The sequence below is a fragment of the Falco punctatus genome (genome assembly GCF_963210335.1).
Source record: "Falco punctatus genome assembly, chromosome: 15".
In the NCBI taxonomy this organism is placed as follows: Eukaryota; Metazoa; Chordata; class Aves; order Falconiformes; family Falconidae; genus Falco; species Falco punctatus.
This window is the reverse complement of record NC_137595.1, coordinates 23625471-23908245: the sequence shown is the minus strand read 5'-3', so window position 1 is coordinate 23908245 and position 282775 is coordinate 23625471. Positions and strand designations below refer to the sequence as shown.

The following is a 282775-nucleotide window of genomic DNA, read 5'->3' as shown; positions in this document are numbered from 1 at the left end:
CAGCTGTGACATTTGCTTTGTTCCTGCCAGAGCTTTTCCTCTGCAGTGGAGACCCATATTGAAGGTATTTTCCAACCCTCCCTTACATTTTCAGTTGAACATCTTGCAGAAGAGGAAGAATTTCACCATGAAGCTTCATCCATCCATAAAAATGGCCCCAAGTTTAACCTCTTCTCATCACCTATTATATCCAGAAAGATCATTGCGCTCTCCCCAGCTGTGTGATACTTTCTGGTCCTGCACTTGTGTGCCAAGACAGAGGGCAGGCACACTGAGAAGGACTGGCACTGAAGTATACAACCTCCTGGGAAGTGTGCATCCTGCTCTCAGCTTCCTGCAAGAAAGGGCTGCAGGAAAAATGAAAGCCACCAATACGCCCAAAGAGTTGGCCCTTCCCAGTATCACTGTCTTGAACCGTCTCTGCAGCAGGAGCAGTTTTTGTACTTTTGCACTTGCACGTGTCCTCCCTTTCACACACACCAGGACTGGCAGCTTCCTGTCCTCGATAGAAGGGATTGGAGCAGGGTGCAGGACTGTTCCCAGGTAGGATGATGACTTGTTTATTGCATATAAATAATTTCTGTCCAGCTCATCATTTAAACCTGGGACTTTTCCAGCAAAGGCTCCAGGTTATTTTGCCACAGTCCAGCAAAAGAAAGTGTGAGACTGAGGCAGAAGAGCAGCAGCAGAATGACTACCTGCTCTTGTGCAAAGCAGGAGGCAAGCTTAGCCCCGACGGTGCTTTGTGCCACAGGGGAGGAAGGGAGGGAGGTCCTGCAGAGACAGGGATAGCCCTGGGAAGATGCCAGAACTGCTTCCATGGAGACATACTGAGAAGATGCAGACTGTTTTCAGCATGGAGAGGACAGAGAGATGGGGAGGTAACAGTGATAAAAGAGTTTCTAGGAAGGGAGAGCCAAAGGCCTGGGCTGTGAAGAGGGAAATGGGAAGTTAGGAAAAGAAAAGCCAAGGAATATGCTGGGGAGAGGGCATGTTCTTCTGGATGGGGCTGTGTGGCAGAAGGGGGCCAGCACATGGGGGGCCGTGAGGCTCTGGACGACTGCAGACAGTGGTGCCTGGCAGCCCTTCCCTGCCTGTACCTGCCAGGAGGTGGAAGCCCAGAGTCAGTGGTTTTACTTCCTTCTTCTCCCTTTGCTGCCTGTGCTGTGACTGCTGTGGTCCCTACCGCAGCCGTGCAATGTTTTATTGAGGCCTCGTTGCAGAGCTGGGCTGATGGAGCAAACCTTCCAGCCTGCTGTTCCCTGGCAGTCGTGGGCACGCCAGGCTGGAGCTGCTGCTGTTAAAAGATGCAAGCTCTGGAGCAAAGCGCGGCAGAAAGGCAAGCAGGTGTGATGCAATTACTGCTGACAGCTCTTTCAAGCAAGACCATGAGAGAGTTGACAAAGGCTTTGAAGTCCTGGACGATTTGCGATGGAAAAATCCCAGTCTCTAAAGCTTCCAGGTATGTTTAGCTTTAGGTATTATAGTTATGAGCTTACGGGCTCAGAAATTCATGTCCACTCTGAACTGCCAGTCCAAAGGTCTCGTTTCTCCAAAGTGAAGGAAGAGTTACCTCCCATTAATCTATCCAGACCTAGTCCAACCTGCTCTGGCAGGGCTTAAGGCAGAGAGCTGCTCTCTCGCTCCTCCCTGAAAGTGCTCCAGAGAAACAGTATTTAATAACCACCGAGGATTAAAGTACCTTTAGGGGAACAGCCTGATCATAAGTTAAAAGCAGCTGATTAAGGCTGGGCAAAACTCAGTTTTTCCTCCTGCTGGTGATGCCTGGGCAAGGCAAGCACTGAGGGTGGTGGTTGCAGTATGAGCAATGTCTGCATTGACTGGATGGCTGCATCTCAGCGAGCCAAAGGGGCCAGTTAGGGGGCAGCTGGGGACGTGGCAGCTGATGCCTGGTTCCTGGCCCCATCCTCTGCCCAAAACTGGTCCATACCTCCAAGCCATGAGCCCAGCTAGTAACCCCAGGTCTCTACAGGAGCCATCTCTGGCCTTTCAGTTTCCGTCTCCATGGCTTTGTCCTTGTTATTTCTCATCCAGCCAAAGTCTGGAAATCTTGTGGAAGAGTCCTGGTTTTTGTGAAATTTCCGATTTAAAGGGACTCACATAGATTCTTCCCTTTTGTTGGGCATTGGAGAGACTAAGTCTGGGCAGTGGGTCCAGTCTGGGGCTCCTCAGTCCTACAAAGCCTAGTTACTCTCCCCAGTCCTTGCCCATGCGGGAAGGTCGCTCTGCCTTATAGATGCAGCACAGTGTGCCCACAGCTGGTGAACCCCCAGCAACTCTCTGGAAAGGGCACAGCCCTGGTTCCCTCTGGTATTTGCTCTCTGCAAAGCTCAGTCTCAGGAGCACCATCAAGAACTATAGAATTAACCCAGCTGTCATATATTTTAAAGTTAGGAGCGGACAGCCAGCTGTTCCTGGAGAAATGGGCAGCCTCCTGCAGTGAGGGACATCCTTGACCATCACCTAATCCCCCCTTGGGCAGGGATTTGTCATCCACAAGCACCAAGCAGGTCTCTGCCTGGTGTTGGAGCCCTCATGAAGAGCAGAGAGGAGCACACTGGGAAGTGGGAGCAAATAACTCAGAGGTATTACTGAGCTGGTGTGTTTGTGCTTGCAGTCAGCCTTGGGTGTGCTGCTGGCTGGCATGGGCAGCTGCAGCCTCCCTGTCCCAGCCCCATGCTAGCTTTTTACTCCTGTTTACATCTTGTGGTCAAGCAACCAGTGAGGACATGGAGAGCAGATGTGCTGATGTGTTCCCAGGATTGAAGGAAATCTTCTGTATCTTGGTGCGAGTCTGAGTTTCACATCCATTGCTGCAGTTAAGGGACAGAGATGCTAACAGCTGGTGTTTTTGCCCTAGCACTTTCCAGAGCAAACCTCTCCTGGGAGCTCAGAGCCAGAGCATGGCCTGTTTCATGCATGGGGTTTAAAAGCCTCAAAGCAGATGTGTGGCACAGCCCTGCCCCAATGTGCACTCACCAAAATAACCCATTCCCTGACAGCGACTTACCCCCATCCAGGTAGTCTCTGCCTCCTGACCATGCTTGGACTCACAAAATATTGCCATCATCTCTGGAGGAATTGCAGGCTGCATCTCTGATATCTCGTAACAGACTGGTGTTAGCATCCCCAATAACACGTGCTGCCAGAGCACCTCGTTGGAGTAATGGGACAGGGCAAAGCAAAATTGGAAGAAAAAGTTACATACACACAAGCCCTTCCCCTCTTACAAGCCATGTGTCCATGGGTGGCACACATCACCAGTGACATGGATGTGCTCAAAATGCAGGGCTCCCACATGCACAGGTATCTGCACATCTGGCCCCCACAGCTCCCCAGCAGCAAAGGCCACACACGTATGTGTGAGCATTTGATTAGAAGTTCCTCCTGTATTTGCGTATCAAGACCTACCCACAGTCCTGTGAGATTATATATAGCAATATGCAGACCAGGAAAACACTATGGGATCTCTGAGGGCCAAAAAGGTGAAAACCTAGTTTGCCCTGCCTCTTGCTCTGCTGTGAGTGCAGTTGCAGCAGTGCACTGCAGTGGAGGCTGAACGAGCGAGTGTCCCTCAGGGCACAAGACCAAGCCCCTCAGTCATTGTTAGCTGATTGCACAAGAAGAGCCACAGCGTGGCTCACGTTTATAAATCTGTAGAGCACCAATTATATACTACAGCTGAGCTCCAAGAAATGACCTTGTCAATATACGGTCGAAATGGACGAAAACTATCAGCAAGATCTGAACAGCATTAATAAGGACAGGCCCTTTTGCAGGGAGTGGACAGTCTGAATTATTAATTTCAAGCCTGTCCTACTTTCATTGTGTGAGATAGGGAGATTTGCCCAGCCAGTGGGCAGTCCCTCCTGCCTGGCTCTGCACTGACCATACAGGGATCCCAAAGACTAAGCTTCACCTTGGATGCTTGTTAGATCAGCTCTACTTGGTGGGATCTGAAGGCACGTGGCAGGGATCCCTGTCCTTGTGCAGCCCAGCGTGCCCAAGGAGGACAGTGAGTGATGGGAAGCGGCCCGGGACATGAGCCTGAGAAGCTGCTGTGGGGAGCGAATGCCTCTTGAGGTCCAGCAGCATTACAGGAGGACAGCACAAGGAAGGCTGCCTCATGCATTTATTTATAAGCCGCCAGTTATGTTACTTGGCCTCTTGAATATGTTTATCACATTTGAAGTCATTCTCGGGGGGGTGAGGGTGGGGGGTGGGAGGAGGCTTGTCTGCAGGCACTCCAATGACTGTGTTGCTTTTCCCTCTCCAGTCCCTGTTTGAAAGGGATTAGTTTAAAACATCAAAAGCACTTGCTTTAAGTTAGCGTTTGATGTTCCCTCAGGCTAGCTTTATTCAAGCTTACAAAGGAGGAAACATGAGTATAGCATTAGCCCATCGCAGTCTGCACCCTCCTGCCTTGCAGTCCCGCTGGACAGCATGTTCACTTAACGGGATCAGTTTCAGCTACATCTATTCCAGGATCAACAGAGCCATGCAATGGCTGCAGCGAATCTCACAGATCCTTGGCAGTCTGCTAGCCTGCTGTGGCAAAGCCCATGGGTCTGGCATGCTTGCAGCTTCTGTGGGTTTTCTGCAGACCCCACTGTGGTCGTTCATGCTGACCCTCAACCCCTATCCCCTGCTCAGTGCCTCTGGTGGAGGTTTCTAATGGATTGTTGTCAAAGGGACTTTTGGATTAGGTTTCCATTTCTCTGTTGCTTTTGCCAATATGCAGTAAGTAGTGCCAGTGTGAATGCATTTCTTGGATTCTTTTTTTATTTTTTGTTCCCCTGCACTAGGCAGATCTTACAGTAATCCTCCTTTCTGAAAAATGCATTTAATATTTCTGAACCTGCCATTCCCTGTGGAGTGGCTGGAAGAAAATGGGCACATTATGAGCAATCCAGACCGAATAACTTTATTCTAATAACAGGCCGCGGCTGTAACAAGCTGCAGCTGTTGTGAAGGACATGTGCAAGGCCAAGGGAGACAAAGAAACTGTGTACTCGTAGAGAGATAACAGAGTTGGACTGAAGGATGAGAAAACCCAGGATGCCTGCACAAGGGGGGAGCCGCGTGTGGGCACCACACCAGGACCAATCCTAGGGGAGGTGGGAGCGTGTGAACAAGTAGTTTTAGCCTATCACCTTTTGCATAACAAAGCCTGCACAGCGTGTGTATCTTTTGCTGAGAGTATAAATTGCTGTAAGTCTTTTAATAAAGTGGTGCTAACTTGATCACATTGGTTGTATAAGTTGTGCTCAAACCTTCTGCGCCAACAAGTGGTGCCCGAACAGGGACCCTCTCGTCGATGCTTCCAGGAGTGAAGAGATGGCTCAGAGGGGGTGGAAGAAGCCAGCCATAGCAGGCACTGCCCCGGTGCCTGGAAGACACATGTACACAACCGTCGGAATTTTGCCCTGATCAGGTGAGCGTCCAGGGAGGAGATGGGGTCCACGCTAAGCAAAGAAGAAGCGGCAGTGGTTAAGCTCCTCCAACATATCCTTTCTAAGAGAGAGTTATCTTATGATGAGGGAAGCCTGAAGAGGTTGCTGTCATGGGCTCGGCAGCGTGGATTAATCCCCTCAGTGAGTGCAGCCTTTGAATAGACACTTGGGAAAAGACTGGCGCAGCACTGTGGGAGGACATTAGTTCAGGCTCTAAAGACAGTGGGAAATTCTCCACAATGTGGAGAGTGATCCTAGAGACTCTGAAAGAGATGAAAGCAGAACGACAGACTACCGCATCTGCTTTCGCTGCCTTGTAGGCAGAAGCTGAAGGCGCTAGTGCAAAAGACTCTGCTACTGCTATGACATTCTTGGGATCCTTGTTCCCAAAAAACAAAAGAAGGGACAGGGATACATCACGTGGAACAGTAGTGAGGCTAAAGGGCCAAGAGCCAAAGGAGATGAATCCGCCACCGCTTGAATCTCCCGGTCCAAGTTCGAGATAACAGTCCCTAGAACGCATGCACAACATCTGACAGAAGATGGCTTCTATCCACCTCTGCCTCCATCCACGCCTCCGTCACCCAGATCGGCATCTGCAGAATGTCGCTGTGGTTTGGAGAATGTACAGTTGCAAGATCTCATGAAAAAATTGGAGCAACTTGAGGTGCAGGTGCACGAATCAGCTCAGCCTGTTCCTACAGCACCGCCACTATCTCCCTTCTCTACTAATCCTTTTTTACAGGGTGGAGCGGGGGTGGGCGGTTCTGGGAAGACATTAGCAGCGGGACCGCTACCACTGCCGGTTCCAATGGGAGGCGTGGGGGGTAATAGTAATCCAGCACGTCGATGGCGGGCAGTTATTCAGGATGCAATTATAGAGGGACAATTTGGACAGCTTGGGCCAATGGCATTTCCTGTGATAGTAACGCCATAGGGTAACGAGTGGGAACCCTTAGATTGGTAGGTAATTAAGAAAGCGAAATTAGCAGTAACACAATATGGGTTGAAATCTCCATATACTAACTCAATGATTCAGCATATTTTTACGACAAATTTATTAACTCCGTATGATGTGCGTATGATTGCACAAACTTTGTTAACAGCTTCTCAACAGATAGTTTTTTCAACTCTGGCAGGCAGCGAGTGACGCTGCCGCGGCCACGCCTCGTCAGCAAGGGGATCCGCTGTTTGGGGTGACTGCCCAAATGCTGACAGGCGCTGGCCCCTTTGCTAACCCTCAGTGGCAAGTGGTATTCCGACCCGAGGTGTTAGGATTAACGCAGGAACTGGCTCTGAAAATTATTTTTGCCCTCCATGATGACAAAATAGGGCCAGCATTTATGGGGATAAAACAGGGACCTGCAGAATATTATCCAAAATTTATAGACAGATTGCATGCTGCTGTCATGAGTAACCGTGATTTGAATGAGGATATGAAAACAAAATTTCTTGATATACTTGCTTATGATAATGCTAATGAAAAAACTAAGAAAGCTTTAAGCCTCCTACCCGTGCGGGTCGTTGGCTACTCAGCTGTTGGAAGCAGCTGAAAGAATGATTGATCAAGAAAAAGCTGCCTTTACAGCTGCTACAGTAGGAGCTGCAGTGAAACCAATTGTACAGGGAAAGAATAATAATGGAAAGCAAGATATGAAATGTTTTAATTGTAGGAAGTCGGGACATTTCAAACCGCAATGTCACATTACTCCAGGTGGAGGAATGGTAAACCTGCCACGAAAAAAGAAACGGTGTGTACAGTGTCAGAAAGATAACCATTACAGTAGCAATTGTCGGAAACAGGGAAACGGGATGTGGAGTGTGCCTTGCCCTCGTGCTACGACATAAGTCCAGGGTGCTTGGACCACTGCTCCGCCGCCACCTCTGGAAGTGCTGGAGTGGACCTGGCAACAGCAGTAGCTATTACTCTTACCGATACCACAGTTCAACTAGTTGATTCAAATCTTGTGGGACCTTTGTGACATGGTTTAAGTGCCTTATTAATCAGGCATTCTTCAGTATCTAGGAAAGGTATTTTTGTGGTCCCAGGGCTTGCTGATGCTGATTTTGAGGAACAGATTAAAATAATGGTTTACACACTAACTCCCCCTATAACTGTTCAGGAGGGATTAAAAATTGCTCAATTGATTCATTTTGATGCCTAACGCAGAACAAAAGAAAAGGGGGATAGAAGGTTTTGAGTCTACCAGTCAACCCGATGTTTTGTTAGCCATGGACATCAGTCGGGGAAAGCCAGAGGAACAAATGGAAATGAGGCATACTAATGGACAAGTGTGTAAATTGCAAATGATTATAGATACTGGAGCTGATGTGATGATTGTACCCTTTTTTAAGTGGCCTAGGCAGTGGCCTTTAATGCCAGCGGGTGCCAGCATTGTGGGGGTTGGTGGGACTCAAGCTACCTTTATCAGTAGAGATGTAATTGCATCTATGTTCTCTGATGGTAAGGTGGTAACTACACGTCCCTATGTAATGCGCTTACCTGTGGCGCTAGTAGGAAGAGATCTGCTCAGTCAGGTGGGAGCCCAACTCATTACTTTGCCTTTTTAGGAGCAGCCACTGTTGAGCAGCCAATCCTAAAAATAAGCTGGAAAACTGATGATCCAGTCTGGATTGACCAGTGGCCGCTAAAACAAGACTGGTTGCAGTTTGTTAATAATTTGGTGCAGGAACAATTAGGTGCTGGACACATCATGCCTTCAACTAGTCCATGGAACACCCCAACTTTTACAATCCCAAAGAAATCTGGGAAATAACAACTGTTACATGACTTATAAACAATCAGTGCTGTTATGTGTGATATGGATGCCTTACAACCCGGGTTGCCCTCCCCAGTTATGTTAACAGTGAGTTGGGATTTGGTGATTATCGATTTGAAAGACTGTTTCTTTACAATTCCTTTACATCCAGAGGACGCTGAAAGGTTTGCTTTTACAGTGCCATTGACAAATAAAGTGGAGCCAGCAAAAAGATATCACTGGGTGGTGTTACCACAGGGAATGAAAGACTCACCTATGATGTGTCAATTGTTTGTTGCATGGGCTTTAGAACCCATTTGTAAGCAGTATCCTCATTTACTTATTTATCATTGTATGGGTGATATTTTGGTAGCAGGAAAACAGCTGGATTCTGAGATGATTTTATGTCAGCTCACACATAGTCTTGGAAAAAGGGGGTGAAGATAACACCAGAGAAAATTCAAAAAAAAAAGGGCCATGGTTGTACCTGGGCTGGATCGTTACAAATGGAATGATTCGACCCCAGAAAGTGAAAATTAACACAACAATAGAAACATTGTCTGATGTGCAAAAACTAATGGGAGATATCCAGTGGGTTCTTAATATCTATGGAATTACAAATGATGATCTGAAACCATTGATGCTGCTCCTGGGAACATCTCTGCAGGCTCAGGAGCTCCGTCAATTGAATGAGGATCAGCAACAGGTGTTGCAAGTGATCACTAATAAGATAATGACAACTTATGCTCACAGGTGATTAGACGACCAAACTCTTTCTTTTGTAATAGTTAATTCAAGAGGTGAGCAAGAACACCCATTAGGGCTTATTATCGAGCTGGGAGAAGGGAGACCGTGTTTACAAATTTTGGAATGGATTGTTCTCCCCTTCCAGCCCAGAAAAACAGTTGTGACGCGCCCTGAATTGTTTTCACAGCTTATTATTAAAAACAAGCAGCAAATTGTAGATATCTCAGGCCTTGAACTGACAGTCATATATGTACCTGTGTCTCAACTATTTTTGGACTGGTTGTTGTCTGCTTCAACAGAATTTCAAATAGCAGTTGCTGATTTTTTGGGAACTCTCATTAACAGTTACTCTTTGGACGAACTCTTGCCATTTTTATCTCAGCAGTGAATTGAACATTTGCCTTTGTGATCAGAGGTGCCTGTAAAAGGGATAACTGTTTTTACTGATGCTGGACAAAAATCTCAGAGAGCTGCAGTCACTTGGAAGGTAGGAGAAACTTGGGAACATAAACTACTCCCTGGAGTGACTGGAGACTCTTTACAGACTTTAAAACTCCGAGCTGTTATTGGGAGTTTCAACACTGTTCTCAAGAACCTGTCAATGTGGTATCAGATTCATTATATGTTGTGGGTACGGTACAGTGTTTAGAAAATAATATGGTGAAACCTGTGTGAAATTCTGTATTGTATACTCTATTACAGTTGCTAATGCTTTTGAACCAACGTTGGGATGAATATTTTATTTTGCATATTCACAGTCATCAGCAATGTGGAGGTCTCGTGTTAGGTAACGCTCGGGTCGATCAGCTTGTCGCTTCAGCCTGGACAGGTCCTGTTGTTAAAACCTTTGAACAAGCCAGGTTATCACATGAGTTTTTTCACCAGTCGGCAAAAGTGTTGGCCAGGCAATTTCACATTCCTGTGGCTGATGCTAAAGAAATTGTACAATCCTGTCCTGATTGCCAAAAGGCAGGAGTTGGCCTTGATTTGGGGGTGAACCCTCGAGGACTCTGACCCCTACAACATTGGCAGATGGATGTAACTCATATCCCAGAATCTGACAGGCTTAAATATGGGCATGTCTCAATTGATACCTTTTCCCTAGCACTCTGGGCAACAGCGCAAGCTGGTGAAACAGCACGGCATGTATATTAAACATATGCATGCTGCCATTATGGCACTTGGAGTGCCTGCACAAATCAAAACTGACAATGGCCCAGCCTACATTTCTCAGAACTTTACTCATTTTTGTCAACTTTGGGTTATACGTCATACCACAGACATACCGCACTCCCCCATGGGACAGGCCATTGTGGAAAGAGCGCACCAAACACTGAAGGCGCTTTTGCAAAAACAAAAAGGGGGAGAGGTATTTGGCCCAGCAGAGCGTCTTGCAAAAGCGGTATATGTAATAAATTATTTACAGTTTACAGGTGATAGAGATGAACCGCCAGTAATAATACATAGTTTGTGTTTGAGATCTGGGGTAAACCAGTGTGGGAATAATGTTTTTGTTCAATACAGACATGTCGCTACAGGAGAATGGAAAGGACCTGTGGAACTAAAAATGGCTGGGCGAGGATATGCTCGTGTTGTTACAGACACCAGCATTAGATGTATTCCAAGTCCCTGGGTGCGGCCCTGGAAAGGAGATCTTAAGAATAATAAAATAGAGAATTAGGTTTAATTTTTTATGTTTTACAGGACATGGGTCAATATCGACGGTAGCCTTATGTCCTGAGGCGCTTCAACGACACCAACATCGACTGAACTTGGTCTTGATCCCAGGCGAGCGCAGCTGCTCGGCACAGAACAGATCAAGGAACACAACACAGCTTGTAGAGAGCATGGTCTGAACTGTCAACCTTGCGTTTTAGTACATTGTGCATGGTGTGACAAGAAGACTTGGAGAGTCACATGTGCATGTGATCGGCATAGTGTGCTTAAATGTCACTTATGTAGTGAGCCGGTTGGTTGTCTGACTTGGTAAGTGTGTCAGCATATCGGCAATCTGCTATTAATATAGAAAGGCAAGCACAGATACTTGGAGAACAACAGCAGGTTTGGTTTTTTGTTTTTGGTTGTGGTTTTTTTTGAGGCTTTAAGCTTAATTGAGGACCTTGGGTAAAGGGGGTTAGCAGAAAATAGTTTTAGGCTTTTAAAATGTTTAGCTTTGCAGTGTATTAATCAGAATAATAAAATAGTTGATAGGATTTTTGGACTCAGAATAAACATTCCTCGAAGCTGGCAGGTGCATCAGAGCAATTGGAAAAAGGAGGTAAAATGATGGCAACACCTCAAACGTGGATCATAGTTATGTTAATTTGTTTTATACGAAGTAGTGAGGGGATTTTTGAACATTTTACCCAGAACAAATATTTTGGTAAGATGGGCAAACACAACTGGAGTAACAGATTTTTGTCTGAGCTTGCAACAAGCAGATAACCCTTTTTGAACCTGTTTGATTGATATTCCATTGCAGGAGAATGAAACTGACTTTGATGAGTATTGGAATCCACGGAGCGTAAACGTGACTAGCAGAGAAAGCGGTTCTTGTTTAAGTCCGAACAGCAGATATGTTTGGCCCTCTGTGCATGGCACAGCTTGGCAGAAAATGGTTGTTGAGAGTTTAAGTCAATCACATCATTTACCTTTACAGGAGTTAGACTTATTGGCTAGCATTGTACCTGTCAAATATGTTAATGTTGCTGCAACCGCAATACGAGGCTGTAAAAGCATGTCATCACAGCTCCAACTGGATGGATGTGAATGGTACAGGAGCGATCTGATTTGGTGAACCGTCGCATAGTTGGCTTACATGGGAAGGGGAACAAGGCTGGTATATAGGTTATCAAAATGTCACAGGGCATTCTCTTTGGAATACCTTGAGAACAGGAGGGTTACATGTAAGCACCACAGGGGGTTTTAAACTTCCACCAGGAGTGTTTCTGATTTGCGGAGACAGAGCATGGCCCGGTGTTCCCATGCAACCTGTTGGGCCTTGTTACCTTGGACAGCTAACATTGTATGCTCCTCATGTGAGAGATTTACTAAATGTCCCTAGGAATCATGAGAGATCGTGCAATTCTATTCGAACCTTTGATGATAGATGTAATGATGATGTACAGCTGCCATTGTTAGCCACTGTTATAGCCACATCCTTTTTCCTTCTGGGAGGAATGTCAGCCATAAATGCAAAAAATATACGTAGATTAGCATGTTGGGGCCAGAAACAATTTAATTTGACTTCACGAATGATAAGTGAGCTACTTACTGATGTAGATAGTGTTAGACATGCTACTTTGCAGAATCGAGCTGCCATAGATTTTTTATTGTTAGCACACGGACATGGCTGTGAAGGCTTTGAAGGGATGTGTTGTTTCAATTTGTCTGATCACTCAGGAAGCATAGCTCAACAATTAGCAACACTGCCTGAGAATATGAAGCATGTTACTGAAGGACATGATCCTTTTTCTGACTGGCCTAATGGTCTTGGGCTAGCGGGATGGCTGCAGACTGTAGTTAAAGGAACATTGGTAGTGTTGATAGTGGTTTTGATTTTGGTACTGTCTCTTCCCTGTTTGTTTCAATGTTTACAATGCATGATGAATGGGTTAATTAAACGGATGTTGAGAATGGGGTCTGGATTGCTCAAAAAAGAAAAGGGGGATTTGTGGAGTGGCTGGAAGAAAATGGGCATATTATGAGCAATCCAGACCAAGTAACTTTGTTGTAATAACAGGCCGCGGCTGTAACAAGCTGCAGCTGTTGTGAAGGACATGTGCAAGGCCAAGGGAGACAAAGAAACTGTGTACTCGCAGAGAGATAACAGGGTTGGACTGAAAGATGAGAAAACCCAGGATGCCTGCACAAGGGGGGAGCCACGTGTGGGCACCACACCAGGACCAATCCTAGGGGAGGTGGGAGCGTGTGAACAAGTAGTTTTAGCCTATCACCTTTTGCATAACAAAGCCTGCACAGCGTGTGTATCTTTTGCTGAGAGTATAAATTGCTGTAAGTCTTTTAATAAAGTGGCGCTAACTTGATCACATTGGTCGTGTAAGTTGTGTCCGAGCCTTCCATGTCAACAACTCCCTGAGTATTTGGCCTCTGGGATCCCTTTTCCTCCTGATGCCATGTCACGCACATAATTTCTAGAGAACAACAGGCTTTGAGAAGGAAATAAATTACATCCTTACAGTTCCTCAAACAACAGGAGTTGCTCCATGAATGATGGGGTTATATCTACTCCTTCAACATTTAAAACCAAACTCAAAATGCTATCACTGAGGGACATGTGTAAAGGGGTAAAGACATTTACCCATAGAGCAAATGCCCAGCTTTGGTTTTGAAATAACAGTTCACAGGGTGGTTGGGGTTGGATGGGACCTCAGGAGGTCACCTCATCCAGCCTCCTGCCCAAGCAGGGTTACCCCTGGCTGCCCAGGACCGTGTCTGGGTGGTTTCTTTGCATTTCTTGTCAAACTGGGTAGTTTACCTTAGAGACAGCTCACCTCTTTCCATATAGCCGCTTTCTGAGAGGATTTAATTTCCAGGATCTGGATCTTGCTACCCCTGTAACTCCCAGCCAGCCCCCACTGCCCCAGTCCTGCCGCCTCAACCCAGCTACAACCCTCCATCAGACCTGTGTGGGCATCCCTGTGTGCTAACCTGCCAGCATGGCAGCCACTTCGCTTTGCTGAGCTGTGCTTTTGGCAGGATTTCTGTGCTGAAAGGGCTCAGGCAAGCCCAGGGACAAGGCAAGGGCAGGGGCAGAGCTGCAGGCAGCTCCATCCCCTCAGCCTTGTGCAGCTATACGAGCTCTGAGCCTTGTAAAGCCCTGAGTGCTGCAAAGCTCCACTGCTAAAAGATGTAGTGCTGCCTTCTCCCTAATCTCACAGAAGTGCTTGTGTCCCTTGTAAGGAACCAGTGCCAGGAGATACTGGCATTAATCTTGCCTTTCCACTTTGCCTGGGTAGATATAACCCAAGTCCTCCCCAAGCCTGCTTTGTGACACAGCCACACATCCATTTTACAAGGCGGGGGGACTGGGGGACGGGGGACGGGACGGGACAGGGGGAGCTGGGGAAGGACAAGGCAGGACATAATTTTTGCATCAGTGATGATGCCTTGAAAGGAAGCCTCTGGACCAAACTGAGTTCTTGAAGTTTGCTCCCATATCTGAACTTCACCACAGGAAGGCTAGGGAGAAAGGCAGGCTTTTACAGCTTCTCCACTTCTGTAGGATCTGGGTTAATAAATAAATCAGCTTAGATTTCTTTCTAGCCCAGATCCCTTCTGCACTCTGGTTTGCTGCATGTTTGCATCACTGTGAGGCAGGAGGCAAACAGCATTGCACCCATGGGTGACCAGATCTCCTGGGTGCATAGGGCAGAGAGCACTTGGGCCAGCGCAGTGACCAGAGGATGTGCTGGAGATGGTGTGACATTGATTAATGGCATGGTGGTGCTGGGGCATGAGTTATGGCATTGTCACTGAAATCTTGGAATAAAGAACTTATCGGCACCAATGTGATGTAGGTAAGCAGACACTTCTTTATTAACGTCCGGGTGTGTGAGTGAGTGAGTCCTCTCACGATCAACACACACCAAGTTTCAAAATCATATACCTTATATAGAACTCGTTCATACATATTCATTAAATATTCATGCATAAACATAGTATTTCCCAAAAATCATTAACATACTCTCCTCCCATATCCGATTCTGCGTAGTAAAGGTTAGAAAGGTCTGGAAATGGGTCTGGGATATTATTCGGGTAGGTGGTACATGAGTTGGTGGTCACGATCTCCCCCTGCCGGAATTACCTTTCACTTAAGGTAACTGTTTCTTGGCAGGTAACTACGAGTTGCTTCACTCGACTCTCCCCAGTTCCCATTAATTCTACATTTTGACATTTTAGTACATTCTCCTAGGTTACATATAAACAATCATCTCGAATCTTAAGTCTGTTATCTAAGTTCTAAACATTCCTACTAGGTGATTCTGACCAATCCCTTTGGCCTTGGTATGGGGTTATACAGAGGATTTCATAGCAGCTGTTGCTGTACAAATACAAGTTTCATTAAAATATTTCTTATAACTCTATATTCCTATTAAAATAACTCTATAAAATCAAATGTGTTTCTATAAAATCAAATGTGGTTAATTAATTCTAACTAATAACAAATCTGTAACAGCATGGCTGGGGCAATTTCTGTTGCTGAAATACAGTGAGAAGACAAGCACAGGTTCTTCAGCCTCTGGAAACCCGGAGAGGAGGGAAGCTGGTGCTCCCCACCAAGCCCCTCAGAGGCAGTTGGTGCAAGACCAGCCAGCACTGGTGTGGCAAAGAGCCAGCCTGCAACACAGGTAGCTGCAGCTGCCTGTCCTAAGGCACCCAGTTTGCTCACTGCAGGGACTTCTTCAGGCAGGGATGCAGAAGAAAGAGGCTTCCACCAAAGCCAGCAGCTCCCTTTCACGTGCCCAGAGCTGTGCTTGCAGCCCAGTGCGACCAGCACGCCAGCAGCCTTGGCAGGCTGTGCTTCCCAGCTCTGCTCCCATGGAGCTGGAGACCTGAAGGCTTGTTTGCCACGGCAAACATAAATCTAATTTAAATGTAAAGTTACCTATACCACAGCTCTGTGACACAGAGATCATTTGCAATGGGGTGACAAGCTGGGTTAGCAAATGTCTTTGTGCTCACTTCACCTCTTGCCATGGTTTGACTTTGTGTTCACAGCTGATTCAAAAGTTACTGCCCTGTAAAATCATAGACCGAACAAGTTAGATCTTTCTTGCCTGATAGAGTTTGCCTGTGAATTGGAGATCATTGCACCATGGGGATATCGCAAGGGGATGCTGCAGGTCTCCTTGGCTCGGTGCTAACCAAATGCTCCATCAGTGAGCTGGAGGAGAAAAAGAGGTATTTTCTGGGATGGTTGCAGACTTTTAAATATTTCAGGAGTTCAGAGTTTTAAATATTGATAGAAACGAATCAGGTTTACAGCATGGTTGAGAGCCGGAGGTGAGCTGGGCTTGCTGGGTGCTGTGGCTGCAGGATTTGCTCTCTGCAAGGGGCTCCCCACTGCTCCTGCCTTCACTTGGGGGCAGGTACGTGCGTGTCTGTGCGTGGGCAGGAGGCTGAGGTGTTGGAAGAGGCTTAAAAGTTGGTCACGGGGGGGGGGGGGTGAGCCTTGTCAGAAGGACTCACTTCAGTCTGCAAAAGCACAGAAGCACACAGAAGATTAATGTGACAGGGCATGGCTGCAGCTTGCCACTGAGCTGGCTGGCTGCATCATTACTTCCATTCCGCATCCATCGGCATTTTTGCCATCGCTCATACCCACGCTATCAGACTCACCTCCCTAATTACCTTTCTTCACCGAAACATGGTGCTCAGAGGCCCCAGGGGGGTCATCTCGGTTGGAGGAGATTATACCCATGCTCAACGACTGCAGGACTCCCTAGAAACCCATCCTCTGAAACACAAGAGCTGCACATGGGGTGAAACTACTCCCTGCTCCAAGAAATCATGCCCAGGAGGAAGGAGCAAACAGCCCACGCAACCTTAACACAGGCAGAAAGGTCCTGCCATGTCTGTGAAGGGGCTGACATGTAAAAAGAGCACTTCTAGCCACCAGGAATGCCACATTCTCCCACAAAGGTCTTTAAGACCTTTTATTTAGAGATGCAGAGCTGGGCAGCTCACTGTGCTGTCCAGGGAGGTCGCTTGGGTTGTCCTTGGCAGGGCTGAGTGTCACTGATGCCAGGGCCTTTGAGCTGCTCTGGGAAAAGACAGCTGCCTGATGGAGCAGGTAGGAGGACATTCTGCAGCACGACAGCTGCGGATGTGGGGATCCAGCTGTGTTCCTGGGTGCAGGCAGCAGTGAGAGTGCTGGCAGCACAAATGGCCTCACTCTCCTGCTGCTGTTTCAAAGAAAGTCCCTATCATCAGAGCCATGGGCACTGAGAAAATGGGAAGGTTTGGGCAAACTGCTGGGGTGGGAAGGGTGGGGATGCTATGCTACACAGCCTGTGCTGCTGGCCGGACTCCGCTGTCTGCACGCCTCTGGCATCGTCTGTCCAGCTTCAGTGAGCAATGAGCAACCTCAGCGGCCAGGTGAAGGCAGGAGCAGAGGGGACAGAAGGAAAGGGAAGCCTCACATTGGCCTCTTGCTGGTTAAATCATGCCAAAGTCTTCAGCAAACCTCTGCCTCTGCTAAGCATGACAGCTGTGAACCTTGGCAGATAAAGTGTTGCCCTAGCACCCTGCACATCCCATCGTCTTTGTCAGGGACAGAGGAGCAGGCTGTTGTGACTTGTGAGGAGCCGTTAAGTATCTGTCAACACCAAAATTGTCTCTCCCTGGAGAAGTACATGAGCACAATTGTTTGCAGCTCACACACCAAAACGACTGAATGCCTGGATGACAAGGAGATGGGATGGAAAGAGGGTTACAAACCCCAAGACAAAGGCAGCCATGAACTGCCCAGATAATTGAGCGTCTTCATGGCTGCCTCTTCCTAAGGACAGCGGCAGAGGCAGCCCTCTGCTCAGGACCTGTGCTTGTGGCTGACCCTGGCTTGGCTGCAACCCTCAGGCAGCTCCAGACTCTTGGAGCTGGGGACTGCAGATGGTCCAGGGCAGGGCAGAGGCTGGGGTCAGCCCAGCAGCAGGTCCTGGTCACAGTCCCCACCTCCTTCTCCGTCTTAGCTCTCCTCTGCCCTTGCACTGAGCCAGCACTGGATGAACCAGGCTGAAGAAATGATACAACTGAAAAATAATCCCTCTTTCTGGTTTTGGATTTTTTTTTGTTTGCTTTTTTCAGAGCGTGGGTTTATTTCTCAGTTGGATTTATTCCCCGCTCTGGTTCACAATGCTTGCCGCTGCAGCAGGGGACAAATGATTGAGGACAGAAGAATTAACTCCTCAAACTGTCCCTGAGGCTACAGGAGGTCTGTGCCACACCACGCCAGGAGGGTGGGGGCACTGACTGGTGGCCAGCGTCGTCCTTCCCCAGTCAGACAGCGTGGGAGCTCAGCAGAGAGGCCGGGAAGGGATGGGAGTGCTCTGGACGGCAGCAAAGCCCGCGCTGTGCCCCTGGCCCACAGGCACAGCCCAGCCAGCACTGGGATCCCAGGGTGTTGCTGTCTGGTTTGTTTAACAGCCAGCCTGGAAACAGGGAGAAATTCCAGTGTATGGGATTTGTTAATGACAGCATCTTTCCTCTGATTGCCCTTGGCTTGTGCCAGCCACCAGTCACCTGCTCGCCATCTGGGAATGACTCTGAGAGTGTATTCTGTTTGTTTAAATTCTGTTACATTTTATGGGCTGAAATAACCCATGTGAGGTTTAATTTTCCATCAGCTTTTGCAGCTCCAAAGGCTCAGTCAAAGCTGGTGAAGGTTCAGGGGAGAGCAGCCAGCGTTATCCCTTCCCTCCTAGAACCAGCTTTGCCCAAAACCTGTCCAGGGGGTTGAGCCCAGGGCTGCACAACTATTGACCTCAAAAAGTCAAATGACAAAAAGTCATGTTGTTAGCTGAATAAAGTGTTCTGTTCTACTGGCTATAAAGTGTCTGGGTTTGTTACCTGGACACGGGGCTGTCTCCACCCAAAGAGGTTTCCAGCCGTTGGAGGGACAGAACTGGGCTGCCTTGACCTATGCTGCCGACAGTCTGGCTCTAAGAGTGGTCACACTGGGGACCCTAGAAACCCCCTTCCCGCCTGTGAAGCTGTGGGATTTCTGACATGTTTCCAATGTTATTTTTTTTTAGAGAATTCAAGGAAGGGGTTAGGTGTGAAAAATGGGTCTGACTTGGAAAAGGGAAGCGTTACAAGAATGGTGATTTAAAAGGAATCAGCAGAAATGTAATCATAAACAAGACACTAGAATTAAACCCAAATCTTTCTTTTTTTTAACCCCGAGGACTGGCACTATGTTGCAAAGCAGCTACTGTGCCCATGGGGAACAAGGAGTCTGCTTTCCCGTATGAATGGGGAGGAAGCCCTGCCAAGGAAACAGCAACACCAGTGAAGAAGAAATTCAGTTTTTAGACTCTCCTCCCACTTCATTGATATCAAGGGTTCCTGCTAAATCAGGGACATGCAAAGAAATACAATTTTGAGATCAGGGCAGCACTCCCAGCGGGCTCTCTGTGTTTGGGAGAACCATTCCCTGAGGTTCTGCTCCCAGCGAGGGGCTGCTCCAGCTCTGGCTGAGTTGCTGGGTGCTTTCACAGTGGAGAGGTGCATGGGGTTTTCAGTCTGATACAGTGGCTTTGTATCTGATGGCTGCTCTGCATCTCGCCAGCTTGGTATGCCAGGTGCCAGTTTACAGTGAAACAAAGACAGCATGGGTAAACAGCATGAGAGACGAAACCAGGATTCCTGATTTTAAGCTTTGATGTGTGTTTATTTCTAAAGAATCTGGATTTAAACACAAAAAATGGGCAAAAAAGAAAATCTTTCTGATTGCAGTGGGTCTGCTCTTTTCTGGTGTTGCTGGCACTAGGAGAGATTTTATCTTTTCATGTGGGCTGCCTTTCAGATTCATAAATCTTTGCACTTCTTAAGTCCAGTAAATTTGCAGGCTTTGGGACAGTGTCATTGGAGGTGGGGTGGAAGCACAGCCCACAAAACACCCCTCAGCCACCCTGTGCTCCACGTGCTTCTGCAGAGAACGCAGCACCATTATTTTTTGTCTTTTCAAATGAACTCTGTGAGCCAGACAGGTGCTTTCCATTGCGAATTGGGCAAAATTGGTCCATTTTGACAAACTTTACTGACTTCAGCAGACAGGTACCTTCAGATAAGAAATGCTTTTCAGTGGTGTGTTCCTGCCCATCCCTCCCCACTGCCTGTTAGAGCCACGAGGGTCAGGCCTCTGTCTCTTTTTGCTTATCCCTTCCACTGCTTTTCACCATCATGGCATAAGGCTGTTGGCTGCAACTGCATCACCCCCCCCACCCCCCCACCCCTGCTGGGCAATGCCCACCCACCACCGCTGACCTGGCACTGTTCCACATTGGTTCTCCAAACTTCCTATGGCAGAAGCTGAGCCTGTGTGGAGTGCCTGAGCTCTTCGTTCAGAAGTGAGCTGGGAATACACTGGTGTGCCAGCCATGGGGACATTGTCCTCACTGAAGTGCTCCACAGCTGTTCTGTGAAGGTCACCGCAGCACAATGGGTGGCTTTGCATGGGGACCCATGCCAGCTGTCCCGGCTTTGCTGCTAACAGGACCACGATTTCCTCTACCTCCCTCTGCTGCCTTGTTTCCCTGTATCTCACGAATCCTTGCCAGGTTCGGGATGTCTGTCAGCTTCCAGGGATAATGACCTGGTTGTTGCTTTCTGCATTTTTCCATGGGACCACATGTGTTTGGTCAAGTGCTGTGTATTCAGTGCTGCACAGCGGCTCTGCCTTAGCGACCAGCTCCTCCCACCTTGCGGATCACATCCATACCTGGGTGCTGTGTTTGCAGCAGCCTGTCCTCAGGGACTGCAGAAGCTGTGAGCTATGGAACATGCAATCCAGGGCATTAGACCTCCTTTCTGTTCAGAACACGTCTGCCTCCAACAAACCAGAAGCTATTTTTGCTTTCAGTAGCTGTCGGAAGACACTGCTGAGAGAGCTGCCACTCTTGCGTGTGCCATCTGGAGCATGTGACACCACTGCCCATAGCAGACAAGAGTGTTTTCTTCTTTCTTCTCCTCTTCGCTTTTTCCTTTCATCTAGGCTGTTGCAATTCTGCTGTTTGCCTGCTGTGATCAAAGGCAGCCCAGGTGGTGAGCACATCTGCCTCCAGCTCCTCCACATGGGAACAGGCTTGGCAAAGCTGCCACGGACCAGGTTTTCGTACTGCTTCAGCCCGGACACAACCATAATCTCCTCTCCTCGTTTCCTGCAGTCTGCTGACCTTCTCCTTCAAATAAAGGCTGAACGATCCCAAATCCCAGCTGTTGTCAGACAGCACCCCGTCTTGCAAGCTGAGAGGTGCAGGACCAAGCACATCACCAGCTGAACTCCTCACAGGTCCTCTGCGCTCTGCCAGCGCTGATCTGTCAGCTCCCTCCTTGGGCACCGTTTCACGTGCTACCACCAGGATAAGTGGTCGCACCAAACTCACATAAACCAACGGCACAGAGGGAAGTGAACCCAGGAGTTCTGTGCTGGGTGTGCTTTGAAACTGAGCTGCTGTCCCCGCCATACGCTGTGGCTCTGGTGAAAGGAGTGTGGTTCTCAGTGGGGACGCAGGCAGGGACCACCTCTTGCCTGGGACCAGGCAGTGCCTGGCCCTCCCCATTCTCATGGTTGGAAATGCAACTGCAGTGATCCCTGACCAGTTAGCCTCATTTAGTTTTGTGCCAACATTGCTTTTAAACAAATAACTGCTTTCTCCCACACCTCCTCCCCTGCTGTGTTTATGGACAGCAGCATCAGCAAGCTCCAGTTTGGTCCCACCTCATCCTGCAAGTCTGCTTAAAGACCTGCAACAAGCAGTTTCGTGTGCACCCGTTTCTGCCACACTGGCCCCCACGACCCTCCACTCTCCTCTTCATCTCCCCGACACTGACAGTGCTTCCAAGAAGTGGACCATCCTCTTTCTCATTAGCACACTGCTGCCTTCTGTGGAAGGGGTGGGAAGAGAAACACAAAATGAGATTTTCTCCACAATGGACTTGGTCCCAAGCCAGCCCTCTCCTATCCAGCCCAAGCCCTCCAGCCAGGTGCCCAGCGTCCTTGTCCTCAAGCAGGTCATTCCTTGAGTGGTGCCAGACCAGGTGCTGTACTGAGGTCTGCATGGATTCAACCTGCAATGTTTCCTGTTTACAGAATCAGCTTCTCTGTGGGGGCTTTGGCCTCCCCTGTAGAGACACAAAGCTTTTCACATTCAGGAACTTGGGCTAAAACCTTTTTCTCTGCCCAAACTGACACTCCTCTTCTGTTAACTCCTGTGGGGAGGTAGAAGTCTTCAGGGACCTGTTTGGATCAGACCATTTGGGTGGCCTTGGAATCCTCCCTAAACAAGCAGCTCAACACTTCCAGGACCATTGACAATCTCTGTGGTCTTGTGCCTCAGCCCAATGGTGAGGGTGGCTGGAGCAGGACCTCCTGCACAGACCCCCACCCCTTACACTTTGCCAGCCCCTGTAGGCAGACAACCCTGGAGCCCACTGTGCATCTCACTCTGCCGCACCTTGCTTGGGTATGCCATTTCTAGCAGGGGGGATTTTACGATTTTGTTACCTTCGTCCCAAAAGACCTCACTTTTTCCCAAGTGTTTTCAGCCCCTGGTAAAGAGCTTTGCAGTGTTCTTTTTCTAGATCAACATGCCACAAGCAGAGATCGCATCACTCCCCTCTGTTTCCCCATGGGATGACAGCAGAAAGCAAACCAAAGGGGAGTGGGAGGGAACCAAGCTCTCCCACGGGGTGTTGACTGTGCAGAGATGTGCCAGGAGCTGGTGCCAGGCTCCCTGGTGCCTCCTCTATGCAGAGAAACACCTCCCTGCACAGCCTCCCTCGTAGGCTGTGGGAAATGTTCCTCCTTCTCCCACATCCTTCCTCTGCAGCAAGCATCCCCGCTCGGCTGGATCCTGCTCTGGTTCCCAGAACAACGTGCCAGCCCAGCTCCATGTTTAGTCATGGCAGTGGGAGCTCTCTTCAGGCACACATGGCTGAGATCTTTCAGCTCTGGTCGGCATTACCTCCCCCTTCCTCCTCCTTGCAAACAGTCTTAGATTTTTTTCCCCTCCCCTGGGGCTGGTCCCCTGCCTTTCTGTGCTCTTAAAAGGGCTTCCAAGAGCTTAACACATTTGCAACCCACTAATGAGGGCTTTTCCCCCACTGCAGTTAAAAATCAGATCTTTTTCCAATTTGCAGCAGAGAAAGGCAATGCAGCCTTGAGCCTTCACCGAAGCTGAAGGTGAAGGCCTTAGCTGCTGCACCAAGAGAGCAGGGCAGTGGGGGGTGCTGGGGATCTGCCCCTTCTCTTCCTGCCACTGGCCTGAGCAGCCTCATCTCCATCCCGCTTCTGCGGGGAAAAGGGGGCCACATACCATCACGGGGGTGTGTTGTATTTCCACCTCCCAGCCACACTTGTTACAGTTCTCCTCCCCAGACTTACAAATCCAGTCCATTTAGCAATGGGTGTGAATTCCTACATTACACCAATTAAAGAGCCACTTAATTTTATTTTTTAGCTTGTAGAGAAAAAACAACAGCACCAGAAAGGTATTTAATTATACCTCATGATTGCAAATTTTATATCTCCAAATTGGAGGGTACTGTATTTAATTCAATTAGATATTGTAAAACTCCCATTATACCCTTCAGATATTAATAAACTCAAGAACTTATAACTCTGTTTGTAGCTCTTGCAACACCAAAGTGCTGCTATTTATATGTTTCTAAGCTGTTTCTAAGCATAACAGATTTTTATTACTTTCTGGCCATATGTCCAGAATGGGTAAAGTTTGGGGAAAAAAAGACCCCAAAAATGGGAACTTCTCTTTTTGTTTTTCTTTCCTCTGCCCTCTTCACTGAATGACTACATAAGCTGTGCGAAAAAAAAGAAGTGGGGGGTTAGTTGCTGAAGAGGTTGCATCAAATACCATCAGAGGCTCCTCTCAACTGTCAGAGTGCGGCGCGGCATGGACCTGCAGTGTCCTGCAGAAATTCTGTGTGAGATGCTCTCCCTGGCCCCCAGATCTCCTTGCATTGCTCTTGGTTTTGGAAGTGGTTTTGATTTTCTGAAAGCGTTTTTTTTCTCTGTCCCATTCGCAAGCTGCACTGTGGGGGAGGTGCCCAGGTGATGAGGGGAACAGTGCAAGTGATGCTCATGTGGGCTCGTGGGGTAGAGAGATGGGCAGAGGACACACTGAATTTGTTGGGGTGAGAGATAAGGGGCCAGAGGAGCCTTTTTACTCCTGGTGGTGGGTGGCAAATATGGGTGAAGACTGGACCGAAACTTCCATAAACTTGGTGTTTTTCCCACTGTTCTAAAAAAGAGGAGGTTTGGGGTGCAATGGTCATTAGGACCACGCATCTCTGCAGGCAGACAAGCCCAGGGTGGGTTTTTTTACAGCCGTGGCTGAGCATCACAGACCCAGCAGAGGCATGCAGCTCCACAGTGTGGGACCCTGGCATTGCTGCAATGTAGGAAAGGTTTTACCTAGCATAGGCTGATGCTGCCTGGGAAGCACACGTGGAACCAACCCCCTGAAACAGTTAACTGGTGAGGCTCTGTCCATCACGCAGAAGGTACAGCCTGAAGGTGCAGGCCTTTTCCTCCCTCAGTCTCCAGCTTCTTAGCCCTGATTCAGCATGCCACGCCAGGAGAGCTGGAAGGCAGCCCATTATCCGTTGGCCATTTAGCACTGATGCTGAGGTGAGTGTTGAAGGTGTCACTGCCTCCAGCACATGTCACAGGGATGTGGGGATGCCACCGAACAGCTGCCTACTGGAAACGACTCTTCTTGTTAGCAGCTCTGTGGTGGAGAGCCATGAGCATCGTCACCTGCAGCCCTGTGCACCAGCCCACCTCCACCACGTGTACCTCCTGCAGCGTCCCTTCTGCCCAGTGTCATGGTTTATCCCTCCTGCCCCACTGTCGTGGTTTAACTCCAGCTGACAACTAAGTACCATGCGGCTGCTTGTGTGCTGCCTCTGCTCCCCAGGCTGAGATGGTGAGGAGAATCGGAAAAAGGTAAAACCTGTGGATTGACATAAAAACAGTTTAATAGTTTAAATAAAGTAAAAATAATAATAATAACAACAACAATAATAATTTCAATGAAGAGGAGAGAGAGAGAGGGGAATGAAACCCACGGGGAAACCCCCAAGTGATGCCCAACACAGTTACTCACCCCCGCTGAGTGATGCCCAGCCCGTTCCCGAGCAGCGGTCGGTGGCTCCCGGGCAGCTCCCCCCAGTTCAGGTACCGAGCATGACGTTCTGTGGGATGGAATAGCCCTTCGGCCAGTTCAGGTCAGCTGCGCTGGCTGCGTCCTCCCCTTGTGGCCCTGCTCGCTGGCAGCACACGCGGCATCGGGAAGTCCTTGACTTGGGGTAAGCACTACTTAGCAACAACTAAAACATCACTGTGTGATCAACTTTATTCTCGTACTAAAGCCAAACCTCGGTATTGTACCAGTGACTAAGAAGAAAATTACCTCTATCCCAGCTGCAACCAGGACACCTGGGTTTCCCTCTGACAGAGGGCTGAAGGGGAAGATGCTCTTCATAGCTCTGCTCCCTGATCTGGACATAGATGAGTTGGGGTGGGGAGCGGGGAGGAGAATTCATGGCTCTAAAACCTGTTTCTGTGCAATTACTCTTGGACAAACATAAGAGCAGGTTAGAGCGTGTGCTGGGTGTCCCGGCTGCCTGCATTATGGGGAGCACTGAGATAGAGCACAGGCAGCTGGGACATCTAGCAGAGGCTCCAAGACCCTGTTCCAGGGGCCAGGTTCCCTCCTGGCGTAGCCTGGGGGACCAAGAGAGCCTTGAGACCATGAATACATCAGGGAGAGCAGTGCTGGTGGTGCGGGGAGAGCTGATTCCTGCTGAGGACCACTGGCGTGATGCGTAGCAACTTTGACGTGGTGTCCGTAAAGGCGTTTGATTGTTCTTAATCTCGGCTGTTTATCATTTATTAATGTGCATGTCTGAGCTGCAGAGGGGCTTGCGCTCGGCTCCCTTAAATAACAAGAGGGGAATTTTCTCAGCTAGTTAAATCCTGGCTGTAATGAGCAGCTTCATGCTGTTGTTAATGGTGTCTCGCTCACCCCGTGGAGTGATGACAGCTCCCTGGTGCATCCCAAAGATCCTACACGTTCCCCCCAGCTTTCCCAATGTTTTCCTCTCTCCTTCCCCACTGCCACAGTCCCGGGTCCCTCCTTGCCCTGGGGCTTTGAGTGCCATATGGGGCTTGTACATTGAGCAAAGGGCTGCCTGCACCAGGCATCCACTTCCCTGCCCTCCTTGGGGACTGCACACTGGGGAGAGGCAATGGGGCTGGGAGATAAGGCACAGGCAAAGTGGCGTGAACAGGGAACTCAGAGGCCCAGGGCTGAACTGAAAAATAGAAAGTAACTGGGCTGTCATGACTGAAATAAAAGTTTTCTCCATTAAAATCTCCATTCCAGCTCAACAATGGATATCATTTGTCACGGAGACTATTTCACCTTCAGGTTCATGAAGTCAAGGAGGCATGGGCTGTGCTCACAGTGGCCAGCCAGGACAGGGTTTCCTTGCAAACCACTTGGATGTCCCCACAGATTTTTGCTCCACTGTAAGCCTTACACATGACTACACAATGACCTGGGCCAGGCCACCCTCCCTCCGAGCCTTGTCCCCTCTTGACACAGCATCCTTCTTGTCCCCAGACAGCGCCCAAGCCCTGGGTGCATATTCCAATGTTCTCCACCAAGGTGGACACTCTCTCCTGGGGGGTACAGAGAGGAGCCTTGCAAACCCACCTCCAGTTCTTTGGGGCTCTCACAAGTACCTGGAAACAACATGTTTGGGAAGTGTCAAAACAAGCCATGTGCCAATTAAAAAGCTTTTGCTGCTGGGCTGAAGTGTTTTGTCAGCCTCATGCCAGCTGAGGCTACTCAGAAGCTTGGGCAGCTCATTACAGACCCTCCAAAACAGCAAATACAGGTGCCCCCCTGCTCTCCACACTGTGCCAAACAGTAGCACACTACCAGGAGACCCAGCTGATACCTGTAAATCATATTGAGCTGCTTGCTGACATGCCACTCTCTCTCAGCCCCAGGGGATGGGGGGTGACACTTGTGCTGGTTTCTGGGGAGCAGCGAGCATCTCCTGCGAGAGTCTGTTTGGGCAACAGGGCAACCAGTGCCTTGCAACATCTGGCAGCAGACCCAGGAAGAGGCAGGTGGATGTCCCTAAGCACATGGGGACTGTGGCAGGCAGGAGATCCACTCTGCAGGCAGGAAACAGGGCAGAGGAGTGTTTGTTGTACGTGTCTGGCAGGGGCTAGACCAAGTCCTGGGGGTGTGAGGCTGTGCGTGCAGACAGCCTCAGGGTGCTTGCTGTGTACCCCAATGCTCAGCGTGGCAACTGCAAGGAGGAACCGCTGTGTGCTCACCCCTGTGGGCAGGGTGGCAGGATGCCCCGTGTCCAGGCAGATGTGTACACGCTGGGGTCCAAAGCTGCGACAGAGCATGCGGGCAGGGATGCTGAATGCTGCAAGGGTTCAGTGAGGGATAGAGTGAAGATGGCACAAATCCTGTAATGAGTCTAGAGGTCTCCAAGACCTCAGAGGAGTCTCCTGGTCCTTCATGGGGAAGAACATGGTCCTTCACCTGGAGGAACAGAACATCATTTCCATGGCAGGGGCTGGCCCTAGTCCCCTTCGGTGGAGCACGACCTGGGGTTTGGCCAGGCATCGGTACCCACTGAGAAGAAAGGAGTGCCCCCACTACCCCACAGCCCTTCTGGCACAAACCTTAAATGCAAAGCAGATCATGAAGCCTTGAAAAAGGACCAAATCTTGTCTGTCTGACCCCAGCGCAGGGCCTGGAATCCTCTATGCTCTATTGCCTGGCTCAGCTCTGCAAAACCCCTGGCCAGACAAGTAACAAGGCAAGATGTCACCAGCATTCACACATGCTCACATTTGCAGCTCTTTTAATATTAGGCTTCCCATATGCGGCAATTTTTGCCTTCCCAGCAAAGTCTGTTGCACAGCTGGAGACGGTGAGGTAAGGAAGAGACACAGCATGTTGGGATGACATGCCCCTTGCCAGCATAGCACCCAGCCTGCTGCCAGCATATGTGACTCCATCACCAGAGCCCTCTCCCTCTGGAGGCAGCAGTTCAGGGACAATTCCTCCTCTAAATGTCATGGAGCCACAGCAAGAGCTCCCAGTGATGTGCCTCCCTCTAATTTTTCCCTTGAGTGACTCCAGGTTGGTGCAAAAGGAGTCAGTTGTGCCGCTTACTATCCCCAGTGCCCACTGCAGGTCCTTGCCACGTAGCCCCAGCTGACCATGCCTCCATGCTGGTTCTGCTCTGGCCTCACCTGCTCCAGCTCCCCAGGGCCTGTGGGGACACCAGGCAAGACCCGCCACCCTGAGTGCACCTTCAATGCTCCCATCATCCCAAAGAGGTTCCAATGCCACCAGCGTTGAGGCTGGCTGGCCTCTCCCCCTCTCCCCCTCTACTTACCCCTTTCATTGCCTGCACTGCAACAGGCTGATGGAGTCTGGGCATTGGCTGCAATTTATTCAGATCTGCTGCAGTTTTTGCCACATCTAATGTGCCTGCAGACATGCTTGATCTGACGGGGTTGGATCACAGAGAGGTGTGGTGAGCCCACAATTCAGCCATACTTTCTGTAGCCCAGGTTCAAGTGTGAGCTGACCTATTTGTCCCTCTCCCTGCTCAGAAATCCCAGGTGGGATTTTGCTCCTCTCAGCTACCTCAAGGGACAGGTGATGGCAGTCTGTACCACACACAGATGGTGCATTTCAATGCTTGAATGCTCCCAGCTCGGTCTGCATTGGCCAAAATCAATCTGCCCACCCTGGGGGTCCCGGTGCCAGGAGGTTACGAGGAGCCTCACATGAGTCAGTGCAGCCAGACAAAGCTGCAAGATTGACAGAGATGACCCAGTCCTACCAATGCATTAGCTGAAGCGTGATTGCAAAGTTTAGCGAACAAGATTGCCAAGGCCAACATTTTTGCTCATTCTGTCTGGAGACGTTGACTCAGTGGCCAGATCCCACAAGGATTTTTTTTCCCAGAGTTGGGATGAGATCCTGGATGACCTTAGGGTGATCTCTGAAGTGAGTCAGAGCAGGTTTGGTGAAGTCCAGACAACCATGCCCAGTTAGGCTGTTGCTTTCACTGTATACAGTCCCTGAGGTCTAGTCGGGCTTCTTATGAGAAATCAGGATAAGCATGGGAATCTAGGCTGGGAATGAACCAGTAAAGCCTTTGGAAAGCTCCCTGCCGCTTTCCCTGACTCATGACACCTAGCTCTGTCCAGTCCTCTGGTAAACACACAGAGGCAGAAACTCCAGGTGCGGGAGGGTGCCAGCAGACTTGCGTGGTCGGTTCCTTCTGCCACTCCCCAGGAATGGGGGAGTGCTTTGTCCCCTGGAAATAAGACAAGGACTTTTGGAGACCACCTGCCCAGCAGAGATTTTTGGTACCTGTTCTGCCTAGTCCCCAGACCCACGCCTGTCATGCATGATTAAGCAGCAGCACCTGGTTTGGTCGGTGGTTTATAGCTGAGTCAAACTGAGGCACACGTCCTGGGATTACCATGACTGTGAGCCGGTGTCAGGGCTGACGATGTGACGAGGATCTGCTGCGCCTGTGCCCCACAGGCAGAGACAGCCTGCAAAGTCCAGCTCCTTACATGCATGTCTTGGAGTTAGTGTCTGGCAGAGCCAGGCAGGATACTGAAACAGAAAGTGTTTTGTAACCAAATGACAGGGGAGATGATAAGCCGGACACACATTTGTATTTCAGGCACATTTTTGATGATGCTTTGACTCTAAAATGCTTCAGCTTTAGGATGAAAAATATCAAGCTATTAGTTTATAGAGCAGAACAGAGCTGCTTGGAGACTTTGGGGCTAGAGGGAGATGATGTGAAAGTTAGAGAATTCTTTTGTATGCATGGTTGGTTTTTTTTTTTTAAATATTTTCCCAATTCCCCTGTGGCTTTTCAACTTACAAATCTGTGCACTTGTGTGGCAGTTACATCGACCGGCTCTATCATGTCAATAATCCATGTCACACAGAGCTCATTGACTTTGGAGAACACAACAGCTCATCCCAGTCCCCAGCCTGCTTGGCATCCACTTTCGGGGATGTCTTCTAAATAAAAGCTGACTTGAGTACACAAGATGGGAGCAGCGGGGACTGCTGAAGTGTGGAAAGAAGGTTAATTGTCAGAGCAAGCTGAAGAACCAGGACAGGAATAGCAGCATTTGCTGTAGACTGAAATACTTTGTCAGAGCTCAGTGAGGAACACTGGGCAAATTAAGAAGTCAGCAAATGAGAAGCAAGAGGAACAACAGGGCTGATCTGGAGCCAGGACTTGGACAGCCACATCTGCTACTGGCTCAGGCTGACACAGGTAAAAATAGGACCATGGAAGTGATGGGCAGCATGTGGCAGAGAAAGCTCATCACAACTGCTGAAAAGCAGGAGTTGTTCTTCCCTTACCTGCTGGAACCCTGCCTGCATTTCAGCAGGTCTTGTCAGAAAGACAATCCAGGCAGCAATGCCCACCCGGGCTCTCCCAGGCTGCCAACAGGTTCCCTCAGCTGAAAGTGCTCATGGAGCCCAAATAATCCCAAAGTGAGCGATGAAAGAGCAGCTAAGCGCTGAACCAAAGGCTCCCCTTCCCGTTGCTACAGGGTTCAACGACTGGGAGGCCTCCACACGGCCATTGCTGAGCCTCTCAGCTGTGCCTACAGCAGAGCCCAATGTCCCAGCAGTGGGTGCAAACAGGCTGCTGGCCACACTGAGGCCAGGGTGGAAAAATGACACCTCCATCGCCTCTCTCACGTGCCCTTTCTCAGCACTGGGTGCAGCTGCTCTCCTGTATGAAGGTCCACGTCTGTGCACATGCACATCGCTGATCTGACCTGCTCCTGGGCATAGTGGGCTCTGCCTGGCCTGGGATGGACTATCCCAGGTGTACCACATGTGAAACAGAGCACATGGGCTGGCAGGGTCAGGGACTCACCCCTGCGCCCCCTTCCCCCCCCCCCCGCCCCCGGCAGGCAGCAAACCCCCATGCCCCAGAGCGAAGCGAAGCACACGGCTGTGGGTACCTGAGTGCGGCCCCTCCACCACCGCCATTAAGCAGGAGAGATTTCAAAGTGCTGCTCTGCTCTCCAAGGACCAAAGCACCTCCCTAATTGGTTGCACTCCCCCCAGAAATTAGCTGCTGAACCCACTAATGCTTTAACAAATTCTTCTCATGAAAGACTAGATGCCTCGGCGCTGGGGGCTAGCAGAGCAAAAAGGCAATTAGAGTAGCCCCAGCCCCTGCCCACCTGGCTGAGGACACAGCTTCTCAGGCTGCTCTTTGGAAGGGATTTGCCACTCGAGCTCTCTCCCTGCCTGACCTGCCATGGATTTGCCCCATGAATGTGGGCTGCAGACCCCCACCCAGAGACAGCTTTATGAGACTGGCTGTTTCCATTTGTCTGTCACGCTCTCAGCACACAAACAGCTCATGGATCTCCCCCTCACCCAAGCATATTCCCAGCTGAGACACTCCAGGGATCTTTCCTATTTGTGACACCTTCTGCTAGCAAACCAGTGATGTCAGCCACCAAAATCAATGTCACCTTGGAAATGCACAGCCTGAGTTCTCTTGCAGCTCCCCACCTGCCATCACCCATCCACACCAGAACAAGGTGTGACCGGTGAAGCACAGCTGCCTGCTTCTATCTGTTTCAGAGGAGGTTTAAATTGGATATTAAAAAACATTTCTTCACTGAAAAGGTTGTCAAGCTCAGAAACATGCTGCCCAGGGAAGTGGTGCAGTCACCAGCCCTGAAGGGATTTAAAAGATGTGTAGATGTGGCAATTAGGGACATGGTTTAGTGATGGGCTTGGCAGTGTTGGGTTAACGGTTGGACCTGATGATCTTAAGGGTCTTTTCCAACCCAAATGATTCTATGATTACCCTATGATCCGATCTCTCCTATGATATTTTCCTTTACCTGCCCCATCATTCTCCTGCATGTTTCAGTTCAGTTGGCCAAAGCACCATTTTGAGGGCTTATGCAACTCAGAAGCTGGAGAAATCCCAAGGATGTATTAGAATAGCCTGCCTGTCGTACCCTAACGAGACACGTGAGCCCTAAACTGTCTCCCCACACTGTAGTAGGTTTGCTCGTTGCATCACTGTTGTCACTTCAGCTGAGAAGTTCCTAGAGGGCAGAACAGGTCAGGCATTTAAGAGAAACACCAACACCCAAAGGGTGTGGAGGAGGGCTCCACGCGAGATCAAGCTGTATGGCAAAGCATTCGGTGTTTGTGAGAGCAAGCTGCAGAGGGCCAGGTATCAGTGGGAGTGGCAAGGATGCTTTCAGTCTTGGTAGGAATCAATGGCCGAGGCACACATACGAGCGTGCCGTGGAAAGCTAAACTCTTAAGCAGGAGGCATTGTAGCATCTTTGTGCTGGTGTTTGAAAGACGGAAGTTTCTCTAAATTGGTTTTGATTCTGGTTCAATAAGAGGATTAGAGCTGAGGAAGCTCATCTGGGCTGGCAATTCATTTGATGAGTTCAGGCAGCAATTCTGTTTGCAGATTATCAGGGAATAGGCTTTGATTTGGACAAATTTCTTCATTATTCTCAATTATTCAAAGAACATCTTGCTGCATCAGCACTTCTGCTGATGGGCAGTTTGCAAGTCGCGTGCTGTGATGGTGGCCTTTGTGCTATTGGCATTGTGGGGTCTCAGGTCACTCCATGGCATGGTCCCTGCACCACGATTTCTGCCTGAAACTTCAGCAGCAGCTAGAGGCAAATCAACAAGGTTTCATATTGGCTGCAGAGCTTTCCTTCAGGGTTTTCTCACACAGAGAAGGTGTGACCAGGTGGGCAACGTGTGACAAATGGCTGAGGAGCTGAGTGCCTGCAATTGCCTGAAATGACAAGCTACAATGGCTTTCTGAAGTGGGAATACCTGCTTTTACAAATATTTTCACACCTTGTGAAGGAGATTAGCTAGCAAGCTGGGAAAGCAGGGTAAGTCTACCTGGGAGGGATTTTTCCCCCCCAGCACCACTGGCTAGTCCAACAAAAGCTGCTAGCTACAGACTTAGCGTGCATGGATTAAAGGATTTTTAAGAAAACAGAAAATACGTGATGTGATTATTGCCATTCCCGAGCCACATTTCAGTAGTGTGACTCTGCATCACAACTGCCTCTGACATCTTCCGCTGCTACATGGACCCAAGGGCAGCCTTGGAGGCTGGCACCATAGCACACACCTCTGGCTCCCTCCTAGGCATCCATCTCCGCAGTGTACCAGGTCCCGGCATCATTTTCACTTTGCTTTGCAGAGATTTCACTAAGAAATACCCTGCAGCCAAGGGTCACTCACAGCGCCGGGGAGAGTGGCTCATGGGCACTAATTTTAACATGACCAGGTCAAGCTGCCTGCCCCGCGTGGGGCTCAGACCTGCCCCACTGGCCCCGCACACCTTTCCCGATGGTCAAAGCCTTCTTTTGAAGACCGTTATTTATAGTTTTTGACACAGACACAAGAACATTTGGAAATGCTTTTCAATGAAAGTAAACCCCAACATTTTCTTTTAATTTCTCTGTGCCAAATGAAAGCCAGCTCACTGCTCTATTTTTAGCTTCTCCATAACAAGCCGCATGAGCAGGCGAGAGGAACAGCATGTTGATGAGGGAGGTTATTGTACACTGAAGCTCCCATCATTCCTGCAAACAAGCCATGCTCGGAGAGATTTACCAGCAGCCCATGCCAGGGTCTCTCCACCTCTAGCAAAGGAGCAGTGTGATGCTCCAAACAGGCAGCAGTGAGCAGTGGGACTAAGAAAGCTGTTGGTTTCCTGATTGCTGTGAGCAAGAAGTTCAATTCTACCAAAGAGGCTGGGGCTGGACTGAGATCTGTTGGTTCCTCAGCATCATCATCATGTTGGGATGGAGTAGCCCAGCTGTGGCAGAGAGCCCACTGTACCAGGGGATTCATGGATGCATTTGGTCTCTCCACTGACTTGCTTTTGCCTTTGACTCCAGGTTTGAGCTTAGGTGTGCTGGGCAGAATTCCCATTATGAGAATGAAGAGGAGGCCCTGTTTGGGAAGCAAATGCTCCACAGACAGTTCTGGCCCAATGAATCATCCTTGAAGGAGATTATAAGACCTGAAACATGTCTAGGTGGCAAGGAAGGGCAGCCCTTCAAGCTCCCTGAAATATGCTACAAAAGAAGGAATAAGCTTGACCTAGATACATGAAATAACTTGGTCCCTGGGAAAGTACTGCAGCAAGAGTGAGAATTTCACATTCATTAAAAATACGACTCACTTGCTGTCCACAGATACAAACAGCCTGGAATTAGACATGCACAGGGATGAAACGGCATCAGCACAAGCTGAATCTCGATTATGAGGTGCCCTTAGTTGTGCACCGGGTCTGTAAGGCAGCCTCCAGGAACACTGCATGCTCCACCTGCCCTACTCCACGCCAGGGCACTCAGAGGTACCAAGAGCCGTCTGCCTTGACCCGTCCTCCAAGGTCTTTTCTCAGTGTAGTTGGGTCCATAGCTTGCTCTCCAATGGAGGCATTGCTTTCAGGAATTCCTCTTGTCCCCGACACGCACCAGCTCTAGCAGACTGTGGTGGTCAGATGGGATTGTGTCACACCAGCAGTCATGTCACAACACTGGCAAGGGTGTGTTAAATCTCACTGCCAGCCAGGAGCAATGGTAACGTGGGGAATCTCTTTTGGCAGTACCCGGTCACTGTGGCTGGTCTTGCCCTGCCTGCTGGGATGGATGCATCTGTGCCCTGCCACATGGGAGGGGGACACCTTACTCCGCTGTCAGTGGCTCACAGGGTGGTCTATGCTGTGTGGGAGGATGGAAGGCACTGGTGGTCGCTGCAGGACTCCTGGGGTTACCCGTTAGCATCCATCACCTACACACTGTTCCCAGCACAGGGTGAGGCTACGCCTGCTGCATTCACTGCTTTCGGGCCTGTCTTGTGTTTTCCCTTCAGTGTGTTGCAACAGTGTGTGCTGGAACAAGTCTGCTTGGGTATTTTCCTCGTGCCCTGGAGCAGGTAATGTGGACCAAGGAGCATGGAGGTCTCTGATCCTCATGCCGTGCACAGAACATGCCAGGACTGGCTGAGCCCACCTGGCAGGCGCTCGTTAGCACTGACAGTGCCTGCTTCCATACTCCAGGTTCTTATTAAAGCTTGGGCACTGCCTCACATCCCCACCCAGGAGTGTGGGAAATGTAATTGTTCTCCGGGCACTGAAGAGCAAGCACACCGGGCACTAAATGTGGGCAATCTGAGCCAGGGAAGGGGAGTGGGAACCCAGTCCAACATTCATTTGGGAAGTGCAAGGAATTTGTGAAAGTCTCCCCATCCCTACCCACAGCCCAAGGGCATGTTACAACAGTGCTGGCCCACGTTTCCTTCCACTGGCACAGTAGTCTGATACCAGCCACACAGGCTCATGGCTCATCTCATGGAAGCTCTGCTCTGAAGCAAGGCGGTCTGCAAAGCCTTCTCCCACAACACTCGTCCCCTCTGCCATCGCAAGATGCTCTGCAGGATGCTTCCTAACAGCTCTGCAGCCCAGCTTTCTAACATTGAGGTTTTCTGCCTGCTGTTCACCAGATGATCTCAAAGCCAGCGTGCACACTGCTGGCTCACCCAGCCATGGCTCTCTGGGGCTGCTTGTTCCCAGCCCTGCTTAGGAACCAGGAGGGAAGGTAACAGGACCTAGTCTGGCAGTCCGTGTCCTAGAGCCAGGATCAGGCAGAGGGGTAGTAAAAGCTTGTGAATATTTACAAGGAGGGAAAACTGCAGCCTGGGCTATCAGGGGCTGTTGCTCCAGGCCAGAGCTGGCTGAACCATATGGCCTGAACCCTTGCTGTCCCTGGGAACATCAGACACGGTCACTGCCATACTCCTGTTATTTCAGCTAGCAGCACAGGGAAGTGTGTCTGGCAGAGCTGTGCTGTGTCACAGGCAGCCTGGCCCCCATGGTCATCAGCATCTCCAGTAGTAACCTGGGTGACTCCCCAGCCAAAGGAGGACCTGCTGTCCGCCACCAGCCAGTGCATCCTAGGAAGGGGATCTGCTATCTGGGGGAGAGCAGGAGGCAGAGGCAGCAAGCAGCCCCACACTCACATGCCTCAGGAACCATCGCCCAGATGTCCCCTGAACTCTCTTCATCTCCATGAGGGGCTGGTCTTTGTCCTATTGCCAGAATGAGAGGGAAAGGGCTTGGGAAAGCAAGTTTTATTTGGGCTCAGTGCTCCTCAGTGCTGTGCACTGTTGGAAAGCGCTGGAGCATCGCAGGCGCAGGAAATCACCCCAGCCCGGTCCCTGCAGGATGGCTGAGGCGATGCCACTGCTGCAGCAGCGCTGTGTGCTGCCAGCAGCCTTGCTGAGCACTGCCGAACCTGCAGCCAGGGTACCCACAGCAGGGTGAGCTCAGGTGCCCACCCCTCAAGGGCACCATTACATTGATCTGATGTGAAAAGGTTGAGCATTCAGTGTGTTTGTTTTTTCCTGTTTGGCTTTGATGGCTCTGCTTTTCACCCTGTCCTCTCCTGGTCTTACGAGAACTTTATTAAGAACATACTTCTGGATGCTGGCTGTAGGTCACACTCGCACCACTGAGAGCAGAGAGCTAGCCCCGTGCATGCAATGTGAAGGACATCTCCAACCTGCATTGCAGTGCTGCTCAAGGGAAAAGCTTTGCTTGAGATATAAATGTTGTTTCCTCACTCGTGTAGAGGGGAGAAGCTCCTGAACCCTGTGCCTGGAAACTGTTTCCCAAAGGTGGCAGAGGAACCCAGTTTCCATTGTTCAGAGTGGGAATGTACCATCTCTTCCATGCTCCCTCTGCCCCTGCCCAGGTCATACAGCAACGGCTCAGCAATCTGTGGTCACCCTGAGCAGGATCAGGTCCCACGTACAGGTCCAATTCAGAGCCCACAAAAGGCAGTGAGAGTCTTCCCTCTGATGCCAAAGGGGCTTTAGCTCAGGGCTGTACCTGTCTGACTCTCCTCACCTGACTTCGTCCTGTCGCTGCCCTCCCTGTGCCCCTTCCCTCCAGCTAGCAGCCCCATGAGTTCCTGCACAACAAGGACACTGTTTAGTGACTTCAGTGACTTTGTGCACTGGGACCTCTCTCAAGCTCTTCCTCCTCTATCACATTTGTGACATGGCCTGTGGTCCCAGGCAGGGACCCTGCAGCTGCCAGATGCCTGCCTGCAACGTTAATCAGAGCAGGAATGGCAGGTGATCTGCAAGACAGACAAAGGGGTTTTATAGCCTGGTTAGCCAGTTTCAAGCAGAACTGTTGAAAGCCTTTTCTAAAGCTCAGCTTCCAACGATTATGATCTCCATATATTTAGATTTCCAGCACCTGGTGGATGAGGGAGCTGACAAGCTCTGTCTTGGATCCATCACTCATGTCATGCTAATGCTGTTCAGGATGGCAGCACTGCTCTCGGGGGGCTTTCTGCACTACCTGCCATGAGCAGAGCACAGTAGGGGAGCAGGGGCTCGCAGGGCTCCAGCCCAGGACACCAGAGCAGTGCTGAATGGGGATGGCTTTCCTCTGCAAGAACCTTCTGGGAAACATTTTTCTTTCCCAAAGCAGGGTGAAAAGTTTTGTAACCTCAGTATCACTGCCCAGGAAGAACTCAGCCTGGACAGCTTATCTATCTGACAAATTCCACATTGATTTGGAGCCATTTAAAACTTTGCATCAATTCCCCCCCTCCAAAATGAGTTGAAATCAAGTGTTTCCTGCAGAAGGGTTTGGTCTTTTTTCAAACTGGCACTTCTTCAGCAACAAGGAAAAGTGTTGAACCTCAGAGACCCAGGCCCACAGAGGCTGTGCAGGAAGACCGTAGGGGCTCATCTCGCAGGAGCTGTGCATACCTGGGTGATGGCAGGGAAGTGCTGGCAGGTGGAGGAGAATGGAGAAGGCTGGGTCCAGGGGAGCCAGCACAAGAGCAGGGAAGGGGCAGAGAAGAACATAGCCCCTTGCTTTCCAGGCCAGATGCTACGTGGGTAGCTCCTGTCCCAGGCTGTCTGCTTGTAGAGTGCAGGAAAATGATGGGGAACCCTAAGCAGAGGCAATAAAAGGGATGTAAAGTAAAACTAGTCAATGGTAAACACCCATCTGGTGGGGCAGGCTCACTGGTTTGTTGTACTTCTGTGTTCTCCAGCATGCTCAGCCTCCTCTGCCTCCCCTTCCCCACCCAGATGTCTCCCCCATCTCAGAGAGGATTTGCTCTGCAAGTCCTAGGTGAGCTGCTGTTTGAAGGGCTGGCACGAGATTGATAGAGGCTAGCTGGCTGCTTTGTACATCATCTGAATGAAGGAGACTCATTCTCAGGGGCTTCAATGTCCAGCACTGAAAAGAAGTGGTGAAGGGAGAGAGGAAATCCAGGTGTGCGTGGTGGAGGTGGTGGAACAGGGGCAAGCAGAGGGCTCTGCAGAAGCACCTCCCAGGCTCCAGCCAGCCCCTAAACAGAAGAAGGTCTGTCCTCTCCTGGGGAATCAGTTTGCAGGGAACAAAAAGAGCTGAAGGTCAAGGCTGGGGAACAGGTTGGGGCTGACAAACCTGGCAGAAGGCGATGCAGCCTGGTGCTGATAAGAGACCAGAGGATTTAGGTTTTCAGTCATCTCTCCAGGTTGCCACGTGGAGGCCAGCACCGGGGGAGGATGGTGGGAGCTGACCAACAGTGTTCACATCAGGAAGGGAGAGGTGAGCCCAGCTGCACACAGAGCATGTAGGAGAGCAATAAGTGGGGAGGCAGGGATTCAGGGTATGGTGCCCTGAAATGTAAGTGAATTTTGCAGAGCACTGGTTTCTGAGCATGGAAATGAGTGAGCAGCATCCCACACAGACACACGCCAGCCCTGTTCCTTGCTCAGGGCAGAGCCCACAGCTCTGCTGTGGGGTGAGGCCACCACCAAGCTTCTGCTTTTAGCACCAACTCCCCAAATAAGGAGCAGATGCTGGTGTCTCCCTTTCATTCTTGCCCAACTCTCTTCTTGAGAGCTCTGCTGCTGCTGGCTGAACTTGGTTCAGTGCAGCCTCTGGTCAGCTAGAGAGGCAAGCCCTGATCTTGGGTGGGGGTGTGTGTGTGATCCCTCAGGCATCAGCCTTGTGGTCCATTGGAGAGAGATGGGGCCAGGCTCCGAGTGTGTGGCAGCAGTGGGGACAGACCTCCCAGATGCCTCCCCCCCCCACTGCACACCTAAATAAGGCCTTTTCTGACAACAGCCCAACAAGGCAGAGCTGCTCCAAGACCCCAGCAAGGCTCCCTTTTCCAAAGCAAGGTCCCTCAGCAGCCCCAGATGAGGCAAGGTGATGAATCAGGTCCCAAGTCTACCTAAGAGCAGCAGGAGATGGAGCCAGATGCAGAGGTCAGGACACAGCTAACATGGGGTCCAAAGCCCATCCAGGAGGCAGGATGGAGACAAAGCTGTAGCCCACATCCAAGAGGCCCGTTCAGAAGGTAACATAGGTCCAAGGTCCACTTAGGAAACTGAGCCCCAGACAGACCTGACCACCGGTAAACCTACAGCAGCCAAGGACTGAATGCCCACAGGCAGAAGCTATCGCTGGTAGCTTCAGCCTGGCGTGGTGGCAGGCAGTAGTGCTCCACAGAGAGCAGCGACTGCCTCATCCACCTTGTATGGGCTGCTTCATTCAGCAGTCTGTGCTTCTTCTGTCCTGCACTGGACCACTGGAGAGGCTGCCCGCAGAGGGAAGTTGAGCTGGGACAAGAGGGACAATGACACCCGTCCTGCCTTGGGTACTGCCAGTGTGAGCCAGGCTCTGTCCTGACCAAAGCCACTGCAGGTCCTGGGGGACACTCCTGGGATACAAACCTAAGCAGTGTTGAGGGGAGGGGTGGGAAGAGGTCTTGCCTGTTGAAGAGACAATGATGTTCAAGGTACGGTTTTACTACCCAGGACAAGCTGAGGCTGCTGGCAAAGCTTCACCTTTGTTGCACAGTGTCAGGCTGGACCATGGCAAGCATAAACTCTGCGTGACCGCGCTGGAGCCATTTGCTTTGGGGTTTGATTCATGGCTGCTGGCTGCCGTGGCAAGTGGCTTAATGACATTCCTTCCAGGAGGCTCTCCATCCAGCCGACAGCAAATACTTCCCTGCATGAAGCGCGGCATGACAGCCACTCACTCTTTCCCTCCTGCCCTGGGAGGAAGAGTCCTGCGAACAGTGCAGATGGTTTGGTCCCAGGAACCCTCAACGGGATTTCCCCTGCTGAGAGGAGAAATGCTCAAAAAAAAAAAAAGCACCACGGTGCTCTGAGACTGTTGTTGGAATAGGACAAAGCTGCCTGAGGGCTGGGAGTGGGTCTGTGCTGGGCTGGTACCCCGTCTCTGCCAGGGTAGCACCAGAAGGCATGATGGCAGCTCAAGAGAAGTGGGAAAAGCCTCTTTAAGGCTCCCCGCGCCGCCCCGATTCCATGCTAGTCCTGTGGATGCAGCACATTTGAAGGCCTCCTGCCTTGCTAGCATGCTGCCTGGACTGCTCAGGACCCCTGGACACATCCTGCACAGACCAAGTGCCTGACTGTGCCACTGAGCTCAGCAGCCAACTCTAGACATCCAGGGGGTACCTGTCTCCATGTGCCCTTCACGGCTGTGGCAGCAGGGCCAGGGCTATGGGAGCATCACCTCCTTTTGCCTCTCACAGCAGGGCTTCATCCCACACTCGAAGCAGAGCATCCCAAGTAAGCACATATCCCTGAACTGAGTGCAGGGAGCAAACACATCACTGTCAAGTCACCAAATGAGAACTAACGAAAATTTATGTCTGATTCAGCTAATCCTAACACCAAGGGGCTTTTTGCAAATGGTGGTGCCAGTCGCTGCAAATCCCAAAAGCCCTGTTCACTCCCATACCTGGTATGATTCTAAGCATTAATAAATAGACTGTACAGTACAAAGAGCTCTGTGCAGAGCCTCCTGAAGGTGCATGTGAGCGTGCATGTGAGCAGCATGGTAGGCATACCTAGCAAACCTGCCAGGCAACATTGTGACAAATCATGGTTCCATTGAATGCTCAGCACCTCACCAGCGCTCTGTGTGTTTGCTTGCAGCAGACACTGCAAATTTCTTGCGAATTTTTGCAAGACCTGAGTTGGGAATGCAACAGCCCCATGTAACTGGGCTGCAGGTTGAGACAGCCTTGCCAGCGGTGCAGAGCACAAACCTTTCTTATCTAATGAAAAGGTATTTGGGGGAAAAAATTGTCCCCACGGGCAATATTCTGGGACCACATGTCTGAAAGAGAAGTAAACAAGGGCTGAAGTTAATGTGTGCAAGGTATCATTTGGGAATAAGAGCAAAAAGAGCACAAGCTAACACAAGTCGTGATGGAAAAATATCCCCAGCCATTAACAGGGGGCTGGAAAAATGCTGCTCCCTCACACTTTCATCCCCATGGATGAGGAGTTTTACAAGGTACATAAACATTATTATCATTGTTTTACAGCAGGGGAATTGAAGTTTTTGGCAGAGATATGATTTGCTAAAAATCACCAACTAGCACCCAAACCTCCTGCTGCCAGATAAACGAGTTGTCTGCGGTGTGTACCGTGTCCTGACCAGTCCCAGTGGCCTCAGTCTTGTTTGCTGGGGTGCCCCGTGCACCTTCGAGCTGGATCAGTATGTCCAGCTCCAACACGCTTTAGCCAGCGGCGAGGGCCAGCCTTGCAGCTGAGGCACATGTGTGGGGGATGTAGCATGCCTGAATCCTGGTCCCACTTCTGCTCCAGGCTCCCCATGCTCCCCTCTTCTTCTGTGACATACCAGACCAAGTCACTCTGCTCACTTTGCATAGGATTTTGCATATGATGAAAAATACAGGGAATACGTTCTGCTTTCCTGCACTTGCAGCCAGAGGGACTGAAACACTCAGGACACGAACCTCATGTGACAGTTTCTTCAGGCCCTCATCGACTCCAGAGCCCCTGTTGTCTGCTGTAATGTTGAAGGTAAAGAGACCCAGGGTTTGTCTGATGCCAGCTCACCTGTCTGCTCCAGGGACACAGTCTTCTCTGGGAAGGAAAGCCTGTATCTTTACATACATAGCCCGGCGTATGGTACTCACAACAGAGGGAGCTGGGGGAAAGCGGTGCAGTTATCCCCAATAACCCTCCAAGGGACCACTCTTACTTAAGAATAGACACATTATTTAAACCTTTTCTGCAGAGATAAATGTTAAGCAGAACAGGCCTTTCTTCAGCAGAAAAGTCACGGAGCAGGGGATATAACCGTAATAACACCTTCCATGTTGCTCTCCTTTTCCAAACTGTGAGTATTCAGAGTGCTGGAGGACCCTTCCTCCCTCCCTCCCTCCCTCCCTCCCCTCCCAGCATCGCACTGCTCACCCCAAACCTGCCCTCTGCAGCTGGCTGGTGTTGCAGCCACCTCCTGGCCTGCCCAGCAGCAACTCATCACAGTACCTGCCACCATGGGTGCTTCTCCTGAGACCACGTAGGCCTTCAGAAATAGGGCTCCAGCAGCACACTGGCATTTCTGAGAGCTTTAACTGAGCCCTGGGAGGGAGGGAAGATACAGCACAGCTTTACAATGTCATGCCCAGTGCCAAGAAAACCAAGAATTATGATTGTTTAATCTTTCCCATGCTGCAAACCTGAAAGAGTTTGAATGAGGGCAAGGAATAATAGTCATTTAATTACAGAAAGGCCAGTTAACCTGAGGCACATACACAGCATGAAGGAAAGGCAGTTTGTGAAGGAAAAGCATGGAGGCAGCAACTAAATTAGCAGGGGTCAAATCAGTTCCCAAGCTCCGGGGTTTTTTGCTGACTGGAGGTCAGGCAGCAATTTCTTCCAGAAAAAGGGAACTGGAAAGCAGTTGACAGTGGCAACTCTGTGTCCATCCCTTCATGGTCACCTAGGAGCCTACTGCCCACCGGCCTGGGACAACATGGCTGTGGGAGAATTCAATGGGAGTCGGGAGCCTCAGATTGTCTATTTTAGAAATCAAAATCAGTGTGGACAAAACCTGCTTGACCGGGCTTCTGGGGGGCTGTATCTCCCCCATCTTTCAGATCCACCAGGACAGCCAGTGCCTGTCCCATTGCTGCAGAGGCTCAGTCGCTCCTGCAGCCCGCGCGGCACTCCTGCCTGCGGTGCCCAGGCAAGGCTGTGATGTGTCCCTTCAGAGCCAGGGAACTGGGCTTTGCCCCACAGTTTCAAACTTCACAGTAGAAACAAAAACTTCCTGCCTTTGAGTTGCTGCTCCTCAGCTGATCCCAAGCCACGGACCACAAATCCCACAGACCCCAGACCCAAAAGTGGCCTGAGGCTGCTGGCCCAGGAGGATAACAGCATCCTGGATGTTTTTCCCACAGTTTGGTCAGCAGCTGCCTCATAGAGAAGAACTGGGTGTTCCCTGGAGAGATGAGGCCAAACGGACCCCACGGCCAGCTGGCCCTGGGGCCGGCACAGGGACAGATCTGTGGGGTTTGCAGGGAGGGTGGTGGTACACAGCCTTTGCACGCTCTCTTTCAAGCCTGGAGGAGCAGGGGTGGCTTTGAGGATTGTTAGCGGTCTGTGCATCACAGGGATTTAGCAAGGTTTTACTCCCAGTATTGCATCTCTTTTTTCTTAAAACCCAGTCTGGGCAGAAAGCATGAAAAGCACTTGGCATTTCTCTGCATGCACCTCATCTCCCAGGATTAGTGCTAGCTGGGCTGTTATGAGGACATGGACCGTGTGCCACAGCTGCAGACAAAAAGCTCCTCAAATTAACTTTTCAAACTGAAAATCCTGCAATGTGCAGAGCCAGAGCAGTGATGGTAATTTCTTTAAGGATGCGTACCGGGCTTGGATGGGGCAAACTCCCCTGAGTCCATGGTACAAAGGATTTCTGAGAGTGTTTCACTTCGGGCATTCCTCAGTAATGAATTCACCTGCCATGCACAGCCCCAGGACACCAACTTTCCCTGATCTGGATCTGTTTTTAATTAGTCTCTGCAATAACTCTTCTCCTAATTAGAAAACCATAAATATGATTCTAAAAAAAAAAAAAAAAAAAAAGGTTAGGCTCTATGTGTAATGCAGGGAGGAATTTGTACAGACAGATAAGCTTTAAAGCTGGGGAGTGAGAAGTGGTTCTGTGCAGGAATTTCGACCCAGGAAGGTTTCAGATCTTTCTAAAGGAGAAGAGAGGAAAATAGACAGGGAAAGAATAAATGACACGTGTCTTTTAAAGCCGCTAATGGAAGATTCCCCGAGGCGACCAATCAAGCTGGCAACCCTCCTGTTTCACTTCTTGACAGGTTCCTATCTGCGACTGAGTTGTCAGCCCAGACATCTCTGTGCTTGGGCACTGGAGGGCTGACAGACGGCGGCAGGAGGGGACAGCAGGACACAGCCAGGACTCCACCGAGACCCAGGCTCAGAGACCATGCATACCTCCTAGCCCTCCCACCCTCTCCTCTTCCCAGCTGTTTGCTGAGACTGGTAAATGTTTTCTTTTTTGAATGGCATTAACTCTAACTTACAAAATTGTTTGTGGTTACTGACGGATTCAGCCAGGCTGAGATTTGCTTACTACGTAAAGCAGCCAATGCAGGCCAAAGGCACCATGATCCTCTTTTCAGTGTGCAATGTTTAAGCTGGTGGGGTCTTTGCCATCCTGGCGTGCATGAATTAGCACGAAGGCATCAGCCACATCCCTGCTCCTGTCTTCCCCTTCCCGTGGCCTTTCAGGCACGACCAGCATGGCGGGTGCACGATGAGCACCAACAGCTCTCCGAATTGCGAGAGGGCTTATTTTACGTCCCTTTCATGTTCCTTTGGAGGACTGCATTGGCCTAAAAATGTGTTTTGGTCAAAAGGCAACTGAAAACCTTTCTGCAAGACTTGCAGAAAATCAGGCGAGAGCCTTTTGCATCTGGGGACGTTGGCGTGGGGACAGACCCACCGGTCTCACCGTGCATCCATGAGTCCCAGCAGAACAGCGTACGGCACGCTAAAAACAGGCGTGCAGGTCCGAAAGCACTCGCTGCGCACCTGAGAAAATTCATTAGCACTCGTGGGTTACTGCTTAATAGCCTGCATGATCGCATTGCCCTCTAGTGTCTGCTCCTACGGCAGGAGGTTGGCACGGCTTCCAGCGCTCTGCTCCGGGACCGTTTGTTTAGGCGCTGGAAGTAAGGAGCTAAAGCTTGTGATTGCTCATTTTGGGCACTGCTAACCGGGCCCAGGCAGCTGGGGAAGATGTGCATGCGTGTGGATGCTGTCGTCTGTGGCCTGTTGGTTCACATCTAAAACCAGAAGTCTGGTTGTTAAGCCGAAAGCAAAATGCCCCAGCCCTGGGAAACACGTCCAGAAGTGTTTCCCCCTCCAAGGCAGCACTCACTGGGAGATGGGGATGCTCAGTAAAGAATGGAAGATGCATCAAAAAACAAAAAAAACCCCACATGTGGTTGAAGTTTCTTTGCTGCACCAAGCCTGCCCTGTCCCCTTGTGACACCAGGCACCCCCACGCCGGCTGGCTGGTGGTCCTTCCCTGAGGAAAGGCGCAGACCCCCTTTGCCTCACTAGGCACAGAGGTGGCCCCCAGCTGGGAGCAGCCCCATGGCTGAGGCTCTCTTAAGGGAGAGGATCTCCCTGTGAGCCTTTCCGTGCTCTGCCACGGAGGAGCACCAGGGGATGCCCATGGCTGCAGGTAATGCTTCCAGCAGGCACCGGCACGCCAGGCTGCAAGCGCCCTGCTGCCCGTGGCTGCCGGAGAGGGAGATGCCTGCAGTCTGCCAGGAACCCAAGGGCTGCACATAATTGGCATGGAAAGAGCAGATGATTATTAATGACTGTGGCTCATATTTCACCCTAGAGGAGCCCAAAGCCTCTTATGGGTGGGGTGTTTAAGCGCCTTTGGTGTCGGTGTAGCTTTGCTCACTTTTAAGTTGGTAATAAAACTCCCACAGATGGTGCTGGGACAAGACCTGGGCCAGCTGCGCTGCTCTGGGCGTACAGGCTCCTCTTCCACTCAGGGAGATGCACAGGGCTTTTGTAGCTGTTGGGAGGCAGGAGGACCTGGCCTCCAGGCAGCATCCATGTCTCTCAGCAGAAGAGAGCCAAGATAAGTGTCTGGCTACCTGGTCAGGTGCTGTGGGGGAGGGATGCCACTTTCCATGCATTTCGGGGCACGAGTAATTACAATGAGCTCTTAGCATCAGTTCTTCTTCGTGTTTTTCAAAAGTCCCCAACAAAAGTATCCTGCGCAGAGTCAGTTCATTAGTGATAGATTCACAGGTACGATGTCATCGCAAGAGTGAGGAAGCAGTGGCAACGTTCCCAGTTATCCAGCAGGCAGAGGACCTGCCTTCAAGCACTTCATCCAGGAGCTATGGGAAGTGATCTCTTCTGGTCTGCGTTTTCGCGTGGCTAAGCTGATTGCTCTGAGCTGGTGAGCACACAGGTTCCTGTTGCCTGCAGCTGGTCTTGCAGCATCACTCCCAGTTCCTGCCTGTGCTGGGTCTCCTCGGGGGGTTTCATAGCTGCCCTCCAGGATTTCGAGACATTGAGGATTTTGGCCAAACGATTTTAACTGCTCAAGGCAAGCCATCCAAAATGGACCACAGCCCCTTGCTGGGCACCTACACGAGAGGAAACTGTGACACACCAGAGCAATTGATGTGGTGGTGCACGCTGCCTTCTGGAAAAGTGGCTATACAGCACCCTCTGCCTGGAGGGGAGAAGGAGGATACTGCTGTGGAGAGCAGGGTGATGAGCCCTGACAGAGACACAGACAGTGAAGTCAGCTCCTACATGGGACACATGGATCACTCTTAATTTCCTTGTATCATTTGCAGCAGTTAATGTACAGCTCAGTAGGCCACATCCAACATCCTGCTCAGCTGGAGGCAAAGCAGAACCACGGTTGTTTGTGGTGTGGGGCTGCTTGGGGGCTCTCTGAACCCCACATCTCCCCCTCACACAAGCAAAGCAGTGTTGAAAGGGGAGGTGATGCACAGGGCTCACCACCACGGGACCTGACTGTGCTGGGGATAAGAGGTGCCTGGGGTGGCTGTGGCCAGCCAGGAGGATGGTTTCCAGAGAGTGAAACTCCATGTGGGCTGCAGGTTGAGGCCAGTTTCTGGGTCTGGGATGTGCTGGAGCTCAGCCTAACTTGCCACAGACAGAACCAGACCAGCCACACAGCCCCCATCAGCTCTCCACTTCATCCACCTCAAACATCTCTTGATCTGGGATACGTGGGATGTCCAACTCCCCCACTGGGTGCAGAAACAAAAAGATAAAGCAGTACTTCAAAGCCAGCCTGCAATCCCCTTTGATTCTGCAGGTAGATGGTGTGACATAGACCCTCTTCTCTGGTGTGGCAAAGACCGGGCAGTGAAGCCCAGCTGGCACAGCCAAAGCCATGCAGACGGAATTCCAGGAAGCCATCAGCTTCCTCCCTGGCACGCAGAGCAGATGGCATTGCCCACCCCCACGATAAGGACAGGGGGTCCCCTATAGCTCTAACGTGCATTGTCCTGCCTAGGGCTGCCTGGGCTTTCTGCCTCCGTTGGAACCCTCAGCAGGCCATCAGCAAACCAATGCATGGGGTCAGGAAGCGGCAGCAAGGCTCCGGCTGCCAGCTGAGGCCAGGGAACAGGCAGGCTGAGGTTTAATTGCCATACGCATGTGATCTAAAAGCCCTGCTAGTTCTCAGGGCCTCGGTTTGCCCTGTCTGAGCAAGAGAGCCTGCTCCTGCTATGCCTTTGCTGCGTGGTGCCTCACTGCAGCCAAACATGCTCTTTCTGGCAATCATGGTGTCAAAACACAGCCATAAAGGCAACCATTCTTCTTGCAACTGTTGCCAAAAGGATCTGCTCCCTCTGTCCTGGACAGTACCAGCACCATGGCATCCTTATCCCCCTAAAGCCGAGAAGCATCGCCTGCATGCCCCGATGGCACAATCCCTGCCAGCATCTCCCCAGCCTCGGGGCCGGGAGCTCTCAGCCATAGGGCTGGTCTCAGAGACGGGAAACAGAAACACGGATGTTTTGCCACAGGGTCAGCTGTGACTTCACAGGAGAAAAGCTTTTGCTAAGTGCTTTTGCACTGCCACTTACATGCTGGATCTGGCCACTAAAAAGCAAAATGCCCTGGAAAAGACACCAGCTGGAGACAGGAGAATTGTCACATTGATGCACAGAGACTCCATCACATAGCACACCTGGAAAACACAGAACAAAGTCCTTGCACCTGCATTGCTATAGCTGGCACCGGGCACAACATGAGCACAATTATCTATAAAGGCTTATCCACATTTAAGCCCAAATTCATGTTGTCTGCCTCTGCTTTGCCGACAATACACTGTCAAGAACACAGCAGAGTTTAAGGATGCATTGCAGACTTTCACAGAAAAACACACTTTAAAATCCAAATTGTGAGCCTTGTATTCATCTGACCTACTCACCACCACATGATCCATGCAGTTAATCATCTGGATACTGAATAATTATAGCCTAGTGCTAATAAATAAGCAAAAAACTCATAATTATCTGCAGAAGTTATTTGATGAATGATTTTCAAAAACCCACCATGAATCTAGCTAAATTTGGAAGGACTCAAAGCTGTCCGCAGCCAGGGGAATGACTCAGTGGGAAAGACGAGCTCTGGCCCTTTCATGACTCCACAGCAGCATAGGGTTATTGCCTACTTCCACGCTGTGGATATTTTTTTTTTTTTGCACCCCATTAGGCCTCCATAAAGTTTCAGTTGCTGCTTGCTGCAGAGCAGTGCCCACCACTGCATCCTGGGTGAGAACACTGACAGCGGATCTGGGACATCCAGAGGAAACCTTGCTTTCTATTGTAGGGAGAGAAAAAAAGTTTTTAAAAAAATAGGTTCTGGGGTATGTTTCTGCTCCTTTTTAGATTCCCAGATTGACTGGGCATCGTTTAGGCTTTGGACAAGACAAGTCTTTGGGGCTGACTTGTCGAGGGTGAATTTGGGGCCCCAATTTAGACACCTGTGCAGCGATGTGCAGTGGTGCTGCTCGCTTAGGTGGTTGCCCAAGACCTGGAAACCCCAGTGCCAGCCCTTCTGGTGTGGCTGAGAGCGCTGTCTCCATGACTTTTACCTTTAATGTGTGCAAGAAAGAGAGCCTCTGCTCCAAACGCAGGGAAAGCAAGAGCCTGCGAAGATGAAGCCCATGGATGGGCTGGCCTTGGATGGTCTTGCATGCTGCCTGAATCACCCGCAGCGATGCAATCCAGTTGGAGCAGGCTCAGCGTGTGCAGCTGCCTAATTACGTGGTAAAGGGCTGGCACAGCACCGCGCCGCTGCACTGCACCTCTGCCCTCCAGCCAGGAGCAGCAAGGGCCCCAGCCGGTTCCCAGCCCCAGCTCCTGACACGGGGCAAGGCCAAGAAAGCTGCCTCTGCCCCAAGAAAGGGCTTGACATTGCCTGATCCCACCCCGAGGTAGCAGGAGCACAGGGCAGAAACCAAACAGGGGCTGGTGTCAGGGCAGGGAGTAGCCAGGGCTGTGTGTGCCCATGCACGTCCCTGCTGCAGCCCTGCTGCCGTACACCAGGGCGGCTGTGGTGCAAATCCCAGCAGCGACCTGGAGGGAGGTCATGGAAGGCAACTTCAGCCGGTCCTTCTCTGCTTCCTGCAACAGGTACACACCTTGCAAAAGCCCGTTGTGCAGGAAGGGGCTTGAGGGTTCCTCTACCCCATCCCTGGTGTCCTCAGCATGGGACTGGGGTCCCTGTTTGGACACGGCTCCTCCAGCACTGGCCCCTGTCCTTCGTCCCACCACAGTCCCACACGTGCCAGGGGATGAAAGCTGAGGATGAAGCACACATGCTCCTCAGCTCACCTCCGGCTCCTTTCATCTCAGTGCCACTCTGTCCACACTCCTAGCTGGTGGTCTGTGCTTAGGCTCAGCACATGCTTAATCCTTCAGGACCTCTCTGGATTGTGCTGCTGCTCCTAACAGGATGGGCAAGACTTGGGGGCATGTGGCAAAGTTCTGCAAAGGCTACACACAGCCCCAGAACTCCCCCGCCCACTGCAGCCCACCAGGCAGCACCCTGAGGACCCAGGCAGGTCCCAACCCCGTGCCTCCCTGCAAAATGCCCGGGGAAGATGCTGAGCTGTGGCCACTGCCTGGCTCACTGAGCACTGACTGCCTCCTGATAGCAAGGTCCTGCTGGAGGAAACAGCATCCCACAGTGTGAGCAAGCTCTCCCTTCCTCCTGAGGTAGTGGAAATATATTTTTTCAAGCCTGTAAACTTTTGTGGGTGGATATAAAGTTAAAAAAAAAAACACGCAAGCTACTGCATCATCTGCAAAGGCTACATCCAGGTACTTCTGTGGCAGCTGCCTGCTGCAGGAAGCTGTTATGCAGTGCAATTAGGGAGCATTCTTCCCAATAAGAAAATAAAGATATTTCCCCCCCCCCCCCCTCAATCTGTGCTCCCCAAATGGTAACTCTTGGCTGGCTGATAGGTGTTTAGAAGTGCTCTTTCATTGATGAAGTGAAAAAAATATCTGAACCAGAAGGGTTCTCTAAACGTCCTTGTAGGCTGTGATTTGTGATTGTTTATTCTCAGCAGCAAAGCAGAATCCATTAAAATGGATGTGCCTGTTCAGGAGTACATTTCCCTTCTCCCTGTGAGGTACAATTACAATAATAAGCTGCACGAGAGTGAGATCAACTTTTCAAACAGCAGGTCTTGTGAGCAGCCAAAGCACCTCCGCAAGGGCCGGGACAGGACCGGCACGAGATTACACTCATGGAAACACTCCTTCACCAAAGGGGCACCGCCAGCTTCCTTCCTCGAGCACCCTGCGGTCAGCAGGGCTCGCGTCCAGGCAGGCAGTATCACCGTGGTGCCCAGCTACCTCCCTGCCACGCACGCTCAGCAATGCCATGCCACACCATGCCTGGAAGAGTTAAAGGCTGCCAGTGCTCCCCTTGCTCCTCTGCCAGCGGTACTGTCTCTGCCTGCCAATACTTGGCTGCCTGAATTTTTGGGTCATTTTTCTCTTTAAAAACTTATATCTGCATTCTCTTTGCATTCATTTGTGAGCTGCTGGGAAGTCTAGAAACTTGCCTGACTTTGTAAGCAGAAGATGAGGTACAAAAATACTCCTACGGCTCCAGGAACTGGAGCTTTAAAAATAAATAAAAAAAAATGTACGTGAGACAGCCCCCTGCTCTGCAGGAATTTGGCACTGGCTGGAGACCGAGATCCTTGGATAGCTGCACACTGGTTTAGTCTAGCAGGAGCCTCTCAGGAAAACAAGAAGATAAACCACCTCAATAGCAATACTTCAGAGCTCTCTGGGGTAAAGTTTCTACCTTTTATCTCCGTCCAAGTTAAAAATATTTTTGTTTTGCTATGTCAGCTGAATGGACCATCAACTCTTCCCAGGGCCTGAGGGCAGCCAGGATGACCTGGGTGCTCCATTATGCAGACCAGCTCCAATTTGGGTCCCATTTAACTGGGAAAGGAGAGCTATCTGGCCAGCTTTCAGATCTCTGATGATGGAGATTCCACCACATCCCTCAGTAAATTGTTGGAATAGCTAATCACCCTCATAATGAGCTGTGTGCGTCGTATTTCTCATCTGAATTTCTGGGTGAAACTTCCAGCTCTGATCTCTTGTTAAACCTGTATTAGATGAAAGAATCTTTTCCCATCCAGTGTCAGCTCCCCACACAGGTTTTCAAGGGCTGGACTGAAATCACCCATAACCTTTGCTTCGGTGAGCAACTGAGATTTTGGAGTCTCATGACTGCTTTTAAGCCTCTCTGTGTAGTTTCAGCTCTTCTCTGGGGTGCTTCTTTACTTTCGTAGGTTCCCTTTGGGGGCCAGGCAGCAGCAGCAAGGTCCACCACCAGAACACCAGCACCAGAGCTGGTCTCAGCGCTGCCTCCCAATTCCTCTCGCCATGCCCTGCGTGGCAGTAGCCCCTTTGGCTTGGCATGATGCAAGGGCTCAGATTCAGCACGTCAATACCAAACTCAGCTGTGGTATTAAAGTGTCCTCTGAGGTTTCTGTAAAAGTGTGTGCAAAAGCATATTCCTAAAATTTCTGTGGAACGAGCATTTCTTACGGCATATGATCCAGAGGAGGGTGCAAACAGTCTTACAGTGTCATAACAACTCAGAAGGGATTTAATGAGCATAGGTGTCCTGCATGATCTCTGCTCCTCCTGGTATACTACTCCTCCTCCATAGCCCCCATGTCTGGTCCTGACAGCCCAGCTGCAAAAGTCAAGGGAGAAACTGCAAGTATGGGAGTTGCACAGAGACTGGCAGTTGGGTGAAAAGCCAAAACTCAGTAATAAAGTGTGAATTATAAAAGCTATCTAGCTACAAGATAAATGCTATGAGAACAGATATGGAACAAAGGCAAGGGAAGGGAAACAAGATCCATCTTCATCAAGAGGAGAGACTCTGACAGAGAGCCTCATGAGGTTTGCTGAGTGGGTCCCTCTCCATTCTGGCATCGAGCTGGGACATAAGGGGTTTCCTCATCACCAGACTGATGCCCAGCATTACTTGAGAAGATGCTTGTCCCTAGAAGACAGATGCCAAGGAACCTAGAAGGAAACTTGGACCTGGGCTGGCTTTAAACCACCTCTCAGCACTGTGCTGACTGTGCACCTCACCAGCCTTGAAGTAATGCTTAAAAAGAAAGGTGGGCAAAAACCATTTTATAAGCGCAGTGGTTGTCATTAATTATTTCACTTCTCCTTATCAGCTTACTCATTATCTTATATCACCTGATTTACCTTTAAAGATGACCCTTCTAGAGTGTCCTGGCAAAGCCTTGTCCCCATCATCTGAAAAGTCTCTGTTATTGTGAGAAGTCTGGAAAAGCAGCCACCAATTAGCTAAAACTTGCTATTTAGATATGAACTTCTGAAAAGACTCACTCCAGGCAGGGCAGAGCAGTGGATGGCTGCACACTGTCACACTGGCCTTGGTGCTTGCTACAGCATCCACTGAAGGAGAGGGACTAGATCAACTATGTATGTGCATACCTGTGCGTAGCTTTGTATCCCTCCTCCTCCTCCTCCAGACTTTAATATCCCATTAAGATTGAGCATTAATTTAAGAAGTCAGCATGTAGCTGCTCCATTCACTGAGAAGCAGGTAGTGCGAAGGGAGGAGCAGCAGGCAGTGCTCCCGGTTGGACCTGCTGGGTAAGGGTGCGTGCTAGACAGGGCATTCTTGTCCTAATGCCGGGGGGGAGTCACGCAGCTTGCTGGGCAGAGGGTCAGGAAGAGGCTGGAGCTTGGGAAGGCTTTGTCATACCTCAGATGAGGATGTGGAAGCTGACACCCTGTAATAAGGTGGAAGCAATAGGCACTGGGAGGGTCTCCCCCTTCCAGGCTCTGTCAACTCTGACCAGGTTCTCGCTTCCCCACCCATGACCTGGTTTGATGCATCCCCAAGTGCAAGGGGAGCACACAGAGAGTGGTACGGAGCAAGGGGCGAGGAGTTCGTTGCAGGATGGTTGCACTGCTGCGTCAGTACCACGTCGCTTTGGTACTGCAAGTGTTTGCAGACAAGTCCTCCAGCACCATTTAGTAAAGCTGCACATATTAACTCTCTGGTTAAAGCATTCCCTCTGGAGCAACACCCACATCTCCTGTGTTCTTGCTTTGCTCTTTCTTCACTCCTTCCCAGGCTCATTATCTTCCCTGTTACGGCTTTGTGCAGGCACAGTCACCCCACGGCCATCAGCAAAGGGACCATCACCTCCCCACACTCTCACCCACTGTTGGGTGAGCACAGCCACAGCTCCATCCATCATTTTCCTTGTCACCTTTTACTGCAGACTTCACTATTGTGCTTCTCTTCCTTTCAGCATCACTGCCTCTCCCATTTGCCTCTTGCTGAATAGCAGCATATCACATTATTTCCGAGATGAGCTTTTCTTGCTCTGATTTGCATTTTGTTATTTTCTGCCATGCATCTGCCCAAATCTCATCCGACTAGCTTACCACAGTGGGATCAGAGTACCACTTTTGCTCTGTCTGGGCTCTTGAAGAGTGGTTGGCTTGGCTCCCTTCTGCAGAAGGACCAGCCTCCCATTTCAAGTACGTGTCCAGCTTTCTTCCAGGTTTCAGCCACAGGAGACACACACCATGTCTTTTCCTAAGACCTGCTGCCTCCTGGGGAGGCCTGCCTTTTCACAGTACCTTCCCACTCCCCCAGATAGACATCTGAGTGTCACCCACCACAGACTCTGCTCATCCCCAGACAGGCACCTCAGCAGAGACTCTGCGTGCCTCCTACAACCTCAGCCCATGGTGGTCCCCCACAGCCACTTCTGAGTCCATGCTCCTTTCATAACAGCCTCTAATTTCACATCCTAGTTTAGTAAGTGACCTCAACATGCCTTTTGGCCCCTCCTCTATCTCATTAACAGCGATGGTGCTGTTTAGGGACACGGCTTGCTTTCTGCTGGTGGGCAGCAGGCTCAGGATGGCTGTGTGTGCCCCACACGCAGACACAGGCAGTTGCTCAGCTGAAACAGATTTTTCCCTGGCAGACCTCAGCCCCAGCCTTGTTTTCCTTTTGTACCTGCACCCGGGCTTGCATTGTGTCTGAGGGGGGCTTTCTCATATGCAGCTTTGGATGTCTGTCAGAGGGAAGAAAAACCTCAGTAAAAATCCTTGGGAATCTCAGAGCCCTGGAAAGCAGCTCCAACAATGTGAAACCAAGATCGTGGCGGGAAATGTTTTGATAGTGTGGACCTGCTCCTCATAGTACAGCCCTCCACCAAGCGTAGCATCATGTTCTGCAGTGTTTGACCTCAGGAGTAATTCTTATATTTTCTTCTTGCTTTATTTCCTACTGAATTCATTGAATCAATCGAATTGAATCAAAACAGTCTCCTTGGGTGCAAGGCTGGAAGGGCTGGGGCACCTGTCCTGTCTGGGTGGCTGGTATGGGTTCAGCTCAGGCTGCCAACACTGGCAGTGCATGTGGGCCAGATCAGCAAGGTTCAAAGCCGGTGGAAGACTCTCAGCCTCTTCGTGCACTGGAAGAGGTTTACTAAGGACTAGCGTGGAGGGTTAGTAACTTAAACCAGCTGTGGCTTGGGTGGCTTTAGCCCTGCCTCCAGCATGCTGGAGCACATCACCCAGGGCTGAGTGAGGAATCCGTCTGCTCGCTGGGCAGCTGCAGAGGGGCTCATGGTCTGAGATTGGCTCATCTGTTGCTAGCCCTTCACTGCCGCTGCGGTTGATAGTCACTGTTGTACCTTTTCGATGGCAAGCGCTTTAGGATGCTGGTGGACTGATTGAGCAACTTCTGTCTCCCTCACAGCTGGTTTGTATGACAGGAAAAGAGCTGTACTCACCCCAGTCCCCTCCTCTACCTGCTTCCTTGGTGCCAATGTTAGTCGGGATTGTTTTACCGCTGTCTTTAAAAGCATACTCTCAGGGCTGCAAGGATCAGCTTGTGCATACCAGGAAGTGAAGCTTTTCACCTCACATGAATTCCTCTCATGCATGTGTATGGTGAGGTACTCTTTAACTATGTGATTCTTGGCAGCTTTTTCCCTGGGACCCTGTACCCTTGGGTCAGGGCTTTCATGCAACAATTCTATGTTTGCCCTCTAAAATGAGGCTCTAGCCAGGTTTTTCTTGAGCTCTAGTGAAATGCTGTGCTGAATGTAGAATTGCAGATGTCTTCAGGTGTGCTCCCCCCGGAGCATATAACTTGTCCATGTGCTCTGCAAGCATATAAAATATTTTTCCAAAATAAATACTTGAAAGCTGGGACCCACAGCCCAAAGATGCTAGGGAAAAGCACAGGCAGCGTGTGATCCGTCTGCATACCTGACTGGAGGTACTCAGGGTGCTTTTTCTACCCCCAAAGTGCTTGTCAAAAAAAGGGCTCTACATGTATAGATCTGCTGATGGCCCTGGTCATGCTGTGCTCACCAGGCTCTGTACCGGCATGGGAACTCGGAGAATGAGCAGCACAGGAGTGGCCACTTCCAAGCAGGAGCTCTGCAGCAGTTAAACTCCTGGCTCTGCAGGCTGGCACTGAACTGTCCATACCCTAACACACTTTGTTCTCCACCTGCAGCCACCAAGCATTCTTCCGTTTCACCAAAAAGCAAGAGAGGTCCCTGCAGAGAGTGGTCCCGTTCTCTAAACCACCTAGCCCCAATCTCCCAGCAGCATCCATCCTCCGCAATGAGTGATGCAGGAGCCCTATGGAGTTAGAGAAGTACAGTGAAAGGTGGTTGTGATGTGCAGGCAGAAGGGGCTGAGCAGAGACTGCCCTTTCAGGTGCATAACTTCATAGGGTCAGGGCTCTCATGAGTTTTTCTTGTGCAGTTTTCTAGGCTTAAAAAGTAGCCTGAACAGGGACACTCAAATTGTCATGCAAAGCTGTTCTGTGTCCCGTGTGGATAATCAGTGCATTCATCTTGTGGATGCACAGCACTGATGCCTCTGGCTGTGGCAGCAGAGGCTCTTCGAGCCCTGGACATGGCTGGGGTGGCCGTTGCTCCCCATTTGCCTGCTGCCCACAGAGCTGGGGAGCTGCTGTGTTTGATGGTCAGGCTGGGAGCTCCTGGGCACTGGTCCATAAGCTGGAAGAGAAAGCAGAGGGCACTGGCGTTGCTTTCTCTGTTCCTCACCCCCCTGCAAACCTTGCTTTAGTGGGAAGCCTGTGAAGCTGGGTCTGTTTAGCTGGCTGGGGAGTGGTTTCACCTTGGAGTCACTGTGGGGGAAGCAGTTATTGTACAGTGGGACTCTTGGGTTTAGTGAAGGTTTGACGAAACAAGAAACACAGACCAGAGAACATGTGCTTTATTTCAGTGGTGAGGGTCCTGGCTGCTGGAGTGACTCACTGGGGATATGTGGGAGTCCACCCCTGTGCCTTTAAAACCCAGCCAAAGTCTTTTCCCCAGTTACGTGTTGCTTCGCATCCCTCTGCCAGTGCAGAGAAGGCAGCATTTTGGCTCACTGTTGTGACCCTGCCAAGGCAGGGGAGACCCAGCCGGGGTGTGTTGTGCAATGCCCCTGCCCAGCCCAGTCTGGGAACCAGGAGGACTGAGGCTTGTCTTGGCAAGGGGAGGGTTGGAGACACCCACCCGCCCCCTGGCCAGGAGCTTCAAAAACAAAGAGCAGCTCTTGCAGATGTTGTTGCAGGGAATTTCCTACTTTCTCTCCAGCTGCTGGTTTCGTGCCTCGGCGAAGCAAAATCAAGGGCTGCTCCTGCTCTCTTGCTGTGGGAATGGTCCAGGGTCTCTCCTGCAGTGCCTCACCTTCCTCCTGGAGGCCTCTTCTTCCTCAGGAGGAGAGAGAGGAGGGCTTTCCCTAGAAAAGGTTCCCCATCAGCTGGGGCTGGAATTGCTAACGCTTGTGTTCGTCTTGAGCAAAACCACTTTACCTGCAACTAGCTGGGATGGCTGAACTCTGGCATAAGGGGAACGCAAACAAGCACCTGAAATATGGAGATGCCAGGTTTCAGGCCATCTTTTGAACTAGACAGTCCTCATTTACCAAACCTGACTTCTTACCCAGGTGAAAATTTCCCTTCCGGGGGTCCCTGGGGAGGCAGAAGGGTGAGATTACTCACAAGCAAGATGCTGCAAAAAGGATCCTGTTGACTGACCCTCCTTAAAGACCCGGGCTGGATTGGGAAAGCATTCAGGACTGGTTTGTGTGCAGAGAAGAGATGCACCACGCACTTGAGAGAACAGTTTTTCTTTTTCGGAAATCAGCCCTGAAAGCCTGCACGGGTGGCTCCGTGCCGCTGGTGCGGGAGGAGGGAGGGTGTTGAACAACGAAGCCTTAACAAAGCGCATGACACTGCAACTGATTCTTTGCGAGACGAAGAGGCGTTTGGCAAGTGGATCCTAAGCCAGAAGAGCTTGTTTTGTGGCAGTTGAGGCCTCTGGTTTACTCATCATGGGAGAGAGATGGAGTTCGGATCAGGCTCTGAAATTCCAGGCCTCAACATGAGGTGGTGCAAAGCATCCACTTCCCATCCCTGAACTGGGAGCCGCTGCTCCCTGTGCAGCAGCAAGGAGGAAGAACTGAATGCCTTTGGGGAAGAACTGGAGATAAAGGAGGTGCTAATGAAAGCTAGAAGAATGAAGTCATCAAAATATAAAAAGAAAATGAGAAGAGATTCTTCTAGGGGAATTCGACCATCCCTGCTCATCTCTACAGCTGCCTGCCTGCTCTTCAGAAGGAGCAGGCAGAGGGATTCAGAAGTTAAAAGGATTTTGTTCCCCTCTGTGCTTTGCACTGTAGGAACAAATTTTTGAGGGGGAATCCTGCTTTATAACCTTGTGTTATTTATTCAATAGGCATCCCAGGCATGCAGTACAACTCGAGTGTCTCCATTCCCCATTTGTGAAATGCGGATGCTAACGCATACCAGCCTTGGGCAGGATAATCATGATTCCCTGAGTCCCAGCAACAGGCTCACAGCTGCATGTCACAAAACCTAAGACCATCCCTATTCAAAGTGCACAGGTCCTCCTGGAACGGCTTTCGAGCACTTGCTACTCCAAAGCAACTCAGTGAGCAGATGGAGACGATCTCCCCACCCCTAATGAAATGACTCACTCTGGGGCGGTTAGCACATTAGCATAAAGAGCTCTACCCTCCTGCTGCCCTTCTTGCTCAATTAAAGTGACATTTGAACCTGATCCTTTCTGTGTTTTGAACACATGCACAACACAGCTGTAATTGTAAATATTTGCCCAAGGTCACCTCTGACACCTCCGGCTTTTAATGCAGAGGCCCAACTAATCTCAGCACTCACCAAGCTGTGAGTGGGGCTGTCCTTTTCTGGTGATCTCTTAGGAAAACTGTTGGGGGGACTTAAAAAACCCGAAACAACAGCAACTAAACCAGCAACATTCCGCTGTCACTAAGCTGTGGTCTGGTGGGTCCCATCCCACTTAAGCCCCAGCTTTGGATCTGTTCTACAGATGGAGCCACAGCTGTGCACATCTGCGGTTTGTGAGTGTGAGTGCCAGCGGCAGCTGATTCCTGGAGGGCAGAGGAAGGTGCTGAGGCTGACCTCCGCTGTGTCACCCCAGCACCTACTCCAGCCCCCTGTGCTGCCCAGCTCTGCCAGCTTGCTCACCCTCTCCTGTGAGGCCGTTGCCAGAGCTGGCAGCTGGTGTGACACTGTGATGCTACGTAGCTGGCCATCATAGCATGATGCCTGCTGTCAGGGCTTTATTTCTCCCTGGTGTGCTGTGGGAGGAAGCCTGGCAGTCTGTGAGCTCGGGTCGGAGCCGAGCTGCCAGCCTCCAGCTCCCCAGCAGCCCCGGTCGCTGTGCAGAGCCCTGTACAGCCAGGCTGTTGCCCATGGAGTCCTTGGGAACGGTGCTTCACTGTGATCTCGAGCCATCTGCTTGTTGTTAGTGGCCTCATTTCTGCTGCAGCCCGATGTGCCTTGTCCAGGGGCTGCATGACTGCGCTGCTGCCCTCACCGCTTTGCCCCTGCCACCAGCACAGGGTGTGCCAAGCAGCCTAAATCTGGCCCTGGCTACCTGCTGTGGCCGGCTAGCAGCACCGAATTCGGAAAAGCAGCTTTAATTTCCTGCCTGTCCAACCGAAGGAGGATCAGGCTGTATCAGGCTCTGATCTGGCTGTTTGTTCTCTTCTCTCTCAGTCTGCACAGATGCAAACGACAAGGACCCGTCCCAGGACAGCTATGAATTATGTGACTTGGCTGCAGCTGTGCAGGCTGTGTTTTTGCTGCCAGAAAAGCAGAGATAGGATTTAATGCAGAATAAGAGGCGCATATTAACTATCCCGCTGTCAGATCCTCCTAGGGAAAAGGATTTGTAATTCCTCTGTGCGGTGGAGTAGGTGAGAACAAGGCTGGCTGTGGTTGCGGTGCTGACCTCCACCACTCAGTAGAGCACAGCTGTCTCCTTCCACAGGGAAGTCACAGTGGTGACGACGGCGTGGCAGCGCGGTGAGGGCAGGGGACACGCCTGCAGGTCCCCGCGCACCAAACCCAGCATCTGCGAACCCCTTCCCCGCCACGCCTTCAGCAGCGCCCCGAGCTGGGATGGATTTTTCCTCGTGTTGATTTTAACGAGGCGGCTCATTTAACACTCTGGGCAGTCCTCACGTATAAATAACCTGTGCAGCACGTACCCATGTTACTGAGGAGTAAATTACGTGGCTGGGTTCCCCCTCCCTCTCTTCCCTTTGATGTTACGCTGCGGGTACGTGTATGTGTGTGCATATGTGTGCTTTGCACGTAACCTGACCTCGCCCACAGCCCTCGGCTGTGCGGCAAGAGAGCTCTGCAGAAGGCGAGGGTAAGACCCCGAAGGCGAGACCCCCTCGCTCAGCCCACTCAGCCGTGCCTGCCCACGTTAAAGCAGCGGTGCGGGCCGCGCTGCGCCGCGGCGGGGACACAGCGGGAGGGGGGGCGTCCCTGCGCGGCGGGGCGACACGCCACGGGTGGGCGCGGGGGGGGGGGGGCGCCCGCCGGGCGGGGCCGGGCCCGGGCCCGGCCGTACCGCGCCGCTGCCGGCGGGACCCCGGTGCCGCTGCGGCCTCACCTGCGGCGGGGCGGGGGCGGGGCGGGGGGCGGGAGCGCGTGCGGCTCCGCCCCCGCCCCCCCCCCCCCCCCCCCGCGCCGCCGCCGCCGCCGCCGCCGTCTCCTCCGCGCCGCCGCCGCCGCCGCGCCTCCAAGATGCCCGGGCAGCGGCGGGGAGGCTGCTGCAGCCCGCCGGTAGGTAGCGGCCCCGGGGGGAGCGGGGCGGGCTCCGGCTGGCACACGGGCTCCGCGGGTACCGAGCCCGGTGGCGGGGCCCCGGCGCGGCCCTTCCCGGGCGTCCGGAGGGCTTGCGGCAAGTGGCGGCGGGGCGAGGAGGGCGGGAAGGCGGCGGGGCGGGGGTGGGCTTCCCGCACGTCCTGGGGCCGGTGTTCGGCATTGCTGCTCGGGTCTCCCGGCTGCGAAGCGCGTTTGCGAACCCGTCCCGGCACCTTCCGCCGCTCGACCGGGGGCCCGGGGGGGGCCGGCCCCTTGCCCGCGCCGGGGGCCGTACCGCGGGAAGCGCCCACTGCCGGGCCGGCGGCCCGAGTTGCCTGCCCGGGACCCCCCCGGCTTGCCCGGTGCGGCACGGCACGGCGCGCCCTTCCCGCCGCCAGGCCGGCGGCTGCGTTTCCCCCGTTTGTTTAAATCCCGGCATTTCCCCGTTCCAGGCTCCCGCTGCAGCGGGCAGGGGCTCGGCGTGTGGCCGCAGCCTTCCACCGGGTCCCGTTGCCCTCCCCGGCAGCGTGGCACGGCTTCAGCCGTGATAAAGTTTAGTTAAATGGAAGTTCAAAGGTAACGGGGTCCATCCCGGGGCCGGCGTCTTCAGGGGTCCCACAGGCCCCTGGCGGAGCGGGAGTGACGGGGCAGGCACGGGTGACCTCTCTGCTGGTGCAGACCCCGCCGCTGCGCCGAGATCCTGGGCAGCGCTTCTTGGGGTGCCACTGGTGCGCTATTGCTGGTGTTTTTAGAGCTGTTACCGCTGGTAGCGGCGTGGAGTGTGTTTTGCTTGTGCTGAGAAGCTGTTGAGCTGTTAGAAAATGCGCCTGGATGACGTGCGAGAGCTGAATTTCCTCATCCTCGCCCTTTATTTATGTGTCTTGCCTCCAAAAACATACCATCCGCATATTTTATTGCTCCAATGTGCACAGCTAGAGATGGTTGTAGTGTAGCTCAGGCGGTGAAGGGCTGTTCTGCTGAACCGGCTGTGGACTTTCTGAAAAGGGCAAATGGCTCTTGTTGTTCCATAATTTCCTCAAGTCTTGACATGCCAGGGTGTGAATGGCTCCGGCTCTGCCTGCCCTGCCTGGCTCTGGCCCAGGCCTCCTCGCGCTCTCGAGCGAGCCCTGGAACCTGGGCTGAACCTTTGTTGTTGGCAGGCAGCTTCAAGGAGACCGGTGCTGCATGAGGAAGCTGCAGCAGCCGGGGCCGACTGAAGTGCTGCGTGCCATGCTGGGCATCACTGGCTGGCATTGCCACAGCGGCCATGTCACCACCACCCACCCACGGCAGTGTCTGGCAAAGCTGGCGAGCGCTGGCAGCCCTCTGCCCTGTGTGCTTGTGGTCGAGCGGGGGCTTGAGCTGCTCCTTGACTCTTACAGTGAGATTGGGGTGGCCGCCCTTCCCTCTCTGCCCGCGCTCCGGTGGGGCACGGTGGTGCTTGGTGGTTGTGCTGGAGTGGGGTTGTGATGGAGCTGCTGGTGGTGGGCAGAGCCCTTGGGCTTCCACAGGTGCCGTGGTGGTCACTGCTGCCTTTTGTCTTCCAGGAGCACGCTCGAAACTCCTTGCTGGGCCCTTACCCCTAACCAGGGGGTAATAAAGCTAGTTGTTGAATGGGAGGCTGGTTGTAGTGGTCTCCCCCCCCCCCCCCGGGCAGCGGTGTGGGAATGCTCTCATGCCCAAGGGGGTGTTCCTTGAGGATGCCTCTGGGAAAAGGCGGTGAGTGGGAAAGAAATGCAAGGAGGAAGAACGTATGTCAGCGACAGCAGCGGTTGCATCGATTCAGGCAGGTGGTGTTATTGCTACAGAGCCCTGGGTGTGCCGGCTGCTTCACAGGCGATTAGAGACAGGTCTGTGCCCTGCGGAGCCTTTTGTGGCGTGGGGTGAAAGGTGTGTGTGTGTGTGTGTGTGTGTGTGTGTGTGTGTGCAGCCAGGGTCCTGAGAGCTGCACCGCCTGTTTTGTAAACCTGGCTTTTTCTAAAGAAATGAAGCTGCAGCGGGTCATAAATTCCCTTGCTTGAAGAGCGTGCTGGCAGGTGGGCTGCGCTCCATTGGCCTCGTTGGCACTGGCACAGCTTGGGGAGTGGGCTGGGTGATGTGCTAACAGTCTGTATGTCGTTGCATATATATATGTGTGTGTGTGTGTGTTTGTAAGCAGGGTAGGATCATCCTTGAGACCGTGTGAGATTGATAAATGACTTATTTTTAAGGTCAGGGTTGTCTTGTCCCTTGATCCTCTCCTCGAGGGGATTGGGAGGTGTGTTTCCAAACCTGTGCCTGGGGGTGTCACCCTGACCCCCCTGGGCTGTGGCTCTCGGTGGGTGGCTGTGCAGCCGGGGCTGGGATCTGGGCTACCGGGCTGTCTGAAGCAGAGGGGGGTGCGGGGATGTTGAGCCTGTTATCTCCGAGGTCGGCTCCTGACTTCTGGCAGTCATCATGTCTTGGAGGCTGGTCGCTGGAGAAACTGTCTCTTGGCCGTTCCATCAGAGATGCTGGAACCAGAACTTTCTCTGCAGGCTGTGCAGCCAGTTCTTTAAATGAAGCTAATAAGCAGTGTGATTATTTTGTACCTCTGGAGGGAGTTACTGCTTCCAATCATGTACCCACTTCTGCTCGCTTGAACTCTCTATTAGTCTGGTGCTCCCCTCTTTGGGGTGAGCTGGCAGTGTTCCAGGAGGGTCTGTGGCTGCGAATGATACTCCCCTGAGCATCCTCCTCAGGAGGGACAAAGAGCCTTGGGGAGGTTTGGGGTCAGGGTCTGATCACTTTGGCAGGGCTTGATTTGCTTGGTTTTAGTGTTCTTCCCCTGGAAAATATTGCAGCTTAATGAGTGCCTGGCTTTTGCTGTCATCTTTTGCAAATGAGCAACTCCGTCATCTTCTCTGATTAAAAAGAACAAGAGGACATGGCAGGAAAGCCGATGACTGGCCTCCCTCTGCTGTCTCTTCCAGCATGATCACTTGCTGGTGCGGAGCCTGGGGTCTCGAAAATGCCAGGGCGAGGGAGGTCACCAGCGGGGAGAATGGGGGATCTGTGCGCTGCTGAAAGCTGCCTTGTGCTGTGCGAGGGTGGCAGGGCCCTGGCAGCCCAAGCGGCGCTGAGGAGGGAGCATCTCGTCTTGCCCCTTGGCTTCTGTGCTGCCTTCCTGTTTCCGTATGCATGGCCGCTAGAAAACATCGCGTTAGCTCTTTTGACAGCAGCCCACGACTTGCCTTGCCTTGTGTCCACTGGGTGCAGGGGGGGCTGGTGCCAAGCCCTCAGCCTGCGGTTTGCCGCGTCCTCGGGGGTGATGCGGGGCAGAGCTGGGTGCTGTGGCCCTGGTGTTGCGGGGCACAGGCGGTGGAGCCCTGCCAGCAGCAGTGCGATGTGCAGCGTGTGTTGGCTTCAGCATCTGCCCTTCCTCCCTGTTCTTGGTCCCAGCCCCGAGCAGACTGGGGAGCATGGCCGGCAGCAGAATAGCCCCTTTTGTGCCTCTGGACCTGTTGGCCTTTCTCAGGAAGTAGCTTATTGTGTTTGCTGGCAACACCAGGCTCCATCATTGCCTCTGCACCGTCCCTGTGCATGGGCTGCCTTCAGCCCTGCTGGTGGTGGGGGCCGAGCGGGTCCTGTGCCCAGGAGGCAGGGGCCAGGACGGGACATCCTTGCCCTTGCTCAGCTGGGGCTCCCGGCTCGCAGCTAGGGGGCAGAGGGCAGCCCCCCCCGGCAATGCCCACCAGCACAGCAGGGAGAGGAGTGGGGTGCTGCCCCCCGGGACCACCCTGGTGTGGAGATGGAGCTTGGTGGCATACCCAGCTGCCCCTCACCCCCTTGGTTGCAGCTCCCTGCCCTGCACAGCCTGGCCATGCTGGCCCCACGCGGGGCACTCCTGGGGGGCTGGGGAGTGCCCCGTTGTGCTGCGGGGCCTCGGACTGGGGTCAGGCCAGCCTGCCTGCCAGTTCAGACCTCTTGTCTCCGTGCCCTCTCCCAGCTCCGTGGTGCCAGTCTGCCTTTGCTTGTTCCCACGTCACTGGCTGGGCTTGGCTTCCACCCCAAGCACGCAAACCTCTGGGTGCCGGCAGGGCAGAGGACATTGCTCTGCTCCCTGCCCCTGTTCCTCTTTTGGTGTTGGAGCTCTTCTTGCAGCCGGGCTTAGGCTGTTGTCCCCCTTTCCCTTTCCCATCCATGTCCCCCTTTCCCTCCCACCATGCTGTCCCCTTCTGGCCAGGGATGCTCACAGGGAATGCAGGCTGGTCCAAATGGCCCCCAGTACCACTCCAGTGGCTGCTGCGAGTGCCTGGGGCCAGGGAGGGGACACCGTGCCATTGCTCCCCCCAGCACACAGGAGCAGGGGAAAAGCCTAGCGTGTGCCGGGGCTGCCCAGGGACAGCCCGGGCATGTTTTGGGCTGTGGTGAACTAGGGGAGTCTTTTAAACTGAAGTGGAAATGGCTGTGGGGTTCGGGGGTGTCTCCCGGTGAAAGCGGCGTTTGTTGTTTCAGTTGGGCTGGCTGGGATGTGCCCAAGCAGAGGAGGTGCTGTGCTCAGTAGCCAGCTGCAAGCAACCTGGCCTGATCTGCGGATGCCTGCTCTTCCCTGGCAGGGTGTTCACAGCTGTTTTTTTTTCCTTTGGGGCATTTCCCGTGGGATTTCCTTGCTGTGAAAGGAAGAGGGTGTGGATGGGGTCTGGAAAGTGATGGTCAGGCAGAGTGCCCTGCGGGCAAATGAGGATGATCGCTCTCCTGCAGATTAAAAGTGATGCTGGATGTTTTGCTCTCAAAATTTAAGTAGAGAGACTAAGTAGAAGAGGTGGTAGTGTTGGAGGGGTTTTTTTTGTTTTTTTGGGGGGGTTATGTTGTAACAGATCTTGTGGAGTTGGTTGCTGCAAGCTCTCAGGTCTCAAAACTGCATATTTTATGTATCTCTGTCTGGCCTCTCTACTTGAGGGGGAAAAGGAAAACCTAGTAGCTTATGAAAAGCCAATGTGAGAAATAATAGGAATCCTGCTACGTCAGTGAGAAACTGAGGGCACTTCCAAGAGATCCTCTTTGCAGGCTGTGCAAGAAAGCGTTTAGCAGGTCTGCGTGCCAGCTCTGCACGAGTGACTTGGCACATGTCAGAGCTCCCAGGGCTTTGCCTGCTTTCTCTGACATGGCTTGGGATCCCAAAATGAAAGGGGCTCTGTGCTTCTGCAGAATATTATTACTGTTGTTTATAACTGGAATTCATGTCTAAGAGGAAATGAATTGCTAGGTCTGCTTGTTTATTCCTCAATTTGCAGACAGAGAAGCTAGACCACATTGGGGTAATGGCCTAGAAATTAAATTTCATTTTAATATGCAAACCCAATTTCAAGTTGATTGACTGAAGGGGGAAAAAATTAACTTCAGACAGCAGGCAGAGACCTTCCTGAAGTAGGATTCAAGCACAACGTAATAAATGTGAGCTGGCTGAAGGTCTGTATGGGAGTAAAGAGAAGATGTGTGCATGCACACCCTTCTGAAATGCAGCTGTGCAGCATCCTTCAGCAGTAAGTCAGATGACGTGGAATAAAACAGCTTTTTCCTTTTTTCAGAGAGGCGCAAAGCAAGTTAAATGTGTTTCATGGTCAAGTATCAGGAGGACCCTGCTACATCTGGTTGTGTAACTGGGCTGATTAAAATTATGCAGGCTAAGGCCATCTAATTATGCTCAAGTACCTGAAGCAGGGGGTGGGCTGGGGTGGCGGTGGAGCACAGGAGTGCAGCGCTGGCATTTGAGCAGGCTGGTGTGAGGCTGTGAGCAGCCACTCTGGTTCACTGCCCTGCTGAGTGTCCAGAGAGGGAGGAATTTAGAGGGGCTGCTTTGAGCTGCAGAGCAATTTGGTTTAATTCTTTGTTAAGGAGCAGGCTGGGCTTCTGGCCGGCTGCTCAGGCTGCCACCCGTGGTGCCCACCCTCAGGTGTTGATACTGAGCCCTGCCACGATGCTGCATGACAATGGCACTGGTGGCTGTTCTGCCTGTGTCCGTGCTGCCCGAGATGCTGTGTCTGTCTCCCTCCCCAGGGCTCCAGCGTGTGTGTGGGACCTGCTGCCCACCTGTCTTGCCCAGCAGCTTCTCTGTGGTGGTGGCTGTAAGCAGGTGCTTTGGGAGAGAGGGAGGGGGGCAAGTGAGGATGGCAGGGGTCTGCAGTCCCTGTGCAGGGGGCAAAGGACAGGCACAAAAGCTTTGCATCCCTCCTGTAAGTCCTCCAAAGCCTTGGAGCTGGACCTGCTGCCCATGTGAAGAAGCAGATGTGGATCCAGGCTTCAGAAGTCCTGCTTGAGGGGATTTATCCTGGTTGGACCTGTCCTTGAGCCAGTACGCACTATGTGATCACTGCCCTGGTATCCTGGCTTCAGGTGAGGTGTCTGCACCTATTACTTCTTCTACTTTTTGCATTCAGCTGAGAACTCATGCAAGAAAAATACCTTGTTTTTTTTTAAAAAAAAACCCAAACCTGTGAGATTGGTCAGATGCTGGCACAGGCTGCCCAGAGAGGCTGTGGAGCCTCCGTCCATGGAAATGTTCAAAACCCCGTGCGCCATGGTCATGGGCAGCCTGATCCAAGTGACTCTGTGTGAACAGGAGTTTGTCTCCATCCCCTGAGGTCCCTGTGGACCTCGGTGTTTTGTGACTTTTACCTGGTTTCTCACCTGAAGGTCTCTGGGAGCGTGGTGGGCCTGATGGGATGGCGCGGAGCCCTGTGGTCCTTGGGCAGGAGGGATGCAGTGGATTTGGTGCTCACCTTGCAGCTGGGAGAGCTGATGCCTACGCACTGTCATCTCACAGGTTTTGGTGGCAAGAGGCCTGCATCAGCCTGGTAGTCTGTGGGGTTGTTGCTGGTGGTGGTGTCTCTCTTCGGAGCGGTTTGCTTGGGCCAAGCGGAGCCCGGGCATGGAGGGAAGGGCCAGTTGCCAAACTGTTAAAAGGGAATTTAATATTGGGGATGTGCATCAAAGGGGGAGTGAGGTGTCAGCGGGCACGCTCCCAGCAAAGGAGGGATGGTCGATTACCCTCTGTTTTAGGGACATGTTTTCTGGGAGCCCCCTCCTCTGGGGTGAGGAAGAAGGGGACAAGCTGTTCCCGCGAGCCTGGTGTGTGCAGGTGGGGGGATGTTGGCCAGCAATGTGGCTGGGAGAACGATTATGGAAAAACAAAGAGGGAAGGCAAGATGATGCTCCAGGTTCAGAGATCATCCAAACTGTTGGGTTTATGGCTGGGGAGGGAAGAGATTGAAGGAAACAGTAAACCGCTTCAGGGCTGGGGTGTTGCTGAGAGAAGGGGCCCCCAGGGGTGTGGGTGGGCCTACGGGTGCTGGGTGGATGTTAGATGTTCCTGCTCTGCAGCCTGCTTCCTAGGCCAGAGGAGAGAAGAACTCTTCCACGCAGTTACAGGTGTGCTGAGCGAGGAAAGCATCCTGCATTTAGGAATAATTTTAATCTTTTAGCCCAGTGCCCATAAAGACTGTGGTGCTGTCTAAAGGAGTTGTTCTGCATGGTCAGTGTAGCTCTGCTGCCTGCTCAGCTCCTCCAGAGCAGCTGGGGAAATCAGACTAGAAGCAAGGCATGGATTTTCAGTGGTGTGCATGATGAATTGCTGGAAAAAGAGAAGTGGTGATGCTCCAGAAATGTGCTGTTGGGGTCCAGGGGCATCTGGGCAATGGGGGAAGTGCCAAGGCGAACCTGAGCTGGAGACAAAATGTGGCGGCTTCTGTTAGGTGTGTGATCAGCCCAGCACTGCTGCCTTGATGAGAGTTGCCTGTGGGTTATACCTGAAGTGGGGTGGAAGAGCTGTGCTGCCTTTTCCCAGCTCCTCCTGTCTGTTTTGCATGGTGGGATGCTCCAGGCACAGGGGTGGGATGCACCAGGTACAGAGGAAATCCAGGAACTCTGAACTGTTGCAGAAATATACTGGTTCAGGCCACATAATGACATTTTGCTTATCTTAAAGCATCCACTGTGTTCTTAAAGCTGGCACTTGGGAGCTGCCAGAGTCCCTCCTGGAGCAGGCTGCACACATGTTGGCTCCTGAACCCTCTCTGTAAACATGTCAGGCTCGTTTAGGCAGTGCCAAGGGCTTCTCTGTTGATCACTTTGCTTTGTTGCTCATATTGCCTTCTCATTGCTGCAAGCAGCTCCCCCAGTTCTGCACAGTTTGTACAGGGGTTGGAGCACAGAGCAAGGATCCCGGCTGACTCTGAAACTCTGCTTGCAAGATCCTGAGCTGCTGCAGAGTGCTGGAGAATCAGCCAAACTCAACTGCATTTCTTTAGCAAATTTGCCCTGATTTCTTCTGGCTTGCACTTCGCATCACAGTATGTTTGCAGCGTGCTGGGACCTGGCCTTGGCGCTCTGTGCTGATGCCTCTGTCTGCCTGCATTGCTTTTTTCCCCTCCCAGAAATGTGCTCTGATTTTTTTTTTTTTTGAAGTTTGGTTTTTGTTTTTGTTTTGTTTTTTTTTCTTGGAGGTTTTCCCTGGCTGCGGGTGGCTCCATCTCTCACACCATGGTGCTGGAAGCTTTTTTGTGCCTGTAGAAGAGAGGAATGGGCTGGCTTTGTCATGCAGGAAGGTGGTGGGTACCGAGCTGCATGACTTGGGGCCTTTCTGTGATGAGCAATCCAGGTCATAATAATCTCCTTGCTTGGTGTGTTCCTTCTCCATGGCTGGTGGGTGAGAGATGTCCTCTGGGATCTCCGCAGGTGCCACAACCATGCCTGAGGTCCTCCTGAGCCCCTGCTTTTCTGGGCTTTGCCTCTCAGGCTTGCTTTCCTCCTGGGAAATCTCCTGTTTCTTTATCAGTGAGGGCTGGCCTCTCCCAGGGACAGGCTCCTCTTCTTCATCCTGTCTGGGATTTTTCTTTTCAGCTCCTGAATGCAGACTTCACCGTTCCCTGGCTTCCCTGGTCTCCCTTGGAATTGTGGTCCTTCCCTCCGGTCCCTGAAGCATCTGCCCCACCACCCCAGTTCCAGACTGCCCCACCTGATCTCCCTGCCCTCCGCTGCTCTCCCTTTCTCCCTCCCTGGCACCTGTAGCTGCTGTGGATAAACGCTCTGCAGCTGTTTCATGGCTGGATCAGGAGGATTTCTCCCTCATGCCCTGCAGAGATGCTCTGTCCTGTTCATTGCTCACGGTACAGGTTTATTTCAGCTCTTCTTGTGTCTCTTCCCTACTCTGCTCCCCTTTCCCCACCATCATGTCCTTGCTCTCCCTTCTGCCTTTACAAGCCTGCTGCAGTTGCTCACCCTGTCACTGGTGGCTCCCAGGCTGGATTTCCCCATCCTTTCTTCTCCCAAGCCCCTGCTGCCCTCCCCACACAGAGTGCCTCCCGATTGCTCCTGCTGTGCCAGGGCTGCCCTGTGTGTGCTTCCCACTCTGCTGCTTCCCTCTGCAGCCTGGGCACGACTCCTGAGCTTTGCTCATCCTGCAGCGAGTGCCTGGGAGGCTGCACGCGTGGGCAGAGCTCGCCGGGCACTGGCTCTGCAGGGAGGCAGCAAGTCCCTGCATGTTCGCATAGGGAGCATGAAGTGCAAAGCTGGGGTGCCAAGCACTGCTGGTAAGGAGGAGGCTGCTAAATCTTATGTGCCCTTGCTAGCTTGCTCCTGGGCACTGATGCCCTCTGAACGAAGCGCAGGGACGCTATGGCTGCTGCTCTTGGTATCCCAGACTTTGGGCTGCCGGTCAGTGTATAGTGTGAAACTTAATTTCTGAGAAGAATATTGCACTGGCCTTTCGTTATGCTTTGAAAGGAGGGAGCTGGCTTCTGGTTGTCATCAAAAGATGCTTTTTTGGGTGCAGGCTGCTGTCACCTTCCCAGCCCTTGTCTCCATGTGTGACATGTCTGCATTTTTCTGGCATGAAATATTTCAGGCTTTTTTCATCCTTTTTATCTGATTCCTGAAGTCCTTTAGCAGTGCTTCATCTCATGAATAATCATCAAGCAGCATTATTGCCCTGTTTGTCATGAGGTTCTGCAGGGGTCAATAGTGGCAGTGTGACCTGCGTCACTGATTGAGATGGCCCCAGGGCTGGTGTCTCCTCAAAGCACAGGATGTGATGCCCTCTGCCATGCCAGGGCTGCCGTGGGAGAGGATCCAGCTCCCACACTGGCCCTGATGTCCTCGCTGCAGATGGGGATGACAGTGGGCAGGAGACAGGGCTCAGGTTCCTCCCCACTGCCTGAAAAGCTGCTCAGCCCTCCAGCCCTTGACTGAGAAAGACCATGGTCTGGGCGTGCCAGGTGGAATTGATTTTATGTATCTATGTATCTTTAAACAAATTTTTCTAAAAACTCTTTCACTCCTGCCAATCCTTTTCTTAAGCCTCTGGCCACTGGTGCAGTCCCTGTGTGACCTGCAAAGTGCTGTGCTCCCTTTAGCATCCTGGGGACTTGCATGCCTTTATTATTCCTCACCAGCCTTGAGCTTTGCCATCCGCCTGCGGAGATGCGGCAGGCTTCCCGCAGAGAATCAAGGCAGTTGGATGCTTTCGGAGGTGAAGGCACCTCTGCGTGTAAACCCCGACTCCAGCGAGCCTCTTGAAGTGTCTGTGATTATTACAAATGCAAAATACAGAGCATTTTCTTTTTCTTTCAGATCATTAAAAGAACGCTTCAGTGTTATATAGCAGGTATTGTCTGTGCTGTGCCTCTTGTCGCTAAAAGCCATCCTCTGCCTCCCTCCAGCAGCCTGCAGGCAGGGAGGGAGTGGGGATGGCAGGAGGAAATTACCTTTGTAGTTACCCGCTTCATCTCATGAATTGCATCTAAGGAGAGCTGAGAGGGGTGGCAGGGAGATCTGTTGCCCCTGCATGCCAGCAAAATTACCTCGGTTGCCCCTTGAAGCAGGGAGGAGGGCTCTGGGTGGTGCAGCATGGTGGAGCCATACTGGCTGGGGAGTGTGGGCTGCCGTGCCGTGGATTGGGGTGACGGAGGCAGACGGTGCGTTGTATCCTTCAGAGGATATGGTGGGATTGTGTAATTACTCAGTGTGCTCTGGGGTGCACCTGGTGCTTGACATCAGAGTGGTGGGTTCAAGGGTTGTGCCCTGGTCTTTTGCCACGATCTGATCTGTTAGATGACCTGGTGAGCTGCTTGTTTCTAACTCAGCTGCGTGCGCTCAGGACCTGCCTTGCTCACTTGGTGTTTAATCCCTGTCCTGGCACAAGCTGTGGGACATGGCAGGTAGTGTCCTGCAGCAGCGTAGCCTTACTGGTGTTCTGCTGATAGCCTGGCTTTGATCAGGAAACTCCTCCTTGAGCCCAGGGCTGCTCCTGGAGGATGTGGCATGTCTCATTGCTAGTGGAGCATTCTGTGATGCGCCACGCAAAGCGTGAGGAACCACCATTGTGGGTGTTTGGTGGTATCCAGAGCAGAGGGTGGGACGTGGGGGGCAGGTGGTGGCTCTGCCATACTGGTCCCCTGTGTGTGCTGGAGCCTTCTCACTCTCGCTGTAGAGCATGAGCTCCTTTGCATGGAGATGGTGCTTTGTAGCATGCTGCACTGATAAATGCCCAGGGTGTTCAGGGCAGCACCGGGGGGTTCACATGAGCAGCTGGAAGCACGTTGCTGCTGCTGGAGCTGGTGATGTGTGCCCGTGCACCCCTGTGTCCAGTAATACTAGGCCATCCCTGCTACCTGGGCTGGGTCTTGCCTGGATGCAGGGTGCAAATCTTTCCAAGCAGCGCTGTGGTGATAAAGCCCCGCTGAGTCGGGAGTTGCAGAAAGCAGAGCTTTGTGCTTGCAGGTGGGTGGGCAACACACAGTGGCAATGGCACCGACAAGCTGGAAACATCCAGCCGCTGCAAAGCCAGTGCTACTTGCTCTCCAGTGGTCGGTGGTTTGAGAGATGCAGGAGGTGCAAAGGTGCCAGCAGGTCTGTGCCACCACAGCAGGGTGTGTGTGGTGCCCGTGGCTGCGCCTCTGGTAGGGCAGGGGCCGGCTGCTGGGCTTCCAAAGTGCCTTACCATGAGGCCCGGGCCAAGGGCTCCCAGTGTGGCAGTGAAGAGGTGCAAATACAATTGGCAAAATGATCTCAGTGTTAGGTGAAATCCTGTGGGGGAAAGCTGAACCAGTTGAACTGGTGCTTTTTTTTTTTTTTTTTTTTTTTTTTTTTTTTTGATATGAAGGGTAAAAACCCTTATGTGCAAAAGTGATTGAGGGCTGGAGAGCCCTCTCCAAAGGGATGCTAATGGTTGTGAGTCACCTCGGAGCACCGGGAGCCTGTAGTCTTGAAAGGCTTCAAATGACCTATTTAACGCACTGGCAAAAGGTCCGGGGAGTGCTGAGGTCCGTCTGTCATTCTGCAGTGCTGGGAGGAGGACTGGGAAGTCTGGCTGGCGTACAGAGCACTCCCAAGGGGCCAGTGTAGGAGAACCGTTTAAAGAATTGCTGTGATCTGAAAACAAGCCTTGGTTTGTCCCTCTCTGAAATGAAGAGGTGGTGCCTGCAGCAGCAGCGGACCTCTGAAGTCCTCTGGTCGGGCTGTGGAGGGAGGAGTGGGGTCTGCACCCTCCCCACTGGAGCCCTGCAGCAGCATGGGAGCTCTTGGCTTGTGTCTGGTCTGGTAAGGCACCGATGGCTGTGCCGTGCTGGCGGTGAAGCGGGGCTGAGGCGTGGGTGCGAGCTCCGTCCCCAAGCCTTCTGCGCTGGGACCCTTGGCGTGTGGGTGCACACAGCACCCAATGTTAAGCCCGGGTGCTGCCCAGAGCTGCTGACGCTGGGAAAACCATGTCTCTGAGACACGTCCCTCATGTGCCAGCCGCCTTTTGCGCGGGGAAGTCTGAAATGGCAAAGTCCTGGGCTGATCCCTCGACTCTGGTGGCGTGTCTTCCCTCCTTTTAAATAGTTTGTGTCTTTTTAGCTGAGGTCTGTGGGCCAAGTTACGCTGGTCTGGGTGCCTCTTCCTGAATGTGGCTGGAGGTGGGGGGGAGGGTGTGAAAGTCAGAAATATCTGCTACCTGCATTGTTTCTGCATTGGAGATTAATGCTAATTATTCCCCCATTGTCTTCAGTTCCTGCAGGAAGCCTTGTTTATCTTACCCCCTTCACCAGGAATGCAAGTGAAGGAGCCTGTGCAGATATATTTAAACTTTCACAAAGCAGCACAATAGCCTTTGAATTTCCCGACTCCGTGGCATCTGTCCTCGGAAGCATGGCCGTTGAGTTTAGTGGTTTGGGGCTGTGGAGACTGGAGCGGGCACTGGGCTGGAGCAGCCTGGCGAGGCTCTGGGCTGGCTTGCGCAACTGCCGGCGAGCAGCGTGTAGGCTGGGATCTCTGCGGGGAGGATGGAATAGCCTTTTTCCTGCTGGCAGTGCTGAGCAACAAAATGGGACTGAAGCGACATCATCTGCAGCTTGCTTTTTCATGGGCTCGCGAGGCTGACGCAGCGCTGCGGCACACATACTTTTCGGAGTGCTGTCTGAGCTGCTGTCTGGAGACACACCATAGCCCTTAACAGGCTGAGATGTTGATGGAAACCTTGGTCCAGGTGGCAGCTCCTGGCCCTTCTGGAGCCATGCCTTACTTGCGTGGCCCCATTCCAGTTCCCTCCCTTTCCCTGTGGGGGGCTGCTGGTGCCCGGGAGTGTGGTGGTGGGATGCCAGACAGCGGGCTGGCACTCTCAGGCTCTGTGCCTTTGCTGGGATGGGGCTATACCATGCAGGAGGAACCCCGTCTTTGGTTGAGGATCTGTCTCCCAATAAATGTCCCTTCAGTAGCTGCCTCGATGTTTGCACGGCACAAGGGTCCCGGGATACCACCAATGGTGGGCCAGCTCCGTGTCGTGCCATGCTCGCACTGCAGCAGCAACAGTTCCTTCCCAGGCTTGGGTCTGTGCCTTCTCCTGGCTCTTTCTTGCAGTGGACTTTGCCGTGAGCCCAGCCTCGCCTTTGCTGTGGTCATTTGTCAGCACCTTCTTAAACCCAGCTCCCCTGTGGGCGAGCAGCACCGGTGTCCTGGGGTGGGACTTGGTGGCCTGGCTGGAAATGCTGGAGCAGGGCTAAACCCGGCGTGGCTGGCGGGGCACAGCCCCTGAAAGGTGCTTGCTCATTCCCCAGCACGGTGCCAGTGCTGCAAGTGCTGGAGGGGGCTGCTGCTTCTCCAGCCTCCGGAGAGACTGAGGGGTTCACCCTTGAAATGTGCATCTCCACGGCCGCCCTGCTGCTTCAGATCGGTGTGGGATTTAAGTGCAGCTGCCTGTGCTGCCTCACTTCTGGAATAGTGAAGGAGCTGAGCTTCTGCGGCTGGTGCAGGTAGAAAGCAGGGTGCTGGGTGGTGGTGTGGGGGGTCTGCTCGCTCTGTAGCTAATGGCTGTGGGCCCTGGCAGTGCCTGACATGAGATGTCGGTTGGGTCTTTGCCTGCAGCAGCTCTTTGCAGGACTGGATGCCTCTGTGTGGCATCCGTCTGGGGGCTAGAAGCCATGACGTGCTCTTGAGCCCAAAAGGTTATTACAAAGCCACCAGCTAATGCTGCACTGCATTGGCAGCCATGCCCTCCCCTTGTCCTTGCAGGACCAGGGGCCTCCAGCTGCTTGCAGGGATGTTGCTGGGCTGGAGCTGCATTGCAGACGGCAGCTGAGGAAGAGGGGAAGGACGCAGAGCTGCGGGGTGCACTTGGAGGATGGTTTGGATCAAAAAGCTGCTGCGATGTGTGGTCTGGCAGGAGCCAGCTGGGTGCAGGTCTTTTTTTTTTTTTTTTTTGAGGAGCTGCTGTTGCTGACACAAGTGACACTTGTTTCGCTCGCCCACCTTAGAGCAGCAGCTGGCTGTGCTGGGCACCAGAGGAGAAGCTGTTAGACCCGGGTGACAGGAGAGCAAGTTATCTGCAGGAGAGGTGAAGGAGGGGGAGGGAGGTGGCAAGATGAGCAGAGGAGAGGCTTGGCAGGTGGGGGAAGAAGGATTTGCAGGGGGATGTAAGGAAGGGCTGCTGGTGCCAGGGCCGCGGGAGTGATGGACGTGCCAGTCTGGTGGCATGCTAAGTCGCCAGCTGCTTTTCTCAATGACGGCTGGAAGTGGCTCGTTGCATCGGTGCCAGCCTTGGGAAGGTGGGGCTGCTCCCACCGCTGCCCTCGGAGCCATGCACCTGCAGATATCCCTGGCTCCGGCACAGTGGGCTGGGGCTGCCAGCATCGCCCCGGGCTGTGATGGTGGCTGCTGGCAGAGGGGCAGGGGCTGCCGGGCTTTGGCAGTGCCAGGCAGAGGCACGTGGCAGGGACAGATGGGCACGGCGCGTGGAGAGGTCTGCGATGGGCTGCTGCCTGCAGGAGGGTGAGCCTGGGTGATGCAGTCCCTGGTTTTACTGATTGCTGGAGTGCAGGGGGCCCTGGGGAGCTGTGGTGGTCAACAGGAATCAAAAGCAACTGTGCTGCGCTCCAGGGACCTGCCAAATGGGAGGGGAACGGAAAGATGCCTTGCACCTCTTTGCATCCTGTTGACCCCCGGGCCAGTGAAAGAGATAGCAGGGGAAGGTTACCACGCCGTGCCTGTGGGAATTGCCTCTCAAGGCTCTGGGAGGATGATGTACAACATTGCTGTGTGGGGTTTCTTTGAACTGCTTCAGCTGCTGAGAAATCTGTACAGTGGGATTTCCCGTGTGTATGGCTGCAAGAGCTGGTGAGCAAATTGCAGGAAATCTCTCCCTGATCTGCCTTGCATGTCATAAACTCCAAATATGAGATCCCTCGGGAGCCTTTGGTGGGCACATGCTATGCTGAGGTCCCATGGGAGCGCTTGGGGAGCTGTCACCTCGCTGAGCACATTGCCGAGCTGGGCACCGTTTGTAGGAAAGAGGTAAAATCCCTTCAACCAGGATGTAACTGGAGTGAAAACGAGGGGTTTTGTTTGGTGCCTGTCTGACATCTTGGAGGTAAATGAGGTCTTTCCCTAGTGGAGAGTGTGTGGGCTTTGGCCCGAGCATCCTTGCCCCATGCAGGTACCCCAAGACAAGCTCCCTGGAATTGCTTCTGCTCCCCTGTGAGCTCATCAAAATGTGAGTAGTGCTGGGCTCATGCCAAAGGCTTTGCCTCTATGGGTGAAGCATTCGGCTCCATCTGCAGAGGGCTGTCGTGGATGCTGCTGGGTTTGGGGTGCTTTCAAGGTCTCTGTGAAATATATATATATCTCCGATAAAGTGCCGTGAGGCAGCCACCTGATTCTGGTGAATGGGGAGCCTAGCTTGGTGATGGCTTGTATTCTTGTGCGGTCATAACTGACTTACCAATGCAATCTTTGTGCTTCATCCTACGCCGTAATCCTGTCGGGCTAGGACTAGACAAATACGATGTTAGCAGCTGATGGTTTCACATTGGGTTAAAAACCCCTCCTAATGTCACGAGCTCTCCCCACATTGTGCTTCCCAGCCCACGGGAGTGTGGCTCATCATTTCTGGGCGAATCAGAGGTGGCTGCAGGTGGGAAGGTTTCATGCCATCGCCAGAACAGATAGTGTAATCAGTTGATTTCTGCACAGCTGTAGTAGTATTATTAGCCATCTAAAACAATCGGGTCTGGCGCTGGCAGGAGGAGAAGGATGGCAGGGTGTGCTGGGCGTGGAAGGTGCTGAGCTGGGGCAGTGAATTTGGGGGAGCGTTGGGGAGAGCCTGCTGGGGTGAAGGCTGTTTTTGTACCTAGGAGCTGCAGGGATCCCTGGGGGCTGGTGGAGGCTGACAGTGCTGCTTGACTAATGGAGAGATGTTATCGGGGACAGAAGAGGGAGAAAAGCAGGGGTGGAAAACTGAAGCAGCTGGGAAGGGAGCAGCTCTCAGGGCAGCCCAGATGGGAGCGGTGGCCGGGGGCACGTGCTGGACCGGTGATGCCAACAGCAGGGCTGGAGCACCCTGGCTTGGGGCAGTGACTGCCTGTTGGTTACTAAGGCTTGTGCAGAGTTTACACATTGGGAATAATCCCCTTTTTAGGACGGTGGGGACCCCGACCAGCACTAGTGGTGTGAGCCCCTGCAAGGGGCATGGACTGGGTTGCCGGGAGCCCTTCCCAGCCCTGGGAGCTCCACTCTGTCACTGGAGCTCAGGGGAAAGAGGGTGTTGTGATGAAGCGAAACAGTTTCATCCCATCAGTCAAGACAATGTAGGCAGAGTTGAAGATGAAATTCCCCAGGGGAATAAGGTACTGTGCAAACGGAGAAATTAAAGAGCAACAAATCGCCAGCGTCCGGTGGGCGGCAGCCAGCTCTTCTGAAGGAATTTAACAATGAAGCAGCTGAACTGCCAGCGAAAAGTAATCTCTCATTAAAAGCAACTGCTGCATGGGAGCACAGCCTCTTTTGCTCCATCCTTAATTTAAAGAGGTACAAGAAGAACTGTGGGAATTACAGAGCAGCCAGCTTTATTTTAGCACCAAGCAAATTGGCTGAGAAAATAATTAAAGCTTATGTGGAAATGCCTGTGCTTCAGTGTGATAGATTAAGGACAACACCACATGGCTTTTATACAGGAAATCCAGTTTAATCGGGGGTTGGGTTTTTTTTTCTTCTTTTTTTAACATTGTGATAAGGTGATTGGGGAGAGTGGTTGGGAGGTGAATTATTTGGATTTCAGAAAGCCTCGGACAAATTTGTGCAGTTATTAAGGAAACTGTTGAGGCAGGACTTGTGGGGGGAAAAGCCAAATTCTGTTCAATTGTGCTTGGTTTTACTGGGAGGGAAGAGCAGGCGAAGGGGCAGGCACTGCAGCGGCCTGGCTGAAGGATGCTCTTCGCCATCTGGGGCTTTAAGCTTGAAATTTAGTGTTAAATATGCAGAGCAGCTCCACACGCACCAGCTTATCAAGGTTGCAAGTCAAGCACAGAAAAATTAGGTAACGCTAGGTCTAAATTGGCTGGATGAGCCTGATTGCCTTCTCTCTCTCTCTCTCTCCTATCTTCATTAGGTAGGAAGCTGGTGCTAATTACACAGTCGGGGGCTGTTTTTCCATTTCCCCCCCTAGGATCCCTCTTTCTCTTGGGATAGACCTGTGCCAAGGGCGAACTTAGGGCAGTTGATTGCGAAGGCTGATGTGGTGCTATCGGCAAGGTGGGGGAGTGGAGGGAGCACCCCCCTTAAAATTGGGAAGTGGGTCCCCATGCTGCAGGAAGGTCCTGCCTGGCCGGAGCGAGGAGCAACCTCTTGGGGGTTGGGATGTGGCTGCTGGAAGGGGTGTTTTATTTTTCCCTGAACAGGGATCCAATTTTGAGCTAATTTTCCCAAGGACAACAAAAAGCACCCAGACAACTGCTGCCCAGATTTTATATCCTGCTGTTGTGGAGCCAATTAAGGAAAGGGTTGCCTTTTTTTTTTTTTTAAATGTTTTTGTGTGTGGGTGGAGTAACATAGTTTTTTTTTAAGCCTCATTCTTGCACGTGGCTGAGCAGTTTGGGCTGAAGTTTTTCTGGGGGGTGGGGTGGAAGAAAAATAAAAAAGTGGTGGTGGTGGTGGGAATCACACTTGATGTGGAAAATACCACCCTGAGGAGTTGGCATTTGTCTGAGCAGGTTTCGAGAGCGGAGGTGGTTTGCAGTGTGGGGCTCTGCGGGGCTGGCAAAGCCCTGCCCTGTTCTGGTGCTGGGGGGAGACCGTGACAAACTTCAGGTGGACTTGGCAAACACTGGTGAAAGTGAGGGCTGGCCGAGATGAGGAAGGTGTGCTGGAGGGGAAAATGTGACCAGCCGGCGTATGCTGTTGGGTTTGAAATTCTCTGTAGCGGTTTAGGAAAAGTGGGTGCTGCTGTGGCCGGCTGGGCAGAGGCTGGTGCTTGCTAGGCACCAGGCACCTGTCACCACAAACAGTAGCAAAGCCAAATGCTGGATGGGACTGTTTTGGTTTTAGCCTGACGAACCATTCACAGTTGTACAGTAATTACATGCTGATGCCTGGAGAGCGCTGAGAATTGCATCCTAAATGAATCAAACCCGTAAGTCGTGGGGCTTGGGAAGTGCATCGGCACTCCCTGTGCCCTCTGTCTGGCTGTGGGCAGGGTGTCAGGGTCCACTCAGTGGACTTGTGATGGTTCGTTAACTATGATCTCAAAGCGCAAAAATCAAGGCAACCACGCCAAGGGGTTATGCTTCAATTAAACAGCACAATTTTATTGTTTGCCCATAAAGCGGCATGTGATAGGTAGAAAGACAGAAAGTGAATAAAAGGTAAAGTAAAAAGAAAAGGAAAGAGGTTTATAGCTAGCGCCACGGGTCCAAGGCGTCCATATGGTCCCGGGTCCAGGCAGCGTCCCGCCAGTCCTTCCGATCGTTGTGATCCTTGGTGGGGAAGCTCTCCAAAGTTCAGTTGCTAAGAAGGCATCTTTTTATGCCAAGCAACACACCTTGCTCCTCCTCTGGTCCACGGACTGCCGCCAGTCTCTGCCCTCTCGAGCCAGGTTATCTTGCCCCAGAGGAGGGCAGCTTCAGACCAGGAGGCGTGTTCTTGCATTGTTTTCTGGTTCGTTGTTATGACCACGGTTGTGATCCATCTTCTGGACAGCTGTTATGCGGCCTTATTCAATCCCAGGCCGCAGGGAGCGGCATAGTACTCCTCATACCGTGCAGTTCTCTTTCCCAGGGTCTTGGCGTCTTGGTGTCCATGCGGACCACGTTCCATCCCCAGGTCTCAGTTGGCAATGTTGAGACAATATTGTTCTCTTTAGACTGACTCTTACGCAGGGGTAGAAGGACCAGCTTCAAGAGGTAGCTGTGGCCAAGCCCAAGAAATTAAAAGAAATGGCAGCTGTTGCTTTTAAACACAGGTAAAATTTGTCATATTGATTTTTCCATGGCACAGGGCGTGCTTGGTGTGAATGTGTGTCCAGACTGGTGTGCCAGTACGCGTGCGTGCCTGGCAGAGCAGTGTCTGCTGATGATGTCAGACAGTTGCATTGACTGGGGGGGTTTATGCCAAGTGTTGCTTGGTTTGTCCCTATGGGAGGAAGAGGAGGCTGGGGGTGCAAGTGCTGTTCCCTGCTGCCTGGCCAGCACGGGGGCTGTGGGTGGCACCCAGCGGGCTCCCACTGCCCTGAGCGGCGGCTCTGGTGAGGATGCAGGGACCGCAGCCGTGCACATCTCTCCTGTGTTTGTCCTCTCTGTGGGTCGTTCTTCTTGCCCTGCCTGGCAGCCAGGAGGCAAAAGCGGGGAGGCATGGAGCAGCCTGTGGGGATGCGTGATGCCTGTGGGTCTGTGCACACCCCTGGCACGGGGAGGGTAGGTCACAGTGGTGTAGGTGGGTGCTTCACCCACGTCTCAGCCACTGTACTGGCTGGCAGACACCCACCTAAAGCTGTTTGTCATTGCTGTCGTGCTGAGTAAAGGCACGTCACAGGAAGGACGCTGCATGCCTCTGTGTGTTAGACAGTGGGAGAAATCCCACCCAGGCCTTTCCACGGAAAAAATGTTTTTCTGTTACTGCTTTGTTAGCTGCTGCTTGTAGTTGCTGCCTTGCCTAGGGGCCAGTGCGAGCGTGGCTGGCCGGCCCTTGGGCACAAGTGACGTGGGTCTGTTTGTAACCCATGTTAATAGTTTATAACACTTATATTTAGGGAGTTAATGATTCTAAACAAAGCTGATTTTAATCTAATCAGCTATTCCTCGTGCCACGTCAATCCTGGACATCAAAGCGAACATCAAAGCGAGAGGCATGAAAGGCTTCGAAGGCAGCACCAACTGCTTCGCCCAGGTGCATCTCTTGAGCGAGCTTCCTCATCCCTGCTTTTGCTCCAGCCTGGCTCTTGAGGCCCCCTTCTCAGTTATCGCAGATCTAAAGGATGTTGTCCCAGCAAGGAAAACAACATTAACGTAAGAACTGCCCTCAGGAACAAAACAAAAGGCTGTTTAAACTTTTTGCATCTTTTCTACTCTGACTGCAGCAAAGCTGGACACTTCAAAGGCGCTGGAGTGTGCAGCGCCTGCTCTGTGCGAGGCACTGGCAGTGAACATCTCTCGTGCTGCCCGGCAGGGGCTGTTGGGGAGCTTCTTGCACGAATCCTGATTTTTAAATTCTTTCCCTGATGCTGGTCTGACTCTGAAATGAATTATCTTCTTATCCTTTTCCTTTCTTTTCCTTTTTTTATTTATTTGTGTTTTGCTGGCTGGAGAGAATCTGTGCATGAGCTGGGGAGCTGCGGGGTGCTCTGCTCCCTGTGCCAGGGCTGTACGTGCAGCCAGGAGTGTCAGGCTCTTATGGCAAAGGCAGCTGCTCTACCTGGAGCATTGTAGCAAAGTAAGGGACCAGCCTTGACCCAAAGGCAGTTTGTAAGGTTTTAAAGTGTGAGTGCCCAAGAGGAAGTGCCGGGGAGCTGCCCGTAGCTGCAGTGATGGTGATGGGGGTGTTAGGGAAGTGCAAGGGGAGCCCCCTCGTCCTGCCAGCTTTGGAGCATGGTTGGGGAGCCCAGCAGCTCTGGCTTGCGGCAGGGGACGGCTGCCGCTGAGTGTGCGAGAGCTGCTGGGCAGGCGGCCAGGCACATTTCCTCCCCACCGCTTTCCCATGGTCAAGATGGGCTCCGAGGCTTCAGAAAAGCACCAGGAGCCACAGAGAGGAAGCTGCTGGGAGCCTTTGTGCTCCTCAGGTTTTTCGGGTGCAGCTGCTTTTCCGCTGTTTCTTTCTGGGGAAAAAAAATTAGTTAAAAAAATATATGTGTGCAAGGCTGCATTTGGGCAGGCCTTGATAAGGTTGCTGCAGCATCAATGTATCTAAACATCTAGTAGCTTAATTCTATGAGCATCTTGAGCAGGTGGTAGGGAAGAGCTCAGGATCTCCTCCAGGCACTTGCAAATCCTATTTTGGGCAATTGGGAAGCGGTGGTGTAATAGGCAGGGGCTGGTGCAGGCGGGTCCCAGCAGGGAGGGGATAATTGCCATTTGCAGGCGCTGGAAGTGGCTGTTGGCTGGGGTGGGCAGGCAGAGCCCCCAGCCATGGTTGGGGATGACTGCCAGCATCGCTTCTGGCAAGGGCTGAAGCTGCTTGGTGGGAAGAGGTAGATTGGAAGATACCTGCAAAAGGTGGGATCACTCCTGACCTAATGGTTCCTGGGCTGCAGGTGCTGGCTGGCCCCACTGCCACCTCCCCAGCCTGCCGAGGGGGCTTCCTGGGGCTTTCCGCTGCCCAGCTCTTGCTTCTGCTGTTTCATCCCATCCACGGTTAGATTACAGACCCTTTTGGCAGGGTTTTTCCTCTTCTACCTAAAGGGGAGCCCGTGTACCCTGCCAGGGTGTTTCTGGAGTGGGAACTGGGCTGGTCTGGGCACCCTGTTGCTTCTCATCAGGTTGGCTCCTGCAGCAGCGCTAAGGTGGGGGAGCAGCCCCTGGCAGGGACCCCTTGTCTGTGATCCCAGGGTGGGCATCACTTGCAGTCTGACTCACCGAGGGAGATCTGGAGGCACTGTGTGTGTGTGTGCACGTGCGTGCTGGGTGTCGGGCGTGATCTGGAGCATGGGCGAGCAAGGAGAGGCTGAATCCCATCTGGTGTCACTGCATGTCATCCAGCTGCCTCCCCTTGCTTTGGTGTGGCGTGGGGTAGGGCAGGTAGGGCTGCGGTATGGCAGGGAGAGGCTCCACTCCTGGGCTTCAGGGCATCTTTGGTGGGAGAAACCAGTGTGCAGGTGCAGAAAGGCCATGCTACCAGCCCAGCGAGTGGTGGGACAGGCAGTCATCCTCAAACAGGGCTCACTCATGGCTCATGATGCTCTTAATGGGATGTGCTGGAAGGGCATGGCCATGGGTGGAGGCTCTGCTACCCAGACCTTGACTTTGGGTGTTTGTTTGGTGTCTATAGGCAGCAGAGCAATGCTTGGCTCTCAAACCTGGCCCGTCGCCCATCACTCAAAGCCTTAACTCGTGGGTTTGTGGGAGTGGGATGCAATAATGCCCAGCGCAGTGCTGCTTGCGAGCAAACAAGATGAAGAACGCGCTGTGGGTTGACAAGGGATTGCTGGGCCTGCTGCTGAATTCGGGGTGCAGGAGTTGTCACCGATGATGGCTGCCGGTCTGTGGTGGGACAGAGGCAGTGACATGCAATCGGGATGAAACAGCCAAAGAAGCCGGGCAGGTGGATCTGGGGGATGACAGTGTGCTGTTTCCTGTGGGTGATGCCTCTTCCTGACTTTGATTTAATTAGAAAGCAAAGTCTCATTCCTGGTGAAGGCTGCTGGGATGCGGGCTGGAGAAAGGAATGCACTTTGGGCTTGGAAAAGAGGCGATTGCTTAGGGCTGGGCACCCTTGTTCTGGGATTGCCACCTGCTAGCCACCCAGCTTCGCCTCTTCCGCCTCCAGGGCACAAGCACCAAAGTTCCAAGCTGTTTTCCTTGTAGGCATCCCCCTTGCCAGAGGCCATCTTCTTGTGAATTTGGAAAGAAATGCCCAGCCTGCCCCTTCTGTGCTTCCTGGGCTGGGAACTGCTGCCGCCCAGCTTGTGCTGTCCGCTCCAGCGTGTGCCCCAGTGCCGAGCATCCCCTTGCGGGCTTGGCTCCAGCTGTGTGGCCGGACCCTGCCCTGCTGCCCCTTTGCAGGTAATGAAACACTCCCTCTTCCCGGCAGGAGATGTTCCCAGCCGGTGTCAAGCCCAAGCAGCAGCGTGCTGGTTTGGAGCAGAGCAGCCCCTAAGCGTTCCCCTCCGCCGGGTCCCCGCGGGGGAGCAGTGGGGCTGATCAATTGATGGCTTGTTGGCCTCTCAAGCAGATCAGAGCTGGAGGCAGCGGGGCTGCCGCAAAGCCCACCCCGTCCCCCTTCTTGATAATCAGCCCTCCTGCTAATTAGTGGTGAAGCTGGGGAGGGAAGCATGTGGTTTCTCTCCTTAGCACCTGCCAGGCTGCTGTTACTGTCCCCTCTTGTTCCGGAGACCTGCCAGAAGCTGGCGTGAGATCTGGAGGTGGGCTCGCAGCCTGTGCCCGTGGCGCGGTCGCTGGGTTTTGATGAAGACGGGGCTGCTGCCGCCCGCTCCTCCAGCACGGGGGAGAGGCAGCTCGGTGGCTGCGGGCTGCGTGGAGGGGACAGCGTTCGGGAGCGTGCTGTGGTGCTGGTGGAGGCAGGCCAGCCGCTCGCCGTGCAGCTTGGTGCTCTGAAAGTGGGAGCTTGGAAACACTGTGACAGCAGGTTCGGTCGCTTGCAGAGAGCCTGTTTCCATCATGCAGAAGAGGGGATCTAAAAATATGAGCTTGTTTGCCGCCAGCTGGAGTTGATCTGGGCATCCCTGTTGCTGCTGGAGTGCAGCGGAGGACAGCTGAACTGGGAGCCTGCAGACTGTAATTTTGCTGCTCTTCCTTCCCTGCCCCGCTCTCGAAAGGCAATGGCTGGGGGAAACACGGAGCAGGAGGACAGTACGTTGGAACTCCTGACCCACTTTGCTCAGAGTTTCCAGGACATGATTCGCCTTTTCCCTTCACCAAAAGGAGACGGGACTGTGTAGCTGCTAGGGGAGATACTTAGAGGTTTGTCTTTGCTGTGCAGCAGAGCCTTTATGTGTGGGAACCCAGCGTGGCCCTCTGCTCCAGTCTTGGGCAGCACTCACTAAAAGAAACACGAATCATGTGATTTCTCCTGGTTTTGTCTTCAGCCTCGCTGTGCAAGTCCTCTTCCCTGGCTGGGTTGGCAGGTGACCAGAGGAGCTTGCTGCTGCCCCTTCTCCCTTTCCCTCCAAACAGCTCTCCTGTTCCACAGCATCTCTGGGCACTGGTCCGAGCTGGTGGCTCTGGTCGCTGGGATGGGATGGTGAGAGGCTTCAGCCAAGCCAGGGTGCTTGCATGAGCCTGGCTGGGCTGTAGCAGCAGTGTTGGGGTGCAGAGTGCGTTGGGGGTGTTGCAGAGGTGATGTGTCTGACTCCCCCAGGCTCCTGTTTCTAGTGGAGAGGAGCTGTCCTGGAGAGCCACTGTCTCATGATGTCTCTCTGTTCTCCTTTCTCCCAGGTACCAGACCGCCTTCCCTGGTTTTTGATGCTGAATCAGGATCGTTTTAACTAAAGATGGAAACACTGGAGTCAGAATTGACCTGCCCAATCTGCCTGGAGTTATTCGAAGACCCTCTCTTGCTGCCCTGCGCCCACAGCCTCTGTTTCAGCTGCGCCCACCGCATCCTGGTGTCCAGCTGCTCCTCCAGTGAGTCCATCGAGCCTATCACCGCCTTCCAGTGCCCCACGTGCCGCTATGTCATCTCCCTCAACCACCGGGGCTTGGAGGGTCTCAAGAGGAATGTGACCCTGCAAAACATCATTGACCGCTTCCAGAAGGCATCCCTGAGCGGCCCCAACTCCCCCAGTGAGAGCCGCCGTGAGAGGACGTACCGCAACAGCCCTACCATGTCTGTGGCCGGCGAGAGGATCGCCTGCCAGTTCTGTGAGCAGGATCCCCCGCGGGATGCCGTGAAGACATGCATCACCTGCGAGGTGTCCTACTGTGACCGCTGCCTGCGGGCCACCCATCCCAACAAGAAGCCCTTCACCAGCCACCGTCTGGTGGAGCCTGTGCCTGATGCGCACTTCCGAGGACTCACATGTTTGGAGCATGAGAATGAGAAGGTGAACATGTACTGTGTTGCTGATGACCAGCTCATCTGTGCCTTATGTAAACTGGTGGGCCGCCACCGGGACCACCAAGTGGCATCCCTCAGCGATCGCTTTGAAAAGCTGAAGGTAAGCAGCCGTTGGCGGCCGCAGTGAGCCCATGGGCCAGGCTGTCTGTAGGGGCTCATGTTCGCCGAGGGATGGCTCTTGGAGCAGAAGCTGGTTCCAGGTGCCCCAGGTGGCACCCCTTATTTAAGCCAAACAGCTCCTGAAAGATACGTGGGCTGCAGGACGCAGCCTGTGGGCTCCTCCAGGGCCCTGGTCCCAGGAGGCTGGGCTGGGTCTTGCTTAAACAATTAGAGCAAAATCATTGCTAACTTATTTTTCTCTGGCTGACGTGTGTGCACCAAGCCCAGGGGTTGGACCTTCTCCCCACATGGCCGACAGCAGCACATCATCAGGCACCACGGTACCCTGGGGCTGTTGCCCCAGGAGTGTGGCTTTCCCCTGGGGTTTGTCCTATCCTTAGAGAACTGGAGTGGCAAAGAGTGGCCTGGGGGGACCTGCAGGCACAATTCCCCGATGCTGTTGTGCTCGGACTGTGTCTATTCAGCTCTTGGAGGATGAGAGCAGGATGGGTCGGACTGTGGGCATTTCCTTTTGGAAAGCTGCTCTGCAGCTTCCAGCCCGCAGGCTGCAGTGTGTGGGAACCCTCCTGCTTTCCATAAAACCTCCGCTGCAGGGTTCACCCATGCTGGAGGACCGCTGTGCCCTGAGAAGTGCTCGGGGGAGTGCTTTCATGTTCTCCTCAAGCCAGCATGCGCAAGGCTTTTCTGCTGTGAGAGAGGAGCGGGCCAGGCTCTGGGAAGTAATGGGATATGAGTGGGTTGGGAGCAGCCCTGCGGAGAGGGATTTGGAGATGCTGGTGGATGAAAAAAGGGACATGAGCCATCAACGTGCACTCACAGCCCAGAAAGTCAGCCGTGTCCCGGGTACATCACCAGCAGCATGGCCAGCAGGTCAAGGGAGGGGATTCTCCCTCTCTGCTCCGCTCTGGTGAGACCCCCGGGAGCACTGCACCCAGCTCTGGGGTCCCCAGCGCAAGGAGGACACGGACCTGTTGGAGCGGGGCCAGAGGCGGCCACAGAAATGGTCCGAGGGCTGGACCCCCCCTGCTAGGAGGAGAGGCTGAGAGATCTGGGGTTGCTCAGCCTGGAGAAGGCTCCACGGGGAGACCTTGCTGCGGCGTTTCAACACCTGAAGAAGGGCCGAGAGAGACTTTTTACCAGGCCTGTAGCGACAGGACAAGGGCGACAGTTTTGACCTGAAGGAGGGCAATTCAGCTTGGACATAGGGAAGAAACGTTTTTCGATGAGGGGGCTCAGGTTGCCCAGAGAAGCTGTGGATGCTCCATTCCTGGGACTGGTGAAGGCCAGGCTGGGGGGGGGGGGTTGGGCAACTTCATTCATCTAGTAAGAGTTGTCCCTGCCGGTGGCTGGAGGGTTGGACTAGATGGTCTTCAAAGGTCCTTCCCAACCCACACCCTTCTATGATGCTGCAAGGCAGTGATGGAGCTCCACTCTGCTTCCCGAGTGCCCCAAACTCCTCCTCTGTCCTTCGCCCTCCCATGGGATCATGGTGCTTTGGCTCTGTGCAGATCCCATCCCCGGAGGGGCTGGTCTGAGCAGCCCTCTGTGTCTCCCAGAGGCACCATGTCGAGGGAGGGTGCAGTCTTGTGGAGAAGGTGGCTGGAGGCTGCCCAGGATTTGGAGGCTTCTGAAGAACCCCACCATGGTCCAGTTGCCTGGGGTCTCCCTTCCACCTGCTTCTTGCTGAGACCAGTGTTGCCAGCAGCAGGGAGCATCTTCTCTACGACAGCCCATGTTCTCTGTCCTAATTTCCCCTGAGCTGAAGCTGCAGAAGCAGGCGATCATTCTCCAGCCCCCTTCACTTGGAGCACGTATTGATCTGAACTGAATTACTGCTCTGCTGCTCTTCAGGTAGGAAAGAGCAAACTTCCCAGGGATCCCTCTGGAGTGCTTTGAAGCTTAATTTTTATGCAGTGGCTGTGGTTGTACTGAGTATTATGTGAACCTGTACGGACGATATTTGACCTATATAAAGTTAGAGATCCCTCTCCCCTGTGCATTCTGTGTGAGTCTGCAAAACGCTTTTTAATTCCTTAATATTAAAAAAAAATATATATAGCTGGTCCCGTTAGAGGTTGCATTGGTGAGGCTGTAACTGTGGCAGCAGTCATATTCCTGTTATAAGTCTTCTCATGTGTGTTCAGCTGCTTCTTCCTTGGTCCTTCGTCCCTTCATGTTCTGGTCTTGTTCTGACCAAAAAATGCTTTTCTTGGCTGTTTGTCGTCTTAATGTTTTGAACAAAATCAATCCATCTGCTCTTGTGTTTAAGGGCAGAAGAAATACTTCTATCACTGTAGCAAAAATACAGAAGACTTTTTTTTAATGGGTAGACAGATTATTTTGTTTCCTCCTTTTTTTTTTTTTTTTTTTTTTTTTTTTTTTTTTTTTTTTTAAACCAACTGATGCCTGGAAAGAAACCTTTCTAGATGTCCAGTTTCCTGGGTGGGTTTCCTACCTGCCCTTCTCTAAAGTCTCCCAGACCTGGTGTGACATGCCCAGTGACATCTGCAGTAGCAGGAAGAACATAATTGTAGGTTGTCCTGTACTTTATTTCTGTCTCTCCCTGTGTTCCAGCCATGGGGTCTGTCTTTTGGTAGGTGCTGCCAAATAGCATCGGTGCCACTGCGTGCCTGTGAAGCGCCTGGGGTCCATGGTGGCTGATGTTTGCCTTCAGACCTTCATTTGCTTGTCTTGTCTTTGCATCACTCCTCACCTAAGCTTCCCCCAGTGTGCAGAGCAGTGCCAGCAGCCTGGTCCATAGTCCAGGACATTCTTTTTCCATGAGGAAATGTCTCAATTAGCAAATTGGAAACCTTAGAAAGAAATGACCATGTATGTTTGCACACAATAAAACCCAGGGATGGAAATTAAAACCTCTTAATATTATTTTCTCCCTAATCTGGCCCATGTCAGCCAGCCAGGCATATTCATCCGAAGACAAAAACCCTTGACAACCTAAATTGCTTCTTCAACCAGCCAAATTTTGCGGGTTGCCAGAACACTGGGTTTTTTTCTTTTCTTTTTTTTTTTTTTTTTTTTTTTCCTCCTTATAAACAACAGTCTTAAGTGATTTTGGAGGAGGAGGGAGGATCTCCTATGCTGGAAACATTCTCTCTGTTCTTTTCATCCTGCCCAGGTCCCCATTTGGCTGCAGGAGCCGCAGCTGAGTGGGGCAGCAGGGAGAGGGCGGCTGCGGGAGGTGTGCTTTCCTCCCAGGCACGACCGCTGCGTGGGGGCACCTTGGTCTGTAATCCTCGCCTCTGGCTGCACATCGGTTGGGCTTTTTTTGGATGGCTCTCTTCCTAATGCCCTACCTCTGGTGCAGCTATTGCATGGGATCGATGCCAAGTTTTACCAGCAGAGTCAATATTTTCATTAGTATTTTGTGTTGTTTTCCTCATATGGCCTCAGTCTATAGTTCTGACCGCGATGCATGCTCTGGCAATACTTGCAAGTATCTGAAATACTTGAAATCATTAAAAACATTCTGGGATGGGAGCACAGGTGGGATGCTGCCGCCCGGGAAGCTGCTGCCAGTGGGGCTGGCTGCTCCCCAGGGCAGCCGCCTCGCCCCCAGGTCTGCCCGAGGATCCCCTGTGCCCCATGGCAGGGCTCTACCTCATTCCTTTCTCTCTTTCAGTCATTAATCGGTGAGTTACGTTGCAGCCAGCCTGCTCTTAAAGATCTGTGGTACGCTTGGGCATTGAGCAGTGAGCAGTTGCTCTTAATCTCTGGCTTTGATCCCATAGCTAGAGCAAGCTGGAAACGCCTTTCAAGTTGGTTTTTTTTGATGGAAAATTGGGGTTTGAACTGAGTAACTTCATTTTGTCAAAAGGTCTGTGCTTTCTACAAAAATCTTTGGTGTTTTGGTTTTTTTTTTCTTTTGCCCCCTCTTTAGAAGAGCTGCATGCCTGAAAACCATACCGTTGTGTTTAAACCATAACCCATCCCCCGGCACTTGCCTTCCCCTCTGAGTTTGTTTCGAATCAGAAATCTCTAGTGTGCACCTGCAGCGTGACTTCCCCGTGGACGCTCTGCAGCAATCTGTCCATACCATATTATACACCCCAAGGTGTTTTAGGAAACATCCTTAATCCTTTTTAACACGTTATGGCTTTTTTGTGTGTGCATCTTCAACTCCACTTGTTTATATCATAAAGAAGCTGGAAAGGGCGAGCAGTTTTCCTGAACTGCAGTAAATCTGAGTCATGAACATTGCTGTGCCAAGGTCTTGGGTCTGGTCTGTGGCTGCTCACGTAATGCCCGTTAGTTTGGAATAAAGGAGTTCTTGCTCTGATACTGCTGCTCTTTGCCAGCACATAATTCTGCACCTAGTTCTTTGCAGCCCAGGAGCTGGTTCATCCATAGGGGCAGCCCTGTTTGCCATGCGCGTCACCTCGGACGTCGGCCGCTGCTGCCAGCTCAGTCAGCTGTTGGCAGAAATGATGCACACGCCAGGGATGCTGACAGTGTAGGATGAACCACAGTTATTTCCAACCCTGGCCATCCAATGTTGCTAGATTTTCTGTGGCAAAACCATCTACCTGTTCTTGAGATGATGGAAAGGGTTATCCCAGCTCCCTTCCCCTGTGCTGGGACTCACAGCTGGCCCTTGTTGTGAGATGGGAGCCTGGGTCTGGGAGCATCTGAATTTGAGAGGGGAACACGTGGGATGCCACACAGGATGGGGTGGAGGTTGAAGCGTTGGAGTCACCAGTGTGCTGTGGGAGCATGTCCAGCAGCTTTCCAAAGCTGGGATGCAGTGGTATTCTGCTTCCCCGGGAAGGCTCCATGCCCAGAGTTACCAGCTACAGAGACCGCAACAGAAGGGGAAAAATAGTCTTTCGTTTGTTTTAGAGTGGCTCTTTGTAATAGAGTGGCTCTTCTCCAGTGCTGCACTGAAGTGCTTGGAGGCCTGTGGCTGTGGGCGGTGAAATAGCAGTAGCATCCTGCCAGGCGGGTGGTGCAGGTGAGGACAGGCGAGTTGGTGATGCGGGAGGGACCTGGAGGGAGGGCAAGAGGCGTGATGCTTTCAAGGGGTTGGATTTCTGCCCATGTTTTCTGCTTGCTTTGAAGTTTCGGCGTTTGCTAGTAGCAACCTTTTTGAGTGGGTCCTGCCACAGTATGACCCGCGGTGCCGAGACCCGTGCTGAAATATTCATTTGTAATCCTGCACTGACAGACGCTGCTCAATCAGAAGTGATTGCCTTGTGCTGCTGCTTTTTGCTCATTTACAGCTGCAATGGGTAGAGAAAGAAATGCTCCTTCCCTTCTGCCTCACCGGGCAAGCTGGCATTCATGTGAACATTCGCCCTGGTAAGGGGGCTTGGGCATCTCTCTCTGCTTCAAGCTGGCCTGCCCAGCCAGAGCCTTGAGAGAGGGCATGTGCCAGGCTTTTCAGGCAGAGGCTGGGCACGCTGCTGGTCGAGGCTTTGTTTGGTGACATAATTCCATTGGCACAGAGCAAGGTGGCTCCAGGACCGTCTTGGCTTTGAGGCAGCACCCGTTCAGCTGGGAGAACCTGGTGGTGCCTTCAGAAAGCAGACCTAGGTTCGCGTTGCATATCTGAAGGCATCTTCCTATCTCTTGTCCTCTTGAAGCTCACCTTAAAGGTCACTGGCTGCCCAAAACTCCCCTAGCATGGGCTCCTGGGGTGCCACCTGTGTGTGTCTTGGTGTGTGCTTTGTCAGCCTTGGACTACTGCTCCTGCCAGGTTGCTCAGGCCTTTTCACGGTGGTGAAGCATCCTATGGACTGGGTTCGCTTGCTGGCAGCGTTGGCCTCTGCTTCCCCAACCCAGCGGGCAGCGTGGGCACTCCCGCTGCCTGAGCCTGGCTATGAGTAGTCAAAGTGCATCAGGATTTTGGTGTGTGTTTTCCATCTCTGTGTGTTCAGGAAGGATCAAGATGTTGAATGCAATCAGCAGCAGAGAAGTCTGTCAGCTCGGCTTGCTAGCTGAAAATCGACATTAAAAGATTAAATTAAAAATGTATGCAGATTAAGAGCAAAACTAATGGCTTGACCTAGATAAAGCAGGCGCCTAGGACAGCAGCGCGTTATCTGCCGAGTAAAATCTTGGACAATTATAAATTCAGATTGCTTGAAACTTGTAATTACAGTCCTCTGTGGAGCGCTGCCCTGCCCCGTGTCCTGCCTGCGCCAGCAGTGCTGCTGCTGTGCCAGGGCCGGGCAGGGGTTATGCTGCGCAGCGACTCCTGCAAGGGAGAGATTACAGCAAGAAAGGCTTTGACTGAAGAGCTCTGGCTGGCTCCTCCCGTCTGTGATTTGTGGTGGAAGGAGTTTTCAGAGGAAGGATTTTGCCTTAATTATTCGCTGCTGTCCTTCGCTTCTCCATCTGCTCTGTTCCCTTTGCAGGAACTGGCTAAGGGCTAGCTCAGAGGAGGCTTTTCCTTTGCTGTTGCTGAGTCGTCTCTAGATTGACAGGCTGGAAATATTAAAAAAAAAAAAAAAGGTGTTTTGTAACACTTCTGTATCTGCTCTTTGCTAAAGGAAGAGCAGTAAGGTGGAAGGCCCATCATCTGTTACGCTTCTGAGGGGTGCGCTGCCTCCAGCATGCTTATGTGAGTGGGGCTCCGGATTAAAAAAACCTAAAAATTCCCTGTGCTAGACAAATTGTGTGCAGAAAAGCTGATTGTTATTCAAACGCTCTTAAGCAAATGGTGGCATAGAAAAAAGGCAAAAAACCCTCACCTTCATGCTGCAATATAGAACTTCTTCACCTAGGGACTCGTGAACATGTTCTCACTTGCCCTGTGAATCACTGAGATTGCTGCTTAATTTATCATTTACTGTACTGCCATGGGGCTAAACTGAATTTTTCTATACATATGTATGTATATTTATATATATTTCCTCCATACAGAGAAGAGTTAGCTGAGAACAAAGGTTACAGTTGTGACTGCTGTAACTCCTACACAGAACACGAGGGGCTGTTAGCAAAAATACAGAAAGCTCTGGCTGTGCTGTAGCTGGCGGCTTCTTTACCCTTAGCCAGCAGCAGATACGCTTCTGCTGTGTCTCTTTGAGACCTGCCTAGAGAGGGAGATGCAAACCCAGCTGCGGCTTGCTCCAGCCCAGGTTTGCAGCAGTGGGAGCTGGAACCGCCCTGCTGCTTTGGGGACCCTGGCAGCGTGGCACTTGGTCACCGGCAATGCTGCAACCCCTGCCACACTGGCGGAGTGGGGCTGAGCCCCTCTTGGCCACAGCCCTGGCTTAGCCACGGTTCAAGCTCGCCTACGGTGGTTGCGGTGCTGGTGCAGGCAAGTCGATCCCTTGGGGCTGTGCTGGGGAGCCAGGTGCTGGCACCACAACCTGCCACAGCTTTGGGACCATGAGCTGGGGCTGCAGCTGCCCAGATCGTCAAGAGGCACCCTAGGGCAAGCAGAGCCCCTGCCTTCACCTGCCAACTGGCTCCTCAGCCTTACCTGCTGCTTCTTTTGCTTTCTGTGCACAATTCCAGGCATCTCTGCTCCCTAACAAGCTCCTGAGGCTTTTTAGCATTGGCTTCTTTCTCCTAAGGCAGGTAGTGTGTGGGGGGGAAGAAACACAGCGTGTTTTTATTGTTATCTTGGGCTGAATTTGTAATCTAGTGTCTGTTATAAGTGATCTCTCTGAGCAGGGGGGAGCTGTGGTCCAAAACATGGTCCCCAGCATAGGGTTATCGTCCCCGTCACTTTGCAGTGGCCCTCAAGTGACTTGCAAAGCAACAGTCATTTAACAGATGTTGAGCGCGGGCAAATGAGCATCTTGCCTCATCCCTGATGCAGGTGAAGGCCTTTGATCATCTGCCAGGCTCCCCTATCAAGTGACTGCCCTGGCCTCCATCTGGCAGTTCAGTGTGCCCTTTGGAAGCCGTGCAGCAGGAGACAGTTGCTGCTTAGGGCTTGGATGCCAAAATTGGAACCACTTGAGGACCCCTTTCATGGGAAATTGCAAAAGGTCCTAGGAGGTCTGTCACTTCTGCGTGAGCCAAGGGCTTCTGCAGCCATGCTCAGCCCTGTGGAGGGGATGGTCCCCAGGACCTGGCATGTTCTTCCCATGGAGGTGGAGGCTGCTGGGACACAGGGAAACTCCATGCACTGGAAGCTGTAGCGGTGAAAATAAGGCTGGCAATAAGTAAGGCTGAAAATACAGCTTGGAGCAGTGGCCCTGCTTTCATTTTTTTTGGTATGCCAGCAGGAAGCATCAGGGATGCAGGGTGGACTGCGTGTTGGTCTGTCTGCCTTGGAGCTGCTGCCCAGTGTCACAGGAGCCCTGAGAGGCCAGAGGAGGCTCGTGAGCATGTCTGGGGCTGGAGGCATCTTCCCGCAGCCTGGGCTGCCCTTGCTGCTTTGCTCAGGTTTCACTGAAAACAGTGGCATTGTGCGTTGGGGGAGCTGCTGTGGGTGTCGCGCCGGGGTGGCTGGCAGCATGGCACTGCTGCAGCGGAACGTTTGCCTGTGGAGCACGAGGCATACGGAAACACAGCATCTTCCTGGCTGCTCTGCCCTGCAGTAGGAGAGGGATCAAAACGTGGCTCGGTGTCTGATCAGCTCCCAGTTCACATTTTCCGTTGGCACGGTAGGGTGTAAGTGGTGGTAGCTGCTTAAATGCTGTTGGTTTGTAGGTCATGGGGACCAGCAGTCAGCTCTGTGTGCTTTTATTTTTTGTTTTGGTTTGGTTTTACCCAGAAATCTCCTGAGGACAGCTTTGATTTTTTTTATTATTATTATTAAAAAGAACTATTATGGGTCTTGAGATAGCAGACCTGAGAAGCTGCATTGGTTAGCTTAATCTCTCGCTTTTTCCACAACTGCATTCACATCTGAGATTATTTCAGTGTTACTATCTCAAGAGCAGCTTGAGCTGGAAAATGAAAGTGTGAAGCTGTGCAAAAATCACTTGGTGGTGCTTTGTTTGGGATGAGGCTAAAATCTCCAGCCTTCATGTCCTGTGAGATAGCAGGCTAGAACTGAAGTCTGTGGAAGAAGCAAGATGGGAAGCAGGTGAAGTTATTTTTAAATAACAGGTATCACCTTCTTTTATTAAAGTCCCCCCTGAAAAGTGCCTTAATTTCAGAAAGTGGCTGGTGGCCCATCTGTTCACCTGTTGCATCAGCCTCAAGGAGTAGGAAGTGATGAAAATGGTGGTTAAGGATATGAATAAGTTTCACCCTCGTTGGGCTTGATAAACAGAAATTCATTATTCTTATCAGCTGTGTGAACGTGGGGACAGTGGGGCATAGAAGCTGGGGATCATATGAAGCTGTGGGCGTGGGACACTGCTGGAGAGGATGTTTGTGGAGGCTGGTGGGCTTGGAGAACTGACTTGTTTTGGGAAGTCATTTGGGAAGAATGAGCGTGCTGTTGGCCTGCTGCCTGCTGCTGCTTAGTGCAGACCCCGTGGTTACGGGATGTGGCAGAAGGTGAGTGGCTGTGCCTGGGGCAGTAAGGTCAGAGGAGGAAGGAGAAGGCAGGTGTGGGGTGTCAGGGCATCAAGACAGCAGCTTCTTGCTTTGGGAAATGTCTCACTTAGGAATTTGCTGGCTTTTGGCGGGTGAGGTACTGCCAGGAGCGCCAGACAGTGTCTTCCATGTGCTGGCTTTCGGGATGGGTTTCAAAGGTTGTAGCTGACATGAATGCTGCATCTGCAATCTTGCAGCCAGCCTGCTGCAGCCTCCCAGCTTGAGGGCTCCTCCAGGCCTTTGGCATGGCAGCAACAGAGCATCGGATATGCTTTCAAAAGCACAAAGAGGAGGAATAAAAGTCCCTGAACCTTCCTGCCACCAATGTTGGTAACATGCTCATGATGAGCTCATGTGAGCCCTGTTTCTTTTCATGCCTAAGGATGAGGCTAGAGGATGCTCAGACCACGTTGTCACTTGCAGGGACACTGCTAGCATCTCCATGCTATCCCTTATATCCCTTATGAGTAGTATTTGCAACGGTAGTTTGCTTTTATTTTAATTAGCAGCAGTGATCAGACAAGGTTTTGAAAGTATCATCAGGCAATGCTGAGGGATGCTCAGCTAGTCTAGGGGCTGCTGTGCTTCTGGTGCTGCTTTTCCTGTTGGACAATGGCACGTGTTGTACCAGTGCAGTCTGCGCTTTCTTGCTGGGTACCCAGCTGAAGGATGCTCTTTGAAGATGTAAACTTCTTCTTCACTCTGTAAACAAACAGGGCTTGCAATGGGATGTTTCCACTCCAAGCTGCCCTGTGGTGCTTTCATCAGGGGGCTCACCGGCAACAAAAACGCATCCCGGTTTTTGATACTGAAGGGGGATGGGGAATTTCTTTAGCAGAAGTTGTTGCACGGGTAAATGAGAACTGAAAAATTTATGAGCATGTCAAATTGTACAAGTGTGGCAGCTCCAGATCGTTAGGTATTAAATTCTTCCTTAACTGTATACCTTATGATGATTGACTCTTGCATGGTGATTAGTTGGGTGGGAGTAATTCTTGTGGAGGTGCTGCTTGTACGTCCTGCCAGCACCAGGCAGGACATGGAGGGAGATGCAGGTGCTGGAGGTACCTAATTTCCTGCTCAAGAGGGCTGCGGAGGAGCTGGAGTGTGTTGCAAGGGAAGGGGCTTTCTCCCTGCAGCAAGAGCCTGGGCTTTATGGCCCTTTGTGAACATTTGCTTGCTCACATCCTACACCTTGGGGCTTGAAAACTGCCAAGAAGGTTCACGATGAGCAGAAAAAAGTCGCTGGTCCTTGCTTCCTTGGAGAGGGATCTGTTCCTGTGTGCCAGGAGGAGGGAGGCATGGAAAAGAGCAGCAGGATGCCAGGGAGCAGATGCCTGGAGCTGGCCTGTCTGCGCTGGAACCTCGTCGCTGCCTCTGACCCGGCTGCAGCTGCCTTCCCGAGACCGTTGGCTGTGCTGGTGCCTTGATCATCTGGATGACAGTCTGGCAACCTCAACCCAACACGGACTTTGGGAGGTGCTGTGCTTTGGCTGCGCCAACGTTGTGCTCCTAATGCACAACTCTGCCAGGCGGTGGTTGTTCTGGGCCTGAGAGACTATGTTCAAATGCTGCAAATAATGATGTCTTCAACATCTGCAGAGTCCAGCTGTGGCTTTTACTGGGCTCTTCAGCAGCTGGCGTGGTGTCTGTCAGACAAGCTTATGTGTGCGGTGACAGGTTTAGCAGTTGAGGTTTCGGTGCTGTTTCTGGAGAAGGGGAATGGTCTCTGACATCTAATACTTAATGCTGCTTTCCAGTATAAATGAATCTATGCCAGTCCTTGAGCCGTGGCCCCGTAGTCTTTTCAAGCCAACTTATGTTCCCATCAAACCTAATGTTTGTTCTAGTCATCCTTTGTCCTGTGATTTAACACATTCCCCGTCCCCCACCCCCAACAGACTTGTTAACAATACAGATACTTTTATGTTGTAGTTTTCTTTATAGCATCTCTCTGGGTGCCTCAAATCTGTGTTATCTTTTGCAGTTTCTAAATTCCCATTTATTCCTGATGCTTCTCTCCATGTTCTCTTGCTGTTGCTCTGCAATACAAACCCTTTCACGGAAAACTTACCCCCTTGCATGATTTCCTTCCCAGAACAGGTACTTTTGTTTCCTGAAACAACTGCTAGCCATTATCTTTTCAAGACTTCTGTTTTGTGATGTTTTTAAGGGTGCGAGCTGGACTTCTATTCTTTTAGTTCTGCATGAATAAGTTGTGGGTTTTTTTAAATAATAAAAAGAATTAGTGTAACTCCAGGTCCCGTGGAAAGTCTCCAGCGGTGGAGGATTCCCTGCATGGGAGGTGATGCTCCACTAGCTGGACAGTGTTACCTTGTGGCCTGTCACCTGGGGAGCTCTTTGTTGGGGTGCTGGGGTACATTTTCTGCTTCTTGCTTGCTCTCCTTGGGTTCCTGTGAGATGGCTTTTCTCCTTGCAGATCTGAACCTTGCCTGAGGGCAGGATACTATTTAAGACTGTCTATTCTCAGCTGTTCTGTAGTTCTCTAGCTTCCAGCAAGCTCGTGCTACCTGTGCCTTCCCCTGCCCACTTCTTTTTCTGAGCTTTTACTCTGAATTTTCCTCTTTGCTTTGTGGCTTTGGTAACGCAATCCCTTGGAGCCTTCACTTGGTATGTCCCGCAGTCTGTCGTGTTCCCGTGGCTTCTCCTGAGCTCTCGGCAGTGTTGCTGGCAGCCTCGTGCTCTGTGTCCCTGAGCCCTGCGCTGCTGGCTCCCCGGGGCTCCCCAGGTCCTTCCCTGCTGTGCCCCGGACCCCGCAGCTGCAGGTCCATCACGGGGGGCTGGGGATGGGTGAAGCTGTTCTTTTTGGACTTGTAGGTGCATTTCCCTTGTGACACTTGTATGCCGCAATGTTTTCTGAAGCATGTCCTCGTGTTTCTTCAGCAGGGTCTGGTTATCCGTGTTTCTTTTTCTTCCCCGAGCTGCAGGTTGTTGAGCACTTTCAGCACCTGCCTGGCCCTGTTCAGAAGTACCTTCCCTGGCAGGTGACCTGCTTGTGGGTGTGAGCTCCGGCCTCCCTCCGCCTGACATACGTTTCTGGAGAGCCCCTGGCTGCTGCCTTTGCCTTTCTCAGGACTTTTCCCCTCTTTCTGTGCCTGGCACAGTGTAGTGACTTCAGCCACGTGGGTGACAAAGCCCTGCCCGAAATCAGACCGCAGTGGGCAGACCTTGCTGGGAAGGGGAGAGGGGTCTCGGGCTGCTTGTGCTGGAAGTGTGGGTTGCTGCTGAGGGCCGCGGGCCGTGTCGCCCCTATGCCTGCTGTGCTCCCTGCCTGGCTCTGGCTGGCAGGGCTGCCGCTGAGAGGCCCCAGCAGTGCGCGTTCCTAGGGGTGCAGCGCCGGCCCTCTCCATCCCGCTGGCTACCTGGAACCCTCGGCTCACCGAAACAACCGGCAGTGTTGCCAAAAGATTAATATTCTTGCCCTGAGTAGCTGTTGTTTAATATTCAGGATATATTGCGTTATGGGCATAATGAATATTCAAGAGTGCAAATTAGCATAGCTCAGTTAGTTGTGCTCTGTGTGCAATCGGGAAGGCACTGGCTCTCGTTAGGCCTGTGCTCAGCTATTCGTGGTGCGTACTCTCACTTGGAAAATGTGTCCCAGCAACATTCAGTATCTTTAAGTAATTTGGAGAATCGGTTGTGTGCACTGGGGCGAGCATCATATGAATTTCTTAGCAGGCTTGAAGTCATGCTCTGAGATGCTGAATATTGCTATTATTATCACATTAGACCCTTAAATAGGCTTACAGGTGTTATTAAGTGATTTTACCATGACAGCTGACATGCTTTAAAAAACCTACTTTGAATATCCTATCAGTGTAGTTTGATGTGCCCTTGTATAGAAATTAATGTGCAATAGCAGTGCATCTGCTGATAAAAATCCTCCTGTATTGTGTGTGGAAACAGATCTCAGGACCTTGAGATGAGGGATGTGTGGGGTTACCTGCTTTGTTCTTCCAGCTGGCTGTGGGCTGGTTCCTGGAGTGTCCTGACTCCCACTTTGGGCTGCTTCTTCCCAGTATGCTGGTGCTGGGGTGATCGTCCCATTGCAGGAGGGTGCAGGCTCCCTGCTGCAGAGCCGAGCATGTCCCAAGCGGCTGGCAGGCTCCGACTTGTGGTGCTGTGACCATTTGCTTGACCTTAAAAATCCTTTCCAACCTAAACAGTTCTATGAAGGGCTGGTAGATCGGCCCACCTGGTTTTGATCTTTATCTATAAACAGGTATGTCTGTGATGAGGAAAGCAGAGGTGTGTCCCCAAAATCTCCTGAGCTGGCTTCCAGATGAACAAGTTCTTGCACCTCTCATTTTTTTCAGAGCTCCTGGCTGGGTGGTCCCTGGAAGGCCACATCTGTGGCAGCTCGAGAGCCCTGTCCTTGCAGGAGGTCGTGACCGTATGATGATATACGATGCACAATGTAAGCATACAGCTTTTATGCTACCGATATGTAGCATATAGCATCTGTGTCAGAAGGTGGAAGCACCGCCATGGGCCATGCGGCCAGGCTGGATGACAATGCTGGGCTAGCATGGAGAGTGAACTCTTGCTTACTAATTAAACTAATGAGGCAGTCAGTCCTCCTGACCTGCCTTTCTCTTGTGGTGGGGCTCTGGCTGTAGGCAGCAGGATTAGGACTGCCTTCAGACGCTTGAGGTGTCTGTGTGAGCCATGTTGACTTGAGCTGGGCAGCCGAATTGCCGGTGTTGGAGTATAGATCAATGTCCTTGTCTTTGCTGCTTGGAGCAAAAGGAGTCTTGGATGTGAAGAGCAGAGATGTTTCTGATCGCCTCTCTCTAAGGTGTGGATTAGGCATTTCTTCTGTGCCTGTCTGTTGCCTGCCTTTCATTCGGTTGGCTTGGGGGAATGTGTTTGTCTTTGATGGGAATCTGCCCAAAAAATGTTCTTGGGAGAGGGGTACCCAGCAGGGTCACTGGTGTGTGCTCTCCACAGCGCCGGGTGGTGGGTCACGGCCCCTGTTCCCCTGGCCTCGTGTGAGCAGCGCTTCGCTGAAGGTGCTCGAGAGCCTGGGTTCTGCACAGCTGAGGGCAGACGCGCTCCTGCATGCTGGCCAGGGAGCAGGCTGGGATGCTCCTAGTGTGAAATGTCTTTTCCACCTGTGAAAGCTATTGGATTAGTCAGCTGCATCCTGCTGTCTTCTCTGAGCGCGGTCCTTTTGGAGCCCCATCAGGCTGGGAGGAGGGAGCGGTGTGCAGAGTGGCTTTGGCAGGCTGTGCTCACTGGACGATGCTCCCAAGCCTCACCCGTGCTGCAGACTGAAAAGTGGCCGGCCTGGCTTCCTGCTCCTCCTCCATGTGCCAGCAGCCCTCTGTTCAGGGATGGAAAATGCATGGCCCAGAGGAAAGGAAAATGCGTGGCCCAGAGGAAATGCGCTTCGTCTGACGCAGCTTGTTTGCGCCCCTGGCCAGCTGGCCGAAGCAGAGGAGGGAGGTTTTGCAGCGTCCCCCGGCTGAGCATCTGGCACTACAGCTTTAAAGGCACATCTGGTTGCGAGGGGTTGGGATTTGGGCATTTTAGTTTTCCAAATCAGCACGATGTGCAGCTGGATCCTTGCAAGCCTGCTTGAACCCCTTTCCGCTGTTACGGGCATCTCTGATTTATGAGATAGGTTCAGAAAATGCTGTGCAAAAAGGCGTGTGTTGTGCAGGATGTGCCAAAGCTATAAATTGAGATTCCTTCCTTGTTTCTCTAAAGGGCTTTTGGGAACCAAACATCCAGCATCCAAGAGAAAACGTGCCTGGGTTGTCTTTCACCGTGTGCTGTTTGGCTTTATTTATTTTTATGATTATTGGAAAATAAAGATCACGAGGGGAAGGAGCCCAGTGGAAACACCCACTGCAGTTCCGTGTCCTGGCAATCATCTGATGTTTCTGGTGGAGTGATCCGTAAAAATCCAGTCTTTAATGTAAAACATAAAAAAAAAAAGGAAACAAAAAAAAAAGCGCCCCCTCTTTGGCCTCCCAGGGAAGGAATTATGTCCTGCCTAAAGCTCTCCCAGTGCTATGAAGAAGGAGATGTTTCTGAGGGCAGTGGTTCAAGGGTAATGGGGTCTGCAGCATGGCGCCTAACAAAACTGAAAGCTTTTTCTAAAGTGTATTCATAAAGGCATATCTCTTACCCTGAGTACTTCCATACTCCTTAAAGTGGTATTCTTCCTGGATAACTGGTGTGGGGGACCGTTTTTTATTAATGCTGGGTGGAGGTTTCTGAGTTTATTGGTGCAAACATTTAAAGCTGGGTATTCTCTGATGGTATCTGCAGGTGAACTGGGTGAGGGTCTCGGGGAAGCCAAAGGCCTGTAGCAGTGTCAGGGGAATGCTGTTTTATGAGACTAATCACTTAGGTTAAAGCCATGAGAACTGAAGTCTGAATTTCTTTTCAGCCACACCTTGCCTTTCTTATTGGAAAGTCCTAGCACCTGGATCCTCGGCAGGAAGCCAAGCAGGCTGCAAAACTGAAAGATGCTTAGAGATGGTGTCGTGGAGGAAGGAGCCTGAACCGAGGGGTGCCTGTTTTAGGATTGCTGTTTGCAATGTGAACACATTGATGTTGTCTCAGATGTGTGAGGCAAGGGCAAGAGCAGAAGGCTGTGCATCTGAGGGGCAGAGATGGGAGGTAGGAGATGTGTGATGGCTTTCATTGCCTTCCCCTCCCAGGTGCTCTCGGGCACTGGCCCAAACGCTGTGGTGGGTGTTATCCTCCAGAGGTAGGGCTGGTGAAGGAGATGCAGCTGTGGTTGCTGGTAATTGTTGGGCTGTGGGTTGAGACCTGCACCTGCTCTGTTTCTAGAGAAGTGATGGAGCTTTTCTGACTGCTTAAGTGCCACTGGCTTGGCTGCTAGAACTGCGTCATGGGTAGTGGCCTCTTCCTGTGCTTTGCTGATGCTGCTAGCACATCCGTCAGTGGGATCGAGACCTGCGTAGAAGTTGCAAGAAACTATATCTTCCCTGGGACCCCTGTGTCTGTCAGCTCTGGAGGCCACTAGATCATCCCAGCACCATCCATCCCTTTCCACAGGAAGTTCACAAGTCCCAGCTGAAGCTCCATCATGGAGGAAAAAAAGACCAGAAATGTCACTTGTCTGATGTGCCGAGCATATGAGTGGCGTGGCCAGAGGAGTTGCAAAGGGGCAGTGCTGGGTGTGCAGGCGTGTGTTGCTGCTGCCTGGGCGAGGGGGAACCTCTTCTGGCTGGTGCCTGCCTGTCTTGGCTGTTCACCTGAAAAACAGCGGTGCAAGAGGTATCAGCCAGAGCCATTCAAGCGGCTTAAACTGGTTCTCACAAAGCAGCGGCTGGCTCAGCTCTTTACTCTTGCTGCGCTTTGATCTGACAAGCATTCACTAAGAAAATTAACTGTAAGGTCTTTGCTTTTGTGAAGCCCAGGTGGTTTGGAGCACAAAGTGTAAGCTGTGAGTACCATCTCCCCCAGGTGTGCTGTGAGAAGGGGGGCTGTGCCTCCCGGCGTGGCTTCTCAGTGCTCAGCCTGGCTGCTTCTCATCCGGCACTTTGATTCCCTCCTTAGTGGGCAGAGCTGCTGCTGGGAGCGGTGGCGCGTGCTGGGGGTCCTGCCTGAGCAAGGACTGGGCTCCTGGAGGTGACCATCTTCTGGGACTGCAGCCTGGAGAGGTTCTGTACTCCCCTTGAAGCCTCCTGAAGCCTTTTAAGTTGGAGGAACAACTTAATCTTTGCCAAGATGGCTTAAATTAATGTCTTGATGTCACAGGCACAGGTGCTGTCCTAGTCCCTTGTCCCTGGCTGTGAGCCCACTCTCGTGCTGCATGGTCCTTCCCATACTAGCTGGATGGGCTGTCCTCTGCCAGCTGTCCTTTGGGCTGCAGTTGTTGTCCTGTCCCCCCCCAGCACTCGAACAGCTTGTAGACGTTCAGCCGCCTGCTCCTCGCTTGCCTCTGGCAAGTTCTTAATCACACTGCCTCAGTTTCCCATCTTTAAAACGGTGCTATGTGAGATTGGCATTTGAAAGACATGCGATGGCTGAGGGAAGCTCCTGCTAAAGGGCAACACCATCTTCTGAGCTCAGAGCTGAGCTGCTGAGGGGAAGAGCTATTGATTTTTCTTTACTTTGTTTTTGAATGGAGTTGTCAGTTTTCCACCTAAACGTTATGCGCCATTAATGATTTGCTGTCTCAGCTTTTGTTCCAAAGTCTTGCTGTTCACCTTTCTCGAGGTGAAGTGTGTAAGAGTTGGCACCCAGGAGGCACACTGGAGAGCAAGGTACTTTCCACCTCTCTGGGTCATTGGTTGTCAGCTCAAAAGGAAAGAGCAGTATTGTGCAGGAAGGCAAAGAGGGGCTTCGCTGGTTTACGTGGTGTTGGAGACCTTTGGGGCTGCTTTCTGTCTCGTTGTCGTTGGAGAGCACCAGCTGTGCTGGAGGTGCTCTGCATGCACAAGGCATGTGTATGGATGTGTCCCCACCCTCGGTGTGATGCTCCATCTGCTCTTCCTGGATTAAGAAAAGTTCAGTTAATTCATCATTCATTAAACGGAGGGAGAGCCTTGCCTGCTCCTTCTCTTGATGTATCTTCATGTCCCGTGTCTCAAGTCCCACCTATAAATCGAGGCTGACTCAGAGCTGTCCGCGAGCAGGGAGCGGGCAGCTTGGGTTGGGTGGGACGCAACCACACCTTGAGCGGTGCGGCCGGCCCTGGCCCCATCCCGGCAGCCTGCTGGGAGAGTCTGCTCTTCCCCCTTGGGCTGCTCCTACCAGCCCTTGGCATTGCTTCTGGAGAGCAAGCAGGGAGGAACGTGGGGAAGCCCAGCGCTTGCCTGGCAGGCGTTCAGAGCGGCTCTTTGGTCCTTCTGTGGATTTTTGTATGCACGAGGAAGCAATGACTTTGCCTCCAGTGATGCTCCTGCCGGGAGGAGGAGAGGGGAGTGCTGTGTCCCACCCTGCATGGGCGAGGAGGTTGCTGTCATAGGCTTGAGCTTTGCTTCTGCTGGGATTCACCCTCGTGCATGGCCGGGCTTTCCCCCAGCCATGTGTTCACGCTGTGGCATCCGTCTGCTGACAGCAGCCAAGAGGTCACACACAACGTCTGCTGTCCTCAGCCCCGCCTCTGCATTTGGAGGCTCTGGAAGCTGCGGGATGCGGGTGAGCCAGGAGGCACTGGGACTTGACCGCCTGGCCCGGGGCCATGGAGCCACACATCTGCCACCCCCGACCCAAGACCCAAAATGCCAGTGTCCGCTTGCAAGTCGAGGCTGGGCTCTGCCTGCTCCTGCTGCTGGAGCATGTGTTTATCTGCAGCAGCTGCTCCTGCACTGGCTTCACGCTGGTGTGACACTTGGCAAGTCGCCGCTTTGATGCAGTCCCAGTGACAAATTACTCCTTGGATGCTCGCAGGCTTCCCACACTATCTAAATGTCAGCTCTTTACAGTGCATCAGAAGCAAAGAAGATCCGCATCTGTTAAGATTATCTTTGCAATGACACTAGGTTTGAGGGGGTTGGTGCTATTCCTTCAGTGCTGGAACCCTGGCAGGGTGGTGGCTGTTCTGCTTTAACGTTACAAGAAGAAAGGGTGAATTTCAGGATTTCGGTAGCAGGGCCTGGCAACAGGTGCTGTGTGCAAGGCTGAAGGGACCGGGTGCACAGGAGTTTTCTCAAACCCAGCCCTGGGCACGAGCTGCACTGTGCTGCCTTGTTCGCCAAAGGGGTCAGACCTTTTCCCATAGGAAACATCCCTCTGGTCGGGGCATGCAGGTGGGTGTTGCTGGGGTCCCGTGTGGGAGCTGGGCTAATGCAAACAAGCGGCAGCTGCTTCATTGGTCTTCATTTCTTGTTTTGACTTTTTGAGACATCTCCTGTGCTGTGGCCAGAGGGTCTGTGCCCACAGGGGGAGCCCAGCCCAGCCCAGCCCCACGGGGCAGCTTTTCCCCACCGGCTCTGCTGGGCTGCGCTGGCTGTTCTGTGCGCCCTGCTTCCTCTTCTGCCACCTCATCGCCAGCTCTCTGAGCCCCAAGACCTGATTCAGCTGTAGCATAGCTGTTACCTCCTAGAAGAGAAATTATTTTCATGAGCTCCTTTGAGTGTTCTTCCCGATGAAATGTGAGGCAAATGCATCAAGATTTCCTTGCTGCTCACCTGTAGCACTGTCATTGCTCGTGCACTTGAAGGGAAGTAAATTGGAACCTTGATTTTTGCGTTGCTTCCAAGGTCAGCCAAGGTGCTGTCATCCTCAGCGGCAGGGATGGTGTGGTGCTTGGGTAGCACCTGTGCCTTTGGTTGCATCTTCCTGCAGCTGTGGGCTGGCACAGTGGTATTGCCTTCTTGCCATGTGCCCCGTGAGCTGGCACGGCAGGGATCGCTGCAGGCACTGGCCGGTTGCTGTCCCTGTGGTGCCACTTCAGCAGCAGCCAGGCAGGATGAGGTCTGTGTGATGTTGGAGTGATAGTGTCCCATTGATGCTCCCAGCCAGAAACTGTTGCCGGGGGTGTGCAGGGGTTGTATGGCCACTTGAAAAAAAAAAAAAATCATGTTAAAGTTTAGGATTGGGAGGAAGGTGAAGGGAAGGTGGCACAGCCCTGGGGCAGGTCCCCGGGGAGGCAGAGGGCACCATCCTCAGTAGGGACCCTCTTGTCCCTGTGCTGCTGCAGTGCCCCTGCGCTGGGAAGCCCATGCATCTGGCCAGGACAAGATTTGTTCAAACGCCTCCACACCCCCCCTTGGTTAAAAACCAGCCGTTCCGTTTAACCTAATGCTGCTTGATTCTTAAAGCTGTGATTTTTAATTTGGCAGTGTTGTCAGTCCCAGCAGGGAATGTGTTTGGGACCAGTTGGGAAACAGAGGGGAAAAAAATTACCAGAAGGTTTTTTCACTTCTTTGATCTACCTTTTTAATTTATTTATATTTTTTTAAGAGAAAGCGCAGCGAGAGAATGAGTAGTCTCTTGCAATCTGTTTGCTGCTCTCTGGGTATTAGAGGATGACACCAGCTGGGCTGGTTAAAAAAAAAAATCTTAGAATAATTGCAAACCCATATTACCAATTAAACACATCACTCGCTGAACTCTGGAGTTTAATCAGTTTTCCCCCTTTTTCTTTCTTTCTTTTTTTTTTTTTTTTTTTTTTTTTGTTTCTCTTTCATTTTGTTTCTGAATTCTGGTCTGAGGCTGTGCTAGCCGGGGGTTGTGCATCACACAGATGCTGAGTTATTTTACATTCCGTTCAGGCTTAATTAACGCAATACATAAGCAAGTTGGTGTTGCTGTGGCCGCAGGATTGTGCTGTAACAGGAGGGCCAAAAGGAAGGGAGGAGGCCAAAAACAGCAGATCAAACCCCCTGTTTGGGAGGTGGATGGGTGAGGCTCTAGACGCACTGGCCTCCTGGTTGCAGAGCTGGTGAGTGTCCTCCCCCAGCTCTGTGCCTGTTGTCCTTCGCCAGATGGAGGGAAACGATGTGCTCCTGAGCAGAGCGACGGGGCCAGGCTCTGCTGTGAGCGCCTCTGGGCTGCCCTGTGCTGAGGGGGTTTGCTGGATGCCTGCAGCTCCCGGGGCTGCAGACCCTCCCCACAGACACAAGCATCTCTGGTGATCCTTCAGCTGCAGCCAACCTCCCTTAAAATGTATCTGCCCTTGGGTGGCTTTTCCAGCACCTCTTTCGGAACCGCTGGGAAACCTCCCAGCGCTGAAGCCTTTACCCGGAGAACTGCAGAGATGGCGAATCCCTGTGAGCTGCACTGGGCCGTTACAGGGGTGCCCGCTGCCTCACAACCAGGACCAGGTGGCTATGAAGGGAGGATTACAACGCATGACAGCCCTGGTGATTTGGGGGCATGTGGCAGCACCTCTCCCCATGCCCGGAGAAGCAAAACCCTCCTTGCCCCGCTGACCTGCCATGCTGCAGTTCAACATATTTTTGGGGCCGCCACTTGCAAGGAGGGCAAAGGAGGGCTGGGAGCAGAAGGGTGCTGTGCTGGAGAGGAACCAGGCGAGCGTTTTGGGAGGCTGCAAGAGCTCGGCTTGGTGCAGGGCAGCTGCTGCCGTCCCTGGAGAACGTTGCAGGAGGGCGGGGGGGGGGGGGGATGAGCAGCCCTGTTATGCACTGAAGCCCAAGTGCGTTTCTGTGTGTGCATTGTGCATCCCATGCTCAAGCTCCTTGTCCTTTTCAGAGGGTGGCAGAAACGAAAGCGCAGAGCGTTTCTTTGCTTCTTTCAGTACTGAGCGCATGCTTTGCTCTCGTGTGGCTCCCAGGTGTGTCGGTGGGGGATGAGGCTCTCCCAGTCTCTCCTCCTTGTTCCTGGTGTGGGCTGGCTGCTCCTCGAGCTGCTGCCTGCCCTGTCCCAGATGTAAATGAAAGTCCACAGCACTGCTGTTGCGAGCCAGGCCACCACTGGAGAGAGCGTCTTTAGCAGCGTGGAGTGCTATGAGCGTGCCCCAGTGAAATCAGGGTGGCTTCAGAGTCCGTGTGAGGGAAGGGTGGGTGAAAGGGTACAGAAACGTGTCTGCGGGGTGGCTCTCGCTGCCGGCCAGCTTGCTGTTTGCGCTGCCTGGGAGGTGGCTTCAGGGTGGATTTTTGTTTGGGTTCTCGCCAGGCGCCTGGCTCTACCTCCTGGCCACCACAGCACGTGCCAGCGTGCCCCAGAGCCACGCCGGGTGTGCTGCTGGTTGAATCATATCCGAGAGCCAGGAGGGCACGTGCATGACGGGGCTGTTTTGGGCCCAGGCTCTCCCCCTGGGCTTACTTTGGACTTTGGAGGGGGGTAGCTATAAACAGAAGGTATCCCTTGGCAGATGGAAATAAAAATGGTTATTTCTGCTCATGGAGGTGCTGGACCAGCTCTGCCTTGGGCCATGACTTCTGGGGTGTTGGCCGGCTGGCGTTGGCATGAGGACACCGCTCTCTGATGGAGCATGAGGTGGACGGTGCCTTTGGGTCAAAACTCTGAGCACAGGGTTTCGATGTGCTGAATTTGTGCCGCTTGCTAAGAGGGGTTTCAGTTGAAGCACCTCTGTGCAGTCCAGGAGGGATTTGCTGGAGGACACACATGCTTCCCTGAAAGTCAGTGTGGGCCAGTCTTTCCCATGAGCCATGGAAATGTCCCATTTTGGCATGCTGAAGCCTGCCCACACTGCCTTCCTCTTATTTCCCTGCTGCTTTGCAGCCTCTGTTTCCATGTTTCATTCTTTGCTGCAGGGTTTGAATGAGTCTTGGAGCTTCTTCAATGTGCTGGTAATGGGCAGCCCCCAGTGAGGTATTCCACTCAAGCGCATCATTGAAATAAATAGTCTCATAAATTATCAATGGAACCAGCTTCCCTGCTCTAGCATCGCTTGGTGGTGCCCTGACAAAGGCAGCCAGGCGGTTTTAATACAGCGGCGTGGACAAAGCCCCTTTTATATGGGACCAGAGCCTTGGGAAAGGAAGGTGGAAAGCTGATGTGGGAACCACCCCCATTCCCACCCCTCTCCCCCCCCCCCCCCCCCCCCCCCCCCATCCCCTTTGGAAGAGGCTTGGCAGCAGGAGGGTAGGAGTGAGCTTTCTCCAGCCTCGCTTGACTCCAGCTTGGTTGGCCTGGGCCAGGCAGGTATTTTTCGCCTCTTTTGTCGATCAGAGCAGGAGGGTGCTCTGCTGCAGGGCTGCTGCACCACAGGGTGGCGGGGGCTTGGCCAGCCTGAGCAGCAGGACAGTGTGGGCTTTGCACGTGAGTATGCAGTTATTTGTTGAAACATAGCAAAGTATCCCAACCAAAGCAGTGCAGTTATGATCCAGGTCTAGAACCACCTGCTTTTTTCTTTTTTTTACTTTTTTCTTTTTTTTCTTCTGTTTTACCAATGGGCTTTGCTAAGAAGCTTTTGTTGGAGCATTATGTACTCTTGCTTGGAGGAGCTGAACATCTCTCTTGGCTGGAGGACACGTCCCATGGAGAGTTGCTGTTGGACGCACAACAGTTTCTGGACATTTATGAATGAATTGGTGTCCTTAGCCTGAGTTCGTTTGCGTTTGCAGTGGACCCTTTAAAAACAACCTAGAGGTCCATTCCCTATCAGAGTTTGCCTCGATAACAAGGTGATGGAGCATCTTCCCTTTGCATGTAATTAAGGGACGAAAGTGTTTGCAGGGAGCAGCAAGGATGGTGGGGACACAGGGTGCAGGCAGGGGAAGCGTTACGGCGTGGGGGCTGGCCAGGAAAGCTCTAATGGTTTTAGTTGCATATTGCCAAGGAGGAGAAGGGGAGATGTATGGGGCTATAGCTGTTTCTCTTCCCCCAGGGATACTGTGGCTCTTGGGCTTTGTTTCTTTTATACATAGAAAAGCCTGGCTGCTTCAGTGTCGAAGCGAGCAGATGAGATGTGCAGCTCGGCAGAGTGCGCAGGCATGGTTTGGCAGCGGGTCCGAGGTGGGATGACAGCTATAGCCTGAGCTTTCACTGCAGTGACAGACTGAGTTTTCCCTCCCCAGGGCAGGGAGCTTTCCTGTGGGATGTGAGGCTTGGACCTGTTTTGAGGCTTTACTTATTGATGTGCCAGAAACCTTTCCCTTATTTCCGTTCTGCTTGTGGCTGGAGAGGGGGCAGGCATGCGGGCAGTGTGCCACAGTGGGCCGTGACCCCTCGCAAAACAGCGTTTCTGTAACAGATGGGCCACGCATGATATTGGGAGGGAGTGGGATGTTATTCCTGGTGCAAAAGTTGTCTTTTTTTTTTTTTTTTTCTCTCCTCTAAAATGGGACGGGAGGGATGAACTGAAATCTTCTGAGGCCAGCCCGTGCCCATACAAATCTGTGGTGTGTGTGGGGTCCGCTTGTGCGCAGCCCGTCTCACTGAGCTCTGGCAAGGGACTTTGGCAGCATCCGCCGCTGCAAGCAATTCTTGCAGGGTCCCTGGGAGTTTCCTGGTGAAAAGTGAAGCAAAGAGAAATAAAAATTAGTTTGCACCAGGATCTGGGCATGATTGGTGCTTGAATCTGTTTGGGCTGTGCCAGAGCCTTGCAGGAATGTCCCCTGGGGTGGCTGGCTGCTCTCGGAGGGCGGTGTGAGGAAAACAGAAGCTGAAGCCAGGCACTGCCCCAACTTGCATGTGCTTCCATTAAATCCTTGTTATGCCAAAAAACCCACCCTGGAACCGGTGCAATTTTTTTTTATTTTTTTTTTTAGAACAGGATGATCTTTTAAAGTGTGATGCCTCTGTGCACAGCAAGGTAATGGAGCTGTGTGGAGAAGCCGGTGCTGGCTGTGCTGCTGGGGCCGCTCAGCGTGGTGCCGGAGCTGGAGGTTAACACGGCAGAGCTTGGGTGTGTGTTGGCTTCTGGCTGTATGGAGCTGGTGGGAAGCTCACTGCCGATGGGTGCCCCACACCCCGGGTATGGCTGGTGGCAGAGGAGGGGCGATGAGGAGGCAGGCAGCAGCTCCTGGGTGCCTGCAGGAGGGAAGAGCCAAACCCCTGATAAACCAAGAGGGAGAGCCCCACGGTTTCCCCATAGCCAGGCAGGTGGGTCACAGCAGCTTCCCTGGCAGGTCTTCCAGAATGCCCCATCCTGCTGGGAAGAGCTGCCCATGGCAACCGCGGGCACCAGCTCCCTGGCCATGGGGCTTGGCCAGGGCAGTGCCGTGCCCGCTGGCCGCGGGGCAGGAAGGCAGCTCGGCACAGCTCCTGCTCCGGGGAACTTGCCTGGCTGCAGCGTGGCTGAAGGGTGGTTCCTTCCGAGCATCGCTGTGGTAGCGGCACACCTGCTGCCGGGGTGGTGTGGGGGGCTCTTGGGTCTCAGGGCACTGGCACTGCTGCCGGTAGGTCTCATGGATTATTTCTGGGGTGGCGTGGCAATAGCAGACTGGTTTGCACGCTTCAGGATCTTCCCTAGGGATGGGTGTCTGGTGGGGGTCCTGCTGAGGGGGGCAGCCTCGGCTCTGAAGCCTCACTCTCTGCTGGGCTGGGGCACCGGGGTAGTGGGGAAAAGCAAGGAGAATAGAGAGTAATAACAGTGGCAGCTTTGGAAATTATTTAAATCTGAGTCGTGCCCAACCAGGGAGTTACCCACAGCTGGGCTTGCTTGAACCTTGGACAATTTTTCTTGGGTAACTGAAAAGATCCCTTACACCTATAATAACATCTGTTGGTGAGAGTTATTTAATGCTCAATATCTGGTTTTTAAACCGTTGTAAAACACTGCAGTCAGAAAATAGAAATAAAATGCTAATTGGGCTGGTTTCAAAGCCTGCGACAAGGCCTCTTACAGAAGATGTATGCTCCCAGACATGCTTGCCAACACATATATTAGCAGTGTCAGAGGGAACAAAAAGTTCCTGTTAGCAAAGATTAGCTTTTAAAAAAAGATGAGGGGACTGGTGGAAAAAAAAAAAAAAAAAAAAAAAAAAAACAAAACAAAACAAAAAAAAAAAAAAAAAAAAAAAAAAAACAAAGGAAAGAAAAAACTAGATGAAGGTTTTCTGAGTGACCCTCTTTGTGGACAGCTCTGCCAAGAAGATCAATGTGGTGGTTTTATTTTTGTGCCTTGACACTGCTAAATTTTGAAAGCGTCTCTTGACCTGTTGGTGACTGTGCAGGAAGGAAGCTGCTGGAGAGGGAAGGGGCTGGGGGAGCGGCGGGGGATGGGCAGCATCCTCTCCGTGCCAGCCTCCCTGCGCGCCAGCGCGGATCTGCTGCAGGAGACGGCTGGGTGCGGTGCGTGGGGATGTGCTTTAGTGGTGGACTCGGCAGTGCTGGGTTAGCGGTTGGAGTCAATGGTCTCAAAGGTCTTTTCCAACCTAAATGGTTCTGTGATTCTGTGTCACAGGTGCCTCGGCTGATGACAGACAAGCTCCTGCGCTCCTCTTGCCGAGGCAAAGTGTGCGGAGAGGGGAGGCTGCAGTTGCGCTGGTGGTGGGAACTCCCCTCACTCCTTCCGCGTGCAGAGGCCTCCCAAATCATTGCTCTGCTGCTGACCTTCCTCTGGGAGCTGCTGCAAAAGCTTTTGGGCTTGCCTGACCCCAGCCCCAGGCCCCCCGTGGTTTGAGAGCAAGCCTGAGAGCTGAGGAGCTGGGATGCTCTGCAGCAGCTCCCTGTACCCGTAACGCCTAACTGCTTCCCACCACAGCCTGGTCAAGCTCCAGCCTTCCCAGTCCCCAGTGGGACTGCAGCTGGGGCAAGTGGTATCGCAGTGCAAGGGCTTATCCCAGTCATCTGTGGGTTTTTGGAAAGCCCACCCTTGGGGAGGAGAGGGGACATAAGAGCCTCAGCCTTCATGTCAAATAAAGGACCACAGTGCTGGTTTGTGTATTATGCTGGGACTTTGGAGAGAAGCTCAAACAAAAGCTGACTCAAATGCACTCCAAAGGCTTGCAAGAAGAACTGAGGCACACAAAGCGTACCCACGAGGTATTTATTTTCTGAAACTCTTGGGATTTTCCAGCCCGTCTCATGACTCACTCGGGCACTGACTCACCAAGACCAAGCGCTTGGGCTTGGCAGCCTGTGACTTTCCGCTGCTGTCCTGGAGCTGCTAGGGCAGGGAACTGCTGGTGGGGATGCCACATGCCCCCCCCCCAAAAGCTTTTGTCTCACTGCCCCACCCAAGCAATGCTTGCTCCAGCTCCTGCTTGCTCTGGCTCGGGGCCGCAGCAGCTTCCTGCCCCCCTGCAGGCTCTTTGACTTTAGCTCTTGCCAGGCGAGAAGCTGGCTGCCCAAGGCTCAAAGCACTACTCGGTCCATGCTGGAAGACCTTGTGCATGGGGAGAGGGTTTGAGTGTGTGGGGAGGGGGTCAGGGTGGGCCCTGGGGCCCCTGCCTGTGATGCTTCGGGCTCCCCTGTACCCAGCCATGCCAGGGAGCAGATCTGTTTCCTTTCTGCCTCAAAGTATCTCTGAGAAATAACCAGCTTGACTTTGGGATTTAAGTTGCGAAGGGAAACCATAAGCTTTCTGACCCCGGCGTGGCAGGGCTGTTGACATGGGCAGCTGAGCTGCCTGCAAGGGGCCTTTGCTGTAATGCTCGCCCCAGCCTTTTGTGGCTGGCTCTTGGGTTTGTAAGGAAATGCTTTCCTACTGGCAGCTCTCTGTGGTGTGCTGGAGCTCTCACAAGGCCATTAAAAAAAAATTACTTTGGCAAGGTAAGCCTGGACTGAAGGGAGACCTTCAGGAAGAGGGCAGTGTGCCTATCTGGGAGACAAAGCAAGGCAGAGTTTGCAGCGAGGGGTAATGACGCTGCTGTATGAGGGATGTAGGGGAGAGGAGTAGCAGAGCTGTTGGCCCCCTTGTCTGGAGGCCTTTCCCACTGATTAAAATGTGCAGAGGCTGCTCCCTAGGGGGTCTTTCCCCCTGAGCTGGGCAGAGCCCCATCATTGGGAGAGCTGGAAGCTCAAAAGGATGGTGGGAGACTCTGGCAGCCTAGGTCTGCAGTACTCCCGGGCAGGACCTGTGGCTGGGCCATTGCCTTGGCACAAGGAACTGGAAGCAAGTCATAATGACCCCTTCTTTCTGCTTATGGGGGCCAGCTGGATGTCCCTTCCCAGCACGCTGCCCACCAATGCTGTGGGCGCTCCTGGTTCCCCATCGCTCACCAGCCCCCTGCTTGGAAGCGCCGGCTTTCCGCGAGGCTGCTGGTGGCTGCTGCCAGGCTGCTGGTAAACACCCGAATATAAACACAGCCGTGAGAGAAGTGCACGCTCTCCCTCCACCCGCTCTGTGCTTGCTGAGCTGTGGTTTGAATGCTGCCAAGTGCAGCTACGTGTCAGTTCAGCAGAACCAAAGGAAGGTGCTGTTGCTTGCTTTTCCCTTTGTATTAGTTTCCACCGAGGCCTGTTTTTCATTTAAATGATAGGAGCCAGCCCACATTGGAAAAACACTGCTCTTGAATCCATTGATGCAGGCAATAAAAATAGTACACTGTGGAGCTGCTGTGTCCTGCTGCACGAGCGTGATTTACTTCTTGTGCCCCCTGCAGCAGAGGAGCGTTGCAGCTGGCTCAGCAGCCGGGTGCTGCAGTGGTCACGACTGGGGGGAGAGGGTCCTGCCGCACCTTTGCTTGGGTCAGAAACCCTTGAGCAGGCTTCTGCTGCCTGCTGCCTGGAAGCTGGGTCCAAGCAGATTTGGGGTGTGAGCTGTCAAACAGCCTCAGGGCTCCCCGGGCACTGTGGGGGGACATAGTGCCTGAAAGGCTGCCGCGCGCTGCACTCAGCGGGGTTTGCAGCACAGAGCGGAGCAGGTCTGCAGCGACTGTCCGGGCTCAGCTGTGCTTTCTGGTGGGCACGTTGCCCATAGTGCCCAGAAACGAGGTTGCAAGGAGTTGCAAAACCAGGCTGCGACACCCAGACCAGCACAGTTGGGAATTATCTGGTAGGTGATGGAGGGGTCTCCCCCCTAAGCAGGATGTCTGCTGGATCACTGCTCTGCTCTCCACCTCTCTGGGTATTGATATTTTTTAAGTCTGCAGACACAGGAATCCTGGGGCTGTCAGAGAAGCTCCGCTTGCTTTTTAAATACACAGTTCTGCAACCTTTAAAGACTCAAGATGGGAAGCAGATAGGAGGAACGCTGGGTTTCTGTAAAACTTGTTGTGGAGGGGACACTCGGGGACACTCAGCTGATGGTTATCAAGTGTCTGGGCTGGTGGTAGGAATGAGGTGAGTATGGCAGGAGGGAGGCGAGTAAGGGAGTGATGCTTAATCCCATTTCTGTGCAGGGTGCTGCCCGTGGTGCAGCAGAGGCTGTGAAGGGCTGGTGCTGGCTTGGATGAAGCACAGTGGATGGCTTTGTGCAGGGCAATGAATGCTGCTGGCAGGTGTAAACTGCTTATTCTTCTAGAGCTGCCTCAGCCACACATGAAATTCAGCAGTTTTTTCCATTCTGAACTCGCCAGGATTGTGTGCTTCCTGAAGCCGGTGCTGCACATAGCAGCGAGATGCTTTCCATGGGGCTTTTATTATGCGGTTTAAGATCTATTTGATGCATTAATGTGCTGTGTCAGCCCAGCTGCAGGTCCAAGCCCAGGGATTCGGTTTGTGTTTATTCCGGATGCTCACCTGCCACTTGGTTAATACTTCTTTGTGCTGCACAGCCTCAGCAGCTTTATGTGAAGCCTCTGCATTGTAGCGCCGTGGCTCTGTACACCTGTACATCATACAGGAGGCATGTGCCTCCTGTACAAAGGCATTTGCCTTTTCAGCGTGCATCCAAGTCTGCGGTAGCATATGCTGCTGGGCAAATCACTAACGCAGCTTCTTTCTTTTATTCGATCGTGTTTTCAGTAACTTCACCAAATCACCACTCTTCAGGGTGAGATTTCCCAGCATAAAAGGCTGAAATTGAGTGTGAGCTCTTTGATTTGTGGGGTTGAAGTTTTGGAGTGAGGTGGGGTGGGTTTTTTTTTGGTTCTGTGTTTTTGCAAAATGATGTGGTTGTATCAGAGAACAGGGCTGGAAGAAGACAAGGATTATCACAGGCAGTTATGACTACAAGTAAAATAAATCCAGATGCCTCATCAGTAGACAAGCCCTCTGCTTTGCAAAGACCAGTTTCACGAGGTCCTGCATCTTGTGGGCCTTCTGCTGTTGTTCTGCTCCATTCCTGGGCTTTTGTGAGGTCTGAAGTGACATCTGCTTGGAGATCGCTGTGGTCCCAGCAGCCAAAATCCCCCCAGGCCCCTTTCTTTGGGCACTCTTCTCCCTGTGTCTGGTGGACAGGGAGGTGCCTGGTGCTGCGCAGGCAGTCTGTGCCCCAGTGTACTGGGCAACAAAGGCAGGGGTCTGCACCCTCCCATGCTGCCCCTGACTGTCCTGCCTTCTGCTTATGTGGAGCAGGGACAGGCAGGAGCTGAGCTGGAAAGGAAGAAAAGGGAGAGCTGAGGGTGGCTGGGGCAAGGGCAGTGGTGGCACTGGGATGGCAGAGCCTGGGCTGCTGGGTGTGAGAGATGAGGACACTGGGGCAGCTCGCCAAACATCCCTGGGGGAGGCACCGACACCTCGCAGCAGCTCGTCGCTTTGGTGTGTTTGGGTTTTCTCCAGAAGAACAGCTAACGCTGCCCTCCAGACTTCAACCTTGACTGGTTGCGTGGGTCCTTTGAGTTTTCTAGGGAAATAACTGAAATTTTCGGGCTTTTCCTCCTCGTGTGAAAGAGGAAAGAGAATTTTTCCCTTTTCCATTATTAGAAATGGACAGTTTTTTCTTGAGGTGGGAACAAGGACTGGCAGGAGCTTTACACTTCACTGGGTGAAGTTTTAGCCAAGTTAAAGCAGCTGAAACAGGTTTTGGCATGAGCAGTTACCCTACACTTGGCTTGAAGGCTCCAGTGGTCCCTCCCCTCCACGTTTTCCAGATGTTGTAACTTGCTGAAGAGTCTGTGTTTGGCTGGTTTTTGGCCCTTCTCCTTGAGGTGGCCTTCAGAGAGGCTGCTGGGCAGCATGGCTCAGGCTGGGGAGCTCCTGGGACCCTCAGCACTGCCTGGGCATGCCAGCTGGTGTTGGGGTCTGGCTTTTGGAGGGGTGACCGGGGCTCCGGGGGCTGGCTGAAGCAGGGCTGGGCACATGGTTGCTTTACCCAGACTGCCCAAACACGCTGTCTTCAGGCGCTTTGGGGCACCTGCCAGTGCTGTGTTGTGCCCCTGGCCCTTGAGCAGCAGGCAGTGCAGGCTGGGGAGGGCAGCTTGCAGCAGGCAGGGCTGTTTTCTCCAGGAAGGGAAACCTGTTCAGACGTTTTCTCTCGTGCCCGTTGCTGTAAGACATTGGAGCTTGTGTAATCCACTGGGCTGGTGCCTGAGATCTGCTGGATAAGCTAAAAAAAAAAAAAAAAAGGTGCTCCACGGCCCATGTTTGGCTGGGGTAGCTGAGGGAAGCATGCAGTAATGTGCGGGAGGGGGCTGCAGCCTCAGCCCCCCTGCGCCGGTGCGGGGCTCGACCCATCAGAGTCATCCCCGACAGTGTGCTGGCTGCGCCGCGGAGGTGCCTGGGCTTTGCTCTCCCCAGCTGTGCTGCTGGTGAACTTGCTCACCTGGGACTTGTGCAGCAGCCACAAGGCTGGCTGGTCTGGTGGGACTCATGGATGCAGAAGCTTTGTCAGCGCAGTGTCCGCTACACGTCTCTGGCAAAGTCTGCTGCAGCATCCCTCACGTTGATGGGGAAAAGAGGGTCCCCAAACAGCACTAAAGCTCTGGCCACAGAGGAACCCCCAAAAAGCACTGTCTGCACCATTGCTTAGTGGTGGTTTTGGTGGGTTTAGGCATTTTGTTGGCTTTGGCAGCAGCAGAGCAACAGTGAAGGAAAAAAGCAGGCAGAAGGAATGGGACACTAGTGCTTGCACAAGGAGTTAAGTCTTCTCCCAGCGTAACCCTGCTGAAGTCAGTGTGTTTACCCTGAGGCTGAGTTTGTACTGGTGTGCGTCTATCTCAACATCTCCAGCTCTGGGTTTAACAGTCTCACCGTGGCTTAACATAAGCAACAAATCAGCCAAAATAAGCCCCATCCTAGGCAGTTGGTTGGCGTGTTGTATCTGCTTCCAAGAGAAACCTGAGGGTTTGCATCCTTTTTCACACTTTGGCAGCACTCACCATGTGCCCTGCCAGCAAAAGCTTGGCTGGGCTGGCTGACCCATGGGCCTGGCTCCTGTCCCTGCAGCCAGGTGCTGGGGCAGGGGGTGCCAGCAGCATCCTCCAAGCTAGCACAGCTGAACAGCTCCTTCTCCCCGCGGCACGCGTGGAGCAAGACAGGGAGAAAACTCAGGGCAGGTTCTCCGTGAAATGGGGAATGGCTCGACTAAACATGGAGGTCTTGAATGTGCCCCTGGAGGCTTTCACGTGCTGGTACCAGAAAGGTGGAAAGGTTTATCCAGTGCAGGCAAGTCCTGCACAAAGCAGGGATTGGGGAGGAAGCTCTTTAGCCGGCAGCCTCCTTGGGCTTTACATGTGTGCCCCTTCTGCCCAACTCATCCTAGTTTTTCTGTCCAAATTTGTTCTTCTGCAAAGAGTGGCAAGGAGGAGAGACCTTACGCTGTAATGGTCGCCCTCCGGCCCATCCTTTGCTGGTGGCTGTGCTGCACTCCCTGCCAGCCCTTCCGCTTAACTAACGAAACAGCCTAACAGCACGAGGCAACTGCAGATGAAGTTAAGTCTCCCAATGGGCACGTTGTGCTTAATTGTTCCCATTTGTCACCGTCCTACCTTTGCACAGTGCTGGGATATGGGTTTCTAAATCAGCCTCGGGTTCTCTTTTTGCTCTGGTGGACAGGCACATAGCAAATGCTCTGATGCAAAAACATTTTCCTGCAGTGGCATGCAACGCCTTTCTTCATTTGTCTTCAGGCTCTTAGGAGGGAAAGTAGCTGGGTTCGTTTCCTTCAGACGAGCTGTTCGGTAAAGCGATGTAAATCTAAAGTGAACAAGACGGCAAGGGCTGCACAGGGACAGAGGCTTTAAGAACATCTCCGCCATCCTCTGGGTGTTCAAGCATGTCCTTGATTGGGGGAGACTGCACTGCCCAGTGCTGGCCTTGCCCTTCTGCCACCGTGTCCCACTCCGCACCCGCTCTCCATCAGAATGCGCCGGAGCGCAGGGCTGGGGCTGCACGGAGGCATGGCGGGATGGGACGGCTGCTCAGCCGGTGGCCTGTCCAGCAGCAGCCCCGGCTCCAGGGGGGACAGGCGTGTACCTGCCTTGCTCAGCAGGTGCCACCTCTGTGTTGTGCAGGGTTGGCAGCCACAGCCCCCTCCCTTGGCTGGGGGGTGCCCAGGGGAGCTGCTGCCATCTGGGCAGGAAGGAGCCTTGGCAAGGGGCAAGTCAAGCCCTTGGGAACGTTCTGCTGCTGCCTCTTACGGCCCCGGTGCCCGAGTGCTGACAAACAGTGGCAAGGTTTAGGGATGTCTTTCAAAGCCTGATACTGATGTTTAGTGACAATTAATCTTGCTATTTATATCAGTATAATTAGCTATGTTATTAATATTATCAAGGCGCCACAGTGCTAATTATATGTCTGCTTAACATGTGCTATCAGTGCTGTTTAAAATCCAATGTAATTCTGCTTGACATTATCCCTACCATTAGTGTTATTTGTTGTGTGCTGCGGAAGATAATTTGATGCTTCTAATTGCTGCGATACCCATTAGGCAAACTGTCCCCACTCAACCAAGCTTTTGAGAATGATGCCACCAAGTGGTGCAGCTTTCCTAGGGACATTTCCCTGTGCCATCTTCCCCATTTTGGGGATCCCCTGCCCGTCAGGCTCTCCCTTGGAAGGAAGGGAACCCTTGGAAAATCCTGCCACCAAAAATAAAGTAAGGAGATCTTTGCTCTGGGGTCTGTAGGAGCTCCTCTGGTCTTTTGTGTCCCCTTCTCCCCCTGCCAAGAGCTTGAGTATTTCAAATTGGCAGAGAAATACAGCTGAAATGTAGGAAACCTGACTTTAAGGAAACTTTTCCATCTTCTGTCCTACAGCACTGTCTACCAGCAGCACAGGGATTTTCTTTCTCTCCTGTCACGCAGCTGGCAGTTGCGTTTGATGGCCAGGCTGTATGAAGCAAAGACAATCCTCCCAACACCGGTTCTTTCCTTAGGGGCACTGGCAAGGCAGAGTGGGCACTGGGAAGCTGGTGAGGGTTCCCGCTTGCTCCCGTCATGCCTTCCATCAGAGGCGTTTGTCACCACCTGCCATTTTTAAAGATCCTCTCCCATTGCTAAAAATAGGGGTTTGCAACTCTAAATATGGAGAAAGGTGCCTATACATCTACTTTGGGACCAAAGTAATGGTCTAAATATGCGGGTAGGTTTCTAGCCTGTCCCTGCTGTGGCTTCTCTGGTGCTGATGTGCTGTGGGAGTGATGCCCAGCTGCAGTGGGCACAGATGCTTGAGGTCCCTGCAAGTGCTCGTTGCAAGACTCTGAACTTTCTAATCCTTTTCCTTGCCCTGTGCATGTCTCCTGTGGCTTTACCTCTTTGGAAGCTGCGTGCCAGGAGGGCTCCTGGGGAAACCCAGGGCTTTCTGTCCCCTGCAAGCAGACACCCTCATCTGGATCATGGGGACCCGAACGCCAGGTCCCACAAGCATCTCTGTCCAGCCCATCCATGCTGCCCACCCGTCTGACTCCCAGAGAAGGTTTTAAACTGGGATAAATCCTTCAATATAGGGGCAGGTATAGAGATGCATTTTTTCACACCTGCTGTTCATGCCTCGGCCTGCTCTCCTCCCTCATCTGCAAACTCCCCTTACTTCTGCTGCAGAGACAGGGGGAAGGAAAAAAAAAAGGCTGTTGAGTGTGCGCAAGAGTTGAAGCAGTGGGGAATTAAAAACCATCTGCTTGAGCGTTTGATCATCTTGTTTGATCCTCAGAGCTGGGAGCTGAGTTTTTTAGGGCACACTGAGAGAGGGAAGGCACCAAACAGTAGGCTCTGTATTTTGTTATCATTCATTTGCTGCCCTCTTGGTGGCACCTCTCTAGCAGGAGACCCTGAAAGAGGGAGCAGGCGTGAGGGTGAAAGGTTCTAAGAACAGGGGGCAGGAGCAGTTTGGGGCTGGAGGAGCAAATACTTAAACAGCACTGGGGATGTCTCTCCTGCCCTGTGCTGGGATGGGCTCTGACCTGTTGCGAGTGGGTGCCGGGAGGGTGGTCCCTTGGGCCAGTCATTCTGGTGCTTCTGACTGCTCAGCTTGGAGATGCTGAGCCCTGGTCATCATCGGTGGGATGTGCCCCAGGGGTGTGATGGGTGCTGCGGCCCCACAGCAGCTGTATGACAGCACTTCGCTCGCTACGGTGTCTGGGATGGGCTCTGCTGTGGGCAGAGGTTTTCGGGGAGCCGTTTTGGGTTAGATCCCCCTCTGCCTCCTGCCTGGAGGGAGCTGTGTGCGTGGCCTGGGGATTGAAGCTCTGAGCCTGCTGGGCTTTCCTCACTGCTCAGCCCCTCCCCACCACTGGGTTGGGGCTGGGGTGCGATGGGGGACCCCAACCAAGCCACCGGTGTTCCCTTTGGCCTGCCTGGCAGCAGGGGGCTGGGGCAGAGGAGGGTGGGCAGCACATGTGGTGCCAGGGCTGCCTCTGCTCTGTGGTCCTGTGAGAGAGTGACATCTGGGCGCTTCTCTGGGGTCTTCTTCCCCTAGTGCAGGCAGGGAGGTTTCCTTCCCGTTGGGTTTCTCTTTGAGCTCTTCCCCCCAGCATGAACCTGCCCTGTCCTTGGTCGTGGGCACCAAGTGCTAATGACCCTTCCCAGTGCTGTCCTCCTCCTAAGCCCTCATTGCCTGTCTCCAGCGTTCGCTCCCTTCGGGCACGGACCCACCTGGCGCTCGGTACAGCTCTGCCTGGGTCAGACCCTAGCTGCACTCGGCTCCTGGCCGGAGGAACTGGCAGAAATAAACCACAGGGAGAAGATTTGAGTGCCTGTGCTGTGGTGGGTAGAAGTGCCGTAGCAATGAAGACCATAAAAGCCACCAGTGCAAGGAGGATGAGAGACAAAGTAAGTGCACAAAGTAGGACTAACAGGCAGGCCAGGGTATGAGCTGCTTGCAGGTATAATTTATGTGTTTTATTAGCAATTAATATTTTAGATTAAAATCACATTCTGCAGTGTTTTGGCTTAGTAAAGCTAAACTCTGGGTCGTGGTCATAACACAAGTCAAGCTCCCCTTGAATTGATTTCTCCCCCGTCATTTGTCATCGACTTCTGATGCTGCATCTTTCTGATCTCTGCAGAATTCAATACATTTTCTGCAATAATTTGTGATGCAGGAGCTTTAGCTTCACTTTCAAGCTAATTTTGTATTTGTAATTCAAAACATATCTCCCCGGTGTTTCGGTGTGAATTCTACTTCTAATTCTTTTTATGCATTTCACATTCAGTTTTGGAGCAGCTGAATCTAAATATTGATATGCAGACCAGGCAGCGAGGAGAAGTGGGTATAACAGGTATCTTCCTTGCAATTTTTCATTACTTTTTGCTTGAATTTTGCTAATATGGTTTGGGAGGTGTGATAGAAATTGAATGAAGTAATTAGTGAATCTTTGATAACATGGTTATCTATCTGGGGAAAGTCACAAAGGGTCCTTTTTATTGTTGAATGGAAACCAGATGTTCCTTGCAAATGTATGAATCTTCCATGAATTTATCTCTAGCACTTTTCCTAAACTTTCTGGTGAGTGCTCGTTGAATTTCATCTCTTCATTTCTGCAACAGAAGCTTGATTGTGTTTTAAGTGCAAATACAAACTTGTGTGAATTGTGTGCCAAATTCCACATTTCTTTTTTGCAGTCTCAGATTGGGTGTTTAAGCTCTTCAGGTGATGTCATTAATTTGGAAAGGCTGTCAGACCTTTCGAAACTCAAGCCATGCATCGAGCCTTGTCTTGCAAATGGCCCGTGGGGTGATTTCTAGCTCCTTAGGATGCATCACACAGTCACTTCAGCTATCAGACTGTGTTTAAAATGCTGAAGAGAGCTGATAGAGTCCGCTGTGATTTCATATACTTACTTATTGCAACTTTTACTGAGGAAGGAATTGCAGGCACTGTGCTGTTTAATATTCAGTCATGAAAATGAAATAGGTATACTAATAATGCTTCTTCCCATATAACTGTATTCTCCAATTTTGAGAGAGTAAATGCAGGTGAGCTTTTGACTAATGAAGCTTTCTTGGTTGTGAATCACATTGAGAGTGTCAGAAGATGAGGCGTGAAGGGTGTCTTCAGTCAGAGCAGCTCAGGATATGACAGGCAAAGCATTTGACCCTTTTGGTAGAACCCAAACGGTTCATGGGCACTGAAACACCCCTGGGGGAGCTTCCAGCGAGAGGGCTGAGCCCAGGGCAGGACTGCAAGGGAGGGCAGAGGGAGGGTGGAAAACCTCATAGGAGTGAGTAGCCTGAGGGGTGGAGCTGGGTGTCCATCTGATCTGGAGCTTCAGTTCTCCAAGGGTTTTTAAAAGTTCTTTATTTCTCACAATACTGCTGCTCTAACAACCCATACCACTCCTTTCTTTTTTGGTTTGTTTGTTTGTCAAGGGCACATTTTTTTCCCCTGTTACTCATAATTCACATTAGGACTTCCTGCATCTTCTCCATTAAAACTTCCATGTCTTCCATGATGGTTGTGCCTTTCATGAAGGCTGTTTTCCATCTGCTCTGTTACAAATTTGGATGTTGTAGGAACAGGCTCCTGAGGGATGCTGAGCCCAGGCCTTTTGCATTGTCCTGCCCACACCTGCAGCCCACCCAAGCCATTGGGGTCCCACTTCACTGACAGCATTTGTGCTTTTGTAGACTTCCCACAGCTCCTCCTTAGATCTTCCCCACATGTTGTTCTTCCTCATAGTCAAAATTCATTTTAGTGATTTGTGTTCGAGGATATTTGTGGTCTGTATTTTTTTCCTTGGGGAACTTAAATGGCAAAAATATTTGTTGATGCTCTTAGTTAGTTTGTCCTCTAATTGTCCTTTAATAATTGATCCCAAACATTATCAGTGATGCTTAGTCTGCTGCTATTCTGATGCTCCCAAGGAGCCTCAGATCAGTATTTGTCAGGCTTTTTTTTTTCTGGAAATCTCACCTCTGCGTGATATTCTCACATACCCGTAGGAATATTCTTAAGGGCTTTTCATATCCATACCATTATCTGCAGCAAGAGTAGTTAACATAATTGCGCTACCTACCATTAGTGAGCCCATGAAGACTCATGTTTGCTGGAGTTGATCTCCACCCACCTTCCCCTTCCCCTTCCCCAGCAGCTTCTAAGGACAACTTTTATGTTGTTCTTTGTCTTTGTGCCATGTATTTAGATAAATCCTTCAAAGCATGCGTCTTCTATTCCACCAGTTGATTCTTCCATGAGGCTATACATATTTATGGGAAGGAGGCTGTGTTGTCTACCTTTTCTACTCTGAAAGGAGTTTTGTTCACTTTCGGCTTCAAAGCCAATGGTAATAGGGTACCGCTACCTGCCATCCTCCTGCTATTTCATGTCTGACAGTCCTTCCTCAGCTGTAAAACAGAGTGGCTTTGCAGGGTATATTTTGTCATGGTCTGATCTGTTGTTGAGCTGCATTGCTGTTAGCTTTGTCCTCCAGTTATTCCTTTGCCTTTCTGAATGGGGTCCTCCAGATGCTCAGCATGTTCTTCGTGTCTGAGGTTGTTAATCTGCTTTATAGGCTGTGATTTGTTGCAAGTCCTTTGAAGTCTCTGCCTTCCAAGGGTTGGTTGCGTGTAACTTCTGCCTAACCTTGATCCAAGTGTCAGGTGGGTTTCTGCCCCGTCCAGCTCGTGAGATGCTGCTGGTGTAGCTCTCTGGGCATGGGGCCATGGAAGCCTTCCACCTCACAAGGGTCTTGTGGACCCTTGGAGATCTGGCAGGCCCTGCAAAGCAGGATTTGTTCACCTCCAGTGTCTTTAAAGTGCTGAGTATCCCAAGAAGCAATCTGCACTGCTGCCAGCACACAAATGCTGCAGCCGTGTCTCTGGGAGGTGAAAGAAGCTTGTTCCCTTGCAGCCTCCAGAGAGCGATCAAGAAAAATCCTCAGGCTGTTGCTTTTCTGGTTAAATGAAGCTGGTTTTCTAGCAAGCTGTCAAATTTGTCATCTTATCACCTGCATGAGAGGGCAGGGAAGGGGACGGATGTTTGCTGGGGTGCCATGGCCACATGCTTCAGCGCCTGGAGGTCAGGGAGAGCGGGAATGGAGAAGGCACATAGTAAATCACTTGATTTTGAAGGTTCCCACCTTTTTGCTATAAAGCATTTTGCAGGGGTGTTTTCCTAATTGTGACTTGTTAAGGAGAAAAACTTTGAAATAATCTTCTGTTTTCCTAATTTTGAATCATTCTGAGTGGGTTTGTTCTTCCCAGGCTGGAATCTCGTGTGTGGATGTGCTTGCATCCAAGCCAGTCCATTGGATGTCCTGGCTCATCAGTGGAGAGATGTGCTTCTGAGACACTCCTTTTTGATGTCTCACATTGGGATATTGGTCTTCCGTTAATGATTTCTGCTTCCGACCATTACAGACTTGGGAAGCCCAAACACTTTGTTCAGCTGTAGAGTTTATGCTGTAACTGCCCAAGTCCAGTGAGTTTGTTCCCACCCTTCCCTCCTGTCAGAATGGGTCCAAATTGAAATAAAATTTCCATTTCAGTCTATGGAAAACATTTGGTTTGGCCAAAACCTTCTCCTACACCCTTGTCTCAAGCACATTGACCCAGTGCGCCATTGCAGGGAGAGCGTTCAGCATTGTTGCCTAGGCTGCTTGCGCTTTCTGCCACCGTGACATGAAAGGACAATAAACTCAGTGAGCCCCGATGAAAACAAAGAGCTGCAGGAAGCCTTAGAAACGTTTCAAAGTCCCCAGTGTTCATCCGGGTCTGATAACACCTCCCTGAGCTACAAACAGGCGCTTGGCTGGAGCTTGGGGTGCTTTTCTGAAGATACGTGCAGGGGTGAGGTGGCTGGTGGGAACCAGCACTGGGCAGCCACGCTGTGCCCTGGCAGCTGCTCTGGTGGGATGCTCAGGTCCGGGGTCACTTGTGCAGCATGGAGGAAGAAACCTTGAAAGGACCAAAGGCTGAAGATTTCAGGTTGAAGGAGCAGGTGGACAAACACAGTGTCTTCTTTCTTTTCTTGGCCTCTCTCCTCAATTTTCATGGTTTCCTAACTGTGGCAGAATGAAACAGAATAGTTATTAGTGGCTTATTTTTCTGACAGACAGGATTTCTCAGTGAAGCAGGGATGCAGGTGATGCTCAGTTCCCGTGGGGATGGCAGAGCTGCTTCCAGAGTTTCTCCCGAGATGAGCACTGGGGATTTCTGGGGCTGGTGTGGGTGGACCATGCCTGCGGAGGGGCTGCTGGGGCTGCTGCCAGTTCCAGCTCCTTTAGCACACCATAATCCATCCCTGTGCGTGGGCTCAGAGGTGGGGAGGATGGGGAGGTTGGTTCCCCAGCAGCCCTTCCACCCCTTGGGGTGCACAGCTGCTGGTGGTACCTGCAGCGGAGCATTGGAAAATGACCTCTCTAGACCTCCTGGTGCTGATTTGCCACAAACTAGGAATGACTTGCCATTCTGGAAATTCCAGGAAAATTCCTGGACAAAGGCATTGCTTGGAGCAGTGGAAATCTTTTCCTTCCGCTTTCTTTTTAAAGGAATAAATAAAAGCAGTGGAAGATACACAAATAAGCTCAGGACTCACTTTAGTTTGGGAATTTTTAGATCAAATGTAACAAAGTTAATAAGATGTCTGAAAATCACATTCTTTTAAGCTGAAAAGCACGCAGCCTGAACCGTGGAGTGAAGTCTTGGAGTATTTAAATAGGACAGCTCAAACAAGCAGATAGTGGTTAGATGGCTTCAGGAATAAAATCCGTCTTGTCACAGTTGGGATGAATTTAATAAAATATTTAAACAATTTTCAACACTGCTGCAACGACACAGAAAACTGTGATAATATCCAATAGTAGAAGAATTGCTTTGAAAAGATTAAAGGATGTAAGCACTGAAGGGCCTAAATAAGCCGTATGCATTTGTGCTGTGTTTTTGCAGAAGTGTTTGCTGAGGGAGCTCTGTAGTGCCTCGTTAGCTCCTTTTTGTGGCTGGATGATTTTAGGCTGGAAGGTGAGGGAAGCAACTGGCGCTGTGTCAAGGGATATGGTCCAGCCTTGAATGTGACCTGATCTCTGGGACCTTGCTGGGCACAGGGATGGAGCCCCTGGGGCTCCAGGCTCATCTCTGTGGTCAGGGTCAGCCCAAAAGTGGATCAGAGAGGCTTCTGTACGTGCTGGGACCAACCTGGCTGCACCAGAGCCAAGGTCTCCATGTTCCTCTGGCTGCACGGGTGGGTTTTTCATCCCACTCCGCATTAGCAGGATGCGGGGATGCTCCTGGGAGTGCACCCACGTACTGCTGTGCTGTGCTGGCAGTGTGGCTCTTCTGTGGGTGATGTGCATGGCAGGGTGGCTTGGTGTTGCTCCAGGCTTCGTGTACAGCCTGGTCCCCAGGTTTGTCTCTTTGCCACTCACTGACAAATCAAAGCTTTTTTGGCATCACCAGTAACTTGTTCTTCTGATTTCTTGATTTATTGGTAACTTGTTAATGTTTTGGAGCTCTGTCACATTGCTGAGTTGGAGTGGCCAGAAAGGAACCCCATCTTGGTGGAGGCCAGCCTTCCACCATGGCAGCATCCTGGCAGGACCATCCTGACATCCAGAGAAGCAAATGCTCCAGGGTGGCTCCACTGCCCTGTTCAGCTGTAAACCTCAGGCACAAGCCACTCCCGAGCATCACTTCTGGTGAGTGCAGGGGCAACTGAGTGACAGCACAGATGCAGTCAGCTGCCTTTGGGTGGATGAACGCCGCTGTGCATCCTCTGCCCATCTTACCGTCAAGCCAGCACGTCTCAGAGGGCTGACTGTGGAAGCAGGTTACTGTTAGCGTGTGCTTCTCAGGCTGTCTGATCTCCAGTACTGCCTGCAGTCTCCCTGGCTGGCAGGCGGCAGTTACCCCCGCCACCTCCTTGGCAACCAGTTAAGAGGGAGAGATACTGTGGTACTCCCGCATCGGTCAGGCAGCCCTGTGCTTCTGCGTGTGCCTTTTGGCACCTGGAGGATCTGGGGTATTGGATGTGAGCTGCCAGATGCCCCAGCCTCTCTGTAGCCTGGAAGTGGCTGTCATGTAAGATCTGTTGCAAGATGCCTCGGTCAGTGATGAAGGACACAGAAGAGCGACCACCCAAAAAGCTGCTGTGCTGTGCCCTGCACTGACTTGTCACTGGGGTGGAGGAGACTGGCCTCTGCTGGAAGTGTATTGGGTGGAAGTGTGAGAGCTGAGCTGTTATTTGGGCAGCTCCTGGTCTTCTCCTCCAGCTCCCAGGAGAAGGCACGCAGCCCAGGAGCTGCAGACTGCCCACAACGCTGGAGAGCGTGCTGTGCCTCGGCGGGCTGGCCCTCCGTGCACCGTGCTCGCGTGGACTTACTGCTAGAGCCCTTGCACCTCGTGGTGGCTTAGGGAGAAGGTTTGGTCACCCCGTAACAGGGAAGGGTGTCAGCTGGCTTGTTCTTGTCCTTTTCCTCATTTTACCCAGGAAAACAGGTCAATGTTTCTTGCCAGGGAACAGCTTGTTCCTTGGGAGATGTGTTTGTGTGGATGAGCTCCAGCAGCAAGAGGTTATCCATCACCAGCGAGCCATTCCTCTTCTCTCTGCGGTGAGGAGGAATACTCATGCCAAGAACTTGCAGGTGCAAGGGCTCTTACAGGATCTTTGCATTAAGGAATATTTTCAGAAGCAGAGCCTCTGTTTCTGTTACGTAGTGCAGGGAAAGAAAGAGCAAACAGGGGAAATGTGGAGTCCTAGAGGTGCACGCTAAGCAGCCAGACAGCAAAACTTGCCAAAATGATGGTTCAGACCGAGTCTGCAACTAATCAGCAGCTTTGGCAAAATGACAACATTAAACTATTTCATGTGATTCTTTCCCCCCCCTTGGAACTGTGTGGGATAGCTTTGATTTATAGGAGAATTAGTGCGCTCTCCCCACCCCGTTCCTCAGGTTGCCTTTCTGTAGGAGCAGAAACATTTTGTTGTGTTCTGGGGAAACGAGGCCAAAGAGCAGGTTTCTGGGAGGAGGTGAGCGTGACCCTGGGTTGCTGCCATTGACAGGCAGCAAGCTTTACCCATGGACATTTTCTTCCTCTCGTTTCTTTAGCTGAGAAACCAGATGTACCGTAAGAAGACAAAAAGCTCGGTGTGTGTATGTGTGTGTTGGTAGATGTTGAAATCGCCGCTGTAGTTGAAGATGTGCTTCGGTTGTTTTCCCGTGGTACGTGAGCGTGTGCCATGGGGATGCAGCAATGCTCAGGAGTGGTCCCAGACCTGGCAGCAGTAAAACCATGCAGAGACCTGGCCATTTGCCACATTTGGAGGGCTGAGAGGAGTGCATTGGGCTTCAGAAAGATGTGCCAGTGCAAGTACACATCTGGATGTTTGTGGGAGGTGCTGTCCTCCTTGGTAGGCAAGGACTGTCACTGGCAGAGGGCGGAGAGGGCCCTGACCTGCTGCACCCTGGGGGAAAGGTGCAGGAAATGCTTTGGAGCCTGCAAACCTTTGTAGCACAATATCCTGGGTCACGTCAGTGTTAAGGTCTCTTTTCCAGGAGCTTCCAGCCCCAAGAGCTGTGGAAGGTCGCAGCGATGCTGCCAATGGATGTGTCCGGGCTGTTGTGGGGAGATGGGTGGGGAGGGCATGCAGTGCGGGAGGGGCCACCTGGGGAAGGGAGAGAGGAGCAGGGGCCAGAGGAGGGAAACTGGCTCGTGTGTTTGCGTGCCTGTCCCCTGCCCCAGGCACGACTCCTTTACACCTCATTACAGTGTCTCCGGGGCAGGTCCCAAGGGGAGAACCCAGAGGCCAGGGTTGTGCTGGCTGTTACCCCACGCAGGGATCCGCAGCCCTGGGTTGCCTCACTGGCGTGGCAGACATGGGCGCTGCAGCCCTGCCAGGTTGGTATCACTCACCCAGGTTGCCAGGCTGCAGGGTTCGATTCAACAAAGGCAAGGGAAGCGCTCCTTCAGTTCATGGAAGGTGTTTCACCATGAGCAGGTGCCCCTTGGCAGCTCCAGCTGGCATCAGGGACAAGTGCTGGCTGTCCCTAGCATCCTCCCGAAAAGCCAAAGCCTTGCGCAGCACCGGCCCCACATCTGGCGTGGGCCCCTCTGTCATGCAGCGTGGCTTTGCCAGGAGGACAAGATGTGCTTGCAGAAGCGGGTGGTGGTACAAATCTTGGAAGAGGTGAGCAGCTTCGCAGGGCAGCGGCTGCGGGACATGGCTTTCCCTGCAAGGTGTAAAGCTATCATGGCACTGGAGCTGCTTCAGCAGCACTGACGAGCATCGTCATACAAAGCCGACAGTGATACCAACCTGGGTGAGTGAAAATATGACATGTCCTTTCATTTTAAGTGCCTCCTTGCTCCAGCCGTGCAGGATTTTCCAGCTGCCTCAGTGGTCATGAACCACATCCGTGTAAATCGAACAGGCTTGCTATAGCTCTCCTTGCGAGCAATGCCGGCGCAATTTCCCTCCTCCCTCTCCTCCTGCCAGAGTTCAGAGCCCATTTGAAGCTGCGGGAGGAGAGGAATTTCCTGAGGATGATAAACAAGCCATTCTCATTGCCATGTCTTTGCTGCTGCAGAGGAGGCTTACCCACTCCCCTACCTCGGAGCCCTGAACTGTGGTGTCGTTAGTGGCCATGGGCTAGTGACAGGGCAGCAGGAGCACCTGGGCAGAGCGTGGGGAGAAACGCTTGCTGCTCCTCCTGCTTTCCTCCAGTCCCTGCCTGGAGGAGCTTTGTCATTCGTCACCGGTATTTCTCCCATATCCTTCCTACGAGGGAGGGACAGCGTGGCTGACACATGCTGCTTTTTGGGTAAGTGCATCTGAGGCAGGAACCTCTTGCTCTGCTCAGCACCTCCCCTGGGCTGCAGACCCTTCCCACCCCTGCGGCCACTGGCATGAGGCTCGGGGCAGGTTGCAGGGGGCTGCAGGTCTCCGAATTGGCCAACCTTTTGACGTTGCTGCTCTTCAGCTCGGTCAGGCGTGTGACCACGTGCCTGCGTGCGTGTGCTGGGCAGGGAGCGCTTCCCTTCCTGCCGCTGGGGCGAGGGAATTTGGGCTCCAGTGAAGACTTTTACCTTGATGTGTAGCCAGGCCCTGGGGGAGCTGCTGAGAAAAGCACCTGCAGCACCGACGTCCAGAGCAGTAAAACCCACAACAATTACGTGAAGGGTAAAAAACACACCTTACTGTCTCCTTAGGTGATGGGTTTGGAGAAGCCTGGCTGCCTCCCCTTGGAGGAAATGCGTTTCTCATTTAGAGGGAGCCTGACAAGAGGACACCTGGCAGCCTTTCTTCGGGAAGCGAGGGCTTGCGATCGGGGCAGGAGCATCCTGGGGAGGGGGGTCCCTGCCAGCACAGGCTTCTGCCCCCACATGCCCCCGGCATGGCCTGGGCAGCACTGGCATGAGCTGGCGGAGGGTTGCCCCTTGGCTTGCAGGCTCCGACGGGCTGCGCTCAGCTCCCAGCTAACTGGGACGTCTCCTGTTTCAGAGGCATCAGGCCATTTGATCGCCCACTGGGCACTTTCTCCAGCCAGCATCTAGACGACTGTTCCCTGTCCCTCCTTCAGCCACAGGCTTGCACCCTCCGTGGTGAGAAGGTCTAGGTGTTACAAGCCAGTGGCCAAAGCTGCAGCGCTTGTCAGATACTGCTGAAATAAACCTGTATCACAATGGGTGACAGAGCTGCCTGCAGGAGCCGGGTGCTGCCTCCTCACCTGCCGTGCCGCTGGAGTCCGGCTGCGCTCGGCCGTGCCTGCGCAGGGGCTTCGGAAACCTGTCGGGGAAAGGAGTGAAGCCCAAACCCTCATGGCCTTGGGGGTCCATGTGGTGTTTTCTCATCCTCAGCAGCGATCAGGAGCCCCACGGATGCGCCAATGGAGGAAGCCATGCATGAGTGGCGGTGGGAAGGAGGAGTAAATAACGTGTTGCTGCTTTGGTGGTTGGGCAGATTTTTGCACAGGGTTGTCTGCTCTCGTTAGGCTGCTTTAGGAACGTGCGGTAATGAAACGCTAGAGCTGCTGGGAACCTGCTGTGCCTGTAATGGTGTCCCATGGGGGGGTGGGGGTCTGGCAAAGCCTAGCCAGCTTGGGGAGGTGTTGCATTACAGACCCAGCGTGCTTCGTTATCTCTTGTGGGGCAGGATGGAAGAGGAGTTTGCTCCCTGTAATCAGATGAGTGCCAGCAATGCTGGTCAGCTCAGTGCAAAAGAAGATGCTCAAAAAGGGCCAGTAAAATGCAAATCCAGTATGTGCTCATTAGGCGGTGGCCCAACAAACAGCTGAGAATTTTACATTCAGTTAGCCCTGTTTACTTGGGGTTTTTCTTCTTTTATTTTTCTCTCATAAATTTAAATCCCCAAGGAACCACTAGATACAGTATGTGCTGGTGCAGTCCGCATTGAAACGCTGCATGGAGGAGCACGTGTCTGTGGTCCTACCTGTCCTCCCTCTGCTCCCACATCCCCGCTCAGCCCAGCCAGGCTGCAGCTCCGGGCCCATTCCTTCCCCGCCTTTGTCTCCTTGCACACTGGAGCACGGCCACCGCAGTGGTGGATTTTCCCCATCGGAGCAGGATCCAGCCCCAGGTCTTGCTGGGCTGAGGTAACTGTGCTCACTGTGCATGGGGTGAAGAGTGTGGGCTGGGGACCCCCCAGGACTCCAAGGCTGCTCCGGAGCCACTTTGAAGCCAGTGGGAAGGCGAGCGTAGAAAGAGCCGGGCAGGGTTTAGCCCTGATAAACAGGTTCAGAGCTGCTCTTAATTGCCCTGACTGGGCAGGGGACGTACAGGGGGATGTTACAAGTTGTCTTTGCAGTGCCCTGAATCACACCCTCGGGTGTATCCTCGCCTGTTGGTGACATGCTTCCCCTCGGCCCCTGTCCCCCTCCGTGTGGGTGGCTGGCTGGAGGGTGACTGCCCGCGCCCCTTTGCCCAGCTGGGGGCTCCTGCTCTAGAGCCTCGGCAGCACAATAAGAAACGCTGTCAGAACGTCACCGTAACAAATCATTTGATTTTCTAGGTCAGCTCTGCTGGTTAGGGTGATACCAGGCACCAAAAGCTGGCAGTTTATTTCAGCCTTTACTCAGTATGTTTTGCTCCAAAGCGACTTAAAATGCATTAGTGTCACAAGGCGGGAGCGGCGCGGGAGCCGCTTGGCAGCTCAGTCGTGTCTTCCTGTCACTTGCCCTATTGTCTGGGGAAATGCTTTTAGCAAAGGCAGGCAGCTGACTTGCTTATCATATTTAGCTCTGGATTTATTTTTTTGATATTTTTTTTTTCCTGGGGGATGAAAATTGATTATAAACATTGTCTCAGAGGGATGTGTTGCTGCCAGGGTTGACGGTGGTAACGGGTGGGTGAGTGGGCCCCATCCTCAGTGCTCTTGCTGCCCAGCGGGAGGGGAGATGGAGCGGGAGCACCTGCCGGCGTGGGAGCAGACCTGCCGTGGCTGTGGTGAAGAGCCAGCTCTGTGCTGCGCTCGCCAATTCATGGGTTTTCGGTTTGGCAGTGTGGAGGCAGCTGTCGTTAGGGATGCTGGGAGGATGCTGCACAGCCACCCCGTCACCCTCCCTCCCCAAAATAACCTCAGAGGGAGGCAAACCAGGTCAGGACTGGTGCTGCTGGGAGCTGGCTGTGGCTGGCCCACGCCAGCTGCCGCTTCTGGGAAGCCACACTGGTGTTCCCAAGCCAGGCTGAATCAGTGCCCCTCGTCCCTGCAAAGGCAGGGGTGCCTGGGGCAGAAGCTCAGTGCAAAGCACCGTTTTGGTCAGGGGCAGGACATCCAGTGTTGTAGCTGCAGGATGCCATCAAGGACTTTAGCTGTGGTTTTAAAATCTGACCAGCTCCTGCAGGAGTGATCATGGCAGGCTCCAGATACCCTGGGCAACGTACTGGTGGCATCTGGCTTTCCTGTGCTGCTCCAGATTGGGGAGAGGACACCCAGAAGCAGTCCTGCCCCATGCTGGGAGACCTCACAGCACGTCCTCAGCTGCAGAGGGCTTGGCTGTGCATCCCCAGCCTGGCAGAAATCCCACACAGTGGCCACAGGTGCCCTTCCCCTGCCTGCATCAAGCTAGTGGAGGTGGTGGTGGTGGTGGTGGTGGGCATCCAGGGACCCGTGTTGGTGCCGCTTTGCAGCCTCAGTGGTTGGGGCCGGCATGCGGGGAAGCATTCTGCAGCCAGTTTGACTTCTGTGCGTGTGTGCATGCACATGTGTTTGTGGATGGGCACATGGTTTGTGTTTGCGGTATGTGGAGGGAGCAGAGCAGGGACACGCGTCCTTTGTTGAAAGCAATTATAAAGGAACAAGGGCAATGAAATAAGCCCTGAGTAAATCACTGAAAGCGAGCGCTCTCACTGCTTGTTTGGGCTGCCTTTGCATGAAGATAAATGTGGAAGGCTGGTCCTGTAATAAGGCAGAGCCAAATGACAGCCTCCTGTGCTGCTCGCCCATCCAAGCAGCTCTGGGGCTGGTTGCAAGTGAGTGTCAGCACACACCAGCAGCAGCAACCAGTAGCCTTTGCACTCCCGTGCCTAAAGCTTCCCCCAGTTCCCCCAGCTATAGGACACGTCAGGTCCTCCCGTCCCATGCCCAGGGGTTCCCACTGGGGGAGAGGACTGGAGGCTTGCGTGGCTCAAAGCCCATGGGACTCAGAGCCCCGTCATGTAGCAGCTCCAGCCACTCCGGCCACCAGGTCTGTGCGATGCTTCCGAGTGGGGACCCCTTCCCCTGCCAGCCTACTTGGGGCCCAAAGGCTGCTCTGCTCCTGTCTCCCAGTGGCCAGCTGTGTTTCCCAGTGTGGACCAGCTTCCAGATGGATGGGTGCAGTGGGGACCTGCCATGGAGCACGGCTCCCAGCAGTGCAGGGAGTGCAGGATGCAATCCTGCCAGGACAGGCAGGGTCATGTTTGGCAAAGCACAGAGGACCAAAAGGAAGCCTAATATTTATAATTCCTAAACTTGTCTTGAACCCTGAACCTTGATGCTATTTACAAACAGGAATAGAGAAATCCGTATTAAGATCAACTGCTTGTTTGATACTTGGAGAAAAAGGAAAATCAAGTTGCTGCTCATCATGCACACAACTAGATAAAATAACAACATCAGTGCTTGCACATCAGTACCATGTTATTCAGCTCCTTCAGTGGGGGGCCAAGTGTATTTATTTTGCAGCTGGTCACCTGTGGGTAAATGGGGTGCAGCTGCTGAGCTGCTTTGTCAAAGCTGCCAGAGCAGGTTTGGTCCTGGCAGGGTGCGCTGCAAGCCGTACAGCTGCAGCGGGCTCTGGCTGGGAAGGGCTCGGCTGCTTTCCCAGGGTGGCCTGTGCACTCTCCCTCTCTGGCCCTGCCATCCCTGGGCAAACGGGTTTCCATCGCCTGGGTGGCCCAGCCCCTTCATCTCCCTGAGCACCAGTGACTTTTGCTGAAGGACATGGTGATGTTTCTTATCTCTTTTTCTCACTTCTCTTCCAAGCTGTAGAGATATCAGTGATTCTGTATTTCAGGCCAGAAGGTGAATGTTTGGGGAAATACGAACATGTTATAATGCAATTAAAAAACACCCCTACAATTGCTGTAATTTATATACTACCTACAAAATATCCAGCTGGTGTAATCAAAGCTTCTAGTATATTTTATTTGTTTCAGCAAATCAAACAGAAGGAAATGGTTCCATCTGCATTTTCATGCGCTGCACAAGGGTTTGCAGCAGTACAGAGGTGCCTTGCTAAGGCAGCCCTCCAAAACCAGGGAGCAGCGAGAGCAGGTGCTTGCTGCTGGAGCCAGTTAACACCAGTAGCATCAGCATCATGGCAGTGTCAGCCTGGGCTGGGCGAAGGGATGGAGGCTCAGGGGCAGGTGTGTGTGTTTGTGGATGGGGGAGGAGTGATGCTGTCCCCTGGAAAACCTGGGATGCTGCAAATGTGTTTTGGACTTGTGTGCTTCAAAGTGTGTATCTCGAGCTCATCTCCCCTCCCTCTCCTCCCTGCCCTCCATCAACAGCGCTGGAACATTAAAGCAGATCGGTTGCAATTTCAAAGCTGCAACTTCAGTGCCATCGAGCTGGTGATGAGGAAGACAATTAGCAAGTTAAATGTTCAGTGCTTTAGTCAAATTATGTTTAATAATAGTGAGCTACAAGGGAAGAGGGTGGCAGGAACTGTTAGCAGCTGGCTGTTTCATTGTCGAAACAACGTTGTTGTGCAAAGCACTTTCCACTTAATGCAGGCACCCTGGGTTTTATTTCATTTTTCAGTCCTGTTTCTGTGTTCTGCTTCACCCGCCGATGGCTAGCAATTTTCAGGATTGCAAAGAAGCTCAGAGTATTTTAGGAGCCAGTGGTTTTTCAGGAATGAATGCTTTGCCTGTGCTTCAAGACTATGATTCAAGTTCTCTTGGCTAACTAGCCCCCAAATTATCTGTGCGTGCAGAGAAGAGCCGTGTTTATGGGTCTGCTGGAGTCTTGATGAAAGCCTCGGACTGCAGTTTCTAGCCAAGGATGAATAAAACACCACAGGGATCCTCTTCCAGCCCTGAAGTTTAAAATATTAATATGGTATCATTTTCCCAACAAGCGTTGCAACAGGTAGTGAGCACTTAGTTATAAAATATTTCCTTTTAGCGGAACCACAGATTTTAATGGAAATGCAGTGTCACTGAAATTATTGATATCCAAAAATATACGAGTCCACTGTGTGTCCACAGGTATCGAAATCTTTTCAAACGGGCTCTTTCTCCATGCTCTGCTGGATCCCGTTGTGCACCATGAATATTGCAGCCTGTGGGCACCAAAGCAGGTGATCACAGCCTGGGCAGTGATCCACTGGCAGCGATCCACTCCCAGGAGCAAAAGGCAGCAGAGCTGGGAAGGGAATCGCAGGCAGCTTGCGGCGGGGACCACAGCCTTCTCCCAGGGCTGTTTGTCTCCAGTACCAGCAGAGGATGAGGAGGGGAGAGCAGGGATGGAAAATAGCCGTTCGTTTGGAGCAGGCAGGCTTCCAGGCTGGCCATCAAGGCAGAATAGCTCTTCGTACTCTTATAAAAAGGTGGGACATGGTGGGAGGGAACGACTGGGCTCAGCCGGGTTTTGGCAGAGCTGGGCAGCCCGGCGGGAGCTGGGGAGGGGGTTGCCCTGCTGCCGGTGCAGGGCAAGCTGTGCCATGGCTCCGCTGGGCTGCCACGTTGGCCTCTCCACCTGTACCTCTTGCTCCGGCAGAGATGGTTTGCAAGGGAGGGAAGTCACTCTACTCTGATGGTTCGACAGGCTCTTGTTTGGCTTCCTTACCTTGTGCAAAACAAAACTGATGGCAAAAATAGCCATGCTGGCTTCTTTCCTGGTAGAAACGTGGGGAGCATCACACTTAGTGTCTCCTGCCTTGTCAGAGGGTTCAGCAGCAGCCAGTGGTTTGAGAACATTTTTGAGAAACTTAGATATTCCTGATGTTTTTCTGGCTACCTGTAAAGTTTTCCAGGGAATAAAGGAGAAACAGCTTTGCAGCAGGAACACAGCCCACCCTGGCTTCTCAAACCACCTCCAAAGGGGCAGATGCCCATGCTGTCACCTCCAGCTGGTGACATCCTCAGGGCCACCACAGTGCCGAGCCCAGTGGCTCCCCCCTCTCAGGCCAAGCCCTCGCACAACTCACCCGTGTGGGCAGGAGCTTCCAAGTAACTCAGGAGCCTTTGCCCAAAGTTATTGAAGTTGTCACTCCCTCAGGCACCATGTTGGGTGGCAAATGGTCTTGGTTGCTAACAGGGGGCAGGGGACAGTCCTCTGACTTTACTGATGTTTTTGTTTTCTCTCTTTCTCCTTCCCCATTTCTGGACTCACAGCAAACCTTGGAGACGAATCTCACTAACCTGGTTAAACGCAACAGCGAACTGGAAAACCAGATGGCCAAGCTGATCCAGATCTGCCAGCAAGTGGAGGTTGGTGAGAGCAATCAGAGGAGCAGGGTAGTCATGGGGAAGGTGCACTGGGAAGCTCCTGGCTTGAGTGGCGGGGTGTGTGGGTTGCTCCTGTGTCCTCTCCCTGGGGGCTGCCCTGGGAACAGAGATCAGTGTGTGGTGGGAAGCATTGCTGACGCCGAGGGGCTGAAGGGAGGCTGGATTCATTCAGGGAGCTTAGTCCCAGGTGATGGAGGACACGGGGATGGTTCCCCAGGGTCTGAAGGAGAGGGTGGCATGACTGGGAGATGCTGGGAAGAGACACAGGATGCTGGGCTGGCTCAGGAAGGGAGGACCCGCTGCCTGCTCTATGCACAGGGGACAGCAGGTGCTTTTGCTCAAAGCCCGGGTGACACCGAGCGTGCAAACACAGCTGGGCTCCTAGGGAGGGGCAGCAGAGTCGTGCCTCTCGTAGCTGCCTCCTGCACTTGGTGTGGCATTGCCGGCAGCTCCCGTTCCCTTTAGCGCACAGGTGGGACGCGCTGGGGACGAGCGTTGCAAAACTTCGTCTGCAGCTGGAAGGCATTAGTGAGAGTTTGCTTGGGATACTCGGCGTGCTATAGCCTGCACCTTGCCTTCAAAGGCTGGGGCATCTCCAGCTGCGCTCCCAGCAACAACAAATCCTTTTGACTGCGATGCCTCGTGCTTCAAATTCCCTGTGAAACTCTGAGCTAGTTACACCTCCTTTCTCTTGTCTGGGGGTGCTGTTGAAGTAAACTAGTTAGCATTTGCAGAGCACTTGAATATCAAAGTGACAAGCGACCCGGGAAGGCCCAGAAGGCAGCACAGGTTGTGCCTGCAGAGCAGTGTCGGCGCAGCGTGCCGCAGCCAGGGCTGCCCGTGGAGCAGGGCCGGCTGGCCTCGTGGCCAGCTCCAGAAGGGACTTGTGGTCACGTAACAGCAGATTGTATCAAAACCACATCCCCAGGCAGGTGTGGAAGCTGTGGCAGGGGTCCTTCTCATCTCCAGGGTGCTTGTACTGTATTAATTGTATTTTTACTATTTCCTCTTGGGAAGAAGAGGCTGGGTTGAGCAGAAGTCCTCTCCACAGCGTGATGGAGAGGAGGGAAGCAATGGGTGTCTGCAGGTGCTGCTGAGGAAGCAATATAAAATCTCCATAGCTGCTTCCAAGCATTTAATATTGGGGTGTGCTCTCACCTCGGATGTGTTTTGGCTGTAGCAGCTCCCCATCCTGGGACTGAAGCCAAGCAGCTTGAGTCAGCCTGCAGGTCAGAGGGGGATAAAGGCACAGGCAGTGATGCTGGGAACATCTGGGTGCAGGGCTGAGGCAGGTGCTTTCCCCTGCTTTCTGGGACACAGGGCTGTCATTCCCAGCACTGATGCTTCTGGGGGCTGCCGCATCCACCGGCGAGCTGGGGCTGTGCCATGTTTGCAGGCAAGCCTTCCGTGCTGCGGAGGGTGCGCCTACAGCTTCCACGGGCTTGGGTGCAAGCTGGGGCTGCTAGTGAGGGCCCCTCTGTCCAGGGGAATAAAGGGGTGCTGGGGTGATTTGGGGACCCAAAGCAATGCTGATGAGGCTCAGCCTGCTGGTGAAATCGAGACTCATTTGAGTCTCTCTTTCCTCCTAAGCACTTTGGCATAGCCTTACTTTTCCTATTAACGTGAGAGTGTTTTCCTGATCTTTGCTGTATAAAGAGGACTTCCAGGCATTGCCTCCAGCTGCTGTATTCCCATTTTGCTGTGTAATTAGCTGCTGGCTGGGGCAGAAACCCTGGGAGAGCCTCTCTCATCCTGCTCTTCCCTGAGCCACCCAGGCACTCCATGATGTGAATGTGGAAACAGAGGGTGCCAGCCAAGGAAGACTGAAAGGGATCAGCCCCCATGGGTGTCTGTCTCAAGATGCATTGTGGCAATGGCTGTCCCACCCAGCCCTGAATGTGCGATGGAGATGCTGCCTCTTTCCCAGCATCTGGCATCTCATGCTCCTCCATACTGGGAAGCTTTTACCAAGTCCAACTTGAAACTTCCCTGCTGCAGTTTCAGCCTGTAACTCTGCCATGTTCTGTCTGCTGTGGACACCGAAGGAAAGTTATTTTGCTCATCCCTCCAGCAGCCTGTAGCATACTTGCAGACAGCCCATCCTCCCTTCCCTTTTTTTGGGGGGGCTGAGATAATTTCAGTATTAGTTTGGGTTTTTTTTTCCCAGGTTTCTTCACAGTACAGTCCTTGGTTTCTCTGCAGTCCAGACTGTCCCCCTTTTGTCCACGCTTCCTTGGAGATGCAGTGCTCTGAACCGGTGCAGTTCCCCAGCCAGGGCAATACTCTGCTCTCCTTCCAGTGCTCTGAGGAGAGAAGAAAGGGTTATTTTGGTTGTCTCCAGGCTATATTTCCATTTCTGTATCCCAGGGCAGTGGCTGCTGTTTTCACATGTAATTTTTGAGCCATCCCACCTCAGACTGTCTCTGCAGGCTGCTGCCTGGCTGCCATTCCTCAGGACAGTGAGATGCCCTGCGCTCATCCTCGCTGAACCTCACCCTGCTCCCTCAAGCTATTTTCCTCACGTTTCTTGTAATCGGTTCAGGGCCAGCCTCACCCTGTGGCAGTGTAGGCAGTGACTTGTCCCCAGCCCCTTGATGTACTCAGGGATGTCTCTATCCTTGCCATGACAGCAGCTTCCCTGCACAGCTGATCCAAACCTTTCTGCTGGATTGCAGCGGGTGGTTGTCTTCTCTGCTTTCCTTCCCCCTCCCAGGCACATGCACTCTGCCTCCCTGCATCCTTGCTGCGATTGCAATCTCTCCTGCCTGAGCTCTGTAGCAGAATGGCAACATTCAGGCTTAAGCCAGCAGCAAGTAGGAAAGGCTTTGTAGAGGGGATTACAGAAAGCATCGGAGGAAGAGGGGAGATCACCTTTAATCCTGTTGAAGAAAGGGACTCTGCTGACCTTGCTGCTTTGACCACTCGATCTATAAAAGTCTTTGTGTTCCCGGTGTGCAATCAGGCATCTTTTGTTTGCATCGCCAAGGGAAGTGTTTGTGCGAGCTGTGTGCAGGGATTGTGCCAGCAGACTGACGCTGCCTCTTGGCTGCAGCTCCGGAGTCAGGAGTTCATAAGCGATGCGCTCCTGTGGAAAACATTCTAGAGGAAGAAGGCGGTTAATACCTTACTGTTGTTTCAAAGTGCACATACCAATTAATAGCAAATTAATTTGCAGCTTCATTTACTGAAGTGATACATGGAGAGAAGCTGTTGCAATTAGTTTCTTCTTAATGGGCTATTGATTTCTTTGGTTGCTAAATTAAGCAGCGATTCCTTGAACCCGCACCTTTCCAGAGAGTAAAAACAGGCTGCTGCAGGGATCGCTGACGTAGATGTGGGGGGAGTTTGCCAGTGCCTGAGCAAGCGTGACCGGCCCTTGCTGGGGGATGCAAGCCACGCGGCTTCCCACAGGACTCTCCTGAGCCGCCTCGTGGGGATGCTGCGTGGGCTGGCTGGAGTCATTTGCCCGTAGCGAAGCCCATGGGGATGTGTTTGCACAGGGACCTGCAGCTTGTTCTTCTCCAGCCACATCTCAGGGAGCAACTGGGGCTCTTGGGTCAGGAGGGTGCTTCCTAACCCCTGTGTTTCCTGCAGGCAGCATCAGCATTTTGTTCTTTGCTCACTAAACAAGGTCCTTGTTGCTGTCCTGATGATCTGGACAGAGGAAGAGATTGCAACCCCCCTTTCTGAGAGTGCTAGCGGTGCTGTGCATGCCACCAGCAGCTGCGAGCCACTGTCGGGTGCAGCTCAGCGCGTGAGGAGGAAGGAGTTGAGATACTGGAATAAGGAGCGGAAAAATCACAGCTGGGTTTTGCAGTAGTGCTGGCCTTCTTGAGTGTGGCCACACTGATGCTCCCTGTTGCTCGTCTTGTCCTGCTGCTCTCTCTGCTGGTGTGGTGGGGAGAAGAAGGATTTTTGGCTCTGCAGTAGGAAAGGCTTTTGCCAGGGTGTCTCTCTCTTCGCCCGGGCTCGATTCGTTTGAAGTGGTGTGGTAAAATAGGTAGAAAATGGATGTCTTGCAGAGAAGGAGCCAGAAGGTCCTTGCAGATCCCTGGTGACAGTCATCAGCCCTCACTGCTCTTGAAGGTCATGAGGTCATGCTTTGACTCTGAGACCCACCAGGGATGGAGCAGGGATGCATCTGGATGTCCTTCCAAACCTTTTCCTCCTCTGGATCCAGCTCCAGCATCTTAATGACTGACCTGCAATGAGTTAAAAGCTATTTGGTATTCCTTTGTGATTCTGGAAGTTTCAGACCTGTAGACTGTCATTTTCTACATAGTTTAGAAGTTTTCAGCTTTGTTGGTTGTTTTGCTTAAAATAACAGTTGAAATACATTTCTCAGCCTTACTAAATATACAGTCCTGCCCTTCAGAGGCACCTTTTCAGAGAGCGCATTAAAGTGTGAAGTAAAAAATATCTCTGCCCCTCTACGCTCCCCCGTGAGTCCGAATGCAGGGGATTTTGCTTTTGGGCTATTTGTGGACATCGCATCCAGGCAGACACATGCAATCCCAGCATACTCTGCCCATCAAGGTGCGTTTGGTGTGAGTCCCACCGCATGTCCAGGACGCTGTGCCAGTAGCGCTCTGAGGTGCAGAGAGGGGCCCTCCAGAGAAGGGCGTCACGAGTGTCCCCAAGCCACTGAGCCTGTGCTGCCTGTTGGCGTGGCAAGGGGTGACTCCTCCTGCGCGGCGCATGGGAGGCTGCCGCTGCGAGAGGGCGAAGGGAGTAAACCCTGTGGCCGTGGTCAACATGTGGACCAGAGCCAGCGGGTACCAAACCTACAAAGAAGGCTGAGTTTGTAAAATGACAGGGTGGGTAGCTGCGGTGGTACCCACCCCATGTCCCCATCAGGGGCAGCAGTAGGAGATGCTGGCTGTGTCGCTGGCGGTGGGGCAGTGGCCCTCTCTGCTACGGCAGCCACAGGGCTGGCCTCGACGCAGGCTGGTGCATGTCCCCTGGGGCACAGCTGCTTTGATACGTAGCCAAAACCTGTTGATGGTTTTGAGGGTGACAGCACTGTGGTGGTGAGATAGGGTCCACTGCTCCCTTTTCTGAGCTGGGTTCCTGCTGCCTGGCTCTAGAGAAGGAGGAGGAGGAGGTTTGTCCGTGTGTGGATCGTGCCTCAGCCTGAGATTATGTTCTTCATCCCTCCACGAGCTGCAGCATGAGCCCTTTCCAGGTTTGGGTTTTACCATTTGGTTTTTATTGCAGGGCTGTGTTGTCCCTGGCACATTTCCCCGTGGCGCACACACATTGAGAAGGGTGTGTTTCCCCGCTCCTCCTACGTCTAAAAGCTCTTTCCCATGTCCAGCTCTTCTACAGTCGTAGCAGCCCCTGAGCCTTCACCCCCAAATGCAGCATTTACCTGGGAACTAGCTCATCCTAACAAGCAGTGGTCTGGCCAGTGTCTAGCTGTGCCTGCGTCAGGGCTTTTGCCAGCAGAGCTGTATCGGGTCTGAAATGCTGTCTCCGTGCTTGGCGGGCACTTCAGAGGTGGGACCCTGGCCTCGAAAAATGCTCCTCTTTTGGACAGAAGGGAGCTGGGGAAAGGGACTGTGGTAGCCTCTGCAGCTTCATCTGCCTTCAGCCTCCCAGGGAGTGAACACTGGCCGAGCTGCACATTTCTTGCCCGGCGCGGGTTTTCAGATTTCGCATTCATTTAACCAGGAGCTCGGGATTTCTGCTTGGCATGCCAGGCTGGAGGGGGAGCCTGGCGCTTGTTGAAGGACTCCCCCTGCTTCTCCTCCTGCTGTTGTTTTTGCAGTCCTGGTACCCAGGGCTCACTCTTTCTGGCAATAGCAAGCATCGGGGCTGCAAACACTTGCAAACAACCCTGATTTTGCGCTCCTGGGAAATTTGAGCGATGGCTATCTCTGTCTGTGCTTGTGCCTCAAGAGGCGGGCGCGCTGTCGGCATCCTCTGCCGCAGCCCGGGTTGCAAGGCAGTGCTGTTGCCTTTGCTGCCCCCAGCACAGATTGCTGCAGGCTCCAAACCCTGGGTCTGATTTCCCCCCTCTGCTACCTTCCAGCAGATTTGGAAGATTATCCGCTGTTTTTTTCTTGGTGGAGTTATCTTTGCAGACCATCAGCTGTCTCCCACTTCAGTGTTGCATAATCTGCTGGCCGTTTAAAAAAAGATCTTGTATCAAATGTGTTTAACTCTGGGTTGCCTTCAGACTTCTCCACTCTTTCACACGGCTTTGAGAGTACAAAATGAAGAAAAGCTATTTATGTCCTCTAGTACACTACTTAATTTAAGCGATAGAGCTCAGTTCCCTCTCTATAAAATGTATTTCCCCTTTCCTGTCCATCCTCCTGAGGATGCTGGTCTCTCCCGGAGACAGAGGACTGAAACCACTGCCTGTGCTTTCACTGCACTCTTTGCATGCCTTCCCTTCAGCTTCAAAACATAAAACCCCAAAAAACCAAAAAAAACAACCCTGTGTATTTGAAGCCTGAAAGAAGGTCCAGCAGGGATTAATTAGCCTAAATTAAGCAGGACACATGCAGCTTTTTTTGTAGAAACATGCCACTGTTCCCTTCTGCCTCCTGGGGCTGACACCATGCTCACTTTGGCTTGGAGGGGTGGGGGGGAGCCCCCCTATGCCTCCAGCGTGCGGACCCCGCTGCTCCTGCATCCCGGTCATCCCATCTCTCCAAAAGGCATGTGCTCCACCATTGTGCAGCAGCCCCAGCTCAGATTTACCTTCAGCATCCCAGCTGCTGACTGCCTTGGGAGGGCACCTGCTCTCTAAGGTCACCGGTGTCGTACCCAGCGCTCTTGGCAGAGCCAGGCTGGGCACCAATAGCTCTCGCACCCACAGCAGTGGTGCCTGGGCGGAAGCCCCGGTGGCCTTGGGAGATCAGTGAAGAGGGATATCATTGATGGAACTCCTGCTTGCGCTTCTCTACTCTTCTTTGAAGTCTCAGGGGACAAGTCCACCATCGTGTCCTGCTGCCTTCTCTTGCTGCTCCCTGCCCTTGCCTTGGACTGTGAACATGTGGCTTTGTAGCCCGGGGTGATGAGGGTTTACCAGTCCCTTCTGCAAAGATGAGAAGGCCATCTTGAGTGGCATCTTCCAGAGCAAAGCTTCGGAATTGGTCACTGAACAGTCCAGTCCAAACGAAGGAGGAACATGTGCTGGTCTTCCCTTTTAGCAGCACCTCTCCCTTCATGACCAAGGAGCTGGAGTGTCCCCTTGCAGCTTTCCCCAGAAGCACGCTGAGAGCCACACAACCTGCCAGCGATGTCCTGCCTGACGGGGGTGTAGCTGGGTGCTTAGCAGGGGAAGGAGAGCGTATGTGTTCTCCTTGAGGTCCTGTTTTGGTAGATGCTGAGCAGCAAAATTATCATCTTGGCCAACCATCTGCATGGCAGAGGCCACAAGGAGACCAGACCTGGTCTGGAAGAGGCCAGATTGTGTCCAAGGTGGTTGGACAGGTCAGACCTGAAGGTGACTTCTGGGAGGCTCTGGCCAGTCTGTGTCATCTTCAGTCCCCCAGTGGGACTGACCCAGGTCTACACGAGGTCTCCTCGTCTCCTGGCTCAAGTCCCTCCTCTTGGTGCAGCAATTCTGGAGGGAGTACTGATTGTGCTGTGCAGCACATTTTATTTCTTTGCCACTGAACCGTATATCGGGAATGAGGTTAGGGAGGGAGGAATATCAGCAGCAATCTGGAAGATGGCCGTGATCATGAAAGTGCTGTTTGATGCTTGCTCTGTTACCCTGCTGGGGGCCGGTCCAGTAGAAGCTGTGTGTCTCGCATTGGGAACTGTGGTTAGTAGGGGATGCTGTAGGGAGAAGATGATGGGTTTGAGCATCACCAGGCTCCCCTTGTCATGAGCCCAGAGGAAAATCCATTAGGGGACGGTGCCCCAGTTTAGGAATTGAACTGCAAGCGCAGTAAGAAATTTGCCTTGAGCTGGAGAAAGCTTAAAGAGTTATTATGGTCTTGGCACACATCCTACCAAACCTTTGCACTATGAAGAAATGGAGCTTTTTAGAGCAGCAGGTGCTGCCAGCAGCATCTGGTACTTTTTTATTTTTTTAGGGGGAAGATTGCTATTTGTAAAAGGCTTTACTCAAAGAGAGGCTCCTGAGGAGTGCTCTGTGACTAGTGGGTACTGCAGGCACTGTGCTGTGCCTGAAAATAAGGGTATGGAGGCGTCCATGGAGCCAGGGGCTGCCACCCTGCCTGCCTGGCCCTGCCTGCCAGGTTAGCAGCACCAGCGTGGTGTGCCCAGCTTCCCTGCACTGTGGGTGGAAAGCCACCCCCGAGGCAGTGCTGGAGCCCGTGGACCCTGTCAAGAGCATCCTGCGGTGCCAGGAGGGGGAAGGTTTTTCCTCACTGTGGCCTCACACCATGCTGCAGAGCTTGGGGCTGCAGCCCTGCACAGCGAGCGGCCGGAGCAGAGGCAGGGCGGCTGCACCTGCCCGACTTGCCCATGGCTGTTGCTGCCTGAGCTGGTTCAGCCCTTTCATTGAGACCCCACACGGGTCCTAACCTGCCCTTTGCAGCCATGCAGCTCCCCATGGGCTCTGCAGGCGTTCCCTCCCTCTGCCCGCGCTGGGCGGTTGCTTTCAGTCTTGCTTTTGCAGATGCTTTGAAGTCGTGGCTGCCCTTGCTCTTCCAAGCAGGTGCTCTCATTCATTTTTAAGCCTCTTCTTGCTTTAACGAGCACAGGGATACTGCCTCGGTGTCGGTGCACAAGCAAGCTGAGAGGCCGGCAAAGCTGGCTGCTTCTGCTAGAAGCCTGTGCTGCCGGACTCGCAGCAGGACGGGTAGGGCAGGGTAACCTCCAGCTGAGGGCAGGGTGGGGGTCACGCAGCCCAGGCAGCGCATCTGTGGCTCTGCAGAGCCCCCCAGAACGTACAGCCTGCCCAGGGAAGGGAGGCGGGGAGTTCCCTAAGCATCCCTGTGCGGGGCCGGCGCAGGCCAGCATGGGGTGTCAGCTCTGCCTGGTTGGTACCCAGCTGTGTTGGAAAGTGCTGTGGCTATGGGGGTGCAGCACCCCGGCAGGGCTGAGCCAGGCTGTGCTGCAGTGGCTGCTCCTGGGCTGCCATGTCCCTGCAGCCTGTCCCCTGACTCTCGGGGAGTCGAGGGGGGCAGTTCCGACGGAGGAGCGCCTGCCCCACAAGCCACCCAGCACGGCCCCATCACCTGGCGCTGACCTCAGACGTGCAGCTGGGAGGGCTTCACACCTTTCTCCAGCCTTTTTCTTTCCTCTAGCTGGTGTGGCAATGGATGCAGGTGAGCCAGCCTGCTTCTGTCTGTGTTGCAGGGCTGTTATCTCCTGCCCAGCTCAGCCCCTGGCAGCTGGCAGAGCCGGGGCTTGGCATGGAGGATATATATTGCATCTCTCCCTGCCTGAGCTGAGTGCACTGCGGGGCTGGGGGCTCAGGGACGAGCATGTCCCTCCTAACAGGGTGTGCTTTTGCTGTTCCTGGCCAGGTGAACACAGCCATGCATGAGGCTAAGCTGATGGAGGAGTGTGATGAGCTCATGGAGATCATCCGCCAGCGCAAGCAGGTCATCGCTGTCAAGATCAAGGAGACGAAGGTAAGGAGGACTGGCTTGTGTATCCACGGTTCAGAGGTCCTCTCCTGTGCCCATGGGGTGGCTGGTGCAGGGTCTGCCCTTCCTGTCTGGGCACAGCCCAGCAGTTTGGCAGCCCGTGATGCTGGGGAGTCCCAGGCACACACAGGGGCTGCTAGCAGCCTGTATTGCCTTGCCCGGGAAGGAACTGCTGTGGGCAGCCATCGGTACACACAGCTTTGCCTCCCTGCTGCTCCAAATGGTGTGCATGTCCCGGTGTCCCTTGCTGCTGCTGTCCCCAGGGCTCTTCTGCTGAGGACAGTGCACGAACTTGACATGGCTGGAGGAAGGAAGGGGCGTTGATTAGCATGACAAATGGGTACAGTTGCTTGGATCAGTCCAGACAGCTTCCTTAGGGCTTTTCTAACACCATGGTGCTAATATAATAATGTAGAATTAATATTGAAGGGCCATCCAAACATGGCACTGCAGATAAAGAAGAGGCTACATGCTCTGCATTGCAGCATAGGTGTAGATGAGCTGGTTTCCTCACCCTTTTCTTTGTGAGGGGGTGTTTGGACCCTTCCTCCAGCAGTCTCAGGTGTTCTGGCTTTTCCCAGTGGCTTCTGTGCAACGGGGAGAGGCTGGAGGGATGCCCACGGGAGTTTACAGCACACTTGCACAAGCCCTTTGGCTTTCTTACTGAGCTGGAACGTGCATTAGGGTCCAGCTCTGCATCCATCAGTGCCAATAGCTAAGCCAGGGAGCAGCATCAGCCCAGATACAGATTTTTTTTGCAGGCAGAAGTTTGGGAGTGGGTTACACTGCCTGTGTACACAAGAGAGACGACCAGCATGGCTCTTGGACACCCTCGGCAGCAGTGGAAGCTTTAAGATGCCTGCTTTTATCCCAGTCACTTCAAGGAACATATTTTATGTAACGGTGCCTTCTGCTGGTCCATCTGTCTGTCTGCCTCTCACTTCCCACCCTCTCCCCCTGATGTCTTTTGACCATGTTGTCCAGTTTCAGCCATACTTGGCAGGGAGCTGGAAGGCTCAAAGATGTTACTTTCCTACAAATTGGCAGCTGGGTAGAGGAGGGAGGCCCTGATTAGTGCCCAGAACCATCAGCAGAAACAACCCGCAGCTGCTTGTAAATTGCCAGGGTAGGAGCAGCAAGCTTGTGCCCGCATAGCTGCAAACCCAGTGCTGCACCACTGGGAGATGGATGTGGGGATGGCGGTACTGGCAGTATGGGGGAGGGGACTGCATCTGGTTTCCAAAGTTACCTGGCAACTGGAATAAGCCTCTTTGCTGATGAAATAGGGCTAGAGATGGAAAAGGGCGAGTTTGCAGCACTGCAGTGCCCCTCCATAGCCCCCTGTGCTGGCTGCAGGGAGGCTGGGCAGGTTTCCTTCATTGGTTTTGACACCTCTGAGCAACACTTGCCAAGCGTGAACGGGAAGCAGCCTTTCTGAGCAGCCCCAGCCACGAATATCTGAGAGTTTAAAAAGCTCCAAACACAAAAGAAAGGAGGAAGTGCTGGAGACTGTGGCTGGTTTGAAGTGCTCCAACTGCAGTGAAAAATACTGCTTTCCTGCTGAATTGCCATTTGGTTTTCCATTTGTTGTGGGCTGCTCTTCCTGAGAAATGGCCCGATGGATGCATGGAGCAGCCAGTCACAGTGGCACAGGGTGCTGGGAAGAGTGGCAGCCCCAGGCCTGAGAGGGACCGTGTATGGAGGCAAAAATGTTGCGACCGTGGTTTGTGTCCAGCCAGAGAGCAGCCCTGGGAGGAACGGGCTGCTCCGTTCTGGGGCTGCTCTGGTAGCTGGGAGGTGGAGCCACTCCGGCTCTACAAGGCAGCGAGAGGGATGTAAGGACCAGAGCAGCTGCCTGAAGGTTATGCTTGGTCATGGGTGGGAGCGAGGGATGCCAGGGGAAGGTGCCTGACAGGTGCTCCTCGAAGACGTGCCTTAGAGGTAAGGAAGCCATGCCCACACCGGGTGTCTTTTAATCCAAATCCTAAAAAAGGATTTATCCCAGATGTGTCGTGCATGTGTCTTTGGAAACACACCAGAGATTAGATAACGGGAACCCACGTGCAGCTCCAGGCTGGGATCACACCTGGCAGGGGTCAGGTTTGTGCACTACTGGGGCTTGGATACCAGCGCCTGAGGCTGGGCAGCATCCCATAACCCATGCTGGCCCTGAGGTGGTGGGGGTAGGTGGGAAGGACCCAGGAGGCAGCAAAAATCACTGGGAGGATGCAAGAGAAGGAGCAGGAAGGAAGCAGGCAGCTGGGCTGCCCTGAAGAGCACTCTGCCAGACACGGATCCAGCTGCAGGTGCCAGCACCCGTGTCACCCACCCGGGGCACCGCAGGTGCTGGTGTCGCAGCCCGGCCCAGCTGGCCTGGGGCCAGGGCACCTGCACCTCCTTTTCCCTTAGCCACAGCGGATGCTTTGCCTGGGATTAAAGCTGCAGGCTGCCGTCATTGTGGGGATGCAGCCGAGGAGAGCTGGGTCCAGGCACACCAGTGGCTCCTGGAAGTGATTGTGGTAAAGGTAGGGGCTCTCCTGCCTCTGCCTGCCTGAGGCCAACAGCTACTCCAGAGCTTGCCAAGTCCTCCCTCGAAACAAAAGTCGTGTTATTTCTCCTCCTTTTGCTCCTTTTGATAATTCTTTTCTGACAAGCTTGGTCATAAAGTGAACCATCCATCAGCCAATTAAGCCCCAGCAGGAGAATTGCTTCCTTGTGCAAATCGCCGTTTTAAGCTGTGCCTGCCCGCTGCTAGCGAAGATGAGCCCATGCTTGTCCCCGCCATGTGCCACCAGGGCACGGCTTGCTGCAGCGTGCCACTGTCTGCCCTCATCCCCCGGGATGCTCCCCAGGGTGGCAGCTCTCTCTGTCCCCAAGCCGTTGCTGAGGCGCTGGGAGTTGCAGAGCTCCCGATCGGTCCGAGAGACCCTGAGGTGTTGAATGGACATGTCCCTCCTTGTGCTCTAAGCAGACATGGAGTGACCTGTGCTGCTTGTCTGACCCCCTTGCTTGGATGTCATTCATCCAAGCCAACATGTTCTTACTTAGAAACAATCTTGGCAGTGTGGTGGGAGTGAGAAGGACGTGAGAAGCAGTGGCCGTGGAGTGATCCATGCCATCATTCAAATGTGTGTCGCTGACTTTGTCCATCCATGTCTTATCCCATAAGCCGGCCAGGTGCCCTGCTCTTTGCATGGCTTCCCCAGCCTCCCCAGACACTGGCACTGGGATGAGCTGGGTGTCTGTGGGATGTGCTGGAGGGAAGGAATGTTGTGCCGAGGGACCTAGGCAGGCTGGAAGAGCCGGGCCCATGTGAACCTCACGAGGTTCAACAAGGCCAAGTGCAAGGTCCGGCACCTGGGTCAGGGTGACCTGTGGTATCAATACAGGCTGGGGGATGAGTGGGTTGGGAGCAGCCCTGCGGAGAGGGATTCGGAGATGCTGGTGGATGAAAAAAGGGACATGAGCCATCAACGTGCACTCACAGCCCAGAAAGTCAGCCGTGTCCCGGGTGCATCACCAGCAGCATGGCCAGCAGGTCAAGGGAGGGGATTCTCCCTCTCTGCTCCGCTCTGGTGAGACCCCCGGGAGCACTGCACCCAGCTCTGGGGTCCCCAGCGCAAGGAGGACACGGACCTGTTGGAGCGGGGCCAGAGGCGGCCACAGAAATGGTCCGAGGGCTGGAACCCCCCTGCTAGGAGGAGAGGCTGAGAGATCTGGGGTTGCTCAGCCTGGAGAAGGCTCCGCGGGGAGACCTTGCTGCGGCGTTTCAACATCTGAAGAAGGGCCGAGAGAGACTTTTTACCAGGCCTGTAGCGACAGGACAAGGGCGACAGTTTTGACCTGAAGGAGGGCAATTCAGCTTGGACATAGGGAAGAAACGTTTTTTGATGAGGGGGCTCAGGTTGCCCAGAGAAGCTGTGGATGCTCCATTCCTGGGACTGGTGAAGGCCAGGCTGGGGGCAGGGGGAGGGGGGGTTGGGCAGCTTCATTCATCTAGTAAGAGTTGTCCCTGCCAGTGGCTGGAGGGTTGGACTAGATGGTCTTCAAAGGTCCTTCCCAACCCACACCCTTCTGTGATGCTGTTTGCAGACAGCCTCAAACCCCGTGGACGCTGGGGGGTGGCGGTACTGCCAGGGAGATGGGGAGCAAGGCCAGGTTTCCCAGGACAGCCGCAGGAGAGTGTTGGCTGTGTGGCAGCTTGCAGGGTGCTGGCAGGGGTGTTTCTGGATTCACAGCTTTATTTGCTATCGCTGTAATTCAAACTGTGTGTGTTAAGTGTTAAGTCAACAGCGAGTCGGAGCCCATGACTTCTTGCTGCGGTGGAAGCAGGCTGCATGTCTGGTCCTGATAACGGTGGTGGCAACAAATCCAAGTGTCACGCAGTAACAAGTGGAGCAAGCACTACCTGCTTCATCTGGTCCTGCTCCCAGCTGCCGGCATGCCAACCCTGCGTGCATACATGGCAGTGCTCCTGGGAGCTGGCAAGCTGGTGCATAGGGAGCAGAGTGATTAAACTGTCCTGATGTACTCTGCTGCCTCCCCCCCCTGCCCCTCTGTGCCTACCTCCATCGCCCACCTGCTGCTGGGCTTGCAGCTTGGCTCTGGGACCCATGGCCGTGGTGTGGTCAGCCCCATCCAGGATCTTTGTGGGTGCAGGGAGATGCTGCAGCCCCACATCACACTGCGGGGACATGGGGCAGGGAGCTGATGTCTTGCAAAAGCCTAGGAGAAGGAAGAGGGAGAACGCGCAGGGTACTTTGGCCACCTAATGGCTCTGCCACTTCTGCCAGCAAGTGACAGCTGCCTGGCCGCATGTTGTCACCTCCCAGGTTTAACCTGAGCTGCTTCGCTGCTTGCATGGAGCCTGCACAGGGCTGGCTGGGGCCAGTAAATGTCGCAGGATGGGTGCCAGGGTCTCACAGCTGTTCCTGCCAGATGGATGGAGAAGGCAGGTACCAAGGGCATCATCACCTCTGACGAGTGATGTCCTCGCCTCCACTGCCAACGCAGTGGGTGCTTCCCGAGGGATGCCTCACCCTGGGTGCCTTTGGAGAGCTCACAGTGCTGGCTGGAGGATGCTCGAGTGTCCTCCCCTTGCCAGTGATTCACCCCAAGGTCCCCTCCTGCTGCAGCCTGGTGTGCTGCTCCGTGGTCGGCGCTGGAATGAGTGCAGCCGGGTGGGTGCCATGCTGGGCCCACAGAGCTCCATCACCGGGCACCCAGCCGTGCGTGTCACAGTGCAATGGAAACCCTTAGGTTTTGGGGAGGGATGGAAAGTCATGGCTTTTTCTTGGCTTGATGTGCTCGAAGCTCATCTGTTGGCTTTTCACCCTTGGTCTTGTTTATTTTGAACTCCTGCAGAGGTGCCGGGGGCTGTGGGAAGATGCCCACAAGTCGTGCAAGGGGAGCAGGGCCCTGCTGTCAGCCAGGGGATTAGCTGCTACTCAATTGTAAATGCACTGACAGCACTGACACCTTGAAAGAGCAGCTTGAGCAGCCTCCCATCCCCTTCAGGAGCTCCTGCTCTCGCTTCCTGATGGATTTGCTGCAGGGCAGCCATGGCCAGTGAGGAGCTTCAGGAGCTGCTGTCACGATGCCTTCATGAGGCTTGCAGAACGCCCTGCTCCCTCGTTAATAAAAGGAAATACTCCGAAGATGCGCAGATGAGCAACACAGTGTAGCAGTTGCTCCTTTCGGAGGTGGGCTGGGAGAGCTGTGGGTGGTCGTATGGAGCAGAGAGGACACGGCTAAAGCTCTGCCGTCACATTCTCACAGGATAAGTCTAGCATGATGCTCAGTCACAAGCATCAGCTAAGTAAGTGAGAGGAAATGGTGTCTGTGGTTGGTGCCGCAGGACCGCTCGTTTCGGTTTAAGACATTTGTGTGATGCCATTCAGGAGAGCCTCATGTGGGATGCGGCTGCGGAGCATGGGGCAGGGATCTGAAGCAGGATTTATCATGTCAGAATCTGCTGTTTCAGGTACTCCCAGTCCAGCTCCATCTGCCAAAATGTGTTTTCCCCTCCCCTGGGTGTCTGCAGGATCCTTTGCTGCAGATGCACACAGGAACAAGGCAGTGGGGATTTATATTCCATTAGCAAGTGCCTCATTGTCCATCTCAAGATGCTTTTCCAGATACAGAATTACTTCTAGCTTGCCTGTCAGTGCAATTCTCAGGGTGCTGATTCACCCCCTTTCTTCTGTGTTTTCATTGGTGCCAACGTAGGGCCCAGGACTGCTCCTCCCAAATCAAAATACTGCCTCTGGCAGCAGCAAAGCATCAGAGAGCCAGAGAAGTGGTACAGTGCGCTTTAACATGTGGTATTGACCTCAGCCAGCTCGAGGCATTCCTGAGCTTCTCTGTGCTCCCAGCATAAACAGGAGAACTACCCTACAAATCTGTCGGCTCCTCTGTAACCCCCCTTTTCCCTCCACCCTGCTTCTGATGTGAAGTCGGTGCCAGGAGTGGCTGCACGAGCATGTGCTCATGTAGAGACAGGAGGGCAGGAAGGGGGTTACGTCTCGTGATTATTTTGTTGCCAGAGCCGTAGACCCTACAGAAATATGACCATTGCTACCCATGAGCAGCTTCAGGGCTGACCTGGGGCTTGTGCCTGCCTTTTCTTTAGCTTCACCCTGGCTGCATGCAGGAGGTGGGAGTTTCAAAGGTGGTTTCCCTAGTGCTCCAGCCCAGCATTCCCAAGACTTGGAGATTTTGCCTGAGAAATAGTTTCTCCTGGTTTCTTTGCTCTCCTCACTGCTGCTGAGCATTGGTACTTTGCAGGAGAGGAAAGAGGTGCCATCAAACCTGTTCTCTTTATTCCTTAATGGCTTAAGCCTAAGGTAAAGCCATCAGTAAATACCTTCTACAGAGCTTTGCGGGGAAAGGGCCGAAGTGTCAGAGGTGCGTTTCCCTGGAGTCACTTCACGTCCCCTTTTGAATGGTGGCTGGGCCAGGTCTGAGCTTCCACCAGCCACGGCAGAGCCCTCAGCCCTGGCCCCCAGCATGGGCTGTGTCGGACTCACAGGACACCTGGGTGGCCGGAGACAGCCCGTTCAAGCCACATGCACTATTTTTGGGTGCAAACTGGCGCTTGGGCTGGTTTTGCAGCTCCTGCTTCCCTGTGTTGTGGGTAACTCTCCTCTCCTGTTCTTACTGCAGCACCTCACCTTTAATTGCAAAACAATTTGCGGCTGCAGATGTCATGTTTTCCAGCAGCTCTGCTGGGGCTGAGCCAGCATGAGGTTTCCTTGCTCTGTGCTTTGCAGGAGCGCTCCTCTCCCGGCCACATCTACTGAGAGCTGGCACAGGGGGGATGATGTTGCATTTGCATGGGAGAAGCAGAGAGAAGATGCATCACTTTCCTACGCTGATCATGCGTGGGACCCTTAGAGCAGCGCGGAAGCTTTTCCCTGGGGCTTTCCCACCCACAAGCAAAAATTAACATGGAAAAAAATAGAGAAAAGAGGGAAAAAAAGGAGAAAAGAGAGCACTGCTGCTCTTCCTCCCCGGAGTCTTTGGAGACATTTCCATGCTGTTTCACTGCTCCTTGCATCCCCTGAGCAGCCCCTGCGTTCGGATGGGGTTTCCTCTTCGCTTTTCAAGCGACACTTTTGTTCCCCTCTGCTCCTTTTGCAGGTGATGAAGCTGCGGAAGCTAGCCCAGCAGGTCGCTAACTGCCGGCAGTGTCTCGAGCGCTCGACGGTCCTCATCAACCAGGCAGAGCATATCCTGAAGGAGAATGACCACGCACGGTTCCTGCAGACAGCCAGAAATGTGGCCGAGAGGTGGGCTGTCACTGGCATGCTCAGCTTAGGACACCAGTGGGGTGCTGCTGGAGTGTCCCCTGGTCGCAGGTCCCTGCCCAGGGACACTCCATCCTACCCCCTGCAGCCTTCAGCCCTCAAATAAATACTGGGGTCTGGGGTGTCGCTGGTTCCCGTCCCTCACCAGACAGGAGTTGCATGGCAAGTCCTAGGGAAGCCGAACACCTACTGTGGGAGCAAACATCGTTCCCAGGGCAGGAGGGATGTGGTGGAAATGCCAATCTGAAGGGAACCTGGCAGGCATTCAGGGCTGGGATCCCCTAAGGACAGAGCCACCCCACTGCTCTGGGGACCTGTCCCCAGGCCAGGTCACTCTCCTGGGACAGGAGCAGTGGTTAGTAGGCGAAAGCCGGTTTCCTGACTGTAATGTCACCGTGAGGCTGCTTGCACCCTTTTAATCCCCCACCTTGTCGCTGTCAGGCATCAGGAGCGGTGTGCACCCTGATGCGTATTGATGGTGTCTTCTTTTCTTTCAGGGTCGCCATGGCAACTGCATCCTCTCAAGTTCTGATACCAGATATCAATTTTAATGATGCCTTTGAAAACTTTGCTTTAGATTTTTCAAGAGAGAAGAAGCTGCTGGAGGGGCTGGATTATCTAACCGGTGAGTGCACAGGTGCTCCCATTGCCTGCACACCACACCTTCCCTGCAGCCCTCTCCTCTGCACCCTGCCGAGGGCCGGCAGGCGTATTTCAAAGCAAACCAGTTTGCCACTCATTTTCACCACTAAAGAGTGCCTGGTTAGCTGTGGCAGAGCAGAGGCTATGCTGTCACCAGGACTGACGTATCCCCATCCTCCTGTTGCGCTCTGCCTCGCCTTGGGGACAGCGGAAAACTTCAGAAAGCGGGTCAGAAATGACCCCCTCCACGACCCTGGGAGGAGGCTGATGCCCATGAGGATCCGAGAGGGTGGATTACAGAGAGGCAGTGGTGAATTAATCAATTACTGTACTTCTAACACACTGCATCCTTTAGCATTTCCCTTTTGCTGCCCCTTTTGCAGATCTCATGGTGATAAATTATGAACTTCTGTGGGCAGAAACCTTGCTGGGCCTCTTGGTGGTGCCTTGGTGCCCACAGCACAGGCTGGATGCTGCTCTCGCCCTTGCCTGGGGCGACGCGGGCTGTTGGGGAGCAGCCCTGCTGCAGCCAACTGCTGCTGAACCATGCAGCGTGCTGGAAAAGCAGGGGCAGGGGTGAAAGCTCCGGAGAAGCGAGGACATCCTTACTTACCAAAATCTGATTTTCTTTATCGTGAAGCACATCAGCTTGCAATGAAAGATTAACAACAAACGTGCCTGGAACAGTTATGGGACAGTTAGTCCAAAACCGGTGCTGATAAGTTAGGTGGATTTTGAAGTGGCTTCTCAGGTCATTTCAGGATAGAGGTGTCAGACCTGATGGAAGCAGCAGCAAAACCCCCTTGTTCTGGCATGCCTGAAAACACGCTGGCCCTGGATATTTTGTTACGTCACTAAAAAGTTAAGTGGGAAACACAATGATGGATAAAATGAGACAGTTGTTTGTGTCGAGACTGCTCCCTGCATGAACCTATCTCTATCCTTAAGGGAGAAAAAAAGCCTATTATATTAAGAAACTCAACAAAATACGTTACCTGTGATCTTCTGCAGCGCCAAACCCGCCATCTGTCCGAGAGGAGCTCTGCACAGCTTCCCACGACACAATCACTGTCCACTGGATCTCAGAGGACGAGTTCAGCGTCAGCTCCTATGAGCTGCAGTACACCATCTTCACCGGCCAAGCCAACTTCATCAGTAAGTCACCGCGCACCAGCTCAGTTTGGGGGGCCGTGGTCCAGTTTGGGAAGAAAAAGATGCTTGGAGAAAATCAGCAGGTTTGAAGGCTGGGAATTAAGGGAGGGAACTGCAGCAAAGGATCTGACAAGGACATTGCTTAGGGCTGTAATCAAGGTGATGGGGACTGCCCCATGCTGGATTGTTTTGCCCTGCACTTGGTGTCTGCAGCCTCTGGCTTGGTGAAGCATTTGGTACATGAGAGGGTCTCATCAGTCCCACCTACCGTGTCTGTACATCCCATACAGCGCCCTGGGATAGTACGGGCAGGGTGGTGCTGGCTGCTCTGTGGGCTGATAGTTAAGCATGATTTATATACCCTCCGTAACAATATAGAGGCGCGTCTCTGGGTAATTCTTCCTGAAAATAACTGCCATACCTAATTATTTTTCCACACTGCCACAAATTTGCTTGGCAGGAATGGGATTTGAGGACCAAGGAGGGCTCTTGTGGAGGGGCTGGGTTGGTAGCTAATCACTTCAGAAGCACTGTGGTCAGACAGCAAGGAACCTGCAGCTCAGGGCGCAGCATCCAGCTCCCCTGGGAGAGCCTGGGCTTTATAGACTCTGTGGTGCTCAGCATATTTTCCGTTCCATGCTGTCTTCTAGTGCAACAGGACAGCTTTAAAACAGCTTTACAGGGGTGATCCTGCCCCCAGGCTTGCCACAAGGGCAGGACAGCAACTTCTTAGATGCAAAGCTCCCTCCTGGATATTTGTTATTTGATGAAGACTATGGTAGTTATGGGGGGTTTAATATTACAAATATTTCAACAGTGCATTTAACAGCTGGCTCCACCCTTTTGGGGGGAGGTGACGGGGTCCAGAGACATCTGGGTATGGATGGCTGGTTGCTTGTGAGGCGCTCTTGAGTGCCTGGTGTGTGTTCAGCCGCAGCGAGCAGGAAAAAGCAAGCTGGTGAATATGGTGACTTTGAAGGGACGCATTCTGCCCTGGTTCTGCTGCCTAAGTGCAATGGAAAACAAAAGCAGTGAAGGAAGCAGAAGCAACAAAGGGAAAAGAAGGTGCTGGGACACCTGTTGCAAACTGGGGGAGGTAGAGCAGCTCTGGCAAAGCATCTTTTTGTCCCGGCCTCCTCCTGCCACTCTTCCAAAGGTCAGGACTTTAAAACCCAGAGCTGTCCTCCAGGGGCACCCCGGCCGCACGCAGGGGCTCCGTGTGCCGCCGCTCATTGGCATCACTGTTAGCTGAGGGGTCTGTGCCCTGGAGGACCCCTACCAGCCCTTTGCAGCACTGTGCCGGCCAGGGCCAAACGTGGTCTCAGGGCACGGGGCCGTGCTGGGCACAGCTGAGCTGTCGCTGTCGCAGGCAGGGCTCTGCCTGCAGCTGTGCCAGGGCTTCGGGCGGCTGTGCCTGCCCCTGCAGTCCGCCGGCCGGCAGGTGGGAGCTCTGCCCAGGGGTAGCCAGGCAGAGGCCCTCAGACATCCCAAATCAGCTGAAGGCTTGAAGATAAAATGAGCCAGAAATCGCCTGGGGATCAAAACTAAAGGAATGTGCCAAATGTCTGTTTGATTTCCTCCCCCTACACCTGAATTGACCAAAAGGAGACTCAAACTCCGGGCTTTCTGGCACCGTGGCTTATCATTAGAGCTGGTAAACTGCAGGTTGGAGAAGCTGGGGCTGGAAGCTGTGACCCCCTGCTACCCCCGAGGACACATGCATCTGCTGCAGGAGCTATGTAGTCTTCCTCCTCGTTCATTGTCAGGAGGGTTTATCTGTAAAAGAAAAAGCTGGGTTGGCTGTCCTTGCGGGGAAGGGGGTTCTTCAGCTGAAGAACACAGAGGTGCAGGGAGAGAAGAGCAGTCTGGCCATAAAGCCGAGGACTGTTTGCCAGTCTCAGTGGCAGTGGTTAATTCCTTTGGGTGCCCGGTGAGTCCTTGTGGTGTCAGAAATGCATACCTGTTACGATTTCTTGTAGCGTTGCCTTTTCCTAAAATTGGAGGGGTTTGCGTTCTGGAGGAAAGTTAATCTGTGGGCTGGGTTGTAGGAGAGAGTCCAGGGAAAACACTTGTTTCATATGAGAAAAAAACATCAATGTTGTAATGGGAGAACAAAAGTATGGCTTCCAGTTTGCCATCCTGAAGTAGTGGTTTGGAAGAGCACAGCACCCCATGGCACGGCTCTTGCAAGGAAGTTTTACTCCTGGTTTTCTTTAGTAGCACTTAACTGTGGTAGGAAGTGCTGATGAAATGCTTTGGGGTGGGCTTTTTGGGCCACTGACGGTTTATCTGGCTGGTCAGGAAGACGTCGGCGCTGGAGGCGTAGTGTCACGGCGCAGGAAGGCTGCAAAGTGCACTTTCAAATATGCAGGAAGCTGCCAGAGAAAGTTTGCAACTTTTGAAGCCAGATAACGCTTGCATACCCAGCCTTGGCAGCAGCCTGTGCCCTTATTTTGGAAAACAAGATGACTTATTTCCCCTCAGTCAGAGGTTAGTTACGGAACCCAGTGCTACAGCGGCTAGATTGCCCTCTCCACCCCCCGCCGTGACATGTTGTCTCCAGTGTTCTGTCCTCCTCTGAAAGCCTGGAGGGTCAGCAGCCTCTTTGGCTCCGTTCTTAGATGGCCACCAGCATCCACCTCCCCTGCACCTGCCAGCTGGGGAGGAAACATGGGCCCTGCTGGTATCACCGAGGTGTTCAGGTGGGGCGGGACGCCTGACGGTCTCTGCACTGGCCCTGCAGGAGCTGGGCGACTTGGAGCTCGGTCAGGTTGCCCAGGGCTTGCTTCCTGAGCATTGAGCAGCCCCAAGGATGGAGAGCGCCCAGCTCTCCGGGCCCTGCTCCAGCATGTCCCCACCCTCAGCCAGAAGAATTTTTTCCTTATCTAACCAGGATTTCCCCTGCTGCAACTTGTGTCCCTGCCCTGGGACTACTCCCCCCCCAGTGCCAGGGCCCCTCGGGGAAGGGTCTGGCTCCCCGCTCTCCCCACGTGCCGCTCCAGGTGTGCGGCTCAGGCTCCGGTCCATCGAGGGGCTTGGAAATCAGTCACCTACCCACCCTGGGGGCTGTGCGGGTTCGGTACAGGCACTGGGAAGCAGGGGGGCACGGAGACCACAGGGGTGATAAGCAGCAAGGGCAGCTCTGGAAGAAAGCCCAGAGGGGCACACGCCCCGGGGGTCTTCCTTGGCCCTCTTTGGTAGATCTTCATAGGAGGAGTAAAGAAAATGCCGGTTAACATCTTGGAGGAGAAAATGAATAATATATTGTCACTTGAAATAACACAGTCAGGTCTGGGTGATGAGAGCGTTTGAGTCCTGGCTGAACTCATGCATGAAGAGACACTGGAGATGGTGCGCTGGGGCTCACCTGCCAGGAGCACGCGGAGGCTTCTCACGAAAGGAAATACCTTTGCAAAGAGCACACAGTTGGCCTGTGGAAACCAGCCCCTTCACACTCTCTTTAAAGCCAAGAGCTCGGCAGGAGTGGGACATTTTTATGGATGACGAAAACTGCAATAAAAAGGATTTTTTAAACAATTGGCAAGGATAGAAGCTCTCGGTCTTCAAGGCCAATCCCTTCTTGGTTGTTTTGGGAAAGAAACATGCTTGGGAGGCCAAATCCTTCCCAGACTGTCATCTCTCAGCCACCTTGTCCTTTCCGATGAAGGACTCAAAGCTGGCCCTTGTCTGCAGGGAGGTAACACCTACCAGAGCTTGGCTGAAAGCTGAGTGCTCCGATGAAAGCAGCTCTGTGGCGCAGGATGCAATTGGTATCACATCTGTTTTATTTTCTACTTCAAATAACGTTGCTCTGCTCCCCTAGGCCATTTCCACATATATTTTAAACCAAATCCATGCTGACAATGACTGCCACCTGCCCTTGTCCTCCGGCTGAGCAAGCCACCGGAGAGAAATAAACACCCCGATGGAAGCCTTAAAAGAGGAGGTGTGGAGCGTTTTCCAGGCTCCTGCCTTCCAGCCATGCACATGTATGCTGGCAACAGGAGGCTAAAAACCCTGCTCCGGTCACCCTTGATTCACAACCCGCCCCACATATATCGCCTCTCCTTCACCTCCAAACCCACTGGATGCAAGAAACTTGCAGCAACTGCTTCTGAGCTTCCTCCTTATTCTTGTGGTTTACAGCAACAGTCCCATGCTGTGACAGCTGCCCCAGAGCATTCCCTGAGAGCCCAGAGCCGCTGCGTGCTGCGGTGGGTGGTCCTGGGCACCCGCTGCCCCCGGCCCATAGGTGCCAGTGATGGTGGTCGCTCCTGAATCCCACAGCATCCTTTTCCCCTGGTGCTGGCTGCTCGAGGTAGTTGTGCAGTCAGCAGGTTATTCTCACCCCAGCTGTGCTGGTGGCAGTAACAGCATCTGTGGCACCGTGTGAGGCTTTTGGAGCACTGTCTCCAGGGTCTTAGGGCTCTTTAATTCCTTTCCATTTCCAGAAAAAGTTTAGGCACCTGAGTGTTTTCCAATGGCTGGATCCCAGTCCCTTTGCTGGGAGCTGTAATTTTTTTCTTTGAAGCACTTTGCAGATCAGTCTACACAGGGAGCTGAAGCATCAGCTTCCCTTGGACACAGATTATTGCTTCCCACCCCAGAGCACTGAGCACCATGCAGGAGGAGGATCAGGGTGCAAACACGTCCCTTTCTGCTGCCAGCATTGCATCTTGCAACCCCCAGAGCAGCAGGGAGGTTGTCCTGTGAAGAAACAAGAGAGGATGATGACGGGCACCGCCTTCGCCCAGGTGCTGGCAGCTGCCTGTGCCATCTGCCCTGGCTGTGGAAGGTGCAGCCAGTTGAATTTTCCCCTTTCTCTGCACCTTCCCCATCTCCTCCCACAGCGGCATCTTGAGATGCCTGCACCCCGCGCCTGGCTTTGCCTTACGAAACGTTGCCTTTGTGTGTTAATAAAAGCTCTTTGAGTTGCTGGGGTTTATCATCTACGGAAATTTTCCTGCAGGTGCTCTTAACTCTCGGGCGGGCAGTAAGTCAGCCTGGGGAATGTGTGGTCAGTGAGCTCCGCGTTAGCAGCGGGTGGTCTTTGTACGCTGTTCTTTCCTGTGCATAAATCTTTTTTCCCCTATCTCCCATACCGCAGGCCTCTACAACTCCATGGACAGCTGGATGATTGTCCCCAACATCAAGCAGAACCATTACACTGTCCATGGGCTCCAGAGCGGCACCCGCTACATCTTCCTTGTCAAGGCCATAAACCAGGCAGGCAGCCGGAACAGCGAGCCCGCCAGGCTCAAGACAAACAGTACGTGCCCACCCGGGGGGTGCCTTGCCTTGGGGCGGGTGGGAGAGCAGCTTCATTGGTGCTCGAGTCCAGAGGGGTATGGCTGAGCCACTCCTTGTGAGCCCACAGCACGATGGAGACCCCTCAGGTTATTTAATTTACTTCTTACTTGGTATCCCAGCTCCTTCCCTGCCACGAGGGACGGTGGTCTGGTGCTATCCACACAGTGCCTGGGGCTCCCATCAGCTGTCTGCTCCTGTCAGCGCCCAGCCCTGGGACAACTTGGATTTTAGATCATGAAGGTCCATCTTTCTGGTCACATTACATCCCTGGGCTTTTTGAGGGTGATGGATGGAGCCCCAGGGCAATTGTGTGTGCATGCATGTGTGGCTTTGCTCACAGAGGGCTGCAGTTCTGGGGAGCTGTAAGGAGGCTGGAAAGTGTCTCCGTGGTAGTGGATGGGGCTTTGCAGCCGCGCACAGAGCAGAAGAGAAGCTGTGCTTCACCTTCTCGTCACCCCAGGGGTGGCCAAGGAAGGTTAAATATTGTTTAGAGAAATCAGAGTGAGATTTGAACAAAAATGAGGGGGCAGCAGAGCTGGACACATCCCGGCCAGGGGGGCAGTTTCTGGGTTTGCAGTGGGAGGAGGGAAGCATTTCCCCACTGAAGGGCAGCAAATGCAGCAGGGCCATTGGTGCCCACTGCCGGGGGACACATCACAGCAGAGACAGTGGGAAATGTCAAGGGAGAAGGTGAGTCTGCTCTCCAGGCTGTGCCCACAGCTGACCGCTCCGCGGCTGCATCTTTCCAGTGCTCGTTGAGCTGTGTCTGCCCGGCCGGGCGAGCACAGCCCTCCCCTGTGTTTCCTTCCTCAACATCGCAATTGCTCCTGCGTCGACTAGGCTTTTGAGATGATTTATCACCTCCGCCTCCTCATTTTCTCTGTGCAACTTTAAACCAAATGAAATTAGGTAAAGGCGGTGTAGTGGTGGGGCTGGAGGGGTGCTGCTGAGAAGCAAACTCCAATCCAATTCTGCCTTGTTTATTAAAATTGTATCCCTCCTGTGGTTGCTGGTTTTAAGTGCTTTCCCATGCTTTGAAAGGTGCTCGCTCTGGAAATAAGAAATGGGTGGCTTGGCAAGGTGAGAGTAATGCTGTGACAGAGCAGCACAGCAGGGAGCGAGGGTGGTTTGCTTTGGTAGCCACTCCCAAGGGACGGGGCTTGCTCATTTGTTTTTTTAACTGAGTGCCAGTCATCAGAGACTCCAGCGCGTTGCTGAGGGCTCCTCCTCAGAGATGGGCTTGATTTGGTAGGTTAAATAAGAGCCCAATCGGGTTTTGAGCTCCCCTTGTTGCAGGCATGTGTCTGCAGCAGCTTCCTGCATGTTTAAAGCAAGCCTCATCTGAAGCGCTGCACAAATTCTTATGTATAACCACAGTTTGTGAGTGCCAGGAGCTCCTTTCACATGGCTGAGCTACCAAGCATCTGACCCCGGCGCCTCCTGCTTGGGCAATGGGAAGGAGAGGTGCACGGCATTAACGGGCACGCATCCTGCTCTGCCACTGATTCGGTGGTTATCCGCAGCCCGTGCAAAGTGTTTAGGGAAACTTCTGAATTTCTGAACGTTTGATTTAGCAATATATATGTATAGAATATCTATTTTCTTTCTGTGGCCAGCCTTGGTGTACAATGGCTCCTTTGGGGTGTTCGCTGCCCATCATCAGGGTGGTGCCAGCTGAAGGTGCCGCTGCTTCATGCTGCACCCCCAGGGCATCCTCGCGGGCTGTCTGTCTTGCCCGTGTTTGTCATTACAGGGCAACAGGGTTTTCTCCTTTTCAAATGGGTGACTGGAAGGTAGTGTATGCTTTTCAACTGCTGTAACCTTGGCTGAAAGGTCAGCAGCTCGACAAGGAGATGGGCCAGTTAGCATATTTCACAGTCCTCTTTTTGCTCCTGAAGTGATGTTAGGAGAGATTCCTTCATCACCAGAAGGTCAAGTGTCAGGACATGTAGGGATTTCCACAGCATTGGTGCCATCAGTGCTGGTGTTTAGCTGTATTTAGCTAACCTAGGGTTAGGACTAGGCATGGGACCTCTGCTTCTCCCAGCCATGCTGTCCTCAAGTCACGAGTCCTCCAGCAGCTTCCCATAACCCAGCTCGTCCGGCATAGCATCATGCGGGGTACAGGCAGCTGTGATTGCAGAGGACCCTGCCGGGCACGCGCACCAGGAATTAGAGGCAGCTGAGGTTGGGACCATTGAGAGTCTGTGAAATCCATGTCGTTTCCCAGTGCCAGGGTGATATTTTGGGGAAAGGGGTCAGATGGGAGCAGGCACCTGGCTGTGTCTTCTGAAACGCCCTCTGTCCCAAGCAAGATTTCGCGGTGCAGGCTGTGTGCTTTTTAACTTCCATCTTGCCCATCACAGCAAACTGTCTGCAGATATTGCTTGACCCCTTGACCCAGGATGTGCCAGCACAGACCAGCAATGAGAGCTGGACTCCAGTTGTTCACGGTGACCTTAAAAAGGGGTCATCTTTGTGACAAGGGCTGTGGCTGTCTCTCTCTTGACAGGGCCGAGTATTTTTATACCTCACTTCCTCAGAGCTTGTCTCTTTGCATTACTGCCGGGAAAACATAGCTACAGAAATATTGAAATAGCTAGAGGAAAGGAGGGGGCAGGTCACTCCCAATTCGCAGCTTTACTTTCAGGCCTCTCAACTCAATTACCTAGCAAATTGGGCTCCAAGGAAAATCAACACGAGCTACCACCAGGTAGAGCGTAGCGCAGATGAGCTCCGTTACGGGGTCACACTTGAAAGCTCTCCAGCCTTGCTGTAGCTAACGCTGCTTGCCACTTGCAATGGTTCCTAGCCATGGCTTGGAAACCCCCTCACTGCATAGCGTTGGCGCCGGGCATTTCTCCTCGCCAAGACTCGGTGGCCGTAGTTGAAAACAGGAGCGAGCAGTGGGGCACAGCTCGTGCAGCGCAGCGTTTCCCCCAAGCCCGGCCAGGGACCGCTCCAGGCGCCAAAGCCTGGGTTTTCAGCTGCTTGCAGTTTATTTAAAGTGTTTTGCTGAGCTGTCCGGTGCACTTTGTGCTAAAGTAGATTAATCCCTACAGAAATCCTGTCTGGTATCTGTATGGTCTTTGCTGTATCTTGCATGAAAACTCACAGCGACAAAGAACTCAAATTTGCTTCTTTACAACATCTTGAGGTTTTGTTTGCAAAACCAGGGACAGTCTGGGGGCTTCCAGAGGGAAATCATTGAAAAATAAGGAGGTCAGGTGAAGGCCTTGCTTTGGAAGCAGGCAGTGGGGGAGTGCTGGGGAGGTCACCCAGGTGAGCAGCCTGAGCAGAAGACGCACCAAATCCCCCAGCCCTCCATACTGAACAAGTCTGTGTTTGCAGGTATTTTTCTGAGCCCATCCCCACCTGTGTCCCTACATGCACAAGACCTGGCCCTGGGAGCTGGTGAGGGTTAGTTCTGTGGCGAGGCTGCTTGGCACCAAAAATTGGAGCCTTGCAGAGAAATCCATGGCACTTGCTGTTGAATGCGTTGCAGAGCTGGTGCCCAGAAGAGATGGAGTTTATCAGTGCGAGGGAGGACAGATGTTCCCCTGGCCTTGCGGATCTTCAGGAGGCTTTTTATCAAAGCAAGAAGAGCAGCTGGTGTGTGTCAATTAGGAAATAGTTTGGCTTTCTGTGTGCTGGTAACATTACAAAGGCATTGCAGTTGAGTTTCAAGCCAGCATTAAAGATCTGCAAAATCCATCAAACTCAATCCTGTTAATTGCAGAGGAAGCCCTGGGGCGTGCGCTGGCTGGTTGGCCCTGTGCTTGCACCTCCCTTCCAGCCTCCACTAAACATGGGCTGGACCTGAAGCCTTTGATTTGCTTCCACTGCTGCATCCGCAGCCCAGACGTCTTCTCCAAGTGGTGAGACCTTGTTGGCAGTGGAGAAGCACTGAAAAACCTCGGGCATGCTTCCTGTAACACGTAATGGCAGCCTGTGTGCCCCGGGGAGCAGTCTGCCTCGGCTGCTGATGGGGATTCAGGGATGTGCTCCGTGCTGCAGTACAGCTTCTGCGATACAGTTTTGTTATACCAGCACTTAAAGAGTCTGTTCTCCCTCTCCTGTCTTCACGTAGCTCTCATTACTGCTAACAGAGTATGGATCCGTTCAGGAATTGGGGCTACACGCCCTGCCCAGGTTTGGTTCACGGTGCATCCTGATGGCAGCTTCGGTGCCACTTCCATTACCTGGAAACATCCTCCTGTTTCTGCCGCCTTTTGCATCATCGAGAAGGGGCAAACAGAAGCCACTCTGATGGGGAATGAGGCATTTGAAGGAGGTCATATGCAATGAGACCCTGGGTATTCCCCAGCCCCTCACTTAAGGATCCCTGCCCGATGTGCTGGGCTGCCCAGCCTGGCTACTGTCCAGTCCGGATCCTCCCTGGGGGGCAGAGAGCTCATGCTCTTCAGCTCCTTCCTCTCTGCATTTTTGTGTTTCACCTCCTTTCCCTCTGTTTGGTCCACAAAGGTGAGTGGTTCCCAGGCTGGGGACTAAGCCCAAGGTGGAGGTGCTGCTCTCATCCCTGCTTCCTGCTGCCACGGTGCCAGGGTGGTGGCTTGCTTGCAGGCGTGGGCAGCAGCAACTTGCTTTCTCCTTCCAGAAGGCTGGGGAGCTGTAGCCGGCACCAGGGCCACGGGAGCAGCACAGTTTACAGATCAGCCCAGGAAAACAGATGCACGAGGCATGTGGATGTGCCTCAGCATCTTGCTGGGCATCTGTAATCCAGTGCCCTTGGCTAGTGGGGGCACCTTTGGCTCATGGAGGATGTCCAAAGAGCCTGGGGCAGATGTTTCCTGCCGCGTTCTGTCTGCGCAGTGATGGTAACAAATCATAGAATAATTCGAGTTGGAGAAGACCCTTAAGATCATCAAACCCAACTGTTAACATAGCACTGCCAGGTGCACCACTAAACCATGTCCCTAAACACCACATCTACATGTTTTTTAAACACTTCCAGGGATGGTGACTCCACCACCTCCCTGAGCAGCCTGTTCCAATGCTTAACCACCCTTTCACTGAAGAAATTTTTCCTAATATCCAATCTAAACCTCCCCTGGTGCAACTTGAGGTCATTTCATCTTGTCCCAATAGTAAATGTAAACCCTAATCCATGTGTCTTCTTCTAACAGGTCAGCCTTTTAAGCTGGACCCCAAGATGGCTCACAAGAAGTTGAAAATCTCCAATGACGGGCTGCAGATGGAGAAGGATGAGAGCTCCTTGAAGAAGAGCCACACGCCGGAGAGGTTCAGTGGGACAGGATGCTACGGGGCGGCGGGCAACGTCTTCATTGACAGTGGCTGCCACTACTGGGAGGTGGTGGTGGGATCCTCAACCTGGTAGGCAGCACCGTTGTCTTCCCTCCCTCTGCCCGGGTCCCCCAGATCTCCCCAGAGATGCTGTGGGGCACACTAGGGCTAAAGGCCACGGTTTTGGCAGAGCTGCTCGTGGGCGGGGAGGTGCTTGAGACCTTAAATCCGGGTGGCTGTGGCTTTCAAGAACCTTTCAAGAGGTTTATGAGTTTCTCCTGTCTGCCAGAAGCCTTTGGGCCTGATCCAGTCAGGCTGCAAAGCGAAGCTTGTATCTTCACTTGTATATCCTTCACCTGCTGACCCTGCTAATGCTTGCCAGGGCTCAAAGCTCACCATGACAGCAGGGCAGAGGTGCTACAGAGCTTTAGATCTGCTGGGTTTTGCATGCGCCGTGCCCTCCCCTGGGCTGTCTCGGGCAAGGTCCTGCTTAGCTGGGCCAGGCGTGATTATGAAGTCTGAGCTGGAAGGGTGCACAGAGCCACGGTCCCCCTAAGCAGAGGAGACAGGGATGTCTCCAAGGGAGGTTTGCAAAGGCCTGGCAAGGCACTGAGCTGTCCCTGTGAGGGCAGGCAGCTCCAGGGGAGCCTGTTCCATGCCTGCTGTGTCACCCTGTAGTCATACCCAGCATTGCAGGCTGGCAGGAGAAATCATCCCAAGCAGTGGGTCCCCCTCCTTGTTGGGATGTACCTCTCTGCCCTGTGGTGGCCAGAGGACCAGTGGGGCAAAGCAGAGGGTGATGCTTTGCTTGCCGTTTGCTCTCACTCGCCCTGTGCTGCTGCCACATGGCTTTGTTTCAGGAGAGGCTGACTTCATTGCCACAAGCTGCTTCTCTTGAGGGAGGCCAAGTCCATGTCTCCCTCCCATCAACAGGAACAGAGCTTTGTCCCCACCTTGGGGCACCCTGGCATCTGCTGAAGGGGACCAGGCTCAGTGGAGCACCAGGAGCAGCGGCAGCCCTGGCTGCAGTGCCTCCTCCGCAGCGATTGCTCTCAGCTGAGGTTTGATGACTGTTCCCTGGTCCAGGCTCCATGGGTGGACACTGCGAGAGTGGGAGGGTGAGAGCCAAGCCCCTCCCTGTACTCCATGGGAGATGAAGGCAGCATTGCTGGGAACTGCAGGGGGTGGGGATTGCTTTCACCCCATCCTCTCCAGCAGCCCTTGTCAGAGAGGCTTGCACAGAAGCATGGCCCTGAGTGCAGCTTCTTGCTGGCAGTAGCGTCACGCAGCATCCTTGACCCCACAGCACCTCCCTCCTGCATCTCAGCAGGCATCCCCAGCCCAGGCTTGCCCTCAAGTCCAAGCCCCTGCCTGCAAAAAGCATCTGGGCAGCAGCAGAAGGGATGAGTCAGGGATGCAGGCTAGCGCACCCTTCGTTAGAAAGCAGTTTCCGACTTCAGCAATTTGATTTGTGAATTGTTTCTCGAGCAATAATTGTTTCTGGAGCTGTTTCTTCGAACTAGATCTGTTCCAGGCGTTGTTTTGCTGATGACCGAATACTGCAAGAACTTCAGAGCAGGAAATAGCTTTCAAATATATAGCAGCTCCTTGGGCTCTGCAGAGGGGTGTGTTCAGATGCAGAATGAGCACAGCCACGTGCTGGAAGCTAGCTGAGTTGGCCGTGGCCATGACTCAGGGCAAGCCTGGAGCCCTGTCTCCTGGTGGGGCTCATCGCAAGGATGCTTTGGTCAAAGGCAGAGTGGGACCTGCAGCTCTCAGCCACCCTCAGTGCCACCTCCCATCTCCCTGCACCTCAGCCCCACACCGACACTGACCCTTCCCCACCTCGCCCCGTCCCTTCAATGGTGCTGCAGGCAGGGCAGTACTTCCACATGGTTACCGCCGCCAGCGGTTCGTGGGCTGCCTCCTTTGCAGCATGTAACGGGGGCTCAGCTGATCCTCAAAACCTGTGTGCGTCTCCAGGAGCTCCAGCTGAGGAAGAACCAGTATTTTGCATGCTGCTGCAAAACACATCTCCTCTCCCTCAAACAGATCCACAAGGGACACCGCACGCCAGCCTGGCTTGGGGAACGGATCATTGCCTGGTTTTGCCCTTCTCCCCCATCCTGCTCTCCCCAGCTGCTTGCTTTTGGCCAAAGCTCGCTAGTTCTTCCAGCTGGCCAGAGGGATTCAGAGAACAGAGAGCAGCAGCAGTCAAAAAACAGGGAGACACAGCATGCACTGTCTTCGTGCCCCCTAACTTATGACCACAAGCTTCAGGGAAATTAACCTCTTCTCCCAGGGCTTCAGGCATAGCCAAGAGGGGAGGTCTCACCGTGGGCTGGCAGCTCTGCCCTGCAGTGGCAGGAGAAGCAGATCGGGAGCTTTTTGTCCCGAGGGTTTGGAGGGGAGGGGTGTCACTTCTTGCCTTTCCCTTGAACCCTGTGCTTGCAGCTGCTGGGGTCATTAACAGAGAAAAACCCTCTCCCTGACCCAGAGAGCTGGCCCTGGTTTCTGGGTGTGCCTGGCCCCCCTCTCCGTTGGGGAAGGAGCAAGCACAGCAGCACTCCTGGCTCAGAAGGCGCTCCCATCGGACCCAGCCTCCCGTCCACCCGCGGGCTGAAAAATGCCTTCACACAGAGTGCGCTTAGAAGTGAAACAGTTGGGGTTTATTATGAGAAGGCGCCTACCAGGCAGATCCCCAGAAAGCCTCTGCTGCCGAGCTGAGCCGGGAGGCATTACAGCAGCATTATCACGCTGCCACGCTGTTAAAGCTGCTTGTGCAGCACAATGGGGCTAAAATGGATGGTTCCTGCTGAAAGTGCCCAGCTGTGTCACCTCTGCTTCTCACTCTGCCTGGCAGCAGGAGGCTGTGTGGGGAGGGAGGGATGCTTTTCCCCAGCCAAGCATCCGCAAGTGGCTTTTCAGTGACAAAAAGCTGTTGCTGTGCTGCTTCCACCGTCAGGGGTGGCAGCAGCCATCAGGGCTGGACTTTGTCCCATGCCGAGGCTGGAAGTTGCTAGCAAAGCTTCTCCTCTCTTGCAGGTACGCCATCGGTGTGGCTTACAAGTCGGCCCCCAAGAACGAGTGGATCGGGAAGAACTCCTCCTCTTGGGTCTTCTCCCGCTGCAACAACAACTTCGTGGTAAGGCACAACAACAAGGAGATGCTGGTGGAGGTCCACCCGCAGATGAAGCGCCTCGGTGTCCTCCTGGATTACGACAACAACGCGCTCTCCTTCTACGACCCAGCCAACTCTCTCCACCTCCACACGTTCGAAGTCTCCTTCATCCTACCAGTGTGTCCGACCTTCACCATCTGGAACAAATCCTTGATGATCCTCTCGGGTCTACCCGCCCCGGACTTCATAGATTACCCAGAGCAACAGGAGTGTAACTGCAGGCCCCAGGAGTCCCCATACGTATCAGGGATGAAAGCCTGTCACTAGGCGTCCCTAGCCCTGCCTGTGCCCCGCGGTGGCACCAGCGATGCTGGCGGGTGCCGGTGTTCGGAGCCAGCCTCCAGGAGCCTGCTGGCAGTCATGCCGGAGAGCCGCCGTGCAGCTGTAACACTCCCAGCAAGCGAGCGCCTTCCTACACGCAGCTCAATTATTTTTTTTTTAAGGGGAAAAAGGAAGAACCTCTGACCACGGCTAAAAATAAACTCCCGTCAGTGAGCGCCGCTTGTGAGTGCAGCTTGTGCAACTCCTTGGTGGTGTGCTCCCATCTCTCCCAAAGCAGATTGTCACCTGGATGGTTTTGTCTTCCCTTGGGTGCTGGAAAGGCTGGGGTGGGTTTTCAGGTGCTGCTCTGGGCAGGGGGATGTCTCTTGTGTCCCCGCGAGGCGCAGGTTGGAACAGGAGGGATTGGCTTTCCGGAGCCCGTTGCTAGCTTGTCTCGAGAGCCAGGTGGGTCCTGAGCATCATTTTCTGGGGAGGACTTTCTGTCTGGCTGAAGTCCGGCAGCTGCTCTGGTGTGGTAGATAACCACATGGACCCCTCATGTTTGCTGAGCACTGGTGTTGGTTACGTGGTGGATGGTGGTGATGTGGTGGATGGTCTGCGAGGGTAGTGCTGAGGATGGTCCTGCTGCCCCCCCGGCCACGTGCATGCTGCTGCTGGCTGTGTCCCCTGCACTTAGCTGGGTTTGCAGTCCCACGTTGGAGGGCAGCCAGCCATGGACACCCACCCTGCCATGTCTCCTCCTTCGGGAGCTCAGCAGGAGTCAGGGAGGTCCCCACCATTAAGGAGCCAGCCAAGGAGTGTCTCACCCCAGCACGGAGGTTTGGCAGTTGTTCCTTCCTGACGCGGGGTTGGGCCAGCTGTGTCCCACCATGTGCAGTTCTGCATGGAGCTTCTCTGTTAGCTCGCATCTGGTGTCCCTGCAGAAAAAACACATCTCCCCATGCTGAGCAGATGGTCACATCCTGCCCAAAGACCATCTCTGTGCTTTATGACCCAAAATCTCAATTTATGACGCCAGATTTTGGCTCTTGGTTTGTTCTCCACCACAGTGGCATGAGTGTGGAGCCATCCTGTTTGCTGTGTGGCAAAGGACTGAATCCATCATGAGGGCTCCAGCCCCTGGTTACTGGGAGATCTTTGGCTGCCACCAGTGCTCCCAGTAACCACAAGCACCAAGTCCCCTGGCCAAGCCTCAGTTTCCACATTTGCTTAATAGCCAGGAGGAACTGGGCCAGGTGCACCAGTCCCTGCACTGCAGGGAGAAAAAGTCCAGCGTGGGTACCTGCAGCCAGGGTCCATGGCACGATTTGGGGCAGGTGGGCTGACATCTCACCTGTGGCAGGTGGCACGGTGCGGTGGGGATGCGAGGGGGAGCGAGCATCATCGAGCAGGTTGGGCAGTGTGACAGCCCAAGACGAGCTGGTACTTGCCTTTGTTCTGTGGTGTTGGAAAATCCCTTTTTCTCCTCTGGATGTGGTGCTGTCAGGTGCCTCGGTGGCATCGCATGGGGACTGTCAGGTTGAGACCTCCGAGCTCTACCAGCCTTTTCCTTTCTTTTTTCAGACTTTGCTTATAGGGAACTACCTCAAAGCCCAGCCTCAGAGGGGTAGGTGGCTGATGCAGACAGGGTGACGGCACTTCAAGGCTTGTCCCATGAGGGCTGTGGGAGAGTCTGGTGGAACTCGGTGGGAGCCATTTGGCCCTGTCCAAAAGTGGGTGCCCCCCCACCAGCAGCCTGGCCAGGGGGACACTTGTCATTGTCTGGTAGTGGCAGCTGACAGGCAGTAGCTCTGTTCAGGGAGACTGTGTATAAAAAGAGCCTGTTTCTCAGCACAGCAGCCCTCTGCTTTACCTGGTTGACGCTTTTGGTGACTGGTTGCCTGACGCTGTGGGACAGGAAGTGGGTGTCACCTGCAGGGAAGGGATCTGCCACCTGCACTGACAAGCCAAGGGTGATTTTGCCTCTGATCCAGGCTGCTGACCATGGCGCCTGGTAGGGGCTGACGGCCCGCGGTACATCCCTCCCAAGCAGAGATAGCAGGTTTATCTGCTTCTTCTGCCCCCTGCATGAGAGAGCACCAGGTGGGGATGCAGCAACATCACGCCTGCCATTCCCAACCGCTAAGCACACAGCCACAATTAATTTTAAGAGGATGAGCTGCCATTTTCAGTTGGATGTTTTTTCAAAGGCACAGTGGGCTATCGTGAAAGTCCTTTCCCGGTGTGCTGGTCCCATCCAGGGCTGCTGATAATATGCCAACCTCAAACAAATCCCCGAGCACTGGAGATGGATTTTAGTGTTTGCAATCCAGGTGCCAAGCTTTCCGCTGGCACCAGCACTGCTTTGGCTTATTGCTAGAGGACTCAGTGCATCCATTAACTCAGAGCACACGAGCCATTAATGTGACATTTGCACCTGATGAAATTGCACTAATTACAGGGGGGATCCCCCCCTTCCCTGCCACCCATGTCTCGTACCCGGGCCAGGCAGGAGGACGAAGTGAGGGGAGCCCTGCTCCCCGAGCAGACAGTGCTGGCACTGGGAGCCCTTCCCGAGTCACCCATGTTTTCCTCTCCTGGTTTTGGAAAAGCAAAACCCACGCAGGCGTTAGGAGGAGGGTGGGAGGACCAGCCCCATCCCTGGTCCCTGCTCCTAGAACGATGCTGCCCCGCGGCTTTGCAGCCTTTGCCCCCGGCGAGCGATCCCATCGGTTAAAGCCACCTTGGGGGTGATGACACAGCAGTAGTTCCAGCCAATGCGAGCCCCTTCAGGCCCTGCCCCCAGGGTTATGAATGAGCACGTTTCCCACGGCCCCTGCGTGGGGGCAGGACATGGGTGGAGGGGCTATGCTGGCTTATCTGCTCCTGGTGACTCCGCTGTATAGACTTGGGATGTGGTGAACTCTTCCATAATGTAACATACTTGTTTCAGTTTTGTTTTGGGGGAGGGTTGTTTGTCCTGTTACATTTTTTCCCTTTTTTTGTTGGGGGTTGTTTTTTTTTTTTTGCAACTTCTTTGTTAATGTGTATATATATATATATATATATATATATAAAATAATATAATATATATATACGTTATCGGATATGTCTGTCTGTGGCAGAGATTGTGCACTGAGTGACATCACTGCTCCTGGGATGGTCTCTTTAGGAATCACAGTTGGCTTTCTCCAAACCTGTGACAAAATGAAGAGCATTAGCCTCAGGGTTACTGAGCCATGGGCACAGCAATAAATCAGCAACACAAGCCGGCCCGGCAGCATCCTGGCTGGCAAAGCCCCTGAGAGCACAGCAGGCTCTGTGGGGCGGCTCAGCAGGAGGGTTTGCTCTCACTGGGGATGTCACATTTGTCCAGGGGGACTTTCCAAACATGTGGCTGTGCATCCACGGGAGCAGGGGGATATGTGGTACCATCCATGCTTGTCCTGGACTGCAACCCTGACTTAAAAGTCTGTGGTCACCTGGGATGCTGAAGCCCCATCTAAAAACATCCGTACACAGGAATATTCTCCATGCTGCTGTCAGCCCCCAGAGGCTGTCATGCAAAGGCACACTCTCCAGGGCATCAGGACACCAAGTGCTCCAGCCTTCCCTTTCCCAAGCCTTTGGCGGCCACAGGGACTGCTGGAAATCTCTGAGTGCTAGCCAGTTACTGCTGGAGCCTTGTTTCTCCTGCCCTTGAACGCAGATCCCACTCATACCCACCCGGTGCCTCGAGAGCTGTGGGAGGGCAGGGATGGAGGCTGATCGCATCCTGCACTGTGGTGGTGGGGCTGGGCACTGGCTGTGACATTTCTCCCTTCCGCAGAGGAGCCACTGCCCCAGCACAGCATGGCTGACAGCCAGCTCATCTCTCTCAGTGCCTATCGGTTGACATATGCCAGCACGGGGGGGCTGGATTCAGGTAAAATGAGCTGTGGCTGTGGGCCAGGGGCCTGGTCCTGCTGCATCTGCCCCAGAGACCTGCTTCAGGGCGCAGGAGTCCAGCCAGCCCTGACAGGGAGAAACAGCCCCCAGCACCAGGCTCCTGATGTTGCCAGCCCCAAGCAGCACTGAGCCTCGACCTGCTGTGGCTTGGGTCCTGGCAGAAGGCAGGAAGAAGGTCTGGGCTGGCCATCCAGGGGCATGTCCCTCAGGGTGTCCCCTGCACCCCACCAAACAGCACTGGTCCCTGGGTAGGCAGGGGCCCATGTGCCACCCCATCCTCTCCTGGCTGAGACAGAGCTGGACCTTGTGCAGGGGCTTTGCAGGCTGAGATGGGGTCACTGGGCAGAAATCTTCCCCAGTTGCCTGGAGAAGAGGCACTGGCAAAGGGGGGGGAGCCCAGGACCTGCCAAGGGGAAGCAAAGATGCACAAGCCCATGGAAGACAGAGCCCATCTTCTTGGTTGAGCATAAGTGCCTAAAATATTTATTAAGTGGAAAACATACGGTGCAAACCAACACTCCAGAATTAAATAGTTCTTACTTTGTTCCTTTGCTCTAGGCTTTTTCCATTAAACATTAACCACCAACACATGGAGCCTGGCCTCAAGATTGAGTAGTTGCTTTCATTATGGGACAAATCTGTGGCATTTGTGTTATCTCAGACCTCTGCTCTTCCTGCTTGGTGTCACTGACAAAGACAACTGTAATGAGCCACTCACTGGGACCTGACCTTAACTCTCCTGCTTCTTCCCCACAACACCATGAGCATAAAGACCCCACTAATCCAGAGCCCCACAACAAGCCTTTGCTGCAGCACCAAGGGTTCACAGGCTACATTTCCAGACCCAGCATTCCCTGACCCAGAGCCTTGGCAGAGCAAGACAGCCCCGGACTATCTGCGGCTTGCCAGGAGGCTTTTCCAACCCCAGCCCCTTCATCCATCCTCATGTCACTCTGCTCCCACCAGCCTGTTCGCTGCCTGTCCTGTGACAGAAGGGGGTGGGGAGTGGGGGGGTGCGGGGGGGGGTGGTGCGTGTGTGTGTGTGAGAGAGAGAGATATGCAGGTACTCCTCAGCTCCAGACGTTTGTCAAAGCAACGACACACTGAAAATAACACTTGGCCCTTGATGGACACCTTGACATCTGGACTTGAATTCACGTACCTCCATCTAGTTCTGCCTTGGAGACCTGCATGGGGGTCTGAGAGCTTCCCAGCGGAGCAGGTACAAATACACACATCCCAGTTCTCATCGCTAGCTTTGCCTCTTAGTCTTCCATTAGATTAAAGGAATTGCAGTTCAGAAGCGGGAAGTCAGACTGCAATCCAGCTCTCGCTTTTGGAGCAAATAGCCAAAGCCTGCCCATGTGGTGCTAAGTCAATGAGCCTGCTAATTGCACATGCCTTCTCTTTGGATGGTGGTGACAGCTCAGGGCAGAAGCTGAGGGCTGGAGTTCCTCTCTGCATAGCGGCATGTCTGAAACACCAAGAGAAGAGTTCAGCTGACATAAAGGACAGACAGCATAGCATGAGGATGGTGCTGCTCCTCCCTGGGGACCACCTGGAAAACTTGATCTGCAGCCCAGATAACAGTCGCCTCCACCTACTCGGCCTCCAGGCCTGGACCTGTAACTTCCCGGGTAGGAGCCAAGCCCTGCAAGGAGCTGTGATGTCCTAACACAGACACTGGAGTAAAACCCTGCAGCAAAGGCTCAGCTTTTGCTGCCAGCTTGGGCCCTGCACTGGGAGACAAGTTCCATCACTGGCCATGGGCTGGAGGGGATGGTTAGGCTTGCCTAAAGTTTCCTTGGCTTTCCAGGCTCCCTTTCAGAGGGATCCAGGTGCTGGGACTCACCCTGGGTTCTATTAGCAGCTCAAGCCCCCTTGCTGGCACTGTGAGTGTGGCCAGACAGCCTGGGAGGTCCCCTAGCACTGGGAGGACAAAAGCCAGGGGCCCACAGCATCTGGGGAAGGGAAGGGCATGGAAGCTGCTCTTCATTCCAAGGCAGGTCTGGAGACCAGGAAGTAGATGGTCCCAGCTGGACCTGCAGCTTTGATCACCTGGCTAAAACTCTGCCCTTGCAACAGAAAACTGGAGAGGAGATGCCCTCAGGCTTGAAGGTGAGAATATGAAGAAGCAAGAGAGTGACTCGGCATGTGGTAGCTGCCTCAGCCCGCCCTTTGCAGTCTGGGACTCCCAGACCTCCAGCCTCCCAGCAAAGGATGAAGATGCTGTTCTGCTGCCAGGGATGCTGTGAAGCGGGACCACTGGAGAGCAAGTATCAAAAGGCGCAAGATAGGAAGGTCTCAAATTGCCTTCTGTGCTCCTTTAACCACACGCTGCCACCAGCCCTGTGGCTGCTCTAGGTAGTCTTTCTGACACAGCCTACATGGGAAATAAGCCTGATGCTGCTTTCACTAACATCACTGGGACCAGTGCTGCCGACATCAGCAAGTCAGGAAATAAGCCTCAGCTCTTGAAAAAATCTCTCTTTCTTCATATTCAATTTTTCCTTATTTTTTGAACTTTCAAGTTCAAGCAAATGCTTCTTGGTGATCTGGGAGGTATCAGCAGTGAAATTGCACGTTTCAGTGCATCTTCAATCTTCCTTCTCGCATAGGTAACTCAAGTGAACTACAGACACAGGTTAGCAAAGCGTGGGCTAGGGGCTGGGGCAGGGGTAGGAGGAGGCAGTGACCAGACCTCCAGCAGACAGTGCTCCAGGATCAGGGAGACTCAGCTCAGCTTTTTTTGGTGGCTGGAGGACCTGCTTCAAAGCGAGAGAGGGAGGAAGACTGGGAATTGGCTTCTGGAACCCGACAAAACTCCAGCCTGGAAACTTCCACCCACTGAAAAAGTTGGATTTTTGGGGCCCTCAGGGGCACACCAAGAATTTAGCACAAGCCACATTCATCAAACCCTTCCAGCAATCCTCCTTCCAAAAACATTTTTAAAAGGCAAGCCCAACACATCAGTAAAAAAATGTGAGTGGATTCTCCTTTAATCTCAAACTTTCCCAAATTTTCTTCCAACACTACCAAATCAGAGAGGAGGCCATTTTCCCACTTGGCTCTGACACAGATCCTAACACACGTGCAAAAGGCAGGAGGTGACGCAAGCACAGGTGAGCAGACCCTGCCATTGGAGAGGTCCCAAGTATCAGAGCCCAGCCCTGCACCAAGCCCAGCTAACACCCGAGGAGCAGCGACGACACAGAAGAGCAAGATCTAATTACTCCTAAAACCTGCACAAGGGGACGCAGCTCCTGCCCACAAATCAAGGGCAAATCACACACCAGAAATACCAGTCTATACTCAACTGCCTCCTAAATCAGTGCTGGAGACTCTGCTCCTTGGGTATGAGTCACATTCGCTTTCATTTGTTCCTTTCCAATTTTCCAGGGCTCTGTCTCTGTCGGCTGGCACAGAGAGGGGAGAGAGAGGAGGAAATGCTTTGAAAATGATGGTAGCGTTGCAAAGTCAAAATTAAGACCTGTCCAAGAAGCCTGGATGTCCCTGCCTGTGCATAAGCTGATGGTACCCAGACTACATGATCCCTGGCTCTTTAACAGAGGTTGTTCTTCCTCGGGAGAGAAGCTGCTCATCGAAACGAAGCAGCTGTTAAACCCTTTTACCCTCAGCACTCCCATGCTGCACAGAAAGCAGAATTTGTCCTTTCCACATGAGCTTTTCTGTGGCATTGGCCACGATAGCGGAGTGGTTCACAAATACCCATTTCCAGAGCCCCCAGGAGATGCAGCAGCATTGGCTGTGCTCTGCGGGAGGCTGGCACCTCGGCGTGGGGAGGCTGAGCAACTGTCCTGCTGTGGGCAGGAGCTGGTGGCGTAGGGCACTGCCCTTCTCGGAGCTATTAAAGCTTTTAGAGGATGGTGCTTAACACCCACCCCAGTGACTGCCGGGATTGACTGAGCTTGGGGACCTTTTCTTTTTTTGAAAATTGAAAAATCAAACCTGGTGAAGCGGAAGCGTTACCCAAATAGTTACAAATCAGCAACCAACCAGCAGAAAGCAAAGCCTTACGATGGGAAATGCCAGGCACCGCTCTCTGCCTGTTACCCCACCGTGAAAACACCAAAACTGCAGTGAAAATACACCCTGTACACCCCCCCTTGCACATCAGCTGAGCCCCTAGACCCTCCAGAAGGTTACTCTGCTGGGGCTCGTACCAAGCTCTCACCACGACTCAACAGCATGGACCAGTGGGGACAGGGAGAGGACACGCCACCGCTGGCTTCAGGCTACCTGTCAGTGTTTGCTCCTTTTGAAAGCTCTAGAGGCCTCCTCACGTTGATTTGGCAGTGATCCTGGCAGAAAGCAGCTCCCTGGACAAACGGTTCAACCAGTGCATACGCACACCGTCTTCCACACGCATCTGGAACACAAGGACACCCGCAGCTGCCCCGGTGGGGTAACTATGTCCCCTCTACAGTCACAATGCCTCCCTGTGCCAGCTGTTTCCAGCACATGTGTGCCAGCTCTGCATGCTCCAGAGGGTCTGAAGGGAGATGGCTTGTGATGGTGGCCAAGCTCCCTCACTGCAACCACATACACATGCACTGCTGGCTCAAAAGCCTCCAAGGTGTTAGGGGTGCTTGCAACAGCCAGCCAGTTCTCATTTCTTCTGACCATCTCACAGGTTTTCGTAGAATCTTTTAGGTTGGAAAAGACCTTTAAGATCATCAGGTCCAATCATAACCCAGCGCTGCCAAGGCCACCGCTAAACCATGTCCCTAAGTGTCATGTCTACGCATTGTTTTGAACACTTCCAGGGATGGTGACTCCACCATCTCCCTGGGCAGCCTGTTCCAGTGCTTGACCACCCTTTCACTGAAGAATTTTTTCCTAATATTCAAACTAAACTTCTTCTTCATAGGACAAAGAGCATGACTAGTCACAGGGAGCTCAGATGTTCATCAGACCCAGCAGCCTCAAGCAAGACACCCCCTTTGATGCAAGGAGTGAGTCAGAAGCACCAGCCAGCCCTTGTCTATGGGTCCTCGTTACAGATGAGCCACAGTTGGTGGCTGATGAACGGCTCACTGCTGAAGTTCATCTAACATTAATTGAGCACCAAAGTGCAGAGATGCTGCAGCCTCACAGAGCTTTGGAAAAGCCTGTGAAATCCACTTCACCTGTGACAGTTGCATTTGGCTCCCATCCCAGTTGTCACGGGCAACCTTCATCCCTCCTATTCTGGGGAGGATTGATGTGTCCTCCTAGGAGCTAGGGTTTCTGAGGCACTGTGGGTGGAAGTACTCCTGAGCCCACTGTCCTCTACCCAGAGGAGGGAGAAGAAAGCTGTGAAACACAGCCTGTGCTCAGCAAGTGGCTGAGCCACACTGTGTCTGCCTGCGGTGACTGTCTGCCATCCCCACCTGCAGCCTGCCAGGGAAGAGAGGCAGCCATCTGCCCACAGATCCAGCAAGCCCAACAGCCTTCTCCAGGACGGGTTCTGCTGCAGCACTTAGGGATTCGTTTACACATAGGGAGTGTGTCCTGGCAGGCTCTGGCAGCTGGCAGCTCAGAGGCGGTTTTGAGCTGGAAGTTAGGCTGACTCTGCACGGCGATTTCCACCCACAAATAACTCCTCTTCCAGCACTTGTCTTGCAGCAGTGGGGTCCATGAACTGTGAAGCAGCATCAGAAAAAAATAATTTTTTGCACTTGTTTCAAAATTTGCTTCCTGATAATTTCAGGATTCGGGCAAAGACCTCCTGGTTTGCCTCCTTTGTCAGGTACAATAACAGCATTAAAGTGTTGGAAAGGAGGAGTTACTTCAAGCTGTGACCAATTTGTGGACTTCAGTGCATGAGGCAACACGGGGGCCAAGAGCTTCCAGAGGGAACCTGCAATGGAGGGAAGCGGAGGATCCTCTGGTGCAGGGTTGGGCTCTAAAACATGCCGCTCCTTCCCTGCTGTGGAGTAGATGAACTGCTGATAGGGATCACAGCTTTGGCGGATAGGATCGGGACTGGCTGCTGCTGTGAATAAACAGGGCACTTGCCCTTTCCCTCGATGAGCCTCAGTGCTGCAGAGGATGACAGTTAATCCAGATGTCTAAAGAGCTGGCAGGGCTGGGAGCTGCTGGGAAACACAAGCCTTTGGAAAGCGGCAGTCTCAGGGGTGCTGTGAATCACACCCTCCCCATCCTTCCACTACAAGCAAACGAAGGGAAACTCCACACCATCACTCCAGAGATCGCTTTATTGTCCATGTAATGACTGTGTTAATCAGGGAAATGGGACGTGCCTGAGAGGTGGGAGGGAGGCACACATTAGCCTCCGAGACTGCTGCTGGGTGCTGAGCTTCCTTAGCCCAGCCCTGAACCCACATACCCAGAATAAACCACAAGGCCAACGCGTGGTCCCAGTGGGATGAGGAGCGCCAGGACAGCAGTGCAGGAGGCTCACTCTTGCTGAGGCTGTTCTGTGTGGCTCAGCACCCAGCCCAGCTGGTGCCAGACAGGGGGAATGGGAAAGGCTGGGCGGGGGATACAGGACAAAGGGAGAGTAGATGGTACAGGGTCAGCCTGTACTGAGATGGGCTGCCCTGCACAGAAACAGGGCAGTGACTCCTCTCGTGTCCTCTGGCTGTGCCCAGAGCCTCTGGAGCGAAATCATCATTGTGGGACCCTCCTTTCTCCTGCTTTACCCTCCAGTCAACGTCCCAGGACAAGTACAGGATGAGTGCCACCAGCCTTGGCACAGGAATGCTCCTTTCAGCCCCCTTGGCAAGCTGAATATGGTCCAGGGCTCTCCAGCCACATTTCCTGAAGCAAGGGAAAGCTTTACCCTGCATGCAAGGATGTAATTGCTAGTCGTCTTTATTTTTATGAAGCAGCCGATGCTAGCCAGAGAGCAGGAAGGAGCTTTTTCCCCTTTTTTCTTGCTTTATTTGATGCATTTCTCCATTAACCTCTGGTTTCTAGGAAACAGTATCTCTTGTTGATGAGCACCTGTGAAAGTAAATTTAAAACCATTACTGGCATTGCAGGTTGCCTTCATAGAAAGAAAAAGACTTCACCGAGAAGATGAAATGAGCTTTTCCACTGCTTTCCAGGAATGCACTTTTAAACACGAGGCTTCAGTGTCACAAGCACCGCAAATCAAACTAGAAATTGCTTCCTCGAATCAACCAGGAGGGGAAAAATCAGCCTGCAAGCTGTTAGCTTAATGAAGGTAGCTGTGAGCGTGTCTTTGAGGGATGTTGCCGAGCCGAGGTGTATGCACACAGTGCAGTGGGGTCTGAGATGCCAAGAGCTGGGGTCTGCAAGGGCAGCTCCCAGAAGGCTGCTCCTCCTGCATGGGCAGGGCAGGAGGCGAGAGCCCTGCAGGTTGCTCTCATGGTACAGACGCTCAGGGCTCTGTGGCCAGCGGCTCTCATCTTGAGAGCCCAAGCTCTGAGACTTGGGGGATGCAAGAAAAGGATGATTTCTAAGCTGTTGCATGAGCTTGAAAGGGTTAGCAGCACATTTTGGGGTGGGCTGAGGAGAAAGTGGATGTTGGCTTTTTATTTTTTTGTTTCCTTTGGAGTTCATGAAACAAGTAATTAAAAATAAAAAAAAAAAACCCACCAAACTCCCTTGCCAGAGCTCAAAAATCCTACTGACTTTCTGGGAGCCCTGGAGCTTCACCCCTTCTCCTGGAAGCTGCAAAGAAAAGAGACAGGACAAATTACTATTTTTATATAGCAAGTGACATCAAGAGACTGCCTCATCTGTTCCTGTCTGCTAACAACAATGGCTTGCACTAGTGATAATCCTAGCCAGGAATACAAAGCTGCAGTCCCTTCATCCATGAATTAAATTCCTTTTACTGGTGAATTCACTCTAGGTTGAAAAAACCCCAAACCAACAGTTTAATAAATGGACAGAAAATTACACCCCTGAGCCTTTCATAGACTGCACTGGGTGAATGATTTATAGTGCCTGTACTACATTGTCTGAACTGGCCCCAGATTAGTCTTCCTTAATAGAACTCTAATTGATTTTTTTTTTATTTTAAATACTCATCTGAAGTATCAGCCCCTAAAATTGACTGTTCTTGTTCATCAGATATGTCAAAGCATCACTTAACATGTTGCAGAAATACTCTGTTGGTCTGGCTATGGAATGATGGACAAGATCTGCAATGACAGCAGAAAGCCTTTATTGAAGCCTTTCTGAATTTTAAAGGGGGTGTCAAAATCAGGACTTACAAAGATTGTCACCTGAAGTCTGTTGGCATTTGGGCCCAAGTGGGGACAGGGAAGAGGGCTGGGCAGGGTGTGAGAGTGCCCCGTGTGGAGTGGCGCATGGAGCTCTGCCCCGTGCAGCCGTGCTGCTGGGGCAGCTGGTTCTTTCTGGCCAGCACTGCGCCAGCACAAGAGCAGCAGAGAGATTCCATCCCTCTGATGGAGCTGGGGACATCAGCAGCACTTTGTGCCTCAGATAAAAAAGGCAGGGAGCTGCTAAGGGGAGGGGATGCCAGCAGCGTTCCTGTTTCTGCAGCCCAGCGTGTCGCAGCCACCAGCATGAGGTACCAGCATCTGGGAGCAAGACAGGAGTGAGGCTGGCACAGGACTGGTGCCGATGGCTCTGTGCAGACAATGCAACGGGACCCAGCCTCTGCTTGGGAAGATCACAAACCGCAGCTGAGCCACTAAGCAGTGCATTGGCTGATCCAACGTCAGGAGCCACTAGCTGTTTATTTTCCTCTTGGGGTCCCAGGGGAGTGCAAACAAAATGTTAGGTATTACCCAGAAGCACCAGCCCAAAAGCCAGCAGACATCAGCTGCACAGGTTCCGCAGTAACCCTGTGGCAGGACGCGCAGGTGGCAGGAGCTGTATTGCGGGAGAGAGCACTGGAAGCAATTACTGATGTGACAGATAGCTGCAGGAACACGTGCTGACCCACCTGGAGAAAGGCAGGCAGAAACTGTCTTCCAGCCACTCGGTGGTATTTGCGAAACTAACCTAGCCCCTTCTCCTGGGAATACTATGCCAAGGCTTGTCACAACATTGTCCCTGCTCCAAAGCTGGTCCCCGTGGTCAAGACAGGAGCAGCACAAAAACTGTTCAATGGAAATGAGTCCAGTTCTCCATGGCAACGAGCAAGAACTGGGTCAGCTGCGGGATGCGAGGAGGCAAGCGCTCCCAGGAGTTTTAAAAGCAAACACCCAGCCAGAAAGGCACGCAGAGCCATGGGGACAGGGCGGGGAATGAGGGGACCCTGAGCCCTGAGTACGTAGGACCCCCAGAGCTGAATAACTGCTCCCGCTGAGTGTCACACAGCACAGTGAGCTCCCCCAGGCCTGCCCAAGCTCTGGGGGATGGCCATGCCCCAGGATACAGGGAAAGTCACATCCATGCCAGCTCCTGCGGATGTTTCTGTGTGCAGCAGCACACCCACAGCTGCACTGAGCAGGGGCTCTGTGCGATCCCCTTGGCACAGCCTGCGAGCACAGACACCTCCATGGCCATGGTCTTCTGCCTGAATTCTCAGCAACTGTGCCCTAGAAATGCATCCTTCCCTCTCTTTCCCAACCACATTGAGCCAAGTGCTCTCTCTTCGCATGGCCCCTGCTTTCCTGTCTCTCCTGGCTTGAATTTGGCCCTTTTTTTAATTTAATTAAAAAATGCATTGCCAGGGATTCTCTTTGCAGAGGCCATCCATGTGAAAATCCTTATTATGGCTCGTTGACAGGGACTGCTCTACCTCAGCTTGCTGCCTTTGATCAGCTGGATGCAGCAGTGTTGAGCCTGGATCCAGGCGATGCAGCTCCTGCCTGTGTACTTGGGAGCCTTGTGACAGAGGCTTCATCATTATCTTGCTTCCAACATACAGGTACCTTTGCAGTGACAACCCTTCATTAATTACCTGCAACTACAGGGCCAGTACTGAGCTGTCAGGGCAGAAGTGATTGGTGAGGCGATTTGAAAGAAAAAAAGCTCTTGGATGGTGGGACTGGCAGAGCAGAGCACCAGGTCACCCCATGCTGCCCACAGCCACGCTGCAGGCTGGGAGCACCGGCCGTGCTTGTGCTGCTGACATCAGTGTGCTGTGCAGCTTTGGTACATTTTTAACATGTATGCAGCCAAATCAAACATCAGTTGCAAGTTTCGATAACAGTGAAAAAATTACCAGCAGAGTCTCTACAAGGCCCATGAGAGCTGTGAGTGCAGCCGCCCTGTTTACCAGCGGTTACAAGAAGACATCACCACTTTCAGCTGATTGAATGTTTTAGGTGACACTTGGGCTCTGGTATTTTATGTACCAAAAGTGCAGCAGTCATTTGTCAGATCTTTGCCCTTCACTTGTCATTAAAAGTCCTCCATTCTGTTCCCAGCTGTCTCAGTATGTGACCTTGATGTGAATAACTTCTCTCGAGCAGTGTCTTCATTTGTAAAGTGGGCTTCTTAATCCTGTACCACCTGATAATGAATTAAACACACTCTTAACATTTACACAGCACCTTAAGAACAGAGGGGAAATGCTGTTGGTGACAAAATTACAGTGTTATTTCAGCTCAACAGAGCACAGCAACTGCACAAATACACAGCAGCATCCTCTGAGACGATGGAGACACCCTTGTGCCTTCACCCTCATGGCATGATGGAGCCTGAGGCCCCCGCCCCTCCACACTGTGCACACACTGACAACTCAACTGCCCTCACAGTAAAAAATCTCTGGGGGAAAGTCTGTCTCTGCAAGTCTGTTCCTCTCCAGATGTTGCTATATTTTATAACCCTGATCAGCTCTGCCCCCGGGCTGTGTTCCACAGCCCTGGCTCCCACTCTTCACCCCAGCCAGGCTGGCCCCATGGCACAGTGGAGCCCCAGTGTCGCTGCTCACAGCCACGTGTGCTTCCCAATTAAGTCACCATCACAAAGATCCAGGAAAGCAGGTGTGGAAATGGCCACAAGCACTGCCTGGCCTGGGGAGGTGGGTGTCAGGGTCCACTCAGTGGACTCGTGATGGTTCGTTAACTATGATCTCAAAACGCAAAAATCAAGGCAACCACGCCAAGGGGTTATGCTTCAATTAAACAGCACAATTTTATTGTTTGCCCGTAAAGCGGTGTGCAATAGGTAGAAAGACAGAAAGCAAATAAAAGATAAAGTAAAAAGAAAAGGAAAGAGGTTTATAGCTACCGCCATGGGTCCAAGGCATCCATATGGTCCCGGGTCCAGGCAGCGTCCCGCCAGTCCTTCCGATCGTTGTGATCCTTGGTGGGGAAGCTCTCCAAAGTTCAGTTGCTAAGAAGGCATCTTTTTATGCCAAGCAACACACCTTGCTCCTCCTCTGGTCCACGGACTGCCGCCAGTCTCTGCCCTCTCGAGCCAGGTTATCTTGCCCCAGAGGAGGGCAGCTTCAGACCAGGAGGCGTGTTCTTGCATTGTTTTCTGGTTCGTTGTTATGACCACGGTTGTGATCCATCTTCTGGACAGCTGTTATGCGGCCTTATTCAATCCCAGGCCGCAGGGAGCGGCATAGTACTCCTCATACCGTGCAGTTCTCTTTCCCAGGGTCTTGGCGTCTTGGTGTCCATGAGGACCACGTTCCATCTCCAGGTCTCAGCTGGCAATGTTGAGACAATATTGTTCTCTTTAGACCGACTCTTACAGTGGGCAAGGCTGGGATGCTGCTTGCTGTTTTCCTGCATCCCTGCGCCCCTCCGGGAGAGGCAATGCCGGAGCAATTCAGGGTTGCTTAATGGGATGGGAGCCTCTTTGCCAAGTAACCCTGATAGCAGGGGCCCATCGAGTGCCTCTTACATCATCATGGGGAATACCTATATCCTCCAGGGCTCCTTAGCCAAGTGGGACGCTCCCCCTGGGCTGTGGTGCAGTGAAGACAAGATAAGCAGATCCTCCCACGCATGCATTTCCATGGGAACTGGGATCTGCTTCCCGACATGCCCTCTGCACAGCCCTCCCAGCACACCCGCTGCTGCCCCAAAGAGCCCCCAGCTCATTTAGCACAGGCTGCAGTACTGGCTTTAACCTGGGTTTCACCTTAATCCCTTTAAAATGGGATCCCCTTCTGTCCACGCTGCCCTCACTTTCTTTTTCATGACCACCAGCTGCCAGTTAAATGGGAGCTGCTGCTTCAAGAAAAGCTTTAAGGAACAAAAGCCGCTTGTGTTTTTTTTTTCTGAAAGCAATGCCAAGATATCACTGGGGCAGGGTCAGCTTTTTGAGTTCAGTAGCTGTGACTCCAGGGCTGAGCACAACTCAGAGGAGACCCAGCTGCAGGTCTTTGCAGCTGAGGCTTTGCCTTCCCCTGCGGCCCCTTGCTCAGGGCTGCCGCATCGCGCTGTGTAGCACAGGACGGCATTGAGAGCCACAGTCGGACAGTTTGGGAGTACCGTGTGCTGGCTCAGGAGCTTTGTGACTTCCAAATATCATCTCAGCTCAGCTGGGGCTTTGTCTGGGAAGAAAAAGACTGTCCTGTGGCTGTGCCAGCTCACAGCAAGCACGGTTTGCACTTCAGAGTAAGTCCCAGGAGAGCAAAGGGCATTCAGGAGCTAAAAGTGGGGTCACAGGAACAATGCCACCTTTGATCGATCGGTAGGTGGGGCTTTGATCCCTGGGGCGAGCTTGACCAGCCCTCACTCAGGACCTGAGCACAGTGTGAAGAACTCACAAGTCCAAGGGTCAGGTCTCAGTACTGCACAAAAGAGTCTGAGTAACTTTTTGAAACAAAAGAGAGACGAAGGGAGCCCTCACTGAAACAGAAAGCTTTTAGAGCCAGATCTCGTGCCTGTCTGTGATGTGCCTATGAGCAAGCCTTTCACTGCCGCTATGGAAGGCTTCCAGTGTGATGTTTCTCAGCATCATGTTTTCACTTGGGGTAAATCGGCATCGTTTCAGGTGTTCAGGGGGGTTGCCCTATGCTCCAGCCCTGCCCTGGCTTTGCTCACTGCCACACCAGCCAGGACCTCCTCCAAAAGCGCTTCCCATGGTTTTTTATGCTCAGCCCTTTAAGAAACACCGGTGGGACAAGTCTCTGCCCCTCTGGACGGGCTCTTACCTGTCTCAGCAGCAAGTCAGGCAGGAGGGACCAGCTTCTTGCACCTCCTTTCCCGAAACCCCTCTTCCTCACTTGGACTTCTCCATCCACAGCTCTAGACCAATGATGTTGGGTAGCATTGCACTTGATGCCAAGACCTGCCCAGTCAAGCCATGGACTTGAGCGATCAGAAACAAAGGTAGTGAAGGAATTTGTAATTAAATTGCCATTAGATGGGTAACAGATTGTCTGGCAGCTGACAGTGAGTGAAAATGCTCTATTCTGTCATGTTGTATCAGCATGAAAACCATTTGCAAGTGCTCTAATTACATTCCTAATTGCCAATGTGATTAGGGACCTGCAGCTGTTCATTAAGTGTGTGTCACCCTCAGCCAGTGATCTGTAGGAGAGAATATTTAATTAATTGAATAGCACACTGGATGAGAGGGGGAGATGGACAAACTTGGAAGCTTGAGGGAGGAGTGGAGGAGCCTTGCACCAAAAGGTGTTAGTGGGTGGCAGCCATCCTCCAGCTCTGGGCACAGTATCATACAACGTCTTTCAGAAACTTCATAAGCATACCATTAAAAAAAAACAGGTTTCTGTCCATATTACTCCCACAGGAGGTCTCCTGCCCTGATGGGCAAGAGCTAACTTCTAATTTCCAGCAAAACTTTTATCTTCTAGTAGGTTATGCTCTTTGTCAACAGGACGGTGTGCTCCATCTCGCTTCTGTTCTCAAGACAGCCCTTGCTCCCTCCTGGCTCCTCCCCAGTGCACTGACAGTGAACAGAGCTCGCCCAGCTTGCATGTGGAGAAGGATGGAGGTGTCAAGGTGCCCTGCTCAGCTCCTTGCCTGTGCTGCTGCATCGCCCTTGGCAACTCTCCCACCCTCTCTTCTTCTTTCTCAAATGTGCTGACAGGCCAGGCAGGGTCTGACTTCTGCTGAGATGGGCAGAGTGGCTGGGGACCCTTCAAAGCCCTCCTGTGCTGTGCTCAGCAGCCAGTAAGGCTCAGCACTGCAGTCTCAAACCCACCCAAATTCAAGGGAAACCACAGTGTGGACAAATCCAGACTGTGGGTCTGGCACTGAGCTTCGGACACAGTTGGGGGGTCTGATGTAGGAGGCAGCGAGGCTGCTCATGCAGTCAGGCAAAGGAGCGCAGATGCTCCAGGACACAGGGCAAGAAAAGGCTGTGGCTACTGGCTAAGCAGGTTTACACAAGCTACAAAGCTGCTGGCTCCTTGCAAGGGCTGCCAGAGCTCAGAGCCTCACAGGTGGAGGCAGCAGCACTTGCATGTGCAGGCAGTGAGAGCAGGCAGCCCTCACACCTCTGCCTGGTAGGAACCGCGCTGCTGCCAGCGGAGCAGCACTGTTTTGCTGATGGAGACCAGGGTGCTGGCACACGGGATGTGTCGGCTCATCTGGGCAAGCTGTGTTGGTACTATATAGAAACAACTAGCTGGAGGATTATCATAGTTATCTTTAGATAACTTCCAGAAGACTTTGCCAGGAATTTGCTTTCCAAGGAGGCGGAAGCAGAGGTAAAGGATGAACCACACAGAATCATGGAATTATTTAGGTTGGAAAAGACCTTTGAGATCAAGTCTACAGCTAACATCTTTCATTCCAGAAGCTGCAACAAGAAGGGCTTGGAAAAGACCACCCGGTGGCCTTGGTTCACAGTGTGCTACAGAGACAAGGCTGACTACAAACCCCTAGAAGTCCACCTGGAGCAGTCAGCTCTGCGGGACCGGCTGGGCACTGCATGCTCCTGCAAACCTGGGAAGTTTTTTCCATGGCCTCAGGAGGAAACATCCCATTTGAACACTATGGCAGAGGAGTGAATCCCTCCAAAGCGGCCAGGTCTATGTTGACAGGGTCCTTCCCGCAGACCACCTCCAAGAAAGGAGCAGAAGGTTTCTGGAGAAGATTCAGCTGCCTACTGTTTCGCCCATGACTGAAATGCGTGCAATAAAAATATCCAGACAAGAGTTCGTTGTGCCTTGTCACTGCTGCCAGCAGGAAATTGCCCTGGGGAAGAGGCAGGGGAGGATAAGCGTCTCTGTGTGCTGTCACAAGGATTTGGCTGCAGATGCTCCATGTATGAACGGAGCCCCCAACCTGTCATGAGATGCTCTTTCCTGCATTGCTCAGCTGCTGTTACCGCACAAAAAATACCAGCAGGCTAAGACTGTTACACGTATCCACAGGCACGGCAGTGGGGTTCCACTTATCAACAGCATCCCACCCCACGCTGTAACCACATGGCTCTTTGAGCTGGTCTCTATTAAACCACCTGCGATGTGCCCATGGTACTGGGTGAGGTACACGAGCATCTATAGCCAGCTGCCGACAGAACTGCACCGACAGAGCTGCTCGCTGCGCAGACATGCCCCACGGGGCAGAAGGCAGGACTACACGTCTGAAACACAGGTTTCACTTCCAATTTACCTGCTGCTTTTGGACATCTTGTGTCTCACTCCATGGATGCCTTCATGGCTTTCTGCCTTGGCATAGCAAGTGTGAGGGGTTTAACAGCTCCATCTCCAACACCACCCTTTCTGGATCTGTAATGAACACTTCTTGTTGGGAACGTGGGCTCCTGAGCACGGGCAAGAGCACTGGGGAACCACAGGGGGAAATGGTCTTTCTCATTTTATCTAGGCTTTCCTTTACAAAGCATTTCAGTTTCGCTCCCATTCCAGGCAGTGCTTGCAAACAGGGATGGGACATCAGGGCTTGGAGGAGGCACACAATTTAAGAGCATCTCTGTTTAGTACCCCAACACGTTGAGCTCCCTCTGCTTGCCTGAGCAGCAAGACAGAGGAAGAGGAAAAAACATGACTAACTCCAGATGAGCTCATTTCTTCAAATTTAACATAGTCTGGTGCCTTAAAATATTCTTGGTCACAACAGGGAAAGTCTTAGGAAGCTTCACCTTAATCCCTGTTTAGTTTCCACTTAAAAAAATGTCACTGTGGATGTTTAGTAAGAATTAATTCTGGGTTTTGTACAGTTACTTTCAATTAAATAGTCCCAATGTTTCCTGACTCTTCAAACAGACGGTAAAGCACATTGAATCCTGCTTTCCATTCATAAACTCCAGCTTCCACTTAGCATCAGAGCTTGCATTTCTGCAGCCGAGATTTGTCAGTGCTGCACAGTGACTCCACTGCATGACAGATGAGGAGGAGCTGTGGCTCCTGTCTGGGCTCCGCTGTGGCAGTTGTTTATTTGGGCTGCCACCAGGCTCTGGCTCAGCCTGGGTATAATTTTAGCCGTGTGTGAAGGGCGTGGGGCTGTCTGTAGTCATCTATGAAGGTGATATAGTCTGCCTGTGAAAGTGTTCCTGTGCCATTAGCTGTTGGCTTAAACTACAGGGATGAGATCCAGGATGCGGGTAGTTCTCCTTATTGGGAAAAGAGAGAAAAACGTCCACTCTCCCCACACTCAAAGGACAGAACTAACTCCTTTTGTTTTCTGGTTTCACTTCCAATGCTGCTGAGCCAACTCTCAAGAAAGAGATCCAAGCAGGGCCAGGCTGAATGAAAATGTGGTTTGCTGGAATGACAGCTCAAGATGTCCCATCACTATCCACCAAGGGGACAGGGAGCCCAGACCAGATGGCCTAGGGAGATCTGCAAAGCCTTCGCTGTGTCAAGCCTCATTTCCTGGGCATACTGTGTTCCAGCTTTAAAGACAGCTCCCAAAAAAGGTGCCTCCAGCTCCCTCCAGCACCTGCTCTCAAAGAAGGGTCCACAGGACCTGCTGAGCCACCTCACCTGGTGCAGAGGGAGAACAGATCCTGATGCCTGACATGCACTGCAGGAGTCTGGATGGGCTGGGAGACACTGACAGCAATGAGGAGCGCACACACATGGATGCCCCAGCCCCTCTGCGTCCACCCTGCCCTACAGTGGGTGCCCCACATGTGTTCAAACCTGCCTCTGGCACTCCTACCCCAGCCCTGGGGAGCTGGTTTAATAGAAAGTGGGCAGTAAATAAATAACTAGGGAATCGGAGAGGTGCAGCTTCTACAGAAGCGTTGGTGAAGTGGTGGGGCTTGTTTTCATACATCCTACCAGCACACGGTGACAAGACCTTTGGTCCCTAGCTGTTCCCAGGTGGGATGTGCCACAGCCCTCCCTGGAGACAGCTCTGACCGTAGCTGATATTGAGACCCCTCTTCCCCCAGGGTAGCCAGAGCCAGTCCATGCCAGAGGAGAGATTTCCACTGCCACTGCTAGTCAAAGCATCCCCTGATGAGAAAGATGCCTGCTACTCTTGTCCGTCTCCCGCTGACAAAAAAAAACCTAATTCATCATTGTCACAGCAATGCCACACAGAACCACTCAGCCTGGGATAAGAAAGCCTTGGGTGAAGCTTGCTGCTCCCAGACATCCACATCCTCTAAGGCAGGTCAGACCTTCTCTGGCTAGCCCTGCAGTTCTAACCACAGAGCGCGTTATGCCTCTTCTCATCCTGTTGCAGTTTTTTCCCCTAAGTGCAGGGCTTAGCAGTTGTTACTATTGAATTTTCTGTCATCGATTTTGGACTATTTTTTTCAGCATGTGGAGATTGTTCTGAATGCCAAGCCTGCTTTTCCCACTGCAAGTCCACAGCACATCCCCAGGCGGTGCCCTCTTCCCTCCACTGGCAAAGGACCATTTGGCCAAAGCCCATTTCACTCTAAGCTGCTTTCTGTGGTGACAGTGCTGAGGGTGATTCCTGGTACCTGCACAAACCATTCCCTTTAGCAGCTGCAGCCCTAGATCCCAGCAACTTGCCCATCACGCATCAGCCTGTCATTCACCTCTACTGAAGGTACCTGTGGAAGTTTGGGTCCCCCAAAAAAACACTTCTCTAGGATACTGCTGACCCAGAGCTATCTTCCCAAGGGCAGCCCCACATTGTCTCTTTCCAATACTTTCACAAGCAACACGGTCCGACCCCATAGCTGACCCTGCCCTGAGCAGGAGGCAGAAGCAGAGACTCCCAAAATGCCTCCCCACCACGTTTTTCCCTGTGATCCTATAACATTCACACACCGGTGATGCAGTCCTGGCTGTACCTCTGAGCAGAGGCAGCTGCTCACACGCCTGCGTGGCACTGACACTTTAGAGGGCTGGCAGGGCCACGTGACCACAGATGGAAAGGCTGCGAGAGCCGTTCCCAGGCTAATAAGCAGTGGGGTAATTAGCAGCGTGACTGGCAGCAGGAGCATGTGTTAGTGGCAGCAGAGGAAGACAAGTAGCCTGATCACAATGAAATACATCTTCATAACAACGGGTGAAAATTTGATTCAATAAGGATCTCCCCCACCTCGACTGACAAAGTTATTTCCCATAACAAAGACCTCTTTCATCTCCCTGCTGCCTGGGTGCTGAACACGCTCTCCATTGATGAAACACCAGCCTGCCAGAGGAGTCTGACTCTTCCGATTTCCCAAAGTGATGGATGTGGCAGAACCTTGCACACTCAGCAGCCTTCTTGCCTGTTCCCTTGTGCCCGGAGGATGTGGGTGCCAAAATCCACAGCTCCGCTACTGGAGGAGTTTGAAACTTTGGCTGCTGAAGGAAAACGCATAAAGTTACCTCTTCTGATTGTCTTTTTGAGCTGCCTTTCCCCCGCCAAGAGCAAATAAATGCTGGCAGCCTGATTGATTGAATTCAACAGAGTAATATACTGTTCCCTAAATCAGATTTTAGTGGGAGCTCTTCATAGGAGCATTCCACACCCAGTACATGTGCTGTTCTCCCAGAGGGAAAGAAAACACCCCAGTTTGGGTCATGGGAAGACACGTGGGTGAGAGAAGTAGTTATTCACAGCACAGCCCAGAATGGGTACAGCCAGAGGTAGAAGGAGCGCATGCTAAAAACTGCCTGCACCTGCTTTTTCCAGTCCCGGTTTCTGGATGTTTGGAATAAGACAGGCAAGGAGAAGACCCCCACTCCTGGAGGTCCCCAGCTCCAAAGAGCAGGGCAGTGCCATGCTGCCGTCTGAGCGCAGTACACAGCACCTGTCAGGAAGCACTCTCCAGTGGGAGAGTTTTGGGAAGCGATGTGTGTTCCCCCAGAGACCGAGTAGCCCCTTAGACTCCTCCAGAGCCTGTCTGGTAGCCAGGAGCCTTCCCAGATGTTTCTGGCTGAGCCTGTCTCCCTTGGCACCCCACAGCCTCCCAGCAAGGGACAAGAGACACCAGAATCACAGAAGAATACACAAAGGGGGGAAGGAAACAGAAACATATGGAGTGAGGTTTGTCACATCATCTTGGATGTCTTCTTTGGGAGAAGCTTACCTGGACTTGGACGCTGAACTTTGGACACTGTCCTTTAGCTCCTCTTTTATTGCTGAGCTCAACAGAGAACATGGGGGGCTCTTGCTCTGACAAACCACCAGGATATAGGGTGAGAAAAGGCAAATGGCACTTTAGGCCTTCAGACCCACCTTGATCTGGTTGCTCTATGGCAGGGGTCCTCAAACTTTTTAACCAGCGGGTCGGTGCCCAGATGAAGTGGCAGGCAGTCATCTGTGGCTGCTTGGTGTCCCCCCTGCCCCCAACCCCCAGCAGGGGGGTTCTGTAAATACCGGGGGCTGGATTGAGGACCCTGGAGGGCCATATCTGGCTGGCGGGCCGTAGTTTGAGGACCCCTGCTCTATGGGATCAACTCCTCTCCACCACCTCTCATATCCTCACGCAGCTCCCTGCTCCCGCTCAGGCGCCCTGTTCCCAGGGGCTGCCATGCGCCTCCCTCTGATGAATCTCTCTTTAAACATTCCTTCCCCTTGCAGCTTCTGTGCTGAGCCGTGCAGACCTTTGTCATGCTCCAAATGAAGGGTGAAGCATAAAAGTATGTTGTGTGTTATTTACGCTCTGAATTGCATGTAAACAGGAATGCTGAAATTTTAAAGGTTTTTAAAATCAGGTAAAGATTTAGATTTCTTTGTTGGTGACATTTGAAACGATGTTGCTAAACACTGGAGTGTAGCTCATTTGCAGACATTAACAAACACATCAGAGGAGACTGAAGCGTTAACAGTGTGTTGCTAATCTCTTATTTACCATACTTGGTCTCTGGGTATCACCAAGCCAAGAGCTGTTAGCCTGCAGCTGGAACATACATATTTCTTACACAGAGCATCAGATCCACAGCCAGCCTTGAGTGATGTGCACATGTTGTGGGGAGCAGCATTCATCATCCCTTGTCTCTCCAGGCACCCATAGTAAAGGGTGTAAATCCTCATGGTGGGTGGGATGTTTTCACTTTTCTTCAGCGGTAAGGTGAAACAGCACGTGGGTGACTTTTGAGGATGCAGGAATTGAAAGCAGACTGTACAAGACCTTGTAGAAAGTGGGACCTGGCCCCAAAACAGGCTGTGGCTGCTCGGAGAGTGGCCGCTGCCTCTGTGCTTCGCTGAAAGCAGGACAGGAGCCCTGCAAATCTAGGGCTTAGCCTGCTGCTAAACCTGCACAAATGCAGGAGGAAGAGGAGGTTCTTCTGTCTGGGACACGTGGGTTCCTGCTGGCAGTGGCTCCAGCCATGCTGCTTCTCCAGGGTGGAAATCTCTAGTTCACAGCATGGGTGGGTAGGGAATTCGTACCAGGGACCTCGCAACGTGGGAGAGCAGCAGGCATGGAGCCCAAACCCCGTAGGGCTGGTGACACAGTCTCCTTTTGAGATGAGGAAAAATTCCACTGGCAGGCTATGTGCCATTTCCCTGGCTCATGCCCTGGTAGCACAGAGGGATTCCTTAAACCATTTGAGACCTTCACAGATGCATGTGAGACACTTCCCTGGCACGTGCGTGCAAGTTTCTCAGTTCACCATAGGGGCTCAGGGCTGATTCCTGGGGTGGCAGAGGCAGGGCATCATCAGCCAGCCCGCTCCTCTTGCTCGGCAGCAGTGCTAATTTACACCAGCCAAAAATCCAGCTTTTGTTAATGTGGGTTGCATCATCCCCCAGCCCCTGAGGCATACCGAGGCTCGCTGGTGCTAGGTGAAGAACTCATCACAAGTGGATGCTATGTGAAGCAGCTGGAAAGCCACCATTTCTGTTCAGTCCCTTCTTCTCCAGGGCTGGGACCCAATTAGAGCCAAGTGCTGTGGGCATCTGTCCACCAGCAACCAAACCAGAATGACTGTTTCTTTTTACCTTAGAGGACTGAAGAGACTAGGATCAGCAATTGCTTCCTCTAATTAATGGCCAGATTTAACTGGGGCTATGTTTTACCTAGTAATTCAAAAATGAGAGACTCCATAACCACCCCTAACACATGAGAGTCATTTCCCCATAAAGAGCTTTAAATGAAGATCTTTGAGCTACTAGTTACACAGGAGGCAATGAATTACTTGTGGTGCTTAAGACAGACACATTATTTATTGAACTCGGGGAATTAAGCCTTTCTAGTCTATTGGAGATGAACCCAAGCAGACATGATTTAGAAGCCAGGCGTCACTGGCAGCTCTTAGCGTGGCACACAGCAAGCTGGCGGCTGCGCCACTGCCTGGGTAATTTACAACTCTTTGTTGCTAGAGCATAATACATTATTAATCAGTCATATTTTAGGAGATCCAAATTTATATTGGCTTTAATTAGACTGGTCTCTCTTTAATCTCCAAGTGTGCACAGGACTAATGGCAAATGGGAATCTCACACTGAGGGCTGTTTTCTGGAACACCATTATCTCCTTTCTCAGATCCATCTGAAGGCCTGCAGGTTGCCATTAAGATTCATATCCATGATGATACAGCCATGCACCATCCCTCATACCTCCCAAGTCATCAGCAAGATCTCCTTGGAACTATTTTGAAAAGGTAAAACCGAGGCTATTAGAGAAAAGACCTTGAACTGAATACGTTGGAGTCAGAAACAGCATGTTTGGTATGCAGCATAGATGCAGAAGAGTGAATGTTCCCATGCCAGAAAATGAGCAGCGAAGGGGAACGAGGCATTTGGAATATGTGATCAGCCACCATCTCCTATGCATGAGGGAGGAGGAGTGCCGGTCCTTGTCCAGCTGAGTCACCTGGGGCTAGCATAGACAGGTCCTGCAGAACCTCACACAGCTGAGCCGAGAGCACCCTCCGGGGTCTGTGCACCTGCAAAGATGGGTCCTGCCAAAGCAGTGACCTTGGCAGGCAGCTGCCTGCTGTTGGTTTGCTCTTGTGGGCCTCTGGTGACTGCATCTCTTGTCACCTTAACTTCCCCCAGCACCACTGAGCCGTGGCCCTGGTTGGACCCAGGAGTGGGGACAGTGAGAGGGACTTGCAGGAGCGAAAGAGAAGAGAGCTCCCAAAGGCAGAGAGAGATCAAAGCACGTTTAATACACCTACAGCAGCCAGTAGCTGGGAATTTAAATGAAATTATGCAGAAGAAAACAGATGATGGTAAGATAGTGTAGCACAACATTAGGATGGTAAACAGAGCAGGACTGTATAAATGAAGGCAGCCAGGGAACGTCCAGATTACATTATTATCTCCTTCTCCACTCAAAAATCCAATATGAGGTTTAACAGATGCCATGCTGGCTTCCTAGGAAGACATGTGCTTTACATAGATACAAAATAGCAGAGTGGTGTCCATTAAAAAAAAAAAAAAAAAGCAGATTCCCACTTCTAGCTCACGTAAAACGCGGAACTTAAATCCCTCCCATCCACCAAAGTTGTTCAACCTACGTAAATGATGGTGCGAATCAGGAGCGATGGGCCGCAGGGCAGGAGGGGCATCCCCAAGCACGGGGAGGCACAAGCCAGGTGTTGCACACCACGGGAAGAGAAATTGTTGTGTTGATGCTGCAGAGGAGTCATGGAGAGGATGGGCAAGAGTAGCTGCCTATTGCCTGACACAAAATCCCAGCTTGGTGCCTCTAGCTCTAGGTCTGCAATTGCTACAAGGAAGCTGCCTGGTACTTCAGAATATGCCTGTGGAGAGCCAAAGTCTTGAAAATTAAGCAGACACTGCTATCTGGCTAAAAATTAATTCCCCGCTCTGATCCCCAAAATTCAGTCTCTGTTAATGATTTTCTGCCCTGCAAGGCTCAGTCAAACAGCACAAATTGGGACCAGCAGATGCTCGCCGTGAACGGCACAAAAACCCTGAGCCAAGCCCCGGGAATTGAAACTGTTCAGTAAATAACAACATAACTAAACCAGAGGTTGCCCATGAATGATTTATCATCCTGCCTTACACAAGAGGTCAGATCAGGTGATCATAAAAGTCTGTTAAGATTAATGACTTGAAGAATTAGCCAGGAAGGAAATAACATTGCAGCTGAAACTCCTCAGCCCTGTGCTGTGAAACACCTCCCTGACAGCAGTAGTTACACGAGACATATTCACACCACTGTTGTGTAATCCTTTATTTTGGATACACTTAAGTTGCACAAAGGTTTTCTTTTCTTTCCTAACACGTAAATATTAGTACAGGTACTTCCTATCATTGCCAGCTTCAGGGGACTTCAAGATTTTGCGCCAGCCTCCTTTCCCACTCCCCAGGCTGCTGAGAAGTGGAGAAAGCTTATCCTGATCCCAGAAACATCTTCAAAAATATTAAAAAAAAAAATAAAATCCTTATTACAAAGACAGATGAAAAGCTGAAATAAAATTAATGTACCTAAGGCAAAAAGAAAAAAAATTAAAATCAGAATTCTCTTTCTCCCTTTTTTCCTCTCTCTCAACATCCATCCATCCATCCACACACGCACACATTTAGAGAACTTCAAACATTTTGCTCCAGTTTCAGCTGATCTTTTGACTCACTTTCAAGCAGTTTATAAAATGAAAAGACATTGGAACTACTCCTCCTGAAAATATCAAGACCCAGTTTTTGTATTAACCATTGCAAACCATTTATCCACTCAGCAGCTTTTCAGACGGAGGATTCACTGAAGCTGCACATGCCTCTTCAGGCATCTGTATTTTTATATTAAAAAGAGAGGGAAAGCTGAATCCAGGGCTTCCAGAGGTGCTGCTGGGATCCAGCCTTGCACCTTAGGATGGGCCAGGCTGGGGTGATAGACTCCCTCTTATTCTGCATCCTTCCCAGGTCCCTAATCTCCTGGTCAATCAACCCTGGAGCCTTCAGCACACCTAACACGCCTGATCCTGTCCTCTTCATTTAAGCCCTGTGCATAGAAAGAAATGGAAAAACTGCTGCTTCATCCCCAGCTTTCCAGACCCTCTGCACCATTCTGCTCCTTCCAGCACTGCACCATGAGCCCCCAGTAACTCCCTTGCTCAAGGTGGCTCTAGAACCTTTCCAGGTTCAGTTTCCCAGCGAGCCCCAGCTGTGTGATGGGTCTGTGCTGCCTTTTTAATAAGACAGTTTATTCAGGAATCCAAACTGTCCCATTGTGCCCACCCTGAGCTATTCTTTGTACGCTGCCAAGATGATCTGTCAGCTGCTTGCTTTAGAAAGAGCAATTCTACATCACCTCACAGATCACTGATGGAAACAGCAATAAGCCTTGTACAGATCCCTTTGGGATCCCCATGGAACACCCTCATTCCTCCTTATTCCCTGCTGATTGCCTACTGGACTTGCTGGAAACTCTTCCTCCTGAGACCAGCAACCTCTCCAGCACCTCCACCTGCAGCAGCAAGACATTGGAGCTGGCCCAGCCCAGCCTCCCACCCCAACAAACACCAGCTGTAACAGAAGGCTGTTGCTTGGATATTTGTTTCATCCTGACCAAAAAAAAAATTTAAAACTGAATAAAAAGGAAAAATTGTTTTATTTACTTGTAGGAGAAGCAGTACTGGAGGTGATGCTGCGGGCAGGCCTGGCTGGGGAACAGCTGGCCCCTCTGCTGTAAACTCCCCACCAACAGAGTAGATAAAAATGGCACAGACAAAGGAAATCAGGGAGCTACGACTGGGTGACCTCATTGCACTGGCAAGTGTGGCTTGGATGTATTTGAACCACTCTGGCTTCTTCTGATGACATTGCACTAGGACATTATATTTAAACCAAAAAAGCACAGATCAAGAAGTACTGTTCCTTCCCAGAAATCATTAGGAGACATTTTTTCCATATGAGCCATAGCTGTAACTTTCCTCATTAAAGTATGCAGATATTCACAGGGTTCTGGGAACATTCAGTTAATATTTTCATCATTTATGGCAAGGGTTTGCATTTAAGAAAAAGTTCCGTTCTTGTATTCCCAGGCTTGTGACAGCCTCAACTGCCCTGTGCAGCACTTGCTGCAACACAGACACATCCATGGATTTGTAAACCTGGTCGGAACTCAGGCTCCCTCCTCCCACCCTGAGGCTGACTGGGGGACACTGCTCTGACACTTTGGTTCAACTCTGGGCAGGGCTCAGACTCAAGCACATCTGTCTTGAGCTCCATTTGCCTGATGGATACCAGCTGGGAGCTCCAGTTGAAGGGAGGACAGGGATGGGGTGGAAGGAAACAGAATGGGGGGCTAGGGGTCCCTCAGCAGAGGCAGCAGCACCTCAAGGCTGCCCAAGAAGCAGCAGCATCCCCACTACCACTCACGCACAGCTGCATTTCAACCAGCCACAGCTGCTCCATTGATATTAAGGTCTCACATCCATCATTACTTTGGCCAGGAGGCAGAACCCTTCCTCTCTTTAAAGAGAGGCACTTCAAACCCCCTCCACACCCCACAGCAGCCAGTTACACGTGAAAGCTCAGGCAGATCCTCCTTTGCTCACATTCCTGCTCATTGCAGCTGAGCACATCGTCACTTGGGCTCACAAAGCCCTGGGAACAGGCTGCCCACAGCGAAGGGTGCTTTGCCAGAGCAGCAGAGGAGCATTGCGAGAGCCTGCTGAGGAGAGGGAGAGCTCAGCTGCAGAGGGAGCAGCCTGGCAGCATAGCAATTGTATGGCAGCTGTGTTGAGTAATGGCTCCATTACCGATCTGTTATTGAAAATAATGGAATAATAATCCACCACAGAACAAGCAGCTACCCTGACACTGAAGGGTGCAAAGTAGCTAAAAATTATCCGATATAAATACTCCAGGGGCCCTAACACGTGAAGTCCGAGAGGATATAAGCAGGTGAGAGCCTTTCTGTGATGTTCCACAGGAGACAGAGGAATCCTTAAGGTGGCAAAAGCCATCCCCAGCCAAGGAGGCAGCCTTGGGAAAATGCTGTGTTCAGCATGGGTGGCCTTTCCCAGAGCTAGTGTCTCTGGGTGAAAAATAGCTCTGAGCAAAAAAACCAATAAAGATAAACGTCCAGAAACATTCTCCCATGAAGAGAGTCTGAAAGGACTGGTTGTTTCCTTCAGAGGGGAGACAGATGAGAAAGACCTGGAGAAAAGCCTATGAACCAATGGCAAAAAAAAAAAAAGTAAGTTTTTATGTTCTCTGACACAAGAAGGGTCGGGGGGAGATATTTGCTGCAAGAAATCCCAGAGTACTAAGAAACAGTGCCCTGCTGTCCAGCTAAAAAATGTGGTGGCAGTGCTGAGCGGGATGGGATGCTCGTGCCCAGGGTCCAACTGCCCACCCTGCAGTCAGAGCAGAAACAGACCTGCTCAGCACAGTTTTGGACACAGTGTTGGAGGCCAGGCTGAGTCATGTGAGCCCCAAACAGGCAGAGGTCCCTGCTACTACGCTGATGGCCACCCAGTGCTGCAGTGACTCTGCCCAGGAAACCCAGGAGGGTGCCACTGGGCACAACAGCATGTGCAGTGGGACTTCTGAGGGCAACAGCAGACGTGTTCGTGTCCAGGCTGTGGTTTTCTTGCTGGTTTAGGCAAGTAGGTTAAGGAGAAGCAGAGAGCAAAGCAGAGGGCAGAGGGGAGCAGTTTCACTGGGAGGGTTTTCCAGCTGCTCCCTGAGCCCCATTCTGCTCAGCCTTCCCCGGCCAGTTACTCCACAGGCAGTGCTCCCAGCTAGACCAGTTCAGTCCCAGCTGTCATGAGCTCAGGCTTGGGCTGTGTGATCTTCCCCAGCTCACAGGCTGGTCTCTGATGTGGGTGGGTTTTGATGCATTGAAGGATTGTGGGACCAGGCTTTAAACAGGCATCAGGAGCTCACTTCAAAGCTGAATGTGATTTCAAAACTGGCCTTGCTCTGAGCAATGGGATGGAGCAGACACTTCCCTGTATCCCTTCCCCACGCTACTACTGCATGTCTGGGAGATACGGATCGAACCCAAGGACTCCTCCCTGGATGTGTCTTGCTCTTGGGACAGGTCACTTGGCTGTAGTGTTATTAATCCAAAAGGACATGTCTTCAAAGTTGGTTTGTTTCTTTAGCAGCAACACAGCAGCATTATTCTTTAATGAAACACACAGTTTGTGTCCAGCCCCTCAGGCTAAGCAAGCTGCATTTGGCTCTATTCCTTCCCCGCCCCCCTGCCAGCACCAGTTTGTAATTAAATAAATCAGGAAATAATGAAAGGGATTTTTGATCAGTAGGGAGGAAAAAAAACACACCCACGAATAACACTGCCCATGTCCCTGGAGAGCCAGGCCACCACCCTTCTGCCAACAGCAGAGTCCTCTGGATGCTTCTCAGAGCTAGGTCTGGAGACACATTTAGCAAATTCACATTAAATCCTGCGTTAGGATCTTGCATCGCAGAAAGTCAAGCTCCTAGATAAACATGTTATGATGGGGCAGCACTGAGGCATCTCTGACCTTGGCTCACACCTTTGAGATCTGTTCTTCTGCAGGAGTCAACGGTTTCACCACAGATTTGGACAATGGGTGAAGGGGCACATATTAATGTGGCAGACCACGCAGGCTGCCAGGAGGAGCGAGCACATTAGAGGGCAGGAAGAAAAGGACCGCCACCACACAGGAAAGCTCAGGAACAAGCAGGGTGCAACTGTATGGAGAAGGAAGCAAGTCTTTCCAGATGGGAAGGAAAAACCTGGCTGCACACAGGCTGGCTGGGTGAAAGCAAGTTAGGAGCCACCCTGCAGAAAAAAAAACACAGGAACTCTGCAATCAAATGCAGACCAAGAACACCCTAAAAAGCTTTCACAGGGACAGGTAGGAGCATTGCCCATGCCACACACCTGGTGCTCCATCACCATACCCTCACTGTCTTTACAGCTGGCCAACCCTGCTCCCTCCAGCATGCACTTTGTCCCCAGCTGTCCTGTCCCACTGACTATCTCACAAGGCATGGTCACCTCAGCCCCTTGGCACTCATTTGAAGTTTGCTGTTCATTGCTGCTCTCCTTAGAGACATGCTCCTGTTCATTTGGAGGTAAACAGGCAAGAGACCAGTGGAAACTGTCACATAACTGATCTGGAGCTGGCTATTGGAAGAAAGAAAAAAAGGCCATATCACCTCCTCTGAGCTGTAGCCAGGAGAGAAAACAGAACTGGGAAATGGGAAAACTGTTATCAACACTGCCTAAGTATATATAGTAGCATATTTAGGACAACTCAGTGGAGGGTCTTGCGCTGGCAGGACAGCACTAGGTCTCTTCAGTTGTTGGCTGGTACAGCATCCTCCCTGCCCCTGGCTTGGGAGCAAGCCCAGGTCCATACACATTTTCCTGAATAGCTTCTGCCTGAGCCCAACCAACATGGGAAAACAGAGACAACATCCAGACTGGACCCAACAGGGGCTTCCTAGCCAAGCATTGGGCTTTTCCAGTCTGCCCAGACAGGGACCCATTGTTCTTTAGATACAAACATCTTCGGCCTGTGTATCCTCAGCTGAGACAAACTATTCCAATGGTGGTTTCTAAAGAAAAGCAGCTGCTACCAGCAAGAGAGCTGGGAGCTGACAGCAAGGCTAGGCGGAGCTCATGGACAGTACCCTGATGCCCCCATCTGCATGCGATCCCAGAGGTGTATGGCAAGGGGAGAAGCTGGGTTTTGCTTACAAGAACGAAAAACCTGTCAGAGAGCAGCAGCGTGTTGAAACTGTTGCTGCTGTGTTCAATATGCCGATGGCATGGTCTCGTGTCCTGCTAAGTCCAAAACTGTGGCAGTTCCTCCCAGTCAGCCATCTTTCATGTCAGGATCATCTTTTATCTGCACTACACGCTAGCCCTCACACCCAGTGTATCTCTGAATCTGGTGGATTCTCCTTGTCTCACATGCACGAGATACAGCTTCTCCTATTCTGCAGACCCCGCAAAAACACATGCAGAACCGAACCGTAGCACTGCTTCAAACACTCTTTCTGTGCAGTCCCCAGTAAGGCCTCTCATCTCAGTGCTGGGCCAGCACCACAGTGCCACTCACTCTCTCCTTACGATGCCATTATTATTCCCTCAGATCACAACGTCTCATGAGTCTTTGTACAGCCTTTTTCCATAGGACCTGGGCACAGTATTGCAGTCAAAGTGGCTGGCTCTCAGCCTGGATTCAGGCTTGGTTGCATCAGTAAGCATCCCCAGCATCAGGGAGCACCAGCTGTCACTACCACATTTAGTGGGAGCATGTTTCTCCTCTTCTTATTTGCCAAAATCCACCGGGAAACAGCGTGAATCTTAATAAAGCAGGAGGAATGTGTCACTTCCCCTGTGCTGCCTTTGCCGGGCTGAGGTTAATTAGATAATTACTCACATGTTGCCAGTTTGTCAGACAAACACAGCAATTACCGACAGGGAAAGCTTCAGCTCCCTGATAACTCCATTTCAGCCATGCTCCTGGGAATGCTGTGCTGACATACAGGCACCTCCAGCCTGCAAGCAGATTATGCCCTTCCACAAGCTAGAATTACTGCAGTTTTAGAGGTTTGGGGTTTTTTATTACTTTTTGCAATAAGTCACCTTAGTTGTACAATTCAGCTAGGGCCATATCCATGCCCTTGCAGTGGTACTTGTTCATTATTGTGTGTAGGCAAGATCGTCACTTCAGTGAAATCTTTCTGTGAGTGTGTAGCCAGCTCCCTGATCAGCTCAGAAACATCTCATGTTTCAGAGCATGTTCTGTACTGTATTTACCCAGGGGATAAAGCATTACCATCATCTTCTAGGTCAATAGAAATGTCTTATCACACATTTTCTAACACAAACACAGTATCATTTTCAAACTACCAGCTCTTGAAGAATTCTACTTCAACCAATGACACTTCATGCTATGTAGCGAGGCAGCACCTTATAAAAATCATTCAGAATAGTATGTTCAGCAGATTATGCCATGATGTATAGCCTAGCAGGGCAAGACATGAAAATGACATTGTTAAGCCAGTGCTTGTGTTGGAATTGCCAAGTGGAAAAACTGCATAGGAAGTCTGAGAGATATTGCCGATGCCCAGCACACTCTTTGCAGCTCAACAACATCAGGGAATGTTAAATACTGGAGAAAGCAGTGCTGTTCTTGCACTCCTGGCCCTCATCCCTCCTCCAGTGAGATCCAGGAATTACTGGTCATTTGGCATAGCTAATTCTTTCCTACTACATCCTTCACAGCCAGTGGTGATGGGCAGAATTAGAAATGCTAAGATACCCACATTCTGTAACACTGTTACACAAAAACAGCCTCATTCCCAGCAGAGGCTCAGACCCAGTGAAGACACCCAAAGCCATCCCAGCCCTGGGAAGTTTGTCTACCTGTTCCTGTCCATTATTAAGAAGTTCAGATGTTTACTTCTCTGGTGCGTAACCACTGGCAGTGAAAGCCAGGACTCATGCCATCCCCTGAAAGACAGGTTTGTGAAGGATGGCAACTGCACAATAAGGGGAGTACCCTCACTGAGTGAGGCCGTGCCTTTTTATCACTGCCAGCCCTATGGGTGCCCACCCGCAAGGCTAGGAATGGAACCTTTTCAAGCCTTCAGCAGGATGGAAGGTCCAGCTCAGAGTGCAAAACCTCCAGCTCCTGCTGGAATCAGGTAAACCATGCAGAAGTTAAAAGTCTTTGCCAAAGATATCGACCCAACCTCATCACTTTCCCTAACAAAGTGTGCACAGCCAAATTCACACAAGCATCTTTAACACAGACCCAGAGGAGAAGCTGGTGTGTTTCCCAGGTCCTAGGAAAAAGGTTTGTGTAGCAGAAGCTATGGGGATCATCCTCTCACCTGCAAACTCAACGGTTCTGACACCAAAGCCATTGAGAAAGAGGAATGGTGCAGTCTGAAAAGAACAGCAGAGCTGGTGCCCAGCGAGTCAGCCAGTGCTATGTCACACAACAGCCTCACGCAGGGGGGAAAACTTGGGAAGGTCTGAAAGTCAAAATATTTTACTCAGCAAGTTTGTGAGAACCATGGTGTTTCGCATTCAAATATGCAGAATTTCAAAGCGTCCAAGCAAAGTAGAAAATAGCCAAGTGTCTTCTCTAAGACCTTTCCCTTCCAGTCCCGTGACCCTGCTACAAGGGACAGCAGGAGGTCAGGACCACATCTACACGGTGCACCCCCAAGGCAGACCCTGCTACTGCAGCAAGAGGCTGGTGCCATCCCCGTAACTCCTCTCCAAAGTCCTCCTTATGGATTGTAACTGCCGGGCAGCACCTTTGCCACATCCTGAGGTCTCAACTCAGTATTTTCAACTCTGGTAACTACATTTGGCCTCCATAAATTAACTGTGCAAGTGCTGACCTGCTCTTCACTCCAATTAGTACACAGCATGCTGATGTCACACCAACTGAGCCACTTCACATGAGCTGGTTGCATCCCACTGGTCTCCGCTTTGCACGTGCTGACCTGCTGGCCACCAGACTAGAGAGAACTAACTACAGGGTGGGCTGCCTTGTGTCTGGGCAGAGATGGACTCTCTGCTTGGCTCCCAGCACTCACAAAAAACTGAAACTGGATGAACCCAGTTAGCATTGGTTAAAGAATTACCAGGGAAGGAACAGATGGTGTGACTGTCTGAACACAGCTGGGTAACAGCATATATTGCCATCTTTTACATTTTTGCAGTACTATAAAAAAAAATGTCAGCATAAGGAATCCACCGGGCAGGTACTTCACCCCAAGGAAGCACTGTCCTCAGGGCCTGTGGGCAGCCAGGATCCAAAACGACTCAAGAGCGTTGCTGAAGAACTTCATGACCTATTTCACAAGTGATGTTTATCCTGTCATCAAGCTATCAGACCAGCTCCACTGAGAGCTGTGTGTGTCCTGGGACATCTTGTTCTTTATTAGTACTGCTTAGATTTCTTTCCTTGCCTCCATCAAAGCTTCCCAGCATGGGCACAGTCTCTAGCTGGGATCACTGATCCCCAAAGGCTGCGGTGCACAGCAGAAGAGCAGCAGCATGCCAAGGCCATGAGCACGTGGGTATGTACAAGACAGACAAGAGCTTTTTGTAGAGTCCAGGAGCTGGGATTTAACCACAAGCCCCAGATATGAGCAGCAAAAGCAGAAGACTTTGCATTTTCATGCCAATTACCATATTGTCCACATCTGCTTGGCTAATGAAAAAGTATCATGTGCAGAGTAGCTCCAGCCGTGGGAGAGAGCAGTGAGAGCACCGAGAAAGGTGGGTCAGAAAAGAGGTTGCTCCTGTCACCTGGAGCAGGATTTCTTCTCAGCTCAGAGATGGCTGTTGAAGCCCTCGGATGGGCAAAGCAGCAGCTAGGCTTACCTGGCTTCACCAACATCACGAGCTGCTGGTCCTCTGCAGTCCTTGTGCCACCAGCAGCGGTGCCCGGCAACATGCTGGAGCCATGTGGGCTTCTCAGGGCACCAATGCTCACCATGGTAGCATATATTCCCTTGGGGTTTTGCTGAGAAGGAGCAGCTCGGGGTCAAATGACATTTATTTTCCTTCTGAACAGGAATAAGGACCTTGATTAGACCAATTCCAGCTCACTTATACCCCTGCATATTGGCTGGCTTGCCTGAGAGCCTGGAGATACAGGACAATCCACTGTCATGTTTCAGGACCTCATTCCTCTGGAGGCTGGCAGGACATTCTGTACTGGGAAAGCAGACACTACCTGACCTGACAGCACAACCAGCTTACTGGGCAGAATATGCATGCTTGAGCTGCGTCCTCTTAGAAAAGAGGGAGCAAATATAGGTATTAAGCCTAACTTCACCAAGCAAAGCCTAAGGTGAACCGGAACATGTCTGGCACCTCCAGGATAAAAAACCTAAAGTAACAGCAAAATACCATTCAGCAGCATGTGTTAGACCCACTCTCAGAACATGTCCACTTGACACCAATATCAAGCTGTCTGGCAAGTCTTAAATGAGCCAGCACCCTGAAATAAATTCTGTGGGTCCCTAGAGGCCACCTTATTTCCAAGAAAACACTGGGTACCAAAATGCAGGTGCCCTGTGCCATTGCCTTAGGATATCCTATCCACTTTCATGGGCTCTATGGGAGACCCAAAGGCTCCTGGAAGGGCAGTGGATGCCAACTGGGACACTCCAGATAGTGTCAAATGTCATCAAATCTGTTTGTTCTGGTGCCCAGCTCTTACCCCAGGCATCTGCCAAGGGCGATGGTTCTGGAAAGTTCATCTCTCCAAGACATCCATATGCAGGCATCATTGCATGGTCAGGGCAAACTCCAATATGCTGAAAAAATGGCTGAAAGCCAGCCAGCCACATGGCATCTTCTGTGAAAGTTTCTGTGTTCTGACTCGCCTGTATGATTTAAGCTGCATCTTTTGCTAATATTTTAGAAAAGATACCACCCAAACAGGTATGCAAAAACCAATGCATTGCTGCACAGAATGGTTCTCTCTCCCTGAACACCAGTAACAGCTTTTAAAATGTCACATCTGAGATGTCTGTGAAGCTGTAAGTGGGTGCACAAAGATCAAAATGAAATCAAAAGCCCCTCCCCTGGAGACCAGCTTACCGTCTGTATGATTTTGTTTTTAATTTCAAGAAAGGGGGATAACTGAAGGTGTACAATCATTTGAAATAAAAGGCAAGGAAGATTGTACCTGTTGCCATACAAATGAAGACAATAGCAAACTCAACAACAATAACTGTCAGCAGCTGTCAAGAAGTACTGCTCATTTCAATGTCAATGCAGGTTTGAGGCAAAATATGGAAGAGAACAGAAACAAAGCTCTGAAAAGCAAAGCACATAAGCAGCACCCTGAGCAAGGCCAACCCAAGTCAAACCACCACAAACACCTCCTAACCCAGGGAGTTATGTGCAACCTCTAGAAGAGTAGAGGTTTTGCCTTTCTGCTGTCCCTGTCTCTCCTGTCAAGGTTGTTTTCTGTTTTGCTTTGATGGGTGGAAGCTTCCCCATCTCCGGTGTTCCCAGCTCACTCCATCCATGCAAATATCTTGCCCAGATACCATTTCCTCCCCAGTGATTTTCCAGCCTACCAAGCAGTCAAAGCCCATCTGGCCGAGCCAAATTTTTTTAGGACTTGGCTGCATAGCCAAGGACAAACACTTACAGGCTCTTCCCATCTAGCCCATCTCAGCACAAGCTACCAGCCGAAGGATGGGCAACCTCACCGCGCACACGTTTCACAAGATGATCAGACAGAAAAGAGTCAGGAGAGACCAATTCACACACCCTGAGTGGACACACCACAGTTCTTTGGTGGGAAAACTTCACAGAAATAACTACATTTTGAAGTGATTTGCGTTGTCTTTAAATTAGTTTTTTCTTTTCCCCAAACCTTCCAAGTGTTTAAATCAAGATGACTTAAGACAACCAGCTCATCTCCACCCCTCTGCAAGAGACTGACTGGCTGCAGAAAATGCATAGGGGACACTATTATTGATTTTCCAATGAAAAGCCTGACAATACAGCCAGTGCCTACAACAGCCAGTGACAAATAACCTCTCATCAGTTTCTCAACACATCTGTTTTCAGCATTTTCTTCCCTTCAGTACAAGGTCTCATGCACTCCAGTCAGCCCTGACTGACCCACTTGCCCCCATACTTTGACAGCATACGCTCATCACAGCACTGCAAGGTGCTCATTTTTCAGGCTGCATTAAAACAAGAAAATAAAAAAAAACTATTCTGGATTTCTCAAAAATGATGTTGTTACCATTTTCTTATTGAGATAAAAACTTACTTTTTTTTTTTTTTCATTTGGAGGGGCTTTGTTCCATTTTAATCTGAAAAAAACCCCACACCATATTTCAGAATATTAATCTGGAAAGAAAAACAGGATTATTGTCTTTTAAAATCTCAAAATTAAGCATTTTAGCTTTCTGCTGAACAGTTACACTCTTCAATTTGCTTTGGATATTTGAATAACTTTACTCAAACTTCATTTTTCAAGGAATAAGTATTTTTCTAGCAGCATGCCACCCAGCTTTTTTTACAAGGAAGAGAATTCAGTCTTTGCTAGGCCCTGCTCCACCAGTTCCTGCTCTTACAAAATTACAGTCAAAATCAATTACAATTGCAACCGTCCAGCCTTTCCCTTAGCTTTATTTTCTGTCTGACAGGGTAAAATCCTATTCATGCAGTATTTTGCAATAATTTTCTCTCTGAAAATGATTTCAGACTGACACAGAGATACCCAATTTCCAGATCCATTTTCCTCCCACCAGCTTTTCTCCTTTCATTTCTTTCTATCCTTTTGTGTTTTCTTTTTTACCATATAATTTTTACTGCTAGGAAAAAAAAATTCTCTTTAAGTGCCTTGCCTTTTCCCAAATATTATCTGATTTATAAGCATTGTTGACATGAGCCTTTTCCTCTCCACTCGCTGCTTTCCTGGCTGCCCCAGGCTGCAGCCCCAGCCACGTGCCACGGAGAGGAGGCAGATGAACAAGTGCAAAACAAGTTTATTTTAGGATGATGAGACAGATCACCATCCCACAGAGGGGGCTTTGGTACTGTGCAGCCCTTATGTCAAGACACACGACAAAAGCATCACAGCTGTCCCATCCTCTCACAGACCAACTCCTCCAGTTCCTAGAGCTGCCACAGCTCACCCGAGCCATGCAAGCTGCATCCATCCAGGCACGGCTTTTAACTCTCAGCCTTGACAATATTTATGCACACCACAAAGAGTGAGCCCGGTCCATTTACTTACCCTGTAAAGAGTTCCCATCTGCACTTGAGACTTTTTACCCTTTCAATAAAAACCTGCCCACTTTTTTTTTTTTTTTTTTTTTTTGCAGCCTGCTGGGCCCCTCAGGCAGGGCATCAGAGGAGAAACAAACTCCCGGCAGCAAGCCCCCACCCTTCGCACCGTCCCCTCGGTGGGGCAAGCACACTCGCATCTCCCCAGGAAACTGCTCAGGCAGGCTGAAGACAGAGTCCTGCTCTCCCAGCAAGAGGCAGACAAGCAGGGAGGCTTTTCCCAGGGGCTCTGCTCCCTGCCCCCAGCCAGGGAGGTGCCATGCCAGGCTAGGAGGGCTGTGCACCAGCCCCCTCCTGCAGCCTCCTGCCCTCACAGTGGCCCCACACAGAGCTCACTGCCCACGCAGGGCAACCCCAGAGCAAGGACATCCACCAAGGAAAACAGAGAATCATTTAAGGTGGAAAAGGCCTGTGAGATCATCATGCCCAGCTGTTAACCCAGCAGTGCCAAGCCTACCACTACCCCATGTCCCTGACCCACCCTCTCTGCTATGCACACCTCCCTTCCCCTGCTCCAGCCTGCTTCCCCCAGCTCCCCAATTCCTATGCACCATCATCAGAAACAAGCTTTTAAACCCGAATAGGAGTTCTGCATCAAACACAGCCTTAAAACACAGCAGGAGCCTTAAAAATGCCCCAGAAGTGCCCAGGGACACCCCTGTGCTCTCCATCCCACTGCATGTGCATGGCATCCCACCTGCAGCCAGGCAGGCAGCACCTTGCCCTACCTCAAGGTCAAGCTCTTGAGCCTCAAGCCCTTCTACAAAAGCTCCCAGATGCCTTGGGCACAAGTTTCTCAGGAGCAAGGAGCACCCAGACAGAAAGTGCAAAGTAGCACACGGGCCTTGTGGCAGCACACTGGGAAGGGCAGGGCTTTGAGGGACACCTGTTCTCTCCTTCAAAAAGACCCCAAAAAAGATCAGACAGAACGGCAAACTCAGAAGCAGGGCTGTTCTAGCAGCTCCTCAGACCAGAAACTATTTCAAAAGAGGACACAAAGCAATTCCGGAAGCAGACTAGAAAAAAAAAAAAAAAAAAAAAAAAAGGAGATTTATAGCCACTCCTACCACTACCCTTCAGCATCCTTGCTGACAAGTCTTGTAAGCTTGCCTTCTGCCGGGGGCTTTCAGGGTCACTCTACAATGGGTCTCCTCAGGTTTGTAGGAAGCTTGTGCCTGTCCCTGTCCAGCCTCTTTGCACAGTCAGCCCCTTCCCCTCCTGCTGGGACTGACCCATCAGCAGCGGACACCTACCAGCAGCTGCTTGAGGAGGTTCCATGCACTTTGCTGCCCAGGCTTCTTTTTGTGCCTGCACTGCAAACGCAGAGCCAGGTTGGTCTCTCATATTTCCCCTACCCACAGGCAGACCACGGGGTGGGATCTGCTGCTGTCCCCACCAGCTCTCTGGTCTCATTCAGCACCAAGTGGCAATAGCAACACTGACACAGCAAGGAGCATCCCCGCTGCAAGCAGCGCATTCACAAGCCCAGTAGTCCTTCCAGCTGTGCCTCAGGGCTACAGCATCCCTCCACACCTTTTGCAGCGGAGGCAGCTTGAAACTCTCCCAGCCCCACCTGAGCAGCAGGGGATGGCTTGTCTTCAGTGTTCAAGCCACTCCAGGCACCAACATTAGATTGATCTGAACATCCAGACTTGTGGGGCATCATCCTGGCTCAGCCTCACATTGCAGGGGCAGAGAATGAACGGGCTGGCATGGTATCTCCTAGATGGGCACACCACCATGAGGCTCAGGGCGTCCTCCTCCAGCCCAGGGTGGGATGGAGAGAATTCAGGACCAGCTGCAATTCTTCTAAGCAGAATAAACACAGATGCATTTCCAACACTAAATCCGTCCTAGGGCTGCTGGCTTATCTCCAGGACTGACAGGGAAGTGCTCATGCTGTCACAGCTTCATCTCCACATTGCTGGGCAGGTTTCTACCAGCATAACTTCACCCGTGCCAGATAACTAGCAGGATTCCTCTCCTTCACCAGCAGGATTGAAATTCCTGACATTTCAAGCCTTCAGCACTGCTTTGCCCTGCACCTTCCTGTAAGTACCATCACTTGAGACTTCTTATTCTTCTGCCCGCCTCCTCCTCGTTTAAGAGGCTTTTCAGACAGCATGATCATGGTTTTAATGGACAAATAAATCGCAGCAAGATCCCTTCAGTTGCATCTCTGCTCCCACATCTTCAGCTTTACTACTCCAGCCTTGAATTCCCACACAGCTCCACCAAGCATCACTACCCAGGGTCTGCCACTCTCACAGACATGCCCCTGATGCTGTGGCTTCTGCCACCACCTCAGCGGCCAGGACAGCTGCCGCTTACCAGAGTAGCTTTCCTGGAACTCATGGTCTCTCAGATTTCCATTCACCCTGCAGTGTAACAGTTTTTCATCCCTCACCAGGCACTCAGCTTCTTTACTTCATTCTGCTTTAGTATTTCTTGCTTTGAATGAATTCTGGATTCTATTTGGGGTTTTTTGTGGGTTTGTTTGTTGGGGGTTTTTTTTTTGGGTTTTTTTTTTTCTTTCAGTCGACAAAGAGGGCTGTCATGTCTCCAGGCAGCTGCAACCTCTGAATTATTTATTTATTTACCTTCCTGGTTTTATATTGTTTTCATAGTTACTAACTGCAGTTTCAGACCTGCTTACCAAACCTCTGTTTGAAAGAGGTGAAAGAGCAGCCAGCCCATCCAGTCAGGCCCGGGGGGGGGGTGGGGGGGGTGGAAGCGGGGGGCTGAGGACTGTTGTCTGCTGGGAAAATCTCAGGTGGGGTTGTAAGCAGCAGCCCCTCTTCATCCATCTGATACCACCCATCAGCCAAATATACCCTGCCTCACAGGGACCAGGGACTCCCAGACCAAGGACTCACAGCTGATACAGGCCATGGAAAAAAATAAAATAGAATTAAAAACCAGTAGCCTCATGCAGACTTGTGAAAGCTTGCCCAGCTGTAATGGGCCAAGTTGGGTGCAGCAGACACAGAAGATATTGTGACACAGAGGATGCCACCGGGGCAGCTCCCTAGAGTCCCTGGGGACCCCCTTGTGGTTAGCATCCCCACCCTGCAACACCCCAGCCCCGCTGCCCCAGGCAGGGCCAGCACAGCAGTGTAAGATCACATGGAATCACTGTACCGCAGCACAGGCATCACAGTGAAACCCAGCAGCAGCAAGGGGAACCATCGCAGGCCCCATGGGACCTGGTGGCAGGGGCTAGTGTCACACACAGACAGACACACTGGCTGCTTTCTGTGCCACCACCACTACAGGAATATCATCCTTGGATCCCACCGTCCCCACAAGGCAGGGAGGGGAGCTGATCACACCTAATTCATCTTGCTAACACACTCTGCCTTTTCCAGAGAAGAGGCTATCTGCAATGTCACATCTGCTTGCCATGTCCGTGCTGCACTGCTGCATTCATCATGGAAAAAGCTGAACACAGAGACAGACTGAGCCCATGCCTGGCACTGCAAGCCACCACAGAGTGGCATGGCACTGGCTTCCCTGCAGCCAGCTTGCTGCTTGGGTGAAGAAGGCATCCCAGCAAATAAAGACCCCAACTGCATTAGTCCCTTCAGATACACATGACCACTTGCCTAAGTGCTACGTTTTGTCAGTGGGTGCCGACACGTGGACCCACACCAAAAGCCTTTTTTAGGTCAATGTTAGCGACAGCATTCTTATTTTCAAGTGTTTTAGCTAAGCAGAGGCACCTTCCCTTTTGTCTCTAGCGATTTTTAAAGTAGTTGATGAGTAGCAGAAGCCCTTGTTGTTTTTTCCCACCACTATCATGTATAATAAATGCAGTTTTGATTAAATTTTTACACGTTGCTTAATACATCAAACAGAAATATGATATTCCACCAGCAACACAAGACAAACCCCTCCTCAGGAAAACATTCGTTTCCCAAACTGTTTCTGAAGCATGTGTCACTTCCACATTAAGAAAAGATGATTGCGACAGTTTCCTGGGGGATGCTAAGACAACATCTGCTGTAAGGTTTTCAATCAACATGCCTTAATTTTCACAACTCCAATGCAAACATATTTATGGTAAATAACCCATCTCAAATGGAGCAAAAACAGGTAACCTTTTCAATCTGTGCAAACACACATGTGTTTCTGGCAGAAACTTGGAATCTTATTTATTCTTAACTTTTTTACTGTATAACTAAGTAAAACCAATGATCTGTTTAAACCAGCTTTATTCAAATTCCAGTCTCATTAAAGTACATCTCAGCCTTGGCCAGGAGGCTGCATTTCAGGGAACGTGGTTATTTTTCCAGAAGGCCACATGCATTCAGCAGCCAACGCCCCCTGCACCCAGGACTGCCTACCTTCTGGCTGAAGGGAGAGGGACTCTCTGTCCACACCGCATCCTGCTGGGCTGTAACCTGGGGAAATCCAACATCCTGAACTTGGAGGCACTCCAGGGGAAAGAAAGGGTCCTGCACTACTGCCCAGGCTCCAGGCATGCTGGCTCCAGGGCAGCCTCATTAGCCTCCTGTTCAACCAACACTGGGTTCCTTTTTACCCTGACCTCCCCAAGGAGGGGAGGACACCAGGGAAGGGGATAAGCCCCAGCAGGTTCCTACTGCCTGCAGATGGCAAGTGGTAGAGAAGGGTTGCAGGATGCTTTTAGCTGTGCAGGGCAAACCTCTGTGATAGCTGTCACCTGGTTCCAATCTCACCAGAAGCCAATCAAACAAGACAGCAGCCCGAGAGACCAACTTTGCCACCATGCCAGTGCTTGCAGCTACTTCCAGATTCCCACCAAATGAGTTGCAGAAGCACATGGGTGCTGTTGCTCTGATGAGCTCCTCAGCGCCTGAGCAATTACAAAGGAGTGAGGAAAGGATCAGGTGAAGAGTATCAGGAAGAAATGCAATCTTTTTATAGAGGCTGTCAGCTGTTTTTTGAGGTACCTAGACCACTTTCCTCAGGGTTTTCTTCTCTGTATAGCACTGCACTCTGTGCAGAAATATTCTGCTTTTGACTGGCAGAGGAGCTTTTTGTTGCTGGCAAACAGCTTGTGAGTGCAGAAGTTAAATACAAAGAGTTTCAAGGAATGGCTCAGAGGTCCTGGCGGGCTGGCCAAGTAGGCCAGGCTCCTGCAGTCTCCTGAGCTTGTACAGGTTCCCAATAGACAGCTTGAATGAGCTCCTCCTCTCAGGCAACAAGTAAAAGCTGCATCAGGCCGGTGCTTCCCAAGGGGAAGCCCAGCTAGCTGTAGGCTATTTTCCAGCTTCTGACAGCTTGCCTGGATCCAGCCTTCTGCCTGGCCACCTTTTGTAGGACCCAAGCCACAGCTTTTACCCTACATGTTAAAGGTGCTGAGTCCAGGTCATGGTGCTGGCCAGGGCAGAGGTGCGGGACGGGGTCCTGCTCTCAGTACAGTTGATCTGGGGGGCTGAGGGAGGAGAGGCATGCAGCAGGCAATACAGCATGCTGCGACCATCAGCAGTGCAACATCGGGCAAGGCTCCTTTGGAGTAAAACATGGTAGTTTGGACCACAACAGTAAACCTGGCAGGTGTGCTGGCTGGAAGAAGGCACCGTTTACTGCCCCTTGCAGACACATGTAAGTTTCCAGCCTGCTGCAACCACCTTGAAAGGATTTAACAGCCTTCAATTGTCACTGAGGAAGCTCTTGGAAGCTGTTGGTGGGTGACGAGGCTGAGTTGTCTGCATGTGCTCTGTGCATTGGCTTCAGCAGACATGTGCTCTTAACTGCCAGAGAGGGGAAGAGCTTGACCCGCTGCGAGCCAAGCAGCTAAGACCTGTCGGCAGTGACCCAGGAGGGTTAGTACAGACCAAATGATTAGAAGGGAGAGTTGTGACACGCCACCAAATAGGAGATTAGGGAGGATTAGTGGCTGGGAGGCAGAATCAATCAAGACAAGTTCCTGGCCTGCCCCGTGGCTTTGCATCACCTTTTTATTCCACAGCTCTTGGGGGAGTTCTCAAAACTGAGCAGTTTGTGGCTTCCATGAGGCTGCTACGTGTGCTCATTGCATTTGCCAGAGCCCTTGAGGATGCACTTGTAGTGTGCATGGGGTGCTTTGGAGCCTTGCTGTACTGCTCGTGCCTTGGGCCCTGGCCCCACATGCCTCCTACCCATGGAAGCTGGCACAGACACCCTGCCAGCAGCACTGGTGCTCCCATGTTCATGGGGATCATGGACGGGCTTAGGTGCAGGGGCCTTGCTGCTCCTGGCTGCCCGGACCTGATCTCTTCTTGTCCTTTTCACCAGCATCATGCTGCTTTCTGAGTCCCGCTGTTCCGCTGGCTGCTGGCTGGGGTCCTGGATCACAGCTGCAAGCTCTTGCAGGACATCATTCACATCCCACCGAGCTGCATCCTGCAGAGCCACGGTGTGGGCTGTGGGGCTGTGTGGGGCAGGTGCCTGGCTCCCTGCCTGTGCTGCTGTGCCCTGCTTGCTGAAGAGAGAAGAATTGGTCCCTTCGCTGCCTCCTGCGCTGTGGGAGCGAGAGGCGCACGCTGCTCCTCTTCCTCAGGAGCTGCAGCCAGGGCAGCAGCTGCTGCCTCGGTGTCCGTGGGATGTGTTGGGGCAGGAGATGCGCTCTGCAGGTTCCCGGCTGAGACTCCTGCGTTGTGTGTGCATGAGCTGCTGGGATGGCAGGGCCCGTCCTGGAGCTTTGGGAACAAAGGGCTGACCCATGTGCTGTGGATATTGACGGCCACTATTGGGACAGGTCGTAGTAAATGATATCATCCCAGTCAAGCTTGGCCAAGGTCCCTGGGTGGTTCTGTGGCACTTGCAGGACTATGGCCCGGGGCGCCCTCGACCAGTTGTTCCCACGGACATGGACTGTCGTGCTTGCAGCATGGACCTTGTCTCGGTTCCCACTCAAGAGGCACCGGTTTGTCTCCTGTGCAGCGTTGGTGTTGGCTGTGGGGCTGCATGGGGCACGCCTGCAGCTCTGCATCCTGCCGGCTGCATCCCACTCACCACAGTAGACCCGAGGAGATGGGACAAGCTGTTGGGGTCTGCTGGCAGCTTCCCTGCCCTGGGAAGAAGATTCGGAGGGTGCTGCTGCCTGCGGCTGCCCATGGCCCACCTGTGGGCAGGAAGAGCACGAGTCAGGTGATGGAGGTGGCTGCCTTGGCACAGCAGCCCCCCAGTGCTGGCAAGCCCAGCCGCAGCACCGAGAAAGATCCATGTGGCCCCGTCCCACCGCCACCACCCCCTCCTGCCCCATCTCTCACCTGGTGCAGGGTCTGCAGGCTGGGCAGCCTGCTCTGGTGCTGGGGGCGGGTGTTCGCCTCCTCATGCGTGGGCATCTTTGGCGGTGTCTGCTGCTGACCTGCCATGGTCACCCGGGGGAGATGCTGCCTCCTGAGGGAGTCGCTCTCCTGGGAGTGGACAGCCCAGGGCTCTCGCCCCTTAAATACCCCCACGGTCACCGTGGAGACACGCATCACATTGGCCTCTGGGCATGATGCGCTGCCTGCATCACAAAGCCCTGGGCAATGGCTGTGGAGATGCCCACGCCCCGCCCGTGAGCACCTGCGCCCCTGTTGAAGTGTCTCACTTGGTGAAGGACGCCAATGGCAATAGCTTTGCCACCAGGCTCTCCAGCATCTTTGTTTTTTGGCAAAGCAAGCCTGCACGGACACGATGCGGGTGGGTTCTCTCCCGTTGCTGGGGGCTGCTGGCTGACACCGAGAGGCGTGGGTGTTGTCCGTGGGCAGCTGCCTTCCCACACGGTGAAGCTTCAGCACTGGCATCAGCTGTGGCTCTGCTCCTGGTGGTTCTGCCTGCTCCGGGCTGGGCGCTCTGGGAAGGGGAAGCATCCGTGAGTGTAGGAATGGGGATGTTTCCGAGGAGCAGCCCTGTGGTTTTCTAAACCTTCTGAGTACTGGGAGCCGAGCAGCGCTGGGCTCTGTGTGTGCCCGGGGCAGCTGCTCTGGCTGAGAGCGCCCTTCCCCTGCGATGCCTCTGCTGTCTCGCTGTCTGCCATGGGCTCTCCTCCCAGGTTGGAAGGGGGTGGCGTTTGGATCTTGGCTGAAGTGCATTCTTGATGGACGCGACCAGAAGGGGCAGATGTAGGCCTGTATGCCTTCAGCACCTTCCTAAGGGGCTTGTGCTGCTTTCCCCCCACAAAGACGGAGAGCCTGTGTTTCATGATGTGAGGTGGCTTCCTCTCTCTTGCCGCAGGGCAACAAGCCATGGATCTCCCTGCCCCGTGGAAAGGGTATCCGCCTGACCATTGCTGAAGAAAGAGACAAGAGACTGGCAGCCAAGCAGCGCAGCGGGTGAGCTCCAGCTCGGGTCAGCCGTGGTCCTTTCAGTGTATTAATTATACCGTTCACCAAGTGGCGGTGTGAGTGGCTGAGGAGCATCCAAGGGCTGGAGGGAGCCGTGCTGTGCCAGTGTGAAGCCACACTCTGCTCTCTAGAAGGGCCTGCTGATGCGGGGAGACTCCTGGTGACCTGACCAATCACCAGAACCATCTTCCAGAAGGGCAAGGGGGAGCGGTAGGAGACCCTCCAGGCTGGTCCGCTCCTGGGAAGGTGCTGGCAGAAACGCTCTGGGACAGCGTTCCCAGGGACATGCTGGAGGAGCCGGGCTCTGGAAGAGCCAGCTGGGCTCTCCCTGGGGCCAGTGGTGCCAGACAGGCTTGAGGCTCGCTGGGATTGCCCCTGGGCGCGGGACTGAGCAGAGAGGGGAGGCTCCGTGACCAGTGCCAGGGGTGGGTGGTGCATTGGCCGGTGAGTTGGGCTTTGGCGGGGGGCGGTGCTCAGCATCCTGAGCCCAGCTGGCTGCTGCTTACTGGGATGGATGGTCCCTCACGGGCTGCTCTTCAGTGCCTTTCCTCGGAGGCGGAGTGTTGGGGTCTGCAGCGTGTCTGCAGACGAGTTAGTTGACTTTAAAGACTTAGTCGTGTTCCTTTAAGACAGCCACAAAAATGACAAGTATGTGAACAGGAAGGGAAGAACCGGAGCTTAGAACCGCAGCAAACGGGCACCTACAGCAAGAGCAAAGAGCAAGCAAGAGGAAGACGACAGCAAGCCTACCAGGGTCTGACACATGTACTATCTAAGATCTATAAGCAATCTGTACAGATAATAAAGGCCATTCTGGCCATTTTGTCTGAACCCAGCCACGTAGATATAGTGTTTTTATGTCCGTCTCGCGTTGCGTCGCCACAGTGGAGCGTGTGAGGAATCACAATGACAGCAGGGGTAGGGGAGGCCCCCGCACTGCGGGTGGCAGTGGCAGTGGTGGAGGCTTGGCAGCTCTCGGGGGGGAGTTGGCCAGGCCAGAAGCATGGGCTGCTGCAGGCCCCAGGAAGTCCAGCAAAGGCAGGTGCTGAGCAGCGGCTCGGGGATGGGCTGATGCCCCCTGCCCAGGGGCTGTGGCTGTGGCCGGGTGGCTGGAGAGCAGCAGTGCCTGTGGGAAAGGCCCCAGAGGCCAAGGTGGGCAGGGGCGTGCGGCATGCCCGGGCAGCAAGGGCAGTTCCGCAGGCCGGGCTGCGCTAGCGAGGGCACAGGCGGCACTGCGGGGAAGGGGTTCCTCTGTGCCATGGGCCCAGGGGAGTGCGTGCCGGGCACTGGGTGCGGGCTGGGGCTGCGCGGGTCCGGGCAGACACGGGCCCCGTGGAGCGAGGCCAGCGGAGGCCCCATCTGGCTGGGAGCTGGAATGCCAGAGGCATGGGCAGAGGCCAAGGGCACAGGCTCTGCTCAGCGTGGAGAAGAGGGAGCACAGGGGCTCTCCAGCTCTGCCTGCTGGCGTGGGCCTTGCCTGCACGGGTCTTTCTGCCAGGGTGGAGCAGGCACACATGAGCCCTGGGGGAAAATGGTCAGCTTTTATTGGCCTCAGAAAGCACGCAGGGCCCAGCAGAGGCTGGCACCACGATGTCCTCAGGGCAGCTGAATGCGTGGGGCGCAGTCCCGGCAGCCATCCCTCCAGTGCCTCCCTGCGCTGCTCCTTCCGCATGCAGCACGGGCTCAGGGGCAGCCGGCACCTTCATGGGCCCCGCTGGCAGCAGGGCGCTGCTGCTCTCGCTGTGCCGTGATGCAGGGACAGCAGAAAGCCCTGCGCAGAGCCCTGAGCACCCTGCGCAAGAGGGAGGGCCGTCGCCGTCGAGCTGGGGTGTGCGGCAGGGCGGCGATGCCTGTGGAAGAAGGAGAGCTGTAGGCAAGGGGCTGGGCAGGTAATGGGCAAGGTCCTGCCTGCTCCCCACCACCGAGGGCTTTCCCCAGGGAGGGGTGTGCAGGGAACGGCCAGCCCCTCTGCACGCAGTCCTGCCGCCCTGGCCTGGGTGCAGGTCGCCGGGACAGCCGGACCGGGCCTGCCCTTGCCGAGGCAGCGCTCGACTCGGACGTACCTGGGTCATCCTCGGGCTCATCCCTGGAGCCGGAGCAGGGCGATGTGTTACCACTCTGCTCGGAGGCTGCCTGGCCCTCCGGGGGATCAGCGTGGGGGTCCTGGAAGAGCTCCAGGCTGATGTCTTCCCACTTGTCGTCCTCCTTGGCCAAGACCCCTGGCGCCTCCTATAAAAACATGAACAACAAAGGGAGAGCTAAGCATCCGCCACTGGATGCGGGGAGAAACAGGCGCTTGGGGATGGGGTTTCGTGGTAGGCTTGGCAGTGTTAGGTGTCGGGTTGGCTGGGCTTACGGTCCTGCAGCCAGAGGAGGGCTGCGTGTCGCCTCTGTGCTGGGAGGTCGCCTGCATGGGGAGAGCAAGACTAAAGGCGCGGGCAAGAGGGTGGTGGTGGTGGTGGGGAGGAGATGGAGAGGATGTCCACCAGCCATGTCCCTGCCACACATGCCCTGGGCGCGGCGCCTGCCTCCGGTACCTGGGGATGCTCGGTGCTGGCCACGCGCCCCTGGCTCACCTGGTGCCAAGGCTCCCAAGGCAGGGGACAAGTTGTCTCATTGTCTCCGTTCTCTGCTGCTGGGGCAAGGTGTGGTGTGGCGGTGTCGTCCACAGCATTTTCAGGCAAGGAAAAAGCCCCTTCATGATCGTGTGCTGCCGGGGAGACGATGGCTGCACTAGCCTCTCCTGGATGGTCTCCAGACATGGGAGAAGCCATGTGTTCTCCATCCTGGCGTTCGTCTGGGACAGGAGAGGCTGTGCTGGGCTCTCCCTGAGGCTCTGCAGCCAATGTAGACTCGCTCTCCTCAGTTGCTGCACGTGGTTTTAGTGCCATCGCCGCATCCATGCTTTGTGCCGAGTGCCGCTGTTCCACCGGCTGCTGGCTGCGTTCTTGGATCACAGCCTCAAGCTCGTGCAGGAGATCACTCATGTCCCACGGAGCTGCGTCCTGCAGAGCCACGGTGTGGGCTGTGGGGCTGTGTGGGGCAGGTGCCTGGCTCCCTGCCTGTGCTGCTGTGCCCTGCTTGCCGAAGAGAGAAGCCGGTGCCTTCGCCGCCTCCTGTTCTGTGGGAGCGAGTGGCGAGCGTTGCTCCTCTTCCTCAGCAGCTGCAGCCAATGCAGCAGCTGCTGGCTCGGTGTCCATGGGATGTGTCGGGGCAGGAGACGCATTCTGCACGTTCCCGGCTGAGACTCCTGCCGTGTGTGTGCCAGAGCTGCTGGGACGGCAGGACCCCTCCAAAAGCTCTGGGAACAAAGGGTTGACCCAGATGCTGTGGATCTTGATGACCTCTTCTTGGGACAGTTCTTTGGTGCTGGTATCTTCCCAGCAACCAAGCTTGGCCAGGGCCCCTGGGTGCTTCTTTGGCACTTGTGGGACTAAGGCCCTTTCGGCCATCGCCCAGTGCTTCCCGCGGACATGGGATGCCATGCTTGCAGGACTTCCTGCAGGACTTCCCCTCCTCCGGTGCTGGCTGTGGGCCAGGAATCTCGACTCCAGCTCTGGCAGATCTTCCTCCTTCCTGGAGCAGTCTGCCACATGTGTCATATCCTTGGGCATCCTACGGACCCTCCGTTGGCTCCGCACCGGCTTGCCTATGAGGATGCACTTGTAGCGTCCCACTGGTGCTTTGGAGCCTTCCTGTACTGCTTGTGCCTGGTGCCCTGGCCCCACATGCCTCCTACCCATGGAAGCTGGCACAGACACCCTGCCAGCAGCACTGGTGCTCCCATGTTCATGGGGGTCATGCGCGGGCTTAGGTGCAGGGGCCTTGCTGCTCCTGGCTGCCCGGACCTGATCTCTTCTTGTCCTTTTCACCAGCATCATGCTGCTTTCTGAGTCCCTCAAGAGGCACCGGTTTGTCTCCTGTGCAGCGTTGGTGTTGGCTGTGGGGCTGCATGGGGCACGCCTGCAGCTCTGCATCCTGCCGGCTGCATCCCACTCACCACAGTAGACCCGAGGAGATGGGACAAGCTGTTGGGGTCTGCTGGCAGCTTCCCTGCCCTGGGAAGAAGATTCGGAGGGTGCTGCTGCCTGCGGCTGCCCATGGCCCACCTGTGGGCAGGAAGAGCACGAGTCAGGTGATGGAGGTGGCTGCCTTGGCACAGCAGCCCCCCAGTGCTGGCAAGCCCAGCCGCAGCACCGAGAAAGATCCATGTGGCCCCGTCCCACCGCCACCACCCCCTCCTGCCCCATCTCTCACCTGGTGCAGGGTCTGCAGGCTGGGCAGCCTGCTCTGGTGCTGGGGGCGGGTGTTCGCCTCCTCATGCGTGGGCATCTTTGGCGGTGTCTGCTGCTGACCTGCCATGGTCACCCGGGGGAGATGCTGCCTCCTGAGGGAGTCGCTCTCCTGGGAGTGGACAGCCCAGGGCTCTCGCCCCTTAAATACCCCCACGGTCACCGTGGAGACACGCATCACATTGGCCTCTGGGCATGATGCGCTGCCTGCATCACAAAGCCCTGGGCAATGGCTGTGGAGATGCCCACGCCCCGCCCGTGAGCACCTGCGCCCCTGTTGAAGTGTCTCACTTGGTGAAGGACGCCAATGGCAATAGCTTTGCCACCAGGCTCTCCAGCATCTTTGTTTTTTGGCAAAGCAAGCCTGCACGGACACGATGCGGGTGGGTTCTCTCCCGTTGCTGGGGGCTGCTGGCTGACACCGAGAGGCGTGGGTGTTGTCCGTGGGCAGCTGCCTTCCCACACGGTGAAGCTTCAGCACTGGCATCAGCTGTGGCTCTGCTCCTGGTGGTTCTGCCTGCTCCGGGCTGGGCGCTCTGGGAAGGGGAAGCATCCGTGAGTGTAGGAATGGGGATGTTTCCGAGGAGCAGCCCTGTGGTTTTCTAAACCTTCTGAGTACTGGGAGCCGAGCAGCGCTGGGCTCTGTGTGTGCCCGGGGCAGCTGCTCTGGCTGAGAGCGCCCTTCCCCTGCGATGCCTCTGCTGTCTCGCTGTCTGCCATGGGCTCTCCTCCCAGGTTGGAAGGGGGTGGCGTTTGGATCTTGGCTGAAGTGCATTCTTGATGGACGCGACCAGAAGGGGCAGATGTAGGCCTGTACGCCTTCAGCACCTTCCTAAGGGGCTTGTGCTGCTTTCCCCCCACAAAGACGGAGAGCCTGTGTTTCATGATGTGAGGTGGCTTCCTCTCTCTTGCCGCAGGGCAACAAGCCATGGATCTCCCTGCCCCGTGGAAAGGGTATCCGCCTGACCATTGCTGAAGAAAGAGACAAGAGACTGGCAGCCAAGCAGCGCAGCGGGTGAGCTCCAGCTCGGGTCAGCCATGGTCCTTTCAGTGTATTAATTATACCGTTCACCAAGTGGCGGTGTGAGTGGCTGAGGAGCATCCAAGGGCTGGAGGGAGCCGTGCTGTGCCAGTGTGAAGCCACACTCTGCTCTCTAGAAGGGCCTGCTGATGCGGGGAGACTCCTGGTGACCTGACCAATCACCAGAACCATCTTCCAGAAGGGCAAGGGGGAGCGGTAGGAGACCCTCCAGGCTGGTCCGCTCCTGGGAAGGTGCTGGCAGAAACGCTCTGGGACAGCGTTCCCAGGGACATGCTGGAGGAGCCGGGCTCTGGAAGAGCCAGCTGGGCTCTCCCTGGGGCCAGTGGTGCCAGACAGGCTTGAGGCTCGCTGGGATTGCCCCTGGGCGCGGGACTGAGCAGAGAGGGGAGGCTCCGTGACCAGTGCCAGGGGTGGGTGGTGCATTGGCCGGTGAGTTGGGCTTTGGCGGGGGGCGGTGCTCAGCATCCTGAGCCCAGCTGGCTGCTGCTTACTGGGATGGATGGTCCCTCACGGGCTGCTCTTCAGTGCCTTTCCTCGGAGGCGGAGTGTTGGGGTCTGCAGCGTGTCTGCAGACGAGTTAGTTGACTTTAAAGACTTAGTCGTGTTCCTTTAAGACAGCCACAAAAATGACAAGTATGTGAACAGGAAGGGAAGAACCGGAGCTTAGAACTGCAGCAAACGGGCACCTACAGCAAGAGCAAAGAGCAAGCAAGAGGAAGACGACAGCAAGCCTACCAGGGTCTGACACATGTACTATCTAAGATCTATAAGCAATCTGTACAGATAATAAAGGCCATTCTGGCCATTTTGTCTGAACCCAGCCACGTAGATATAGTGTTTTTATGTCCGTCTCGCGTTGCGTCGCCACAGTGGAGCGTGTGAGGAATCACAATGACAGCAGGGGTAGGGGAGGCCCCCGCACTGCGGGTGGCAGTGGCAGTGGTGGAGGCTTGGCAGCTCTCGGGGGGGAGTTGGCCAGGCCAGAAGCATGGGCTGCTGCGGGCCCCAGGAAGTCCAGCAAAGGCAGGTGCTGAGCAGCGGCTCGGGGATGGGCTGATGCCCCCTGCCCAGGGGCTGTGGCTGTGGCCGGGTGGCTGGAGAGCAGCAGTGCCTGTGGGAAAGGCCCCAGAGGCCAAGGTGGGCAGGGGCGTGCGGCGTGCCCGGGCAGCAAGGGCAGTTCCGCAGGCCGGGCTGCGCTAGCGAGGGCACAGGCGGCACTGCGGGGAAGGGGTTCCTCTGTGCCATGGGCCCAGGGGAGTGCGTGCCCGGGCACTGGGTGCGGGCTGGGGCTGCGCGGGTCCGGGCAGACACGGGCCCCGTGGAGCGAGGCCAGCGGAGGCCCCATCTGGCTGGGAGCTGGAATGCCAGAGGCATGGGCAGAGGCCGAGGGCACAGGCTCTGCTCAGCGTGGAGAAGAGGGAGCACAGGGGCTCTCCAGCTCTGCCTGCTGGCGTGGGCCTTGCCTGCACGGGTCTTTCTGCCAGGGTGGAGCAGGCACACATGAGCCCTGGGGGAAAATGGTCAGCTTTTATTGGCCTCAGAAAGCACGCAGGGCCCAGCAGAGGCTGGCACCACGATGTCCTCAGGGCAGCTGAATGCGTGGGGCGCAGTCCCGGCAGCCATCCCTCCAGTGCCTCCCTGCGCTGCTCCTTCCGCATGCAGCACGGGCTCAGGGGCAGCCGGCACCTTCATGGGCCCCGCTGGCAGCAGGGCGCTGCTGCTCTCGCTGTGCCGTGATGCAGGTACAGCAGAAAGCCCTGCGCAGAGCCCTGAGCACCCTGCGCAAGAGGGAGGGCCGTCGCCGTCGAGCTGGGGTGTGCGGCAGGGCGGCGATGCCTGTGGAAGAAGGAGAGCTGTAGGCAAGGGGCTGGGCAGGTAATGGGCAAGGTCCTGCCTGCTCCCCACCACCGAGGGCTTTCCCCAGGGAGGGGTGTGCAGGGAACGGCCAGCCCCTCTGCACGCAGTCCTGCCGCCCTGGCCTGGGTGCAGGTCGCCGGGACAGCCGGACCGGGCCTGCCCTTGCCGAGGCAGCGCTCGACTCGGACGTACCTGGGTCATCCTCGGGCTCATCCCTGGAGCCGGAGCAGGGCGATGTGTTACCACTCTGCTCGGAGGCTGCCTGGCCCTCCGGGGGATCAGCGTGGGGGTCCTGGAAGAGCTCCAGGCTGATGTCTTCCCACTTGTCGTCCTCCTTGGCCAAGACCCCTGGCGCCTCCTATAAAAACATGAACAACAAAGGGAGAGCTAAGCATCCGCCACTGGATGCGGGGAGAAACAGGCGCTTGGGGATGGGGTTTCGTGGTAGGCTTGGCAGTGTTAGGTGTCGGGTTGGCTGGGCTTACGGTCCTGCAGCCAGAGGAGGGCTGCGTGTCGCCTCTGTGCTGGGAGGTCGCCTGCATGGGGAGAGCAAGACTAAAGGCGCGGGCGAGAGGGTGGTGGTGGTGGTGGGGAGGAGATGGAGAGGATGTCCACCAGCCATGTCCCTGCCACACATGCCCTGGGCGCCGCGCCTGCCTCCGGTACCTGGGGATGCTCGGTGCTGGCCACGCGCCCCTGGCTCACCTGGTGACAAGGCTCCCAAGGCAGGGGACAAGTTGTCTCATTGTCTCCGTTCTCTGCTGCTGGGGCAAGGTGTGGTGTGGCGGTGTCGTCCACAGCATTTTCAGGCAAGGAAAAAGCCCCTTCATGATCGTGTGCTGCCGGGGAGACGATGGCTGCACTAGCCTCTCCTGGATGGTCTCCAGACATGGGAGAAGCCATGTGTTCTCCATCCTGGCGTTCGTCTGGGACAGGAGAGGCTGTGCTGGGCTCTCCCTGAGGCTCTGCAGCCAATGTAGACTCGCTCTCCTCAGTTGCTGCACGTGGTTTTAGTGCCATCGCCGCATCCATGCTTTGTGCCGAGTGCCGCTGTTCCACCGGCTGCTGGCTGCGTTCTTGGATCACAGCCTCAAGCTCGTGCAGGAGATCACTCATGTCCCACGGAGCTGCGTCCTGCAGAGCCACGGTGTGGGCTGTGGGGCTGTGTGGGGCAGGTGCCTGGCTCCCTGCCTGTGCTGCTGTGCCCTGCTTGCCGAAGAGAGAAGCCGGTGCCTTCGCCGCCTCCTGTTCTGTGGGAGTGAGTGGCGAGCGTTGCTCCTCTTCCTCAGCAGCTGCAGCCAATGCAGCAGCTGCTGGCTCGGTGTCCATGGGATGTGTCGGGGCAGGAGACGCATTCTGCACGTTCCCGGCTGAGACTCCTGCCGTGTGTGTGCCAGAGCTGCTGGGACGGCAGGACCCCTCCAAAAGCTCTGGGAACAAAGGGTTGACCCAGATGCTGTGGATCTTGATGACCTCTTCTTGGGACAGTTCTTTGGTGCTGGTATCTTCCCAGCAACCAAGCTTGGCCAGGGCCCCTGGGTGCTTCTTTGGCACTTGTGGGACTAAGGCCCTTTCGGCCATCGCCCAGTGCTTCCCGCGGACATGGGATGCCATGCTTGCAGGACTTCCTGCAGGACTTCCCCTCCTCCGGTGCTGGCTGTGGGCCAGGAATCTCGACTCCAGCTCTGGCAGATCTTCCTCCTTCCTGGAGCAGTCTGCCACATGTGTCATATCCTTGGGCATCCTACGGACCCTCCGTTGGCTCCGCACCGGCTTGCCTATGAGGATGCACTTGTAGCGTCCCACTGGTGCTTTGGAGCCTTCCTGTACTGCTTGTGCCTGGTGCCCTGGCCCCACATGCCTCCTACCCATGGAAGCTGGCACAGACACCCTGCCAGCAGCACTGGTGCTCCCATGTTCATGGGGGTCATGCGCGGGCTTAGGTGCTGGGGCCTTGCTGCTCCTGGCTGCCCGGACCTGATCTCTTCTTGTCCTTTTCACCAGCATCATGCTGCTTTCTGAGTCCCTCAAGAGGCACCGGTTTGTCTCCTGTGCAGCGTTGGTGTTGGCTGTGGGGCTGCATGGGGCACGCCTGCAGCTCTGCATCCTGCCGGCTGCATCCCACTCACCACAGTAGACCCGAGGAGATGGGACAAGCTGTTGGGGTCTGCTGGCAGCTTCCCTGCCCTGGGAAGAAGATTCGGAGGGTGCTGCTGCCTGCGGCTGCCCATGGCCCACCTGTGGGCAGGAAGAGCACGAGTCAGGTGATGGAGGTGGCTGCCTTGGCACAGCAGCCCCCCCAGTGCTGGCAAGCCCAGCCGCAGCACCGAGAAAGATCCATGTGGCCCCGTCCCACCGCCACCACCCCCTCCTGCCCCATCTCTCACCTGGTGCAGGGTCTGCAGCCTGGGCAGCCTGCTCTGGTGCTGGGGGCGGGTGTTCGCCTCCTCATGCGTGGGCATCTTTGGCGGTGTCTGCTGCTGACCTGCCATGGTCACCCGGGGGAGATGCTGCCTCCTGAGGGAGTCGCTCTCCTGGGAGTGGACAGCCCAGGGCTCTCGCCCCTTAAATACCCCCACGGTCACCGTGGAGACACGCATCACATTGGCCTCTGGGCATGATGCGCTGCCTGCATCACAAAGCCCTGGGCAATGGCTGTGGAGATGCCCACGCCCCGCCCGTGAGCACCTGCGCCCCTGTTGAAGTGTCTCACTTGGTGAAGGACGCCAATGGCAATAGCTTTGCCACCAGGCTCTCCAGCATCTTTGTTTTTTGGCAAAGCAAGCCTGCACGGACACGATGCGGGTGGGTTCTCTCCCGTTGCTGGGGGCTGCTGGCTGACACCGAGAGGCGTGGGTGTTGTCCGTGGGCAGCTGCCTTCCCACACGGTGAAGCTTCAGCACTGGCATCAGCTGTGGCTCTGCTCCTGGTGGTTCTGCCTGCTCCGGGCTGGGCGCTCTGGGAAGGGGAAGCATCCGTGAGTGTAGGAATGGGGATGTTTCCGAGGAGCAGCCCTGTGGTTTTCTAAACCTTCTGAGTACTGGGAGCCGAGCAGCGCTGGGCTCTGTGTGTGCCCGGGGCAGCTGCTCTGGCTGAGAGCGCCCTTCCCCTGCGATGCCTCTGCTGTCTCGCTGTCTGCCATGGGCTCTCCTCCCAGGTTGGAAGGGGGTGGCGTTTGGATCTTGGCTGAAGTGCATTCTTGATGGACGCGACCAGAAGGGGCAGATGTAGGCCTGTACGCCTTCAGCACCTTCCTAAGGGGCTTGTGCTGCTTTCCCCCCACAAAGACGGAGAGCCTGTGTTTCATGATGTGAGGTGGCTTCCTCTCTCTTGCCGCAGGGCAACAAGCCATGGATCTCCCTGCCCCGTGGAAAGGGTATCCGCCTGACCATTGCTGAAGAAAGAGACAAGAGACTGGCAGCCAAGCAGCGCAGCGGGTGAGCTCCAGCTCGGGTCAGCCATGGTCCTTTCAGTGTATTAATTATACCGTTCACCAAGTGGCGGTGTGAGTGGCTGAGGAGCATCCAAGGGCTGGAGGGAGCCGTGCTGTGCCAGTGTGAAGCCACACTCTGCTCTCTAGAAGGGCCTGCTGATGCGGGGAGACTCCTGGTGACCTGACCAATCACCAGAACCATCTTCCAGAAGGGCAAGGGGGAGCGGTAGGAGACCCTCCAGGCTGGTCCGCTCCTGGGAAGGTGCTGGCAGAAACGCTCTGGGACAGCGTTCCCAGGGACATGCTGGAGGAGCCGGGCTCTGGAAGAGCCAGCTGGGCTCTCCCTGGGGCCAGTGGTGCCAGACAGGCTTGAGGCTCGCTGGGATTGCCCCTGGGCGCGGGACTGAGCAGAGAGGGGAGGCTCCGTGACCAGTGCCAGGGGTGGGTGGTGCATTGGCCGGTGAGTTGGGCTTTGGCGGGGGGCGGTGCTCAGCATCCTGAGCCCAGCTGGCTGCTGCTTACTGGGATGGATGGTCCCTCACGGGCTGCTCTTCAGTGCCTTTCCTCGGAGGCGGAGTGTTGGGGTCTGCAGCGTGTCTGCAGACGAGTTAGTTGACTTTAAAGACTTAGTCGTGTTCCTTTAAGACAGCCACAAAAATGACAAGTATGTGAACAGGAAGGGAAGAACCGGAGCTTAGAACCGCAGCAAACGGGCACCTACAGCAAGAGCAAAGAGCAAGCAAGAGGAAGACGACAGCAAGCCTACCAGGGTCTGACACATGTACTATCTAAGATCTATAAGCAATCTGTACAGATAATAAAGGCCATTCTGGCCATTTTGTCTGAACCCAGCCACGTAGATATAGTGTTTTTATGTCTGTCTCGCGTTGCGTCGCCACAGTGGAGCGTGTGAGGAATCACAATGACAGCAGGGGTAGGGGAGGCCCCCGCACTGCGGGTGGCAGTGGCAGTGGTGGAGGCTTGGCAGCTCTCGGGGGGGAGTTGGCCAGGCCAGAAGCATGGGCTGCTGCGGGCCCCAGGAAGTCCAGCAAAGGCAGGTGCTGAGCAGCGGCTCGGGGATGGGCTGATGCCCCCTGCCCAGGGGCTGTGGCTGTGGCCGGGTGGCTGGAGAGCAGCAGTGCCTGTGGGAAAGGCCCCAGAGGCCAAGGTGGGCAGGGGCGTGCGGCGTGCCCGGGCAGCAAGGGCAGTTCCGCAGGCCGGGCTGCGCTAGCGAGGGCACAGGCGGCACTGCGGGGAAGGGGTTCCTCTGTGCCATGGGCCCAGGGGAGTGCGTGCCGGGCACTGGGTGCGGGCTGGGGCTGCGCGGGTCCGGGCAGACACGGGCCCCGTGGAGCGAGGCCAGCGGAGGCCCCATCTGGCTGGGAGCTGGAATGCCAGAGGCATGGGCAGAGGCCGAGGGCACAGGCTCTGCTCAGCGTGGAGAAGAGGGAGCACAGGGGCTCTCCAGCTCTGCCTGCTGGCGTGGGCCTTGCCTGCACGGGTCTTTCTGCCAGGGTGGAGCAGGCACACATGAGCCGTGGGGGAAAATGGTCAGCTTTTATTGGCCTCAGAAAGCACGCAGGGCCCAGCAGAGGCTGGCACCACGATGTCCTCAGGGCAGCTGAATGCGTGGGGCGCAGTCCCGGCAGCCATCCCTGCAGTGCCTCCCTGCGCTGCTCCTTCCGCATGCAGCACGGGCTCAGGGGCAGCCGGCACCTTCATGGGCCCCGCTGGCAGCAGGGCGCTGCTGCTCTCGCTGTGCCGTGATGCAGGGACAGCAGAAAGCCCTGCGCAGAGCCCTGAGCACCCTGCGCAAGAGGGAGGGCCGTCGCCGTCGAGCTGGGGTGTGCGGCAGGGCGGCGATGCCTGTGGAAGAAGGAGAGCTGTAGGCAAGGGGCTGGGCAGGTAATGGGCAAGGTCCTGCCTGCTCCCCACCACCGAGGGCTTTCCCCAGGGAGGGGTGTCCAGGGAACGGCCAGCCCCTCTGCACGCAGTCCTGCCGCCCTGGCCTGGGCGCAGGTCGCCGGGACAGCCGGACCGGGCCTGCCCTTGCCGAGGCAGCGCTCGACTCGGACGTACCTGGGTCATCCTCGGGCTCATCCCTGGAGCCGGAGCAGGGCGATGTGTTACCACTCTGCTCGGAGGCTGCCTGGCCCTCCGGGGGATCAGCGTGGGGGTCCTGGAAGAGCTCCAGGCTGATGTCTTCCCACTTGTCGTCCTCCTTGGCCAAGACCCCTGGCGCCTCCTATAAAAACATGAACAACAAAGGGAGAGCTAAGCATCCGCCACTGGATGCGGGGAGAAACAGGCGCTTGGGGATGGGGTTTCGTGGTAGGCTTGGCAGTGTTAGGTGTCGGGTTGGCTGGGCTTACGGTCCTGCAGCCAGAGGAGGGCTGCGTGTCGCCTCTGTGCTGGGAGGTCGCCTGCATGGGGAGAGCAAGACTAAAGGCGCGGGCAAGAGGGTGGTGGTGGTGGGGGGGAGGAGATGGAGAGGATGTCCACCAGCCATGTCCCTGCCACACATGCCCTGGGCGCCGCGCCTGCCTCCGGTACCTGGGGATGCTCGGTGCTGGCCACGCGCCCCTGGCTCACCTGGTGACAAGGCTCCCAAGGCAGGGGACAAGTTGTCTCATTGTCTCCGTTCTCTGCTGCTGGGGCAAGGTGTGGTGTGGCGGTGTCGTCCACAGCATTTTCAGGCAAGGAAAAAGCCCCTTCATGATCGTGTGCTGCCGGGGAGACGATGGCTGCACTAGCCTCTCCTGGATGGTCTCCAGACATGGGAGAAGCCATGTGTTCTCCATCCTGGCGTTCGTCTGGGACAGGAGAGGCTGTGCTGGGCTCTCCCTGAGGCTCTGCAGCCAATGTAGACTCGCTCTCCTCAGTTGCTGCACGTGGTTTTAGTGCCATCGCCGCATCCATGCTTTGTGCCGAGTGCCGCTGTTCCACCGGCTGCTGGCTGCGTTCTTGGATCACAGCCTCAAGCTCGTGCAGGAGATCACTCATGTCCCACGGAGCTGCGTCCTGCAGAGCCACGGTGTGGGCTGTGGGGCTGTGTGGGGCAGGTGCCTGGCTCCCTGCCTGTGCTGCTGTGCCCTGCTTGCCGAAGAGAGAAGCCGGTGCCTTCGCCGCCTCCTGTTCTGTGGGAGTGAGTGGCGAGCGTTGCTCCTCTTCCTCAGCAGCTGCAGCCAATGCAGCAGCTGCTGGCTCGGTGTCCATGGGATGTGTCGGGGCAGGAGACGCATTCTGCACGTTCCCGGCTGAGACTCCTGCCGTGTGTGTGCCAGAGCTGCTGGGACGGCAGGACCCCTCCAAAAGCTCTGGGAACAAAGGGTTGACCCAGATGCTGTGGATCTTGATGACCTCTTCTTGGGACAGTTCTTTGGTGCTGGTATCTTCCCAGCAACCAAGCTTGGCCAGGGCCCCTGGGTGCTTCTTTGGCACTTGTGGGACTAAGGCCCTTTCGGCCATCGCCCAGTGCTTCCCGCGGACATGGGATGCCATGCTTGCAGGACTTCCTGCAGGACTTCCCCTCCTCCGGTGCTGGCTGTGGGCCAGGAATCTCGACTCCAGCTCTGGCAGATCTTCCTCCTTCCTGGAGCAGTCTGCCACATGTGTCATATCCTTGGGCATCCTACGGACCCTCCGTTGGCTCCGCACCGGCTTGCCTATGAGGATGCACTTGTAGCGTCCCACTGGTGCTTTGGAGCCTTCCTGTACTGCTTGTGCCTGGTGCCCTGGCCCCACATGCCTCCTACCCATGGAAGCTGGCACAGACACCCTGCCAGCAGCACTGGTGCTCCCATGTTCATGGGGGTCATGCGCGGGCTTAGGTGCTGGGGCCTTGCTGCTCCTGGCTGCCCGGACCTGATCTCTTCTTGTCCTTTTCACCAGCATCATGCTGCTTTCTGAGTCCCTCAAGAGGCACCGGTTTGTCTCCTGTGCAGCGTTGGTGTTGGCTGTGGGGCTGCATGGGGCACGCCTGCAGCTCTGCATCCTGCCGGCTGCATCCCACTCACCACAGTAGACCCGAGGAGATGGGACAAGCTGTTGGGGTCTGCTGGCAGCTTCCCTGCCCTGGGAAGAAGATTCGGAGGGTGCTGCTGCCTGCGGCTGCCCATGGCCCACCTGTGGGCAGGAAGAGCACGAGTCAGGTGATGGAGGTGGCTGCCTTGGCACAGCAGCCCCCCAGTGCTGGCAAGCCCAGCCGCAGCACCGAGAAAGATCCATGTGGCCCCGTCCCACCGCCACCACCCCCTCCTGCCCCATCTCTCACCTGGTGCAGGGTCTGCAGGCTGGGCAGCCTGCTCTGGTGCTGGGGGCGGGTGTTCGCCTCCTCATGCGTGGGCATCTTTGGCGGTGTCTGCTGCTGACCTGCCATGGTCACCCGGGGGAGATGCTGCCTCCTGAGGGAGTCGCTCTCCTGGGAGTGGACAGCCCAGGGCTCTCGCCCCTTAAATACCCCCACGGTCACCGTGGAGACACGCATCACATTGGCCTCTGGGCATGATGCGCTGCCTGCATCACAAAGCCCTGGGCAATGGCTGTGGAGATGCCCACGCCCCGCCCGTGAGCACCTGCGCCCCTGTTGAAGTGTCTCACTTGGTGAAGGACGCCAATGGCAATAGCTTTGCCACCAGGCTCTCCAGCATCTTTGTTTTTTGGCAAAGCAAGCCTGCACGGACACGATGCGGGTGGGTTCTCTCCCGTTGCTGGGGGCTGCTGGCTGACACCGAGAGGCGTGGGTGTTGTCCGTGGGCAGCTGCCTTCCCACACGGTGAAGCTTCAGCACTGGCATCAGCTGTGGCTCTGCTCCTGGTGGTTCTGCCTGCTCCGGGCTGGGCGCTCTGGGAAGGGGAAGCATCCGTGAGTGTAGGAATGGGGATGTTTCCGAGGAGCAGCCCTGTGGTTTTCTAAACCTTCTGAGTACTGGGAGCCGAGCAGCGCTGGGCTCTGTGTGTGCCCGGGGCAGCTGCTCTGGCTGAGAGCGCCCTTCCCCTGCGATGCCTCTGCTGTCTCGCTGTCTGCCATGGGCTCTCCTCCCAGGTTGGAAGGGGGTGGCGTTTGGATCTTGGCTGAAGTGCATTCTTGATGGACGCGACCAGAAGGGGCAGATGTAGGCCTGTACGCCTTCAGCACCTTCCTAAGGGGCTTGTGCTGCTTTCCCCCCACAAAGACGGAGAGCCTGTGTTTCATGATGTGAGGTGGCTTCCTCTCTCTTGCCGCAGGGCAACAAGCCATGGATCTCCCTGCCCCGTGGAAAGGGTATCCGCCTGACCATTGCTGAAGAAAGAGACAAGAGACTGGCAGCCAAGCAGCGCAGCGGGTGAGCTCCAGCTCGGGTCAGCCATGGTCCTTTCAGTGTATTAATTATACCGTTCACCAAGTGGCGGTGTGAGTGGCTGAGGAGCATCCAAGGGCTGGAGGGAGCCGTGCTGTGCCAGTGTGAAGCCACACTCTGCTCTCTAGAAGGGCCTGCTGATGCGGGGAGACTCCTGGTGACCTGACCAATCACCAGAACCATCTTCCAGAAGGGCAAGGGGGAGCGGTAGGAGACCCTCCAGGCTGGTCCGCTCCTGGGAAGGTGCTGGCAGAAACGCTCTGGGACAGCGTTCCCAGGGACATGCTGGAGGAGCCGGGCTCTGGAAGAGCCAGCTGGGCTCTCCCTGGGGCCAGTGGTGCCAGACAGGCTTGAGGCTCGCTGGGATTGCCCCTGGGCGCGGGACTGAGCAGAGAGGGGAGGCTCCGTGACCAGTGCCAGGGGTGGGTGGTGCATTGGCCGGTGAGTTGGGCTTTGGCGGGGGGCGGTGCTCAGCATCCTGAGCCCAGCTGGCTGCTGCTTACTGGGATGGATGGTCCCTCACGGGCTGCTCTTCAGTGCCTTTCCTCGGAGGCGGAGTGTTGGGGTCTGCAGCGTGTCTGCAGACGAGTTAGTTGACTTTAAAGACTTAGTCGTGTTCCTTTAAGACAGCCACAAAAATGACAAGTATGTGAACAGGAAGGGAAGAACCGGAGCTTAGAACCGCAGCAAACGGGCACCTACAGCAAGAGCAAAGAGCAAGCAAGAGGAAGACGACAGCAAGCCTACCAGGGTCTGACACATGTACTATCTAAGATCTATAAGCAATCTGTACAGATAATAAAGGCCATTCTGGCCATTTTGTCTGAACCCAGCCACGTAGATATAGTGTTTTTATGTCCGTCTCGCGTTGCGTCGCCACAGTGGAGCGTGTGAGGAATCACAATGACAGCAGGGGTAGGGGAGGCCCCCGCACTGCGGGTGGCAGTGGCAGTGGTGGAGGCTTGGCAGCTCTCGGGGGGGAGTTGGCCAGGCCAGAAGCATGGGCTGCTGCGGGCCCCAGGAAGTCCAGCAAAGGCAGGTGCTGAGCAGCGGCTCGGGGATGGGCTGATGCCCCCTGCCCAGGGGCTGTGGCTGTGGCCGGGTGGCTGGAGAGCAGCAGTGCCTGTGGGAAAGGCCCCAGAGGCCAAGGTGGGCAGGGGCGTGCGGCGTGCCCGGGCAGCAAGGGCAGTTCCGCAGGCCGGGCTGCGCTAGCGAGGGCACAGGCGGCACTGCGGGGAAGGGGTTCCTCTGTGCCATGGGCCCAGGGGAGTGCGTGCCGGGCACTGGGTGCGGGCTGGGGCTGCGCGGGTCCGGGCAGACACGGGCCCCGTGGAGCGAGGCCAGCGGAGGCCCCATCTGGCTGGGAGCTGGAATGCCAGAGGCATGGGCAGAGGCCGAGGGCACAGGCTCTGCTCAGCGTGGAGAAGAGGGAGCACAGGGGCTCTCCAGCTCTGCCTGCTGGCGTGGGCCTTGCCTGCACGGGTCTTTCTGCCAGGGTGGAGCAGGCACACATGAGCCGTGGGGGAAAATGGTCAGCTTTTATTGGCCTCAGAAAGCACGCAGGGCCCAGCAGAGGCTGGCACCACGATGTCCTCAGGGCAGCTGAATGCGTGGGGCGCAGTCCCGGCAGCCATCCCTGCAGTGCCTCCCTGCGCTGCTCCTTCCGCATGCAGCACGGGCTCAGGGGCAGCCGGCACCTTCATGGGCCCCGCTGGCAGCAGGGCGCTGCTGCTCTCGCTGTGCCGTGATGCAGGGACAGCAGAAAGCCCTGCGCAGAGCCCTGAGCACCCTGCGCAAGAGGGAGGGCCGTCGCCGTCGAGCTGGGGTGTGCGGCAGGGCGGCGATGCCTGTGGAAGAAGGAGAGCTGTAGGCAAGGGGCTGGGCAGGTAATGGGCAAGGTCCTGCCTGCTCCCCACCACCGAGGGCTTTCCCCAGGGAGGGGTGTCCAGGGAACGGCCAGCCCCTCTGCACGCAGTCCTGCCGCCCTGGCCTGGGCGCAGGTCGCCGGGACAGCCGGACCGGGCCTGCCCTTGCCGAGGCAGCGCTCGACTCGGACGTACCTGGGTCATCCTCGGGCTCATCCCTGGAGCCGGAGCAGGGCGATGTGTTACCACTCTGCTCGGAGGCTGCCTGGCCCTCCGGGGGATCAGCGTGGGGGTCCTGGAAGAGCTCCAGGCTGATGTCTTCCCACTTGTCGTCCTCCTTGGCCAAGACCCCTGGCGCCTCCTATAAAAACATGAACAACAAAGGGAGAGCTAAGCATCCGCCACTGGATGCGGGGAGAAACAGGCGCTTGGGGATGGGGTTTCGTGGTAGGCTTGGCAGTGTTAGGTGTCGGGTTGGCTGGGCTTACGGTCCTGCAGCCAGAGGAGGGCTGCGTGTCGCCTCTGTGCTGGGAGGTCGCCTGCATGGGGAGAGCAAGACTAAAGGCGCGGGCAAGAGGGTGGTGGTGGTGGGGGGGAGGAGATGGAGAGGATGTCCACCAGCCATGTCCCTGCCACACATGCCCTGGGCGCCGCGCCTGCCTCCGGTACCTGGGGATGCTCGGTGCTGGCCACGCGCCCCTGGCTCACCTGGTGACAAGGCTCCCAAGGCAGGGGACAAGTTGTCTCATTGTCTCCGTTCTCTGCTGCTGGGGCAAGGTGTGGTGTGGCGGTGTCGTCCACAGCATTTTCAGGCAAGGAAAAAGCCCCTTCATGATCGTGTGCTGCCGGGGAGACGATGGCTGCACTAGCCTCTCCTGGATGGTCTCCAGACATGGGAGAAGCCATGTGTTCTCCATCCTGGCGTTCGTCTGGGACAGGAGAGGCTGTGCTGGGCTCTCCCTGAGGCTCTGCAGCCAATGTAGACTCGCTCTCCTCAGTTGCTGCAGGTGGTTTTAGTGCCATCGCCGCATCCATGCTTTGTGCCGAGTGCCGCTGTTCCACCGGCTGCTGGCTGCGTTCTTGGATCACAGCCTCAAGCTCGTGCAGGAGATCACTCATGTCCCACGGAGCTGCGTCCTGCAGAGCCACGGTGTGGGCTGTGGGGCTGTGTGGGGCAGGTGCCTGGCTCCCTGCCTGTGCTGCTGTGCCCTGCTTGCCGAAGAGAGAAGCCGGTGCCTTCGCCGCCTCCTGTTCTGTGGGAGTGAGTGGCGAGCGTTGCTCCTCTTCCTCAGCAGCTGCAGCCAATGCAGCAGCTGCTGGCTCGGTGTCCATGGGATGTGTCGGGGCAGGAGACGCATTCTGCACGTTCCCGGCTGAGACTCCTGCCGTGTGTGTGCCAGAGCTGCTGGGACGGCAGGACCCCTCCAAAAGCTCTGGGAACAAAGGGTTGACCCAGATGCTGTGGATCTTGATGACCTCTTCTTGGGACAGTTCTTTGGTGCTGGTATCTTCCCAGCAACCAAGCTTGGCCAGGGCCCCTGGGTGCTTCTTTGGCACTTGTGGGACTAAGGCCCTTTCGGCCATCGCCCAGTGCTTCCCGCGGACATGGGATGCCATGCTTGCAGGACTTCCTGCAGGACTTCCCCTCCTCCGGTGCTGGCTGTGGGCCAGGAATCTCGACTCCAGCTCTGGCAGATCTTCCTCCTTCCTGGAGCAGTCTGCCACATGTGTCATATCCTTGGGCATCCTACGGACCCTCCGTTGGCTCCGCACCGGCTTGCCTATGAGGATGCACTTGTAGCGTCCCACTGGTGCTTTGGAGCCTTCCTGTACTGCTTGTGCCTGGTGCCCTGGCCCCACATGCCTCCTACCCATGGAAGCTGGCACAGACACCCTGCCAGCAGCACTGGTGCTCCCATGTTCATGGGGATCATGCGCGGGCTTAGGTGCTGGGGCCTTGCTGCTCCTGGCTGCCCGGACCTGATCTCTTCTTGTCCTTTTCACCAGCATCATGCTGCTTTCTGAGTCCCTCAAGAGGCACCGGTTTGTCTCCTGTGCAGCGTTGGTGTTGGCTGTGGGGCTGCATGGGGCACGCCTGCAGCTCTGCATCCTGCCGGCTGCATCCCACTCACCACAGTAGACCCGAGGAGATGGGACAAGCTGTTGGGGTCTGCTGGCAGCTTCCCTGCCCTGGGAAGAAGATTCGGAGGGTGCTGCTGCCTGCGGCTGCCCATGGCCCACCTGTGGGCAGGAAGAGCACGAGTCAGGTGATGGAGGTGGCTGCCTTGGCACAGCAGCCCCCCAGTGCTGGCAAGCCCAGCCGCAGCACCGAGAAAGATCCATGTGGCCCCGTCCCACCGCCACCACCCCCTCCTGCCCCATCTCTCACCTGGTGCAGGGTCTGCAGGCTGGGCAGCCTGCTCTGGTGCTGGGGGCGGGTGTTCGCCTCCTCATGCGTGGGCATCTTTGGCGGTGTCTGCTGCTGACCTGCCATGGTCACCCGGGGGAGATGCTGCCTCCTGAGGGAGTCGCTCTCCTGGGAGTGGACAGCCCAGGGCTCTCGCCCCTTAAATACCCCCACGGTCACCGTGGAGACACGCATCACATTGGCCTCTGGGCATGATGCGCTGCCTGCATCACAAAGCCCTGGGCAATGGCTGTGGAGATGCCCACGCCCCGCCCGTGAGCACCTGCGCCCCTGTTGAAGTGTCTCACTTGGTGAAGGACGCCAATGGCAATAGCTTTGCCACCAGGCTCTCCAGCATCTTTGTTTTTTGGCAAAGCAAGCCTGCACGGACACGATGCGGGTGGGTTCTCTCCCGTTGCTGGGGGCTGCTGGCTGACACCGAGAGGCGTGGGTGTTGTCCGTGGGCAGCTGCCTTCCCACACGGTGAAGCTTCAGCACTGGCATCAGCTGTGGCTCTGCTCCTGGTGGTTCTGCCTGCTCCGGGCTGGGCGCTCTGGGAAGGGGAAGCATCCGTGAGTGTAGGAATGGGGATGTTTCCGAGGAGCAGCCCTGTGGTTTTCTAAACCTTCTGAGTACTGGGAGCCGAGCAGCGCTGGGCTCTGTGTGTGCCCGGGGCAGCTGCTCTGGCTGAGAGCGCCCTTCCCCTGCGATGCCTCTGCTGTCTCGCTGTCTGCCATGGGCTCTCCTCCCAGGTTGGAAGGGGGTGGCGTTTGGATCTTGGCTGAAGTGCATTCTTGATGGACGCGACCAGAAGGGGCAGATGTAGGCCTGTACGCCTTCAGCACCTTCCTAAGGGGCTTGTGCTGCTTTCCCCCCACAAAGACGGAGAGCCTGTGTTTCATGATGTGAGGTGGCTTCCTCTCTCTTGCCGCAGGGCAACAAGCCATGGATCTCCCTGCCCCGTGGAAAGGGTATCCGCCTGACCATTGCTGAAGAAAGAGACAAGAGACTGGCAGCCAAGCAGCGCAGCGGGTGAGCTCCAGCTCGGGTCAGCCGTGGTCCTTTCAGTGTATTAATTATACCGTTCACCAAGTGGCGGTGTGAGTGGCTGAGGAGCATCCAAGGGCTGGAGGGAGCCGTGCTGTGCCAGTGTGAAGCCACACTCTGCTCTCTAGAAGGGCCTGCTGATGCGGGGAGACTCCTGGTGACCTGACCAATCACCAGAACCATCTTCCAGAAGGGCAAGGGGGAGCGGTAGGAGACCCTCCAGGCTGGTCCGCTCCTGGGAAGGTGCTGGCAGAAACGCTCTGGGACAGCGTTCCCAGGGACATGCTGGAGGAGCCGGGCTCTGGAAGAGCCAGCTGGGCTCTCCCTGGGGCCAGTGGTGCCAGACAGGCTTGAGGCTCGCTGGGATTGCCCCTGGGCGCGGGACTGAGCAGAGAGGGGAGGCTCCGTGACCAGTGCCAGGGGTGGGTGGTGCATTGGCCGGTGAGTTGGGCTTTGGCGGGGGGCGGTGCTCAGCATCCTGAGCCCAGCTGGCTGCTGCTTACTGGGATGGATGGTCCCTCACGGGCTGCTCTTCAGTGCCTTTCCTCGGAGGCGGAGTGTTGGGGTCTGCAGCGTGTCTGCAGACGAGTTAGTTGACTTTAAAGACTTAGTCGTGTTCCTTTAAGACAGCCACAAAAATGACAAGTATGTGAACAGGAAGGGAAGAACCGGAGCTTAGAACCGCAGCAAACGGGCACCTACAGCAAGAGCAAAGAGCAAGCAAGAGGAAGACGACAGCAAGCCTACCAGGGTCTGACACATGTACTATCTAAGATCTATAAGCAATCTGTACAGATAATAAAGGCCATTCTGGCCATTTTGTCTGAACCCAGCCACGTAGATATAGTGTTTTTATGTCCGTCTCGCGTTGCGTCGCCACAGTGGAGCGTGTGAGGAATCACAATGACAGCAGGGGTAGGGGAGGCCCCCGCACTGCGGGTGGCAGTGGCAGTGGTGGAGGCTTGGCAGCTCTCGGGGGGGAGTTGGCCAGGCCAGAAGCATGGGCTGCTGCGGGCCCCAGGAAGTCCAGCAAAGGCAGGTGCTGAGCAGCGGCTCGGGGATGGGCTGATGCCCCCTGCCCAGGGGCTGTGGCTGTGGCCGGGTGGCTGGAGAGCAGCAGTGCCTGTGGGAAAGGCCCCAGAGGCCAAGGTGGGCAGGGGCGTGCGGCGTGCCCGGGCAGCAAGGGCAGTTCCGCAGGCCGGGCTGCGCTAGCGAGGGCACAGGCGGCACTGCGGGGAAGGGGTTCCTCTGTGCCATGGGCCCAGGGGAGTGCGTGCCGGGCACTGGGTGCGGGCTGGGGCTGCGCGGGTCCGGGCAGACACGGGCCCCGTGGAGCGAGGCCAGCGGAGGCCCCATCTGGCTGGGAGCTGGAATGCCAGAGGCATGGGCAGAGGCCGAGGGCACAGGCTCTGCTCAGCGTGGAGAAGAGGGAGCACAGGGGCTCTCCAGCTCTGCCTGCTGGCGTGGGCCTTGCCTGCACGGGTCTTTCTGCCAGGGTGGAGCAGGCACACATGAGCCCTGGGGGAAAATGGTCAGCTTTTATTGGCCTCAGAAAGCACGCAGGGCCCAGCAGAGGCTGGCACCACGATGTCCTCAGGGCAGCTGAATGCGTGGGGCGCAGTCCCGGCAGCCATCCCTGCAGTGCCTCCCTGCGCTGCTCCTTCCGCATGCAGCACGGGCTCAGGGGCAGCCGGCACCTTCATGGGCCCCGCTGGCAGCAGGGCGCTGCTGCTCTCGCTGTGCCGTGATGCAGGGACAGCAGAAAGCCCTGCGCAGAGCCCTGAGCACCCTGCGCAAGAGGGAGGGCCGTCGCCGTCGAGCTGGGGTGTGCGGCAGGGCGGCGATGCCTGTGGAAGAAGGAGAGCTGTAGGCAAGGGGCTGGGCAGGTAATGGGCAAGGTCCTGCCTGCTCCCCACCACCGAGGGCTTTCCCCAGGGAGGGGTGTCCAGGGAACGGCCAGCCCCTCTGCACGCAGTCCTGCCGCCCTGGCCTGGGCGCAGGTCGCCGGGACAGCCGGACCGGGCCTGCCCTTGCCGAGGCAGCGCTCGACTCGGACGTACCTGGGTCATCCTCGGGCTCATCCCTGGAGCCGGAGCAGGGCGATGTGTTACCACTCTGCTCGGAGGCTGCCTGGCCCTCCGGGGGATCAGCGTGGGGGTCCTGGAAGAGCTCCAGGCTGATGTCTTCCCACTTGTCGTCCTCCTTGGCCAAGACCCCTGGCGCCTCCTATAAAAACATGAACAACAAAGGGAGAGCTAAGCATCCGCCACTGGATGCGGGGAGAAACAGGCGCTTGGGGATGGGGTTTCGTGGTAGGCTTGGCAGTGTTAGGTGTCGGGTTGGCTGGGCTTACGGTCCTGCAGCCAGAGGAGGGCTGCGTGTCGCCTCTGTGCTGGGAGGTCGCCTGCATGGGGAGAGCAAGACTAAAGGCGCGGGCAAGAGGGTGGTGGTGGTGGGGGGGAGGAGATGGAGAGGATGTCCACCAGCCATGTCCCTGCCACACATGCCCTGGGCGCCGCGCCTGCCTCCGGTACCTGGGGATGCTCGGTGCTGGCCACGCGCCCCTGGCTCACCTGGTGACAAGGCTCCCAAGGCAGGGGACAAGTTGTCTCATTGTCTCCGTTCTCTGCTGCTGGGGCAAGGTGTGGTGTGGCGGTGTCGTCCACAGCATTTTCAGGCAAGGAAAAAGCCCCTTCATGATCGTGTGCTGCCGGGGAGACGATGGCTGCACTAGCCTCTCCTGGATGGTCTCCAGACATGGGAGAAGCCATGTGTTCTCCATCCTGGCGTTCGTCTGGGACAGGAGAGGCTGTGCTGGGCTCTCCCTGAGGCTCTGCAGCCAATGTAGACTCGCTCTCCTCAGTTGCTGCAGGTGGTTTTAGTGCCATCGCCGCATCCATGCTTTGTGCCGAGTGCCGCTGTTCCACCGGCTGCTGGCTGCGTTCTTGGATCACAGCCTCAAGCTCGTGCAGGAGATCACTCATGTCCCACGGAGCTGCGTCCTGCAGAGCCACGGTGTGGGCTGTGGGGCTGTGTGGGGCAGGTGCCTGGCTCCCTGCCTGTGCTGCTGTGCCCTGCTTGCCGAAGAGAGAAGCCGGTGCCTTCGCCGCCTCCTGTTCTGTGGGAGTGAGTGGCGAGCGTTGCTCCTCTTCCTCAGCAGCTGCAGCCAATGCAGCAGCTGCTGGCTCGGTGTCCATGGGATGTGTCGGGGCAGGAGACGCATTCTGCACGTTCCCGGCTGAGACTCCTGCCGTGTGTGTGCCAGAGCTGCTGGGACGGCAGGACCCCTCCAAAAGCTCTGGGAACAAAGGGTTGACCCAGATGCTGTGGATCTTGATGACCTCTTCTTGGGACAGTTCTTTGGTGCTGGTATCTTCCCAGCAACCAAGCTTGGCCAGGGCCCCTGGGTGCTTCTTTGGCACTTGTGGGACTAAGGCCCTTTCGGCCATCGCCCAGTGCTTCCCGCGGACATGGGATGCCATGCTTGCAGGACTTCCTGCAGGACTTCCCCTCCTCCGGTGCTGGCTGTGGGCCAGGAATCTCGACTCCAGCTCTGGCAGATCTTCCTCCTTCCTGGAGCAGTCTGCCACATGTGTCATATCCTTGGGCATCCTACGGACCCTCCGTTGGCTCCGCACCGGCTTGCCTATGAGGATGCACTTGTAGCGTCCCACTGGTGCTTTGGAGCCTTCCTGTACTGCTTGTGCCTGGTGCCCTGGCCCCACATGCCTCCTACCCATGGAAGCTGGCACAGACACCCTGCCAGCAGCACTGGTGCTCCCATGTTCATGGGGATCATGCGCGGGCTTAGGTGCTGGGGCCTTGCTGCTCCTGGCTGCCCGGACCTGATCTCTTCTTGTCCTTTTCACCAGCATCATGCTGCTTTCTGAGTCCCTCAAGAGGCACCGGTTTGTCTCCTGTGCAGCGTTGGTGTTGGCTGTGGGGCTGCATGGGGCACGCCTGCAGCTCTGCATCCTGCCGGCTGCATCCCACTCACCACAGTAGACCCGAGGAGATGGGACAAGCTGTTGGGGTCTGCTGGCAGCTTCCCTGCCCTGGGAAGAAGATTCGGAGGGTGCTGCTGCCTGCGGCTGCCCATGGCCCACCTGTGGGCAGGAAGAGCACGAGTCAGGTGATGGAGGTGGCTGCCTTGGCACAGCAGCCCCCCAGTGCTGGCAAGCCCAGCCGCAGCACCGAGAAAGATCCATGTGGCCCCGTCCCACCGCCACCACCCCCTCCTGCCCCATCTCTCACCTGGTGCAGGGTCTGCAGGCTGGGCAGCCTGCTCTGGTGCTGGGGGCGGGTGTTCGCCTCCTCATGCGTGGGCATCTTTGGCGGTGTCTGCTGCTGACCTGCCATGGTCACCCGGGGGAGATGCTGCCTCCTGAGGGAGTCGCTCTCCTGGGAGTGGACAGCCCAGGGCTCTCGCCCCTTAAATACCCCCACGGTCACCGTGGAGACACGCATCACATTGGCCTCTGGGCATGATGCGCTGCCTGCATCACAAAGCCCTGGGCAATGGCTGTGGAGATGCCCACGCCCCGCCCGTGAGCACCTGCGCCCCTGTTGAAGTGTCTCACTTGGTGAAGGACGCCAATGGCAATAGCTTTGCCACCAGGCTCTCCAGCATCTTTGTTTTTTGGCAAAGCAAGCCTGCACGGACACGATGCGGGTGGGTTCTCTCCCGTTGCTGGGGGCTGCTGGCTGACACCGAGAGGCGTGGGTGTTGTCCGTGGGCAGCTGCCTTCCCACACGGTGAAGCTTCAGCACTGGCATCAGCTGTGGCTCTGCTCCTGGTGGTTCTGCCTGCTCCGGGCTGGGCGCTCTGGGAAGGGGAAGCATCCGTGAGTGTAGGAATGGGGATGTTTCCGAGGAGCAGCCCTGTGGTTTTCTAAACCTTCTGAGTACTGGGAGCCGAGCAGCGCTGGGCTCTGTGTGTGCCCGGGGCAGCTGCTCTGGCTGAGAGCGCCCTTCCCCTGCGATGCCTCTGCTGTCTCGCTGTCTGCCATGGGCTCTCCTCCCAGGTTGGAAGGGGGTGGCGTTTGGATCTTGGCTGAAGTGCATTCTTGATGGACGCGACCAGAAGGGGCAGATGTAGGCCTGTACGCCTTCAGCACCTTCCTAAGGGGCTTGTGCTGCTTTCCCCCCACAAAGACGGAGAGCCTGTGTTTCATGATGTGAGGTGGCTTCCTCTCTCTTGCCGCAGGGCAACAAGCCATGGATCTCCCTGCCCCGTGGAAAGGGTATCCGCCTGACCATTGCTGAAGAAAGAGACAAGAGACTGGCAGCCAAGCAGCGCAGCGGGTGAGCTCCAGCTCGGGTCAGCCGTGGTCCTTTCAGTGTATTAATTATACCGTTCACCAAGTGGCGGTGTGAGTGGCTGAGGAGCATCCAAGGGCTGGAGGGAGCCGTGCTGTGCCAGTGTGAAGCCACACTCTGCTCTCTAGAAGGGCCTGCTGATGCGGGGAGACTCCTGGTGACCTGACCAATCACCAGAACCATCTTCCAGAAGGGCAAGGGGGAGCGGTAGGAGACCCTCCAGGCTGGTCCGCTCCTGGGAAGGTGCTGGCAGAAACGCTCTGGGACAGCGTTCCCAGGGACATGCTGGAGGAGCCGGGCTCTGGAAGAGCCAGCTGGGCTCTCCCTGGGGCCAGTGGTGCCAGACAGGCTTGAGGCTCGCTGGGATTGCCCCTGGGCGCGGGACTGAGCAGAGAGGGGAGGCTCCGTGACCAGTGCCAGGGGTGGGTGGTGCATTGGCCGGTGAGTTGGGCTTTGGCGGGGGGCGGTGCTCAGCATCCTGAGCCCAGCTGGCTGCTGCTTACTGGGATGGATGGTCCCTCACGGGCTGCTCTTCAGTGCCTTTCCTCGGAGGCGGAGTGTTGGGGTCTGCAGCGTGTCTGCAGACGAGTTAGTTGACTTTAAAGACTTAGTCGTGTTCCTTTAAGACAGCCACAAAAATGACAAGTATGTGAACAGGAAGGGAAGAACCGGGGCTTAGAACCGCAGCAAACGGGCACCTACAGCAAGAGCAAAGAGCAAGCAAGAGGAAGACGACAGCAAGCCTACCAGGGTCTGACACATGTACTATCTAAGATCTATAAGCAATCTGTACAGATAATAAAGGCCATTCTGGCCATTTTGTCTGAACCCAGCCACGTAGATATAGTGTTTTTATGTCCGTCTCGCGTTGCGTCGCCACAGTGGAGCGTGTGAGGAATCACAATGACAGCAGGGGTAGGGGAGGCCCCCGCACTGCGGGTGGCAGTGGCAGTGGTGGAGGCTTGGCAGCTCTCGGGGGGGAGTTGGCCAGGCCAGAAGCATGGGCTGCTGCGGGCCCCAGGAAGTCCAGCAAAGGCAGGTGCTGAGCAGCGGCTCGGGGATGGGCTGATGCCCCCTGCCCAGGGGCTGTGGCTGTGGCCGGGTGGCTGGAGAGCAGCAGTGCCTGTGGGAAAGGCCCCAGAGGCCAAGGTGGGCAGGGGCGTGCGGCGTGCCCGGGCAGCAAGGGCAGTTCCGCAGGCCGGGCTGCGCTAGCGAGGGCACAGGCGGCACTGCGGGGAAGGGGTTCCTCTGTGCCATGGGCCCAGGGGAGTGCGTGCCCGGGCACTGGGTGCGGGCTGGGGCTGCGCGGGTCCGGGCAGACACGGGCCCCGTGGAGCGAGGCCAGCGGAGGCCCCATCTGGCTGGGAGCTGGAATGCCAGAGGCATGGGCAGAGGCCGAGGGCACAGGCTCTGCTCAGCGTGGAGAAGAGGGAGCACAGGGGCTCTCCAGCTCTGCCTGCTGGCGTGGGCCTTGCCTGCACGGGTCTTTCTGCCAGGGTGGAGCAGGCACACATGAGCCCTGGGGGAAAATGGTCAGCTTTTATTGGCCTCAGAAAGCACGCAGGGCCCAGCAGAGGCTGGCACCACGATGTCCTCAGGGCAGCTGAATGCGTGGGGCGCAGTCCCGGCAGCCATCCCTCCAGTGCCTCCCTGCGCTGCTCCTTCCGCATGCAGCACGGGCTCAGGGGCAGCCGGCACCTTCATGGGCCCCGCTGGCAGCAGGGCGCTGCTGCTCTCGCTGTGCCGTGATGCAGGGACAGCAGAAAGCCCTGCGCAGAGCCCTGAGCACCCTGCGCAAGAGGGAGGGCCGTCGCCGTCGAGCTGGGGTGTGCGGCAGGGCGGCGATGCCTGTGGAAGAAGGAGAGCTGTAGGCAAGGGGCTGGGCAGGTAATGGGCAAGGTCCTGCCTGCTCCCCACCACCGAGGGCTTTCCCCAGGGAGGGGTGTCCAGGGAACGGCCAGCCCCTCTGCACGCAGTCCTGCCGCCCTGGCCTGGGTGCAGGTCGCCGGGACAGCCGGACCGGGCCTGCCCTTGCCGAGGCAGCGCTCGACTCGGACGTACCTGGGTCATCCTCGGGCTCATCCCTGGAGCCGGAGCAGGGCGATGTGTTACCACTCTGCTCGGAGGCTGCCTGGCCCTCCGGGGGATCAGCGTGGGGGTCCTGGAAGAGCTCCAGGCTGATGTCTTCCCACTTGTCGTCCTCCTTGGCCAAGACCCCTGGCGCCTCCTATAAAAACATGAACAACAAAGGGAGAGCTAAGCATCCGCCACTGGATGCGGGGAGAAACAGGCGCTTGGGGATGGGGTTTCGTGGTAGGCTTGGCAGTGTTAGGTGTCGGGTTGGCTGGGCTTACGGTCCTGCAGCCAGAGGAGGGCTGCGTGTCGCCTCTGTGCTGGGAGGTCGCCTGCATGGGGAGAGCAAGACTAAAGGCGCGGGCAAGAGGGTGGTGGTGGTGGGGGGGAGGAGATGGAGAGGATGTCCACCAGCCATGTCCCTGCCACACATGCCCTGGGCGCCGCGCCTGCCTCCGGTACCTGGGGATGCTCGGTGCTGGCCACGCGCCCCTGGCTCACCTGGTGACAAGGCTCCCAAGGCAGGGGACAAGTTGTCTCATTGTCTCCGTTCTCTGCTGCTGGGGCAAGGTGTGGTGTGGCGGTGTCGTCCACAGCATTTTCAGGCAAGGAAAAAGCCCCTTCATGATCGTGTGCTGCCGGGGAGACGATGGCTGCACTAGCCTCTCCTGGATGGTCTCCAGACATGGGAGAAGCCATGTGTTCTCCATCCTGGCGTTCGTCTGGGACAGGAGAGGCTGTGCTGGGCTCTCCCTGAGGCTCTGCAGCCAATGTAGACTCGCTCTCCTCAGTTGCTGCACGTGGTTTTAGTGCCATCGCCGCATCCATGCTTTGTGCCGAGTGCCGCTGTTCCACCGGCTGCTGGCTGCGTTCTTGGATCACAGCCTCAAGCTCGTGCAGGAGATCACTCATGTCCCACGGAGCTGCGTCCTGCAGAGCCACGGTGTGGGCTGTGGGGCTGTGTGGGGCAGGTGCCTGGCTCCCTGCCTGTGCTGCTGTGCCCTGCTTGCCGAAGAGAGAAGCCGGTGCCTTCGCCGCCTCCTGTTCTGTGGGAGTGAGTGGCGAGCGTTGCTCCTCTTCCTCAGCAGCTGCAGCCAATGCAGCAGCTGCTGGCTCGGTGTCCATGGGATGTGTCGGGGCAGGAGACGCATTCTGCACGTTCCCGGCTGAGACTCCTGCCGTGTGTGTGCCAGAGCTGCTGGGACGGCAGGACCCCTCCAAAAGCTCTGGGAACAAAGGGTTGACCCAGATGCTGTGGATCTTGATGACCTCTTCTTGGGACAGTTCTTTGGTGCTGGTATCTTCCCAGCAACCAAGCTTGGCCAGGGCCCCTGGGTGCTTCTTTGGCACTTGTGGGACTAAGGCCCTTTCGGCCATCGCCCAGTGCTTCCCGCGGACATGGGATGCCATGCTTGCAGGACTTCCTGCAGGACTTCCCCTCCTCCGGTGCTGGCTGTGGGCCAGGAATCTCGACTCCAGCTCTGGCAGATCTTCCTCCTTCCTGGAGCAGTCTGCCACATGTGTCATATCCTTGGGCATCCTACGGACCCTCCGTTGGCTCCGCACCGGCTTGCCTATGAGGATGCACTTGTAGCGTCCCACTGGTGCTTTGGAGCCTTCCTGTACTGCTTGTGCCTGGTGCCCTGGCCCCACATGCCTCCTACCCATGGAAGCTGGCACAGACACCCTGCCAGCAGCACTGGTGCTCCCATGTTCATGGGGGTCATGCGCGGGCTTAGGTGCTGGGGCCTTGCTGCTCCTGGCTGCCCGGACCTGATCTCTTCTTGTCCTTTTCACCAGCATCATGCTGCTTTCTGAGTCCCTCAAGAGGCACCGGTTTGTCTCCTGTGCAGCGTTGGTGTTGGCTGTGGGGCTGCATGGGGCACGCCTGCAGCTCTGCATCCTGCCGGCTGCATCCCACTCACCACAGTAGACCCGAGGAGATGGGACAAGCTGTTGGGGTCTGCTGGCAGCTTCCCTGCCCTGGGAAGAAGATTCGGAGGGTGCTGCTGCCTGCGGCTGCCCATGGCCCACCTGTGGGCAGGAAGAGCACGAGTCAGGTGATGGAGGTGGCTGCCTTGGCACAGCAGCCCCCCCAGTGCTGGCAAGCCCAGCCGCAGCACCGAGAAAGATCCATGTGGCCCCGTCCCACCGCCACCACCCCCTCCTGCCCCATCTCTCACCTGGTGCAGGGTCTGCAGGCTGGGCAGCCTGCTCTGGTGCTGGGGGCGGGTGTTCGCCTCCTCATGCGTGGGCATCTTTGGCGGTGTCTGCTGCTGACCTGCCATGGTCACCCGGGGGAGATGCTGCCTCCTGAGGGAGTCGCTCTCCTGGGAGTGGACAGCCCAGGGCTCTCGCCCCTTAAATACCCCCACGGTCACCGTGGAGACACGCATCACATTGGCCTCTGGGCATGATGCGCTGCCTGCATCACAAAGCCCTGGGCAATGGCTGTGGAGATGCCCACGCCCCGCCCGTGAGCACCTGCGCCCCTGTTGAAGTGTCTCACTTGGTGAAGGACGCCAATGGCAATAGCTTTGCCACCAGGCTCTCCAGCATCTTTGTTTTTTGGCAAAGCAAGCCTGCACGGACACGATGCGGGTGGGTTCTCTCCCGTTGCTGGGGGCTGCTGGCTGACACCGAGAGGCGTGGGTGTTGTCCGTGGGCAGCTGCCTTCCCACACGGTGAAGCTTCAGCACTGGCATCAGCTGTGGCTCTGCTCCTGGTGGTTCTGCCTGCTCCGGGCTGGGCGCTCTGGGAAGGGGAAGCATCCGTGAGTGTAGGAATGGGGATGTTTCCGAGGAGCAGCCCTGTGGTTTTCTAAACCTTCTGAGTACTGGGAGCCGAGCAGCGCTGGGCTCTGTGTGTGCCCGGGGCAGCTGCTCTGGCTGAGAGCGCCCTTCCCCTGCGATGCCTCTGCTGTCTCGCTGTCTGCCATGGGCTCTCCTCCCAGGTTGGAAGGGGGTGGCGTTTGGATCTTGGCTGAAGTGCATTCTTGATGGACGCGACCAGAAGGGGCAGATGTAGGCCTGTACGCCTTCAGCACCTTCCTAAGGGGCTTGTGCTGCTTTCCCCCCACAAAGACGGAGAGCCTGTGTTTCATGATGTGAGGTGGCTTCCTCTCTCTTGCCGCAGGGCAACAAGCCATGGATCTCCCTGCCCCGTGGAAAGGGTATCCGCCTGACCATTGCTGAAGAAAGAGACAAGAGACTGGCAGCCAAGCAGCGCAGCGGGTGAGCTCCAGCTCGGGTCAGCCATGGTCCTTTCAGTGTATTAATTATACCGTTCACCAAGTGGCGGTGTGAGTGGCTGAGGAGCATCCAAGGGCTGGAGGGAGCCGTGCTGTGCCAGTGTGAAGCCACACTCTGCTCTCTAGAAGGGCCTGCTGATGCGGGGAGACTCCTGGTGACCTGACCAATCACCAGAACCATCTTCCAGAAGGGCAAGGGGGAGCGGTAGGAGACCCTCCAGGCTGGTCCGCTCCTGGGAAGGTGCTGGCAGAAACGCTCTGGGACAGCGTTCCCAGGGACATGCTGGAGGAGCCGGGCTCTGGAAGAGCCAGCTGGGCTCTCCCTGGGGCCAGTGGTGCCAGACAGGCTTGAGGCTCGCTGGGATTGCCCCTGGGCGCGGGACTGAGCAGAGAGGGGAGGCTCCGTGACCAGTGCCAGGGGTGGGTGGTGCATTGGCCGGTGAGTTGGGCTTTGGCGGGGGGCGGTGCTCAGCATCCTGAGCCCAGCTGGCTGCTGCTTACTGGGGAGGTCATGGGTTGCTCTTCAGTGCCTTTCCTCCGGAGGTGGAGCATGCAAGGAATCACAATGGCAGCAAGGACAGGGGAGGCCCCCACACCAGCGGTGGTGGTGGTGGTGGTGGTGGTGGAGGCTTGGCAGCTCTTGGGAGGGAGTTGGCCAGGCCAGAAGCATGGGCTGCTGCAGGCCCCAGGAAGTCCAGCAAAGGCAGGTGCTGAGCAGCGGCTCGGGGATCGGCTGATGCCCCCTGCCCAGGGGCTGTGGCTGTGGCCGGGTGGCTGGAGAGCAGCAGTGCCTGTGGGAAAGGCCCCAGAGGCCAAGGTGGGCAGGGGCGTGCGGCGTGCCCGGGCAGCAAGGGCAGTTCCGCAGGCCGGGCTGCGCTAGCGAGGGCACAGGCGGCACTGCGGGGAAGGGGTTCCTCTGTGCCATGGGCCCAGGGGAGTGCGTGCCGGGCACTGGGTGCGGGCTGGGGCTGCGCGGGTCCGGGCAGACACGGGCCCCGTGGAGCGAGGCCAGCGGAGGCCCCATCTGGCTGGGAGCTGGAATGCCAGAGGCATGGGCAGAGGCCGAGGGCACAGGCTCTGCTCAGCGTGGAGAAGAGGGAGCACAGAAAGAAATGTTTGAGGTTCCCCATCAAAAAACACATCTTTTTGATGAAGAACGCCCACCTTGTCACAGCACAAAAGAGATTGGAAAGATCTACAAGAGAAAAAAAGACTGATACACAAGTTAATCTTACTGCAAAGCTTAGCTTCTGAGATTAGCCCGGCGTGGGACAGAGATGGCCCCGCAGGCACTGGGAGCAGGGTGAGGCGGCGCTGGGCGCATTGCTGGTGGAGATGCTCGGGTGTCCTCTCCGGAGGTTGTGCAGCCCTGAGTGTGGCTGAGCTGTGCCTGTGGTGAGAGCGGCTGGGGCACAGCCACCTCCAGCCAGCCTTGGGGCCAGCGCTGCTGAGAGAGCCACGGCTGGGCCAGCTCCGGCCAGCGGCTCAGGAGCCCAAGGGCAGGTCTCTCATGCTTCATGCTGCAGAGACTGGCTCCTGCCCAGCTCTGCCTGAGCATCGCTGACCCAGAGGCGTTCATTGCCCTTTTCTCCACAGAAATTACTCCTTTCCCAGCTCTCCCAACCTGCAGGATATCTCCAAGCTGTAACAATGTTTTATGGATTAAAGTTAGGGAACTAAAAGAAGCAATGCCACAGAGATTACAGCAAGCACTTTCATTGGGAACAGGGGAGGGATTTCCATCAATTAATCACTTGACTGTCTTTTATTTCGTTTAGGTTTTTATTACAGAACTTTGTAGTAGAAGTTGTGATTAATCTGGATAACTCCCCCAGCAATAAACACTAGGGCAGTAAATTACACATCATTAACTAGCCCTTGCCTACCAATGCTGTGCAGGGGAAGGCTCTGCTGCCTGCGGGGAGGGTGGGAGCTGGGGCATAGGCGTGATCTGGTGGCTTGCAGCCCATCCCGCACAGCAGGACAGTGCTGAGCTACAGGGACAGTGGTTTTGGGGGCGGGGGGGTGTTTAGCCATGTAGTATGCCCTGCTAACCACCCTTTGCCTGGTTGTCAGTGCAAGCAGATGCCGGGGTTGGAAGCCATTGGGCAGGATTTCTCGGAGCCCTGCAGAGGAGCCCTGGGACACCTTTGCCCTGGGTGAAGCCCAGTATGTAACTGGGGAAAAATCAGAGCATGATGGGCCAGGTTAGCCTGGGCCATTGTGCAGTGAGAAAAGAGGGGGACAACATCTGAAAGTGAGAAGTGGTGTTCCTGGGGCATAGGGTCTCCAGCTACCTGGACAAACAGCAAAGCCTCCTTGGAGAAGTCACCCAGCTGTAAATGCCATGAGTTTTGCCCTTTTCACCTCCCAAAAGTTACCTCAATTTACCTTAAAGGTAGGTACCTTAGTGGTGCGGGTTTGGGGATGGGTGCTTTGCTTAGAGAATGAAGAGCCTGTATCAAGCCATGCTGATCCTGAAGAATTTATCACTGTCTTGCACACAGGAGAGTGTTATTTCATTGATGCTGAAGCAGCCATAAGCAGCTCTCAGCTTTCATTAACTAACCTGGAACTTACATCGAACCTGCACGGGAGGACAGGCCCTTTGGAGAGAGCAGCTTGGGAAAAGAATGGGAAGGAAAGAAAAGCCCACGGTGACTCTGGTGTGCATATCCAAAGACTCCATCCTACCCAACCTGACCGCCTCGTTGGCAGCCATTCCCTGGCATTCAGACTTTGCCAAGTTTTACCCCATTATTCCTGCTGGTACGATTTCATCCAGTTTCAAACTTCTCACTTCTCATCTTGTCTCACAGTAGCCCCTGGGGCCCTAGAGAGAAGTTCCCTGCCACCTTTTGCCTATCACTGCCTGAGCTGTGCCTAAGAAATACTGATCCCAAAGTTCTTGGGCTTGGCTGGATAGGCTGGTTTTCTCCAGGAAGGACAGGAGGCTGCACCAGTCCCAGCCCAGGTGCCTCCAAAATGAGAAGGACATGCTCCTTGCTGCTCCATCTGTGCACCCCATGACGCAGCATCCAGCTGCCTTTGAAGCTCAGTGCATTTACACTCAGCCTTGGACTGAATCATTGACACATGGAAAGCTTTGCAGATGCTTCTTCTCCTGTCTGCCTATGCTGGTTTTCTGCCAAAAGGCAGACTCTTCTTAATATGGAAGAAGTAACTGATCTGAAGGCAGCATGATGGAGAGCAGCTCTTGGTCACAGTTTTTGCTCCTATTTGTAAAGCGCTTTGGACCCCCATGGGGCAGAAGCACATCCCTGGGGCAGTCCCGTGTGACAGAGGGGCAGGGTACCCAGGCATGAGGTTCATGCAGGACTGAGAGAGCCCCATGACACTCTCACTGCTGGGCAGTGCAGGCAGTATGCTGCTGCGAGAAAGAGCTGAGCTGTCAGCAGCATTGTAAGCATGGATGAAGGTTTGAGCACAAGTCAAATCCATGAAAAGTTTCATAGAGGTGGGAGAGTCATATGGAGCTTTTTCCAGGCCCAGCTGTGAGAGAGCTGGGCTGGAAGACATCACAAGGGAGGTTGATCCGACGACTCCGAGCTCACTATGTGTGCATCCTCTAGGTTGCTGTCAAGGAACAAATAAGCAACATGTTTTGGAGGGCAGGCTGGGGCAGCACAACTGAAGCCCTAGGACAGTACTTCTCCAGAGACTGCAGGACAGCCCAGGGAGTCAGCTCAGACAGGGATGCTGCCTGCACAGCAAATGCTGTGAAGGTGAAACCCTGCCCCACATCCCAGCCCTGCCTGTGCTGCTCATACCCCAGGCTCCCCCTCATCATCTTGCATGGGCAGCAGGGGAAGCAGCAGGGATGCAGGTGATGCAGGGCCACAACAGTGGCACCGAGGACTCTGCACCTCCTCCCTGGAACAGGCAGGTCACAGAGTTGTACTTACTTCTGAAGGCCTGAAATAGCAATTTATGGCTTGGTTCTGCATGAAGAGGTATCACCGGGTGTGCAGGGATCTGGCTGCAGGTGCAGCAGCAAAGCCATGAGATGCAGCAGCAGAGCTGTGTGGTGGAGAGCAACATGCAGGTTGGAGATTCCAACAGCTTTGACTGCCCTTGTTTGTCCTTACATCTCCCCAAAGCCCTGCTCTTTGCCAGGAGCTTCCTCCCAGCCACTCATCCCTGGAAAGCCCAGAGGTTTCCAGTACTGGAGGGGAAGCAATCTGATCCAAGTCACATTTTGAAACAGTTTTTTATTTCCCCAGAGATGCTGCAGCAGTAGTTCTGAAGGGAGAACAGTTAATGCTCAGTTTAGCTCCACATGACCTAATTTGCCACAGCTTATTCAACAAGGGAGAAGGAAGCAAAGAGAAATCCTTGCACATGGACCTCGAGCGCTGCTACATTCCTGGGGGTACTAGGGGAAGGGATATTTCTGTGCTGGAGTTTGTGCAGGAAGGTAGGTTGCTCAGCAGTGATGAGCTGGAGACATAAACCAATAGTCCCTCAGGCAGGGATGATGCTGTGGATTCCTGGTCCAAGCTTCTCCAAAGCTGGGCTCCAGTGCTTTGAGTCTTCCAGCAAGACCATGCCTGATGTGCATCTGCCCTTGGGTCTTCTGTGGTTGCTTTCCGTGGGGAGCTTGGAGGGCTCACCTGCTCTACCCACCTAGTGCATGTTCCTGCACTGACCTGATCTGACAGGAATTGCCTACCTTTTCTAACCCAAAAGCACAGTACCTTTGAATCTAATATTTCTGTGCTATTCTGTGGCCTGAGCTTCTGCCTGCCCCAGTCCCTCCTCTCTCAACATGCCTGCTCCCACCTCGGGCACACCACTCCTCTGAGGTGCTCACAGCTCCTTCCCATTTCACTCAGACCTCCATCCCTGCACACCCTGGCTCCTTCCTCCCTGCCTGTGTGACCTACATATGTTCATCCTTTTGAAGGGACAAAATATTTGAAGGGTAAAAATAATTGTACTATTAGAGATACATGTAGTCTTTCAGAAAATCTGACTCAATGCTACACCGATATTTTGGTACAGATATTTGTACCATGCAAAATTATTTAGACAGCCATTACATATATTTTAAACAAGCTTGCTGGGAGCTTTCCGGTAAAAAGGATCCCCCAGTAATCGTTCTTGGGCGAGCACACTTTCAGAACAGCAGCAATGATGTAAAAGTCATCACTGGCAGTTTGCAAATGCCAAAGCTCAGTGGGACAGGGTTCAGGATGCACAGCTGCTCTTCTGGGGTGATCCAAGTGATTTGTCACAATCCAGTGAAATGGGTTTAATCAGCCAAATGTTTCTGGGGTGGTACAGTCAGGTTTGGAAAGCAGGTGGAGGAGGGGAGGTGCTGGGAGCCCCAGGAGCTACACACCAAGGCCTGGGCAAGAGGCATTACATTTGGTGTGTGAGGGTGCTGATGTATGGAGAACAGTCCTGGCAGCTCAGAGGTTTGCAGACCTGCTTTTGGAGGTCTGATCATCTTCTGCCTCAGGAAAGTAAATTTAGATATGCTTTACCTTGAGAAAAGGTGCCATTTTAAGCATTGTCTGACCTTAGATCAGAGGCAGAGAAAATGGAGCAGCCAATTGCATGGAGCTCATAAAGACAAAATATCTCCTCAAGCACATGTCTTAACAAGGTTCTGGGAGAGATTTGAAAGTCCTGACCTGTTGACCAGGGTGGCAGTTGTTCTCCCAGGCTCTGGAATCTGTCATCCTGTAAGTCTTGCTGGTTTTTGTTGCTCTCCTCACTTTACAAGCCATATGGTAGCTGAGCTTGCCTGTGCCATCCCAAACATCCTTTAACAGTACATCAGTGCTTTAAAGCAGCCTGTTTAATTTGGGAAGAGATCAAAACAACGTTTTCTTTGATGCACTGAAAACCAGTGAGGAGGCTGTGAGGAGGGAGGGCTTGGGTAACCTGAACATGAGTTCGGTTTGCACAGTTTTCTTCTTTCAGCAGCCAGCGTGAGGCTCTGTGGAGTGGGGTCACAAAAGGAGCCAGCAGCTGGAAAAGCATAGGAACTGCAGGAAGATCTCAGGGTAGGTGAATCCAGGGTCTCCATTCTGGGTGAATTTGTGTTCTGCTGTTCCCACAGCCTCCTCAGTCCAGGACTCTGGCCTCTTACATAATTCAGGAGTCAAACATCTACTGGTGAGGTATTTTCTATCTCAGGACCATGCTTGCTAAATCTCAGGTGCTCAGATGACATTGCTGCCTGTTATGTTTTGGGGTTTGGTTTTGGGCATCTTCACGCACTATCTGTCCTTCTGTTGAGGCCATAGGGAGAGAAATGCACATACAATGAGTTGTCCCTTAGCGCCATCCTGTTACTGGAGTGAAGGCTCTTTGCTGTGTGATGTGGTCTTGACACAAGCCACGTGATTTGCGGTGCCTCTTGGTTCAGCCATCAGTCTTGCCATTAGCTACCAATATAGCTCGCTCCCCTCATCCCTTTTCTAGTGCTGCTTCTGGTGCTTTCACACACCTGCATTTCCATTTCCACTTCCTAATGCTCTTAATGGCTCTACTGGAAATCTCTTCCATACCTCCTTTCCCCTTCCAAGCTTAACTTTCCTCCTAACAACATTCAAAGTTAGACAAGTGCATTTCTGCAGCAGGAGTTCACACTATCCCATTTCCCTTCCAAGGGCCTATTTCCAACATGCTATTACTCTAACATGTAATATGCAATCTTTTTATTTAAGAAAACAAGGATAAATGTTTGCTAGTAAACATTTCAGGGAAGTGTGCCAATGAGCATATCCTCCTATTCCTTACAGAAATGTAAAGCATCAGCATGCTGCCAACCACAAGGATTGTAATGTTTTTCCTTTCATACATAAAAATGTCTTACTAATTAATCATCCTCTCGCAGTAGCCAAAACGAAGCAACTCTGCCATATGCTAATGCACATCGGGACTTCGTGAGTTGTGAAATATTTAATACTAATCAGACATAGAGAATACTGTTCCCTCTATGCATAAGCAACTGCACACCATTGCCTCAAAATGAAAGGTCATAAGCTGTCCTCCACGGCTTGTCTCCTCCTTCCCCGTCCATCTGTTCAGATCGCACATTGTTCATGGCAGGGGTACTCACCAGCCTCACCACCCTGCTCTTGCCTGGGATGCCTTGGCACTACTTATCATAAATCAGGAATAACTGCAGTCACCAATAGCAGATAAACTCAGGTGAACTGACACGAGCAACAGAAATACGTGCCGTGAAGGCAGTGCCTGACAGTTGCTGCTGCTTCCAAAGCTTCATAGCACAGAGGGGTGGCAAGGGCACAGGTTACATCTTCTAGGGGAACTGGAGACAGGTGAGGCTTTCCAACAGGTTTTAACATCATCACACACACAAGCTTGCCTCCAGAATAAATCGCAGATTCCTGCTGACCTCACCAAATGGCTATTGTCAGAGCCCCTCCCAAAGCATTTCCCCAGAGTAAAAAAATGCCTTAAAATATATTTAGAACATTAAGAAGTGATGAAGGCAGAGCCAAAAACTTTAGTTCTGTGAGAAACCATTTCTATTTGCAGAGTCCTAACCTGCTGAGGAGCAGTTTCTCTGAAGCCTGTTCTGATGTTTGTTTCCTTCACGACAGAGAAAATTGTGCTCTTACTCCTGCGGATGATACAGCTTGTGCTTCCTAAGAGGAGTGACAAGAGGCTCTGGAGATGCTTCCGTAAGAGCAAGAGGCTCAAAGCAACGCTACATGTCCTCCTGCTAGGTGGCCTTGGGTGGCACTGGGCAGATCAGAGAGGGACAACCCTGTCCCATGGGCAATAGATCCTGGCACGCCACGTCAGCGTCGGCACTTCTGGCCTCACCTGGGGCTGGGTTAAAGCTCAGCTCAGTGACTTGCATCTCCAGCAGGCTTGGAGTGGACTAGCTCCGACCCTGGGCTTCCAGAGATCCTAAACAAGCAAAACTGGCATGCAGCCCTGCACACCCCCAGGTCTCAGCCACCAACCTCAAACAACAACAGCCTTATTACAAGGCTCCCATCATCTCTGTTCTGCAAGAAACCTCACCTCCACACTTTGGCTGCAGGAGGCCGTGAATATCAGTCTTAAAACCAGTTCCTTTGGATGAAAGAAACCAAGAGATCGAGGAAAACCAAATATATCCAGATCTGTCAGAAGACACTGCAGGCTGAATGCAAGGGGAGCAGAAGGGCAAGAAGTGGGTGGAGACAGATCCCTGAGATTCACAGCCCTTGGGGGTACTGCCTTTGCAGACTCCATCACGGCATATTGTTCACCCCCCTCCATGGACATCCCAAGCGGACAGGGCAAAAATGTGGCCCAGCTGGGATGGCAAAAAAAGAAAAACGTGGGACGTGCTGCCAGAGGTGCAGGACCAGCTGGATGATGCTGAGCAATGCTTTCCTCATACCTGGGAGCACAGGGCTTCCTGTGCAGCAGGAACCAACCCCAACATAGGACTAGCAACCTGTAAACAGAGAGTATCAACATCAACAGTGATGTGTCAGATCTCTACAGAGGAGGTAAGATGGCTGGAGGAGAAGCCAGAAGGAAGAGGCTTAATTGGCCTGATGCACTGCCTGTCAGCCACAGTGCTGTCAGAGTGCTCAGCTGGCATCTGGAGGCACAAAACCCAGGAGTGACACATCTCCTGCACAAAACCTCTTGAGACCTCAGCCCCAAATGGCCAGTGACACACAATAAGCTGGAGATGGCCTTCCTGCTCAGCGCTGGGGGAAGTTCTCCCAGACCAGCTGGATTTAAATGTCTCCCTTGGATATGGAGACTGTGAGACATCTTAAACACCAGTGTGGGCTGGTGGATGCCTGAGAGATAAGGAGCTGCCAGGGGATGGAGCGTATCAGCAGAAATCCAGCTTGGCATTTCCTTGCTCTGAGGCTGCAGTTTCTGAATCTAAGAGGTCAAGACATCTTGCAGCCACAGGATTTAAAAGAATATGTATAGCAGTGCACTCAGGAAACAGCTGGGGGGTGAGGTCCTTGTCACCTTCAGCAGAGCCGCTCTCATTGTGCCAACATCTGTAAGCGCATCCAAAGGTCCAAGTCCAAGCTTCAAGTCTAGCATCAAGAGAGGGTTGCCCTGAGGTATGCGAAACAGGCTCGCAAATGTAGGAAGCTGGGGGTCAGCACACAGATCCAATAGTGTCACTGTCACCCACAGCAGCCTGTGCCACCCCAAAATCTCAGAGCCACACTGGTTTTTTCTCACCACTGGGAAGAGCAGTGAGCCTCCACGGCAGATGCTCAAAATGCTGCTGTGCAACCAGGACCTGACACAGCCCTATGCAGCACTCGGTCAAAGGACACTCATGTCCAGGAGCTTTCAGAGCCTTTTACGGACCAAATGCCTGGAGGAAGGTGAGATAAGCTGCTGTGCTTCTTGCCCACGGTGCACTCGACTCTGCGTCGCTGTCCCTCTCCCATTGCAACTCCCACTTGTTGCTCACTCAGCAACGTGCCTAGAGATCACATCCCACTCTAGCAACCTGATGTAAATCATGTGGGAGCCCTTAATGGCAGATATGACATTTAATAAACAGCGTGGATCATACCGGAGGTGTAGATCTTGGTGGGTGTTATTTGTGAATAAATGCCTTAAAGTGCTTTCTTTTTAATTACATTCATAAAGAACAGAGGTATATCAGTCACTGGCCTTCCATTACAGCTATAAAGAGCATCGCAAACAAATCATTAATACACATAAAGATGACAGATAATTAATTGTAATATTAGCATAAATACTAGTGTGTGACTTTATTACCAGCCTGACCTTCAGGAGGGGACATCAATAGTATTAATTCAATAACATCTTCCAAATTAACTATTACCAATAGGGGCAAGGTATTTTTTAAGAGCTCAAGGCTAAACTGAGACACCATTAGGGCTGTCAAAACAGGTCTTAGAGTGAGGTGCAAGGATTTGTGTGGCCTTGGTTTGCAGAGCCTTTGCTGCTCTGCGACGACAAGACTAGGCTTCCCTGCCACAGGGGTGGGTTTGGCATGGGCTGGACAGCCCCTGGCTGTGCCTGAACCCTTTCTGTGCTCCAGCGCTTCTGGTGGCACTTCTGGTCCCCTGGGAGGTGTTAGGACTTAGTCCTGCCTCTGGCAAACTCCATCTGGCTCCACCAGTGCTGGACTGGGCTTTCGCCTTCATCCCGCCTCTCCTAAGACAGGGCAGGGAGGTATCCCGTACCCCACAGGGCTCAGCCCCTTTGCTGAGCGCTGCGCTGCTGTTCACATGCCAGGGCTGTGCACACTGCTCAGGAGCTGGGCACACAATTTACCACCTGGACTAAAACCAGGTGCAGTCAGAGCTGCTCCTTCACCAGCCACCAAGACACTCCTCCAAGAAATCACCTCCCGCTCTTTGTACCACAGGAATTCAGCCTCCCCTGGGTAAACTGCTAAAAGCCACGGCTAGTGGAACAGAGGTTTCATTTTCATAAGCCTGAATCTCCTTTTGCTGGCAAGGATGTGACCCACAGGCAATGTTTGCTTTGCAGAGGAGCCCATGGGCAGAGGTGACTCAGTGCCCAGCCGGAGACACGAGCCCCAGAGCCTGTCCTGCTCTGCGCTGGTGCCAGCCCTGCACGGGAAGCAGGAGCCACCTGCTCAGTGCCCAGCGCAGCCAGGGGCGGAGGGCGGCTGCCTCTGTGCATGTTTGAGAGCTGCTCATCCCCCGGGGAATAATCCCTTCCCCAAAGGCAAAATTGCCCCTACTTGGTTAATTGAGTGGGCACCAAAAAAAAATCAAAACACCACCACACCAAAAAACGACAAAACCCTATAACACAGAGTCCTTTCAGAGAATGGGAACAGCAAGAAAAAATCCATTGTGCATGTCAATTAACTCTGCAGACAAGGTGTTTGGGCACGCACCAAGGGAAAGAGGGGACTCTGTACACCAGCATGAAGAAATGGATAATTACTTCCCCTGCTCTGGGACAACACACAGACTAACGAGGAGAAGGACAAAGGGCCTTTTATTTGCTTTTTGGCTCTGTGTCAGTGACAGTGGGTGCTCTATGCCTCTTCACTGCTTGCTGAGCCACACCAGGCTCTTTGCCGTGCAGGGTCTGTCTACACATGCCCTGGCCAGAGCTGGAGATGGGACAAGCTGCAGCCCACAGGCACCCAGCCTTGGGCTGGTGAGGTGCCCTCAAGCACCAGGACTGTGTCTGGGACACAAGCCTTCCCTCATGGGGAGCAGCATGTGCCCACACCCCATCCCTCTGGGCAGTGCTGAGCATGTCCAGGCAATGGTTTACACCACCACCACCCTACCCAGCAAACAGCACCTCATCACAGCCCAAAACAAGCCAGTAAAAGAGCTTTTCTGCCAGCACCACGGACTGCCCTGCAGACATCACCAGAATCTCTGGGCTGGCTGGTATGAAGTCCTGCAATCACGCTGGCCAAGCCTCATACCGCAGCTCTAGTCATCCAGCATGGATGGGGCAGAGCCTCTGGGCTTCACCAGTCTCCCAACACACTAGACCACTTACCATCTAAGCAAGGACATCTGGCGCAGGACAATAACCCCCCTCCTACCCTGCCCTGCAGGCTGGATGCCTGCCTGGAGATGAGCCTGGTGATCCCTGCCACTCTCCAAGATGCTGGCCCACCGCCTCTGAGGTTCACCAGTGCCCCAGCCCCACAGCTGGCACACCCCACAGCTGCCCTTGGCAGGCGCCATCCTGGTGGCTCTCGCTGCCCCTCTCTCCTTTGGTCTGCCAGGACACAGCTTGTCAGCAAGCCCACACATCAGCCCTGCTGCACCTTGCCTGCCTGGCTGTGGGGCCCAGCCCCTCGGCAGTACCCCTACCACATGTAGAAGAGCAAACCCCACCGCCTTTGTGCATCCCCAGCCAGCCAGGGCTTCTGCCTGATCCATCAAGTGGCAGGGAGAATCGATTAAAGAATTATAAGTCTACTCATGTGCATGTGAGCCACGGGATGTGGACTCTATGTCTTCTGCCACAGCTCCAGCTGTACGTGCATACATGCCTAGTGTTTGTGTTCATGTCCTTAACGAATGCTGTGTTCACTTAGTCCTAAGCTAATACAATGACAGAAGATGAACATCAATTTGTGAGTTAGAATAAGAGGCAAAGAGAATAAAATAAAAGCAGTTTGCAGGCTGGAAAACAGAAAATCATACTTGTGAAGCCCTGAGCTTGCATAAATCATCTTGTGACTGAATGAACTGTCATGAAGGCTGACAGAAGCTCAATCCAGAAGTAGTTATCTCATGCTCAGGTATCAATTACAATTTCTGATTTTGAAACCAAAACCAGCTAATGCTAACTGGGGACCAAGAATTAAACTGTCAGGAGTTAAACCATCAAATACATTTTCTGGTTGTTTTCACCAGGAATTTTGAGTTTGAAATGGCCAAAACCACTGGGCCATAAAAGACATCTAACTGCTATGAGATAAAAGAAGAAATCACAAACATCAGCTTTCATCTCAGGCAGATCTGCTTGTAGAAGGAAATAGAAGGCATTTCCACCCTGCCTTTGTCACAGGGACTGAATTACACTGATGGGCTGGTGTGGACACTGACTTCACGGAGAAAGAGCTGCTGCCTTACACTGTCCCCAGGTAAGAGGGGTGAAGCAATAGGGAGAAGAAAACATGAGATGCCATTAGGGTCTCCAGCCCATGAGATCCTGCACATCATATATTGCCATGGCCCTGGCTGGGGCTCATAAGCTCACATTTCCCAGGGTGGGCTCAATGTGGGTCTTCCAGGGGCTGGGGCTGGTGGCACAGGGAGATCCTGCTTGTCTGCGGCGATATCTCTGCCCAAGAGTGCAGTGCCTCCTCTCTCCCCTCCTTACTGACGGTCACACTGGGCTAGAGCAGACCCTCTGCTGGAGTCCAGGCTGGTCTCATTTGTACTTCTGGGGTGAAGGATGATAAATGGGGTCAGGCAAGGCCATCCAGTTGCTATTTTTAAGTGTTTCCTGGCTTCTGACTTCAGCAAGCCGAGCTGTGTCAGTGTCTCGCAGCAGAGCCACCAGCTCCCTGCGCTGCCGACCTCCCGGCTGGATTTCTAAGTGGGATGAGATGCCAAAAGGAGTGCAAGATGTGCTGATTTATCAATTTCCTGACAAAAGGAATTGCAGCTCCATCTGTTCCCTGCCATTGCTTTCTTTCCTTACTAATCTCTGCTGCACCACTCCCACAGGAGCCGCCACTGGCAGCCCTGGGCTCAGTGTGAGCATCTTCTGCCTATTCTCACCCCACTGTGGAGGGGGAGGGCTTTCCAGGGTCTGCCACCCCTCCTGAGCGCTGCACAGAAATGTCTGAGCAACATAACTCATTTCTTCCCCGCAGGATCTGCCACTGTGGAAACCAAGATGCTGGCCATGCCCAGTTTCTCCAGCCCCACTCACATACTAGACCCCATCAGAGGGTCCCAGAGCTCTCCTGGGAGCGTCGGTCTGTAGCTGAAGGTGGAAGCATTGCTCTTGCTGCCTATCTGCTTTCAATCAGAAAAGTGCACCAGCACAGCACAAAGGTTGGGAAGTTGCCCATGGGCCATAAGTGACCTCATCTGGTCCAGATGGCCAGCTGGAAGTCAGGGCTGGAAGCCAGTGTAGCAGTTCAGCAGGGACAGGCAAAAATAATCTACAAGGTCCTCCCCCATTTCCCTCCCACTATCCTATGCTGACTTTTGTCACCTCCCTGAGGAGCCTAAAGCTGCTCTGATTATTCTTTATGGCACTGTAGGTCCTACCTGTTCCCACCAAGAGGGGCCCCACCTATGCAGAAGTGGGATGGCTCCCCATCCCAGATCTGCAGCACGAGGAGCCCGGCCGGACAGAGCGAGAGTGAAAGACAGGGGTGATATGCCCAGACTCCTGGGCAAAGCTCAGTCCCAGGTCTCTGATTGCCCCTTCATAGCTCCTCAGCTTCTTACAGATTAACACCATGCTGATCCTTCCGTAGGACATTCACCACTCCAGGGCATGATCCTTCCTCCCTTCACGCTCCAAGAGGAGCCTCAGCTACTGGCTTCTAAAGTCCTGCGAGACATCGGGATGCCTGGGCTGGGATGGCATCGGCTGTGGTTGCAGCAAGCCACCCTGCCCTTCCTGCTGTCCTCCACACGCTGCATATCACCAGGCTTTGCTGCTCCTCATCAGGAAATGTGGGGCTAGCACAGGCTCCCTGCACAGGCACATGCTGTCAGCATCCCCAGGGCTCACAAACCTGCCTCTGCCATGGCCCTGCCCAGCCGCGATGGGCACACAGGCACTTTCCCAGCCTGTTCCCATCCAGCAGCCACGCTCCTGCAGCACAACAGCAGGGCAGCCAGCCAGCACAAGGAAGATATATGGGGTGTCTGCCTGTCCCTTTGGGTGTCTTAATGGCCATTTCAGGGTAAGTAGTCTGTTTCCATAGGCTTAACCATATACTTACTGAAACCACAGCCCGGAAATGATGACCTGGCTTAGAAACACACATCTGATGTCCGCCTCCTGCATGGCCAGCAGCCAATGCCCCTGGGAAGGGGTAAGGTTGTAGCAGCCACATGTGGGCTAATATGCCCCACACTGCACTGCATGCCGCAGGTCTGGCCTCGTTGTGCCAAGGGCAAAGCACGCTCTCTCCTCCACACACAGCAGTTGTACTGTCTTTCTGTGATCACTGATAGTGTCAGGTAGAGACCAGCACCTCAGACCACTGTGTTTCCAGCTGGTGATGGGGTCTGGAGCCAGCCTGAAGTCCAGGTGAGAGGATCTTGTGATGGGGAAACTGGGAAAGATGAAACAGTGATGGGGACACTGGGAATTTGCTGAGACCATGTGTACTGCCAGGCTCAGATTTCCACAAGGGAAAGATGATAGCTGCATTTCCTCCTCTTCACCCCACCAAGAATGAAGATGGTGAAGACTGCAGCCACCTTATTTAGCGTTTTATGGAGCCCCAAGTGCCTGGCAAACACTAATGGAGAAGCCTTCATTCTTCCCTATGGAAGCTGAGACAAACGAGACCCACCATCAGGAAGGATGCAAGTCATTCCAGCTGTACATGGAGAGCTGAAGACAAGTGACAAGCTGCCTTTGCCTGCTGAACACGTCACAGGGCCATGCTGGGTTGAGCACATCCCTCTTGGAGCCTCATCCTGCCATCAGTGGCCAATCATGATAAATTCACCATGTGAGATCATTAACCTGGATGAACCCATTTGACTGCAGTGTGGCGGAAGCAGTAATACCAAACTGCCCTGCAACCCTGGTAATTAAATATCTGTGCTCACTGTGAAGTACTGCGCTGACCCTGTGGCTCAGCCGTTTGGAAAGGTTTCTTGATGGTTTTCTAACACTACAGCACATCTTGGCCCTTCCTCTCCACACTGTCCAACAGGATCCAAGCAGAGCCATGAGAAAAAATCCAGAAAACCCTCACCAGGGCAACTGTGGGAATGAAAGCATGGGAACTTTCCCATCCCCATCCCCTGCCAGGTGAGAAGGCAGGGAAACACAGCTGGCTGCAAGCACTTTGCTCCTGGGCTTGCTCTCACCCCGCTGAGGACATTGCCTCTGCTCTGTAAAGCACTGCGGGGGCTGCACAGCTCTCCCATCCCTTGGTCCCCACTCTCCAGAGATGAATGCTGTTCACCCAGGACACAGCCACCTTCCAGAAGTCCCTGATGAATCTGTGCGAGTATAGCCACTTCCCTAGGCAGTTCCACATGGGTATGTCAGGATCTTTCTTGGAAAAGGGTGCTATGGGCACCAGTTCCCACAGCTGCAAGGAGCACCTGGGGCTAATGCTCAGCACTCCTTCACCGCTCACAGTGACTGTCCCAGGGTGCCTGCAGGCTCAGCTCCTGCCTTCAAGTCACTTGCACAGAGCAGGGCATCCAGTTCCAGAGGGCAGCTCCTTCTCCTTGATTTCTCCAACTCTAGTGAACATTTTCTGGGTAACTTAACCCACATTACGTTTAAAGCCTCTTTTTACAACCTTGAGCATGAGACACTATGAAAGGGCTGACTCCACTGCAAAAAATGTGCCACCAGGACCTGGAACCTGCAGTGCCCACTGCCCTCATCACTGCTACACTGCTGCACAAACACAGCCTGAAAAAGCAACTTCTTCCACAATGAGCTACTGATTGCAGGCAAAAAATGAGCACAAGTAGAGAGAGGGGAGTGGAAAGGCACCAGGATGCTGTACGGCACACACAGCCAGGAGGGTGGGCAAGCGTCAGCAGGCTGCTGGGGTCAGGGGTTTTGAATCTGTAATGGGCAGAAGGGTCCTGAGCAGCAAAAGGTTTAAGGTGGATTTGCCTGGATATTTTCTATATGATGAGCTCCTTCAAAAAGAACTTTTAAACTCAAAAGTGAAGCTTTACCTGAAGAGAAACTGGAACAAGTTACTTTTGAAAGTATGGGAACCTCAGAAGCAGCCGAGTGTGTCAGAACAAAAATTAAAGGCGATCAGAACCAAACCTGCATCCTCCCAGCAGGTCCTTTCCTCTAGGTTTGCTTTCCACCCCAGCTCTGTGACTTTCAGGAGTTACAGCAGGTCTTCAAAGCCCCTCCAAGGCCTGTCCCCATGTGCTCTCACCTGCTCTTGGCGGCCGTGCCCAGCTGCACTGTGCTGACAGACCATCAGTCTCCTCCTCCTGGACAGCTGGGGATGTCAGCTACCAGGCCATGGGCATCTTCCGTGACAGCAGTCCCCGCAGAATGTCAGGGAAGAGTCCAAAGAAAGCAAAAGTACTCTTGCCAAGCTGACATGACCACAGGGTTCCCTGGAAAGGGATGGTGTGACTGGGGAGAAACTCAGGCAAATACATTTGCCCTGGTGGTGCTCTCCAAAGCCAGTCTGTTCGGCCATTGATCTCCTGGCTCTTCAGGCAGGGTGTTTGCAGTGGACTACAGAGACTGTGCTCAGCTGGGCTGGCCATGTTTGCTCTTCAAACGTGGCAAAAGCCTCATGAGGAACGAGATACTCGGTGCACTGCATTATTGAGGGCTAATTCCATTTCTCCTTCCATCTGCAGTGCTACTGGTGTGTCCTAATAGCATCACCAACAAAAGATCAAACGTTTCAGGACAAAACCCAATACAGTCAAAGTAAGGAGCAGCAAAATGCACCTGTTTTCATGACAACGAGACAAAAGGTTTGGCTCTGCACACCACAAGATCAGCAGCCCCCTGTCCCACATGGAAAGCCCAGCACTCCTCACCTCTGACCAGACATGCAGCCCCCAGGAAGAGTGATCCAGGTGGGCAATTCCCTGCACAGAGACAAGGGGTCCCTGCCAAGAGAGGTTCTCCCTGAAGCTACAGCTTGTTGTGGATTAGGCCAAGCAAAAGTGCTTGCTCCAGAGGGTCCCTGAGCCCTCCCCTGGCTTAGAAATGGGCTCTCCTCCTCCCCACACTCCCCAACATTTTGTGGCTGAGCTCTTCGTGCACACAGCCCAGGCATCATCCACTTCTCACCCCATCACTACAGGGCTCAGCAGCCCCGGAGTCCTTCCTCTCCTGAGGCAAGGATTCTCCATGTGGATGTTGCTGCTCACGCACAGTTAATGTAACAGGCACAACACAAACAGGCATCTCCACCTGCCAAGACTGTCATCTGCTGCTGGGGCTTGTCTATTCAATAAGTCTCCTCCTCCCTTCCTCAGGAGACCCTAATTAGATGCTGTCACTGATTAAGCAGTGGTAAGAACCTGTGTGGTGGAGGAAAAGTCTGGATGGCTGTGGCAGGACTCTTGCTGACACCATAATTGGGTCTGCAGAGCCACTGATGGAGCGTCAATTGAAAGCTCCATTCTATGCAGAAAGCAGCTCTTCACAGCTGCCCACACACAGGTTCTAAGGCTGCTGGGCTGCCCAGGCAGCACAGGCGTGCTGTAATTATCTCAGTGCACTGAATAAAAAAGAGGGGCGAGACAGACTTTATATCTGCAAAGCGTGCGTGGGCTTGTAAGGGAGGAGATGCTCCAGCACTTGCCCAGGGTTGCCAGCATGCAAGCATCTGTGAGACAGGGCAGGAACAGCCACTGAAACCCCAAAAGGGAGGTGCTGTGCCTTCAGACGTCCCTCCCCAGCCAGCCCAGGCTGTACAGTGAGCGTAGAGTTCTCAGTTCCTCTGATGCAGCATGTCTTTCTGATGCAGCATGTCCTTGGCACCATCCTCTGCTAAAGTTGAAAGCTGCACATGGCCTGGCCATGAGACACCAACGGCCCTGTGCTTTTGTTGCTCATTTCAAATGAAAGCATGAAAAAAGGCTTCTTTTTTTTTTTTTTTTTTTCTGAGGTCTCCACCTGTGCCAGGGAGTTATATCAGGGCTGGTGTTCCCCCAGGAGCCTACTGGAGAAGGTCTTTCATCACCGTGGCTCCAAACTCCTGACCCCACCCATGATCACTGAAAATTAGATGCTCCTAAATCCCACCCAGGAGTCATTCAAATTGGTTCATTAGGACAGGTTTGGGTTGTGCTCTTTCAGCTCCAAGACAGCCTCAAGGAATACAAGTGTGCTGCTGGGCAGCATGCGGTTTGGTCGTGCTCCTAAGGGCTCTGTGCACGGGTGACCTGTGTCCCCAGATCAGGAAGGCACGAACACACCACAGTGCTGGTTCAGCCAAATTCACTTGTGGGATTCAAGCACCTCCAGTGACTAATTTTCCAGTGACTATTGACCAAAAGGCAACTGCCAGCAGCTGGGGAGAGGTGGTCTCTGACATGGGAGGCAGACATTGCTCTGCTGTCTTCCCTTAATTATGGTTCATAATTTATCTAGGAGCATTGCACACGCCAACGAAGGGCATTTTATCCTGGAATAGTCACACTCTCCTATATACACATACTTCAAAAACTGACACAAAGAGCAGCAAGACATGTGCTATCGACCTGGCTGAAGGGGCGCAGAGGAGCCCAGGGGTCGGAGTTGCTGGGTGGTGTGGACAGACAGAGACCCCACGGCTACCCTATAGCTACCACACTGGGGGACAGAAAGGGAATGGTAGTTCTGTTCCACAGAGGATTTTCAGTCTTCCTCTTTTGATGTGGAAGAGAGAAAAGTGCTCTGAAGGAGGCTGTACTAGAGGCTTTTTGGGGCAGTGTGCCCTGGAACCTAAGGGGATATCCTGGGACTCCACATGTCCCTTCAGCTTGGGGCAGGAGAAGCAGGGAAGTGCTCCTGCAGGACGGTTTGCTCCAGTGTGGAGATGGAGCTGCTCCCAGGAACATTTCCCTCACTGTGTGCTGTTTGGGAGGCTGAGCCTTGACTTGTGAGGATGTTTCTGGAAGGCGGCAGCATCTGTGCAGGACTGCTCACTGGCTCCAGGTGACCTCTGCCCACAGGGTACCTGTTGACTCTGCTCATGGCAGGATGAGGTACTGAGCAGGAACAGCCTTTCCCCACGCCTAACAGGGGTGCATATTCACAAATTATTAGGGATGTGTTTCCTGGTGCCTTTCAGGTCATGCCGGGTGCTGCTGAGCAGAGGTCCAGGGCAGGCTGCGGGACCCAGGGCAGGGGGTGCTCCGGCAGGTGCTGGGGCCATCACCCAGCTCTCCTTCCCTTTTCCAGAGATATTTTTCCCAAGCACGCACTCCAGCAGCCGCAGGGGAAGGAGTAATGCAAGCAGAGCTTTGCACCTGGCCCAGCAAAGCACCAACCCCATTTCCTTCCCGTGCTAGGACAGCTCTTGCAGCATCCCATGTTGAATGCCTCCTGCCCTGACACCAATAAAAAGCTTCGCCTACTGCCTGCTCAGTTGTTGATACAGAGCTTTCCACTCAGCCTTACTGACTGGTGCTGCACAGTTTCTCACACAGGACTCCTGCCCCGTGAGACATGAATTATTGGAACTCGTCAGTCGTCAGGAGGCTCTCAGGTTACCTCCCCTGGGTAAAATGTGAATCTCTGGGGTGGGGGGTCCCCCTAACCTTGCACTAGCCCCAGCCTGCTGTATTGCCCTCTTCAAAATCAGGATTAAACTGAGCTCAGCCTCCTCCCAGCCACTGGTATGCCAGGCTGTTGGCCAGGGTCATCTCTGGGGAGAGACAGGCAGAGCCTGTGCTACCCAGGTCTGGGACCACCACCCTCCCCCCACCACCAGAGCCAGGACCATGGAGCGCTGGCTGTCCCCCCTCGCCACTGCAGGGGACCTGAGGCCAGGTCTGCAGTGGGGCGAGCATCCCAGCTGGCCTCCCAGGAGGAGAGGGAACCTGAGCCAGAGGGAGGAGGGGAGAGCATGAAGGGTGTCCAGCATTTCGGCGGGAGGGAGGCGAGTGCTGCAGCTGGAGGAGAACAGGCAGGAGCAAGCGGGCCAAGAGGGATGAGAGCCCAAAGCAAGCCGGCACACTTGGCCGTCAGCAGCACTGGGGTCTTTGCAGAGGATGAGCAATATTTTCCTTTTCCCCTTTTGGGCCAAATCCCTTCCCCAGCAGTGATGCTCAGCATTTCTAGAGTGATTGCACAGTGACACCCAGAGGACAAGCCCCGAAAGCTGTCACCATCACGCCCAGCCACCACGCCAGGACAGAGGTGTTGGGGCTGCTGTCCAGAGGAGCTTTGCAGAGCAGCCAAGGAACCAGAAGTTCAGAGGTAACCGCTCTCCTTCTGGAGTCTGCTTTGATGATGGACACATCTCACATGAGGAGAATAAATAATTAATTTCTGTTCTAGAAATACGTATTTCAATATCGAAAAGTAACACTATTTCCAGGAGAGGAAGTCACCCTCCAGGCCCTATAAATATTTATATAAAGCCAGGCAAGAAAATACATTGGTAATTTAGTATGTCTTTAAAATATGTTGCATACAAACTAGACCATATTTAATTAAATATATTGCTGCATTGTATATGGCTGCTGCTCAGCTATTTACAGTCACATCAATATATTAAAAGGTTACATTAGAAGAAGACTAAAGCCACTGAATATAAATGTAAAGTCACACTTTGGCAGAGAGGGACTTTGCTCTGGACTCCTCACCAGCTCTAAGATGACCTTTTCCCTGCGCTGGTCTGAGTCCAGCTGGGGCAGAGTTGGCCAAGACCAAGGACACAGGTCCTGCCTGGTTTGGGATGAGCCACAGGTCCACCTCACCTGCTTGGGCTCCTCCTGCTCCATGTGTCCTGTGCTTGGTGGGGTGTTTCCCCTCTTGGAGGAGATGCTGCCATCAAGGGGCAGCTCATCATGGTCCCCAAACCACCTCTGCCCATCGGGTACCGGTGAGCTCAGACATCAATGCCACAGCCAGAGCCTGCCCAGCCCAGAGCAGCAGTGCTGTGGACAGGGGAGAAACGTGGCTTCATGCTGACTATCCAAAAGCAGGGTCTCGAGGTGCAGGACTTGTTGTACCCTCATGTGCAGGTGTCCTCAGCTCTGTCCTCCAAATGACCTTTAGGATCAGTGACGCTTGATGCTTCTTCTCCTGTTTGAAAGAAACAAGGCAGGTCAGGTCCTGGAGGTGCCTACACCTCTCCAGGGTACCTGGCACAAGGAGGAGCATCTCCACCACAGGGAAGGTTGGTCATCATCCCATACTTCTCTTTAATAAGCTGCACTGAAGTGAGGTCCTGCCCCAGAGGCCCTGCTTCCTGGTCCTACCCCAGTTCCCAGCAGAGACCCTGGCTGCTTCATGTCCCATGTCCCAGATATTCCTGGGCTGGTGCTTTTGGGCTTCTGTGCAGATGGCCTGGGCATGAGGTGTGTGTGGAGCCTGGCAGCACAGCCAGGCTGGAGCATGGGGCTCCTGCATCCCAGGGCCATTTTCCTCTGCTCACAAATTAAAAAGACACCACAGGGGAAAGAAAGCATCCCCATTTGAGTCACAGGACTGTAGGAGAGAAATCCAGGCAGCTGGTGGTGTCTTGAGTACTTTTAGGATGGGAAGTTCAGCAAAACTCACAGCTTTGCAAAGCAGGAACTAGCTGCACTTAAATCTCTGAAAATCACGGCAAGATACATCCAAAAGCAGCCTCAGTGCCCTCTGTCTGGAAGGCAAGATCGCCCATGCAAACACTGCATTAGGAGCCAGCTTGAGTAAATCAGTACTTGAGGGAACTACAGGAAAACTATGCCTGTGATAGACGGACATGTGAGACATCCTTTGTCACCCTGATGTCTGCAGGACTGCATGTGCGCTTCTAGAGACTGGGGGCAGGGCTGGGACAGCAGCACTGCACAGCATCTTCTCACCTGGCTTGCCCATGAGGAGATGGGACGGGCCAGGTAAGGGACAGGTAAAAGCATGGTGCTGGGCAGCACCTCCGCACTGGGGAGAGCAAGGACCTGAGCACAGGATCCACCCTGGCCGTGACCGTGAGGCTCTGCTCTGCAAATCACACTGTGCCATGATGAACACAAGACCTCTTGGGTGGTATGGGCATGCGGAAGGCTCACAGCAGCTGGGGTTATGGCCCTGGGTGTCTTAAGCTGTGTTTGCTTGTTTTCTGTTGAGGTTTGAATGGCTTGAGTTCTGCCAGACAAGACCCTAGCTGGCCCAATTTGTGAAGAAAAGCTGCCCGCAGGCTGCTGGCCACAACTCAGAGGTTTTGGATCAAACTCTGAATCCCTTTCTCCTTCTGCCCATTCAGAGGGGAAAAATTAAATGTAATGTATGTATTAATGAAACACTGAATTGAATGTTCCAGCCAGTGAGGTCTACCCATAAACAAGCTCATTTTCAAACCCATCCAGTAGTATGGAATAACCAGCAATCTTGATCAACAGATCATATTTGAAACACTCATCTTCCCAAATGAGGCATTAGTTGAACTGCCGCTGCATCTCATCCCTTCCTCCCTGGCTGCTGTTCGCAGCGTGTAAATCCTGCACGGCACATGCTGCACCATGGAGCAGTGGCTGGCCAGTCCTGACCTGCATTGCTGGCTTTCTGCTGAGACATCAGGTGCCTCTTTATTAATAAGAGGCTTGTCCCCCTCTGTTTGCCACTTGTGCATCCCTCCCGGGTGGGTGGCAGCCGTTTGCTTTGGCCACTGTTTGCTTTTTGCTTCATTTTTAAAGGCTTTCTCTGACCTCTCTGTCTCAGCCAGTGTTTCAGAGACCCCTCTGCCCCAGTTCCCTGTCAAGCCCTGATGCATTCAGGCTGATTCTGGATGCGTCAGGCTTCCAGCTCAGCTGATGATAGCATTCACTTGCATCTCGCTCTTTCCAAATCCCTCATCAACTTTTATTCATTGCAACATATAAATTATTGGTGGACCCCAAGCACTGCCACACATTTCCTCTGCAAACTTCCCCACCTCACAGCTTGGGGAAACCACAGCTGCTGCTGCAACTTTGACGAAGCCAAAATCCTAACCCTCTCAGCGTGATTGATTTAAACCCCCTGGTGCCAGGGTCCCACTGCGCGGTGGGCAGGGCAGGGATGCTCCCAGGCTTCCTTCACCTTTCACAAACGTTTCCCGTAGGGAGCCTCACTGGCAGCGAGTCAGACGCAGGTTGCCCCAGTGCAAAAGGTTTCACTGTCTTTGTTTTCTGTCTGATTCTGCTGCTGCTTTGGAAAATGCAGGCTAAAGACAGCTTACAACATGCTCTCACCAGCTTGGCTCTCACTTGTGGCCCAGGGCCCAGAGCTCATGGGTAAAACAGCTGATGCACAAGCAGCCATATGTGACCTTATCAACACTTTCGTTAGTGACAGAACAGCTTGTCTGATGTGCTGCTTGGGATGATGGTGAGGGAAGATTTTGAAAGCAGATAGTTACGGCAGGGGCCTGGGAAACAGCAGAAAGGTGAGTTTTCAACTCTGTGATGGGTCTGAAGCCCAGGAGAGTTGCTTTGGGCAAGGCTCAGTACAGGACTCGGCTGCCAGAGAAGACTTTAGAGCCCGGTGCTGCTGCATTTCCAGTACAGCACCGGTCTGGGGAATGGGACAACAGGCATGCCAACTGCATGCAGGCACCCAGCTCTGGCTCCTGACCTCATCGCAGGTGGCAGGGTGATGCCGAGAGAGGACCTGGGTAGCAAAGCAGGGAGAAGAACGTGTTTCCAGAGCATGCAGCAGTGCATCGTTACAGGGAGTTCTAACCAACATTTATTTAACCTGCTGAGAATCACTTAGTGAATGACATGGACAGTAATGACAATGCTCATCATGCATTTAATATGTGTGGGGAGCACCGCTGTGGCTGGCAGAACTAGGAGCGCAAGTTAGGAAGCGAGAGACATTTATTATTGTAATGGGAAGTGACAGTTATTGATCACCCTGAGTGACACTCCTCTTGCCACCGCATGCTAATGGAAGAGAATGAGCTGTTGAGGCAGGCTGGGGTGCAAGGAGCCCTGCCAAACCCTGGGTAAGATGGGGGGGATTTTAACACCTGTACCCCTGATTCTGCCTGGCATTGCTTCAAGGCATCAGCGTGTTTGGCTCCCATGTGTCATCATAGAATCATCACAGAATGGTTTGGGTTGGAAGACACCTTGAAGATTATCTAGCTCCAACCCCCCTGCCATGGGCAGGGACACCTCCCACTAGACCAGGTTGCTCAACGTCCCATCCAGCCTGGCCTTGAACACTGCCAGGGAGGGGAAGGACTGCAGTAATGCCGCAGGTGAGGACACATCCTTGTGACACTGTGCTGCCTGCAAGGAGGATGGGTCAGCTGCTGCCTGCGAAAGACTTGAGGGGGTTCTCCATGGGGAACACAGCCCCATGAAAAAAGGTGGCCCTTGTCCCTGGTGCTTTCCAGCTATGGATAATTTTGCAGTTTGGCAAATAGCCTTTGGAGCAGGAGCTTTCATGCACACTGACTCCAAAGGCTGTGCCAGGAAAATACCAACACTACCAGGGCAAAGAGCAGGGCAGATTAGAAATTGAGCCGGGACATGGGGTTAAGCTCCAGGAACAGGCTTCAGGCAGGTTCTGGCTGCTCAGTTAAAAGCTGAACACAGGGAATGGGATGAAGGCTAGCGTCAGGCCAGCGGCTGTTGGGTCATGGTTCAAGTTCAGGTTACTTTGGGGGCTAAGAAAATGGAACCTGTGTCCTGCTCATGCACTTTAACAGTACCCAGTCTAAAGGCTAAAACGTCCTCAGGGCACTGGTTATCATTTAACCTGAGAATCTAATTACTTTTCTAATGACACCTGTGCCGACCCTTGTTTCAGTTCTTGGGCAGTGAGTGCCGCACCTGGATTCAGCAGGCTCATCGTTTTAACGTGCCAAGTGACATGGACAGGACGCGGGTGTGCTCTGCCTGTCATGGTTACGGATCTGCTCTGGATCCCCTGGCGCATGCAGGTGCACATCCTCCCGCGCTGCTGCCCAGCCCCTGACTGCCACAGGGCTACATTAGCCCTTGGCTTTTAAACTGGTAGAAATCTTTAAAAAAAATCTATTGGCACAGGAAAAAAAAAATCTCAATTCATTTGCAAGAGCAAATTATCTTAAGGATTAAATAAAGAACAGACAAAAATGTCAATGTGGAGAATGCCATGCACTGCCAGCATAGCCAGAGCCCTCTGTTTCAGCAAAAGACAAAGATAAGTAATTCCGAGTATGCAGCAAGACACATCCACAAACGCCCTGCCCAAGTGACCCATATATTAGGACTCATTCAAAAATCACAGGCATTCACACGGTGTCAAGGTGTCAGTTCTATGCAGACTCAAATACCTACACTGCATCTATTAGAAGAACCATGTCCCTTTGCCCTGTAGATTGAATTTTGCCTGTGGGTTTTGCTGGATAATTATTATTTTGCACTAGTTTATTTAAGCACTTACTCATCGTTGCCAGCACATCAAGTAATGAGTTCTGTGTCCCCAAAGATTAAATAGCAACATGCTGCAAAATACAGGGGAGGAAATATAGTTGAGCTTTGTAAAGTTTTTAATTAATATTTTGATACTGAGAGAAATCACCTGAAGAGTGGGGCATTTCCCACACACAGGTGAACTTTGCACAGGATGATTTTCATTCTTAAGGGCAACGTTATGCCTCCTTGTTAAAAGCAGTGTTATGCCTCTTTGTTAAGAGCAGTGAGAGAAGCTCCTGGTGGCCATCGGAGCCACATGAGCATCCCCTTTCTGTTGGAAAGAGGACAGGATGAATGCCGTGGGGGCTGTCTGTGTAACAGGTACAAGACAGCCCAACACAGGGAGCCTGAGCTGTGACAAGAATTGAGGAAGAAGGAGGTTTCCTTCTCTGCCTCAAAAGACTGGGCACGGCATGGAAAAGAGTTAAAAGCACTGCCCTTGCCTTGTCCGCCAGGGTACAGCCTGGTGCTCTGCTGTCCCTTTGCGCAGAGGTTCATGGCACCACGGATGCTGAGCTCCCATTCTGCCCTGGGCCCCTGGGGACTCCCAGCCAGGGGTAGCATGGCACAAGCTTGTCCCCCAGAACTGGGACATTTTACACATGAGTACAGCAAGATGCCTCCTCCATGGGAGGAAACCCCCAAGAGACCTTACCACCCCCCCCACCCCCCTCCTTGCACCCCTGCTTTGTTGGGGTCCTGCATCAGCCAAGGCTTGGGGAGCTGGCTGCAAACCAAGCACCAGCATATGCGGGTCTCCGTGTCAAAGGGAACCTGGAGAGAGTACAACAAGCTGCGCTCAGAACAACCTATGAAATCCACATTACTTCTTCGCTGAAGTGCAGCCCATCATCCCAATGTACCCTTCCAAGCAGGAAGGACATGATGCCAAGAGTGTGCGTGTACACTCACATGGGGCATCTGCAGGATTCAGCATGCAGGCTGTCAGGAGCTGCAGTTAGTAAGGGAATATCACCAGCCTCTAGCTCAAGAAAACCAATTAGGGGTACAGTGGTGATCCAACAAGGTGTAATGATGTGATAAAAAAGTGGGAGACTTCAATTGTTCACCTGCTTTCGAAATTATGCAGCCCTTCAATGCAGCTTCTGCTCTGCCTGGCAGCAAATCATGTACCTGGACATGAAATGTCACTAGGGGTTGGAGGAGTTACAGGCCAGTAAGCTTTGTATTTGTTCCTGGAAAATGTTTTTAAATTGTGATTAAAAATAGACTAACAGAGCACAGATAGGATAACATGGATTCCATGAAGGAAAATGTTTCAGTCTCTCCAAAACATCCCTGGTGCTGCTCCTACGTCCAACAGGAGGTATGGCTTATTTGGGCTAACCAGAAGTCTGAGCAAGATGCAGCACTAAAAGCAGGCAAGAGGCCAGGAGAAAAATACCATTATGAAAAAAAAAACAACTCGGACAAAAAACTAAGGGGACTTAACCTTCAATTTTTTGTGAACTTTACCACCATGGATCTCATCACTGTGTATGTTAATGTTTTCCACAGTGATCTGGAAAGGAGAAAGAACTGGAAAGCAGAGCTCGGCTCACAGATGACAAAGAGGGAAGTTAATTGCATCCAGAAAAACCCATACGCACCTCAGAGAAACCTAAGCCAAGGAACTGGGTGATGACATTGTAGCTGAATATCCGCTTCAGCTGACAAATACTGCAGCACACAAGTTTCAGCCAGTGCAAAGCCCAGCTCAATACGTGCAGCAGTACCTAGTAGGGTGGAAGTGAGCTAATTTAAAGAGAAAAAGAGCTACTATAATGATTAGGACCATGTATCCTCCTATAATGATTAGGACCATGTGTAGCTAGGAACAGGGGATGCTGTATCCAATTTTGGTAGTGAATGGCATCAGTGAGGAGACCTGGTTGTAGGAGGTGCTCTTGGAGTATCTGGTCTGCCAATTAATTTTTAGTGGGAGGACAGGGACAGGAAGGAGGCAGTAGCTGTGGTACATTTGCCTGGGTGGGGATATTTCGAGCTACTCAGATGAAGTTCTGCAGACCTTGCACGTAACTCAGTAAACAAAGGGAAGAAAATTCTGACCCCAGGTGCTGTTCCTTGTCCTGCCCTGTGTCCTGGGCTACGGGACTGTGTCCAAGCAGACCCCTGCAGACTGTGCGCTGGGAGCTGCTCAGTAAAACTACATGGGTTGGTTGGAGAGCCCTGGGAGGGGGCACAGGGGGAGCAGGAACACTGTAGAATCTGCTGGATTTTGGAGCAGGACCTGGAAAGGGGCTTTCCAGTGGGACCATAAGGGATGGCTGGGGACCCACAGCCCCACAGGCTCCAAGGCAGTGCACCCCAAGGCCACAGTGAGATAAACAGCCACGCAGCTTGGGCTGAAGGTGTGTGTTTACCAGCAGCTCAGGCACATGGAGCAGCCGTGCTCCCTTGGCTGCTGCTCCACAAAACCATGGCCCCACAGCAAAGACCTGGGAAGGCAAATCAATGCAGGGCAGCGGGTGTGAGGCAGGACCTGGCTCAGAGGACAGTGGCTCCTGGGGGGGGGGGGGGGGCCGCTGCCCCCAGAGGGGTCCAGCAATGCCTCCTCTCTGGGGAAGGGACTTTGCTTGCAGATCCCAGCAAAACCACTCCAGCTTCAACCTTTTATTTTTTCTCAGCGCCTGCTGCACCAAGGAAGCACCTACAGCACAAACCTTGTCAGAGAGCACCCTCCAGTGGGCACTGGGGCCACTGGGAGCCCCACGCCTGTTGCTCGCTGGCCGCTGAAGGGAGTCGCTCGTCGGGGCAGCCTGGCAGAGCCCCGGGGTGAAGGGTCCTGGCAGCAGCTGGGGCAGAGCCGCTCCGGCCCGGAGCCTGCATCCATCGCGTCTGGCTCCGCTCAGCTGCTGCCCATGGGGAGCGCAACCTCGGTTCACCTCCACAGCCACGGCCTCCAGCCAAGCATTGCCCTTGAGGTGGAGGTCTTGGTGTGGTAAGCAGTTCTGCAAAAAACAGGAAGAGATGATGATTCTTACTCATATCACCAGGTGCTAAGTGAGAAGACACAACGCAAAGGCATTTACTGTCCTGCCCTCGCAGTGTGTGTGCCTGGCAGTCAGCCTCGAGGGCTCCCAGTGGGGTTTGCATGACAAGGGCAGGACCAGGCACTCCAAGTCGCCCAGCTGGCCACCTTTCAGAGACTGCAGCAAAACCCAAGGCTGGGTGGTTGCACAGCAGCTTGCAGGAGTCCCCAGCAAGTGAGAGCAGAGGAAATCCCAACTGAACAAGGCATCTGGCAGCCCTTGCTGCCAAGAAGCATCCCCCTCCTCCAGCTCAGCATTACATCAGCTGTGGGGCAAGGGTGGCCGGCAAGGCGGCTCCTCCACCGTGTCCAGGGCTCTGCACTCCTCAACATGCCTCCAGCTCCCTCCCTACTGCTCCTCTCAGCTGGAAACAAGGTGGAGGCCAAGCCAGCAGCTGTTGGAGCCAGTGCATTTTGGCAACTATTTTGTAGCTTAAAAGCTGCTGCCTGGTGCTTGCTGCAGTGGGAACCGCCAGAACAAGGCAGGGGGGAAGAAAAAAGGCCCTTTCCCCCTGCTAACTCCCTCCAGGATCCTGGAATCACCATCCCCTACCCCCTTACCAGCAAGTGAGACTCATCCAAAGCCCTGCCACCCAAAAAAGCCCACCCAAGGCATCGCTTCTAGGGCATGCCATGTCCCCTTCCTCAGAGGGAACGTTCCACTGCAGGGTGGAACAGAGCCGGAGCAGGAAAAGCATCCCTGCAGCATCTGGTTGCAATCAGTGTTTGCAGAACTGGCTAAACTCCTTCCTGGCCAGTAGCCAGTGGAGCTGTTTCCCACAGGATCCCGAGCCCATTCACTCCCTGCGCTGGGGTTTCACCTGTCCGTTACAGCGCATCACACCCCTGGAGCAGCACCTGGCTCCTGGCTCTGCCTACACCGAGGGGTCCACCCAGCAGAGAACCGAGACCCTGAACCCGGGGGGGAAATAACCCAGTGCAGGCATGGGACTATGCTGCTCCCACGCTGCTTTCCCAGGGGATTTCTCCCCTGGGGCTTGTCCAGCAGCTCCAGAGCTATTGCAGGGCTGCTCATTTCCAGCCCTCCTGCCGTGGCCAGCCCTGCTTTTAATGATTGATCATCCTCATAACATGGTGACTTCATTATGCAGCTTACTTCACATTTAAAGGGTCACTTTAGTTTTCTTACGCTAAACATTTGACAGAAGACTTAAGAAAAAACACACTCCATTTAGAAAAAAAGCCCGTTTAAGTCACTAAGCAACCAGATTTTGTGATTTATTAAGGTTCTTGTGCTGAGTGATTATTGTATGAATTCCTTACCTCCTGGAGTCGGGTTATTACCTGAGGATCTTCGCTTGCACTCAACGGTAAGGGGTGTTCGGACCTCTCCAGTTGCAGAGAAAGGCTTGAAAATCACGCCAAAGGCACATAGAAAGCAAAAGAAAAAGCCCTTGCCACTTACCAGGCTTAAAATCTGCCTACTTACCGAGCCAGCCTTGAGGCCTGGGACTGAGCCGAAGCAAACACCAAATACCTCAGCACTGCTGCTGTAACAAACCGGCAGCACAAGAGGAAACTGCCTGGAAACCAGAAGAGAAGTGGATAAATTCATGTATAGGTGGGGTTCCCTGCCTTTGTCCTGCCCACCGGCAGGGTCAGGTCCAGGTGTGCGCTGCAGCTGTTAGGAAGGACAGTTTAAACCTGGCTCTTGAATTTTGCACTGTGAGGAGGTCTTGAAATAAGCAGATCTCTATTGGAAAAGCCACAAAAATAGGCACATTGTCCGTGTGTGTTCTTTCTGGTTTGGCAGAGAGGTCAGTGTCAGGAAGGGTGGGTGGGCTGGAGATGGGAAGCAAGTGGAGCGGAGCAGAGTGGGCTCCTGTGCTCAGCACAGCCTGTTCTTCCCTGCTAGACCTATACCAGTGATCCTGATAGGCTCCAGATGCTCTCCTTTCCCGGATGATAATTCATGATTGGGGACTGACCAGGCCAAAAGAATCAGGCTGACTGCACCCTCTTTACCTCCTGGCAGGAGGTAAACAACCCCATGCCTCAGTTTCCCCACCTGCAAGACACGGAGACCTGCATAGTGCTGGTAGGGGGGAGCTGCTGGGTGGTTTCACAGATGACACGCAAAAGCTGGCTGCTCCAGCCCACGTCATGCACGGAGATTTCTGTGCGCGGGGGAAAGACAGCCCTCTCCTATCCATCACCTTCATGCCGTCTGTGGCAGCTGCTCCGCTCATCCCAAACCATTGCATCGGGGCCCTCACGCTCCACCCTCTGTCCTGCTCACACTGAGACAGCCCTCACCCCCTGGCGCTGCCTGCCCACAGCCCCCTGCCATGGGGCCAGGCCACCCGGGCAGCTGTAGCCATCCCAGCTGCTCGCCAGCTGGTTTGAAACCAGAGGCTAAAAAGAAACTGTTCTGTTCTGTGGGTTTTCTGCTATCCTTACAACACACCTACCTCCCCGACTCACCGCCATGCCACACATGCGCGTGAGAGAGAAAAGCCGGGCCAGGCTCACGCTTCCCAGGATTTGGGCCCCATCCCCAGTACTGCAAGGATCTCCCATGCTGCCAGTGCAGGGGTGGCCACGC

General features: G+C 53.6%; 1 protein-coding gene across 2 annotated transcripts; it reads left to right on the top strand.

Annotated features, from left to right (window-relative positions):
• Positions 1-60415: 60415 nt before the first annotated feature.
• On the top strand, positions 60416-174378 carry MID2 (midline 2; the record flags this gene model as incomplete). Of its 2 annotated transcripts, XM_080365301.1 has the most annotated exons (10): positions 60416-60510; positions 85395-86116; positions 137958-138053; positions 147530-147637; positions 155294-155442; positions 155958-156085; positions 157114-157257; positions 162362-162523; positions 167712-167919; positions 170875-174378. In XM_080365301.1, the coding sequence occupies 9 exons, from the start codon at positions 85451-85453 to the stop codon at positions 171275-171277; spliced, it is 2064 nt and encodes a 687-aa protein (XP_080221427.1). In that variant the 3' UTR covers positions 171278-174378. The 2 variants fall into 2 exon arrangements, with proteins under 2 accessions (XP_080221427.1, XP_080221428.1); XM_080365302.1 differs by lacking the exon at positions 60416-60510 and having other exon boundaries at positions 85451-86116; positions 157114-157292; positions 162292-162523.
• Positions 174379-282775: the final 108397 nt, after the last annotated feature.